The 216,697-nt window shown below is 57.5% G+C and overlaps 59 protein-coding genes across 59 annotated transcripts; all 59 read right to left on the bottom strand.

Moving 5' to 3' along the window:
• Positions 1-5,950: 5,950 nt before the first annotated feature.
• On the bottom strand, positions 5,951-7,033 carry JKF63_05595 (uncharacterized protein; the record flags this gene model as incomplete). The annotated part of the gene is made up of 1 exon (XM_067901552.1): positions 5,951-7,033. One exon carries the CDS (start codon positions 7,031-7,033, stop codon positions 5,951-5,953), a length of 1,083 nt encoding a protein of 360 aa, XP_067756818.1.
• A 1,060-nt stretch (positions 7,034-8,093) lies between these two features.
• JKF63_05594 (uncharacterized protein) lies at positions 8,094-11,042 on the bottom strand (the record flags this gene model as incomplete). The annotated part of the gene is made up of 1 exon (XM_067901551.1): positions 8,094-11,042. One exon carries the CDS (start codon positions 11,040-11,042, stop codon positions 8,094-8,096), a length of 2,949 nt encoding a protein of 982 aa, XP_067756817.1.
• Positions 11,043-12,216: 1,174 nt separating this feature from the next.
• Positions 12,217-14,529, bottom strand: JKF63_05593 (uncharacterized protein; the record flags this gene model as incomplete). Its single annotated transcript, XM_067901550.1, has 1 exon — positions 12,217-14,529. One exon carries the CDS (start codon positions 14,527-14,529, stop codon positions 12,217-12,219), a length of 2,313 nt encoding a protein of 770 aa, XP_067756816.1.
• A 1,430-nt stretch (positions 14,530-15,959) lies between these two features.
• JKF63_05592 (uncharacterized protein) lies at positions 15,960-18,812 on the bottom strand (the record flags this gene model as incomplete). The annotated part of the gene is made up of 1 exon (XM_067901549.1): positions 15,960-18,812. The coding sequence occupies one exon, from the start codon at positions 18,810-18,812 to the stop codon at positions 15,960-15,962; it is 2,853 nt and encodes a 950-aa protein (XP_067756815.1).
• A 756-nt stretch (positions 18,813-19,568) lies between these two features.
• Positions 19,569-20,291, bottom strand: JKF63_05591 (uncharacterized protein; the record flags this gene model as incomplete). Its single annotated transcript, XM_067901548.1, has 1 exon — positions 19,569-20,291. The coding sequence occupies one exon, from the start codon at positions 20,289-20,291 to the stop codon at positions 19,569-19,571; it is 723 nt and encodes a 240-aa protein (XP_067756814.1).
• A 992-nt stretch (positions 20,292-21,283) lies between these two features.
• JKF63_05590 (uncharacterized protein) lies at positions 21,284-21,994 on the bottom strand (the record flags this gene model as incomplete). Its single annotated transcript, XM_067901547.1, has 1 exon — positions 21,284-21,994. One exon carries the CDS (start codon positions 21,992-21,994, stop codon positions 21,284-21,286), a length of 711 nt encoding a protein of 236 aa, XP_067756813.1.
• A 510-nt stretch (positions 21,995-22,504) lies between these two features.
• Positions 22,505-26,095, bottom strand: JKF63_05589 (uncharacterized protein; the record flags this gene model as incomplete). Its single annotated transcript, XM_067901546.1, has 1 exon — positions 22,505-26,095. The coding sequence occupies one exon, from the start codon at positions 26,093-26,095 to the stop codon at positions 22,505-22,507; it is 3,591 nt and encodes a 1,196-aa protein (XP_067756812.1).
• A 1,002-nt stretch (positions 26,096-27,097) lies between these two features.
• On the bottom strand, positions 27,098-30,313 carry JKF63_05588 (uncharacterized protein; the record flags this gene model as incomplete). Its single annotated transcript, XM_067901545.1, has 1 exon — positions 27,098-30,313. The coding sequence occupies one exon, from the start codon at positions 30,311-30,313 to the stop codon at positions 27,098-27,100; it is 3,216 nt and encodes a 1,071-aa protein (XP_067756811.1).
• Positions 30,314-31,885: 1,572 nt separating this feature from the next.
• On the bottom strand, positions 31,886-33,325 carry JKF63_05587 (uncharacterized protein; the record flags this gene model as incomplete). Its single annotated transcript, XM_067901544.1, has 1 exon — positions 31,886-33,325. The coding sequence occupies one exon, from the start codon at positions 33,323-33,325 to the stop codon at positions 31,886-31,888; it is 1,440 nt and encodes a 479-aa protein (XP_067756810.1).
• Positions 33,326-34,280: 955 nt separating this feature from the next.
• JKF63_05586 (uncharacterized protein) lies at positions 34,281-35,579 on the bottom strand (the record flags this gene model as incomplete). The annotated part of the gene is made up of 1 exon (XM_067901543.1): positions 34,281-35,579. One exon carries the CDS (start codon positions 35,577-35,579, stop codon positions 34,281-34,283), a length of 1,299 nt encoding a protein of 432 aa, XP_067756809.1.
• Positions 35,580-39,843: 4,264 nt separating this feature from the next.
• Positions 39,844-47,448, bottom strand: JKF63_05585 (uncharacterized protein; the record flags this gene model as incomplete). Its single annotated transcript, XM_067901542.1, has 1 exon — positions 39,844-47,448. The coding sequence occupies one exon, from the start codon at positions 47,446-47,448 to the stop codon at positions 39,844-39,846; it is 7,605 nt and encodes a 2,534-aa protein (XP_067756808.1).
• Positions 47,449-48,554: 1,106 nt separating this feature from the next.
• On the bottom strand, positions 48,555-50,072 carry JKF63_05584 (uncharacterized protein; the record flags this gene model as incomplete). The annotated part of the gene is made up of 1 exon (XM_067901541.1): positions 48,555-50,072. One exon carries the CDS (start codon positions 50,070-50,072, stop codon positions 48,555-48,557), a length of 1,518 nt encoding a protein of 505 aa, XP_067756807.1.
• Positions 50,073-50,737: 665 nt separating this feature from the next.
• JKF63_05583 (uncharacterized protein) lies at positions 50,738-54,595 on the bottom strand (the record flags this gene model as incomplete). The annotated part of the gene is made up of 1 exon (XM_067901540.1): positions 50,738-54,595. The coding sequence occupies one exon, from the start codon at positions 54,593-54,595 to the stop codon at positions 50,738-50,740; it is 3,858 nt and encodes a 1,285-aa protein (XP_067756806.1).
• Positions 54,596-59,465: 4,870 nt separating this feature from the next.
• JKF63_05582 (uncharacterized protein) lies at positions 59,466-60,098 on the bottom strand (the record flags this gene model as incomplete). The annotated part of the gene is made up of 1 exon (XM_067901539.1): positions 59,466-60,098. One exon carries the CDS (start codon positions 60,096-60,098, stop codon positions 59,466-59,468), a length of 633 nt encoding a protein of 210 aa, XP_067756805.1.
• Positions 60,099-60,962: 864 nt separating this feature from the next.
• On the bottom strand, positions 60,963-62,261 carry JKF63_05581 (uncharacterized protein; the record flags this gene model as incomplete). The annotated part of the gene is made up of 1 exon (XM_067901538.1): positions 60,963-62,261. The coding sequence occupies one exon, from the start codon at positions 62,259-62,261 to the stop codon at positions 60,963-60,965; it is 1,299 nt and encodes a 432-aa protein (XP_067756804.1).
• A 631-nt stretch (positions 62,262-62,892) lies between these two features.
• Positions 62,893-63,603, bottom strand: JKF63_05580 (uncharacterized protein; the record flags this gene model as incomplete). Its single annotated transcript, XM_067901537.1, has 1 exon — positions 62,893-63,603. One exon carries the CDS (start codon positions 63,601-63,603, stop codon positions 62,893-62,895), a length of 711 nt encoding a protein of 236 aa, XP_067756803.1.
• Positions 63,604-65,279: 1,676 nt separating this feature from the next.
• JKF63_05579 (uncharacterized protein) lies at positions 65,280-66,536 on the bottom strand (the record flags this gene model as incomplete). The annotated part of the gene is made up of 1 exon (XM_067901536.1): positions 65,280-66,536. The coding sequence occupies one exon, from the start codon at positions 66,534-66,536 to the stop codon at positions 65,280-65,282; it is 1,257 nt and encodes a 418-aa protein (XP_067756802.1).
• Positions 66,537-67,546: 1,010 nt separating this feature from the next.
• JKF63_05578 (uncharacterized protein) lies at positions 67,547-69,208 on the bottom strand (the record flags this gene model as incomplete). The annotated part of the gene is made up of 1 exon (XM_067901535.1): positions 67,547-69,208. The coding sequence occupies one exon, from the start codon at positions 69,206-69,208 to the stop codon at positions 67,547-67,549; it is 1,662 nt and encodes a 553-aa protein (XP_067756801.1).
• A 1,026-nt stretch (positions 69,209-70,234) lies between these two features.
• JKF63_05577 (uncharacterized protein) lies at positions 70,235-72,196 on the bottom strand (the record flags this gene model as incomplete). The annotated part of the gene is made up of 1 exon (XM_067901534.1): positions 70,235-72,196. The coding sequence occupies one exon, from the start codon at positions 72,194-72,196 to the stop codon at positions 70,235-70,237; it is 1,962 nt and encodes a 653-aa protein (XP_067756800.1).
• A 1,199-nt stretch (positions 72,197-73,395) lies between these two features.
• JKF63_05576 (uncharacterized protein) lies at positions 73,396-76,920 on the bottom strand (the record flags this gene model as incomplete). The annotated part of the gene is made up of 1 exon (XM_067901533.1): positions 73,396-76,920. The coding sequence occupies one exon, from the start codon at positions 76,918-76,920 to the stop codon at positions 73,396-73,398; it is 3,525 nt and encodes a 1,174-aa protein (XP_067756799.1).
• A 1,308-nt stretch (positions 76,921-78,228) lies between these two features.
• Positions 78,229-80,550, bottom strand: JKF63_05575 (uncharacterized protein; the record flags this gene model as incomplete). Its single annotated transcript, XM_067901532.1, has 1 exon — positions 78,229-80,550. One exon carries the CDS (start codon positions 80,548-80,550, stop codon positions 78,229-78,231), a length of 2,322 nt encoding a protein of 773 aa, XP_067756798.1.
• Positions 80,551-81,249: 699 nt separating this feature from the next.
• On the bottom strand, positions 81,250-84,276 carry JKF63_05574 (uncharacterized protein; the record flags this gene model as incomplete). Its single annotated transcript, XM_067901531.1, has 1 exon — positions 81,250-84,276. The coding sequence occupies one exon, from the start codon at positions 84,274-84,276 to the stop codon at positions 81,250-81,252; it is 3,027 nt and encodes a 1,008-aa protein (XP_067756797.1).
• A 1,306-nt stretch (positions 84,277-85,582) lies between these two features.
• On the bottom strand, positions 85,583-86,857 carry JKF63_05573 (uncharacterized protein; the record flags this gene model as incomplete). The annotated part of the gene is made up of 1 exon (XM_067901530.1): positions 85,583-86,857. One exon carries the CDS (start codon positions 86,855-86,857, stop codon positions 85,583-85,585), a length of 1,275 nt encoding a protein of 424 aa, XP_067756796.1.
• A 1,202-nt stretch (positions 86,858-88,059) lies between these two features.
• JKF63_05572 (uncharacterized protein) lies at positions 88,060-88,407 on the bottom strand (the record flags this gene model as incomplete). Its single annotated transcript, XM_067901529.1, has 1 exon — positions 88,060-88,407. The coding sequence occupies one exon, from the start codon at positions 88,405-88,407 to the stop codon at positions 88,060-88,062; it is 348 nt and encodes a 115-aa protein (XP_067756795.1).
• Positions 88,408-89,329: 922 nt separating this feature from the next.
• Positions 89,330-92,104, bottom strand: JKF63_05571 (uncharacterized protein; the record flags this gene model as incomplete). Its single annotated transcript, XM_067901528.1, has 1 exon — positions 89,330-92,104. One exon carries the CDS (start codon positions 92,102-92,104, stop codon positions 89,330-89,332), a length of 2,775 nt encoding a protein of 924 aa, XP_067756794.1.
• A 722-nt stretch (positions 92,105-92,826) lies between these two features.
• Positions 92,827-94,314, bottom strand: JKF63_05570 (uncharacterized protein; the record flags this gene model as incomplete). The annotated part of the gene is made up of 1 exon (XM_067901527.1): positions 92,827-94,314. The coding sequence occupies one exon, from the start codon at positions 94,312-94,314 to the stop codon at positions 92,827-92,829; it is 1,488 nt and encodes a 495-aa protein (XP_067756793.1).
• A 469-nt stretch (positions 94,315-94,783) lies between these two features.
• Positions 94,784-97,210, bottom strand: JKF63_05569 (uncharacterized protein; the record flags this gene model as incomplete). Its single annotated transcript, XM_067901526.1, has 1 exon — positions 94,784-97,210. The coding sequence occupies one exon, from the start codon at positions 97,208-97,210 to the stop codon at positions 94,784-94,786; it is 2,427 nt and encodes an 808-aa protein (XP_067756792.1).
• Positions 97,211-98,191: 981 nt separating this feature from the next.
• JKF63_05568 (uncharacterized protein) lies at positions 98,192-101,857 on the bottom strand (the record flags this gene model as incomplete). Its single annotated transcript, XM_067901525.1, has 3 exons — positions 98,192-100,620; positions 100,657-101,130; positions 101,203-101,857. 3 exons carry the CDS (start codon positions 101,855-101,857, stop codon positions 98,192-98,194), a joined length of 3,558 nt encoding a protein of 1,185 aa, XP_067756791.1.
• An 842-nt stretch (positions 101,858-102,699) lies between these two features.
• Positions 102,700-105,660, bottom strand: JKF63_05567 (uncharacterized protein; the record flags this gene model as incomplete). Its single annotated transcript, XM_067901524.1, has 1 exon — positions 102,700-105,660. One exon carries the CDS (start codon positions 105,658-105,660, stop codon positions 102,700-102,702), a length of 2,961 nt encoding a protein of 986 aa, XP_067756790.1.
• A 1,950-nt stretch (positions 105,661-107,610) lies between these two features.
• JKF63_05566 (uncharacterized protein) lies at positions 107,611-107,955 on the bottom strand (the record flags this gene model as incomplete). Its single annotated transcript, XM_067901523.1, has 1 exon — positions 107,611-107,955. One exon carries the CDS (start codon positions 107,953-107,955, stop codon positions 107,611-107,613), a length of 345 nt encoding a protein of 114 aa, XP_067756789.1.
• Positions 107,956-109,413: 1,458 nt separating this feature from the next.
• JKF63_05565 (uncharacterized protein) lies at positions 109,414-110,094 on the bottom strand (the record flags this gene model as incomplete). Its single annotated transcript, XM_067901522.1, has 1 exon — positions 109,414-110,094. One exon carries the CDS (start codon positions 110,092-110,094, stop codon positions 109,414-109,416), a length of 681 nt encoding a protein of 226 aa, XP_067756788.1.
• Positions 110,095-110,910: 816 nt separating this feature from the next.
• On the bottom strand, positions 110,911-111,951 carry JKF63_05564 (uncharacterized protein; the record flags this gene model as incomplete). Its single annotated transcript, XM_067901521.1, has 1 exon — positions 110,911-111,951. One exon carries the CDS (start codon positions 111,949-111,951, stop codon positions 110,911-110,913), a length of 1,041 nt encoding a protein of 346 aa, XP_067756787.1.
• An 837-nt stretch (positions 111,952-112,788) lies between these two features.
• JKF63_05563 (uncharacterized protein) lies at positions 112,789-113,544 on the bottom strand (the record flags this gene model as incomplete). Its single annotated transcript, XM_067901520.1, has 1 exon — positions 112,789-113,544. One exon carries the CDS (start codon positions 113,542-113,544, stop codon positions 112,789-112,791), a length of 756 nt encoding a protein of 251 aa, XP_067756786.1.
• Positions 113,545-114,827: 1,283 nt separating this feature from the next.
• On the bottom strand, positions 114,828-115,541 carry JKF63_05562 (uncharacterized protein; the record flags this gene model as incomplete). The annotated part of the gene is made up of 1 exon (XM_067901519.1): positions 114,828-115,541. The coding sequence occupies one exon, from the start codon at positions 115,539-115,541 to the stop codon at positions 114,828-114,830; it is 714 nt and encodes a 237-aa protein (XP_067756785.1).
• Positions 115,542-116,809: 1,268 nt separating this feature from the next.
• On the bottom strand, positions 116,810-119,245 carry JKF63_05561 (uncharacterized protein; the record flags this gene model as incomplete). Its single annotated transcript, XM_067901518.1, has 1 exon — positions 116,810-119,245. The coding sequence occupies one exon, from the start codon at positions 119,243-119,245 to the stop codon at positions 116,810-116,812; it is 2,436 nt and encodes an 811-aa protein (XP_067756784.1).
• Positions 119,246-120,343: 1,098 nt separating this feature from the next.
• On the bottom strand, positions 120,344-128,557 carry JKF63_05560 (uncharacterized protein; the record flags this gene model as incomplete). The annotated part of the gene is made up of 1 exon (XM_067901517.1): positions 120,344-128,557. One exon carries the CDS (start codon positions 128,555-128,557, stop codon positions 120,344-120,346), a length of 8,214 nt encoding a protein of 2,737 aa, XP_067756783.1.
• A 713-nt stretch (positions 128,558-129,270) lies between these two features.
• JKF63_05559 (uncharacterized protein) lies at positions 129,271-131,112 on the bottom strand (the record flags this gene model as incomplete). The annotated part of the gene is made up of 1 exon (XM_067901516.1): positions 129,271-131,112. One exon carries the CDS (start codon positions 131,110-131,112, stop codon positions 129,496-129,498), a length of 1,617 nt encoding a protein of 538 aa, XP_067756782.1. The 3' UTR covers positions 129,271-129,495.
• Positions 131,113-132,383: 1,271 nt separating this feature from the next.
• On the bottom strand, positions 132,384-134,150 carry JKF63_05558 (uncharacterized protein; the record flags this gene model as incomplete). The annotated part of the gene is made up of 1 exon (XM_067901515.1): positions 132,384-134,150. The coding sequence occupies one exon, from the start codon at positions 134,148-134,150 to the stop codon at positions 132,384-132,386; it is 1,767 nt and encodes a 588-aa protein (XP_067756781.1).
• A 716-nt stretch (positions 134,151-134,866) lies between these two features.
• On the bottom strand, positions 134,867-135,781 carry JKF63_05557 (uncharacterized protein; the record flags this gene model as incomplete). Its single annotated transcript, XM_067901514.1, has 1 exon — positions 134,867-135,781. One exon carries the CDS (start codon positions 135,779-135,781, stop codon positions 134,867-134,869), a length of 915 nt encoding a protein of 304 aa, XP_067756780.1.
• A 2,305-nt stretch (positions 135,782-138,086) lies between these two features.
• On the bottom strand, positions 138,087-144,265 carry JKF63_05556 (uncharacterized protein; the record flags this gene model as incomplete). Its single annotated transcript, XM_067901513.1, has 2 exons — positions 138,087-139,362; positions 143,727-144,265. 2 exons carry the CDS (start codon positions 144,263-144,265, stop codon positions 138,087-138,089), a joined length of 1,815 nt encoding a protein of 604 aa, XP_067756779.1.
• Positions 144,266-145,417: 1,152 nt separating this feature from the next.
• Positions 145,418-148,807, bottom strand: JKF63_05555 (uncharacterized protein; the record flags this gene model as incomplete). Its single annotated transcript, XM_067901512.1, has 1 exon — positions 145,418-148,807. The coding sequence occupies one exon, from the start codon at positions 148,805-148,807 to the stop codon at positions 145,418-145,420; it is 3,390 nt and encodes a 1,129-aa protein (XP_067756778.1).
• Positions 148,808-151,103: 2,296 nt separating this feature from the next.
• Positions 151,104-152,105, bottom strand: JKF63_05554 (uncharacterized protein; the record flags this gene model as incomplete). The annotated part of the gene is made up of 1 exon (XM_067901511.1): positions 151,104-152,105. One exon carries the CDS (start codon positions 152,103-152,105, stop codon positions 151,104-151,106), a length of 1,002 nt encoding a protein of 333 aa, XP_067756777.1.
• A 1,171-nt stretch (positions 152,106-153,276) lies between these two features.
• JKF63_05553 (uncharacterized protein) lies at positions 153,277-156,456 on the bottom strand (the record flags this gene model as incomplete). The annotated part of the gene is made up of 1 exon (XM_067901510.1): positions 153,277-156,456. One exon carries the CDS (start codon positions 156,454-156,456, stop codon positions 153,277-153,279), a length of 3,180 nt encoding a protein of 1,059 aa, XP_067756776.1.
• A 1,719-nt stretch (positions 156,457-158,175) lies between these two features.
• Positions 158,176-159,729, bottom strand: JKF63_05552 (uncharacterized protein; the record flags this gene model as incomplete). The annotated part of the gene is made up of 1 exon (XM_067901509.1): positions 158,176-159,729. The coding sequence occupies one exon, from the start codon at positions 159,727-159,729 to the stop codon at positions 158,176-158,178; it is 1,554 nt and encodes a 517-aa protein (XP_067756775.1).
• Positions 159,730-160,585: 856 nt separating this feature from the next.
• JKF63_05551 (uncharacterized protein) lies at positions 160,586-160,843 on the bottom strand (the record flags this gene model as incomplete). The annotated part of the gene is made up of 1 exon (XM_067901508.1): positions 160,586-160,843. The coding sequence occupies one exon, from the start codon at positions 160,841-160,843 to the stop codon at positions 160,586-160,588; it is 258 nt and encodes an 85-aa protein (XP_067756774.1).
• A 665-nt stretch (positions 160,844-161,508) lies between these two features.
• JKF63_05550 (uncharacterized protein) lies at positions 161,509-162,753 on the bottom strand (the record flags this gene model as incomplete). Its single annotated transcript, XM_067901507.1, has 1 exon — positions 161,509-162,753. One exon carries the CDS (start codon positions 162,751-162,753, stop codon positions 161,509-161,511), a length of 1,245 nt encoding a protein of 414 aa, XP_067756773.1.
• A 4,749-nt stretch (positions 162,754-167,502) lies between these two features.
• JKF63_05548 (uncharacterized protein) lies at positions 167,503-167,961 on the bottom strand (the record flags this gene model as incomplete). Its single annotated transcript, XM_067901506.1, has 1 exon — positions 167,503-167,961. One exon carries the CDS (start codon positions 167,959-167,961, stop codon positions 167,503-167,505), a length of 459 nt encoding a protein of 152 aa, XP_067756772.1.
• Positions 167,962-171,495: 3,534 nt separating this feature from the next.
• JKF63_05547 (uncharacterized protein) lies at positions 171,496-172,935 on the bottom strand (the record flags this gene model as incomplete). Its single annotated transcript, XM_067901505.1, has 1 exon — positions 171,496-172,935. One exon carries the CDS (start codon positions 172,933-172,935, stop codon positions 171,496-171,498), a length of 1,440 nt encoding a protein of 479 aa, XP_067756771.1.
• Positions 172,936-175,228: 2,293 nt separating this feature from the next.
• JKF63_05546 (uncharacterized protein) lies at positions 175,229-179,170 on the bottom strand (the record flags this gene model as incomplete). The annotated part of the gene is made up of 1 exon (XM_067901504.1): positions 175,229-179,170. The coding sequence occupies one exon, from the start codon at positions 179,168-179,170 to the stop codon at positions 175,229-175,231; it is 3,942 nt and encodes a 1,313-aa protein (XP_067756770.1).
• A 472-nt stretch (positions 179,171-179,642) lies between these two features.
• On the bottom strand, positions 179,643-181,931 carry JKF63_05545 (uncharacterized protein; the record flags this gene model as incomplete). The annotated part of the gene is made up of 1 exon (XM_067901503.1): positions 179,643-181,931. The coding sequence occupies one exon, from the start codon at positions 181,929-181,931 to the stop codon at positions 179,643-179,645; it is 2,289 nt and encodes a 762-aa protein (XP_067756769.1).
• Positions 181,932-182,867: 936 nt separating this feature from the next.
• Positions 182,868-185,918, bottom strand: JKF63_05544 (uncharacterized protein; the record flags this gene model as incomplete). Its single annotated transcript, XM_067901502.1, has 1 exon — positions 182,868-185,918. One exon carries the CDS (start codon positions 185,916-185,918, stop codon positions 182,868-182,870), a length of 3,051 nt encoding a protein of 1,016 aa, XP_067756768.1.
• Positions 185,919-188,233: 2,315 nt separating this feature from the next.
• Positions 188,234-189,961, bottom strand: JKF63_05543 (uncharacterized protein; the record flags this gene model as incomplete). The annotated part of the gene is made up of 1 exon (XM_067901501.1): positions 188,234-189,961. The coding sequence occupies one exon, from the start codon at positions 189,959-189,961 to the stop codon at positions 188,234-188,236; it is 1,728 nt and encodes a 575-aa protein (XP_067756767.1).
• Positions 189,962-191,060: 1,099 nt separating this feature from the next.
• Positions 191,061-191,381, bottom strand: JKF63_05542 (uncharacterized protein; the record flags this gene model as incomplete). The annotated part of the gene is made up of 1 exon (XM_067901500.1): positions 191,061-191,381. The coding sequence occupies one exon, from the start codon at positions 191,379-191,381 to the stop codon at positions 191,061-191,063; it is 321 nt and encodes a 106-aa protein (XP_067756766.1).
• Positions 191,382-192,661: 1,280 nt separating this feature from the next.
• Positions 192,662-195,112, bottom strand: JKF63_05541 (uncharacterized protein; the record flags this gene model as incomplete). The annotated part of the gene is made up of 1 exon (XM_067901499.1): positions 192,662-195,112. The coding sequence occupies one exon, from the start codon at positions 195,110-195,112 to the stop codon at positions 192,662-192,664; it is 2,451 nt and encodes an 816-aa protein (XP_067756765.1).
• A 926-nt stretch (positions 195,113-196,038) lies between these two features.
• Positions 196,039-199,332, bottom strand: JKF63_05540 (uncharacterized protein; the record flags this gene model as incomplete). The annotated part of the gene is made up of 1 exon (XM_067901498.1): positions 196,039-199,332. One exon carries the CDS (start codon positions 199,330-199,332, stop codon positions 196,039-196,041), a length of 3,294 nt encoding a protein of 1,097 aa, XP_067756764.1.
• Positions 199,333-199,686: 354 nt separating this feature from the next.
• Positions 199,687-203,910, bottom strand: JKF63_05539 (uncharacterized protein; the record flags this gene model as incomplete). The annotated part of the gene is made up of 1 exon (XM_067901497.1): positions 199,687-203,910. The coding sequence occupies one exon, from the start codon at positions 203,908-203,910 to the stop codon at positions 199,687-199,689; it is 4,224 nt and encodes a 1,407-aa protein (XP_067756763.1).
• Positions 203,911-206,026: 2,116 nt separating this feature from the next.
• Positions 206,027-210,040, bottom strand: JKF63_05538 (uncharacterized protein; the record flags this gene model as incomplete). Its single annotated transcript, XM_067901496.1, has 1 exon — positions 206,027-210,040. One exon carries the CDS (start codon positions 210,038-210,040, stop codon positions 206,027-206,029), a length of 4,014 nt encoding a protein of 1,337 aa, XP_067756762.1.
• Positions 210,041-211,201: 1,161 nt separating this feature from the next.
• JKF63_05537 (uncharacterized protein) lies at positions 211,202-212,125 on the bottom strand (the record flags this gene model as incomplete). Its single annotated transcript, XM_067901495.1, has 1 exon — positions 211,202-212,125. One exon carries the CDS (start codon positions 212,123-212,125, stop codon positions 211,202-211,204), a length of 924 nt encoding a protein of 307 aa, XP_067756761.1.
• Positions 212,126-213,017: 892 nt separating this feature from the next.
• Positions 213,018-215,234, bottom strand: JKF63_05536 (uncharacterized protein; the record flags this gene model as incomplete). Its single annotated transcript, XM_067901494.1, has 1 exon — positions 213,018-215,234. The coding sequence occupies one exon, from the start codon at positions 215,232-215,234 to the stop codon at positions 213,018-213,020; it is 2,217 nt and encodes a 738-aa protein (XP_067756760.1).
• Between the last annotated feature and the right edge of the window lie 1,463 nt (positions 215,235-216,697).

Here is a 216,697-nt window from a genome sequence, read left to right as displayed (position 1 = left end):
TACTCCGGCATCCACAACTGTATCGAGTCCCACCTCCTGCTTCTGTTGCGGTGGACCCACCCTCACGATACGGGGTGCGCTGTGCAGTGGCATCAGCTCCACGTGATAGATGGAGCCGCTGAGCAGTCCAGTGATGATTGCGGGCGACGTCAATCTCACCAGTTCGGCTCTGCGTTTTTCTCCAGCGTCGCCCGGGAACAGCTCAGCGTCGCCGTGGGTGAGTGTGCGCGCTGGCGGTGTGGCGAGCGCCGTGATGACCATCTTCACACGCGTCGATGGATTTGACCAATATAGCGTGAAGCCATCTGCCCGGACGCCTGAGACGTCCACCTGACCCAGTGTTGGACACTCCAAAGCGACAGCGATGCCGCTCATCCACAGCACGTCGTCAGCCGTCACCCACTGTATGGCAGCTCTGCGTAAGCCAACGTAGACAGATGCGATCACCGTAGATGGCGGTACAGGGGAGACGAAGGTGTAGCGACTGCGCGTGTTGCGTGGCTGTGATGCAGCCGCAGACCCTGTGCCAACCTCTGTGAGATGGCTAGTGCTGGCAAACAGCGGGGCAATAGCGCAAGGGACTACTTCCCACAGCTGCAGCGCACCACTTGTGACATCGACCGAGAGAAGTGCGAGATAGGCAACCGGTTGCGGCCAACCCTCATGCCTGTCGGAGGACGTGCCTGATGACGGTGACGCTGGGAGGGCTGCCAAGGCCGTACATGTGGGGTCTTGCACCTCCACTGTTAGCTGCCCCGCCGCATAGCCAGCAACTTCCAAGATTTTGGTTGTACTGGGCACCTGCGAGACAGGTAGATGTGTGGCGAGGAGAGCGGCAATGCTGGAGACTGGTGTGGTGGCGCTGAGACCCCCTGGTGAGGCGGCTGACGACCACCGAAAGTCGCAAGGCGGCCGTGGCGGTAGTGCAGCTGGCGGGGACGGTGAATGCAGTGCTTCGACTGTCGGAGTGGGGTCCACATTCTCCCTCGCCGATGGAGCAGTCGTCTCTGTCGAACCGCCGGATCGTGACGGCGCGGTGGTTTGTTCTAGTGGCGGTGTGGGCAGGCGGGCCCGCGCACGCACCGCCACTGTGTCTGGGCTGTCCGTCCGTTGCCCCGTATTTTCATCAATTGTTTCCCATGCCACCGATGAGCACCCATGCCTGAAAAAAACGGAGACATTCTCCGTTTCATGTGGCATCGTTGCACTGGGGCGAGCGAGGTAGGCAGGCAGGTTGCCCTCGGTGTCGTCGTCGGCATTCGAGGGCATATCGAAGTGCTTTCCCGCGCCTCTCGTGTGTGGTGATGGCGCCATCATAGCGTGTGCTGCGTTGGTGGTTGTGTGGGGGTCATCATCACCTCTCATCCCTTTCACCACCGCCATGGCTGGGTCCGCTTCTGCAAGAACCGAGTCGGCACCACCTCCCGAGGGAAGGCGAACATCAAAGACTAGCTGCGTTTCCTTTTCTTGGCGGGACGGTGACGGTGGAAGAAATCGGGCAGCTAGTGGTTGCCGCACCTCGTTGCCTTTCCACTCTGATATCTTTGGCGATAGGTGAACATCCAACTCCGCACGAAGCGCTCGTTCTGCGTTGCTCGCGTCTTTGCCCCCCCTTTGCACACAGACGCGCGAAAGCGGCGGCGGTGCGACGACGCGGTCCGAAAAGCGTTCCGTGTCCGGTGACGGCGGCGTCGACATCACCACACGCGTTCGCACCTCTTCTCCTCCTCCAGTTCCGACTGGGTTTGTCTGAATGTGAGTTACACAGATGTTGCCGACGCCAGCGGTGATGCGGCGAGGCATCTCCTCCATGACAGGGTTGATGAGTGAACACGTGGCGTTGACGGGTGCAGTGGAACTCGCCTTACGTGGCATCGCCACTGGCAGGCTGTCCTGGACATGCGTAGTTTGTTTTTCTCTGGAGACGGGCCCACGGATGTGGTTGCTCCCTGCATCCGCCTGCTCTCCGTCGCCAGAGGCGACCAAGGTGTGCAGCTGACGCACACGTGCTTTCACGAATACGAGGTCCAGCAAGCGAGAAATCGCCGCTGATGTGTCCGTCGTCGATGGTGTGAGGAGCTGACCAACTTGGTGAGTCGGCTGCTTCTGTTGCTGCTCCATGTACTGCTGTCGGCATAGCCCGTCCACCTCACGTACCACGTGGGAAACAGTTTGTGGCAGCGCCGCAGCTTCTGCAAAGGGGGCCTGCCACGCTGTGTCGAGGGAGGTGGGGGAAGGCAGGCGCATCTCGAGCGATTCTAACATGGGGAGGCGGCAAAGTGTGTGAAGGAGCGCCGTGTCCTGCTGCTTCTCACGGACGGTGCAGGCAGCGATGCGCTGAAGGGCGTCCATTACAGCCTCCTGCTTCGTCACCGTTATTAAGCCTGATTGAACCAGCTTCTCTCCCTCGGCTGCCATGAGCGCAAACCACAGGACCCTGACTCGCTCCACCTGTGACTCCAAGAGCACCGCGAGAGTGTACAGCACATGGTGAAGGGTGAGCTGTCTTTTGAACCAGTACAGGAAGGCTCCCGGCTTGAGGGGCGTGATGCGGGGTTGCACAGGAGTGGCACGCGACACCGCCCACTTAGGGCGGCGGCGGCGGCGGCGGCAGCAGCCATTCCAATAGCAGCTGCTGTAGTAAGAGCACCTGCGGCGAGCGAATGCGAACACGTGCTGTGAATCTGTCAAGCAGTCCGTCGGCACATCGCATAGAAGAAATGATGACTTCGGTGTCTGCGCCGACAGGGCAGCGGCAGTGCAGTGCCACATCCGCAAATGCCCCGTCTCCGTGTGGCGCTGTAACGCCATCGCAGGTGTGCACATTGCACAGTGCGGGGTTGTGAGGTTGTGCATTGGAGCCGTTTCCAGAAACGTTTCCGCGCCTCTTGTGTCGCCCCCCGCGGCTGTCGAGGGCCGGCGGTTCCCGTCACGCCCATGTGACTCTGATAGCTGTGTGAAAACACAGAGACGCACATTGCGATAGTGCGCAGATGCCCACTCGTGAATCCGATTCGACATCGTAAGCCCCAACGTGTCGTCAGGACCGTTTTTCTCACGCACAAACATGCAACCATGTGTGCGGGCACAGAGGGCTTGCACGACCCGAAGCCCATCGAGGATCCACGGCACTTCACAGAGGCGCTGCTGCAACCGTGATGGCAAGACACTGGCACAGGGAAAGATGCACACGTAGAGGGGCGTGTCGTAGAAAAGATGAAGACATGAGAGCTGCTGCTGCTGCTGCCGCTGCTGTCCATGCACAGTGGCAAGCAGGGGATGCCCACTCTGGATCCACTGTGCCACGCTACGTTCATCTACGCAAAGAAGCACCACTGCGGATGTTGACGCCAAGGGTTCCTCAGACAGACGCAGAGGCGATTTATTTTCATTCGGCACTGCGATGTCACTGTTGAACTTACTTGTCTGCCGGCATCGACGACGAAGCTCCCGTTCCGTCCCTGGCAGGGATATGAGCCGCTGCCTATGCGCCGCACCGTGAAGCTGGGTCAGCGTTGCGCAGGCACGATCCAGTGCACACGCAACACTGCTCTCGCTTCCGTGGTGCTGTTCATGGTTATTAGCCTGATCGGCACCAATCCGTTTTAATGCGAGTCTCGACAGCGCCTCCTCAAGACCGCATGATGCCAGTGGGAGGGGCGGCTGCGACGCTCCCCGTACACCTACCGCGTCATCGCTGATGATGTCGCTCCCGTTAATGCAGAGGTGCGCCTTGTACTCTCCAATGACCTCGTTTCTGACGCCCCCGACCGCCTGGAAGCGACTTTTCTGGTGTAGATTCAGTATAAGCGAGGACACCAGGTCGCGCATGGATTCTGTCTCTGAACCCACCACCGCCTGTATGTCGCTGGTCAACACGGAGCACACAATGAGATGCATACCCGTAGACATAGACGAAGGCAGGGATGTCGCAAGAGAGCCAGACGTCTCTCTTGGCGCTGGTGGTGCTTGGAGGGAATCGGCAAGTGTATGCTTTCCCTCTTGGAGACCCACACACCCGCTTATCACGCTCATGGGGAAAGCTGTGGTTGGCCCAGTAGAGGCCCCGGCTGCTGTGTGCGTAGAGTATGTCTCCGACACGCTTAGCAGAATATCGGTATCAAACTCGTCCGATGCACTACTATCATCGCCCACTGTCGATGTTTGTGCGGGAACATCAGCAGCAGGCCGCATACCATCTCTGTCGCTGTGGCCACTGATGTCACCGCGAGCTTCCACCCACTGCGGTATACGCGGGGACGTTCCCCGCTCCACTTCCGCGTTGGAAGCACTCGCAACAAAGGTCGTGCGACGCTCTCGCGCGCACAAAGCTAGAGCGACACACTCGAGAAGCTCTGCGGCCAACTCGGACTCGCCGACCCACTCACACTGCGCCGTCACCTCGAGCGCTGTATCGGTTGTCATGCGAAAAGGGTGCGGCACGGGTTGCCGCCATGATGACGACGGCGCATGCGCTTGAGTAAGAAAGAGCACCGCAGCAACTTGAGGGACAGTGAAGAGGGTGCGTGGGTACTCGTGCAACTCCTTGAGCCATGGTTGTTGCCTCATCACCTGAGTAGCGATTGATGGGTTGAGGTGGAGGACGTGTCGCCTTTGTTGCTGAGATGGACTCATCGCAAATTGAGACACCCCCGGCCCAGGCGGCAGGGACGACGACGACGGTGAGACAAAAGTGGCAGCCGCTGTGACGCCAAGTGTAAGGTGACATGTGCGCAGGTACACATTCGACTGCTGAAAGAACTTCTGCACGCTGTCACACTGTCGCTGCCACTCCGCCGACCGCTCCGCATCGTCACTGTTCGGCGCGCTGGTCAACGCGGGCGCGGGTGACGCCGGTTCGGAGGCCAACAGAAAAAACGCGGTTGGAAAGGCTGCGTAAAGATGCTTAAGAACATCCAGGTCAATAAGCGGCGGCGGCTGTGGCTGCGTCGTCGCTCGCACCGCTGCCCCTCCTGCTCGTGTAGGGGATGCCACCATGTCGCGGAGCGGTGGTGCGAGTACGATAATAGAGGGACATAGCCTCGAGGGCGCCAGTGATGAAGAGGTCGTGGGTTCTCCATGTGGTGGATTGACATGCTGCAGATGGAGAGGATGTTGCGCCGCCGTGTAGAGAAGGAAGGCGCCATCCATTTGATACACTTATGCTGCAAAGTGGGTGAGAATTTGGGGTTGCGGGTGAGCACGTTTTTTTTTTTTTGCATGTAGTGCAGAACACAAGAATCTATTGTGTGTACATGCAAGCACTGCTTTATGCCCGCATGCATGTGTGCGTGTGTGTGAGGCGGATGCACAGCACAGAGCGCCAAACACATATTGGGGAGGTGGAAATGTTTTTTTTTTCTTCCTGCGCAAAGCAGAAGGGAATTTTGCGAGCTTTGATGCTTCCTTCTCTTCCTCCTCGGTATTGTCTCTCTCTCCCCCCACCCCTGTGTGTGTGTGTGTGTGCGTCTAGTGCTGCTGCGAATGCAGAGTACCTGCAGGACCAGATAGATAGAGGGGAGGGGGAAGGGAGGGCAGGGGAGGACACACAGTGGGATGGGTTAGAGTTGCAGTTGGGGAAGAGTTAGAGAGTCGACCGAACGGGGGAAGATGAGGAAGGAAGAGAGCCACTCCGAAGCAGCTCATCGCCGAATGTTAACCCTCCTTTTCCCCCGGCTTGCATGAGTCTTGATTGCCTTTAATACCCGTGTTCCGTTTTTTTTATTCCTTTTCAAAAAAAAAAAGGCTACTCACAGCAGCGACGTCGGGTCGCTATTCTCGCAACAACGGGTACCAGCTCGGTGTGACAAACGCTCTACACACCCACAACGCCCCTCCCCTCCCCTTCCCTTCCCTTCCCTTCCCTCCCCCCCTCCCCCCTCCAACACAGACACGCAGACAGACACACAGACAGACAGACACTGGCCCTTTGCTGCGTTTATTTCAGTCATTATTTGAACTTTGCATGTGTCAGTTCCTTCGGGGGTGGCCGTGTGAGCAGGGCTACCAGATGTGGGTAGGCAATACTGCCGTTCTGATCTGCCTGTGCTCCTTCTAGCAGGAGCGCTGCCTGGTCTTCTCCGAGGACGCGCTCCGCCGTCAAACGCAGATCCACCAGCTTGATTTTGCCGGTTCTGCCCTCATCCAACTCGGCACAGAGCCGACTGAGCACTGCGAAGAGCTTCGCCTTCAGAGCTATCGTCACGGCATCGCGCTCCACTGCGTGCCATGCTGGACAGGTCACCAGCGACGGAAACATTGCTTTCATGTCCTCCACGTACACAGAGAGCACCTCCTCCTCCGCCAAGCCGTCCGGCACATGTAGATCGCCCAGCTGAGCTCGCATGAATTTCATTAGTGTGTCGCGCTGGCACCGCGACGGCTCATCATCGTGCAACACAAAGAGATTGACGCTTTCGAACACGCGGTAGAGTGTCTCTGGGATAACAGACCGAAGAATCACCAGCAGGCTTCGCTGCACTTGTCTGTGCTCCTGCGCGGCAGGCAGGCACAGGGCGGTGTAGACAAGACTAAACTGCTCTGCCGGGACTCGGCGGTGGTCGTGGAGGAAGACGTCCACGAGTGCCCAGATGCAATCGCATGCGGGTCGGTCCAGCATGTTTGATGTCGCTGAGCCGACTGCGTTGCCGCTGCACACCTTGAGCAGGTCCAGACAGGCACTCAGAAGCTGCTCATTTTCAAGGTCTGCGTCACGATGTGCCTTTTTCAGCATCTTTGCGTGCTTCTCATCGGAGTCACGCGTTGCAGAGGCGGTGCCTGTGGTGTTCGACACGAAGGGATTCCAAAAAAAGCGGCGAGAGCAAAGAAGGGGTGTTTGCAGTGGCGTAACGACGACTGAGGAGATGAGGGGCGCGCTCAGGCAAGCGCCTGCGGCGGGTTCCACACTTGCCGCGGCATCTCGCGTGACACGCGACACGCAGGTGCAATGGGATGATTCGATGGAGACGGGCGAGGTTACACGTAGCGGGCGCAAGCCGCGCCTGCAGAGCTGCCGAATCCCCGTTTTTCTCATGGGTGCTCACCTCCGTAAATGAGAAGTGTGTATTTGTATTTCGTGTGTGTGTGTGTGTGTGTGTGTGTGTGTGATGGAGAGAGGGGGGGGGCTGGTTGGGCGGCAGAGCTCTGCGAAGACGTGTGCGCGGCAAAGAGGTCGGGTCAGGGGATGAAGACGAAGCCCACGACAATTGTAAGGAGTGAGGTAGTGGAAAAGAAGAAGGGTGATGCGAGCAGCAACGGCAATCAACGCCTTTCATGCGTGCATGCACTCATGTTGCTGTGACGAGACGAGTAGAAAGGGAAAATGGAGGGGGAGAGGGATGACATCACATGTGGTCGGGCGTGCGGTTCTCCACCATCGGTTCAGCACGGTTGAGGTGCCCCCCCTCTTCCCCCCAGACGCAAGAAACAGCAGCCACGTACAGAGTAGGTTCTCCCACCCTTGACCTAACCCATATCCCCCCTTTTTTGTTAAAAAATGATCACCGCATGCGTGAAGGCGTCTCCCCCCACGGGGACGTGGTTGATGCACCGGGGGGGGGGGGCGAGAGGGCAGCCCATTTTTTTTTGTTTTTAGTCTGTGTGTGTGACACAGAGGAGGCGGGCGATTTGCAACTCCAAAGATTTCCGACAACAGCCGGAAAAAAAAAGTGTGTGTGTGTGGGGGGGAGGGGGGGGGGGCAGAGAAGTTTGAAGCAAAGGCGCTGGGCGCTCAAACCTCTCTCCCAGCCTCCTTCCTCATCTACACTACTCCACCCCCTCCCCCATTCTCTTCTTCTTTTCCATGTATTGTCTACAGCAGCGAAAAGGGGGGACTCCCCCCCTCCTTGTCGAACGGTTTACCTCTGTTTTGCGAGGCATCGTCTCATCATGACCTCTTCCAACCGCTCCTCGGCATTCTTTTTGGGTCGTGTAGGCACGTTCACTCCGAAGGGCTGTGCACGTGCGTACAATCTTCTACCCCTCGAGGAGAGAGAGAAAGGGAGGGGGCGGGGTGGGGGGCGGATCCGGCGGTCGCAGGAGGCTATTTCCCTATCACGTTGCTGTTCATCACCCTCCTCCTCCCCGCCTCCACTTTAACTACTGTAGTGGTGTAAACGGGGGGTTTCAGAGATGAGCGCTTCACAGCCATACGCAACGAGAGAGGGGTAATGTACCGATGGCAGGATGCTTCCATATACGCGCTGGCAGGGACGAGATGGTGACGTAGAAGTTCGCTCCAGGGGTTGTTCTGCACTTGCAGGGCGGCTTTGTTTTGCGGCCGGGGGCGCTGTCTCATTAGCGCGGAGCTCACGCGGTGATGACTGGAGAGGTGCAGGGGACGAGGGAGGCGATTTTGATACAGGAGAGGCAGGCTTTGACTGAGTTCGGGATTTGCACTTCGGGACGGGCTCGGCGCCCAACTCCACCCTCAACAATGGGGGACGACAGCGGCGCTCAACACCTGTGCGATTCCCCACTCTGGTTGCACCAGCCGCATGCACAATGACACAGGGCGCAGTTGATGCTACACGTTTTACGCATGCAGTCACAACAGAGAGGGCAGAACTCCCTCGGAGGCCGTGACATAGAGGGCACACATTCTGCGTTACTGCTTCGTTGCCATCTTTTTGCCCCGGCTGCGGTTGTTGAAGATCCCCGCTGTCGCTTCGCTGGACGACTACGTCGCGATCTTGATTGCGGGCTGTTTGCAGACGACTACGCAGGCGACTTTCATGCTGGTGTGCGTCCAAGTCCCGATGACAGCTTTCCTGCAGCTCTTCCTCAGCCACGTCAAGGTGCCCGCGTGGCGGCACTCCTCCTGCCGTGGCCGCGGGCGGTTGCACGTTCTTTTTTGGGCTATGGGTGTCCCCCTGGTTTGCCTGTCGTGCGCGCTTCGCGCGAGACTTGCGGAGTTGCTTCTCGAGAAGCTCGACGCCCTTCGCGAGCACCTGGCTATCACTGATGAGCTGATGTCGCTCTTTCATGAGCTTCTCCAAGCTTTCCTTGAGGCTGCGTTGATCTTCGAGGGCCTTGGCAAGCTCCGCTTGAAGGTGCGCCACCTGCTGTAGCAGCGGTCCTGAAGGCTTAGAGGGTTCTTCGGGCTCCTCACCTGCTGGGGCCGTTGATCGGGTTCGCTTCAGCTCCCCTTCGAGCTCGTCGATGCGTCGCTGCAGGGCGGTGTTCATGCGCATGAGGCCAACGTAGCCCTTCAGCTCCGAGGACAGCGCCGCTGCATCGCCTCCAGCGTCGGTAGAGCCGGGTGCCACTGTGGAGGAGAGAGACGGGCGACCTCGCGCCGCACTTGCCATTGACGCTCCGGTGGCTTCGTGCATACCAAGCTGTTCGCGGGCTAAGACCAGCTCCTCTCGCAGGTAATGCGCCTCCACTTTCTCACGCTCCAGCATCTCCTGTGCTGCTTCCAGGTCATGCTCTAGCTTGGCATGTACCAGCCGCTCGCGCTGGGCCTGTATGGAGATCTCTTTTTCTCTCCCGCGTACCTGCGCCAGCTCTGTTCCCACTTCACCTAGTCGCTGCTTGAGCTGGTCAACTTGACTGCGCAGTACTTCAACGGTGGTTTGCTGCTCTGTAGAACGCCGAAGCTGCCGTGCGAGATGCTCACGGTCCTCCTGTGCCTTAACAAGCTCGCCTTGCGCGGTGCGGAGCTGTGTTTGTAGCGCATGCACCTCCCCGTGGTGTTGCCGGGCATCGTCCTGTCGTTGTTGACGCAACTGGTCTTCATGGAAGGAGGCGTTTTCCTGGGCTCTCTCAAGCCGCCGCTGCAGCCGCTGTACTTCTTCAATGTGCAGCTGCAGTTGCTCCTGGTGCTGTCGGCGCAGGGCCGCCATATCAGCAGTATGCTTCGCGTCCTGGATAACTGCATGCACAGCACTGCTCGGCTCGCCTGCTACCGGATTCTGCAACCCCGCAGTGGCCATAACGTCCGCGCCACCACCGACAAGCTGACGTTGAAGCTGGGAAACGCGTTCGTGCAGGTGCTCTATCTGGTCTTCTGCGGCTTGCCACTTCGAGCGATACAGCTGCAGTTGCTCTCGCAGCGCCTCCTCCTGCGCATGCGCGCGCTTTCCATCAACGCCGGAGGCGGTTGAAGATGATCCGCCACCGCTCAGAGGGCTGGCGTGCTCGTAGAGCAACTCCGCTGTCGTCAGTCGGCGCTGTACATCCTCTTTCTCATTTGTCAGCTGCTGGACCCGCGCTTCCAGACCACCGACTTGTGTCGCCGTGGCAGCGCGCAGCTCCTCCTGCGCTGTCAGTTGCGCCTGCAGTGCATCTCGCTGCTTTTTAACTTCGGAAAGCTCGTCCTGTAGACGACGCAGATCCCCTTCCAGCGTTTGACGGATGTTTTGCTGTGCGCTCAGTTGCATCTGTAACTCGTTCAGTGAGGTGTCGCGACGCGCCAGGTTGGCTCGAAGGTCACGAATGAGCTGCTGAGTATCGGCGTTGTCGGGGTCGTCTCCCTCTGACGTTCCCTTGACGGGCGCGGCGAGACGTTTCCGTTTTCCACTCACTGCGTAGAGAGAGAGGCTGGTGGTGCACGGCGCGAGTGTTCGCGCCAGCGTCCTCGTCGGTGCTGTGTCCTTCTTATCCACATCTGCGGTGTCCACGCACACTCTTGTCTTGTCACCCGCGTCGAACCAAGGTGCTGACTCCCCGCGGACCTCGCGCCGTTCAGAGCCAGCGTAGTTTTCTCTCTGATAGCCGCTGCTGTCGGCCTGCCCGCTCTGACCTGGCGTTCTCTGCTGGGTCTCCCGCTGCACATCTTCTAGCGTCTTCTGGAGCTCATGAACCTCGGCGACCCGAGCCAGAAGTTCTCGCTCTAAGCGATTGTTCTCCTCGTGAAGCAACGCCAATGTTTTCCGAGACGCCACAAAGTCTTTTCGCAAGAAGTCAAGCTCCTCATTGACGGACTTGAACTTGCGCTGATGGATCTCTCGGTATGCCTCAATCGAGTACTCACGGGTGGCACGAACGACTTCGTCGTTAGCGATCCCCGGCGTAGGGCTACGACCGCGGTGGTTGCGCATACTTCGACGCGCCGCGGGAGGACTCAACAAGGATGGTGTACGGGTGGGCGCCGCTGCGGTGGCACTGTGACGCCCGAGACGGGTTCTGTGGTGATCGACTTCAATCCTGTGAGATCCATTCCTGCGCTGTCGGGAGAGAGACGAGAGCGTGACGCCAGATGGGTTCGAATGCTGTGAACTGAGAGCGCGTGGGCTCTGGGGTTCGCTCCGCGAAGCTTCACCGCTCCGTACGCTACTCGTCTCCACACTTGCAGGCCCCGAGGTGTGCAGGCCGCGAGAAGCTTCGGAGCTTGCGCTGTCCCCCTTCGAGCGTGGCCGCCGCATGGTGCTCGTCTGACTCGGCGGCGACGGCAGCAGTGGTGAGTGGGATCGGGGGATCGACGCGCCTTCCGACATATTCTGTGGCAGAAAGGTGCGCAGTATAGGTTAGTCTTGAAAATGAAAAAGAGGAGGTCTTCTTTTGTTGTTGTTGTTGTGGTGGTGGTGCTACTGAGTAGAAGAATCTATGACAGCTTGGATCTATTCAAAACTACGTCCCGGGGCACTGGTGCGAAGGTGCGTACGTGAGAAGGGGGGCAGGGTGGCGCAATATAGGAAGAGGGTGGAGTGTGGGGGGGGGGGATAGGAGGGGGGGGGGTGTACACGTTGGCGTGGTATCTCTATATGTGTACATTCCTCTCTTCCTGTGTGTGCGTGTGTGTGTGTGGGAGGGGGCAACGCGCGCGTTGCGATTGTGTGCGCTGTTTTTCCTTTTTTTTCTCCTCTCCCTTCCCTTCAGAATGAGATCAGTCAAGGAGGGTTGGGCTGTGGTGGGTGTGTGTGCGAGGGGCGAAGAGAAGGGTGGATGGTGGGAGGAGAGAAAAGTGGTGTGTGTGTGTGTGTGTCGTCGAGAGCACGAGTGGGAGCGGGGAAGGGAGAGTCGCATAGAAAGACAGCGGCATCAGCTTGACGAAGAAAAAAGACGGTGCCATTATCCAGTGGATATTTTGTGCCTTGGTACAGTCTACAGGGGGAGCGTAGACACACACACACACCGAGGAAAAGGGGGGATGAGGATTTTTTTTTCTTGGAGGAGCGGGGGGTTGAGCGTGAATTTATAGGAGACGCGAGGAACGAGGGAGGGAAAGCGGGGGGGGGGGGAGGAGGGAGGGAGGGAAGAAGGACGAGAGCCATACTACATCATTTCCATACCTGAGGGTGCTCCAACGAGAAGCGGATAACCAAGCCGCAGAATCTGATCTCGCTGCTGTGCCAAACTGCAGGGAGCACAGGGGCACAAGCAAAAGACAGCCGCTAAGCACGCGGCGAGAGTGGTGGCAAGCTGCACCTCGCACGAAATAGAGTTCGGTGTTGGGGCGCTGGCGGTCGCCGCAGTGTACACCTGCGTGCAGGTGCAGTGCCGCAGGCAGGACGTGTAACACCACAAGGCCCCGCTATCGATAGCCGTGTCGGGGGTCAGATGATAATGCTGGCGAATCAGGAGTCGGTTTGCCCACAGTGCGCACGGCATGCAGAACGTCACCTCGAAGCACATACAGCACAGAGGGCAGGCCAGAGAGTAGGCGGTGGGGTGAGCGCAATAGAGGCAGCAGCTATCACCGCAGTCACGGCATTCCTCACAAATTAAAGACGCCGAGGTGGGCGACTGACCACTTTGGTCAACAGTGCAGTTCGAGTAGCAGCCCATCAGCGGCAGGCCCGTCCGGGGGTTTACAAGCGAGGCGGGCGAGGAGATACCCTTCACAGAACGAAAGGCAGCGAACGAGCACCGTTCACCTCCGTCGAGGCGCGCTTCGGGCAACCGCGATTGGCCCCCATCACTACTCCCACCATACAGGTCATCGCGGTACCGCTCTCGGGAGACTTCCGCGTTCGCGTCTTCGACGTCACCCCCGTAGCGGCTGGCCGCAGCGTTGACAGCCGACGAGTGGAAGTAGCGCGGTTCCATCGTGTAGTACAGCTCAGGACGCAGTGACGCCGGAGGAACGCAGCAAGGGAAGGCGCCGGCGCAGCAGATATAGCGGCTGCGCACTTTGTGCAGGAGTATCTGCTGACGTTCGCGGAAGAGGACAAGGGGCATGGCGCAGCAAAAACACCCCGAAAGGCCCACGCCAGCCTGCCGGGTCAGCGCCATGCACCCGTTTACCGCCCACGGAACGGCAATGCTGTTGTCTGGGCTAATCAGGCTGGAGGAGACCCCGCGGTTTCTGCGGCGACTACTTGATGTGTCGGGCGCCCTCGTGGCAGATTCCAGGCTACAGGGTAGAGACTCAGGGGTGAGGTATGGTGACCTGGCCAGAAACACCATCATTATATTGGTGGGCTTCGGTTCGGCGGAGCTATGATCAACGACCACGTACTGTGGCACTGGTGCCTCAGAGTGACAAAGACCTGGGGAGGGCGTCCACTTCGCGGTATTGGTCTTAGGGCGAGAGGACTCCGGCGGGACACCCCGTGGTGGCTGCGATTCGTGGTTCAGGTCACCGACGAAGCTGCTGGCGGCATCTACGGTGCATCTGTCGATACGGGTCGTCGGCTCTGCGGAGCCGCTTTGACTTTCACAGCGATGCTTCTTAGACACATGCACATGCTCTGTATATCGCGGCGGTTTCTGTGGGTCGTCACGAACGCTGTCGTCGTCGTCACTGCTGGTGGCCTTGACACTGAGCACGAGTTGAGCGCCACACCCCGGACAGTGTGGGTGGGGAACAAAGCGGCGCGATGATATTTCCTGCAGGTAACGGATCAGCTCCTCGGGAGGGCGGTATTGGCACCGCACACAGCAGGCGCACGACGACTCTTGCGATTGCCGGCGCTCGGTGGCAGCCGAGAACACGCCATGCCCATCGCTGTCTTCTTTCTCACGTCTACACGTCTCCGTTACGTCAGGTGGTTGGTGTACGAGTTTAGAGCTCTTGTGTGCGGGCCGCGGTGCGCGCTCCGTCGCTTTAGAGTAGTCCTTGTCGTCGCCCTTGTCTACCGCACTACGGTAGACCACGTCTCCGAAGAGCGGCCGCTGCTTTCCGTCCTGAGCAAGGGACCGGGGCAGTGAGGAGATCAGACCTTCATTACTGATGAGCTTCTCGAGGTCCCGCTGGTCTTCACTGGCCGTGTTCGCTCCGGCACGTGCTTGGCTTTGTGCAGATACTGCTATGACCGGCGGCGAGGCAGCTTGTGGGAGAGTAAGAGAGCTGTCTGCTGCGCGGTGCTCAGAAAACGAAGTTGTTCCTGCTCCAGACATCAGCACCGCAGGACGCCGTGGCGAGTCTTGCGTCTCTTCCCGGCGCCATTCCGGTACCGCGTCGAGGCTTCTCATGCAGTCATTCTTGTTGTCTCGCTCTTCTTCAGGGTGCGAGTCGTAGGCTGGCTTCTCGGGGATCGGTGACAGGATGGGGGCGAGCATATCGCGACTACGCCGTATCGGCCGTTCCACAGCGTCGTCGTCGTCCGAGGACATGGAACGCCTTTCGGCACGAGCTTCACGCATAGGCGACAGCGTCGCCGCCGCCAGTTGCGGCGATGGTTGCTGCGCTGCCAGACCGTATATGCGGCTGTCGTATTAGGGCAACTGCTCAAGGCTGGTGATAGTCTAGTGCTGCCCTGTGCACATGCGAAATGTGTGCATGCTCCGCATTAGAGGTGGCGGCGGCGGGTGGTGGTGGTGGCGACGTGGGTATGGGGTAAGTGGCTATGAGTGCGAGAGCGCATGCACACTAGGAGAGGGACGGGGGAGGGGCGAGGAGTAGGTTTTGTGGAGTGACGGAGAAAAAAAAAAACGACGTCTGTCTCTTGGCGTTTGCATGGCGGGTTCAAAAAGCCAAGAGTACAGGGGCAGTGTGTTGGCATATCGTGTTGGTCCTGCACTTCCATTCCCAATTTGCATCGATGTGTGTAACTCCACCCATTCACATTCTTCCCCTCATTTTGTATTTACTTGCCCCGTGTCCCGTGTCTCTGCCCCTGTTACCCCCCCCTCCCCCCTTCCCTCCCTCCCTCTCCTTCCATTCTCTCTTTGTGTTTCCACCAGGCATGCAGCACTTGCGAGAGCGACGAGAAGGTTGTAAGGGTGGGACAGACGGAGGAGTTCGACGAGGCAAGACGTCGCCCAGAGAGTGAGGCCGGAAAAAGGGTGATGAGAGGGTTGGCACGGCGAAAGACAAGTGTGCTTGGATAGGCATCCCTCGCGCTCCCCCCTACGAGGGAGGGGAGGGGGTATCAACGATGGCAGATACGCCCAACCACAAACGACGGTCGACGCTGATTGCTGCGTGTAGGGGGTTCGCTGCAGTGACCCTTTGCGTAGGTGTGACAATTTACGATGTACATTGGAGCAAGGGAGGGTTCGTGGTGTGCCCCGGGGAGAGGGAAAAAAAAGAGGTGTTGTCCCTGTGTGGGTGCACACACGTGCGCATTCGCCTATGGGCGTCTCGCGAGAGCAGGGCTAGGGGCCCGCGTTGACAGTGTACATGTTGCAATCAGACTGTTCAACCGCCCCATCGCCACCAGAGGCGAACACACAAATACACACACACGGCCAAACACTGAAGCTCCCACCCTCTACTAGTGTACATAATGAAAACGGTGAGGGAGGGAGGGGGGGGGGCAGAAGAGAGAGGGGGGGGGTCCGTGGCTAAGCCCCCTTACCCCAGCTCCGAACGCGAACACAGAGCTGCATTCATGGCCACCTAGCTGATAGCAAGGCGGTCACGTCCTTGAAAATGAAGCAACTCGAGAGTTCATGCAGAAAGAAATAGTTGAGGCAGCAAAGAGGGAGATGATGACTCCTATCGGTTATTGCTGCGTGTGGTCGGGCAAGATGCAAACGCCTCGCACCGAACTTGTGTCTGTGACTCTTCTCCCCCCCTCCTCCCTCTTTTTGGAAGGGGGGAGGGGGGGGGGGTAAGGCCTCGCGGGATTCTACGATCCCGCGAACACGCCGTTACCCTCGGGCTCCTCGCTCTGCATCATCAACAGTTTTTCCTCTTCAGCAGCGTCGCAGGCCTGATGCAGCTGTTCCTGCCGGATAATCACCAACTTTCGGACCGCCGCCCGTCGAGCATCTGGAGTGCTGCCCAAGGCCTCAAGAGGCAGCGCATCAGGATTGTCGTCTAGGCCCGGTGCTACCCACCGCGGCGGTCTCCGCGGCGATGCAGGGCTACTGAAGCTCTCCTCCTCTTCCTTCCTATTGTCTGCGATGTCTGCCCTCGGCCCAGGAGAGGGGGGTGCCAGTATCGGTGTTCCCTCCCTCAGGTTTTGTAGGTTTGAGGTTGTGAAAGATTTAGTGGCATCCAAAGGCTCTCCTGCCGAGCCATCCGCCGATACGGTGTGCCGGTGCCCGCTCAGGAGAAGCGGCAGCCACACATGCGCGAAAGCGGCTGCCATTAACGGCATCTCGTCAAAAAAGCGACAGAAGGTCGCATAGTCCATGTGCGACTTGCGCATGACATTCAGCGGGATCGGCGAGCTCTGATGGGCTGCCAGGGTTACCGCGCGTTTCTTCTTCTTACCTTTTCGGTTCGCTTTGAGGTAGGCCTCCTCCTCCTCTGTCGCCACAACGGCAAAGACGTCACTGAGCGTTTTTACCATGGCTGCTGTGACGGCCGCCTGCTCCTCTGCCACTGAGCCGTCGCGGTAGGCGTGCTGCCGCAGCTTCACCAGCTGCGACTTGTGAATGTACCCGTTCCCCTCAAGCGCCAGCACGTTGAAGCATTCCCAGCGCACCACACGCTTCGTATCAACGCTGTTCAGCAGCGCATCCAGCGCGTCCAGCACCTCGAGAACGAGGACACACTTTTTTCCATCATTTAGATCAGACGAAAGCTTTAGGGGCAGCGGCTGCTTCCCATTGGCGCCGGATCCAATCGTGTCCTTCCACGAGTGCCCCAGCGCAGACGTGAGGTGGTGCAGTGACGGGGAGTGAACTCCGTTTGAGGCAGTGACGGTACCATCACCCACACCCTTGGTGGTTGACATCGCATTCGTGTTGCTGGCATGCGAGTGGACGGACACGAACGAGTGGTTCGCTCGGTCCAGTGTGGTCTGCGTAATACTTGTGCGAGGTCCACCTCGGGTGCCAGTAACGCTGCAGCTGACGCGCGAGAGGCTGGTCCTGTGGCCATGGGTGACATTCGAAGCGGAGTTGTCGCTCATCATATTTCCAATCCGCGATAACAGATCACCAGCTCCCGCACCGGAGGCGGACGTCGCGGTGCACAGCACTTCAGGGACGTCTCCAGCGTTGGTCGCACGCGTGTTGTTGTAAACGATGGAGAAGAGGCGTTGGACCGTGCTGGTCGAGTCGGCCGCCAGGACTGAAGTGGGCGTGCCGACGTGAAACGGGACGTTTGCCAGTAGTACACCCAGCTTCTCCAGGGTGACGGCTCCCTCATCATTACATGTGAGCAGCAGGGAGGTGCGGAACACATCCAAGTTCGCAGGAACGCCGCCCTCGCGTTTTGGCGGCGCCACTGCTTTCGCCCGAGTCTTCTTTTTCTTTCCACTGGTTTTCTTCGAGGCCGCCGGCGTGCTGCGCCTGGTCGCTGCGGCACCGGAACCTTTATCAGCAAGCAGCGCAGCGGCTGCTTTCAAGCTGTGTGCCTGAGACGCCTGACGCTCGCGCTCACGTTGCCGCTCCACCGCCAATGGATTGCGCAGGTGGTAGGCGTTCACAAAGGCATCTTCAATGTGATCTGCCAGTGTACGACGCTCTTCTTTCTGCGCTTGCATCGTGGCGGCCACTTCCTGCGGCGCACGAAGCAGCAGCGGGAGGGTCGAGGGTGAAAGGGAGTTGTTATTCTTCAGGTAGGAGGAGCTGCGGCAGGAGGCGAGGTTTGAAGGGTAGCGAGTACACCCAGTGGGGGCGGTCTGCATCGATGTCCCTGAGTGGTGAGCGGCGTTGCGCGTTGCCGTTCCTGCACTCACTGTAGGGGCGTTGGTGGAGGTGTTGGAGGTCGGACCTCCTGCGCGGCCGCCGGACCTCGTAGGCGTAGCGGTGTTTGTCGCAGGCTCAGGTTCTACGGGGGGCGGCAGCTGCACGCGGCCTGCGATATCGGTGCCCTCGGGGTAGTATCGACTGAGATAGACGGCAGCTTCGGGAACCAGACGCAGACGTTCACGGCGCTCCTCCTCTACAGCCGCGCGCATCTCATTTACTTGGTTGGTGCGGTAGAGGGAGGTGGCGTCCTGTGCCTGTGCCGGTCTGAGGGGGACGTACAGAGGCACCACGCTGTTGACCAGTCCCTCCGCCCCGAGAGCCACAAGGGAAACAGCAGGGGGGGTGGCAGCAGCGGCCGTGCTGACAAGGCACCGGTCAATGACGTGGGAATCGCGTGATGGCGCGGTGCTTTTGGAGCCAAAGCGGTGGTGCGCCGTCACAGCTGCCATGCCGCTGCCTGCGGCGACCATCGTGTCATCCCGCAGACAGGCCTGTACCGCCTCTGCTGTCTCCGGGGACGCTGCTTCGCCCACGATCTCCTTGTATCCACGCAGCGCATAGTACTGGAAGAGTGATTCGGTGCCATAGGTGCGCCGAGCAAGCGACAGCGGTTGATTGGCCGGAGTCGAGTACACAAGCGCGAGCGGGTCGCTGTCGTCGTCTACAGTGAAGGGGGAGTTTCCCTTAGTCGCATTCAGCAAGCCGGTGGGGTAGCTGCGTGTTCTCGACTCAGGTGATAATGCCAGGGAAACCGTTCTTCGCACTTCATCCGATGGCACGCTCTGCGCATCCGGGGGGGGCCCAACGTTTTTTTGCGCAGCCTCGACGCTCTCCATGTCGACCTCGTGCTTGGGTGTGTGCCTGTATGTGTGTGTGTGGGCGTGTGCAGGATTTTGTGAGGGCGGGCTGTAATGGGGTTTGCAGTCCGAGTAGATTCTAAAAGAAATAGAGAGAGGGGCCATCATGATGTCCAATGAAGGATCAGTTGAGTACCGTAATGGGAGGGGGTGGGGTGGGGTGGGGTGAGTTGGAGGAAGGGCGGGAGATCGGGTGAGTGAGTGAGTGGGAAGAGTAGCAGTGGAGTCGACACGTAAGCCCGCATCGTGAAGGGTGTAGACAAATGACCGGGGTTTGGTGGTGGCGGCAGCCATGCGCCTCAGTAGGCCAAGGCATCGTACCAGGCGTGGTGGCCGTCAACCGCGCCATTTGACAGACTCGCTTTCAGGCAGGGATCTGACACTCACCATTCCATATGCATGTTGTTCGTTTGTTCATGCGCGCACACACACACGCCGCACAGAGACGGGATGAAGCAATTGAAGAAGTAAGATTTTTCATCAAGTACAAAGAGTCGCACCAGCTTCAGTAAGTGCATTCGCAGATGGGAGGGGGAGGGGGAAGAAGAAAGCTTGGGGGGTATGCCCCCTCCCCCATTTTCACAAGCAGCCAGCACCGTTGCCCAAAGGGGGGCATTGCCTGTACTATTGTTTTCGACATAAGCCGTCTTTTTTTTTTTCTGACGGCTTGCGTGGCTTCTCCTTCCCTCTCTTTTCGTGATGCATACAAAGGGCAAGCGCGTGCTTCTCTAGCTCTCACCTCTGCTGCTGCTGCTCACGTGCAACTATGGTTGGCGCGATGCTGCAGGGAGGAACAGCGCTGCAACCTATGGTGTCCACATAGTCTGTTCCTCCTGCACCACCTTCATCGCACCACACGGTAGGGAACACCTCGCCTTCGTGATGGTCACCAAACTTTTGCGTGTTTCGCTTCGCCGCGGCCCTGCGTGCTTGCGACCCCTGTGAAAGTGGCGAGAGTCCTTTCAACCATTTTTGACCGAGTCCGCGCATCCCTGCTGCTCCTCCCCCACGCTGCAGAGACCTGGTACTCTGCATGGCGCTGCGGTGCTGCGCGCTCTCCGATGGCTGCCACGCCGCCGCGCCGGAAAGCGTGGTGCTGCTCGTCACCCGCTCTATCATGGCAGCAATGGAGGCCAGGAGACCCTCGCGAGAAGCGTTCAGGTGGTAGCCCGCGCCACCGCCGTTCACCCCGGATCCTCCACGTAGGAGCACTCGATCGGTCCCGTAAACACGCTGCCGCCAGCGAGATACGAAGTACGCCAGGGAGGCGGCGCTTACGGAAAAGTAGAAGACGGTCACCAACCACAGAATGGCCGAGTCTATTGTCCAATTACTTGGTGTAGGCGCGGTTTCGAGGGAGGGGGTCCCAGTGGGACTGGGGGCGGAGGTGCTTGTGGCGTTGGCAATCATGCTTTCCACCGCGGCAGTCGTAGACGTTGCGAAAGGCGTTGTGATCATGGTGCCGCGTCAACATATCATTCGATAAGAGGGCGGCGATATAGACACAATTAGAAAGACAGAAGAAAACAAACGCTATTCTCTCTGTGAGTGTGTGTGTGTGTGTGTGTGTTTGTGGGCGTGGAGCAGAAAGGCGCTGGCGCCTGTAATGTGGGAGTAGCGCTGTTTGTGTGCACTTGTCCGATGCGCGTGTGTGTGTGTGTGTGTGTATGCCTCGACGCCCACGCCGGGGGCCGGGGGGGTGGGGAAGGGGGGGGGGGGGGTTCCGTCCGCTTCGGCGTGTGGTGGCGGTGGTGGGGGTATCCACCCGTTGCCCTCTGACCTTCAACGAGGGAAACGAGTCGGTATCACGGCACCCACGAGACGGTTTAGGTTTTACTTCACCGACAGACACACACACACACACACACACACAAATGGCAGACATACATCACATCCAAAGCAGAGGTGAAGGACCGAAGTGGTGGAAGCACAGGGGTGGGGAGTGAAGAGGGAAGCTGTGCAGCACGCGGGTGATGGGCTTGACAAGAAGAGACTGAGCCGCTATAGTGCCGCAGCGGTGGTTGCGATTGGGATGGGTTTGGACTGCATGACGCACACCACGCCCGCGCCCTCCCCCCTCCCAGCGCACGAGGGAGTGCCAGTAGTCGAATGTGTCGACAGCATCGATGAAGGGTCGGAGTAGAACGTTAATATACGCAGTGAAAACGTTTGGTGATGGTGGTGGTTGGGGGGAGCGGGGAGGAGGAGGCAACGAGGGAAGTGGCCGTACGGTGCAAAGTTGCTGTGACGCAAATGCTGTGTGTGATGGAATGCTGCTCATGTATCAGAGGGCTGGCATGCATGCAAGTACACATACACACATACATACAGGTCGCCCTTACGTGTTTTGGAGAGCGGTGACATCGTTCCTTTGTTCTCCGGTGATGTCCCCCTTCCCCACCCTCTTCTCCTCCACTTTTTCCGTTTCGCGTCCGTCCCTCGTTGATCGCCTAATGCGCCACGACCGCCGATGCTGCCTCGCTTGGCGTTTTTTCATCCTCATCTTTGGCGGCTGATCCTGGCGTTGGCGGTGCGTGCGCCTCGCCGGAGAGGCCACAGAAGGACCATTGATCCATGCGAAGTTTGCAGCGTCGGCACACCAGATCCGCCACGGAGACCCGCTGCTTTTTCTTTGCTACTGGCGTCACTGCGGCTTTCCTACCTTTGCCGCGGCGAGGTTTGATGCCCCTGCCGCCCTTGGCGCCGCCGCTCTCATCACTTCCGGCGTGGGAGGCGGAGCCGTCCACGTCTTCCCTCTCCCCTTCTGGCGACGATGCGGCAGCGGCTGCTGCCTCGTTTTCATGGATACCGGCCCCAGAGCTCTTCCTCGAGAGACCCTTAAGCCGCCCATTCGGGGTTGTCTTCTTAGTCGTGGACCGGGACTTCCGTGATGCAGCGACGGAGGCGGTGCTGCTGCCGTCGCCCCGCTTCGTTCTTGCCTTGTTGCCGTCACTGCCGCCCCCGCGCTTGCCGAGCTTGGCGGCGGCGGCCTTCAATGCCATCCGCTGCCATTCAGGAGCATCTTGCGGAACCACATCCTTGCGGCGCCGCGACACCCGTGACGAGGCCGGGGCCAACGCGGCAGCGGTGGTACAGAGACGCTTCTGGGTGGCCAAACTGACGGAGTCTCTCTTGGGGCTGCGGGCCGTACGAGGTGGCATCGCATGCGTCTCTCTCTCTCTCTCTTCGAGGGAGCTGTCTTGAGCTGCGTATTGAAAACAATCTCCCCCGCGCGGGCGTGACCCGAGGCGTGCAGCAGTCCTGATGCAAATCTTCGGGGTGGGCGTTGGGGGGGGGGGGGGGGGGGGGGGAAGCAAAATGCCACGGAGTTCCTAAAGTTGCAGGCGGGTCGAGGGAGAGGAGATGGGGAAGGGAGGGGGAGGGAATGAAAGACGAAGGTGAACAACATTTTGCCACAGCGTAGAGGGTGAACGGTTTGACGCGGCCAACGTGGCCGGTCTGTGCGTGTGCGCCTCGTGGTTGTGGGTGCGCGCTTCACCAGGCGTTGTCCCTTTCCTCCCTTTCTCTCTCTGTTCGTTTTTTTTTTGGTCACCCGTTCATATGTGTTTGCACTTCTTTTTTTGCTGCTTTCACTTTCCAGTGTCTGTGTGCACTCACTGGTTCCTTCTCCTATACCCCCCCGGCCCCCGCCCTCGACTTGTCTGAACGTCCTAGCCATGGTCATCGTCTTCGTCGACGAGCTTCGGCAGCCGGATTTGCCCCACCCCGTTTTGCAGCCCTGATGTCCGTTCCTCAGTGGTCTGGGGTGGTGGCGGCGGCGGCGGCGCTGTCGAAGCTTTGTCATTGTTCTCCGTTGTCTCCGTCTTTTCCGGCTTCTCCATGAGGCGCCGCTTCGTTAGGTGGGCGGACTTCACGATTCCTATGCACTGCTCCACATCCCTGCTGAAGTGCAGCACGTGACCCCATATAACGGTTTCGTCCCCGTTAGGGTCCTCGCCGTAGGTCGCCATCATAGCAGACACGTCATCGCGGAGCTGCTGGAATCTCAATGCGATCTGCCCTACCGTCGACGAGTAGCGGTCTACAGCTGTGGCGAGTAACCTCGGCAAAGCATCGGACCCTTCTTCTGGCTTCACCGATGGCAGTCGCTTGGCGTACCAGGCTTTCGTGTCCTTGGATTCCTCGACAATACGCCGCATGCGTTGCAGCGTGAAGTTCAGTTGCGACACCTGCTGTCCCATGTCCTGTAGCGGGCTGCTGGCTACCGCGCGAAGGCAGCTGACATCCTCTACAAAGCGCAGGACGTCATTGATGTCGTCGATGTCAGCATTGCTCACCGGTTCACTGGTGGTGTCGCGTTGTGGCGACTGCCTGTCACCATCTGCGTCCATGAGGGACACGACAAGCGCCATCAGCACGGTGCTCTTTCCGTCGGAGCTCTTCACGAAATTGAGCTGGCTGAGGCTCTCCAGACGGAATCCTTCGGCGCCAGAGTGTTGGGTGCCCCTGTTCAAGTAGTTTCCCAACACCAGAATCATGCGCATCAGGCGGGCAAAGCGGCCGTTGCGCTGCGTGATGGCGCACACAGCCGCATCGACAGAGCTTAGCAGATTCGAGATGGACTGGATGGCGTCCTCGAGTTCTTCGGCAGCTGTCCAGAGCTGTAGTCGCTCTCGCAGATCCCTCACAGTCGTTGCCATTTTGTAGAGGTACGTCTCCAAGTCCGTCCAAACAACCTGCCCCCCTTTCTGATCGGCAGTGAGCGCCGCCACGTCCTCGGGTGAGGGCAGAACCACCGTGAGTGCGTCTCGCCGTTCTGGCGTCAGAACGGTTCTGTCACAAGCGATGAGGGCTTTGCAAAGCTCTTCCACTGGCACTTGTATCCGCTTGAGGGCGATGCCGATGTTTAGCAGCTGCTGTCCAGTGAATACATTACTCGACAGCTGGTTGGAGCGCTCTTGCTCCGACTTTTTAGCTGCTGCTTCGGCTGCATTCGTTTGCGTGACAGACTTTACCTCAAAGAGTTTCAGCAAGAAGGGTTCGTCGATGACAGCGTGGCGAATGTCTTGGACGTCCGACGCACCCCAGATGCCACTCGGTTTAGGTATCTTCTTCCAGAAGAACGTCTTGAGCCGTGGCCCGGCGTACGGCGGTTTTGGTATCACAACAGTAGCTGCAATGCCAGGGGCGCCAGCTGGGGGAGGCGGAGGAGCGGCCGGCGCCCCTCTCGAACTTGGTGGTGGTGGTGGTGGTGGTGGTGGTGGCGGAGCTAGCTTGCCTGGTGGTGGAGGCGGCGGGGGCAATCCTGCCGGAGGCGGCGGCGGCGGTGGCGGGAGTTTTGAGGGCGGCGCTGGTGGTGGAGGCAGCTTACCGGATAGTGGAGGCGGCGGGGGCAATCCTGTCGGAGGCGGCGCGCGCGGTGGTGGCGAGTTCCCTTCGGCAATTGTAGAGGGGTCGAGGTGCTTCAGTGGAGTGCCGTTCACTGGTGGTGGCGGCAGGCGCGGCGGCGGCGGCGGTAGTGCCGCGGATGGGGAGGGAGTCAGCGGTGTTTCCTCGATGTCCATCCAATTGTTAGAGGGGACCGGGTACCCCCCACCATACATGCGTTCTGGTGTGGGCTGGCGTGGTGGGGTGACGGTGCCAGGTCTCGGCTGCATCCGCACCAGCGTTGGTTCAGCCTCCACGGTGTCGTCCTCGTCATCGAAGCGCCGCTCATCTTCGCTGTTCATCTCCAAGGAGGTGGGAGGGTGCACCATCATGGCGCCGCTAAGGGGAATCGACCGTTCTTGATGGACGCGCGAGTCCATGCTCAGAGCGTTGCCACGCCGAGTCCCGTCGCTTCGGTAATAGACGCCCTCACAGCACTCCTCCTCGACGGCGGCGTACCGGCTGGAGGATCGGTAACCCCTACCGGGGCTCGGGTATACAAAGTGGTCGCGGGGATCGGGCCGCGAAGCAATCATCTGACCTCGCGGCGACTGCTCTATGCGTTGGGTGAGTTGTCTCACGTAGTCCTCGTCCGTATCGTCTGAAGCGCACTCGCTGAAGTGCAGCTGTGCGTAAAAGTCGTCTGGCAATGAGTTCGCCTTGGCATCGTCCATGTCCCGCACGCGTACCCGATGCTTCATCTGATGAATGAAGATGGTGCTGAAGGCGAGACGGAGCAGCCGTTCCTTGCGCACAAGTTTCTTTGCTTTGGAGTTTCCCGGGATGGAGCGCGCTGTCGGCGACGAGGAGGCCCCTCCTGCGCCGAGCAGTGATTTCTCGAGTGACGCCGTCGGGAGAGCCGATGAGCTGTCTTCTGAAGACAGCAGAGAGCCACCCGGGAGGCCGCTGCTTGTTGGTAGTGTAGAGAGCGACATCTCCAAACCACCGCGGGCGGCGTCGCTGTGGCTGTGGATCGGCTGCACATCGTACAGAAACACGTTGATCACGAAATCGCCGAACACGCTTTCGTTGAGGTCAAGGTACACTTCAAGCGCGGATGGGTCGTCACAGCGCCAGGCTTCGGGGTCGCTGAAGAGCCGCGGCGGTTGGCCATCTGCGCTGTCCAGCTGTAGGCCAAGCTTCTTCTCCGACAAGGAGCTCAAGTTGTGCAATGAGACACGGGTCAGGATGAGCCGCTTTGTATTCGGCAGCACTGGGATCTCAAAGAGGAGCCGAAAGTAGTTGGTGTAGCTCTCCTGCGATGGAGCGTGGTACACGCTGCGAGGGATGCGCAGTTCTCCCTCAACAAAGTTAAGTGTGTCGCTGCCGGCGTATGTGGGGAAGCCCGAAAAGATGAGGTAGCACGCGCCTATCATTGCCGCGTAATTTGGGTGTGCTACGGCTGGCGCCTCCTCAAGAAACGCCAAGATGGCGCAGTGCGTGTGCCTGTGCTGTTTCGTCGCCCCTGCACCACCGGTCAGCCGCGACTTTGACGGCGCCATGGGCGACTCCTCCTCTAGGTCGCCGGCGTACACCCATTTGCGAATTGTGAAGCACAGCTCCAACAGCAGGTTGTAGTTCTCCAAGGACTGCTTTGAATAGTCGAGCACCTGGCCGCGATGGCAGCCCTCTACCAGCTCCATCATGAGCGGCGAGAAGTTGAACATAATGTAGTGATTCGCTTCTGCATTGTCAAGGTATCGGCAAGTGGACTCGATGGCTCGTGTCGTCGAGCGACTGACGCGTAGATTCCTATCGGTGAGCACCGTGCTGCCAATCGGTATGTTCCAAACGTAGACACGCGTGTCCAGCAGCTCCTTGATACCCACACCATCGGCGGCGAAGTAATGCTGAAGACTACGAAAAATATTCATTCGGGCCTTTTTGGAACTGCTGTCCAACGCGACAAGGAAACAACAACAGCCGATCGTGCAAAGGCCAAATGCAGCTTTGGGAACGCTGACACGCACCTTGTTTCTTTCACACGCGGTGCGGCTAGGCAGGGGCGGGCGCCGCAGAGGGAGGAACAACGTTGACGACGAGATGACCAGTGTAAAGGAGAGCGTCGTCAATAACAACAAGATCAGCACAGCGCGTGAAAAAACCCCCCAAAACCGCATTAACACACACACTGAGGAGAAGTGAGGGTGGTGGTGGTGGTGGTGGTGGTGCCGTGTGAAAGGGAGGGTGAGCGCGGTCTTTTCGCGTTTATGAGCCCCAGCAGGCAGACAAGCACTCACATGCGTGCGCGTCCGCCGCCACCCCCTCCCCAATAATCAAGCACCGAGATAAACTCCGATATGCAAATGCGCTTAGAGCATGAAGAGGAAGGATTGCACAGCTGAGGGAGGTGCCCGTGTTCATGCATCAGCGCTAGACGGCTGGGACGAGAGGAGAGAGGGGGTTGATGTGTGTGTATGTGAGGAGGCCACGATTGAGATGTGTGAACATGAAGGAGTTATCAGAACAGGGCAGAGTGTCGAGGGATTCACGTTGTCGCTCTTCCCCGCCTACAAAGTGGTTGTACCGCCCCCCGCGCCCCCAATCCCCACAAACGCGGAAGCGCTGCATATGAGAGCCAGCAAACGTGTCCCGGTTCGCGCGCGCGCTCGTGCATGTTTGCGGCTCACCCGGTAGTTGTATCTTTTCGTGGCTTATTTGGCTGCTAGCTGCGTACAATTTGTATCGACACAGTTGGGAAGAGAAAAGAGGTTCCTCGTTTCCTTCTTGACACACACACACACACACACACACACACACATACGTCTACCTGGGTGCCGTTCGCCGCTGTTGCTGTCTCGCGTGACGCGCATGAACCTCCCCCCCCCCACAGGCACACAAAACACACGGGAATCGAGCGAGAACCAAGGCCGTGCTCATATGTTTGGTCGGCGCTTCGTGATCATCATGTTGAACGTGGCCTTCTTGGCGGGTGCCTTCACCACCGCCGCGGCTTTCGTGTTGCTGGTGCTGGGTGCTGTCGGGGACGAAGGCAACAACGTGGGTGTCGGCGTTTCACCCGCCACAGGTGACGCAGCGCCCGCCGCTAGCGACGACGTCGTTTCCCCGTGCCGCATTGCGTATATGCCCCGTGAGCCCTCGATCAACCACTCCGGCTCCACTGCCGTCACCATCACCAAGTACTCCTTATGGGTGAGCAGCAGATCATTGTAGATGATGTAGGCTGGCATCTCGCTGCGCGCGTGCACAGCAGAGGCTGGGTGCACCGCGCACGTTACGCCAGCGTTCAGCAGTGGGCGATAGTCTGTCCAGCGCCGATCCGATCGTTGCGCTGCCTGCATGGCAAAAGCCTTGGCGAAGCAGTAGCGCACCTTGTCAATCGCTTCGTGGCCACAAGACTGAATGGGCAGATGCACTTTGCGCAACTTTTCTATCAGCTGTGCAAACACGTCGTTCGCTCTGGCAAGTGTGGGGGCGTGGAGGAAGTGGTCCTGTGCCCACTGTCGTGACCGGCCATGCTCCACATACTGCGTGAAGACGTGCAGCAGCGTCAGGTGGTCTGAGTCATTAGCGTAGAAGCGGCTGTGGTGTTGTTGTGCCACCTTCTCACGGCCCTTTGGGAGCTCAAACAAATTCTTTGGGTCAGCGGAGATCATGGCAACGACGCGGGCCATCTCCAATGTGCATCCCACCTTGGCGCTCTCCAACAAGAGCTTCGCCAGAACAGGGGATATCGGGAACTCCAGCGCCTTCTGGCCCTGCTCTGTGATTGCGCCGGAGTCGTCAAGGAAATCGAGCACCCACAAGTGAAACATGCTATTTCGCACGTTGGCTGCTGGCGGTGCGTCCATGAAGTCGAAGTCACGAAGGCTTTGGATCCCGATGCTCTTTAGCAGCAGCACCACACTGTCCACACTGCTACGCTGTATTTCGGGTACGCTGTTCGGCAGCATCTCTTTTGCGTACTGCTCCTCTGTGTAGAGGCGGTAGCACGTCCCTTCGGTGGTGCGACCGGCGCGACCTTTGCGCTGGCCCGCCTGCGCCTGCGAGGTGGGATACCGCTGAAGCGTGTTCATCCCAATTGTCGGCCGATAGACGTTTGTTTTCATAAATCCGCAGTCCACGACGTAGCGCACGCCATCAATTGTCAGCGATGTCTCGGCGACGTTGGTTGCGACTACCACCTTGCGCATGCCGGGTGGCGTGGCCTCGAGAAGCCCAAACTCCGAGGTCGAGGCCGAGGTCGCCTCTGAGAGACACGGGATAATGAGGAGAGTACTAAGGTGCTGTGGGCTGAGCTCCGTCAGCCGACGGCGGATCAACTCGCATGTGCCATAGACGTCCTCCCGCCCTGTCATGAATACGAGGATGTCGTGTTTGCCCTCCAACGGCATCTGCAGGTGCAGCTGGCACACACGAAACACGGCCTCGATCACATAGTCGACGATCGGCGTTGGGCTGTAGTGAATCTTGACCGGGAACGTCTGACCTGGAATTTCGTAGCACGGCGCGTTGCCGAAGAAGGCGGAGAACTTGCGGACGTCCATCGTGGCAGATGTGACGATTAGTTTCAAATCGCCACGGCGGCGCAGGGCGAGCTTCAAAACGCCCATCAGCACATCGGTGTCGACTGAGCGCTCGTGAGCTTCGTCCAGCATCACAACGCTGTACTTGTCGAGTGACGGGTCGTTGACGGTCTCGCGGAGAAGCACACCGTCTGTCATGAACTTCACGTGCGTTTCTGCTGTGGTGGTATCATCGAGGTGGATCGAGTAGCCCACCGTGGTGCCGAGCGCGCAGCCCATCTCGTCGCTGACACGACGCGCCACTCCGATTGCAGCGAGTCGGCGCGGCTGCGTGCACCCAATTATTTTTCCCTGCCGTGCGTAGCCGCGCTGATGGAGGTACTGGACGAGCTGAGTTGTTTTGCCGCTGCCGGTCTCGCCAACGACCACTGTGACGGCGTTCTCACCGATGTAGCGCAGGAGCTCTTCTTTGCAGTCGTAAATTGGCAGCGATTCGCGCTGGCGGCGCATGGCGTCTCGGCGCTCCACTTCAGCAGGTTTGTCGGCGAGCGTCTCCATCTGTGCCTTGCGCTCCTCGATGAGAGAGAGTTGCTGCTCCTTGCGCTGCCGGCGCTTTTCCTGGCCGCTGCCCCACTGCGAGTCCTCCGCACCAGCTCTAGTGGCCGCGGCAGTGCTTGGGGAGGCACCCGGCACACCGTGAAGTCGTGTCACTTCAGCGAGCCTCTCCTGTTCCAAGCGCAGTTGACGCTGGAGGTATTCGGCTTCTCCAACGTCGGTGTCACCATCGTTTAGATGGTCAGCAGCCAGGTTGGTGACGCGGCCGCCGTGCGCGTGATTGGGGTGAGAGCCACTACTCCCCGTCGCCACCGCCTGTGCGTCTGCTTTCACCACGCAGCCGTACACGTCCTTCTGCAAGAGCTGCGTCAGACTCGATTTGGAAGTGTCCATAACGTCGCGGTTTGTGCGTTCTCGATCCATCAGCCGCTTGAGTTCCAGGAGGGCCTGACTACCCTTCAAGGCGCTCACAGCAAGACTGCATGAGTGGCTAACAACCGGTACGATGATGTCGACATCGGTTGTCCGCAAAGCCTCGTGCAGGAAGCGGGAGGTGAAAAGTTCACCGCGTCTGTCGACGTCTACACCACCACCACCACCACCGTCGTCGTCGACGTCGTGCTCTCGTGCGGTTGCTGCTGCCGTGCCGGAGCGCGTGCTTGTCTCGAAGTCGTGGCCAGAAAAGAAGAAAGAGGGAAGGGCCATAGTAAAGTTGACCACGATTTTGCGAGCCTTGCCTGCTTGACCGTCGCTGCCGCCTTCTCGTGCCGCCGCCGCATTACCTGAGGTGTGTTCCTTGTCATTGTTGCCGTTATAGCAAAGGTAGTACTCGCTGCCGTATGCCCACTGCGCGGACTCATCGGCGCCTGTCATGACCGCCTCGGTTGTGTCGCGGTCATGTTCGAGGAGTTCGCCCGCTTCTATCTGGGAGATGAAGCGCAGCGCCTGCTCCTGAGTGGAAGCGTCCACGCCCTTTGCTGACAGGAGCGGGTGCACCTGGTTCACTGTATATTTTTCCCGAGGCCGCTTGAGGTCATGATCAGCTGACATTGTGCCCACAGCGCGGTGCACGCTGAGGCGTCGGTGTGTGTGCGCGCGTGCGCTAGTTCAGTTTATAGCAGCCGAAGCCTTTTTTTCTTTACCGTTTTCTTCGCTGCTTTATATCAATGTACGTGTGTGTGTGTGCGTCTCTCTCTCTCTCTTGGCCTTTCTGAGTGAACACCTCCTGAACAACAACAATCCTCCCAAAAGTATTCACCTCCCTCCCTCTTTCCCTTTTAAAAAATGACGGATAAGTGTTGCGGGCTGCTGCCTCAACTCTCGTGCTTTTTGCACTGCCGTGCCTTCACTCTCCAGGGGGAGGGAGGAAAGACCACAGCGCGTTTTTTTTTTGTAGGGTGGTCTCGGCGGAGGGACAGTTGCAGAGAAGCGACGTCGTAGCAAAGTGGGAGGATGAGGGGAGAGTCAGGGGTGGTGATGGGGAGGAGAGAGTGAGTGTGAGAGTGAGAATGAAGGTGACCAGGAACGTGTACCGAATCAGCACCCCCCCCCTCCCTCCCCCCACTCGAGGGCACGCTGTATGTCCTTGGCTTCTCCGCATATACTACTACAACTTAATACCGCGGCTCGATGGTCGGCGTTGTCAAGGTCCGACAGGTGAGCGGTTTCTCCTTTGGAAAAAAAAATATAAGTATTTTATATGTGTCCATTCTTTCAATACAGCGTGAGCTCAGCACTACACTACTCATCGCGGCGTCATTGCGCAGTGTGGCGTTGGTAGGCGGCTGCTGACATGCGCGTTTGCGGCAGGGGGGGGGGGGGGGCAGACTGAGTTACTTCCCCCCCCCCCCCAAAAAAAAAAAAAGAGCTTGGCCCCCCAAACTCTGGTTACTCCTCCTCGGCACGTTGCTGCACAGCGCTACTCCAAATCGTGCTTGTCGTCATCGGGTGCGTTCCTCAGGGTTGGCGCAACTCTCTCTCTCTCTCTTCCCCCCACTTGGCCAACAGGCAGCGAGGGTCGGGCGGGATGCATTCGTATACACACACACACACACACACGGAAAAAAAAATGTGATATTTAGCTAATCGCGTGGATGGCGCGACTGTGTTTACTGTCAGATCGCCCTGAAGCGACGACAGCCGAGGGATTCACTGCTGACATCCACAAAGCCACCCTGGCTTTTCTGCATTGTAGTGTCACTTGAATTCTACCGCTGTAAGGCGTTGGTTCTGACATTGACGGTGTGTGTGCATGTGTGTGTGTGTGTCGGCTGCCCGGTTTCCCTGAAAAATGGGCACTTGACAGCCCCCCGATTCGCCCCCCCCCGCCACGCTGGGGTGTGTGGTCTCTCCAGCCATTCAGAGGGACTTGCGCAATGAAAAACAAAAAAAAGGGCGGATGGGAAAATAACCAAATCACAAGTGGCGCGTAAGACGTCCCCTCCCTCCCTCCCTCCCTCTCCCTCTCTCCTCTCGAGTAGCGGGAAAGTATGGAGTGAAGTGTGGTGGTGTACATCACCTCATGAGGTGGAACCGCCCTCCCCCCCTCCTCCTCTGAGCCACTCCTCCATCGCCTTCGTCGTGTTTCTTAAATCGACAACCACATACACATATAGGGTTACTTCACAATGCAGGCACAGTGGGCTCGCTCTGGTACGTCGCCTTTTTTGCCTTCGCCCGCAGAACACGCAGCGACTGCTGGTCCCACAGGTTGTAGAGAAGCGTCGCTAAGAGGAGCAGGATGACCCCGCCGACCTTCTCTCCCACACTGATGCTGTCCTGGAAGACGTTCCACTGCGGGATTATGATGATGACCAGCGATGTGATGGGTCCGGCGAGCTGCAACACCACCGAGGCCAGCGTCGGGCTTTGCTCGTTGAGGTATGTGCACCCAACAAAGCTCATTGCGAAGCCCAGGGTGACAAGTAGTCCGTAGCGCACATGAAGCCAAGAGCTGAAGATAAAGTTTATGGAGTTGCGGAAGCCTTCCCACGCGTGCGGCGCCGATGTGGAGGAGCCGAGGAACGGAGTCGCGTCCACCGGGAACGCCGCGAAGGAGATCAGCAGCTGAAAAAAGAGTCCCACCACAAGCAACACCATCTTTGCCGCGTTATCGTCGACATTCTGCTTGCCCCACTGCCGCCTCGCCAGCAACTCTTCGGAGGACGACAGCAGCAGCTTGTCGCCGCCGTCGTTGGTATGGCGAATGGAGGGGTCCTCTCCGGAAAAGGTCGCACCCGTGACGGAGTCGTTATGCTCCAAGGGCGTGGCGGATGTGTCCACCTCGCTGTTGTGTGCTATCGCCGCGCCCCTCGCATCCAGTGGCGCCGTCAGCACTACAGAGTCCAGATACAACCGCTGAGCCACACACCACAACCCGAAGATGATGGTGCTCACAAGGTAGAGGAGCGCCCAGGCCCACAAGGCCTTCTCGCCGTTCGTGTTCGGGTGTAGGAACGCTGAGAAACTCGAGAGCAGAATGCCCGCCACGAACAACAATATCGACACAATGAATGTCAGGGAGAGGTAATCGCGCTCGCGTTCGATGGGAATGAAGATGACCGTCCACGCCTGCGCACTGAACGGAATGCAGCACAGCAGCACTGCTTGAATGAACTCGGGTGTGTGTGTCATTGCGTAAAGGGCAATAATGCTGCTGATACTGTTCGTCGCACCCGAGGCGAAGATGAGGAAAAAGCGGTACCAGGGCCCCCTGACACGGTTTCGATCCGTCAACACGCGCCAGAGTGGCCTTGGGCTGTAAACGATAGTGAAGGCAACACACAGAAGAGCAAAGGGAAATACAAGAAACAACATTGTGACCACCTGGATGGCGATCTGCTTGGTGTTGAGCCCCGTTGAATCCGAAGGGAACTGCGCGATCCAGAAGTTGTATGCGATCAAAATAATTACATTGCCCACAATGACAAAGAAAATGCAGAGCACAGCGAAGAGGAAAGCGATGTTAAATTTGGTGTCTCGGATATTCTCGAAGGTGCTCTGCACTTCTTCCTTGACGGACTGCCAGCCCCGCTTAAAAAACGAAGTCACAGCGCCACTCATGGCTGTCACTCAGAGAGGGAAGGGAAGGGAAGGGAAGGGGGGGGGGCGAGGAGGAGGAAGAAAAAAAAAGAAGGAGGACGATTTCTGTAAAGACGAAGTTTAGTGCGTCAGCTGAGGAAGAATTGATTGCCGGTGGGATCTTGTTCAAATGGGGGGGGGGGGAGAGATGTTGGTGAGTAAGTTTTTTTTTTTTTTTGGGGGGGGTGCGTTAAAGTAAGTAACCCGTGGCTTGTGTGTGTGTGTGTGTGCGGTGCGTGTGTAAACGTTATCTTTCGACCAGCGCTTGTATGCATGTAGTTCGTATTCTCATATAACTCGTGGCAGTGGTGGCGAGGGAGGAGAGGAGGAGGAAAGGTAGCATAGCGAGCACAGTCAGCGATATAAAGAAGTGCGTGAGTGGCACGAAGACGCGTGTGCATGTGTGTGTTTTCTTGAACGGGGAGATGTGCAGCCGAGGGCATACCAGGCAGGCAAACCAATTTTTCCAGGATCAGCAGTGCTGAGCAGCGCGTCCAGGCTGTTAGGGCGAGGCGGGAGGTGAAGTGGGAGTTGGGGGGGATGGGAGAGGGGGGGGGGTGCAGGTTGTACTTCATTACGTTGCGGTATATGTCTCCTTATATTTTGGCGAATCGAAGTGCATCCTACCATTGGCGGCTTTTCGTCCGCTCCTCCTCCCCCCTTTCCACTGATCGTGCATGCGTTCTCGACGTCATTCCATCACACATACACACACGCACACACACAGTCGTGTACGAATGGACGACGAGGCCTGTGCTTCCACGCGTGTTGTACAACGACACTCACTATTCAATCGACCAAAAGAAAAAGAAAGAAAAAAACCTGTGCAGATGAACAGAGGCGCACACGCACACATATCGTGGAGGAGGGGAGGTGGATGAGGAAGAAAGGAAGGAAGGGAGAGAGAGAGAGACAGACAGACAGGCACACACAGGGTTTACCTCTGGTCATATGCAGCTCTACGCTTTGGGTCTCGCAGTACACGATAGGCTTCATTTACTTTTGCCATCTCTTCGTTCGAGCCCCCGACGTCGGGGTGCCGCTTCATCACGATTTGCCGATACACGCTGCGGATTTCGTTGACGGACTCATCGCCGTGAAGCCCCAATGTGCGGTAGTACCCAAGCGGGTCAGCTATGGAATGCACCGAGGATGTCGTGGACGATGACGAGGAGGCAGATCGCTGTCCCTCCGAGTCGGTGTGGCGCCGCTGCTGGTAGGCGTGGGTGTCCCAGTAGGTGGAGGAGCGGTACTCCTGCTGGATACGTTGGGAAGAGGTGGTGGGTCGGTACCCACCTTGATCGATCCCGAGGTTCTCGCGGCGAAGTCGTTCCCGGTTCCTGCGGTTCCAGTTGCGTCGCACCGCTGGGTACCAGCGAGCGGCGAAAAACGATACATAGTAAGTTGCTACACACGCCGCGAATCCGAAAACGAGACCCGCAACCTTGTTCGGCACAAGGAGCAGTGTGGTGGCCATCGTGGCCAGGGCAGTGACGCGGGCTATGTACAGCGAGTTGAGTAAATACGGACCACCGACCTGGCCGTTAAACCCTGACACGTAGAGCGTATAGCGCTCCGCGTCGTAGTCTGCCTTGACCACGAAGCATGGCACAAATGTAGGGGTGACCTCGTCAAGATGAAAAGTGAATTCCTTGAACTCTACCGTGACGGAGTCGGCTGATGGGTGGAAGGAGCGAACCAGGGAGCAAGCTGTTTCCTCGGCTTGTCGTCGCACCTCCATCTCTACAAACCCCATCATCGTCCGGGTGGACTGCTCGAAGAGGTTGATGGTAGCCCCGGTTGTATCCACCTCATACAACTTGCGCAGCGAGTAGCTCAGTTGATCAGCGCGCAACGCGTGATGAACGTGGTCGATGTTGTACTTGTATCCGGCATATATCTGCGTCTTGTTTTCCTCGAAGACGCTGTCGAGTGTTTGCAAGGAGGTGTTAACGTAGCGGGTGGAGTTGTGCGAGCCCTTTCCATCGCTGGAGGTGGTGTTGACGCTGTACCTTACAATGCCAACGAAGGAAGCGTGTATGCGACCTCTACAGAGGTAAAAGGGCAAAAACTCTTTTGATGGCGTCCCCAACCAAAGGTAGTCCAGCTGCGCGCCAAACCAACGCCGCCCATACTTTTCTTTTACACGACAGATCGAGTCGTCAGCAGAGATATTAAAGTTAATGCCGCGTGGGGTGTGTACCGTGTAGCACAGTGCGCGTGTTCGGAGAAACATCGTGAGCCTTGCCAGCTCCTGGGGGTGCTCTCTGCTCTGAGGATACTCCTCCCTCACGGGGCAGTCGGTGTTCTTGACGGTAGTGGCAGCGGACTGACTTCGATGCCAAGGGGACAGTTCAGGGGCAAAGCGGCTTTGTGGGGGAGGGAGAGGAGGGAGGGAGGGAGGGAGGGGGAGAGTTGATGGAGCAGCAGGGGGGTATATCGACTATATATATATATATATTTGTGAATGCGCATTACAGGCACAGAACGCTAGCACCAACAGCAGTGATAGTGTTATTGTGTGCTGTGGATGAGGGGGTGTGGGGTGGGGTGGCGAGAGCCTTGCCATGGCCGTTGAAGGCCAACGAAAAAAAAGTGTACAGCCTGTGTTTTTTTTTTCCTCAGTAACCTGAAATCGTTAATGCTACCGACTTGTGTGTGTGTGTGTGCGAGAGAGAGAGGGAGTGAGGGAGTGAGGGGTCCGGTCAAGGCAGGCACGCGACTACAGCCGCGCGGCCGCGTAACTGGGGTTCCGCTCGTCCGCCCTTCGCGTCCAATCGCGTGTGAGACACGTCACGTCGTCTACGTCTCTGTTGTGTGTTTTTTCTTGTGGCTTGGCACCGGTACCGGGGAAGCCCCCCATAGCGCGCGGTTAGCCAGAAACCACTCTTGCATCTTTTCTTCCTTCGAAGTTCTTCATCTCATGGTGTGCGGGTGTGTGTGTGTGTGCGGGGTTGGTTGTCACACTTCTCCGCCCTCCTCGCGGGGCCGCTCTTCGCATAGCGGGCACCACGTTTGGCGGAGAAACGGCACACCGATGGGAGCTACACGCTCCACCTCCAGCGACCCCGTCGCGTCAACCCCAAAGTGGCGCGAGTAGGCGTCAGCCGGATTCTGCGCACCCTCGACGTAGAAAAACACTACGTCGATGCCTCTGTCATACCAGAGGTCATTTGTGTACTCGAGGAGTTTGTTCAGTGCATAGCCTCTGCCGATGCCACCGAAACCGTTCAAGTGCTTTTGTGCAATCACAATCGCCCGGTGATCCGTCGCCAGTGCGATGCGTGCACCATCTGGAACGCGATGGTGTTCCACAACGTATCGCAGCATCAGTTGCGCGGCGCGAGGTTCCGCATGTGCCGAGTACCCCGCCTGGAACCGGTCCGTCTCGAGGTCCGGATCTCCTAGTTTGCCGTCCGGATTCCTATGGCATTGTTGCTGGTATTTTCGCAGTTTTTCCAGCACGCGGGTCGCCTCGCCATCCTCACCGCAGAGCTGCTGCTCCAGGTCCTCGGCCCACCGATGTCGATTTTCTCTCCTGTGGTGTGCGCCTCGTTCGCGCAGCTCGGTCCGCGTTCCTCTGCATCCTGGTTTCCCTTTTCTTCTGTCTCGAAGATGGTTTTGGAATGCTCTGAACCGCTCGTGTGGTGCGTGTCGTGGGTCGTTTCCGATTCGGCGGAGACTTTTTCGACTGCTTTAAACCACCGCCTCCGTGGAGAGCGTCGCGTGATCCGGATGATTGGACCGCGTCATCGATTTTTGTACGCTTCCAAGGCATCTTTGCGATTTCGTCGTAGAAGAAATCTTTCCGAGACACCGGGTGGTTCGTGAGCACCTTCCGCATTTTCGTGAGGAAATAATCACGTGGCGGGTGATACTGCGACGCCGCAAAAAAATAGTCGTCGCAAACACCGTGGCAAATCGCGACGGTGCTCGACCATTAATTGTAAATGATGGCTGAAAAATGCCGCGGACATGAACAACCCACAATCATTGCTATAGCGTTCCTGACGTGGCGAAAATCTGTTTCACCAAACGCAAAGCCGGCCAAACCTTTTTGAGGTTCTCATTGAGTTGTTGCTCCAAAATTGGGGATGGTGCAGAGTCATAAATGGATAACTGGATGCTTGTTGCATCCTCGTGGTCTTGCTCCAAAAAACCCGCTATCCAATGCTTTATAATAAAGATTGGAAAATAAACAAAGCCGTGCTTGCGCACCATCTTCGTAAGTTGTTTGGTTTTATCACGGTCCAAGTGCACCATTGTATCCGACGGAACGATACGTTTTGGTGGTAGGTATTGCTCGTAAATTGCGTCGAGTTCCAAGTTTGATGTTTTGCCTTTCGAGCATATCGCCGCCCCACACCTCCTTGCCGAATTTGCGGGCAATATTCGACATATTATTTGATGTGTGTGTGGATTCCTCCTTCAAAACGACGGCTGCCGTTCCGTCGCGCATCAGTTTATTGGGGATTTTTCTGCGGCTCGCCTCCGCGGTATGTATGGCCTCTGCCTCCTGCGCCGCCGTTGCTGTGACCGTTTCGCCTGCCACCATTTGTATAATTTTGTCCTTGGTAACGCGTGTAATTTGTGGGGGCGTCTGTGCGGTATTGAGTGCTTTGGCGCGTTTGTGCGCGCATGCGTTCGCTCATCATCCGACAAGCAAACTCACGGTCGTTGGCGTTGAGTGTGTCCAAGTTTGCGTACAGCGCAGTGGCGGCAAATTCATCCCAGCTGCTCAAGTCCAACGCTCCAATTGTTGACCCGTCCGCGCCCACAATTGGCGCGTACTGAGCTGCACCTTCCAGCAAATCGCGTTTCTTACCCTTTGCGCGGCGGAAACGTTTCTGTGACTCTTCCTCCTGGACCTCACCGCCCTCAATGCCTGCCTGCTGTGGTGCGCTCTCTGCCTGCGCCTCCTCAAGTGTGATCTGGTTGAACTGCGCCAATCGCGCCGTCTCCGGAAGTAGAGGGGTGTCCACTTTTGAGAGGACATCACTCCAATTGCGCTGATCCGATTTGTTTGGCAGGTCATTGACGACCAGCACGTTGTAGCGATATAGGCGTGATGAGGACGGTTCAGTCGCGAACAACTCGAACCATAAAGCGATCCGCTCAGCTCCGCTCATTTCCTTTAACTCTGGCCCCGTCAGACCGAGCAGGATTACCGCAGATGCTGCCATGGCTGGCGTCATGGTCCTTCGCTTCAATTGTCGATTCAAACTTGGCCTGTAGTCCCTCCAGCGGGTTCGCCGGGTTGCGTAGTTGCAGCACGAATTTCTTTTGTTTTTCTCTGTCACAGCCAATAATTCCCGCATCTTCTTATCCTCTAAGAGAATTCGTGCGTTCATCAAATCCAGCCAAACGTTCAACGTGCGTTCCTCCGAGGTCGCCTTGCCACCGTTTGACCTGGTCGACGCGGCCCTCTGCTCCAGGCTCTTCGTCACCGTGCCCTTCATGGTCCTGCAGAGAGCACCGAGTAGACAGTCCTCTGTAGTCCCGTTAAGTGACATTTACTTGACCATCGTGGCTCTCTCTCTCTCGAGTTGTGTCGTTGGCGAGGTAGACTCGCAACCTTTTCTCCAGCTCCTCCGGCGTGAGTCGTTCGTGTGGCTCCATTTTTTTTTTCTTGAGGTGTGGTGCTTGGTGAATCTGACGAAAAAAGAGTGATGAGAAAAAACAGCGTGGAGTCAATCGATAAGGTACAGAGGCTGACACGTATAACCGCCCCACTTATGTATAGCGTACGCTTATGATATACGGTGGACGAGTGGTGTTGCATCGGAAACCGCGCGCGCAAAAAAAAAAAACAAAACTCTCGTCTGCAGCCAATCAAGAAGTGAAAGAGAGAGAAGGGAGGGGAAAAAACGAAAAGGCTCCGTTAAGGAGATGCACAGACCTGCAAAGTACTACTGCACTGCACTGCACTGCATTGCTTCTGTCGGAGCGACGCCGCCAAGAAAACCGTCAAGACTCACGGAAGAGGCAACTAAAACAAATAAACAAGAAAAAAATGCGGAGAATACACTCCCAGAAGGGGGGAGGGGGGGAGGGGAGACGGAATCAAGGAAGGAGAGGCATGGTGAGTGAGGACCATCGGTCCAGTGCACACGCGTTTGGAGAACCAAAGATACCCCCCCTTCCCCCAAAACAGATATTCAATACCAAATGGCCTTTGCGTGGTGTGTACGCGTGCTTCCATGCTGTGAGGGGAGACGCTACAATGGCGGGAGGAGGGGGTGGTGGTGGTGGTGGAGGAGAGGAGGCGGCAGCTTCTACTGTATAGGCGACATGCACATGCTCATACGGCTGTAAGAAATGATCAGCGGACACTTTTCATGCACTCACTCACCCCACTCACCACATCGGGTCATGCTTTGAGCTTCTGCCACAGCAGCGGAAAGAAAGGAAAGGTGTCCAGTATCACAAAATATCCGACAAATTAGTGGGGAATAGGAGGGGAGGGGAGAAGACGAAGGGGGGGGGGGGGAAGAAGCGGTTCAATGCTTACGTTTGCGCACGCGCACCCACGTTCGAAATTGGACAACGTCGACAAGAACAGCATCGCCCATGACCGCATCTGCAGACATATTTTGTTCATCCGTAGCGCTGGGGTCTGCCTCCGTTTCACCTGCCAGGGTGATGTCTTTTTCGACAGCGCGGCTCGTCGACAGGTTTGTTGTTTCACCTACCGCTGTCCTGGGCTTCTTTTGCTCCCAGAACATCTCCACTGTAGGCGTCTGGAGGATGCCCTCATCCTTCACCGCGTTCCCGGCGAGGGGCCGGACAGAGCGACACTTGCGGCGTCCTGTCCCAGTAGCCGTGCCGACGACTTCATCCTCGCCTGTATTTTCTTTGTTTTCGTCGCCTGTCATGGTCACCGCCTTTGTAGCCTCTGACGACTTTGCAGTACTCGTGTCGTTGTCAGCGGACGTCGGAGGAAGCAGTGGTACCGCGTTGAAGTAAACCGTTACCTCCTCCATCAAGGACAGGGTGCGACGGTCGCGCTGCTTGCCAATCACCATCCACTGCTCCGGGTTGTACTTGAGACGTATGAAGAAGTTTTCTTCCATACCCGCGTCCTCTGGCCAGTTCTGTGCTTGTGGCTGCAGTCGAACACAGAAGCGCACTGGCTCTCCCGCAACGAAAACGAAGTCCGAGGGTGGGTCGACTATGGCGTTCCCGAAGAGCGACGTGTTTGCGCCAGGCTTGCCGTCCCCTTCACCGCCACCGCCGCTCGAGTGGTTCTGTGGTGCACCATAGAAGCTGCTCGACAAGTTTGAGGCGTTGCTCGGGTGAGGTGGCTGTGGATGCGGTGCTGCTGTTGCCGGCGCTACCAGATGAGTGACGTTGCGTGGCAGTGGTGCCCCGTCACCAGCGCCGCTTGTCAGCGAGATTGGTGTAGATGGCGCCTGGGCTACGTAGTTGGTCGCCGCTCCAAAGCGCATCGTCCACGGGGATTCGGCGTACATGACTATGCTAAAGACACAGAGGTGTTTTGAGCGGAATGTCGCCACGGGACCCCATATCGTGTTGCATGTTTCTTCTAGATGACGCAGTGTGACTATGTTGAAGTGCACACCCCTGGACGCTGCTGCCTGGCTCTCGACTCCGCTACTTCTGCTCACACTGATTTTTCTGCTGCTGCTGCTGCGCGAGAGAGAGGCACAGTTCATAGGGTGCGCTGCTGCAGCGGGGCTCCCGTCGTTGTGGTCGTGAGACGCGGTCCTCGTACCCGGTGTTGAGGTCAGCGCCGCTGTGGGTTTTGTCGCGTCTCCGGCTTCGCCTGCCAACCTCGCGGTTGCTTCCAGGGTCCCGTGCGGTGATACGGCACAGTCGCTCGTGCTCCCTCCGGATACACCCAGGTCGATGTCGCTGTGAATGACTTCGACACTCTCCGCCGTTATCTCCGTCGGCGGCAGCTCAACCGTGCGCAGGACAAGTCGCTCCTCGGGTGGTGTCGTCAGGAACGTTCGTCGCCAGCTCGAGTAGAGGGCTTCCATCTGCACCTGATGCGTGCACTCCGGCTGCGCGGGGTGGAATGATGCGATGAGATCTAGTTCGTAGAGGATGCTCAACTCCTCCTGCGGCTTCCACTCCCTAAAGAGGAGATCGTTGTACACTTCGCAGACTCGCACAATCTCGTACGATGGCTCCGAGTCGAGAACGCGTAGCAGAGCGCCGCGCAGCCAGAGCGAGGTGCTGGTGAGGAGGTTCTTCATCTTTACAAGGCAGTACACACGTCCCTGGAAGTGCTTAAACACATACTCGAAGCGGATAGCAGCTTGAAAGGGGATCACCGCGCTTAGGGTGGTTGTGCAGGGTTCGTGACCGCGGAGGCAGGTGAAGGTGATGCGCGCTTGATTGGCGGCCACAGCGGCAGACGGTGCGGGGTCCTCCTCCATCCCTCTAGCGGATGTCACGGTCTTTGAGCGCTGGTTCTCAAGCGCCTTGGCGGAGATCGGGGTGGCGAGGAGCGGCAGCAGCGGCAAACGTAGGCGCATATGCGTGACGGCGACCACAGCCTTCTCCGAGCCCGTGACATTAGTCGCCGGCTCTGCTGCACAGGGGACGTTGGGAAGAAACCGAATCACCGTCTCGCGCCGCGGGTCGGCTGACACGCCGCTCTCCGCTCGCAGCACCGACATATCGGCAGCGACGGCGTTGCTCTTCGTTGAGTCATTCCAGTGCACCTCCGGTGTGGGGATGTCTTGCAGGAAGGAGCGAAGGTGGATCGGCACTACAGTGCGCGCGGCGGTCACTGCGGCTGCCACTGTCTTTGCGCTCTGCGATGTTGCGGTCGCGCTTCTGTCTTCTTGTATGGCCGTATCGGCGTGCACCAACACGAGTTCCAACGTGCCCTCGGGAACCTTGCGTAACAAGGACGCCACAGGTGTCATTGAGGCCTCACCAGCGATGCCGAGGCCAGAAATTGAGGCAGCGGCACCTCGATTCCCTCGCGAGTCACCATTGAACCCGTCATTTCCCGTCATGTGCACTTTGTCCGGTGCGCCGCATTCCACGGGGATGGGGAGTACTGTGGAGAGGCGAGGACCACGACGCACAGGCTGTTGTTGCTGCGGCAGAATCTGGTCACCCTGTATCACTGCTAAGGTACCCACCGCTGTCCGTGCTGCCGGTGCTGCCGGTTCGACGGCGTTGCTTAGGCGCAAAGACTTGAAGACAGACTTGTAAAGCGAGGTCTGGCCTACTGCGCCAGGGTGCACCGGCTCGTGCACGTCTCCAAACGGCGTGGGGTGTGTGCACCCTGGCGCAGGCAAACTTGGCGGTGCACCCCGTCGAGACAGCGACAGTGAGTCGACCGGCTGCGGGGTTCGCAAGGAGAAGGAACCGCTCGATCCCAGGATAGTGCTGCTGTTGCCGCCGCCAGGTACGACAACGCCAGGGGGGCCGGCGCCATGCCCGGCCATGGTGACGTTCAGGAGGGAGGTGCCAAGGGTAGAGCGCGCCGCCGCTGCGTTGCTCTTGGGGCGGTAGACGTTGGGGGTCCCAAGCACAACCGCAGCGACAAGCCGCGGTGTGCTGGAGTGCGCGTTCGAACCGTTGCTTTTGCGGTTGGCCTCGCTATCTTCGCGGAAGGGCAGCAGCGGATTCAGCGAGGGGTGGAGAAGCGGCGCGTTTTGTAGTGGGGGTCCTTCGTTGTGGGTTTCGGCTCCGCGGGAGAGAGGTGGCCAGTACGGTGATCCCAAGTGGTATTGGGCACAGTGGGTGTTATCGCCACCGCTTGGACCGGGTGACGGCGACAACAGCAGGCTACCAGGACTAGCTTTATAGGAGCAGATACACTCTGTGATTGGAGAGAGGCTGTCCACCCCAGCCGCGTCGCCTTGCTTCCTCGGCGCGACATCAAGTCTTTTCACTATCTGAGCGTCCATGCAGGTTCCAGACGTGACACCGCCCAAGCCTTCCGCAGACGCCACCGTCGTTGCTGGGGCGCCAATAGGGAGAGGGTCCTCCAGCTCCACGTCCAACGTTACGTAGTCGACACTATCGGCAAAGCAGTGGGCTTCCGGCGGAAGTGTAAGCTGGAGATGCACGCTGCTGCGCGGCTGCGGCACCCACAGCAGCGTGGAGCGGCCAAGTGGCTGGTACGGGGGCTCCGCAATGGCGCGCGCCAGATGCTGCGTGGAGGAGGCGTACCACCCCGCAACATATGGAGATGGCGCCCACCCGCTTGGGCGACCATCGCTGCCACTAATGTCGCTCTGAGGATAGTAGGCTAGCCACATACTGCCATTGCACAGGCGCAGGCAGCGCAGACGATAGAGGCCAGCGTGGCATACCGGGAAGGTGAAGCTCAGACGCAGTTGGTGTGTCTCCTCGTCGTAGTGTACCGCGTCGGCGCCACAAATGTTCACTTCGTGCGTCACTTCGTCGTCGTCGTCGTGGTTGTTGTTGTTCCAGTCCTTGCGTGACTCCAGCGTGAGTTGGAACCAAACCGCAGGTTTCGCCCCGAGAGTCACTGTCTTCTCTTCTGCTGCCCCAGGGAAGGCTGGGCGTGCCAGCGGGTTGATGGTGCACAAGGACGCCAGGCTAATTTGCACCACATCGTTGACATCTGCCTTCTGTAGGCCACGCGGTACGGTGGTGGGGCAGAGGTTGTTCATCGAAAGGTTGCTGTCGGCTTTCGAGTCCAAAGTGGAGGTGGTGGTGGTCGCCTTGTGTTCCACTTTTACCATGAATGGGGACGAGAGGCGCTCCAAAGGGTATTCACAGGGCTCTCCCTGAAAGACCGTCCCCATCACCAACGCGTCGATCCCAACTAGTTCCCGCCACCTCTCCGTCATGGGGCGCGAGGAGAAGAGGCGGTTGTCTAAAGAGTAGATGCCATCCTCGGAAGCCACGCCGCCGCCAACGCTGGAGTCGCTCAACAGCTCTAACATACACTCGCGGTAGAGAGCGTAGTCAGTGCTTGTGGGGAACACGCGAAGCCACAGGCATGATTGTGGCTCGGCCATTGTCGCAGTACGGCAGGGGTAAGCCAGCCCAGCACGGCGCATAAGCCGTTCTCGCGCCTCGACGTAGAGTCGGCGCACAAACAGCTCGATCTGTCGCCAGCCTTGACGCTTGGTACCCGGTAACAGGCGTTCCGATACGATTTTGGCTGTCACGTTGGGTTGATCGATGAGGAAGGTCATAGCGAGTTGGGTGTAGAGATCGAGTTCACGTCGCCGCTGCTCTCCAATGCGCAGGGAGAGGGCGGCCATCGCCGTTAGCACCCGCCACAGACGCAACGCCTTCACCGGTGACGACAACTCCTCGACATTTGAAAATGAGAACGATGCTGCTGCAGTGGTGGCTGCGGCATCGTCACCAGAAGAACCCGGTTCAGCTTGATTGCTCGACGACACGATACTGGCGAGAGACACTGGGCAGTTGAGGTGGCCGTAGCCGAGGTCCTGCGCAACGGCCGCCAGTGCATCTCTGGCCTTCTCTAGTAGACTCGCCGCCTCTGTGCAAATGTGACGTAGGTGCCGTTGATGCCGCTGAAGGACCTGCGCCGCCTCTACATCACCAGCGTTGAGGGCGTCGCGCATGGCTTGCGTACTGTCCAGCAGGTCCTCCGGCACCATATCCCCAGGAAGCAAGCCTGTCAAAGTTGCGAGATTGATAAGATGGGCAGCAGCCGTTTCCACTGTGTCCTCGCAGCTCTTCAGCAGATAGTCAAGCCCCCCATCACACACAGTCGCTTCCACATCCTCATCCAAATCGGTTTCCGGCGCGATGCCAGCATACGATCCTGGCAAAACAGAGGGTGCAGGTTCGGTGATGGAGTCGCTCGCTCTCCCTTCATCCGACTCCCGTCGCATCGCACTGTGCTCCTCGCTTGGCCGTTTGGAGCCGCTGCCGATGGTGGTGGCGAGGGATAGGCTCGCAATGGAGGGGCGGGCGCCACTTTCGAGGAGTGCGAGCGGGACAAGCTGTGTTGTGTCGGTGCCTGACGCTGGCGTTATGTGGATCACCTTTTCGTCGGCTAGTGCTGCGGGTGATATAGGTGAGGAAGAACGCGATGACGCTGCTGATTCTTGTCCTCGCTGGTGGTGGTCATCGCGGTTGTTCACATCCGCAGCCACGGTAGCCATGCGACCCCCGTTCGCGCTACAATTCACCGACCGCACCTTCGTGGGGGACAGCGGCGCAGGGGACGTCTCCAGCACGCTGGTTGGATTCTCGGCGGTGGTTTCGTGGCGTTTATCCAGTGGCTGGGATGGTGTGGTAGCAGCGGCAGCGGCGGCGGCCTCGCATCGTGGACGGCAGAGTCCGCTCGCCGGCCACCACAAGCGGAGCGCAGACAAGTAGCACCGCAGAAGGAAAAATTGCTGATAGGTCGTGGAGTTGAGGGGCGCGGGGCCGTGCGTGTTGTCCTCTGCCTTCTTCGGTGGTAACGTAACCGGAAGTCTCTCTTTGACATCCGCGGTGGACCACTCATCGAACTTTTCGCGTGTGACCTGCATAAACGCGTGGTAGCGCGTCATCGCTGCGGTGGTGTCGCCCAGCAACAACGAGCACGTCATCTCTGCCGAGGTGACGAGTAACAAGCCCTCGAGCAGCTCAGCCTCTGTGTTCAGTCCTTCCGGATAGCCTGACTTGCTCTGCAGCCGATTGGTGTGCCGGTGCGTGTCGAACAAGTTCGGTACCTGCCCTAGTTTCTGCAGCGTCGTCACGGGCGTGCGCATAAAGTTGTAGTCGTCTGAGCTGTTGTAGTACTCGAGAAAAAGGCGCTCCAGTACTGCGCGGGCGTCGAACACGAGGCCGTACTGCAGGTAATGCACGGCGAGGTCGAAGCCACACCGCCAAAACGCCTGCACGCTCCAATACTTGTGCACCTCCTGTGGCGACGAGGAGGCAGCGCCGACAGGCGGTTGCGGCGGAGCCCTCGAAGGCGATGCGCCGCCGACGGTGTGCAGCCCCGTGACTGGGGCAGGCAGCTGCCTCGTTACAGTGGTGCTTACCTTCGCAGCTGCTGAGGCCCCCGGTTTGGTGAGAGGGTCTTGTGGGGAGGACCGTTTTTGGGCGGCGCACGCCTCGAGCCCCTGGCGTAAGCGGGCACCGTGTGTGATGATGGCAGATCGCAACCGCTCGAGAATACGCATCAGCGTCTCGTTCGGCATGTACGTACACATCTGCTGGGGCAAGAATTTAGCGTCGCGGAGCTCCTTGTAGTACTTGCGCAGTTGCCCTGCAGCAGCATCTACCCTGGCCTGACCAACTGCCGATGCAGAAGACGCCGAGCCCCATGTGGGGAGTGCGGGTGGATTTGTAGTGGGGGCTGGTGCCTTCGAGGTGACAGCCAGCACTTGGCCACTGCTCTGTTGTGCTTCCTCTGCCAGTCGAGAGGCTTCCTCGGCAGCGGCGATGAGATCGCTATGCACCAGCAGCACTAGGTAGTCGTCACCTTCGCCCTTGCGCATCAAGGCGGCACGCCAATCCTGTGCGATCTGCGCCAGCAATGCCGGCTTCGACTCCGGCTCATCCACTGCGTACATCAGTAGATGCAGCACTGAGGCGCCACTTGCTACAGCCGAAATATCGGTGGTCTTAGCCAGCTGAAGGCGCACTCGGCTACCTGCCAGGTACGAGCCGGCATTTGGCGTGGTGATCGAAGACGGCGCGGCGCTGTTCAACGGAGCGGGCAGTAACTTGTCCTTTGGAGGGGCGGCGCCGTACGTCTTCCTGCTCATTAGCACTGTTGCCGGCGCTGCGGACCCAAAGACGCGCTCCACAGGCACCCCCGGCATGAGCTGACGCTGCAAGTCGCGCAGGCATCGCTCCACGATCGCCGGTGTGGCCAGGAGCTTGTGCTGGGCATTGGTATGTCGCACAAGACACGTGATGAGGGCAGGTGGGAGGTCGAAGTTTTTGTCCACTCGATTACTGGGGAGGATGGACGTGGAGGAGGGGTCGGTGAACGCGGAAGGGGCATCGCCGCAGTTTGAGGTCGCCACTGCGGGTGCTGTTAACTCCGAGTCGCGAGCAATCAGATACGGGGGACTGCAAAATGCTTTACATCCCTTCAACGTTGGCGAAGCTACCTTGCGCGGATGTCCACTGCGGTGCGCCATAGGTAGGTAGCCGGGGAACATCCTTTGGCACCCAGAGTGCAATTTGAGCTTATCACAGCCTTTCTCTGGGCGTGCAGTTGTGTCTGTGTGGAGCAGGGCGATGATGCGCCCACGATTGCGTATGCGTGTCTACTTGACTGAGAGAGACAACGCATATATTCTTTTTTTTTTACGGTTTCCCAAGTGGACGTGAGCGCGCCCGAGCCGCACACCCGTCAATGCACGGGGAGGTCCGACGGATCCAGAGATGAAAGAGAGGAGGACCACGAGGGAGGAAAGGGGGGAGGGGGGGGGAAGAAAGATGGAAGCGTGTGTGCACGGCGAGGCGCTTGGAGGCGGGGATGGTGACAAAAGAGAGACCGTGCAGAGACAGTCAACGCGGTTCAATAAAGGGCGCATAGGCAGGCGAGTGGTGCCTCATCGGCTGGTGTGGGGCGCTTTGTCGACTTGAGTGTTTTCACATTTGGATAAACGCTGCGTTTCTTCGACCTTGGCGAAGGCGAGTTTATGAGTGGGAAAAACGAAGGGGAGTCACGTGGCAGGGGAGAGGGGGCAAGCGCTCGCAGGGTAGGTAATCGTTATTGGATGAGAGAGAAATAGTGTGTGTGTGTGTGTGGGTGTGGTGGAGGGGGGGGGGGCGGGGGCGGCGTGCGAGAAGCTCGTGTTGCTAATATATATATATATATGTATATATCATGTATACATATTTGGGTCCTCACAGCACTTCTCCCTCTTCCTCCTCCCTCCTCCCCCTGCGTTGCTGCTGCTGCTGCAGCTGCAGGGACTGCCCCACTGGTCGAACGCAATCCACACCACCGAAACGAGTAGGGAAGGGAAAGGAAAAAAAAACGGTTCGATCCTGAAAAATGTGTAACAAGAAATCAAAAAATGAACACGTCAGAAAAAATATATGTGAACTTTTTGCTTCCATGCCACCCTCTTTTTCCTCCTCTTCTCTCCCTCTCTCTCTCTCATATATGTATATGTATATATAAATATATAGATATATATAAATATACATATATACATATATATATTCGGTGCAATGGTAGGCGAGATGTGGTGAGAGGTTTTTTTTTTTCAAATCTGCTCATCACCTCCTCTTGCCTCACCTCTCTCACAGGACGCTAGATCTTCACGGTGGTCTCCACAAAGTACGCACCGCTCTCCGGGTCGTGGCGGTGCATCGCGCATAACTCCAGTTCTGGGATCTCGAACGGCTGCCTGGCATCCTCACCCGCGCCAATGGCTGCATTGGGAAAGGCTTCCACGATCGGCTGCGCATCGAATGGGTGACGTGCCGCCTGGTTTCTACCCCACTTTTTATTCATGATCGTCACATGAAGCACCTCGCGCGACCTTTCCGCCTCTTTGGGGTTGTCGATGACTTCGGCAAGGCTCTCATGCAGGACACGCTGCATCTGCTGCACTGTGGCGAGCCCGGCCGCGTCGTTGATGCCCATGTACACGACGGTCGCCTTCTTTGGGTCGCACACCTCGTCTCGTCCGCCGGCCGAGAACACCTGAAGCCCGCCCCCAAGCCGTACGAGGGGGTGTCGGTGCTTTGAGGCGAGGGGCGGACTTCCGCTCAGCGCGTACGTCGTGTCCGTGGACGCCACCCACTTCTCCTTTGTCGCTGCCCAGGCATTGGCGAAGGCGCCCCGCAGCAGCTCCTTGGCGAACTCAACGTCCTCACGGCGTGGTAGTGTAAGTAAGAGCAGTGTCATGTGTAGCTTGGCGGTGTGTGTCACCAACTCAGGGGCAGCAGTAGACGTTGAGGGGAGTGAGCCAGCGCCTCTTCCTGGGCATGTAGCTCCACCTGCTGCCGCCATGTCCTTTTCTTGAACCGACTCGGCGTATTTGGCGACGACAAAGCTGCGCAGGTCCTCCAGAAATCGCGTCGCGTTTGCTGTCACCGCAGGCAGCTTCCCGAAGGGGATCGACACAAAGTGTGTGAAGTTTTTACTGAACCGATTGGGCTTCGTTGGGTTTCGCTGTGCATTCGACGTTGGGGTCAGTACAGTCGCACTGTCACCTTCCGTATTGCCGTCTTTATTGCCGGCATCACCAAAGGCGCGGCCACCGCAGTCGGGCTGATAGTCCGATATCATTCCCACGTTGCCCTTCTCCAGGGCCGAACCCACGCTTGCCGAAGGAACGGCAGATGTGCCGCGCTGCGGCGACGCCGCCGAGGCGCGTGCGGCGGGCGTGTGTGACTCCGTGAAGGCGCGGTATGTCCGCTTCGTGAGAGAGGTCTGCTGCAGACGGGCACCGGCATCTTCGCAGGTGCCCGGGCGTTGTGCGGGCGCAGGTTGTACTGCCGACTTTCCGGCGTTCGCGGCACCGCCGCCATCACGAGGACAGGAGGTGACAGGGTTATCGCCGTACCCGGGCTCTGGAGAGAGACAGAACGCACACACATGACGGATATCGGTGCTATGCTTGCCACATGCGACACACTTCCAACTGTGTTTCGGCGGTCGCGTGAGGGCGATGCGGCGGTCATGTGGTTCGCGGGAGTCTCCATGCACTCCGAGAGGCTTCTCGCGTGTGGCAGAGTCGACTTTTTTCTCTTTCTGTACCACCGTTCCATCCTCTTCTAGCTTTGGCTGAGCCGAAGACGGTGGTGCTGTCGGATGGGCCATGGCGTGTACACAGGCGTGTGTATGTGCCTCTCTCTCTCTATCTTTGCCCCCCTTTTCTTGCTGTTTTTTTTTCACTGTAATATGCGAGTGGTTGAGTGAAGAGTGGTTGGCGTAGTAGCGTGAGAGGTTACAGGACGGAGGACGATGCGGAAGGTGTTCCTGTGCTCACAGTTTGGATTCAACGAGCACACCCGGTCTACGAGTAAAGAAGCAAAAGTGAGAAAAGGCAGTTGAGGAGGAGGAGGAAGAGGAGGGGGGAGGGCATACACACACACACACATTAATATATATATATATATACATATATGTATGCATAGCTCTTTGTGCGTAGTCGTACTTCTTACGAGGTGGTGGTGGTGGCAAGCAATGCTACGCACCATCACCGAGGCTTGACTCTCATCCCCCCCCCTCCCCACATCCTCCGGCAGGTTTTGTTTTAAGGGTGTCACTATGGATGCAGGAGGGGGGTGGTGGTGGTGCAATTGACCCCGTCATCTCCAACAACAACAACAGAAAAAGAATGAAAGAATGAAAGAGTGGACGAGGGGGAAAAGAAACAGAGGTGAGGGCACCCCAGCCCACATCGTCGAACTCTCACACACCCAAGGAGCCCCCCCCCGCCTCTCCCCCCCTCCCTCGTCCACCGCTTTTCCGTTACAACTCGGTTACTGCAATTCGTGATTGTCGACGTCGACGGCGTGCGCAGGAGAGCTACCAGGGCGGTAGCGTGCGTACAGCTGGCGCCTGAGTGTGCGGGAGATGCTGTTGGCGTTTGATGTGACGGGATCGACGGTTCCAGGGTTCACTTCCTTTGTGTGCGGCTGGGCAAGGTTGTCGCACGAGTCCTGATCAGAGTCCAGTAGCAGTGTTGCCGTCTGCGGCCTGTTGTTTGACCCGTAGGTATCCGGGCCACCGACAACCTGCACGGGCGACGGCGCGAAGCGCTCACCGCTGTCCCCCAACTGTGAGGAGGAGGCCATGTAGCGGCGGTTATCACCGCTGAAGCGGGGGTTCTTCGAGCTCGCATCATTCATCTTCGAATGTACACGGCCGGTGATAGGGTCCACGTGCAGACCCATCGCAATGAGAAGGCGAGCCAAATTCGGATCTGTTCCGGCTCTCGATCGAATGATATCATCCACCATACTCGTGAGCGTCTTTGACTGCACCTGTATCTGAACTGCTTCGTCCATCCGCTGCTGCCGTTGCTGGTGCAGCAACGTCGAGCGCCGGTTCTCAGCGTCCTCGTCATCGGCTATGTCAAACAGCCGGCTGCGGCAGTAGTCGTCGTAGAAGGCCTCCTCAGCAGCACCGTACTGGTCATCCAAGTCGTGTTCGAGAAACATTTCGTATCGTTGCGCGTAGAGCAAATCCGCCTGCGCTACACGGAGCATCGAGTCCTCGTTCAACGCCTCCTGCGTTGACTGCATCTGTGCACGCGTTGCAGATAGCGGCTTCTCTAGCAACTTCGAAGCCTTGGTGAGGAGGGAGAAAAGCTCGCAGAGATGCATTCCGGAGAGCCCATCGCGCTTGACAGATGACTCCTCGATCACAGTCTTGAAAAGCCACTCCTTCGCCAGTTTCTGCACAAAGATGCTGTACTCCAGCGTCGGGTAGCACATGAGACGATAGACGTACACAGGACGAGTCTGCCCGTATCGATACGCGCGGCCAATCGCCTGCTGGTCATCTGCTGGGTTGAAGCTTGTGTCGAGGAGGATGACGCGCGTGGCGGCCGTGATGGTGACACCGACACCGCCGGCTTTCATGCTCAACAGAAAGAGGTCTGGTCCGTCAGGCCGGTCAAAGTCGTCGAGCATCGCCGCCCGCTGCGCCGCGCTGTGACTGCCGTCTAGGCGGCAATATCGGATCGGCCGAAGCAGCGTTGGGTGGTGGTGCGGCTGCGAGGTTGCAGCCGGCTTGCGCCACTCGATGTTCACCTTCGCGATCATGTGTTCCAGGAGTGTAAGAAGCTGGGTGGAAAGGCTAAACAGGAGAGCTTTCTCATCCCGTGCGATAGCAGCGGCAACCAGCTTCATGGCGACCAGCACCTTTACCCCGTCTTCCAGGAGCGGTGTGTAGTTCACTGAGGGTGGCACGCACAACTCCTCGTAGGTGAGTGACGCCTTAGGATAGGCGCTGGAGAAGGATTGTTGAGTTGCTCGGACGAACACACGCTCGTCGCACTCATCGCCGTCGCCGCTGGTGGGGGAGATTGAGTCCGCATCTGAGTCGATGACAACGGCCTTTTTTTCATCTTCGTCGACGCGAGTGCGGTCATCACCACCACCACCGCTCATGGTGTGGGCAGGGGTGCCGCCCTCCATCGATTTCACCACCTCTTGGCGCTGACGCTGCTGCTGCGGTGGGCGCAAGTCGCCTGCCACATGGCGGTCAAATGCAGAGCGCTCAGCGTCACGTCCACCTGGTCCTGCGGCACGCGTCAGGGACCTGGTGTATGTGTCACCCGCCGCCTGGGACTTGTTACGCATCTGGAACAGCAGCTGTGGGTGCGCCGCGATCTTGCCGGAATAAGACACGGCTGGCAAGAAGTGCAGCTTTTCACTGCCACTATGCTGGACAATTTGAATGAATCGACGGTACAGCTCCGCCTGCAGAGGTGACGGAGGCACCACGACGATGTACTCGTGGAGGGGTGGCAGCTCTATGCGCAGCGGAGTGCTGTCGACGCGTTGCACGAAGTGGCGTACCTCGTTGATCAGGGTAAAGGTTTTTTTTCTGGCCATGTCCACCTCCTTCTCCGAAGCCCGCGTGTTTGCCGAGGCCTCGATGGGCTGGATGAAGTACTCTCGAAAGCGTCTCCGGTTGAAGTATTTATGAGCACTGAAGTCAATCATGGCCCAGTATTCCTGCAGGTGGTTCTGCAGCGGTGTACCGGTGAGAAGAAGGCGGCGCAGGGGATGAAGACCGCGGAGTGCCGTGACGATGTTCAGGTGCACCGACTTGAGTCGGTGTGCCTCATCGCACACGACAAGCTCGGTGAAGGGGTCGGCGTCGCCACCAAAGGCTATACCGCCTTCGTCATCGCGTTTTTGGAGCGACGACGTCATCGCCAGGTCCATTGCCCGCTGGAGAGTGTGCGCTGTAGACTTGGCGGTGTCGTTGCCGCCGAGAGAGTGAGCCCGCAGCATGTTGTCCTCCTCTACAAGCCGCAGGAGATGCACAAGAGCCTCGTAGCCGATCACCAGCACACCACCGTCACGGCGCCACGCATGAAATATGGCGATCCGCTGGCGTACTGGGAGCCCCTCACCGAAGAAGATCGGACACAGGTGGTGCTCCTTCGGAAAACTCGATGACCACGTACGAAATTCTCGCCTCCAGCCTGATTGGGTGGACTTTGGGGTCACGACAAGCACGCGTGCTTGACGCCACGATGGCGATGAGGACGACAACGCGAGCCTTTCGCAACGCCGCGGGAAGGCGGCCATGAAGAGATGCAGGAACACAATCACCTGTGCGGTCTTTCCTAGCCCCATCGTATGGGCGAGAATGCATCCCACGGCCGGCACCTGTCCCACCGGCCCCTCTGCCAGCACACTCCACAGGAATCGAATGCCTTCCACTTGATGTGGACGCAGCGTGCGACGGGCGTGCGAGGTAGAAGTGGTGCGAGACGCACCTTGCTGGTCTGAGGACGTCACTGTCGCAGGGGCAGCCTGTTCCGCTTCATCCTTGATGGGGGGGACATCACAGTCCTCCAGAAGCGCGGAGGGCAGCAGCACATCCCACTTGTCATGGCCGCGGGGTGCAGCATCCCAATTGCTCACGTTCACCAGTCGCCGGCACCGGTCACGCGCTAGTAGTTCCTCTCTCGTAGCCTTTGAGAAGGTGGAGCACGATCCGTCCTTAGGGGGAGCCGTGCCTGGCACCCCTGCTGCCGCCGTAGCGCCAGCGCCGTGCTCGGCCGCGGCCTGGCCCAGCAGCGCTGTTTCGACAGACTTGAAGCGTTTCGCGTGAGAGTCTTTGCGAACAAAGAAGCGCTCTAGTTCCTCTCGCACATCCGAGGAGGTCATGGCGCGCAGCTCAGCCAGTGGGCGAGGCGGCGGCGTCCACTGCTTCTCTGGCATCGCCCACGGAGAGCCGCCGGCGTGAAGACCTGCCTCCTTGTGCTCTAGATTTGAAGCAAGCTGTACCCCGGGTGCGCTGCACCCTGCCGTGTCGGTGCTTTTCAGCATTGTCTCAGAGTGTTTTTTTGTCCTTGCGCCAGTCTCGTCACTCAGCACACTTGTGAACGAAGAGAAAGGGAGGCGCTGCTCCTGATGCACCTCGGACTGCGACTTCACGCGCTGTTTTGGTGGCGCAAGCCCGAAAAAAATTTCTTCCATCGTTGAGGCGGCGGTATTCAGGTCGCACAGACGTCGCCGACGGTCGCCATATGCGCTAGCCGAGGCATGATATGGGGGGAGCGTGTTGCACGTACTGGGCGGACTGTCCTCCTCCTCATCGCTACTAGAGGACGAGGATGCGATGAAGAACACCTCTTTACTACCATCGGCCATTAGGTGCGTAGATTCGTGTACGCCAGATTCCAATGCTGTTGATCACGTATTGAGGGGGAGGGGGGTATACATCCTGCGTCTCGCCCCACCCGCCGGAGTGTGCCCATGTGTATGGCGTAAAGTGACAAGAAGAATGAAGACAAGGGGGAATGGGGTGGGCGGCACGTTGAGGCCAGTTGTGAGATCATCAAAGAAGAAAAAAGAGCGATTCGACTTTCATCAGAGGGCGGTCGTGCAGTTGCGCTGTATGCAGCGAGGCCATACCGGCCAGCAATAGAGCGGCTGAGCCGCCTCTCCCTCCCCCTCCCCCCGTGGGCCTTTTTTTGTTCTCTCGGGGAAAAAGAAGGGTGACGGGAAGTAACGCTGGTCGACCGAAACGCGATCGAGCTTTGAATTGACCCCCCAATTTTTTTTTTGGGGGATTCAGGAGACTCGAGCGCCCCCCCCGGCGGTATCGCCGCATCGCTCCCGCCACGAGAAACAATGAAAGAAATGGAAAAAAAAACGCCACAAATTGTTTCGTTCACAAAGAGTAGCGGATGACCTCTCTCCTCCACCCACTCGGTAGCACCGGGGGGAGGAGGAGGAGGAGGAGGGGGGGGGCGAGTGTTCGTCGTTGGCATTCCAGGGCCTTTGCTCAAGACATATGTTGGCCATCATACGTGTGTCCAGCGCTTTGGGGGCTTGTCAGGCTCTCTCGGAGCGGCAGCACAGTACAATGAAGAGATACACAACTATGCACCTACCCACCACCACGTAGAGGTTCTGCGCCCCCCCCCTCCTCTTTCCTCCCTCCCCCAACACACACACACACACACACACACAAATACACCGAGACATTGTCAGCACGAGTTGAAGGTCACGGTGAGTCCGTAGCGCACCAAGTGGTACTGCGGATGCGCATGATTGACATCTGGAAGTGCGGTCAGTACACCCCCGCCATAAGCTTCACGCAGCGGGGAGAAGCTGACGTGACCGATGATGAGAGCGTGCCAGACCTCTTTATTGTTGCGTCACACAGAGTGATGTGGAGCTCTTGCAAACAGATTGGTGGAGAGGCTGTGCCATGAGGGGGTGACGCTAAAGGGGACGAGTCTGCTTCTAGAGCATCAGTGCCAGAGCCGCTCTGCAATACGGCCAAGTTGGCGGCGGAACGCTCTGCTGGTGAGCACCGAGGGGCTAGTGCCACGGGAAGCTCTACAGTCGGAATCGATGGCGAACAAAGCCGAGCTGTCCACGCGTGTGCCACTCGTTGACGAGGATGAGGGCAGGGGGGGGGTGTACATGCTGAGTGACGGCGGTGCTCCGGGGCGCTATCACAGTCTGCACCACCTCGAGCCGTGTCAGGTACATGTCATGAACCCTAGTCAAGTTCACTAAGCGGAACTGCCACTCGTCCAGGCAAGACAGCGCGCAAAAGCCGGTGCCATCCAAGAACAACGGAAGCGGTGGCGTCGACGAGGTTGTTTTCCCGAGTCGCTGTTGTTGTAGTGAGTGCTGCGCCGCTGCTGGATGCATCGAGTTTGGCCAAACACTGACCTTAGGGGATTCGACGCCCTCATCATCGTTGTCGCACCCCTCGTCCTCTCCGTCTGGGGTCCACGCTGTTTTTCAGCTGTTTCCCTTCAGCAGCGGTGCTACCCGCAACGTGCTGTTGCTCCAACTCGCTGTGGCTCTTCCGCTCGTGCCGCTTCACCTGTGCCGTGTGCTCGTCGACCCAGTGTTGGCACACCTGCTGCACTTCCCTATCCGATAGGGCGCACCGGTTAAGAAGAAGAAGACGTGCGCATGGGCGCGCTTGCCTCATTGGAGATCCTCTCCAAGCTGCAGACGCTGGTGGCAGCCGCAAGACAAGCGCAGTGAGACGCTCCTTGCGGCCCCGAGGGACGAAGTACGCGGGAAGGCCGAGTGGCCAGTCTTGCTCGCGTAACAGTACGGAATGTAGGTGGGCGGACGTTGGCGTGTGCACGAGGGCGGAGATGGTAGTGGTGGTGGCTGCTGCGGTTGCCCTTCCTGCCCTTCTCGCATCCACTGGGACTGTGCCGGATGGCACTGATGTGGCGTAGACTTGCGCCGAAGGTGTACGGCAGACATTTGGCGGGATTTCGGGCCGAGGCAGCAATGCAGTCAATGACAGTGCCGTAGTTGACACCGATGCAGGAGCTGCGGTGGTTGGGAGGGGTGCCTCAGCCGTCGGAGGTTGCAGTCTGTAGAGGGTGACAGGTAAGAACGCTGTCGCCGACATCGCCGCTGCTGGCTGGTAGCGTCGCATCCACGACTACCATCGGCAGCCCCAGAAAAGACATTTGGGTAAGAGCGAACAAGTTGACCTCGACATCGTTGCTGGCGCTACCGCTGGTAGTCGAGTAGCATTTGGTGGGGCGATGTGCAGGTGACGAATCACCGAGTGGCCCCCGATCGTGCACCCTTGCATGCGTCGCCGCCTGCAACTGTGTGGCAGCTTCACGAGCCAAGTCCGCCACCCGCATCATCTGCGGGGCCACTTCGGAGACAGCTCGGAGGTTTATAATGGCATCTGTCGCGATCTTGTGGCTGGATGGCGAGGTCGAAGGGGCGTCGGTGCTCCAGTTGTGCATGCACAGACCGCGAAAAAATGTCCCACGTAGCTTGCGAGATCGTTGGTGGTGGCTTCTGGTACAGTGAACTCACATCATCGTCAAGTGCATGGCTCTCGCCAAGAATTGCGGCAACTCCTGCACGAAGAGTGGGGTTCGCGCTTCGCTGCGCTGCTCGACGCTCGCGCAGCGCCTTTGATTTCTCAGCTTCCCATGTCCACATCCAAATACACGAGAAGCTGGTCCCTTGTGAGGAAGGCTCGACAACTGTGTCACTGACAGCACGTGCACACAGTGCAGTACTGGATGTCGGATGTGAGACGTATGTCGAGCGAACTGACAGACTGCGTACTGTTCAGAAAGGTAGCAGGTGTGAAGAATGAGGAAAAATGCTCGTGCCACTGTTTTGAGTTGGATACGCACGTGTCGGTGTCTGCCACTCTTTCAGGTAATGGATTACTGCCGGGGCCGCCACAGCGAGGACACAGAAAGCGGCGATGACAGTGTGCGCTGATGTGCAGAGACCGCCAGCGCATCTCTTCTCGTCGCTTGCTGTGCCGTCGATGCCGCTCGAGATTTGCTTGCAGGGCTGTTTAGGGCATTTTCAGACGTACGCTGCGCGCCCGTGAGGCTTGGGCGGCAGTGGCAACAGCAGCTTCGTCCATGGCTGGTGCTGTGGCGCGCCGGGGGCCGACGCCAGTACAGCTGCTCCGCCTCAAGTGTACCACAGGATGGGCACCACCATGCGAGAGGTACCGTCTCTACCGCAGCGGGTGTAAGCACGGTACTTGGCCACCGTTGCAATCAGAGAGGGAGAGGAGGGTGATCCTGTGTCAATGACCGACGGCGCGACGAGCAGCCACGGAGAGACTATCGTAGCTGTAGGCAGCGGTGTCACATCGGTGGGAGCGGTTTCTGTGGTGAAGGTGGCCGGGAGGACGTAGGCATCGTCGTAGCCGGGGGGGGGGGGAGGGGCGCTCTGCAATGGAGTGCAGCGCAGACATCACGTCTTCTTTGGAGAGAAGTCAGGGAGGAGCGGCACTTCTCCTTCCTCTCCCCTCCAAAAAACAAACCACAGCAGAAGGAAATGAGACACACCCAACCTCTAAAACGGCACATCAACGTCCGGATGTGCGCGTAAAATCTGGAGCTTTCATGTGTGTATGCATGCGTGTTCTGATCGTGAGGAAAGGGAATGAGAGGGTGATCAAAGCATATCTTGTTCGTAGAGGGCAGTGCATTACGTCTTCATGAATAAGTGAAACACACACACACACACACACACACACTTTTTTTTTCACTCGGCATGAGTTCTTCCTCGCCCCCCCCCCCCTCCCCCCCTCTTGCATTGAGTGCTAAATTCTTTTTTTTTTTTATTGGCGGGGGGGGGGGGGGGGCTGACAGCCGCACCCACAGAGACCTCTACCCGCCCCCCCCCGCCCCCTCCTTCCCCAAAGGATAAGGAGAGGGTCATGGGGGCGGCTGGGGTGTAGAGATGACGTTACCCGAACATTCCTTCCCCTTCTTTTCCTTCCTCTGCACTTCCTACTTTGGAAAAAAAAATCGTACCCGTTGAAGGTTTGGCGCGCGCGCGCTCTTGCGTTAAAGCACCGAGGGTAAGTGACCAACCTTCAGTAGACTGCTCTATACATGACTTGAGAGAGAGAGAGAAGGGTGGGACAGAGACGGGTGAGCGAGCGGAGGCGTTCGAAGAAAAAAAAAGGAGGGGTGCGCGTTACAAGAGATGAGATGGGGCGCTGTTGGGGTGGGTGGGCGGACAATGTTGTGGCATCTCTTTGGTGTCTGCAGTGGTGGCTGGCTAGACCCTGCGTCTACATTCGAGTCGGTTAGTGTGCGTGCACACGCTTGTCGGGGAAGGGTGTCTTAGGTTCTATAGCCCCCCTTCTTTTCCGCGCGAGCGCGAACGACCTCCACCTTCTGTCAACCTCCCGATTACACCTGTTCCCAACTTTCACTGCATTGGGATCAGCAATGGATCCCCCCTCCCCCTCCCCTCCCCCTCCTCTCCTCTCCTCTCCTCTCCTTCCCTCCCTCCCTCCCTCCTTGCTTGCTTTCATTCCCCAAACTTGACTATCGTACATCCGCATGGCCAACAAGAAAACAGTGAAATCGGTGACAGTCAAGCGGCCTATACACTGTCACGGAACAGATGCGATGTATATATATAAATATAAATATACACACACACAACAGCAAACAACAACAAACACATCCACGGTGCCTCTCCCCCTCCCCTTCCCTCTCCCCCGCCCGTTCCCTCACTAGCCCACCGCTTAGCGACGACGGTCAGCCTCTTCTTTTTCTTCTGGGTCTACCGGCACACCATCCAGCCGTGTTAGCTTGGTGAGGCGCTGCAGCATCATGTAGCGGTACTCCTGGCTGCTTGCGGTACTGTTGCAGATGGGGTTGTTAAGAAAGAGAACGTCGACCAGTTCAGGGCACTGGTTCGCTAGGCGGTCGATCTCCGTCCAGCTGTTGATGAGGTTATTACTCATGTACAAAACCCGGAGACCTTTCAGTTTGTCTAGCCCGGTCAGCTTGTCAATCTTGTTGTACGAGACCCAGAGCTGCTCCAGCTGCGGCAGGTCGAGCTGCTCAAGCTTTCGGATGCTGTTGCGGCCCAGCGAGAGGATCTTCAGGCTCTTGAGGTCTTTCAAACCAGGGCCGATCTTTTCGATCGCGTTTGTGCTCAGCCCGAGATGGACACACTCTTTAAGCGTCGAGATTTCCTTGTCCATCTTGGTGATGGGTGGAAGCATGCCGATAAGCAGCACCTTCGCCTCCTGTGCCGCCACGACGCGTGGTACGCTCTCGTGCATCGCCTCTGGCACACTGTTGAGTCGCCGGCGATACTCGTTCTCTTCGAAGCGAGCGATCGCCTCTTTGATGCTCGTCGACGTGGACATTTCCTTTGTTTTTCTTTTCTAACAAATTCGCTTCAGTGGTAACAAGGCGGTGGTGGCTGTGATGACGTGCACCGCTAACAAATGGGGATCAGAGGCGGATGCGTGTGTTGGTGTGCGTGAGCACGAAAAAGTCTTTTTTTTTTCCAGTGGTGGTGGTGGCAGATGTTGTGTAGCGCTGGTGGCGGCGTTTGCTCTGGGGCAAGAAGGGGGCTGCGCGCGTTTTTTTTTTGTTGCGGCCGTTCTGAGTAGTGACACGATGGGGCGATGCGATCACCCCCACCCCCACGAGGTGGAGAAGGAAAAAAAAGGAAAGGAAGGCGTGTCACACATGAAGTGAAAGAGGAAAAGAGTGGAAACGGGGGAGGGGCGAGGTGTCCGTGGTCATGGCGCCTGCAGTGATGATAGGGCATGTGTTTTTTTTGTCTATTTAGGGGATATGGAGGAGGAGAGGGGGGGGAGGAGTACTGGAGGGTTGAGGCAGGGGATCGCTACGCCATCCTCCTCCTCCTTCCCTCACCGCCTCACACGTAATCCTACAGAGGTGCATGGGGGGCATTACGCGATATGTTGTCATCGGCTTCATGGGAAGGGACAGCAAACACCGAACGCGTCTCCTCATACAGACTCGAGTGTTTCCCTTGATAATGCCCGCGTTTCGTATTCGGTAGAGATGTGTGACGAGCCGTGCACACCAGAGGGAGAGTCCTGAGATGATGAGCACGAAAAACGCGCACCACCTAATATGGGGGAGGGGAGGAGAAAAAACGACTACAAAGAGGGAGTGCGGAGGGAATGAGGCCACCCCACCGACCCATTCTCCACTTTTTTTGCTTTCTAAATCCCTCTGTGGCCAGTCAACTTGTTTTATTCGATGCCGACAATAACCTTCGCGTTGAGCGTTTGCACTTTCCACGAGACGCGCAGGAACGAATGGCTGTTGCGGCTGACGACACGCACTTCAGGCACTGGTGAGAGACTCCACTTGTGCTCCTCGCCGGCCGTCTGTGGATTGCGTGGGTGCCGCATCGTGGCGGCATGCGCGGCAGAGCGCACCATCTCCCGTATTTCCCGACGGTGGTGGTGGCTCCACTCTCGTTCTTGGTGCCAGTGGTTTACAGCTGCAGTGGCTTCGTCTTGTAGGCCGGGGTCCAGTGGTGGCATGGGGGAGGAAGCAATGGCCACCGCTGCCGTGGTGACCCCCAGCGGTGTATCAGCAGCGGTGGCTCGCGATGAGGTTGGTGGTGGTGGTGGTGGTGGGGCGTCGCTCCTCGCATGAGCAGCAGTTGCGTATTGACCTCTCGGAAGAGGCTCGGCGGCTTCGGGTTGCGCGGTCAGCGGCAGTGCGAGTGCCCCCAGGAGCGGGAAGAAGGCGTCAGGTGGAAGCAGGTGGTTTACCTTGCAGAAACCAATGTTCGGTGCAGGGTAGAAGCCGGTCAGAACCAGTGAGCGGGAGTTCGGGGCGCCGAGGACGACGACGGAGGTGAAGGCTCCACCGATAGGAATGCGCACGTACCGTTGCCAGGGCAGTCCGCTTGGGTTGCGGAAGCAACGCGAGATCATCGTCGTGTCCGCTTCCGCTCTTAGGGGGATAGTGTCGTCGTCATCAAAGCGGCCGCAAGAGGCAGCGTCAGCGCTCGTGCTGGCCACTGGTCTACTGACAACGCGCTCGCCCCTCTCCCTGATGCGCTGGTGTTGCTCAGGTAGAAAATCATTTGTTGGGGTGATCCAACGTGCCCCGTGCGCGGCACCACAGAGACATTCGGTATCATCTGCACCCCCGCCAGCGGCAGTGCGTGAGACTGCCCCCTTTGCGTTGCCCTTTGCGCCCAGTGGCTCGGCCGGGGGGGCAACGCCGCAGTCTACGGCTGCAGTTGGGGCTGCACGAGTCTCTCTGCAGTTTCTGCGCGTCGCACCCCGTGCGCCTGGTGCCTCTCGCCGCGTTCCTGCAGCAGTGGTGTTTGCCGTGGTACCACCGGACATCTCCGCGTCAGCGCCCTCTTCCTGCGTGCCGTCCAGCCTTTTTGCCGTTGTCCTGCTGGCGGTCGCGATGGAGCCCGATGGGGTATCGGGCGACTTTTTCAGACTTCCATCGGCGCCCCCATTTGCCTTGACGTCGGGGAGTGCATGCGTCTCCGCCGCAGTACATAGTGGTATGTAGAACATCGCTGTCTCGGGTGTGTCGGCCCTGGCACAGCCACCGAAATAGCACAGACACGGACCGAGTATGGGCAGCTCGAGGACTGTCATGGCACCAAACGCCCGCGGTGAGGGCAAGCATGGTCCTTGAGTCCACCACCGTCCCGTTCGGGGACAGAAGACCCACACAAATGACTCAGCCATAACTTGGCTCATCGCGTTGATCGACCCGAGGCGTTGCGGGCTGTGCGAGGCGTCTAACGCACTGGTGCTTGCTGTCGAGGTTGCGATGTCGCTATCTGTGCCGTCATCTGCCCCGCCAGGCAGGGCGTGCATCGGTGTGGTTGATGTGCTGTTCACCGCCGAATAGCTTACTGCAGTTTGCTCCGGTGCGATACGGCTCTGGTGCCCCCCCGCAAGCAAGAACACATCGCCGTGCACTGTGACGGCTGTGCCGCACACTTTCTTCGGCATTCGGTATTGACGCGACACCGCCGTTCGACAACCAGAACGGGTCCACCCTGGCTGTGGCGCTGCCGTGAATGGCCATGTCGCATTGGCCACGGCAGCCCCGGAGGACCGGAGGGCTCTTCGGGTATGACCGCTGTCATCGTCACGCGCATCAGCTGTATGTTGGCCCACCGTTTCCGGGGCTTCTCTAGCATCTGCCAACGTTTGAGCATTTTTTTTGCTTCTGCTGCTTGTAGAGGCATTGCGGCGAGTGCAGATGCGAAATCCAGGTTCGCGTTTTCACCTCCAGCACCTCGTACGTGTCCAGCACGCCTTCTTCCGTGTTGTAGCCACCAAACACGAATATGTAGCCCTTATAGGCCACAGCGCTCGCCGCCGCCCGCTTCTCGCTGAGGGTTGGCAACACCGTCCAGTGCTTTGTCATCGGGTCGTACTCGTACGCGCGGTCCAGCACGACGCCTTCGTACGTCTCTCCGCCAAACATGTAGATGCGCCGGTCATAGGCGATGGTGGCCGCTTGAGACCACACCGGGTCTTCCGACTGCTGAAGGCCAGGCGTTCTAACCTCACCGTAGAGCATACGTTCTTCTGCAATGGCCCACTGCACCGTCTCGCGCACGTTCCCCCACGGAAGCGACTTTGTATTCTGCGTTCGAATGTCGACCGTTAGGAAGGAGGAGGCTGGAACGACTTTGGCGCTGTTCACATCTGTCGGCCGCGTCGCTCTACTGACTACATTGATGCGGTTGTCAGTCGCTGCAGTCGCTGCGTGGCGCGTGCCACCGGTGTCCGAAGCAGCAGCCGCAGATGCTGGCGCCCTTGAACCGGTGCTGGAAGGCGATGCGGCGCTGGAAACAGTTGGCAGAGGCGATGAGGTGCTCGACTGGGACTCGATCATCACCCGCTTCAGCGCCCTCGGAAAGAAGAAGAGGCCATGCGCTGGGTCAAGAAGATGGATGCCATGAATTTGACGCAAATGGGCAAAGAAGTGCAGCGGGTCTTCAACCACGCAGCCCTGCCAGAGCCGGCAGACGCGGGTGAGAGTGGCGGAGATCGTGGAGTAGTCGAGGAAGGTGAAAATATATCGCAGCAGGTCACGTGGTAGGCCACCGAGGGTGTTGTAGTACTGCGAGAGGAGACGTGCAAGGAAAGTTTCACAGGAGAGATGCAACACCGACGACGCGGCACGAATGCGCTGCTCTAACGTCTCGGAGAGCTCCAGCGAGGATGAACCCGGCATCTTGCTTGGGATATTGATGCACAGCTTCAGGATGGGAAGTAGAGGGCGCGCGTGTGTGTGTGTGTGTGTGTGTGTTTGGGTTTTGCCACACACGAAACGCCGTAAAACACAAGCAAGCGGAGGAGGGTGGTGGAGCGGGGCGGAGGGGGGAGGGAGAGAAAGACATGGTAGAGTGCAAACGAATCTAAAAAAGAACGTTCATGCCTAGGAGGGCATAACGGCCATGATAGACCTTCTACGATAGCCGTCTGTTGCCTTTATATATCTTGGGGAACGATCTGGTGGTGACAGCAGTTTATGCCGACTCGCACATGCATGCCGTGGGGTGGGTGAGTGTTTTTTTTTCTGGGGGGGGGAAGGAGGAGGGGACGCGGCGATAGAAGGATACATTCGTAACTTCTTTACTTCACTGTACGACTAACGCTTGTGTCCTTCTCAATTCCTTTGCAGTGTTGTGGTTACTCGAGAAAAAAACCACAGCAGCCCTGAAAAAAAAAATGGTGAACACCGCAGCTGAGGTGGGGGTATGGGTTGTTGCCGAGGGCATGGGTGAGAACGTGGGGTGGCACTGAATTCTTTTCCTCCTTTTTTTTTTTGATTGCAGTCTATCCTCCACCTTCTTCGCCTCCATTCGCTCGTCTATCCCCATGCTGCAGGCCTTCCATGCGTATGTGTGTACATCGGCATCTTGGAAAAAAAAAACAGAGACGACATTCGCTGGTTACACAAAGAGCGAACAAGCGAGAGAGAGAGAAGGGGGGGGAGGAAGAAGACGAGATCCGAATTATGTGTCATGAAGAAAGCCCTCCCTTTTTAGTTGTACGTGTAGAGTGAGAGGGGAGACGTGTGTTACATCTACTCGCGCTGTTTTGTAGTCGTGTGACGATGTGTTTTGAGGCACCTGTTCCGGCAGAGAGGGGATCGTGATCCAGAGATGAGGTGAGGAAGGTAGGGATGGGGTACGAGACGAGGGGGTCCATGCATGTCCGCTTTAGCGCATATATATATAAATATAAATATATATATTTATATGTGTGTGCTGTTCCTTGAGGGAAACGGGGAGGGAGGGAGCAGCGAAGCGACGACAAAGTTGAGGAGTACGCTCGCACATGCACACGCCCACACACACACACACGCAGCGGAGGAGATTGAGGGGTGCTGTCAGAGAGGTGATTCAGTTTTCGTGGTAGCAGATCGAAAGGCAGAGACCGGTGTGGTAAAATTTAAAGGGCATGCACGGAGGGTGTGTGAGAGAGGGTGGGTGCGAGAGATCGGGACGGGAGCGTCTTCCCCCCCTCCCCGCCTCCTCCTTTCGAGCTTACGTCATCTACGCATCATGAGCGAGAACGCTTGCCTGAGCTGCGTTTCGACGGGGGCGGCTTGGCGGCTTTGGTTTTCCTCGCTTTCGCGGATGTGACCGGTGGCGCAGTCGTGGCTGTGTCTGGGGCAGCGCGCTCCGCATCAACTGTCGCCGAAGGAGGGTCGTCGGGGGGCGACACCGTTGTGACTGGCTGGCCATCCTGCGTGGAAGGGGATCCGCCGGCATTGCAGAGACGATTTTGTTGCGGAGGCGGTAAGCGCCGTTGCAGCGTTGCATCATGCGCCGCCGTACACGGCAGACAAGACTCGTTGCGGCCGTCCATTTTCTCTGGTTCATGACCGCCCACCGCGTTCGGCTCGGTTTCACTCTCATCGGAGAGGTAATCCAAGTCCAGCGGCAGCTGAAGCGCCGCACGGACATCGCGGCGGCCGCCACCAAAGCCCGACTTTCCCACCACTCCTTCTTCTGCGAGATAGTAGTTGTCTGTCCACCTGTTAGCAGCATCGAGTGCAACGGAAGTGGCTCGGTTCAGCTGGTCCAGTAACGCAGGCAGCGCTTGGCGAGATGATATAGCCTTGTGCTCTGCAAGCAGTTGAGCTCGCTGCTGCGCAAGTTTCTCATGGCGCGAGAGCTCCGCCAGCACAGCCTCCTCACCGGCTGGTGAGTCTTCGCAGACTTGTTCGCCATGGCCACTGCCATCTATAAAGCCCAGCCGCTCTCCTTCTTTGGTGAGAGCAGCCAGCGCCTTCTCATTTTCCACTTGCAGCAAATCATGCCATTTTTGCATCTCAGCGTCGGGCGTCAGTGCACACCAGCGCTGTATTGTCTCGGTTGAGATTGGCTGTTGCTGCCTCTGAGCTGTTGCGCCACTGGCGGTCAAGCGTCCTAGCAGATCTGCGAACGACACAGGGCAGCCAGGTGCTGCCGCGCTGCTGGCAGGGTAGTTGCCCAATCCACCTTTTTTTCCAGGTGGCTGGCAGGATCCGTTTGCCTGCTGTGTCACTGTTGGTGGGAACTTCCAGAACAGCGTACTCACGCCAACACGATCCTCTTCAATGCGGCCCTCGGCCACCAGAACCTGCACACACTCCTCAACGCTCTGGTATATGACAGGTGTTTGCTTCGGGATGAGCTGCAGCAGTTCTTTGAGTGTGTAGGGCTGCGGGTGAGCAGAAAACCATTGCTCAACGAGGACGACTTTTTCGTCTATCGACAGACCCTTCTTTTTGGCCTTCTTGGTAAACCCGAGGGTGGTGGTAGTGCTGGGCATGATGTTGCAGTGGTGGGTGTCTGTCTGTCTGTCTCTCTGTGTGTGTGTGTTAGTGATGGTGCCCAGAAAATGTGGATCCAACTGGTCCGTGTGCTGGTCTCACTGACAGAAGCGCCGTCTATCACAGAGAATGGGAGAAGGGCAGAGGTACGAGAGCAGCGAACACGTAAAGACGTGACGGGATTTACCTACGCGTCGCGTCGTCAGCAGCCACATTAGTTTTTTTTTGGAAATAGAGGCCTGCGCCTCACTCCTCACACTCTCCCCTCTCTCTCAAACAGGCACCCCTGTCGCAGCCCCCCCCCCCCCCCCCCCGCCCTCCTCTTGCGTGAACCCGTGGCGATGAGGCGCGACCATCATCGCTATCATTACTGCACGAATAGGATGTTTTTTTTTTTCTGTACGCAGGCCAGCACGCATGCCGCTCATTTCTCTACTTCCTTCTCCACTGACTTTTGTTGTGTATTTGTTGGTGTCTGCACTTTCTTTTGTATGCGATTGCGCTGTGTTCACACATACACACACACATACACACATATATATATAAATATACATGTATATATATGAGGGGTGGGGGAGGGAGGGGGTGAGTGAGTGAGTGCGTGCGTATAGGGGTGTGTAAATGAGCGGGCATGAAAAAAATATATAAATAAATACATAAATACATGAATATATATTTTGTTGATTGCTGTTTAGTAGTTGTACATCCATGAAATAGTCACAGAACCAGTCGCAACACACACACACACACACACACACACACGCAATGGTAGCAGTAGTGGTGCTTCTTCTAAAAAAGAGCAGAAAAATGCATCGTTCCCCACGAGACTTGCCCCCCCAAAGAAAGGAGGAGGAGGAGGAGGAGGGGGGGGCACCACCACCAGCACTCCACCGCCCTTCTCCTGCGGATGAGTCTCGAATGGTTGCGCGGTACAGAGGGGCGTATCGATACACAAATACACCGAGTACCGCCCCCCCCCTTCCGACGTCGTCGTCGTCTCTCGGCGGCATCAGAAACGAGAGCCAGCAAGGAGGGACGCCGATTCAACGGCCTGCGCATACGCACACATACTAGTGATGCCGCGGATGGTAAAACGTGGGGAGGACCGTCGGCTGGGTGGTCGAGTGGAGGCAGTCCGAGGGACCGCAGAGGAGCTACAACGTCCAGAGGAGTTGAGAGGGAGCGGCGTCGTGTAAGCGCTCTCGGTGTCCTTGGAACCGAGCCGGCTTCTATGGCGCCATCCGAGCGGTTCTATTGGGAGGGTGACAGAGCTGTCATAATTCCGAGTGCCCCCACTGCCAGTCAAAGAGGAGTTGGGCGCGAGGTGTTGACGCTTTTGGTCATGCAACCACTGTCTGCGCCGCTGGCTCTCTAGAATTCGGCGTGACTTTGCCTCCGCGGCGGTGCGTGGAAGCGGTGGGGCGGGAAGCGTGTTCTGTGGTAGAGCAACGTACATGCGGTTGAGGCTCTCACCCTTGCTGCCACACCCGAACGCGAAGCTGGCGCTTCCTGCTGTGTCGCCTCTGCCACCTGGAGGGCGAATCGGCTTCAGTGCAAGTGATCTATCCTTGTTTCTGTTCGTCACCTCCAAGCGCCGCCGTCGCCTCATACAACAACTGTTGCCGTCCATGAGCACGTCCATGGCAGCGAACACGGCGTCGGGAACTTGATGCAGTTGCTGTGCGTCGACAGCCTGCTGCGCGACTGGACCGACGCCGATACCCGGACGACGGTCCATGTGACGGAACGACAGCGTAGACGCTGGCGGACCCAGGAAAGAAGAGGCGGTAGTCGTGGGCACCGGCGCCGTTGGCAGACTTGGCGAAGCCCCCAGGCACGGGAGTAAGGAGTACAGCGACGCCTTAGCTGGATGTTGTCGCACCGATGTACCCCGACCACTGCCGAGCTTGGCCTTCCTCATCGTAGTATCGATTACGGTTGCACATTCCGCATTTGGGGCTGACGATGGCAGCTGCAGCGCCGACTCCGCGCCTTCTCTCTCGCCGTTTCTCAGAGCCGCTTCCTGCAGGGCATTGACTGACACAACATTGAGTTCGGCTGGCTCGTCGCCACTCGAGAGAGGTGCTGCGCTGGTGGGGGATTTGGGGCCGGTACGCAGCGATGGCGCTATCCGGTGTTTAGCATCACCGTGGGAGCGGAGAGGAGGGAGGGTCGTGTGGAACTCTCGAGGTTGCGGGAGCTGCTGTTGTGGCGGCGATGGCGAGGTCGTGGGAGCAGCTGCGGCGGCGTCCTCCGGGATCTTTTCTGGTCTAATGGGCTGAAACACAGCCGATGGTCTCTGCGGGTCGGACAGTGTCGGTGTAACGCCTGTGGCTTCGGCGAGGAGTGCAAGGAGCTGGCCTTCTGTGACGATAGGGTTCACCTTTGCAAGTTCGGGGGGTATGCCCCCTTCGGTGTCGTGCTGATTCAGTTGTTGCTCTATTAGCTGTGTCACCATGTTGTCGAGAGCAGCGTCGAGCGCTTCGGGATTGACGCGCCCCGACTGCTCCGCAATGGCGCCCTGGACCGCATTTTCGTTGTGAATCGCAGCGCGAAACATGGGGTGAGAGTAGAGCGGGAAGTGGTGCGCTCGCGTTGTCTCTGTGCCACCTTTCCTAATCCGCCGGGCTGCCACGGTATGGGTTTCAATCGAGCCTTGACGCTGCTTCATGGTCGAAGAGGGGTGGATGGGTCAGAGATGGAATCTGAGAGAGTTGTCTTTCAGATCTCTCAGTTCTTTTGGCGTGCAGATCGTCGCTGCGTGCGTCAGCGCGATTCTCTCTCTCTCTCTGTGTGTGTGTGTGTGTTGTGTGTGTACACGTGATGTGGTATATAATATTATATATATATATATATAGTTGTATATACATATACTTCCGAGCTGAGAGGAGGAGGAGGAGGAGGAGATATATTGTGTGTGCCTGTGCCTTGTGTGTGTTCACGCGAGAAGGGTGCGGTGTACTTGTTCCACTGAAGTCGCTGTATTATAAATGGTGTGCAAAGACGACGACATCGAGCCACCCGGCAACGATTCAAATTGTGGGGAACATCCGTTGAACACAAATACACACACACATACACACCAAGAGAGAGAGAGTGGGGAAAAAAAACAAGAGCATCAGAAGACTGGAGACCGTCATGAGCTGTCATGCGGCAACCGAAAAGTTAACACAGTGCGGAGAGAGGAGAGGATTGGGTACTGCACCCCCGCCTCGCCCCCCCCCTCCCATCATCTCTCCCCCTCCTTCCTTTGACATCTGTGCAGACGTAACAAATGCAAGATCCCCTCCCACACCCTTTATGAACGCACATAAGAGTTGGATGCATGCAATCCGCAAGTCGGATATAATAGTGACCATCTTGTTCTTCGTCTGGTCTTTCCCCCTCCTCCCCCCTCCGCATTGCACAACCCACATCCACACCCATACGGCGTTATCGACTCTAGACGCAGCCATCAAAATCCACTTTGCATCCCCCCCCTCCCCCCCCCATGACGGCCAATGATGAGGAGGGGGTGGGGAGGATGAGAGAAAAGAGTGTGCCACATGGGCCACACTAACCAGTCCGCCAACAAGAGGAAGGGCATACTTCGGTGAAGGGCGTTCGTGTGTGTGTGTGTGTGTGTCCGTGTGTGTATGTGTGCTGTGACTTCAAGCTGCCTCACTAGCATGTCTCTTCCTCTCCTCCCTCGATAGGGTTACTCACAATCGACGATATCACTGACGCTGTTGTTCGAAGAGGGCGCAGACCGGGAGGAGGACGGTAAGTCATCGTCCGCCTCACTATCCGAGGATTCCCTGCGGGCGCGCTTTCTCTTCGGTGCCGTCTTCGCCGCGGCCCTGGTTGAGGTCGTCGCCACGGCTTTCTTGTTTGCCTTGGGCTTCGCAGCGCCATCGGCCCGAGTATTATTCTTGGCTCGCGGCTTGCGTGCTGCTGCCGCCGTAACGGCGGCGCCGGCACCCGTTGTCGCTTTGCGTGTCTTTTTTGTGGCTGCAGCGCTACCCCCTGTGGCGTGCACCACTGTGACGCCGTCTGCAAACACCTTTCCAGTTTTTTTGTTTCCACCAGATCCGTTGCTCTGATCCTTCTCGTCATCGTCTTGCGTCTCCCCATCGCTGCGGTTTAGCGCGGTCTTTGCAAAGTTGTCGAAGCGGTGCGTTTTGTTGAATTCACGCGTGAAGGCGCTCTTGACGGTGGCGGCGATGATGACCGGCTGTGTCGTCGTCGTGGGGCTCGGTGACTGCATGTGCTTGTAGTGGGGCAGCGTCTGCACAAGGTCCCAGTCATCGCGCGTGAGGTTGTACTGATCCATAAAGGCGATTACGTCGGGAATGCCGTCCTTTTCCTTGGTCACCAGCGGCGCCGTCAGCGGTCGCTCCCAGCCGTGCGGCATGTAGTCTGCTACGATATCCTCCTGATTCCCTGACGCACCCTTAGCCGGATGCGACGCCTGCATGGCCACACAACGCAGCAGACGGCGGTTCTTGTTCGCAGAGGAGTTGTGCCCAAGCCACGTTGGAAACTTTACGGGCCGCTGCATGTCAAAATACTTTTGTTGACCGGTCATGAAGCTCTCGTACTTGCCGCGTGCGTACACACACGGGGCGATGCTCGAGGAGAGAGTGTAGAAGCGGGACACGGACCAGTTTTGCTCATAATACATGACGCGCTGCGCCGCATCCGCCCGTGAGATCGACGTAGCGGCCTGTGAGACTGCCACCATCCAATCCCGCCCATCCACTGGCTGCGGATTGTAGTGAAGGTAGTTCTCTTGCACAAACATGTCGACTAGGTCAGCGTTGTAATAGCAGGCTTCCATCTCCGCGAGGGAGTGCCGTTCACCACGCGACGTGCCCTGCAGCAAAAAGTACTCGGCAGCATCAAAGAGGCCGGCATCGCCGTCTTTCGTTGACTGCGCGGCACACTCTGCCAGCTGCCGCTGCTCAAGTGAGATGCGTCCCAAGCACCAGAGCTGCAAGTTGTTGAGCATGCTGCGAATGTCGCTGCCTGAGCTCTTGATGATATCTTGCAGGAGCGGCTTGGAGAGGGAAATCCCCTCGCGCGCGAGAACACGGTCGCAGAGGTAGTTCGCCACGATGTTACATGGCGGGTGGCTGAAGCGCATGTCCTCCACGTAGTTCAGCAGCGAGCGCAACTTGGGGTGCCAGCGATCGTTGCACGTGCACAGTATCGGGATGCGGGTACACTTGAGCATCTCAATCACCTCTCCGACACCCCCAACATCACAGCCGTCGACCTCATCCATCAAGAGAATCACATTCGTGTACGACGTGGCATGCGCTGAAAAGGCGCGGTTGCAGATGAGGTCTGCCACGTTTTCCTTCAGCGATTTTCGGCTGCGAAAGTCGCTTGCGTTATACTCCACCACGGTGCGGCCGAGGTCTCGCGCAACGACGTACACCGTCGTCGTCTTGCCCACGCCTGGAGACCCTGACAGAAGCACACCATGCGGCTTCTTTGGATCATCACCAGTGCTGCCAATTGGGGTGAAGTTCTCGAGCCACGTCTTCAGTTTGTTCGCACAGACCGGGTAGCACATCTCAGCAATCGAGCGTGGCTTGTACTTGTCGGCCCACAACTCACCGCTATTCGGCCCGGAGTGCCCCGCGGTAGCCGCACATGAAGGCGATGATGTCATGGTTCCCTTTGTATGATGTGGTTATTCGTGTGCGTGTGTGTGTGTGTGTGTGTGTGCAAAAAAAAAAAAGACTGGGTCTAAGGGGGGAGAGGGAGGGGGGGGGGGGAGGAGCGCCCTCGGAAGCCGTTGAGCTGTTGTGTGTCAAAGAGCGGAAAGGCCCCGTGGAAGTGAGGTGTTGGGTGGGGGAGCAGGTTCAACAACAACAACACAAAAGTAAGTGTGTGTGTGTGTGAGGCGCAAGAGGCCTTTCTGAGTGCCACCGACTGGGTCTAGTCAGACTCGAAGTTTTCTCTATATCTATATATATATATGTGTTGCTCACCCCTCTGTATCTCTCTGCGGACTGCTGTGTGTGTGTGTGTCTGTCGGGGTAGTGATGCGCAGCGGTGAGACATGATCAAACGGTTCACCACTGCTAGCGTGCCTTCTCGGCTAAGATGGTTCGATTCCTCTCTTGTAATTTTCTATTCATGAAGCGTACTCGAAGGAAGGACACACGAGGCGTGCCCATGACAGGGAAGGAGAAGGAACGCACGCGGTGTAAGATGTGTGTGTAGGGTGGGTGGGTGGGTGGAGCACGTCGAGGAACAGTTGCGGAGAGAGCCACCGCTTCTTCGGAACCGGCGAAAAGGGGGAGGGGAGGGAGAGGGAGGGAAGGGGGGGGAGGAGGGGAGGGGATTGCGTGGGTCCGAGCCCCGTATTATTCCCACACACGTCTGTCCACACACGTGAGCACGCGCGGACGATCGAGACGTGCGTCGGTGTAAAAGGGGGAGGTGAGACGCTACTATCTTACTCCCCCCTCTCTCCCTCCCTCCCTCCCTCCCTGCCATCACATTAGAATAGATCAGAAAAAGAGTAGCGAGCGAGGGAGCACGAGAGAGAGGAAACAAAACACAGATAAGAAATCGTCTAAAAAGCGCTGGCGGTGAGGGAGGGGGGGGGGAGGGGAGGAGAGAGAGGGGTGTTGACACAGACGTCGCTAACGCCCCCCCCTCCAAACACACACACACACACACAGGGCCACCGAAGGACAAAGGTCACGAAGTGGGGAGGGGGGGGGGGGGAGGGAGGGAGGGAGGGCATAAATGTACTAGAGGACAGATACGTAGGCCCCCCCCCTCCACCCTCTCCCCCACGCACACACACACACGTGAACTAAAAAAAGAGCCCGAGTAAAGCGTCCACCTACACTTTCGCTATTCGCGCAGTGGTGTGATACCAAAGCGTCGTGCATTGGCGTTTCGTGTGGCTGCAGTCGTGTTGCTTGAGCCGTATGCATTCTGCGGCTGCTGTACAGAGGCTTCTCGGTGACCGCCCATCGCCGACTGAAAAGACACTTGCGAAGGGACGTACCGCTGCTGCGCATTGGCACCACCAAGGGTGCCGCTGCGTGACTGCGTGAGTTTGTTGGACATCCCCGCCGGTGCTGAGGCCTCGGCGTATCGCGGACGGCTACTGAGGAGGGGCGAGACGGAGATGCCGTGCTCGGTGTCGGTCGGGTGCGATGGGGAAGCGGCGCGTAAACTCCCATTCACCGCTATTCCCTTCCCGGGATGTTTACTTTTTTTATGCGAGCCCGGTGGAACATAGTGCGAAGATAACTTGCCGCGCGGCGCGACGGGCACGTGTCCGCTGCGGCCGACGACGCACCCAGATCCGCTCGATTTCCATTCGAGTGGCTGAACGCCAGTGCGAGTGCTGCCGTGGATTGCGGCACTGGCGATAGGGAATATGTCGACCTGCGCGGCATCGTCACTGCTGAGGTGCAAGAGATTCGCGCCGTTGCTGGAGGATGGCTGCACAGGACAGACACTTCCACGCTCGATCAGGGGCGCGTGATTCGCGCCGCCGCGCGGGTCAACACTGCAGGTGCGACCCCGCACCTCCTTCACCACCAGCGCGGTCTCAGGACGAGCTTTGGGCAGGAGAGAGCCGTAAAGTAGCCCTGTTTGAATGTGTACACTACTTCCACCAGCACCGCTGTTTCCGCGAGCTGTCGTGGGGATACCCCGCCCGACTGAGGGCGACGCAGTGCGACTACCGATAGCCTGAGGGGGATGACTTGGGGAGGGCCTGCCGCTGACACGTGCGGTGCAAGGCGGGCGAGAAGAGTGAGTGCTAGCGCTGGGCCTGAACGCCACCCGTTGCTCCATTCTCCTGGGCGCTGTCGCGGACACACCAGGGACGCCAGTCACTACCATGTTTTGGTAGAGATTGGGCTCGGGCGATGCAAGGGGTATGACACGGCCATCTGAAAGGCGAATGGCGCCACTTGTCGGCCCTGCAGAGGCACCGGCCATGTTCGTGCTCGGGCGTGGAAGAAGGCCTGCTTGTCGCAGCTGCTGGTCATGCTTCTGATACGCCAAGCGTTGCGGGGAGAGACCGCGGGGCTCCGCCAGGCCAGGTGCCCTACCGTGGCGCGGTCCCGGTGTGGTGGCGCCATGCCGATGGCGACCCTGTACAGCAACAGGACTGCAAGTTGCACTTGAGCTCGACTGCGGCAGTTGCTGGAATTCACGACTAAAATTGCCTCCGTTGTTCCTCCTGCCGCCAGGTGCACCGCTGCGGCCTCCGCCTGGGTTTCGTGACCGGATGGGGCTGTAGTAGCTGCCCGGCATGTAGTCGCTGATGTCGGAGCTGGTGGTGTAGTTGCACGAGTAGGAGGCAGCGGACCGCACGTCATCCACTTCACCGGCCTGGCGGGTACGCTGCGTGCCGTAGACGCGTCTGCTGGCAGACGAGTGCGTGCGGCCAGGGCTCTTCTGCCCATGTGTCGGCTGCACATTGTCACGGCCGTTCTTGTTGTTGGGCTTACTGTGGCGGCGGCGCGCATGTCGCTTGCTCTTCGTCAAAGAGCGGGGGTCGCGTGTCTGCAGCTGCGGATTACCGGGGGTATCGTCTGCACTGCTGTCGCTATCGAAACCGCAGGTTCCACTGCACCCATTGTCCGCGTCGTGGTCAACGCTGTTGCTGTCTCTGTCCCAGTCAGCGCCACGCCGTCTCCCTCCACGCTCGTTGCGCCCGCGATCGCCTTTGACGCTGCCCATGTGCTCTCGGCTTGCTCGATGCGGGCCGCGCAGTGAGAGATAATCTGGAGAAACACCAGTGTCTGTGGGCGCACCATTGCCGTAAAGCACCACTGAACCCGAGTCAACTGATGACTTGCGCATATGTTGATGGTGCGGATAAGACGATGCTGCGGTAGGGTGCTGAGCTGCATTGTTGGTCGAGAGAGCCGACACGTGCCTCTCCTGGGAGGGACCGTGCTCTTCTTGGTTGCTTCTGCCACTGAGGCTTTGCCGATGTGCGTTGGCACGCAGCTCCTGATCCCCCGAAATAACGTTGATGATGCTGGACGGACTGCGCTTTCCTCCGTCGCTGACTGGGGGGCCATCCGCGCTGCTCTGTGAAGCGTCATGCTCGGGCCTGGCAGACCCGCTACGTATGCCAGGCGGGGCGCTTCTGCTTGCGTCGCGGAGGTTCTCGCTAAAGATCAAAGATGGGCTACTGGCGTGATCTCCCGGATAGCTGTTCTGACGCCGACGCTCAAGCTGCGAAGTGTTTGGGTCCGGCTGGGTTTGTTCCTTGCCACCCGGAGCAGCGAACGGGAACGCATCGACAACGGTGCTCGGATTGGGGAAGCGCCGGTGCTGTTCGCGCTCGATAATGCGCGGCGGTGGGCGTCTGTAGCCCATGCCGACCTCTTCGTACGCGTCCTCCTCTCCGCCGCTGTTGTCCATGAAGTCACCGACGTAGTCCTCCTCTTCGTCTTCATCGACGTAGCTCGACCCGGCCTCTTCGGTGGTGGCCGTTGGTGTGTGGTGCGCATCGAGTAGTCGACTACAGTGGCTGCGAGCGCGTTGGGACCGGCTTGAGGAGGGCGGGGCGAGGTTGCCGCTGCGCAGCGACAGCGGCGGTGTTGCTACAGGGGAGTCAGACCCCGACGATAGCTGCGGTGATTGAAGCGGGACGGCGCGCGGTGAAGGCGGCAGCGGCGGTTGCCGGAGCTGCGATAAGGCGCCTCCATGCAGGTGGTAGCTCCTCGCACCCTGGATATCGCTGTCTGCTGTGAGAGCTCCCGACATGTGGTGAACACCGCTGCCGCGCCCGTTTCTATCGTTGCCGAAGTAGTAGTTATTGTGGACGGTGATGGGGGTGTGCTCTCGCTGCCCCAGTTCCTTGAGCTGCTCTGCCTGCATGCGTGCGAGGTCCTCTGACGGCAAGGCGCGGAAGAGGTCGGTACTCGGGCTCTCGGTGCTGGAGCACAGCTCCGCAAGTTCACGGTAGTTGCGCAGTAGCTGCAGCTGACGCGCTATACGTGACTGCGCAGGGTTCTCAAGATCCCCGCGGTCGCTCGTGGCTGTGGCAAGGAGAGGCGCAGAGAGCTGGGGCGTCGGTGGGGATGTGACCTGCGTCGTTAAACGGGGTTGCCGCGTGCCAGCGTCACCGTGGTGACGATCTGCGCTCGGGATCGGAGGCGGCAGCATCCCGCTGACACTAGCAGTCCGGTTGAGAGCATCGTCGATGTGCAGCTGCTGCGAGGCGGTGGACGGGCTTATATGACGTCCGGTGCCGGGGTGTTTCTCATCGCCTGGAGCGCGATTCCATCTCAGGTTCGCATCGGGCCATAGCCATGTGTCCATCGTCGTTTGATAGCGGAGCTCCTTTTCCGTTTTGTTCAGGTGGGACGAGCCAGCGGCGGTGCCGTCACCATTTTGCATACCCACTTGACACGTCGAAGGAGCTGGTGAAGCCGGACGATACGAGGGCGGCATGTAGGGCGTGAGCTGCGATATCGATGGTGAGGGCGACTGCGTGCCCCAGTCGGAACTCCCGCCAAACGCACCGCCATGGGTGTGCGACACGAGCGGCTCCGGTGGTGGCGGTGGCGGTGGCCGCCGTGCGGGAGAGCGAGGTGAGGTGGGCGCAGCAGCACCTGAGGAGAGGTGATGTGACGCAAATGCTGGCGCGTCGTAAGAGGTCAGCTTTTGCACGATGGGGGTCAGATGACGATAGTGATCTTTTTCTATTCGTGCCAACACGGCATCCACGTTGCTCGTCTGCATGAGCTCACGCACAAGGTCTTCCTCCTGCCCTGCAGCATGATGATGCCACGAGGATGCACCGTTTAGTGAACTGCTGACAGCGTTGAACATGAGGAGGAGAGGAGGGGAGGGGGGAGTAGAAGGCTATATATATATAAGTGTGTGTGTGTGTGTGTGTGTGGGGAGGGGAGGGGAGGTATTCGATTTCCCTGTATACGTAACGGGGACTCCAACCAGCGCGCTTGTCTCACAACAACCCCCTTTCACACGTGAGTGTACAAGGGGTGGTGCCCTAGAATCTAGATGGTGGCCAAAAAAAAAGCACTGCAATGATGCAGGGGCTCAAATGTGCATGTGGAGTGATGTGTGCGTATTGGCTTCACCGCTGCAGAGTCTCCCCCACCACGCCCCAAAGACGACGGGTCCAAGAGAGGCTGGGATGAGTTGCCTAGATCCAAAATGTATGCACTGCCATGCGTTGTCGATGCTTTACTCAGATGGACGCTGGGGCACACTGAGTCGCACACACCATGCATACACCCAAATCTGTGTGAGTGCCACCACAAATGAAATTCAGACGACGTGATCGATCGTGCAGAGAAAAAAAGAGGCAAAGTTACGAGGGGTGGGGGTGGGGAGGGTGGGAAGGAGGAGCGGTTTACCCATGTGAACGCGGCTGTACGATTTTATTAACAACCCTTCTTTTTTTTTTTTCAATGTTGGCAAGACATGCAATAGAATTCTGATCTCAGTCTAGACGAGTTGCAACGGGGTTCTTGTTACCGTTGTGTGTGTGTGTGTGTGTGTGTGTGTTGTGCACCCGAAACGAAACACAGATCAACGCGCTTTATTCGTTTCTTTCTATACGTGTGGCGAGCATCTCTGCTGCGGGTGGTGGTGGTGGTGGAGGGGAGAGGGAAAGAAGGTGCGCTGTCCCGACAAATCTCGCACAGTGATACCGCACCGAGTCCGAACAAGCCGCCCTTAGAAGTACTTCCCCAGGAGCCACGATGCGAAGGCGCGGTATTCATCATGCGCCGCCGCCGGTGTCTTTTTGGTCTCCAGAACCACCACTGCATACGTGACCGCGTAGTCTAGAGAAGAGCCCACCACACCACCACTCCGCGAGGTGCAGTGCGGCACCGCCTGTACAACAGTTGTAGTGTTTTTGTCGCTCAGCACCGAGTGCACCGTCTGGCAGCGACGCTGGGCATACAGAGAGGAGGGGGACGGGCCGTAGTTACCAGGCCGGTGACTCTTCGTCCCCCTACTGCGGAGGCAGCGCTGCACGCGGGTCGCCAGCTGCGCATACCGTGCTGCTGCTTGCAGTACGGCGTCAACCGCGGCGCCGCCTCCGTGAATTGTTTGCCGTCCATCGAGGCCCAGCGCTTCGCCTTCTCCCAGTTCACACCGGCCGAGCAGTGCACTTGAGGTTGCGTCCTTGTACGCCGCTCCGTGCTGCCGCGGCGCACACAGCAGGAGGTCGGGCATGCATGAAGGCGGCGAGGCGGCAGCGGCTGCACGCTTGCGTTCAGCGGCGGCTTCTGCTGCTGCATAGTGGTTGTAGTAGTACAGGAGGACATCGCGCGTGCGTGTGGGTGCGCCCGCTGCGATCGTCACGGCACCACGTCGGCCCACCCGTATATCGCGAATGGCAGCCTCCAGCTTCGCCATGAGAGGTGAAACCAGCGTGACGGGGCGTCTCCACGCGGCGCGCATGGTCGCGGTAGCCTCCCTCACGAGGTTCAAAAATCCGGGGGACTCGAAGTGCTCCCCAACCAGCAGCTGCACACCACTGCAGATCGATGAGAGGGGAGAGCCGAGGAAGGGGACACGCATGGCATGAAGAAGCAGCGCCACCGTCCATCCTGAAGAGCTCGTGAAGGCCAGCGAGATCAACGGTAGCGCAGCGATTTCGACAACACTGGAGTGACCAACGTTCGACTCTTCCCTGGGACTCATCTGTGTGGGCAGACTCACGTAGCCGCTCACGCGTGTGTCTGTGCCTGCACTGCCTTCACTGTCGCTCGGCGCACGCGTACGCAGGCACACAGCCGTCAATCGAACTGTGGCATCATCAGGGCGGGCGTACGCCGCAGCGTCTATGTCACGTCTTCCCACAATGGCGGCTTCTGCTGCACATTTGAGCTCTTCTAGCACGGCGGAGAGCGCGGCAGACCGCAGCAGCTCTGCCGCGTGAGTCGGCCGGCCGATGACACCGACGGCACTGCTGTTTCTGCAGTAAAGGGGGTTGCCGCGGTACCACACAGCTGACGCAACCATCACATAGCGTGTAGCGGTGCTGGGCAGCCCCATTGTCGGCATGGCGCCACGAAGGGACGCCGCGTCCGTCGAGCTAGTGGCGGCCCGCAGCAGCTGCTCCATTTGCCGCCACAGGTGTGGGAGCGTGCGCAGTGGCGACGGCTGTTCGCGGCACATGCGCCGCAGCGCCTTTTCGCGCTCTGCAAACACACGCGGCTGTGCGGTGCCATAGGCAACCACCTTAGCCAGCAGTCGCACCTGCGACTCCATGCTGCGCTGCACATCAAGTGGATCGCCTAGAAGGCGCGCGTGAAGAGAGGGATGCACCGCGCACGTTGTCGTTGAGTCGCCGGTCATGAACCTGTCAGCAGAGAGGACACTGCTGCGGAGAGCGGTGTGCACGAGCCACTGAGCATAGGATGCTCCGTCCCCACCACCGCCCAGCCGACGCCACACCGTGGCAGGCAGGGTCACCGCCGCGGCGTATCGACCATCTTCAACAGGGTACACGTAGTAGCAGCGCCTCCCACCTCGACACTCCACGTAACCGCAGCTAGGCTCAAGAAGGCTTGCGGTGGCAGGGGAGTACGCAGTGGCGGCAGCAACTGATGGCTGCTTTCTCGACGCCACAGACCGTGCGAGGACTATCCCGCATTGAATCTCTCTGAGGTGATTGGCTGCGATGTAGTGCATGTTGACAGAGGTCATTGAGGGGTCTGACGCCGCAGCTGCTGTGAGGTCCACCACTCCCTCAACCGGTGTTGTGGTTCGGTCATGATAGGAAGCACCAGAGGATGAGGGGGACACAAGCGCGAGGTGGCGCTGCGGCATGTGCGATGCCACGTGTCCACCCTTTGCGCCCGTGATGATGTCGTCAAGTGCAGTGTTCCCTCGTAAATTCACGTAGGGTGTCTTCGACGTGTATGCCGCCGGATCGGTTGTGGCGTGTGCGGTGAGGAGGAGGGGGGCTTCGCCGTAGGCTGTCACCTCAGCATCCCCGAAACCAAGTGGGAACAGGGAGAGCGCGACATCCGCATCGCGCATGGTGACGCTACGCAAACCTTACCTACAAAAAAAAAAGTCAGATGCGCTGTTTCTGAGGAAGACACAGACGAGTAAACATTCCCGCACCGTCTCTCAGTGCATCTCAAGAACAGTCGTTGGTGGTTGGGGGGGGGGTGAAGAGAAGCGCAGGGAGTAGCAGGATGAGTGAGAGAGAGCGCACCGTGAAGGGAGACTGAGGTGGGTTCGAGGGAATACTCCCCCCACCCCCCCACCTCCCCTCTCATTCTTCGCCGTCCAACTGCGAAGATGGAGGTCAAGAGGTAAGAGGCAAACGCGGTAGAAACCAAGCTACGGAGCACTTACGCGATGAGAGGCAGCAGGGAGATATCACCTGCCAAAAAGCCAACAGCTCTCTCTCTCTCTTTTTTTACCCCCCCCAAAAAAAGAATAATATATAATATATATAAAGACTTGCGACGAGTAAAACCGGTGAGCGACCCTCCCCCCAGAAGGTAGAGCCCCTCCCTCTCCTCCTTCTATACGAATGGAGAAAACAAAAAGGAGGCACATGAGGGATGCTGTACGTCTGCGCGTTGGTGCTGGCGTGTGTGTGTGTGTGTGTGTCTGCGTGCACGCCGCACCCCTGAGTACGAAAACTCCGCCTTGACTCCTTCCTTCCCGCTGTCCTAAGACCGTCTCAAGCAATGGTCATCTGACACGCCGCCGCCACCACTGCTGCTATACTGTTACCCTCGTTTGGTCGTAGTCGCTCTGATCCTCGTCTGACGAGGTCGGGGATATTTGAATCAATGGCGAGTTCTCTAGCGGGACGGAGAGCGCCACGTGAGGCTGGAAGACGTCGGAGGTGCACTCTTGAAGTTCAGGCGGCATGTCAATCACCACAGCCGAAGATGGGGGCGTGAGAGGGGCCGTACCTACGGGCCGTGCGCCAGTGCTGTTGGAGGTGTTGGAGTTTGTTTCGTAGTTGCTCAGGCGCCAGCGCAGCTCCGCAAGCCGTTGCTGCCGTCGCGCTTGCACAGCATCCCGCGACAAGCCCGAGAGACCCTTGGAGAGTGATCGAGCCCGCTGTGCATCGCCACTGGAGGGTGGCACAAAGGAGGATGTGGCAGTGCTGTTCAGCGTGGGCGAGTGCGACGTGTTGAAAATGGATATCGGTGAAGGGCTTGGGCGGGAATGCGAGACCGAGGCGATACGTGGCGGCGTGGGTGCCTGCGCCAGTACCCGATCCGTTTCCCGAAGTTTGCGCTGACTGCGCTCCATGAAGAGCTGCAGCTCAGGGCTGGTCAGGCACACGTTGGTGTCACTGTAGTCATCATCTAAAACGGCAGCCGCGGATGCGGCTGCACCTAATGCTGCGGTGAATGCGCCTGGGTAGCTTGAAGAAGCCTGAGACAGAGGCGGGGGGCGGCGAGGTCGTCGTACCTGACTTTGCCGCTGCTGCTGCTGCTGCTGCTGGGGATGTGGCGACTGACCTCCTTTCGCTGTTTCTTGGGCGCTGTGTGAGGGCGCCAGGCGTTGCAGTGACGAAGTCGAGGTAAAGACTTCGGGTGTGGACGGCGACGCAGATCCTGCCGCCCACGAAGAATGCAAGGGCTTCTCGCTGTCACGTCGTGTGGCTGCTGTGCTCATCACGGCAGCAGACCTTGTTGTCATCTTCACCTTTCTGTCTCTGCCACTGCGGGCGCTGGTGTTGGTGGCATAGAGTGGCTGCTCGGGATCGACGGAGAAGCGAGGTTTTGTAGGGTACGTATCTGCACTCCACCCATTAGGGGAAAGGGACGGCTCCGGTGCACCAGACCAGGGGCTGGCGCGCATCCTTGAGGTGGGCATCTGCACCGGAGTTGCGCGGAGGGATTCGTCCGTAACAACGGCTGCGCTCGGTGCGACAGATCGCTGGGGTTCCGGCGTGCTCCAGTCGCTTTGGTGAGGAGCACTTTCTCTACGCTCAAACTGCGACACCGCCACTGCGTTGCTACCCATGTGAAACCCATGTAGCTCGTCTTTTCTACTATCGTCTCGATCCTTGACCGACGCCGACTGCTTCTGCAAAGCCGTCGCCACGCGAAGGCTGCTGCTGTGTGTCGCTCGAGCGATCAGTTTCTGTGGAGCTGCTGGGTGGGCTGCGAGTGGGGGCGCATCTCTGCGTGTGGCTAGAGGGCACTTGGCACTTCCGCGGCGCTGTAGAGGCGCCAGCTTGGCGTGCCGCTCATCGCGAGGGCTGCGGGCCGCTTCCGGCGAGGTGTTGCGCAGAGGCGACGACGACTGCGACTTTGTTTCTCGCCGTGCCATGCTCGCGTGGGTGGGCTTCATGTAGTGCAGCGAAGATTTGTACTGCTGCCGATAGTTAGCCATAGGGCCGCGCTGCTGGCCTGGGTGCTCACCATCGATGGGATGAGAGTTCACCGGTGCGGCCTGCGCAGTACAAGTCGAGGAAAGCTGTTCAGCTGATGAGCTTGGATAGCACGCACTGCAGAGCATGTGATGGCTTCTGTGCCGACGGTGGTTGTGGCACCATGTTTCATTTGTGTGAGGCAATTCGCGTGGGGCCGTAGTTGTGCGCGAACGTGGCGACTGGGAGCGGGGCTGCACGCGAGCGTGACCAGTGCTGCTACCTACTCCAGCAGCACCACTGCAAGAGCTCTTATCTGACCACGCAGCAGGGGCCGGTGGTGTCTCTGAAGCTGAGGCATACGACGGCGCGCGCGCACGCCAGGAGAACAGAGGTACTGGCTGTGGGGCTCCAGTGCTGCCGTTCACATTTAGTGGCCCCTGGTTGGTTGTGCGTCGCGGTAACAGCGAGGTCCGTCCGTCGTGGTCGAAGTGTTCCTGGGCTATGTCTGTGCTAGGGTACGTCAGTCGCGTGTCGTTGAGGAGTCGTTGAGAGATGGACTTGTAGTGGAACGGCTTCGCGTCGATCATCCACTCATCTGTCGAGCACACCGGCGGCTCCTGCTGTTGCAGGGGCGCGTAGCTCAGTGATGGGGCGGGACGGGCAGGGGTTGGTGAGGATGAGGAGAGAGCAGGGGCCGAGGCTGGAAGAGATGAGGCCGCCTGCTGACACTGTACCTGGGCAAACTGCAGCTGCTGTCGTTCCAGCATGGCTGTCAACTCGTTCAACTCGTACTCCCGGATTCGGTCTTGGTGCTTTTGGGCGTGCAGGGCTGCATGAAGGGCAAGGGACTCCTTTATCGAGGATGCCATGAATTGTACCTGCTCCGCAATCACGGCCTCTGGCACACCGGCACAGATGCACTTGTCAATGAAGCTCAGGATAACAGACCGGTTTTCCTCCTCCGAAACTGCCACATGAGAGACGCGGAGAGGCGTCGAGCCCTGGTGCGCTGTAGGGGGTGCATACTTTGGGACCGCGTGCACTCGAGCCAGCAGGTTTCCCTGGCCAAGCACGCTGTCTTCAATTACGCAACGGTTCGCGGATGCGCAAGGCGTTTCGCTCGCCGGTGCGACCGGAAGAGAGGGAGAGTCTGATGGCACAGCGGCTGCGGTCAGCGCGAAGGTTTTTGATCTTGTGTTGCTGGCTTCTTGTTTTTCTCTGCCCGCGACAGATGGCGCACTTCTTCGATTTAGTCGCAGTGAGGGGATGTACGGATGCGGCGTCGGTGCGGGGTCGGCATGGACGTGTGGTGCCTGGATCCCAACCCCATCGTCTTCCACTCCCTGCGGTTCCGCTGCGGAGGACGTGAGCAGGTCGAGCAGGGCCGATCGATAGGAATAGGGGCTCAACATGCGTCAAGCTCCGTGGTGGAGGTGGTGGTGGCGGCGGTAAAGAGAAAAAAAAGGTTAAAATACGAGCGTCTCTGAAAAAAAAGCAGGGCAGCAAAACGATTTGACTCCCCCTTTAATAGCGCCGGAACACGCATCCGACGTATGTACGCGCATGTATTGTGCTCCTGACGGGCGGCGGCAGCAGCGGCAGCGCATCAATGAAAGAAAAAGTGTCTATGTATGTGTTCTAAGCGAGAGTGACGCCCTTCGGCTCTTGTGTTTGAAGGCGGGGATACTGCACGAGAAGATGGGTGTGAGTGAGTGAGTGAGTGTGTGCGTGTGTTCCTCCGTGTCCCCGTAACTGTGGCCATCGAATGGCCTCAAGTATAGCTGCAGGCAGACTTTAAGCCCCCCAAAGCGTACAACGGGCACGGTGAAGTAGAGGCACACACAAAAGCCTGCTGGGAACCAACGCACGTCAACCCCCCACCCCCAAAATGGATCCAGTTGTCAAATGCCAAAGAGGAGGTTTGTGTGTGTGTGAGAGAGAGATGATTTTGTTTGCTTATTGTAAAATAAAAGTGAAAAGCGCAGTCGGGAGTGGACTTGCGCCACAGTTATGCACATTGACAGCATCGAGTGGTGGTGGTGGTGGTGGACCAGAATAGGTGTGATGTGTCTCACGCCTCGTCTGTTCCCCCTTCCCCTCCCCCAAGTGGGACGGGGGGAGGGGGGAGCCGATGACGGACATTAGATATATGTACGTTTGTGTATGTGTGCTTTCTGCCGAAGGCAGCGAATAGTGGAGCTCCACGAGTGACATCATCCAATTGCACTTCCTCCTCTCACCCCCAACGTACCCACAAAAATGTGGATGCTTCGCGAGAAAAAGAAGACGAGACAGGATAGAGAGAGAGGATGCAGCCACGGCACAGGCGAGGGGGGGGGGGTTAGGGACCGAGAAGACAAAGCAACTAGAGCAACGACGGGAGAATGAAGGGAAAAGCGGAGAAAAGGGGTGACTCGAGGGCACAGAGAAAGACCAACGACGACGACGAGGAGGGGGTGATAGAATACTCAGGCATCCGTACCGAGCAAAGTATGAAAAAGGAAACACCGAAGGAAAACTCCACTGCATCTACTGCGCTCGCACCCAACGCGCTGCACGAGTGCGCGCTTGACGTCACCGATACCCAGTCGTGCCCTCCGCTAGGGGACATCTATAGCCCTCTTCCCCCGTCCCCACCCTAAACCCCTTCGTGCGTCTTGACCTATTCCTAGAAGCAGTTCACAGCAGTATTAGTGGCAGCGACCGTTGGCGACTGCATCATCCACTGAGAAGCCCCTTGGAGTACACGGATTCGCGAATGAGCACGGCCTTGCGCATGATGGCTGCTGTGTCAAGGCGGGGCAGGTGCTCCAGGCAGTAGAGAAGCTCCGTCTTGTCTGCCTCGATGAGCACCTCCGTCATAGACGAGAGCATAGCTAAGCATGCATACGGGTGGAGGGCCATCGCCTGGTGCTCATTCATATCGGCGAGGTAGCAGTCCCACAGCGCGAACACGTCGTCGGGGTGCAAGCGGCCTACGAAAAAACACGTCAGCAAACTCGGGACCCACTCCCACGTGGTCAACCCTTCTACGGTGAAGTGCTCGTAGAGCGGAAGGAGCACAGCGCGAAAGAGCATGAGAAAATTGCCGCAGTGCGTCTGTAGCGTCTGGTCATCATGCAGGATATTTCCATCCTGTGTCAGCACGTTGAAGAGGGCGTGGACAGTGAAGAAGGTGTCGCGCGCAGAGCTGGAGATACGGTCGAGTTGGCGCGCCAGCAGCACGAGCAGCTGCACGTGATCGACGGAAACGTTGCAGTACATCATCTGCAGCGCGGCCAGTGCAGACTCCATCCTTTTCCACTGAGACCTGTCCGCGTTGTACGGGGCGCAGTACCGCAGCGCTCTCACGCACTCTTCCCAGGCGACGAGAGTGGCCGAGGAGGCGAGGGAGGGGACGGCTGACGGGCCACGGTATACAAAAGGCGTTGCCACCACCCCTGTGCCGTTGCTGTTGCCGCCATCGGCATCGACACCGGCGACGCCGCTACCCATGCCGCGATATCTGCAGCTGCTATGCAGCGGACCGTTTCCCTCCGTTGCACTCACTGCTGCCGCCATGGACGTCGTCGAGAAGGTCATCAGTGCTCTGATGGTGTGCGAGGCCGCCACGTTGCCACTGGCGCCGTGGCCGACACTGTGACTGCCGCCGCCAGCGCCGCTGCGGTCGTCGTCCTCGTCTCCCCTGCCCCACATGCGGGTGTAGGCGGTGTTCAGCAACTGGAAGTCCTTGTCCTGCAATTCTTCCATCGTCATCTCGCTTGACTTGTCTGTCAAAGCGACTCCGAGGAGGTAGCGGTAGACGACACCGCGGTAGGCCGGGGGTATCCCCATGCGCGACGCTTCCCGCAGTTTTTCCATGTTCACTGCCACCTCGGCGTCAAGGAGCTCCTCGAAGATGCGACACTCATTCGCAATGCTCACCTCAACGTCTCCCCCGACCGGCAGCTGAATGCAGGCTCCGTTGGGGGAGTACGGTATCGAGGGGTCCATCGGTGTGTGAGGACAAAAAAGGGAGGGAGGGGGGGGGATAGAGAAGGAGGAGGGGTTCCAAGTTTAGCGTTGGCCAGAGTCCACGAGGACTCGATGGGCTCTGTGGAGAGGTGCAAGTGTGGTGTGGTGTGTAGTGTATAGGGAGGAAGGGAGGGAGGGGGGGAGAGGGGGTGAAGTAAGAGAGGTTTCATGGAAGTTTATGGAGCAGAGAAATCGTCACGGTGCACCCGCCGCCCCATCTTCTCCTCGTCCCTGTGGAGTACTCGCACTGGTATGGGCGTCTTGAACAGCCTCGTGTGCTGTAAATCACATGCTTCTCCCCCAAGACTTGGTCAGAGCGCAAAGATTTGAACCGCCCTGTGCGACAACATCCGAGCCCGTTTGTCTCTTGATGGGAGGAGGAGGGGAGGGTGCACAAACGCGTCGGGCGGACGAGCCATTCAATGTGGCGTAGTTTTAGTTAGGTGCCTCACGGGGCAAGAGGGATCAACAACGTCAATAAAAGAAAGGTATACGAGTGTGTGAGTGTGGGTGGGTGGGTGGGAGCGTGGCCATCCATCCATCCCCCCTTCCCCCCCCTCCTAATCCGTCCTCCCTTTTACGCCCTCTCTTCGAGCAACAAAGAAAAAGAGAGAGACATGACGACACCCTGCCCGCCCCTAACGCACAGGGCAGAGCGCCAGAAGGGGTCACGGAGCGATGCTCCTCTTCCCCCCTCTCCCTCAAACGCAGCTGTTAAGAACACACACACACACACACACACAAAACGACTGGTCCAAGAAGGGGATGGGGTGAATAAGACGCAGCTCCCCATCAAGGCGAGCCCCACATACGCACACGCCACTTCATGTGGAAGGACAATGCCCCCCCCCTCCCTTTCCTTCTCACAGCATGCAAAAAAGAGGGGAAGAGGGTAAGGGAGGAGTGAAAATGAGGGAGCTTGGTTCAAGGGAAGAGGGGGCCAGAGGAGGCGCCCCCCCCCCCGCTCTCTCCCCCTGACCACCATCACACGACTAACCCCCTCACCTACAACACCTGTATGCGTACACAAATGCGTGACATAAAGATGGTCTACTTTTCTCGCTCGGAATGACTTCTGCTTTGAGATGTGCAACCGACACTTCCACATCTGCGCTTGGGAATTGCCAATAGATCATCTTCTCCAGCCTTTACTGTCTCCCCCCAGATAAATAACCAAGAAATCAGGCGCTACCGAGACGGCTGTTGTACTCGCGTCGGAATGCCGCTGGGGGCAGCTGCCACACGCGCTCCTTCACCGCCACCGCGACCTCTTCGTTGAAGAGCTTCTTGGCCTCGCGCACCAGATCATCTTTCTGCTCCTCGAACTTTCCATCCACGTCTCCATAGTAGTGGTCGGCGAGAATCTGTTTCTCTGAGGCGACGGCGATCATCTGGAAGATGGAGAAGACAATGGCGGCAGAGTAAATGGGCCACATGCGCTCGCGTGTCCAGCCCCACACGGACTGCACTGCGCGGATCGTGGTGCCGAGCGCCCTGTCGAGGTGGTACTTCTCCATGAATGCAGACATCGTTGAACCCCAATTCTTGAGTGCTGTCGTGCGTGAACGGAAGGGAGGAGAAGTAATACTTGGCTCTGATTCACTTTATAATGGGCGCGCGTGTGTATGTATACATATATATATATATATATACATACATATATTTATATGCGTGTGCGTGTGGGTGGGTGAGAAGCGGGAAGAGATAGGGGAGGGGGAGAGAGCAGGGAGAGAGAAAATTGGAGTTCTCCATGAAGGCCATGTGCTGTTTTATAGCGGAGGCAGGGCGGAGTGAGGGAGGAGGTGGTACAAGTAGGCACGTGGTAATTTTATATTAGTGCTCACTGTGCACGCTGCCCACCAACGGCGTCTGTGGTGCTGCACTGTGCCAAGTCAGGTCCACACGGTCTATTTCATCGTGTCCTCAAGTACAGCAAGCAGGCGAGGCAATAAGGGTGAGCCACGTACAAGGAACGGTGGCGGTGGCGAGGCTACCTCATGTTCCTTTGAATCTCTCCATTTTCCAGGCGTCGTTCTCGATTCTCTCACGTTTGTTTTTCCTGATGGGCATCTCGAACATACGTGCGTGCCGGCTCGCCGCCACGCTTTGTGGCGGGGCAGACACAGGTGCGTCTATGGATGCGCGCACGTGTGCGTGTTCTTGAAGAACGCTCGGTCTTCTTATTGGTGCACACACACACACATACACACTTTCTCTCTCTCCGTTTGATGTTCACTTCACACACTTTTCATCTATGAGGGTGCTGACGATACCCTAAGACCGACTTGTGTGATGGCCAGTCTCATTGAAGAGAGATGCTATGGGACTGGGGCGAGGGAGGAGAAAGACACACAGAAGGACAGGGATGGCGAGCGAGCCCCAGCTTCTCGCTTTCTTTCCACATATGTGGTGACCCCCCCCCCTCCCCCCGCCCCGGCTGCCTTTCCTCTTTCAGTATTCGTCGTCATACAGGGAGAGAATAACGTACTTGGTGATACCGACAACGACACAGAAGCTGCGGGAACGACTCATGCTCACGCGCAGCGGCACGCCCTCCATGCCGGTCACTTCGCAAAGCGCCCCCCGCGTCCTCGGCACGGGGGCCCCCGAGGACTCCGCCGCATCCTCGTTGTCGCTGTTATGCTCTTCTTCAGCAACCGTCACCAAACAGCCAGCGCTGTCGACGACTGCGACGAAGAAGGGTGCCGGCGCAGTCGTCATGTTTGGAGCGACAGACGTCGCAGAGCGGCCTGTAGTAACAACGTCTGGTTGACAGACAACGACGTGCCGGTCCTCTTCAAGGTAACCGTACCATGTGGCACCATAGGTGGCAGGAGACGTTGCAGAGCTTTGGTTGCTTGTGAGCTCCGCCTTGAGGAGTGGCGCAATAAGTCGCGTGTCCACGTCTGCCGTGGAGGATGTCTTGAGAACAGAGGCGGTAGAGTTGGTGTCGTTGTCTGTGACATCGCCACCGCAGCGTACCACCAGATCATAGGTGCTCATATGCAGAGGCTGGATGGTGTTACCTGCGGCCCCCGAGGTCCGCAACACGTGAACTTGGCTCCTTTCCGTGACGAGCGCACAGCCGCACTGGTCGCATGCCACGTTACGTTCTCTTTCGCCAAGCCTGACGTCCTCCAAACCTGTCTCGTACCGTAGGTTCAGTCCACTCACCGCTCCATCGTCATCGTCCTCGTCGTCGTCTTCACGGCTTCTCTGACCTCCTCCTTTGGCTTCTTCCACCACACAACATAGGAGTTGCGACGCTGACGAGGCAAGGGCGGAGGCGGCGTCCGTTTCTTGTGCATTTGCGTACACCATGCGGGCGGCAAAAGGGGCTCTGGACGAAGCGGGCACCGACGTGCCACCTTGCGCGCTGATATCGAGCTCCGTGAAGAGGCGGAGGATTGGGTCATCCTCTATACTGGTTGCTTGGGTGGGAATGGATGTGAGGTATTTCAATAGCGCTGGCTGGCGGGTCGCACTAAGAGGGACTTCGTCTACAATAGACGGTGGCTGTTGCGGCGATGGTGAGCGGGCCATGTCAACTGGTGCCGCGACAGCAGCGGGCGGTGAGGACCCCACGGACGGCGTTTCCCGCGTATCTTCCTCCGCCTCCACGGGTTCTTGCTTATCCACAGCAGCCAAGTTGAGACGGGAATCGCGTTCCCAGTGACGTGACTGCTGTAGCACCCACTGTGACAGGTCACGGGCAACCTCCGCCTCCCTCGTGACACGTCGCAGGAGAGACTCACAGAGCCGCCGCAGTGTCGCGACGAGGTGTTGCAGAGCCGTGTCTGCCTTGCGGAGGTGCGCGGAATACGACATTGCTGCCTCACAGGATGGGTAGCACACACACGTGACCTCGCATATCGTGCGCTTGAGCGCTGCCTCCACCACCTCGAGGTCATCCGCGACGGCAGAGCGCATGAGCTGCCCTCTTGCGTACTTGAAGAGAGCCAGCGGATCTGGTTCCGTGAGCTGCGCCAGGATGGCTGAGGACAGGAGCGGGGCAACGGCAGGAAGGCCTAGGTGGGCCCAAAGGCGACCCCGCAGCACCGCATGCCACTCGTGTGAGACCCTCTCGTACGCCTCGCGCGCGATACGGGTGTACTCGCGCACGTAGCACAACGCGAGGCACTGTGGAGTGGCGAGGGCCGAGAGGCTGGTGTGCAAGTCCACCTCCCACAGCGAATGTGCTCCAGTACCACTGGCGGATGCGTCTCTCACAGTTAGATACACCAGATGTTTCTGCGCCACAGCAGGACGAACGCCGTTCGCAGCTGACTCACCGAAGCGTACCCAGTCGCACGGGTCAGTGCCCTTTCGCGCGTGCTTCCGCTTGGCCGCAGAAGCCCTAGTGGGCACGCTGCACTGGCGTACTTGCATATCTTCGACGACGACGCCTTCCCAGCCGCCCATCCTGCCGCTGATCCCGCCGTCGGGCTGGGCGGGGAGGCACGTCGGCAACGACAGCACTAAACTTTGAACCTCGTAAAGACCACCAAGCAGGCACCGAAGAGCACCATCGCAACCAAGTACCAAGAGTAACGACACAGACCTGCTGCCACCTCTGGCATGCGCAGGATAGCCATCACACACTATTTCTGATTGGGAGGGCAGATGGGCTGCATCCCCCGCGCTGAAGGGAGAGGCGGAGGGGCCTTGAACGACTTCATCGAGCAGCGCGGCTGAGAGGCCAGTGCGAACCGGCAGGCACCGTGTCTGCATATCCGCGTGCATGTCGTTAATTTGCCGGGATAGGAGCGATGGCACTGCACACCAGCCCATGGCAAGCACGGGGCGGCCAGGTGGGAGCGTGGTTGAGACTCGCGGCAGATTCACAGAGGAGGACGTGGGCGGGGAGCAGCAAGCCTCGTCGCCGCTTGCAGTGGCCGTGGCACCAGGGGTGAGGTATCGCACCAAGGCGCCACCCTCGACATCCAGCACAAGCAGAAGCCCCGATGGCATTGCTAGGGTGAACAGGCGTCCTGACGGCGACCAACAGCAGCAGATCGAGCAGCCGTTTCGCATCCCCCGGTGAGCGCCATCGTCTACCAGCACAGACTGGAAGGGTTTAAGGGAAAAGGTAAATACTGTGGTTAGGGTTGTAGAGCGATAGACAACGACGGAGCTCTGCGTGACGAGACCAAAAAGGTTTGCACAAGGACAAGCAGTGACGGCCAGTATCGGCTCCGTGGTTGACTTGGAGTGCAACAGCTTCATCCTGCGCGTGGTGGCGGTGACCAAGTCCTCGCAGAGGGGGAAGTCAGTTTTCTTCGGTTGATTGCTTCACGTCAAATGCGAAGAGCTGTTGTGTTGAACCGGGGGCACTCCCCCTCCAGCGTAGATTTGTGCGTACGCATGCATGCGTGCGTGTGTGTGTGTGTGTGTGTGAAATGATTGCGCAAGTTCAACGTATGGCGACGACAAACGGATTTGGGGTGGGGTGGAACCATGACGAGAGAAAATAAGGGGAAAAGTGTGTGTGTGTGTGTGTGTCTGGGGAACCACCACATGATGCGCTCTGCGATGCGCATCGTACAGAGGACACATTTGCGAAGCTCACTTCACTTCACGTCTACTTCTCTTTCATCTTTCACCTCCTCCCTCGACCAACTTTATATATATATATATATATATATGTATTGTGTGTGTGTGTGTGTGCGTGTAGTCGCTGTGGGGTACGCCGTAGATGCACATTTCACAAAGGCGAGATGGCCAGTAAAACAGCGCGGCTCCCGTGTGCGAGGCCTGTGAGGGGGAGGGAGAGGGGTGCAGGTGTCCTGTGTGCAACACAAGGATGGTGTTTGTGGCGAGTGGCGCAAAACAGTTAGCGCACATTTTACAGATGCGTTACAGCGGGGGGGGGGGGAGGAGGAGGTGACATACCGCGAAGCAGGGGAGATGTGCGCTGTGTGTTTCAGGCACGAGGACGCTCCGTCGTCTCAGTTAGGGACCCCAGTTGGAGCCTCCCGTGCTTTCCAGTAGGTCCAAATGCCCGTGCACTCCATTAGGCGACAGCCACTGCTGCCGCTTTCCGTGCTGCTAGCAGCCCCATACTCTCCGATGCAGCTATTCGCATCGTGCGCGATGAGCTTCCCGAGCATCTTTTCACCGAAGAAGAAGCGCACCATGCGTTCGGCGTCGGCCACGCTCTTGAACTCGTAGTCTGTACGCACCCAGGTCCGCGTGAACCCGAATTTCTCCTCGAGCCGCTGCGTGTAGGTGTTTTGCCGCGTTGGTTCCGTAGCGCCGTTGCCCAGCGTCTCTAGTATGACTACCGCCGCGTCGGAGTGTGTGTTGTCGAGGAGGTCCACCAGCGATTGCACCACTGAGTCCACGGCGGCGTGCCAGCGGTCCTCGCCCCATTGCATGCGCATCACGTAAGAGAGGGACCACGCACACACCACCAACTGACAGCGAGGGTGCTGCGTCGCTGTGAGAAAGTTCGATTGGATGAGCTGAAATGGTACAGGGCGGAGGCACAGCTGCAGCGCGGCCGCTGCGGTCGACGTCGACACCTCGCAGCTCTCCACACCGCAGAGCACGACAGGTGGTGACGACGACCCGAGCGAGGCGACGCCCCTCGTGCCGTCCTCATTCCGCTTTTCTGCAGGCGCAGCCACGGGTAGCAGCCTTACCGAGCTGTAGTGGCCGGACTGAGCTGCGCTCCGCACGGTGTTTGCTAGACAGCACCGCAGCATGGACACCTCGCTGTCGTACGCGTAGATCACCTGAACGGCGGGGTGCTGCACGACCATGCTTTCAATGCGGCCCGTGCCACACCCGAAGTCCGCTACGTGCACCCATGGCAGCGAGGCAGCTCGCGAAGCCGCGTCCACCGGTACTGCTGTGACATCTGCTGTAGCGGTAATACGTCCCAAAACGTCCTCCAGCAGTGCGTGGCGCACAGCAGTGCAGTTGTGGTGGGCCATGAGCATATCGTATGCCTCCGGAAACCGGCGGTACATCTCCAGCGTGCCAACTTTGAAGGCCGGCACAACGGAAGCTACGTCAGCGAGCGCGGGCCGTGTGCGAGGACTGTCTAGCGGGTCCTTGGTGCTAGCAGACGCAATTGAGGCGGTATTCGAGCACCACAACTCCCTCATTTCTCTTCGAAGTCGGGCACTGAGCAGTACAGTGGTTGTGGGAATGGCGCCGAAGTCCATGGGTGCAGACGATGCTGCCGCGGGCGTTGCTGTGACTTCTTCGCGATGGCCCAGGACCGTTGTGCTTTTCGGTGCGTCGGTTCTCGACTTCTTCAAGGGCTGCTCGACGTCTCCTTTGGAGGCCATCGAGTTGCCCGCGCTGACGCTGTCGGCGGTCGAAGTCACTGCAGTCTTGTAAGACGACGCGTGTGGAGTCGACAAGAGAGTTGCCGACGTTGTCTCGGACTCCATTTCCTGGACGTGAAACCAAGCACCCCTGCGCATAGACGTCGTGAGCGACGAGGCCGGGGTGGTGGTGATGGAAGGGGGGGGGGCAGAGAAAAGGGGTAGAGTTCAGGGAGAGAGAGGGGACAACAGAAGGCGGTGCAATGAGTGGCGAGAGAGTCGCGGCAGTCAGCCAAGGGGGAGCTGGGGGAGAGGGGACACGGGAGAGGGAGGACGGTGGGGAGCGCAGTGACAGCGACCTCCGCCCCCCCCCCTCCCTCTCCCCGGGGGGAGCACGGTGGGAGGGGGTACTATTTGGTACCGCACGTGCGTGCCTGTGTGTGTGTGTGTGTCCAAACAACAACAAAAAGAGGGAAAAGTCTTGCGGGGGTGGGGAAGTCAAGGCTGGGCCGGGAAATACAAGAAAAAAAGGGAGGGGGGCAACGCACCCACGCGCATATTGGCATCACCGCACCACACGCACCGGTGTTACTACCCGCCGCTGCTGCTGCTGCGAGTGCTTTCTTCGTTACCTCACTCGGTATAGTAGGGTTCGCTGCTTGCGCCACTCCAACTCTTCTCGCTTCACCATTGCGTACAGGGCGCGTTCAACGAGCTTGGCGTCAAAGCCCATACGTGCGAGCTCGGATAGCAGACGGTGGTGCTCGACGGTGGCCCCAAGCGCCACCCGGCGCCGTAGTGCCTCCTCAACGCGCAAGACGAGCTCACTCTGCGCCTCCGTCAGCGTTTGATCTGCGACACCGCTCTTGATGGCGTCAACGGTGGCGATCTTGAAGAGTTTAATCGCCTCTTCGGCATCGCTGCGGCTGGCGAGTACGTCAAGTCGCATCCGGGCCATGGACTCCGTAATGCGCACGAGGCTCTCTAGCTGCCGGGCAGTGATCTGGATGATAGGTGTCTTGTTGCTGCTCGAGCCACCCCCGCCCGCCGCGCTGCCGTTGCCGCTGTTCATGCTACCGATGGTCTCAAGGGTTTGCTGATGCGCGTCTCGGCGCACCTGAACGTAAAAGTCGAGCAGAACCTTCATGGCCTCCTCGGAGATGACCGGGCGACATGTAGAGCGGGCGTATGAGATATACTTAGTGAGGAAACCGAGGTCCACCACTTCGCCGTGGCCACTCTGTACCGCAGAGGCAGCACTAGCGCCACCACCACCAGCGGAGGCGAGCGCACCCGCGCGACCACCACCGCGTCGCCCTCGGTTGCGGTTTGCACCTTTGTGGAGCCCGATGACATGGTGGGCGAGTCGTTGATCCATCTCGGGGTCTCGGGGGTCAATCACCTTGAAAATGAGGTCGAAGCGGGACAAGATAGAGCTCTGGAAGTCCATTTGGTCTTCGTTGGAACGCAGCGGGTCATAGCTGCCTAGCGTTGGGTTTGCAGCCGCCAGCACCGACGTTCGGCTGTTTAACATGGTGGTCAAGTTTGCTTTTGCGATTGAGATGGTCTGCTGCTCCATCGCCTCGTGGATGGCGACTTGGTCCTGATCTCGCATCTTGTCAAACTCGTCAATGCACACAACGCCGCCGTCAGCCAGCACCATGGACCCTGCCTCAAGCACAAAGTCACCGTTGCCGTTGGAGATGACGGACGCGGTGAGACCAGCGGCACTGCTGCCCTTGCCGGAGGTGTAGATGCCAATCGGGGCCACCTTCTCCACAAATTTCAAAAGTTGCGACTTGGCAGTCGACGGGTCGCCAATGAAGAGGACGTTCATGTCGCCGCGCAGGAAGTTGCTGCCGCTGCGCTTGCGCGTGCCGCCCATGAGAAGGCACACAATCGCCTTTTTTTGGTCCTCGAGGCCGAAGATGGCAGGATCAATGCTTGCAGAAAGCTTCTGAAACACATTGCCTTGCTTCGCGAAGGCCTTGAAGGACGCCTCCTCCTCCGGTTGCCACGTCATCGTTGAGCGCGATCGCGCGCGCGAGGAGAAATTCTGATTGACGCTCACCACCGCACAACGAGCATCCTGTGTGGAGCGGAACATGAGACCGACACAGCGCAGGTACTGCGCACGCAAGCCTGCCGCTACGCGGCCGCGGCCACCACCGCGTGCGTTGTCGAATCCACCACGTTTTTCCTGAACTGAAACGACGCCAACAATTTGGACTCGTGAGCCGGGACTGATGCGGTCAACCAGATAGCGGTCTACAACGACCGTCAGGTGTCTGGGCAGCTCACCGGTGGGCACATCCTCTGGTAGTTCCTGAAGCTTGATGATTTGCTGGTCTTCGTACTCGCACTCCATTGGTAGAAGCACATAGGGGTTTGGCCGACACTTGCCGGAGGACACTCCACCACCACCACCACCACCACCACCAGCAGCGCCACCGCGACCACCGTTCTCCATGCATTGCGGTGGTAGGTCAATCGATCGGCCGCCGTTGATGTAAGCTTTGCTGCGGCAGCTTGTGCACTGGATAGCCGCCCGAACACAACGCGCGTGTGTGGAGCTCGATTTCACGACGATGCCGCTCACGCAAACAAGTTGTGCCACGGTGGCCTGGGCGAGGTTGCGCAGTGCCATAGGTGGCACACCCCAGAAGAGTTGCACCTGTATCGTCGTCTCGCGACTGTAGGCGGGGAACAGCTTTCGTTCCTGCGCCACTTCCCAAAGGGCGTGCTCCATCAGCGGCAATGCGCGTGTAGGATTGTGCTGCACCGCCCCAAAGAGCACGCCGCTGAACTGCTGAATGTGCGACATCTGAAACTCCACAAAGTGTAGGCCAGCCGACAAGTTGCCCCGAAGCATGTCCATGTAGAGAAACTCATGGTGGAGTCGATACTGCGTAACGAACTCCTTGGTCAAGAGGCGGATGTCTGTGCCCACTTCGTTGTCGCCATCCACGCTGCCGCTGCCATTGTAGCCGTCACCAGACAGCGCACCGCTGCCATGAAAGTTTGTGACATGCACGGCACCAAGGTCGGACTGCATTTTTGAGAACCCGGATGGTGCCTCCCTTTCTTTTTTTTTCCCCTCTCCCGCGAAGGTTAGCCACTACCGCGCCACCACCCCCAAAATGACATATGCAGGGAGTGAAGGGCAGGGTTGCACGTATGTGCGGGTACCTCTATGATATTGCAAGTTATCTCGCGCGCACTCTCTCTCTCTCTATGTATATGTGTGCGTGTGGTTTAGTGGGTGATTCCTGCAAGTGCGCCGATGAGGACGCTCAAACACACTCCGCAACCAACCAACTAACCGGCTCCTCCTATCCTCCCCCGAATGCGGGCCGATCCCTCTTTTGGCGTATGCGGGTGGTGGTGGTGGTGGTGGTGTGGTGTGGTGTGCCCACTGATATGCGTACTTTCGTGAAGTTGAAGGGCAGGGATGTGTTCGTGTTCGTGTGTTTTATGTTAAAAAATTTTTTTTGAGAGGTTGTGATCAAGACAGAGAGGAGTGACAGGGAAGGGGGTGCTTGCAAAACTAGCTGGGGATGTGTCAAAGCGCGCGATCGAGGCACATAAAATATTACGCGAAGGTACTATCACGGGCACAACTGCCACGCAATAGGGGTTTGCTAGCACTGTAACTTCTGGTTTTATATACATTCCACATCATCACTGTGAGCCCAGACAGCGGCGACGCTACCCCCGCTGCGCAGCCCTCATTTTTTTTCCCCTTCCCTTCTCTCTTCCCCGCTCTCACCTCCCCCCGAAAAGCTGGGCGCCTTCGAGGTTCACACAGTCAAGTTATCAAAAGACGCACACATACACAAACACAGATGTGGATACACATAAGGTTGGACACTCAGCTGCACACCTCGAGAGACACTGCCCCGCCACCCCCCTTTTTTTTCAGTGTATAATATATATATATGTAAAGGTATCAGAGACGTCCTGCACCCACACACAAGAAAAAAACTCTCCTCGTCGCACATCCTCCTCCATCTTCCTCTCGTTCCGTGACGACATGTCATGCAGAAGCAGCAGCCTCAGCAAGCGCTTCGCGTGGATAGTCGTCGAATGGTGACTTGGCGCTCAGAATCAGGTAGTCGTGGTCCAGCACACCGTTGATCTGCTTCTCTACGAGCAGTGGCAGCAGCCACACGATGCCCGCATCCGCCGCTGAGTAGGGGAGGCGGTGGTATCGCACCATCTCCGACACGCACAGACGACTCTCGCGCCCGTGCGTTAAATAGAATTTGACGACCATCAGCAGCGCGAGTCGCTGGCGCGCCAGACAAAGAGCGTTGTGCACGCCGATTTCGACAAAGAAAGGCCCGTGCATTCTCAGCGCCATGTCGAGGAGGTCCAGGCGCGACGTCTTGAGTGCGTTCACAACGTCAACGAGTTGCGGGACGTCAAGCGCGAGCCAATCGTTGTCTGGAGGCAGCCGTCCCAGCGCCAACTCTGCTGCTAGCAGCTTTACGAGCAGCACACGCTTGTTATGCGATGGGGCCCCAGGGGGATACACGACCGTCGCCTTCGCCAGCAGCGCAGCAGCCTCTTCAGCTAGCGACATGCAGAGCGGCTGCCGGAGCAGTGCGCAGGCACGCCGGTAGTAGAGCATGCATCGCTCCGCCAGCGCCGATGGAAAGCATTCGTGAAACGCCGAAATAAAGAGCTCCACGTCGTCGTTCGTCGGGGCATCTGCAGCGATCATCTCAATGACAAGGTAGGCAAAGCTGTGCAGAAGGCTCTCCTTCACCTTGGAGTCGTACGCCAGAAGCCAACGCGGTGCCTCACCAGGCTCGCCGAGGGGCTGCATCGCTGACGTCTTCACGCGCCTGTTAAGGACGGCAAACAGTTTTGACGTCACTGCGTTCAGGTTTGACTGCACCATCGCAACACCGCGCGCGGTGGCCTCGTCAAAGACGCTGCGCACCCTCCGCAATACCACCGGAATGACACTGTACGGCGGGGCATCGGCTTCGCTGGTGCGCTGGAAAATCGCCTGCAGCAACTCGCTGAGCTCGTTGGCGTAGTGGCAGGCGTCGGTAAGCGCCTCAGTGGGATGCGCTCGCAGGCCCGCCTTGTAGGACGCCAAGTCCGCCATGGAGGCGGACGCCGTGGACGAGGCAACGTGTCTGCCCGTCTTTCTGGACTGGAGTGTCGACATGATGGTGTTGAGATACGTGCCGAGGGCAAAGAGAGCGATCCACATCTCACCCGGGACAGTGGAGGCACCGCTGTCAGAGCCATGAGTGGCGCGGCCCGACACCACAGGTTTCACCTGCCCGTTCCAGAGGGCAAGCATCTCACCAGCGGTCCTACCAAAGTCGCCGTACACGCCCTCAATGCCCACAACACCGAAATAGGCTTGCTCGAGGGTCTTCGCGACGTCCTCTTCCTTGCTGGAGGACGCCCCGCTGCCGGGGCTGCCCAAGGCGGCAGCAGAAGCTAGCTGTAGAAGGAACGACTTGCACAGTCGTGCGGCGATGCAGAACGTCTTTTCGTCTGCGGGCAGTGGTGGGATGGGAACCCTGTCCAGCCGCAACAGGGCCGATGGCGCGTTTTGCCTAGGCAGTCGTGACGGCCTATGCGGGCGTTCTCTGTGGCGCGGCACCGGTGCTTCGCCGCGAGGGCCGCTTCCGCCACCTTGGGGAATGTCGCTACTGGTTGGAGAGCGACCTCGTCGTCGTCGTCCAGCAGGAGCACCATCACCACTTCCACTACCGCTGCCAGCACTGATGTCTGCTTCTTTGGGGGCCTGCGGCACCGGCGAAAAAACTTTCCCGGCGGATGCGGAAGCGCCGAGGGAAGACGCTGACGTGAGTGCAGAAGTGGCTGCCGATGCCGCTGCTTTGGCGGCAAACACTGAGCCGCCGCTGCCTGATCCGGAGTGGGACCTTGGGCTTGATTGGGAGGCTGCGGCACCAAAGGCGGATGCGACAGCAGCCGGTGCAGGCGCTACACTTGCTGGGAGCTGTGAGGGGGCGAATGGAGTTGCGCGAAGGTTTGTGGGCATCTTGCTGCCGCCGAGCGGTGCCCTGTGCTGCCCTAACAGACTAGCGGATGGTGGTGTCGGCTCTGGCACCACTGGTGACCCGGCACCAAAGGCGGAGAAAACGGACGCCGGTGCCGGTGGCGTTGGCGATGGCGTGCCAAATTGGCTGTCCAGCTGACCAAAGGCGCTGCCGCGCGTGTTCGCGCCAGTAGCGGGGGCCTTTGTTATCCCTGCAGGTGGAGAAGAAAAAGGCATGGCTGGTGTAGTGGCAGCTCTCAGTGAGCCTGCCGCTGGAGCAGGGGCCTTGCCAAACGCTGAAGCGCCGAACACACTTGGTGGCGGCGCCGCGACGGGGATGAGCGAAGCAGGTTCCGTTGCTGGCGCGGTAGCATTGCTCGTGAGCGCGCTGTCCTTGACGGCGGCGTTCGCCGGCTTTGCAGGAGGAAAACTTGAGGCCGGAATGACGCTAGATGGGATCGCCGCAGGCGCACCGAAGACGGACGAGATTGGTGGTGGTGGGGACTGAGGGCTACTGGCACCCTTGCCTGTATTGCCAGCGGTGCCAAGGGCTGCAAAAACCGAGCCGAAAACGGATCCGCCTGCATCACTGGTGCCTGGTGAGCCTTGCGTAGCAGCAAACGGTCGCACCGGGGCGGGAGTCACCAACGCGTTCGCGTTCGCGCTGTTCTGACTGCTGCTCACTGTACTCGCAGCGTCAGGGAACGTCGGCGAGGGTCGCGGACCGCTCTCAGCGCCGCCGCTACCCCCAGCCAAGAACTGCGTCGGTAGCGCGGATGTGAGCAAGGCGTTGGGAGCGGAGTTGGGCCATGGCCGTGACTCTTGGCTGCGCTGCTGTAAAGAGCGAGGCCTGGGTAAATCTAGGCGACTATTGCCACCATCCTTGGTGCTTTTACTCTTTTGGTTGTTGTTGTTGTTGTTGCCGCCGCTGCTTTGTTGTCCCCCCCGTGAAGATCGTAACAACACATTCGCAGGGCTTGGTGCCCCGCTGCCGCTGCCGCTCAAGATGCCGTCCCCACCCGACGCGGGCGGCGGCGGTGGGGGCGGTGCTGAGGCGAATATCGGCGTTACAAATACTGGGGCCGCCGGTGACGGTATCGTGGCAACGGATGGTGCGACCATTGTAGAGGCACCCGATGAATATGAGGGCGGTGGCATGCCGGTGCCAAAGACAGGCACTGCAGAGAATGGCAGAATGGACTCATGGCTTGGGCGCATTCCGTGACGCGAAGCGCTCATGTTGGCATTCCCACTGTGGCTGGGGATTCTGGAGCTGTGATCAGAAAGATCCATGGGGGCTGCACCGCCAAACACTGGCAGCGGTGCAGCCTGGGCGCCTCCTCCAAACTGAGAAGAGTTCTCCGACGGAGTATTGAAGCTGCGATGAAATAAACGCGCATTGTCGCCCTCGGCACTCGTCAGAGCTGCACCGCCAGCGGCGTGGAAAGTAGTGTTGGAGGGGACGCCCTGCGCACCATCGCCTCGGCCCGGTGCACCGAACGGTGGGGGTGCACCACCGCCGGCGGCACCGCTAACGTTACCCAGAGTAAACATACAGCCTGTGAGTAGGGGGAGGGGGGGACAGATCTGCGAGCAACTAAAGTCCAGAGTTGCGTGCATGTGAGTGTGGGGTAGTGGAAAGTTGGGAAGGGGGGGGGAGGGGGAGGGGGGCATATAACACACACAGAGAGAGAGAGGGGGAAGGGGGAGGAAGGGGGAAGGGGGAGGAGCGACAAATACAAACAAACGACAGAGTACAGCCACCGCACGCAATCAACAAAGAAAGCAACGCTGAACAGACAAGCGCGCCAACGCATTCAAGCCACCAGCGCGTGACCAGACTTCGTAGTGTCACCAAAGCGTTGGGCGGTAGGGAGGGTGGTGGTGTGGAAAAACAAGTGGGTGTGCCGGGAGGGGGGGGGGCGGTGAAGACCACCTGATCGGCCCACCCCACCTCCTGCCATCACGGGCCATGACAGACGTCAGTTCCGTATTGCACCCAGATACACGGGTAAACGAACACACAGCTGAGAAAAGCATGTATGAGTCACGGTGCGTGTGTGTGTGTGTGTGTGTGTGAGGGGGGGGGGGGCGGGAGGGAGGGGGGCGCGGTGCGCGGGGCATCCTTGAGTATACAGCCTCTATGGTGACAGGAAAGGGAATTGGGGGAGAGGGGGGGGGGAGATAGGGGGGAGTAGGAAACAAAGGCAAAACCAATCAGATCTACGAAGATGAACCCCACGGTGGCGATGACGAGCAACTAAAGTAGGGTGAATAGAGGCAGACAGACAAGCACAGAGACACGAAGAGAAAATTACTCGAGGGACGGAAACGTCAGGTCTTACAGGCGCGCAACCGCCGGGGAGACCAAACAGGGAGGGGGATGACGACTCCCGCGGACGGCCCGTTTGTACGGGTTGGCGGCAGTGTGATTGCCCAGCGGTTGCGTGCCTGTAAGCCCCCCCCCCCGCCTCTCCCCTCCCCCCTTCTCCCACCATTGACAAACCTCATACGCATCACGCCTCGGCGAAGCGGTATTCCGTCAGCTCACCAAAAGAGTGCCCGATTCGCACAGACACTGGCAAGGGTACAGCCAGACGAAGCGCTCGTGCTTGGCCCTCCAGGATGCGTTGAACCTCTCGCACAACCACATCGGTCGCCACTCGCGGAACGGCGTAAACAAGTTCATCGTGAATGCTCATCACCAATGCCAGCGATGCAGCAGGGAGGTATGGGAGAAAACGGTGGCGCCGCTCATGGACAGCCCGCATGGCACTCTGCAGCACGTCGGCTGCGCCGCCTTGCACAGCCTGCGCAATGGCGCGCTGCTTCCGCCGGTTTGCGTCCGCCTCCGCGACCAGGGACTTACGGCCAGACAGCGTCTCCACTGCAAAAGAACGCAGCGCCTCTTGTCGAGTCTCGCGAAGGTACCTCTCGATACGCGGGTAGGCCTTGTAGAAGCGTCCAAGAAGATCTGTCGCGGAGACTGGGGGCGCGACGGAAGGAGGTTCCTCCCCCTCTCGGTGTGGCCGCCTCCCTGCTGCTGCGAACTCCTCGTTGATCTTTTTGATACGCACATCCATCAACTCCTGCCCCATACCGTACAGGAGGCCGTACACAATCACTTTTACGGCTTGCCGCTGGCTCGGGTGAACGTGATCGATAGAGGGCAAGTTCAGCACGCTGGCTGTCACTAGCGCCAGCACGTCCACATTTGCAGACAGGTGCTCCTGCAGAGCCGCGTCGCCGCTCAGATGGGCCAGCAAGCGCAGCTCCAGCTGGTTATAGTCGAAGGAGATGAGCACACAACCAGGAGGGGCGCAGTAGAGGTGTCGCAGCGTCCACTCCGGGTGCTCAGGGAAAAGAAGAAATTGGGCCGACGATGCTTGATCCGCCGCACCCGCCTCTGCGAGCGACAGCCACCCATCGATGTCTTCCGTCGTGGGAGGGTCAACGTAGCCGCAGGGGTGAGGTGTCTCACCGCTGCTGCTGCTGCTGCTGCCGCCGCGTCCTTGCGTGACGGAAAGTGCGTGTACCTGGAACGTCGTACGGGGTGGCTGCTTCGGCAGGTTTTGCACGTTCGGCAGCGCAGAAAAAATGCGACCAGTCGACTTGTTGTGTAACACCCAGTCGGGGTGCACCGAGTAGCACACCCGAGGTGCGTGTGCTGTAGGTGCACCCGGGGCAGCACCGATATCTGCCGTGGCTACGTCGCGGGGATGTTCGAGCACGTGCAGGTGAAGCTTCTCGGAAACCTTGCTGAACATGCCAAGCAGCCGGTTTTTCATTGAAGCCCGATCGAGGTATGCCATCCACGCACACACCAGCAGGCATCCCAGTCCAAGCTGTGCTGCCTGCTGGTCGCTGGATTGTTTTGCCTGCGTACTCAGGAAACGCAGGTGGTGGACGTCCAGCACTTGCGGCATCTCGGCCGTCGTTGCAGCCGCGTGTAGCCGAGTCAGGCACTGAAGAACCATTTGAATGTTCCACTTGCTACTCTCCACCGCCTCCAGGGTCTTCGAAAACGTCGTGGGCTCTGTGCCGGCCAGGAGTGTTGCTGCGACACGCAGCCCCAACTCTTCGATGGCAGCCATTTGTACGTCCAAGAGGGTCAACATCTCGCGGGCCATTGTGTGATTTACAAAGACGCCGTGGTATGCCATAATTTCACAGAGAAAATCCGCGTAGGTGCGCAGCGCACACACCTCAGATGGGGCTAAGCGGTGCCGTAATGCCGAAACGGGGGATTCTATGGCCTCGCTACCGTAGCGCGACGTCAGCAGCGGCATAGTGGCAACTCCTGCGTGAGGCTCAGCTACCCCTGCAGCCCCGGGGTCGACTACGTCAATCAGTCTCGACAACACGTGGGTGAAGAACAGCGTAACCGTCTTCAATCCGTTGTAAACATCAGCGAGATAGGGCATGTCGACGTGCGGAGGAGACGAAGGGTATGGGTCGCTGTCGCACCGACGGCCACAGCGCCGCTGGTGCGAGCGCGACGGACGATGCTTCACGCCAGCTGATCTGAAATCGGAGTCAGGATCAGTGCACGCAGTGCCGCTGGCGCTGTTCTTGTTCCCGTTGAGGGGAGGCTCGGCAAAAGGCCGAATGCGTTCAAGGATCTGCACCGCATCTATCAACTCGTCCTCTTCACCGCCCTTTCGGCAGCCGGCGACGTCGCTGTCACCTGTGCTAACCTCCTCTAGGGTGTCTGGAACGGAGTCGTCCAGGCTCCTAGCTGAGCCCGCGCCATCACATGGCCTTTGTTCTCGCTGCTGCTGCTGTGCAATCGACTGTGTCTCCTCGTTGAGCATCTGCTGCATTTCCAATGGGAGCACCGTCATCAAGTCTGACAGGTGCTTGACACCTTCCATAGGAACATGAAACAGTAAAGCGAGGGAAGGCCGCAATTGCTGCCCCAGCGTCGTCCAAGTGGGCACGTCAACGACGCTGCTCACTTCTACCCGGTCCGTCCCCAAAAACAGAAAGAGAAGGCGGTAGAGCAGGCGACTGTGAAAGAGAAGTTTCGTGACCCGCTGAGCTCGTAGCAAATGGGCGAGGAGGGGCAAAACGGGATAGTTGTTCGCGGGGCTCATTGTATAGAGCACTGGAGAGGTGGACAGCATCGCGGTGCCGGGTGTTGCTTGCGGGTGGCCGTCGGAGGCCGTGCCACTGCCTGACATCTCCAAAGGATTCGCACTGCAGTCTGCTCCACCGCCGGCGTTGCATAGAAGAAAAAAAGGTTGCACACTACTCAGAGCTTCCCGTAACTCGCTGGCGCTTTGCTTCTCGTACGCCTTGAGCGCCGCCTCGAACTGTTGTGGATGTTGCAGAAGTCGCGTGTGTCCCTGGAGTTGCACATCCACTGCCACCGGGCCAAGACGGCCAGCGAGAAGGGCATTGAAGAGGGGCAAAGCGTCAGCAACCACTAGGTGACGACGGAGACCTACAAGCCCGGCAGGGCGAGGAGGCTGCATTGGGGGCTCGCCGCTAGTGGTATGGGGCTCAGCCTCTGCCCCCTTGGAGCTACTCGCATCACCATCCCTTCTGTCGCCGAGCGGCGGGGGCGGTGAGGCCGTCGCGGTCTGCGCACGGAAAGCGGAGGAGTTTGCTGCGCCCAAGGCTTCCGAAGAGGGTGTGCAGGCGATCGGTGTACCTCCCTGTTGTAGTTGCTGCTCCTGTCCCTCCTTCAGGGGTGGAGGCGATGATGCAAGGTCACCTGAAGGTTCTCTCGTGGATACGATTACGTCGCTTTCTGCGGCAGCGACGGTGGGGTTGGAGGAGGCGGAGGTGCGATTGGCGACAGTCGACATGTGTGGCACCGGTGCAGCGCAGGCGTTTTCAAGCCAAAACAGCAGCGCCGATTCCTGGCGCGCGCGGTGGTTTCGGGATTGCGTCTCCGATGGCGGAGAACGCGTGGCCCCAGTCGTCAACCGCGACGACATCCGTGAGCGCTTCATTGGTGATTTCTGCGTGGATTCGACTGGCATTGAAGCCTTAGGAGAAAAAAAAAGAAATTAGTGTAGCAGTAGAAGTACAAGAGTTCGTAGTGGATTTGCTGTGTGAGTGTGGTGGTGGTGATTTCAAGGCATGAATCACCTACACGGAGCAGCACACACACACACACTCGAGGGGGAGAGAGAGAGCCCCTACGCAGGACTGGTGAAACACCCAGTCGTGTAATTTAGGGAGGGTCGGGGTTTGGGAGGAAAGGAGGAGGGGTGGGGGTGAGCAGACTAGCGCGGGCGCCCCTCAAAACTATATGCTAAGATCAGCACTTCGCTGCCACGGGGATGCCCAAGAAAAAAAATGTTAAGTGTGGGCTTTCAATGCAAGAAGGGGGCATAGAACACAAGAAATAGTCAAGGGCATTGCAATCAGGCGAGAGGATGATGCGGGAAGACCAAAGAGGGGTGGTGGTGATGGTGGTGACGTGTAGAGGAAGAGGAGAAAAAAAGGCCGCAGGATCGCACAAAAAGGCACCACTGAAAAACACACAAAAAAGGGGGCTGTGGTGCGGACACAGAAAAACCTCCCGATGTTCGTTTTTTTTTTCTGCTGAAGCATCTCTCCGTGCAGGGCACCGTGCGCTGTGTACATGTGCACATACGCGCATATATATATAAATATATGATTGGCCCACACATTGGGCGCTGAAAGGTTTTGCTAGAGTTGCTGCCGGCCTCTTATGCCCTCTAGTAGTCTTATGCACATGGATGGTTTTCCTCGTACGCATGTATCTGTGTCTGTGTGTCTGTGCGCATATCGCTGAAAGGAAGAAGTGCCCCCCCCCTCCCCTCCGCAGAAGCAGCGGCTGGGGCATCGAGAGACGTGTGTGTGTGTGTGTGTGAATGCACATCAGACACAATAAAGCGAAACACACTGACGTAGAAAGAGACAAAGAGAAGTGGAGCACAGGGTCCCCCAAAGCGCGCGGCCAGCAGATAGGCAGGGACACCGAGTTGTCTGGAGAAGGGGGAGTGAGGGTGAAGCACGCGACAACTGTGTTTATCTTCTGCACGTGTGGTGCCATACACACACACACACACTCGGAAAAAAAAGGATAGGCTCACTCCACGGTGAAAAGAGGGGGGGGGGGGAGGAGGGGTGGAGGGGGAGGGGTGGTGTTTACTATCTGACACCCCATCCACCTCCCTCCCCTTTTTTTTCTGTTATGTGCCCAGACCCAATACGCAGTGAACCCCAAGACGAGGCGCGGAGTGGAAAGGGTGAGACAAACCGTGGAGGTGACAAGTGGATACATCGCCATCTTTACAGCAACCACGGATTCGAGTGGAGGGGAAGGAAGAGCGATGTAGATCTCCTCCCCCCCCAAAAAAAAAGAAGAGAACTCCCCCTGTGTCCATGGGGACGAAGGACAGCACATTGTCTCATCACACATGTGCCCCTGCCTGCGCACGTCCCTCTCAGTACTTGACAATTACCTCTGCCGGGTGCATCGCTCTACTGACGTCGTAGTTCTCATCAACGTCGCTAACTAAAAGCTCGAATTGCACTCTGTCTGTGGCGCCGGGGTGACTCGGCAGCACATACACATCATTCGTGTGGTTGTTTCTGTTACACAAAATGCGCCAGCGACCGCACGACACCACGCGCAAGACGACGTTGAGGATGCTGCACCAAAAGTAATAGTTTGGTAGCACCTCTGGACAGCGATGCAAACCGCTCCGGTAGCGGACGATGGTGCCGATCACCACGTACAACGTGAAGATGCACCCAAAGACGATGAGCGCGATCAACCCCCCGTTCATGTTCTTCGAGTGGGAGCGCGGAAGCCGGGAAAAAAAAACAAAGACAAGGGGGGGGGAGGGGAGGGGAGGGGGGGGGTACACGCGAGAGTGTGCAAACTAGGAGTGTGTTCAGGTTAGCAGAAGACAACCGCAGCATCCCTTAAGCCAACGTCAGGGCAAACCCAAAACGGGGGATGAGGAGACCTGTACAAGTATCAACATATATATATATATATAAATATGTTTGCGTGTGTGTGTGTGTGTGTGTGTGTGTGTGTTACAGGATCCGATGACGCAGTGCCCACGCAAGCAAGCGAGGTATATCCATCCATAAGGAAGATACTCCAGAGCGAGGGAGTGTAAGATAAAAAAAGGGGGATAAGTAGGGGAGAGATGCGCGATTAAAAGTCTTCAAAGAGCGTCTATTAACCCGTTCTCTTGCATCGAGAAAAAAAGAATTGGTGTGTGAGTGTGTGTGTGTGTGGGGAGGGATGGGGAGGGGGGGGGGAGGGCGGTGCAGAATATCCCTCTCCTCACTCCTCCTCCATGACAAGGTTGTCCGAAGCAAAAAAAGGGGGGAGTCCAAGGGAAGGTCTGCCAGTAAACGTGGGCTTTCTGCACACACCCGCTTTCCTACACTCCTTCAACAACAACCCCGCACCGCCACCACAACGGCCACACGCTTACCCATGGATGGCGCCATTGCCGATTGTGTGTGTGTGTGTAAATAGATAGGGAATTCTCCAAGGCAAATGGGGATGAGCGGATGGCAGCGACAAGACAGAAAGGGAAGGGAGGATGCGATATTGGTGGAGATGAAGGCATCTCATGTGCACAGCCAAAGGATAGACAGACTCCCACACCAATAGACAGATTCGAATGATGTATACACATACACGCACCCCCGCCCAAAAAAAAAAAAAATGGTGTGTAGAGGAGGCGAGAGGATACTACACATTCAGCAAGCAGTAGTTGAAAAAAAAAAAAGAGCTGAAGGGACTCGCCAAAACACACACACACGCAGAGAAAGAGAGAGGGAAAGAGGGCACTCACTCAAAACAAAAAAAAAATATTCGTAATGTGAGCACTCTCGAGCAGTCACCAGAATAAAGTGAGCAGGGGAACACTGATCGAGGCGATTGACACATGTATGCACATGAGCGCCGCCAGCGTCTTCTCCCCCTCCCTCCCAACTTTTTTTCTGCCGGTTTAGGGATTCGAATGACGAGAAGAATGCGAGCAGCTGGTAGTGAAGCGGTGATGGCGAGTGGAGAAGAAAACAATAACGACGCTGCGGCGGCCATCAATCAGCTTTGGCGTTGTGGTCCTTTCGCAATCTCTTTAGATTGACTACGGCAAATAAACAAGCAAAAAGAGCAACGCCGGATAAGGAGGACGAGCACGCGTCGTCATCAGCAGTGTGCTTCTTTCACTGCATCACCACCATCACCATTCTACTTGCCGCCCTTGTGTGCATCATCACAGGATCTTGGTCGTCTTCATGAACATGCGCAGCCGGCAGAAGGAGCTAAGGGTGACGAGGACACCGATGCCTAGAAAAATGTAGACAAACATCGCAGAGAAGCGCTCGGCTTCCATGAGTGAGAAGCGAATGTCTTCATCAGCGCGTGTGAGAGACATCAAAGACATGCGTATGGTGGCAATGGTCTCATAAATGTAATGCATCTGCTGCATGGCGCCGCTGCCTTTGCCGGTGCCGAGCGTGATTGGGCTGCTCGTGCTGTAACTCTGCTTCTTCCTACGCGTCAGCTCCGCGTCCTCAGCATCCACAATGTCCAATGTCACGTTCGTCGAGACCGCCGCCGCCTCGGCCTTCTGTGCTGTGTGAAAGCAAATGGAGATAAGGCTGTTTTTGTGGACGGTGATGATCTCCTTCGCGTCCGACATGGCGGTCTCGTGCTCCATCAGCACGCGGCCGCCACGCGACGTGACTGCCACCGAGACAAAGGGGGTGAGACTGCGCACCATGCGGTAGCGCAGCTCGTATCGACCACCCTCTGGTTGCTCACTCGTGAAGCATTTCCTTTTTCCCGGTACTAGAGTAAACCGGAACGCGTGAGCGTCAGTGCTGCAACCTCCGGTGAAGAAGAGGACTATCACAAGCGCAACGGTTATGCACAGAAACACAGACCGAGGCATTCGCGATGGAAAAAAAAAAAACGTATCAAATGTGTGCGTGTGTGTGTATACTCTGTATATAGGGAGACCGCTGAGGTGATGCGATGTGAGTGGGAAATACGGGCAGGCCTTTTATGATCATGTGATCGATCCAGCGTGAGATCGGAGTAGTACGGTAGGACAATAGATGGGGGAAAGAGGAACAGAGAGAGAGAGACTAAAGCGAGTAGAGGGGATGCACATTCTCGCCACCATTTCCTCCTCTTGCCCGGCTGTGTTGTGCGTGTGAGTGGGCTGCCGTCACAAGAGGAGACGCTTGACGGGATTTTATATTGGACTGAGTTCGCGTCGGTGTGGCCCCGTTTACGCGCACGTGTATGTGTGGTCCATACAATTTTTTTTGTGGAGATCTTGTCGGGTTTGGCACGTTGGTTCCGCTTTTCTCGCCCCCGCCACCCGACATGCGCTTCTTCTTTCCTTGAGGTGGAGGAGAAAGAGGAGGGCGAGGAAGGGTGGGTGGCTAGTTGGTAGAGGTAAGATGAACAACACGTGGAGTCCACCTCTTAGCCATCGAATAGGAGAAAAGCGAGATGTACACACGTCGCTTCGACGCTCCGCATCTTCTTGAACACTCAAACTTCTTCTCCTCTTTTTGTTGATTTTCTCTCCTCCTCCCCCCCCCTTCCCCTCCACCCTCACCTCTCGGCTCAGATGACTTCTCCGCGAACGAGTGTGAGAGGAGGGGGCGCGTAGAAACGGATATAAACAGAAAGAACACGCACACACCTACACACAGACACACACACACACAGAAACAGAGACGACTGGGCACGGGGTCTACGACTGCTCTTGTTGTCGTTGTGTAACACGTCGCGTCCAGGAGTTCATCACCCGCTCTGTCGTCTCGTTGTCTACCTCTTTGCCATACAGCCGATCAAAGACATAATCGCTTTCATCGAGCGCCGGCACTTCGCAGTAGATGACACCACACTCATCGTGCAGGGCCGCCACGCTCTGCCTTACATCCTCCTCGTCATCGTATTCGTTATCCACTCCATTACGCGACTGCATCTCGTCAACAACCTCTGCACACCCGCTTCCCCGAATTTCTCTCTGGCTGTCAGACCCTGGCGCAGAGGTTGCCGTAGCGGTCATGTAGCGGTGAAGCTGTTCTTGTAGAAAGTAGCCATATGCACGAAGGGCTGCATCGGTGTCTGCTGAGGAGCCCAACTCGGGTTGCTCTTCCTCTGGCAGGTACACCTCAAGTAAGGTACGCGCCTGCACAGGAAGGCGTGCGTATCGCGTCACACGCCGCAGTTCTGCATCAGGCCGGCTCCCATCACCGTCTGCAACCCGTGGCGACTCATCGGTTCCGCTACGGTGGAGCATCATTTCCTTGGTTTGTAGGAGTGCGCCAAGCTCCACGTCCGCCTCATCCTTTCCGAGTATCTGGGCCACCCACTGGCGCACGCGAGCTTTTCGCCCCAGGACGTCTCTAGCGGTGTCGGAGAACCCGAGCACGCAGCACGGCGTTCGGCCGCCGAAAAGCGGGCTTAGAGCGTATTCCCGGACAATGCGCTCTCGCACACTGGGTACCGGGCTGGACTGGAACAGCGACGTGCTTTCTCCCTCGGGCACCAGGTTCTCCGGGTGTGGCCAGTAGTACGTACGCCGGGCTGTGGAGAGCGGGAATGGAGAAGCAGAGACGGCAGCAGCAGCAGCAGTGCGCACCGATGCCATAGTCACACCCGCGAAGCAGCGGCGCTGGCGACATCCAGCTGCGCCGGCTGCGTCAAAGTGATACGCGCCTTGTCCGCAGCGAGAGCGGCAAAGTGACGCCGCCTTCCTGTGACCCAGGCGAGTCGGTACAACACGCATACCTGCGCTGGTTACTGTTTTTTTTTTGTAGGGGGGGGGGGGGGGGCGGGGGCGGGGGGAGCAGCGATCTGTTGGGCGATGCCTGCACGCTCGTCGGGGGATTGAGTGAGAGAGAGGAGGAAAGAAAGAAAGGAAGAGCGAGTGAGTGCAGGGTAGTATTGCTGTAGTTGATTCTTATTATGTTAGCGTAGTCATGCAGGTTATCAAACATCGCTTTTTTTTTTTGGTGGGGGTGAGGGGGTGATGCTGCGTGTGCAACGATGTACGCACACATATCCGCACACACACACACACATTCTACACGCACATACACGCGCTCTCCCTCACTGTACTGGGCCGTAGACTACATCTAGCCAATGGTGGCCGTTGCTCAAATCCACAAAATAACGCTGTCGTGATCACGTCTCCACATCACTCGTTCACTACACATAAATATATATTTTTCCTTCGTTGAGGGGGTGGGGATGCAGCATATTGTTCGACCCCTGGCGATGCTTTCAAGCATGAACGAAAGCGCAATAAAAAAAAACATATATAGATATATGTATATATATATATATATGTGTGTACATGTATATTCATGTCAATCGATTCGCTCGAGAGAGGCGGAGGTACAGCAATACGGAGATGGCCGAAGGGAAAGAGGGAGGGGGAGGGGGTCATGCATACTTCTGCGCACGGAGAATGCAAGGTAGTCTTGCGCAACCGCAGAAACCAAACACTGGGAGAGAGGCCCCCACCCCTCCATCTACATCTCTTCCATCTCCCCTCGAGTAGCATCGGAGAAGAGAGAAGGGGAGCCGTTAACCTATCTCCCTCCATTCGATCCACAGTCACCTACTGAGTGGAATCGATGATGTCACGGAACTCCGGCTTGAGGGAAGCGCCGCCGACCAGGAAGCCGTTGATGTCGGGCTTCATATAGAGCGTCCTGGCGTTGCTAGCGCTGACGGAGCCACCGTACAGAATTCGAAGCTTCGCGGCGACATCAGCGCCGATCTTCTCCTTCACCCATTTGCGCAGAAGTGCGTGCACCTCCTGCGCTTGCTCAGGCGTGGCAACCTTGCCGGTGCCGATGGCCCACACCGGCTCGTAGGCTATCACGATTTGCTTCCACTCTTCCTTCGACAGCTTCGCGGCGATCGCCGCCGTCTGGCTCAATACTACCTTTGCGGTCTGGCTGGCCTCACGTTGCTGCAGCGTTTCCCCAATGCAAGCAATCACCATGAAGCCTTGTTTGCATGCGTCCGACACCTTCTGCGCTACAATGTTGTCCGTCTCGCCGTAGTACGTGCGGCGCTCCGAGTGACCGAGGATAACCCAGTTGATGCCGATGTCCTTCAGGATTGGCATAGAGACTTCACCCGTGAACGCGCCGCTCTTGGAGATGGCGTTCTCGGCGCTGATGACGTACTTGGGGTTGCGGAGCTTTGCTTGAACCAGAGGAATGTGCACAAAAGTCGGTGCCACAACGCACTGCACGTCATGGTTGATCTGGTGCTCGTTAAAAACCCGCACCAGTTCCTCGATGGAAGCGGTGGTGCCGTTGCACTTCCAGTTGGCTGCGGCGATTGGCTGAGGCTTGGTGGACATTTTACTTTGTTATATATATGATAGAAACACTTTTGATGTTTTTTTTTGAGGGGGGGGGGTTGAGGGAGGGAGAGACGAAGGTATGTTGAGCAAAGAGTTTGTAAGGGAAGCGCAGAGAGAAGACTGGATAATGGTGAAAAGGAGACGGCCGTTGGGAATCGCCGATGGGAGTACCACGCACGTGTGTGTGTGTGTGTGTGTGTGTACAGTGAGACGAAGGAGGAAGGAGGGGGGAGGGGCGTAGGAGGAGGAGGGGGAGAAGCCGCCACATCGGTGGGCATGGTACTTTTATGTATGTCTTCCGCGCATGTGTGCGCGCGCAGACAGAGAGACAGACACATACACACACACACACATTTATACATGCATATGTGTACATCTGCGTGATGGGATCAGGCGGCGTCACCTTCGGCACGGTAGAGTGATGCCGAGAAGCGGAGAAACTGAGAAGACTACCAGCAAACTCACTACCTCACGATTGCCCAGGAGAAGCAAGTCTTGCCAGCAGCGGCTATGCACACCGTGGTGTCTACTTCTCTTGACCCCAGTCGTCTGGTCCCATGGACTGACAACAGGTAGAAGACCGCCTCTTTCCCAACCCCTACTCCTTCTTCCACCACTGTGTTTTCTCTTCGTCTCCTACGGCTTCCCTCGTCTCTGGAAAAACACGCTTTCGATTGTTGTCATCGATGCAGCCGCTAACGTGTGGGTAGTAGACAAAGAGGCGCAGTGTGTGTGTGTGTGTGTGTGTGTGTATAAGTGTAAGTGTGGCTCTCTCTCTGGGCATCTGGTTCAGAAACATCGAGAAGTCGCAAAAAAAAAAGAGAGATCCTCGAACAAGCAAACCACAACGTCAGAGATTCGTATACAGATACGCACAACTACGTCTCATCGGCACAGGTGTGTGAGAATATGTTCTACCATCTGCAATGCAGAGTCACACAGAGAGACACACACACACCAGCGTGTTCGCAAGTGGGGCTGCTGTAACTTACTGTGCTGTACATAGGGAATCAAGGGGAGGGGGGAGCTGATGTGTGAACAGCAGGTTGAGCTGATGGAGGCAGATGATACGGTGATGTGTGCGTGTGTGTGTGTGTGTGTGAGCGTGTGTTTGGAGGAGGGAGAGAGCAAGGGCGATGAGACTCCGTACGAGACACACTCCCTCCCTCCATTTCCTCCCGTATATATATATATATATATATTTATGTACATATGTGTAACACATAACAAATCCACCACGAGGGGGACACTTGCTCAGCCAACAACCCGAATCGCGCACTTCAAGCTTTAGTTGGGTTCACGACGGTTTGCAGGTTGGCAGTGAGTGTCTCGTACGTACGTCGGAAGAAGGCCACCTCCTCATCATGCTTCCTCTGCTCATCCTGGCGCCGCTGCATCTCATCTTGTTCGATTTGTGCGCACTCCTCCGTTAAATCTTCTACTTGCTGCTGCAGTTCCGCCTTCTCTCGCTCGAGTGCGCGGACGCGTGCCTCCAGCTCGACGTGAGACTGCTCCGCGTGGAGTGCCTTGCGCATACCGAAGGCGATGCTGCTCTCATAGAGGGAGCGGTACGCATCCAACGTCATGCGAATCTCATCCCGCACACGCAGGAGCAGCAACCCCCTCTCGGCGCAGCTGATCGTGACCTGCCGAATGAGTTCATCAAACACCTGGCCGTAGAGCTCCTCCCGAATCGGACAAACACCCGTCTCGCGCGCCTGGCGTTCCGTCAGCAAAGTGTCCAGTTGTTCCTGCAGCCGAATCACATCGAGTCGGGTGGCTGGAGTGCTAGAGGGGTACTGGATCCAGCGCTGGCCGTCCTTCTCGAACTCGCGAGGCGGCAGAATACTGAAGAGAACGTCCTCCGACTGCGGCTTCGGTTGGCCGTCGTTCGCCTTCGGCCGCTTTGAGGCTAGGGCCTTCTTGTGTAGAACCTCAGAGAGCAGTACAGGCGTCTCGTACTTGACGAGCGACAACGGGGCAGCTGAAGACATGCCTCTGGGAGTTGGTAGGTGAAACCAATGCGTGGCCTATTTTTTAAGGACGTCTGCGTGTGTGTATGTGTGTGTGTGGGGGCGCACCTGCATTTGTGGGTACGCACACAAATGAGAGTTTGTGTGTATGGGGGAGGGAAGAAGGAAGAAGGGGTAAAAAGTAAAAGGGATTGCGTAGTACCTTTGTTGTGGATGTTGTACTACGTTCCTCGTCACTTCTAGGCTGGTGATGCGATAGCCCATCACACGTGCACGTGGTAAGAGGAAACCCTCGCCCCCCATACTGCTGTGTGTGTGTGTGTGTGTGTGTGTGCTGCCGCCCTCTTCCTCCTCAGCGCTCCCGGATGGGGGTGGGGGGAGGGGAGGGGAGATTCGCGCACACCGCGTTGGGGGTGTCTTCCGCTTCTCCTATATGTGTTGCTTCATTCAAGAATAGGGTGAACATGAGGGAGTGCACAAGAGTCTGGTCTCACAATCCCCCTCCCCTCCCCCCCCTCCGCTGCCTCCTACTTCCCTCTCTTTTGGACTCCTTGCCTCAGTCTTCACTCTCTCTTCCCCCCCTCTCCTCCTCCTCCTCCTCCTCCCCGTCGATCCTGCGCCACCTGCACACACTTCTCCTCACCAGACAAGAGAGCGATCCGAGAGAGAGCAGAGGACACACCTGGACATACACGGGGAGGGGAGGGGGGAGCGAGCAACTGCTACGCAAAGAAAGAGAAAATGGGAAGCAAGCAGATACAGAGGCGGCGAGGGAGTGGGGATGGAAGGACAACCTCCACGGACGGCACGCACACGCCGAGATCTAACAAGGCCATCACAAACACCGAATGCCCGCACCTCCCCCTCCCCCAAAGAAGAGGGAGAGACTCCGCCGCTGCACTGTCATTAAGGCTACGCCGTCTCACATGCACACAGATGCAGTCTCAGAGAAAAACACGCACAGTCCATGCACCTCTCGCCCTGCCCCACCCCCACAAGCCACAACTCCATTCCTTTGTGTAGGCATATGTATTATCCTCCTTATCGAAAACTTTGTAATCCCAATGTACCCCCCTTCATCACCCACCACTACCAAGCAGCAGCAGCAACAGCCAATTTACCAAGCAATACGCATATGTGAAAAAAGAATCATACAGGGGGAGAGAAAGAGAGAGAGAGATGCGGGCATTGACCTTCCCTGAACGCATGGCTGCTTACTGGTGAAGACAGACAACTCGTGTTTAGCCAACCGCCCACCCCTCTCCCCCCTCCATTTTCTCTGTGGTGTACTAGTAAGGCCCGCTGATCTTCTGCTTGCCCTGCTTTTCCACGTCGTGGTAGTCCCAGCGCGTTGGCTTGCGGAAGTCGCGCCGACCAGGGAAGATCTCCGGCATTGGCCCAGCGTACACCATGTCATACGAGGGATGCTGGCCTCGGGCGTACTGCTTGTACTTACGCTCCCAGGGCTCGGGGAAGGCGGGCGGCTTCATCGGGTTCTTCAAGTCACGCCACTCGGCCGTGTAGCCACGCATGTGTTCGCCCTCCATTGGTGGCGCGTAGTAGCCCGGGCCCTTCACCGGTGACCCCGGGCCGCCTGGCGCGCGCCACTGACCGATGTCGCCGTACTCATCCGGATAGCCGGCATCGCGGTCTGGAAAGGGCAACGCGTGCGTGACGTAGTCAATCCATGGGTTGGGCAACTCGTTCACGACGTTTCGGGCGTGGCGCTTCTCCTCCGCGTCGCGGAACTGGAAGACGGCGAGCTCTCGGATGGAACGCGTCTGGACGCGAATGATGTCGTAGTCGTCCTCGATCAACCGTTTTAGTCGCTCCGATGCGATCACGTTATAGCGTGCCGTCCACACGAGGGATCGCTTTGTCAGCTCAGCCCAAAGATCGACGCTTTCTTGGCGACGGTACTCTGCGTAGAGGGCCTCGAGGAAGCGACTGTCCCATTTGAACTGACGCAGAACGTTCTCGACAAAGTACGTGTTTGCCTTCATGGTACCACAGCCAACCAATGTGCGCACCACCTGCAGGTGCATCTCCGCCGACCAAGCCACATGCTGGTTCCCCGCGATTTCCTTCAAGGTGGCACACAGGCCCTTCATCGTCTCGGCCGGTCGGAAGCGTGGCGCGTACGTGTACTGCCGGGTCTTGGCATTGTAGCTGTAGGCGCTCTCGTCTGCGTAGGCTGCAAGGATCTGAAGGTAGTTCGGTGCGGTCAGCGACTCGCGCACGCCATCTACGTTGGCTGTCGCTTTCTTGGTCAGAAATTCATTTGCGTATTGTTGCAGCGCGTAGCCCGACTGCTTTCCAATGACACGTTGCACGCTCAGCAGCGTGGACAGCAGAGGGGACGTCCCGAGGCTACCGACTTTGTCCTCGAGGCGCTCCATCATTCTCTGAATCAGCCGGTCGCAGAACGCCAGTGTCGCCTGAGCCGCGGCAGTTTGCGTGAAAAATACTGGCGCAGCCGTCTGGGCATCTGTTGCCTCCGGGAACATGGCCATGTGCCGCCGCAAGACGACCTCCACGGCTTCCTTGACCGAGTGAACGAGGAACTGTGGATTGCTCAAGAAGCGGCTCTGCATCTCATCCTCGGTTGTGCGTGTCGGGCCGAGGGCCATGGTGCGGCCGTTGTTCGCCATGCGCCACGGTGAATGGTGAGGAGAGTTCCGGTGCTCGTATGGAGACCACCGCGGGCGACGCACCAAGTGTGGGTTGGGCGGCTCTGGCACTGGCGTCGGTGTGCTCAGCATCGCGGTCTCAAGCTTAGTGAAGAAGTGCTCAAACATCTCAATGTCGTCGCTGGCCAGCATTACCTTTGCCATGCGCAGGTACACCTCGCGTGTGCGGTTGAACCGGTTCAGGTCCGGCACATCCAGGTTTGGGTCGTGGTCGAAGTGCTTCTTCCATTTGGGCAGGTACAGCAGCTCCTCACGAGTGAGTGAAAATGGGGTGCGGGTGATGGGCTTCGGGTCGACCTCACCCGCTTGCAGGAAGCGCAGCTCCGTGCAGTAGCGATTCCATGCCTCCACGGCCCACGTCTTTTCACCGGCCTCCACACACACGTCCAGGTAGGCGCAGATTGTGGCCGTGTCAGGCCAGGTCTGCTGGCGCTCCATGATCTTCCATACGTCCCGGGCCATGTCCAGCTCGCCCGAATCCTGAAGTGTCCGCATCGCCGCGATGTAATGCACATGTTGTGGGTTGAAGTTGTCGACAATCATGCGCAGCAGCCAGTGCAGCGCCTCTTGCGGGACGGCGTCTCTGGACTTGGCACCGCGGATGTTACTCAAAAAGCGTAGAAAGTGTTTCTTGTACTCGCTGGGGAAGCGGTTGATCATGAGGTAGCGCTGATACTCGTAGCGGCCCTGCTCACAGTACTTTACCGAGTAGGTGTCGGCTCCGCGGAACCATGGCGCTGTGCCCTTGTTCCGCTTCGGCATGTACATGGAGTATAAAATATTCTTTGTTTGGTTTGACTGGTCGCTGTTGCCGAGGTCATCATGGGTGAGCAACGGCCACGCGTGCTGGTACTGATTGTTCGCGTAGAAGTTGTCCACTTGACGATAGCCGAGAGTCTTTTGGGAGGGCATGCCCATACGCTTCAGCTGCTGGAAGCCGCTGCCGGCTCGCAACATCTTCAGCGACGGGTCGCGCATGATGAAGGCACGCGACTTGCCCGTTCGGTGGTGCAACACCACCGTATAGCGCATCATGGTGCTACGACCGCCCTTCCTAATGAGTTGATTTGCACACAAGTGTACCGTTTTTTTTTCTCTCCTCCCTCCAAAAGAAGGGCCTTTTTTTTGTGGTTGTTGTTGTTGCGGGGGTGGACAAGGGGTTGGGGGGGGGGAGATGGGAAGAGGGAGCGAGATGGGAGGGAGGAATGCAAAGACAAGGCAATGCCACACCTTGGGGGGGGGGGGGGGGGCCAGGGCGAAAACTCTGGGTGTCCTTTCGACACGGTGCGGCTCATCGAATGTTGTATTCCTCATCGACGACACCTCATCAAAGAGGGAAAGCGACAGGGGCTCCCACGGAAGGAGGGGGAGAGAGAGAGAAGGGAGAGGGTGGGATGAAGTAACGCCGTCTTGGAGAGCTCACCCTGGAGCATATCCGCTTGAGAAAAGAGTTTCACAGCAGAGGTGTGTGTGTGTGTGTGTGTGGGTGGGTGGGGAAAACAGAGATCGTGGGCGCTCGAAAATAAGCGTGTTTCTACAAACGCGCAAAAAAGTTTTTTTTTCTTCTTTTTTTTTTGCGTTCCACATGGGCCACTCCCTTCCCATGACAAACACATGACGTCCGATATCACACAGATTCCACACGTACACACATCCCAGGCTCATGACATGGCTCGATGTAGCGGCACGCATGCGTTGCACGAATGGGCTCACAGCCCAGTCGTCTCATCGCGGTCGCTGCATTGGAATTTACAACCCCCTCCTTGCCCCACTGGTGGTCTCTCAGATATTTTCCTTGTGCCACTTGTGATCTGGTGCGCCCCCTCGGGATGTCTCAGGCTCTCCTTTCTCTAGAGCGAGTCCTTCCCCCTCCCGCTACTCCCACCCCCCCCCCAAAAAAAAAAACTGGGGAGGGGGCGTTGCCTCCTGTCGTGAAGGGCATCGCAGAGGACCACCTTGTAGCAAAATGAGAGCCACCACAGAGACACATTGAGGCATAGTGGGGGGGGGGGGGAGGGGGGAGAGGGAGAGAGGGAGAAGTGCAGCCGGAGCGTATAAATTAATGTCAACACGTTCGTTCTTGCGCAGAACTTTACACTCGTGGATGCTTCGTGTCTCGCTGGCTGAGAAAGCCTAGGCGGACCGCATCGCGGCTTGTGCGGCTCGCACCGCCATCCCAGACACGTACGACTCTTCGAGAAGCCGTACCAGCTTGAGCGTTGCTCGCACCTGCCACTCATGCCCTGGGAGGGAGGTGATGTGAGTAATCTCCGCTTCCAGGGACCGACACAGCTCGTACAAGAGAGGCTTCACGGTGTTCTGCAGGGTGGCCGAGTAGGAAATATTGGAGGTGCCAGAGCCACCAAGGAGCGCTCTGGCGCCATGGAGTGCTGCGCTTGCATACATGCCCGCGGCCCCTCCACTGCTGCGCAGATGAGGGGGCTGAGAAAAGTCAGTCGGCAATGCCAGTGGTGATGGCGAAAGCCGCAAGCGCCGTGACGTCGGTGCTGTCTGCGGGACGGACTTGGCTGGTGGTGGTGGTGGTGATGCCGAGGCTGGCCGGAAGATGTGCGGGTCAGTTGTGACAAGAGCACTACGGAAGGCGGCCTCCGTTGCGAGTAACTGTGCAAACGGGTCATCGGCGTGGAGGGGAAGGCACAAGTGCGGTGCCGGACCGCGCTGCGGGGCATCCGCAGCGTTCCTGTCCATAGTGCCGAGGCCGATAGGGTGGTAAAGGCCAGCGCCAAGGTAGGAGCCAGCCAATGCTTGGAGTAGCTGGAAGGAGCGGCTCACGGCTTCATCGCTGCTCGTGCCGTCACCCCCGACGATGTAGTAAGACGGACTGTTCCACATGCGGCACTGCTGCAGCAGCACACCATTCGCGTCTTGACTGACCTGCGGCATCAACGTGCCGGCTGGCGGCCCGTCGCCATCGCAGGCAACTGTGTAGGTGGCACCGACCTTAGAGCACTGTAAGGAGCTGTGCACCAGTGGCATGTTGTTGAGGATCGGCTGCAGAAACCACGGCACGGTGTCTCTCCCGTCGAGCTGGGGGGAGCAACGAGGGTCGCGAGCAAGGCTGTTATTCGTACTGCCTGACGCATTGCTGGCATCCCCACCGCCTATGGAGCCCCCAAAGCTTTCCCTCCCCTCCATATCAACGCCACCAGCGTACATGTGAAACACTGGCGGCGGTAGGTACGTGTCTATGAGCTGAAGCAAAATGCGGAACGGCAAGTAGCGCACAACATCGAGGCTCCACACATCCACCAGCTTCTGGCGCCGGTGGCGCTTCTGGTCAGCATCGCTCTGGTAAGGCGGTCCCTCTGGTGATAGCTTGTGCGGCGCAGTCGACGGCGGCCCCCGGGCGTCTTGCCGAGTCGAGTCTCCTGGTACTACTGTGATGTCCATGGAGGAGGCTGACGAGGGTTGCACCACGCAAGGTAGGTGAGGCGAACTACCCCAGTCCAGCCTTGTTCTCCCCCCCAGTGTACGCGAACAGGACGGTGGCTTGGACGACTCTGCGTGTGCGCCGTCTCCGTCGACGCCATCGTCGCCTGCCTCTTCTCTGCAGGGGTCCAGTGCCTCGCACATGTCGGTGAAGTCGAGCGCTGCTTGGAGGTGTGGATGACGCTGAAGGGCATCAAGGCGCGCCGACTCCGCCACCTCAGCGCACAGGTGGAGGGGCACGAGCCGCTGCACTTGCTGTCGCCAGTTGATCTCGCTCGACCGCTGATGTCTTGAGGGGCAACACTGGCTGGCACCGCTGCCACTAATGGGAGGCCACAGAGGCAGATTGCAGTAGGGTGGTGCCCGGTTCCCGCCCAGGATGCCGTACTTCATTTCTTCAAGACTCAAAAAGACCCCGCCAATGACGACGCCATAGGCGTGCATGAAGCAAGCGTAGTTTGTATTGCACAAGGTGGGCAGTGGGAAGAGATCAATGCTGCGTAGTTTCGGCCTGCGAGGGAAGCCCTGATTGGGGGGGTGAGAGTGGTTGTTCTGCGGCGAGTTCGCATCAGCCGCTGTCGCGGCGGCGGCGCCACTACTCACCAGCTCCTTCACGTTGGTGATCCATGCCGCGACGTAAGCGGCATTATACACATTCACGAAGAATCCGATATAGCTGTGCATAGCGGCGTCCCTCGCGAATGCCTCCAGCGACACATGTCGGAGCGCTACCATTACACTATGCACGCTCCGCAGGCACTCCTCGGCGAGTTGCTGGAAACGACGAACGACAGTCGCTGCCGTGACAACGCTGGTGCCACTGCTGGCATTGGCCAACACGGGGGTACTTGCTGCTGATGTTGCAACGACGACGCTGCCGATAGACTGCCGTGCCCACCCATGAACGATGCGATCACGGAAGAATTCCTGCACCCGCGTCGCAGCACTCAGCCCGAGACTCGCAAGATTTTCACTCAACGCCAAGATGCCGACAAGGGTACTGCGGCACAGGGGCCTGTACAAACGCAACACAGAAGGTGTGAGGTCGACACCGTAGATGGCGCTCGACCCAGGCACCATTTTGCCAGAGCAGGCCAGCACCTCCGACTGCTGCGGGCACCACACGTCCTCGCGGCAGTGGCGCTCCACGTTCAGGGCGACGCGCACGACGTCACGCTTGAGGCTAAAGAGCGCCGTCTCGTCTGCCAGCATTTCCAGCGTCCCCTGGCCGCGGCGGCGCACGACGGGCACGACGAGGCTGTTGTCCACAGCCCACCACAGCAGGCGCCACGCAGCTACTGCGGTGTCGCTCTTCACGCTGCCGCCTGTGCTGGAAACTACAGGCGCATAACGCGTCTCGCCCGCAGGGGAAATCGAGAAAAATGGGGTGTGTGCCACCGACCAGCGGTAGAGGTCCAAGGCAGCACAGCAGTGTTGCACCTTCAGGGTTGCCGGAATGTGCAGTGTTCGCGAGCCCGCAGTGGAAACGGAGGATGCCGAGCCGCCATGTGCGCTCGGCAGCCCCTGTGGCAAGGAGGGCGGCCGCAGCGCAGAGTTACCGATAAAGAGCCTGTATGGAAACCGTTCATCGCCGCCGCTGCCGCCACCCCCGGCCTCATCCGCAGTGTCATCACTCGAGAGTTGCAGGCTGGTCCATTGCTGCACCGGTTTCAGTTGCGGATGGGAGAGCGCAAAGGTGTAGCGGACGTGGCGATCGCATCGCCTTCGGCGTTGATGATTTCCTCCAGCCGCCCTGTCAGCCGGGCCTTCAACCGGGTCGTCGTCAAGCAGAAGCGCGCTAAAAAACGCACGGAGGAGGTCGTGCAGCGTTGGCGGTGTCAGCAGGATGCGGGGGAAGATAGGTTGCAGGAGACCACACAAGATCCACTGCCGACGCAGTGAATCAGCAAGGTTCTTGTGCTGGGGAAAGAGCCCCGGAAGGTGGGCAGATGCAGAACCAAGGAGGTGGGGGTATGCCTCCAATAATGGGAGAAGTGCATCTTCCACGTAGGGGAGAGGCGCGGCCCCCTCGTCTTGCGCAGTTGCTGCAAGGATGTCCATCACTGCGACACCCCGACCTTGGGTCCTACAAGGGACGTAGCTCCCTCGAGGGGCTTTGAATGTGGCGACAGATGCGCCGCTGCCACGCACAGTTTCGACTGGGCTGCTGGCCATGGCCCCCACCACTGAGGCCACCCTGTCTGTGTTGTTGTGCTCTGCGAAGTGTAGAACACTCGCGAGACGGCAGAGGAGAGACGCCGCCACGTGCACAGGGCCGTCTGCGCCGACTTTTTCGCCCAGTCGATTAGACGGCGCCGGAGACCGTGTGGGTCTCGTCTGCCTGAGCGGTGCACCTTCACCTACGGGACCTCGCAGTGACGGCGTGGGTGTTGAGACCTGCGTCAAGGTGGTGTCAGAAGGGTCGCGGGCGAAGATGGGGGCTGTATGGTCAAGCGGTGTGACTAGTCGCTCACGCCAGTACCGCCTCACCTCTGCGTACCAGCGTTGCTCTCGCTTTCCCTCATTTTCCTCCACGCCCACTAACGCACTTGTCAAGAGAAGCTCCGCGCCTTCGAGTGGCGGCTGAACTCGCCTGCTGCGCAGCACTTGTAGGACCTCCTCCGTCAAGCGCTCGGGGTAGACAAGATATCGCAACACTTGTATAATGTCCTCAAGCCCCCACGTTGCCGGCGCACCGAATCGGTCCACGATCAGCGCCGCTATGCACTGCTGATCTGCGACTTCGTGAGGGGAGAGAGCCCACGGAAACATCGCCGGAGATGACAGCGGCGTCATGGACACGCCTGATGCGGGCTGCATCGATGATTCCGCTAATGCACTGCGACCTCTAGCCCCCGCCATGCCGGCACCCTCGATCATCCACAAGACCTCTCGATACGCTAACTCTTCGAGATGCGCATTCTGCTGCGCAAACACGCTATTCCGCACAATTTGTGGAAAGATATCGTGCGGATGCGTCCTCCGCGGTGACCGCCATAACTGATGTTGCTCCTCTAGCATCCGTCGTGGGGAGTGCGCGGTGACAACGGCGACAGCAGGCGGCAGTCCGCCAAAGAGCTGGTGCGCAACGGCTTGCCTAATACTGTAGGACAGTTCACAGCACGGCACATCGTGGATCTCATACAATGCAGCACGCCGTCTACTCGACCCCGAGAGGCCCCCGGAACACAGCGCAGCAGTCGAGAGGCTTGGCGTGGGGGTCAACTGTGAATTTGCGGCAGTCGCGCTCACGATAGGCAGGACATGCGTTGTCGTGTGGAGAACAACCCACGGCTCGGTGAAGAGGCGCAGCGGGGCTGTCAGTGACGGTATGGAAAGCAGCGAATGCGTGGTTTCTGATACTGGCAAAAGTGCGGATTCCTCATGTGACTTGTCACATGCCCTCACGCTACTCGGGGTCGCCCCTGGTCTCGAGGCAGAGGTGGCCATCCTCATCACTGTCGTCAGCTCACCCACATCGTCTTGCCCAGACGGGCATGTGAATCCCTGTAGGGTGGAGTTGCCCTCAAGGGAGCACCGCTTCGTTTGTGGCGACATAGGGAAGCCCGAAGTGGGTGTTTTCACCGCGACCGGGGATGAGAGCGAAAACAGGTACCGTGCTGCGGGCCTATCGCTGCTCCAACCGTCACGCGACCTCCCCTTACGTCTGTCGTGAAACAGTTGCGTAGCATCGTCGCGCCGAGGGGGTGCCAGGCAAGATTGCCGCTCCAACTTGGCAATGAAAAGCAACCAGTCCTCCTGCGCCTGTGTTTCGGCGGCTAAAAGGCGAAGCGCGAGCTCGTCTCCGCTGTAGACGTCCGGCACGACTTCAGCAACGCAGGTCGGCATGCGCACGCAAGGCATGGGTAAAGAGCCATGTGTCGCTGCTGGATAAGAAGAAGAGGTCCAGGAGACAGGGGATCGGCATGGCGCCTGCCGAATCGTGACTTCCCTCAAAGCCCGCTGCGTGTCCGAGTCCGCCGTATTGCCGTTCCCCAGGGCGCGCGGCCGCGAATAGGCACCGCATGCGGCATACCACTCCTCGAAGCGACGCAGCGGCTTTACCCACCACGACGCTAGGAGTCCAGCCGGGGGCAACCGCGGGGCGCTGGAGACCTGCTCGTAGTAGTCTGCTTCTGCCTCCGCCTCCGCGGCAGCGTACGAGGCTGGCCATAGTGCGGTGGCAGCAGTTGAGCCGCCGGAGGGCGAGGTCGATGAGGAGACCGCCTCGCTCCACCACCGCGAGGCTGCCTTGCGGATTCCAGAGAAGAGGGATGCCGATGGCGCCACGGCAGCTTCCCTCGCAGGTGAACCGCCGCCCACGCCAGCCCACGCCGCCGTGGAGGAGGGGAGAACTTGGGCGAGGGTCAGTGGGACAATCTGGGCAGGACTGCGCATCTCAGCATTGCAGGCACGTGAACCTCGGCGGGGGTGCGGCTGCTTGCGGCCGAGCAAAAGATTCATCGCCTCTTGCTTGTCTCGATCACCCATGACGTTGTTGTAGAGGCGTTTTACTCCCATTAATTGATCCCAGCCCGCGCCACGGTACAACACACCAGCGCCCACCTGGGCGGACCCGCCGTACTGGATGGCGATCGCATCGCCCATAGCCAGGTACATCTCAAGCAGCATTTCCATCACTGCTGGCGAATCGCACAGATCCGCTGCGTGCTGCAGCAGCCCCAGCGCAGACAGCTGTTCCCCTAGCGCGTGGATGCCGTGGAAAAGCTGTCCGAGATTCGTGCGGTCGATGCAGTCGAGACAGTTGCTGCGGACTACACCATATTGCAGCTGCACGACCTCGGCGGCTTCGCTGTCGCTGCTGTGTGAACCATCGTATGAAGCAACGAGCTCGTTGGTGTCTCTCATCCTGTGCAAGTTACTCTGATGGAACTCGGCGCCACGCGCGTCGGACTGTCCGGTCGTGACGGAGGGGCTGCATCGTCTGCTGACGAAGCACCGGATGGCGCGGAAGTGTTGTTCTGCAGCCACTGTCATCGTATTCCATGCGAGTTGACTGAGGCTGCGGAGGTCGGTGGACTCGTACTGGAGAACGTCAGTACCATAGATGCGTGATTCACTTGCATGATGGTTCTTTGCGCCGTCACGGCTGGCCGCCGCTGAGTCTGTCGAGGCGGCAGCAGCGCGGTCCACGGCAGCCACCAAGGCGCGCACTGCCTCGCGGTACGCGTCGCCAAGCGCGCCCTCTCGAGCCTTGTGTTCCTTGCGCTTGAGGAGGTCGTGCACAATGATGGGGCAGCCGTACTGCTCAACGAGCTTCTGGAAGTGCAAACACGTTTCGCTCCACTGCGAGTCGTGTGGCCCAATCACGATCGGCGGCTTCGGAAGCAGCCGCGACGCCGTCGGGGGGTGATACCACCGCACCGGCACCGACCCACGCAGCTGAATGTAGGAGGAAAGGGCACCTGCAGTGAAGGTAGAGTTCCATGAGGACTCGTCACTGACAATCTGCTCCACCTCAACGTGGTTGGCAACGTGCCCGTCACTGTTGATTCCCCGCCGGAGGTAGCGCACGCCCGCTGAGCCCTTGCTCACACGCGCAATGAGCGTGATGAGAAGCGTCTGAAAGGCTGGATAGCGTATGGCCACAACGCGCTGCGTGACGTAGCCGTGGACAAGGAAGACACGCCACCGCGACAGCGCAGACGGATACTGCGGCACGGTCTCCCGCGCTGCACCGCCAGTAGATGGTGCCCTCTGGGCGGCATCGAAGTCGTCACGTGCCGCCACATCTTCACTCATTTCGGTCTCGTCGCTGCACAAGTCGCGGTCATTCAGCCGCCACGGCTCCAAAAGATAATCATTCCACACGTACTGCATCCGTGGCTGCAGAGGTCGATCCCCTGGCGGGTGGGACCCCGTGGCGCACCCCACAGGGGCAGTTGCCTGAGTTCCATCGGACGCCGCTGATCCTGCGGCCAGCATATTGCGCTGAAGTGTATTTGTAAGGTCGTAACTGTGCGAATAAAAAAAAGACGAGGCGCGCGACAGGGAGCTGATAAACTGCTGTCGATACTGCTTCTCCAGGTTGCGGCGTGAGAACAGATACGACGTTGCGGACGCCGAGGAGCCTGTCCCGGCATACGAGAAGGATTTGCGGTTGTAGATTGCCTTGGCGAGGCGGGAAGGGAAAGGAGAGGAGGCCTTCCGCCAGCCACCTGTTGCCGCTCGCTTGAGCACAGACGGAAGGAGCCCCCCCTCAAAACCATCGGCACCAACACCGTCACCGCGATGAAGTCGCTGCGCCTGCTCTCGCGACTGTGACTCTGCTTCGGCCACCCATTCAGGATCAAGCTGGAGTGAGACCAACTCCACGCTCGCAGCCTCGAAGATCCGGTGCACGCCAAGGTAGCCCGCCAGGCGTCGGTCCGTCACGAGCACCACGTAGTAGCCGGCAGTGAAGCGCACTGCACCTAGAAAGGCGACAGCAGAGAGAACACGCATTAAGGCGCCGTGCTCCCGCTGCAAGGCGTCGACGAGGGCGCCAGCTTCGGTGGGCGAGTACACTGCGTAGCTCGTGAAGTCGTGCAAGTCGTCAAGGCCAAACGACACGACATGGGAGGCGCTGGGGGAGAGGGTGGTGCCTGCCCCTCCGCGTTCTTCCTCTGCCCCGGACTCCGAGACGGTGGCGCTCTGGCGGTCATCATTGCCAGCGTGCGTGGCAGCGCCCTTGTTCCCGCCAGCGCAGTTTAACGGCATCTGCACAGGGGCGTGCTTGCGGCAGGACAAGAGAATAAAGTTTTTCTGTAGGCTGTCCGTTCCGAGCAAGTAGCAGTGAGTGGCGGTGTCGTACACAGTGATGGAGTCGAGTGGGGGCTGCTGCAAGGCTGGCAACCGCGCCCGTGGCAGCGGGAATGCTGGCGTCGTGGTCGACATTGTTCAATAGAAGAAGAACGAAACAGCCTCCCCCCCTCTCCCCTTGGACACACACACACACACGAATACGAATACGAAAAATAAAAGTGAAGGACCGGGGAGGGGAAGGAGGAGGAAGGGGGGGGGAAGGGGGTCAGGGGTGGCGTACTAACGGCAAATCGTTGTTTCCCTCCGTATACTTGTGTGTGCATGTCGACGACGACCACTTCAATAAGCCCTACAGCTTCTCTAAAAGGCGGGTTACCTCTCGCCTTTTTTTTTGTTTCTGCCGCCCTTTTTTTTTTGTGCTTCTTCAGAGTGCGTGTGATGGACCTCAGTGGATAACGTGACACCCCTTGTGATCGGACGCAAGACCCCAACGCAAAGGACGACGCTGACGTCGCGCCCTGCGGTGGAATCGAGTGAGATGATGCCGTGGGTAAAGATGGATCGAGTAGGAAAGAGGTGAGTAGAAAGAAGAACATGCACTCTCGGCTGCGCGCGTGTGTACGTGTCGCGGAGACGTGTAGAGGCGGCAGAAGGGTGATAATTTGACCTCCGCACACTTCCGCCCCGCCTCAGAACAAAAACGAGAGCAACACGCACCAAATGCGAAGTTGTGTCGTCTCACCGTGCGCTGGAATCGACGCAATGGTCAGTAAAACAAGACGCAACAGGGGGGGGGAGTGGAGGCACCAAGACATCAACGTTGCTTCTCTCTTTGGGTACGGCATTCATACAGAAGCGCACAGACATGCACAACAGGACACGACGACGACGGCGGGGGAGGGGATGGGGGCGGTCTCGTGACGCCAAAGCAAACAGAGAAGAAATATTTAGACAAATGTATGCGTTTACATATATATATATATGTATATATGTGTGTGTGTGTGTGATCCGCGTAACACTCCCCCCCCCCCATCCGCTTCGACTCAGCCCCACTCGTGCCACGCACAGCATTACGGAGGGTAAACAATTCGACCACTACTGCGGTCTACCACCTTCGTCACGTATCGGAGGGGCAACTGTCGCGTGTCACCCACGCCAGGAGTCAGAATGACGCCGTTGGAGCTCTCGTATAGCGCCACGCCATCCGCAAGAGCTGCCACGACGTCCAGGTAGATGAATAGCTGTACGTTCTGGCGCATGCCGCTTATCACTTGCGCGTCATTCACGAGCCCCTTGGAGAAGTGGATGTGCTGTCGGTTCATAGTGCTCAGGTAACCGCACTGCCGGATCAGCTCCCAAGCCTTCCAGTAAGTACCGTGAACAGCCACAGGCACCTCCTCCACACTCGTCAGGGCTCGCAGGTGCGGCTCTACACCATCGATACTGTGACCCTGCGTGGCGGCGATGTAGAGACGACCGTCTGCCAAGCCATACACTAATTTGAAGCGCTGTTTATCTGAGTCGCGCACCATCCTAGCGACATCCGCCACGGGAACATGCAGCTTCTTTCTCATCTGGAGTTGACGCAGAACATCGTCCAGCAGCGCGTAGCCGTTGGAGGTGATAGGTACCCGCCACTGAACCGCCTTGTGGCGGAGGAGAGCGGACACGAATTTTGAGACGGTCTTCCACTTCTCATCGCTGAGCACCTGCGAAGCGGCGGCAGCAGAGTCCTCGGAGGAGAGCAGCTCGCACACGGCATCGCGATCGGTGTCGATTGCAAGGGGTGATGAGACGAGGCTGGATGAAGACGTGGGCCGAGCTGCTAAACCTTTCTTCGTCGCTGCTGTCTGCTGATGCTGCTGCTGCTGCTGCTGCGCAGCGTGTTCAGCTAATGAGCTCGGCAACCCTTCCAAGGCCGGAAGTGGTGCGTCCGCCGGGGCGTGCCAGTAAAGAATTGGGGTGGTGAAAAACGTGACGTCGATGACGAAGCCTCGCTTCAATAATGAACACAGCACTGCGGCGATGTTGCGGCAGTCGTCGATGCCGCTGTGATGACGTCCCTGAAGCTGAAGGCCAACCATCTGCAGCATGTCGGGTAGTTCGGACGGCCCACGCCGACGCACAGAGTCGTGGAAGCCCAGCTTCGACATACATGCCTTCAAGTTGCACCACCGCTGGAAGGATAGAGGAGTTTCCTGCTGTCCGCTGAGACGCATCTGCGCCGGCAACATCGTCTTCAGGTCCCAGTCACCGCACGTCACGATGCAGTAGCTGCGCATCGGCGCCGCATCGCCGAGTCCGGCCGCTGCAAGAAACTCAAGCGCTTCGCGATACACGACGGCGAACGTGTCACGGTTCTTCACCATGTCCTGCGTAATGCCCGTCAGCCTCGTGCAGAAGGCCGATAGCACAGGGTTCCTCACCGGCCGCACATAGCGCTGGAATTCTGCCACCGGTCTCGCGGTGCGAGCGTCGACCAGGATCATCGGGAACTCGATCACTTCCTGGTTGGCGAAGTACCCTCTGCCCTCTTCACACGTTGCCTCGAAGTCCAGCACCACGTACACATCAAATGGCTGCGGAGCAATGCGGCACAAGTCACCACTGAAGCCGCACTGCTCCGCAGTGGCTGATGCCACCGCCGCCGCATCTCGCTGAGTGTACAAATGCTGCGTGTTGGACATGTAGTCTTGTCTTCCTGCTTCGGCTGAGGGTACTTGCCTTGGGAGGCGGGTGGAGTGGGGTGGGGGTACGAGTGCGGTGAGTAATTACAACCGCGGCAAGTGTAGTTGCCGATCAAGCAAAGAAAGAGGACGCCGCTTGTAGATCAGGCAGGCCGTGTTGGGCCCCCTCAAGTCTCAAGAGCGACTGGGGTACATGGACGGAACGAGGTAAAGCAAGTTATGAGAGGGGTGGTGATGATAGATGGTATCTTTAACAACTCACATGTGCTCGCACCGGCGACAGGGAATGGAGAGGCGCGTGGTCCGCATGTAGTGCCACACTGCATCCGCGACGGACGTACGTACGTCCCTCACACCCTGGGCAACTGTGTACCCCTCGGAGCCCGCTCCTGGGTTGTTGCTACCGAGGGCAGGCCGCTTGGATGAGAATTATACGAGCAGCGCGGTCGCAGGCGTTTCACGCAAGAATGCCTGGGCACGTAGGTACGCCCCCCTCCCCTCCCCCCTCCCACCGTCCCACACACATGAATACAGCTCTCACACAAGCCAGGCAGGAGAAACGAAGATATAGTCAATAGAGGTATGGTCGAGTCGGGGGGGGGGGGGGGCAGATGCGTGGGGCTTCCTCACCGCGCACACACACTCCCGCATAATCCAACACAAAAAAGACAAAGCGACATCGACTGCCCCGTTTGTATGTATGTATGTGCGTGCACGCCAGCCTGGCATGCCAACATGTACACAGACGTACGCTTCGGAGGAGGGATGGGTGGAGGGTGAGCGAACTAATACTTGAAAAATATATATATGTAAATGGAGCGGGGCGATGAGAGGCAAGGTGGATTAGTAGCTGCGGCAGAGGCCCCCAATCAGGGGAACACACATCCGCACACACGCAGCCGCGCGCACGTGGCAGCGCAGGATCCAGCAAGGCGCATCCTACAGGGGGGGGGGGAAGGGAGGGGGGACTAGACAGAGGAGTGGTATTACTGTTGCGACTGGGGAACCAAAAACGTGCACGTGTATGCCTTGCAGAGGGCGAGGCGTTTTGGTAATAGTAGAGAATGCGAGTGCAGACATGGTTTATGGCATAGCCCCAGCCCCAGCCCCCCCAGCCCTCTTTCCTTGAGTCTTCTCTGCCCCAGACGTTGAACGAAAAAAAAGCTTTTCTCTCTCTCAGGGCCTGACCCTCCCCCTCCTTGGCGGGGGGGGGGGGGGTGTCAAGGCAAATGGGAGGTGAGAGCGAGAGACCCAGACAGACGGCTGTGAGTTCATCGAGCTAGGGCACACAGTTCCTCTGCTTGCAGCGTCATCACCTCCTTGGTTCGACTTATCTCCACCTCAACGGCCGCCAATTCACCATGAGGGCCCCGAATGCGGTTGCGGATGATGCACATCTCGCCTCGTTGGCTTCCCAGCACCACCATGGCGCGGCCACCCTTTTTGGGGACCACTGTCTCGAGCCCGTCCACCCCGATCAGTTCTCGAGTTTCAGGAGCAGTGGACATGGGCTTTCCACTACTATGGTCGCCTTTGCTGCTACCCTCCTCAATCCACTCCGTCAGGCGAACCCGGTTTTCGCTGCGCTGGACGGCCTTGACGACACACTTCTTACCATACCAGTCACCGGCCGCCTCCGTCGTGAGGCGCACCAAAAGACGCGGGATCACCCACCACGCGGCGGCAGTGACCGGCGATGTTGGCGGAAACACGGGAGCTGACGCCGAGGACGGCAGCACGGCTCCGCTTTGTGCCGATGAAGTGGTGGGAGACGATGCGTTGCTAAGGATAGTGGCCACGGGGCGACTTGCTGGGTCGGCCTTCCATTTCGCGTACATCCTTCTTTCCACGTATCCTGCCGGTCGCACCTCGAAGAAAGACACTTTCGCGCGTGTCCCGTCAAGAAAGAGCGCCTCGATACTGCGACTTTGCTGATCCACCCGTGCGACTTCAAAGAGCAGGCGCACCATGTCAGGAGTAAGCTGCCGGCCATACTTCTGCTCCTCGGGGGTGAAGGTGTCGGCTCTCTTGAAGTGCCCCATCGCTTTCTGCGCAACCGTCTCCACTAACGAGCCGGTGACCGACGCATCACCCGGCGCCGCGCTGGTGGGGCTGGTGGGCGAAGGAGCGGTTGAGGTTGCGCCAGAAAGCGCGGGTGCACCCGCCGCTCCATTGCTCAATGATGACGCTGCAGAGCCGAGGTGCTTCCGCAGAGAAAGAACGTCGCCGATGCGCACCTGTTGCCCTTCCATTGTGTCATCCGCCGCGCTGGCGGTGCTCAGAAAGCCACCGGTGCTCAGTGGAGCATAGGAGTGAACCACCTCGAAGTTGCCGCGTGTCTTCTGTGCGAATGGCATACAGGGTCCATCCTTACTAGCTGCCGCATTCGAGGTGCGACCCAGCGGGGCGAATAGTCCCTGTGTGACCACAGAAGTTGGAGCTGAGCTGACAGCGGGGTCACGATGACTGTTTTTGTTACGGTCGATGGATGTGTTCACTGTGTCGTGCATGCGATGCAGAAGCTGCAGCCCGACACGGGACGGCGTTGCCCTGCTGCCGTTAGTCCTGTTCGCGTTGTTTGAGCTAGTGGCGTGGACGCCGGTGAGGGTGCACGCGGTCGAGACAGCGGATGTCATGCCCCTCACTGGATCATTACTGATGCCGTCATCGTCCCCTTCGTCGTGTTCGTCACCTTCACCGCCGAAAAAAAAGTGGGATATACTTGATGGCCGGACAGATGACGCCGCAACGCGCATGTCGGATGCAGGTGGCGGTGTGGAGCTCCTCTGCAGCGCTCCATTGTCTGGTCCTCTCTGCCACGTCGGTCTAGCACCTGCGACAGTGGAATCCTTGTCGACACCAGAGTCGTCGTCGTCATCGCTAGCGTACCGTTCCAACTCTTTCATAAAGCGCATGCGTGCGCTAAGAGCCGGTGAGCTGTGGGCATGCTCCCGAGCACCCACATGGCTGGTGCTGTCACATTTGAACTGCTCCGACGCGAGACGCTTGTGAGGTGGGGCTTCGTCGCTCGACTTCATGGCAGAGGACGTATGCGCGCGCGCAGACGCACAGGCGCACTTTTCTCTGTATGTGAAAAAGGCCGCTGGGAGCCGCTCCGAAAAGAGATGCGGATGCCAAGAAGAAGAGAATGATGGCCTTTGCGCACCGCGTATGCGTCATGTGCATACAAAGTGGACATACTCTGGAAGGTGGAGGAGCGGGTTATGGCAAGAAGGGGAGAAGGAGGAGGACGGGGGGGGCTGCCGCTACACAGCCGGTGGCTGAACAACAACAAACGCCACATGAGGGGATAAAGCGTCCAACGATGGTCGCCATTATATCACTTCTCAACTCCTTTTGTGTCGGTGTCTTTTTAGTTTAGGTGTGTCTGGGGGGACGTGCTGTTGTACAGTGCTCGCACGTCCCTCAAACACACACACGCACGCACGCACACACACACAAAGCACATAAACCGACGTGGAGACAACAAGAGATGCATTCTGTTAGGATTTGCGACGTTTAGCACTGTCCCCCATCGAGTGGCAGCTTCTCTCGCTTCTCCATCACGTACATGTTTTCACCATATGGACGTGGGCTTCCTACCCGCCACGGCCGTCGCTGCGCTTCCCCCTCCGCCCCCCCCCCTCCCTCCCGTTTAAACTAGACTCTTACACACGGAGGAGAGGGAGGAGGGAGGCACGCAGGTAACGTACACGCACACGGACACAGGCTAGATGCGCCGTCCCTGCCCTCACTAGAAGGGACGGAATGATGCTGAGCTGCCACCACCACCGCGACCAAGCCCTTCGCCACGATGAACGCTTGAGCCTCGGACAGCAGGAGCAGATGAAAACCGGTTCCCGCCACGGCCGCGCCAGTCACTACCGGTGCCCCTACCACGGTACGACGACATGCCACCACCACCACCACCGGCGTCAAAACCACCGCGTCCGCGGTTGGTACTGAAGCTGGGCGCAGAGAAACCCTCGCGACCTCTATTGAGAGGAACCTGGTCCGGCGCCTGTGTCACCTCCATGTACTCGAGCGTCTCGGGGTCGACCTCGCGTAATGCGTTGCGGGTGACAGCCATATTCCGTCGGTGCCGGATGTAGCGCGCCTGCTCCTCCTCCGACATATTCGGGTTTGGCAGTCGGTGCCGGCGCCCGCCGCCCCTCCCACCCGGACCCCCCCGTCCACCAAACTCTGTGCCACCACGGCCGCGATACTGCGAGAGGCCCCGCCGCTGACCATCTTGCTGGTACGGCGCAGACGTAGACAAAGAGGGGGATACACCGGTCATATCTGGAAAGTCGGCTACCCCGTACGGCGCCGGTAGCAGCGCTTCAAAGGTGTCCAGCGAGAAGAGAGCCCCTTGAGCTTTCCTCTGGTGCTCGGCCAGAACTTGACGCGCTTTTGCATTGCGCTCCTGCTCATAGACCGTCTCTGTGCGCGGCTTGGGTTCGCTGGCGAGGGTGGAGGTACCCGTTGAGGAGGTCAACGCGGAACACGTCGCATTTCTTGCGCGGTGGCTGACGAAGCATGAGGACGCCACCGCCGATCGCTTTGACGCAGGCACGAATGTTAGCTCCAGGTCTTCTGACACGTCGTCTTCCTCCTCATCCGACATTGGAGCAAGCCCGCCTTCAGCGAGCCTAATATGTGAGCTCATTAGCGAAGATGCTGCCAGAAACTGTGTGGTAGGATCTCAAAAAAAAAAACCAGTACGTTGCTAGGTGTAGCTGGTCACCTGCTCCTCCAAGCTCTCTGCTCCGTCTTTTGAGCCACTTCGAAGACTAGAGCAGCAGGATGGGTGGAGGGCGGGCGGAGGTAGCGAGAAAGGCACAGCACCACGATGACGGTGAGAATGCCAAAGAAAAAAAAGAAGGGATTTTCTACCCCGGAGCAGATTGAGAATGAAGAAAAGTAGAGAGAGGGGGGGAGGGGCGGGGGAGGGGGAGCAGCTCTCTGTGTATTTATGTGAAGCTTTACACGTGCGTACACGTGTGTGTGTGTGTGTGTGTGTGTGTGTGTGTGCGCCTGCCTTTTCGAATTTATCTCGGTGGTTCTATTGTCTTTACGGGCGCATGTGAAACGCCAAATGGTTTCGCTCCAATTAATAATAATAATAATAAACCGTGAATGTGGGGATTGGATAGAGAGGCGGACTTATGCACCTCCCCTCCCTCCAAATGCAAAAAGAAGGAGGGAGTGGGGGGGGGGGGAGAGTGTGTGTCTGTGTGTGTGTGTGTGCATAAGGCGGCACCACGAAGTTCCGCTAGCGCAGCAAGCAGACATCCAACACACGACCTTTCACAGGCAGAGAGATGAGAGGTGGCCTAAGTCGTGCCCAGCAAAATAAAAAAGAAATAGAACGCTCGGTAAATGCGTAACGCAGTGTTGCTACACCATCACGTGCACATGACTATGCCTAAGTGCGTGTGTGTGTGTGTGTGTGCGCTTCACCGGGGATAACTCTTTGTGATTTTGTCTTCTGAGCACAATACATTATTTCTGTTAGCGTGTCCTGGTGCGTAGGAAAGGGTGCGTGGGAGCACCGCCACGCCCTCTCTCTCTCCACATATACACACATACACACATTCCAGGCTCATGACGTAGCGCCATGCAGCGGTACACACGTATAAGAGCCATGCCCCCCCCCACCCAGCCATCGCAGCACGGCCGCTGCAACCTCGTGCGCTCTACCTCCCATCACCAACACTTTGCCGACCACGTGGATGATACAAACGTGTTCACATCCGCGGGACGCACGGACGTAGCGACACACAAGGCCTGAACATAGACTTAGGTAGAGGTGAGTCACTCTACTCCTCGCTCCCCCCCCACCGGATGCCCATTAGACACACACACACAGAGTGGGTACTGAACTCAAACCATTGCCCACCGATGCCCCCTCACGCTGTGTGTGCAATATGAGTGTGTATCATTGTGCTCTAAAGTCAGAGCGGCTTTTCTGGCCTTCAGGACACCCCTCCTCTCCTACGCAACACCTTTCCGCTATCCCGGAATAGGCCAGGGACGCCTTACCCCCTTTTCGATACATACTCATCAGAGTGCCACAATCTTCATAAATGACTGAGGCGTACGCACCCACAAGCGTGCCGTCATATGCGCTGTTGCTCTTTTTTTTGTTTGTTTCGACACCAACACCACCCTATCCTTTACCGATGACATCTGGATCCACCATGTAGCGCACTATGAGGGACCCCCCCAGCTAGCAAGTGAGCGGGTAAAAATCTCCTCTCCTCCTCTCCTCTCCTCTCCCCCTCCCCCCTCCCTACTTTGATAATATGCACGCGCGTACACACACACACACACACACAAAGTATACGCGAGAGGCGCAAGAGGGCCTACGAACATCAACACAAGACCACCACCACCACCACCACACAAGGGTGTGGACACGCTAAGCATGGCATGAGAGTACCCCGCCGTGGAGCTCTTTGCTCAGGGAAAGAAAAAACCGGTGAAGGGAACCCTCAAGTGGGGTTTGGTGAGGGCGGTGGAAGGGAGAGAGGGGGGAAGAGGGGGGAGAGGGGAGAGAGGGGGAGAGAGGGGGGGGAGGGGGCCAAGGAAAGGCACATACATTCAAGTGCACGTGCAAACCAGAACTAAAGCACACGCACGCGTAGGGTTGGGCCAGAGGGAGCTGTTGAACGCAAAAGGAATAGAAACAAAATATCTGTGTAATCCAGACAAGGACATACAAAAAAGCAAAAAAAAAAGCGCACACACTGCACGAGAGAGAGAGAGAGAGAGAGAGACTCTCATCATAGGAAAGGGGGATGAAGGGGGAAAAGGCAGTGAGATGCGAAGAAGTGAAAAAGGGGGGGGAGGGGAGAATGAAAAAAAAAAGTGGAGGGGTGAAGGCGCGCGCTGCAGTGGTCTTGCAACTACGGTTCTCCTTTCAATTGCTTTTTTGTTTGTTTGTTTATATATATTTATCCTTTCTTGCATTAAAGAACCAGCTCCTTATCCAGGTAATAGCTTTCAGGCAGGTACTTCGGCTCCCAAAACGTGTCTTCCACCAGCTTCATCAAATCGGGGCGGTTGTCTGGGAGGTCCGCCTTGGCCAGCCCCATCGCCTGCAGTTTCAGAATACAGGCCACGGCCACCTCACTGGACACACGACGCACGTCCTCGATCGGTGGGTATAGCTGTCCCTTGGCAAGGTCGTCTGGCGTGGCTAGCGTACTCAGGCAGGCGGCTGCCGCCACCAGCACCTCCTGCGGGATGTATGGTGGCTGAGCTAAGCAGCAACCGAGGCCCACACCGGGGAATATGTACAAATTATTGCCCTGTGACGGTTGCAGCGTGCGACCGTTGACGACTGTGTCGGGGAAGGGACTGCCCGAGGCAACGATGGCGTTACCGTTCGTCCACTTGTACGCGTTCGACGGCAGGATTTCGGCTTTACTGGAGGGGTTTGATAGCGGAAAGATGATCGGGTGTGGACAGTACGAGTGCACAAATTCCACTATGTCACGCGTAAAGATGTTGCTGGTGGCGCCAAGGCCGATCAGCGCTGTTGGTCGCACGTAGCGCACGACATCGTCGAGTGTTTTGAGGTTTGCGATATCTGCATCGGAAATGTCAGTGCGCGCCCAGGCAAGTTTGTGCTTGGCTAGCTTGTCGCCGCGGTTGGTGGCCACCATGCCCTTCGAGTCCACAAAAAACGTGCTTTTCTTTATGTCCTCCTTCTTCGCTCCCGTCTCGGCAGCAAGGTCGGCGATGCTCTCGGCCACGCCGGTGGCAGCGGAGCCGGCGCCGAAAAAGAGGATGCGGTGCTGCTCCATTGGAATCTTGCTGAGTTGCACCGCTGTGCGGAAGCCCGCGGCGATAACGGCGCCCGTGCCCTGAATGTCGTCGTTGAAGCAGCGGTACTTTGTCTGGTACCGCTCCAACATGTCAAAGCAATGGTTGTTGCTGAAGTCTTCGAACTGCACAACGGCAGAGGGCCACGCCTCCTTGGCAGCCTCCATGAACTCGTCCAGCAAAGCGTAAAAGTCGGCTTCATTGCAGCGCGGTTCGCGCAGGCCCAGGTAAAGCGGGTTGTTGCGGAGATCGGCGTTGTTTGTGCCGACATCCATGACGACCGGCAGCGTTCGGCTCGGTTTCAGGCCACCCGCCGCAACGTACAGGGAGCACTTGCCGATGCTGATGCCCATGCCGTTGGCACCGAGGTCACCCAGGCCGAGAATGCGGGAGCCGTCGGTGATCACGATGACGTCAACGTTGGGCTTGCGAAGGTTTTGAATCATGTTTCTCACTTTGCCTTTGTTGGCGACGTCGAGGTAGAGCCCGTGGTCCTTCTGGTAGAGGTCACCGTACTGCTGACAGGCCTCACCGACGGTTGGTGTGTAGATGATCGGCAGTGTCTGCTTCAGGTAGCGCGTCACGATGGCGTAGTAGAGAGTGACGTTGGTGTTCTGCACGTTGCGTAGCAGCTGGTAGCGATTGATCGGCTCATTGAAGCGGTTCAGCTGATCCCAATAGCGCTCCACCTGACCGTCGAGGGTCTCGACAGACGGTGGCAGCAGTCCCTCCACGTTCATGTGGCTCCGCTCCGCAACAGTGAAGGCCGTCCCCTTATTGGTGAAGCGGTTCCGCAGGTAATCGACACCCCGCACTGGGCGCTTCGACACCTCTATCAGGTGAAGCACAGACTTGGCAAACATGTTTAGCAACGTGACCAGGAACACCAGGGCGGGGAACAGGAGGTGGCCTCGAAGGCAGGAGAGACGTGGTGATCCAAAGTGGTGGTTCAAGTAGAGATGAGCTGGTGATAATGATAACCACAGAGGCACACCAGACAGAGGCCAGGACAGGGAACACAGAGAGTGGCGGGGAGCGGTCCGGGGGGGGGGGGAGTGAAGGGTGATGGGAGAGGACCGTCAATGATGTTTCGGCCGGGGCACGGCTTTATGCTCACGCGTAGATACAGATATATATATATATATATACTTGCAGGAATGGGGCCTGAAACAACAGACGAGGGATGTGGATGGGGATGTGGATGGGGTGGGGGGGGTGGTGAAGATTGTTGAGCACGAACACACCACCAAGAGGCGAGATGCTAATAAAAGGAGATGAAAGCGAAGGTGAAGAAGAGAAGCAATGAGATTCGAATGATGTCTAAGTGACTCGAGGGGTGGCGCACGCGTGTGTGTGTGAAAGGAAGGGGAGAAGCGAAGTGAGAGAGAATGCCGCAGAAAAGAAATGAAGTACGCACGGATAATTCACTCTCACCCTACACATCACCACAGTGCATCTCAGCAGCGAGAGGAGAGGTGGGGTGGGGTGGCGGGAGAGAAGCCACACACATGGTAAATCCATTGGGCAAGCAGAGGAGGGGGCTGAGAGGTCACGAAGCAAGACTTTCGAAGGGCGTCCGCCATGCTGCAGAGTCCATCCTTTCATATTTTCGCTTCTCCGATAGGTTTTCTGTTCGTGTGTGTGTTCCTCTTGCTGCTCTAATGCCCCCCCCCCTCCTGTATTTCACTTTCTATCGCTGTAGTATATCTGTCAAAGTGTATGACGCCTCTTACTCCCCCTCAGTCACATCCACGTGAAAAAAAAAGGGGTGCGTGCATGTATGGATCATTGCAAAGGAGGGGAGGGCGGGGGGAGCGGATTAAAACTCGCGGGGAGTTTCATGACGACGGTTCTTTGGTGGTGGGGGAGGGGGAGGGGGCTAGATGTGGAAAGGCTCTTTAAAGAAGAGGAAAAAATATGCGCGAAAGAACTCCAGCGTGCGCGTGTGTGTGTGCGGGGACGGGGGGGGGGTGACGGAGACCCATAACGTGATATCACATTATTTTCTTCGTTCTGTTGAGGATCCTGTACGACATCCCCCTCCCCCCCTGCACACATACACACACGCATACACAGGCCGTACATTCTCTGTATACGGCACATATTTCGACATTTGATCATATATGTATATATATGAATACGTGTATATGTCTCTCTCTCTTTTTCTCCCCCTCCACCCTTTCGTTTTGATAGACTGATTCTCTTTTTCATTAGTGTGTGTGTGTGTGTGTATGTGTGCCCTTCGTTCAGTGGAAAATGCCACCATCAAATATATATATGCGTTAACTCGTTGCCCTTTTTCATGAAAAGGGGAGGAGATGAGATTTTGACGGGGGGAGAGAGGGAAAGGCAGGAGAAAAAACAGGGGTTACATCAGCGAACAGAACAACGTCAGAGGGAAGAAGAATGTAGGGGGAGGGGGAGGGGGATGAGAACTAAAAATGTGGCGGATGCACACGCCCTCCCCCCCGCCACTCGCCTCTTCCCCCCTCCCTGTCTTTTCCACCTTTAAAAGTTTGAACGTTCTGAGTGCATTGGAAAAGAAAAAGAAAACATATGTGATACAATGTAATTTAGATGCCTCCTTTTGTCGTTGGCTGTTGTGGGTGCGCGTGTATGTGTGAGTGTGTGTGTGTGGGGGGGAAGGGAGGGGAGGGGAGGGGAGTCTCATCCATGAACTTCTCTGCGGACGAAAAAGAAAAACAAGCATTCGCATTTCTTGTCGATGGTGATGTGGTGTGATGGAATTGCCTCTGAGCGGTAATGGTTAGGAAATTGCTGAGGAACCGCCCGTATTTTACTCCCCCTGCGCTCTCCCTTCCCCCCCCTTTCGTGTACTCCAGCAAGAGGGCATTGCACAATAGATTATTTCTGCTAGCGTGTCCTGGTGCGTAGGAAAGGGTGCGTGGGAGCACCGCCACGCCCTCTCTCTCTCCACATATACACACACACACACACATTCCAGGCTCATGACGTAGCGCCATGCAGCGGTACGCACGTATAAGAGCCATGCCCCCCCCCCCACCCAGCCATCGCAGCACAGCCGCTGCAACCTCGTGCGCTCTACCTCCCATCGCCAACACTTTGCCCACCACGTGGATGATACAAACGTGTTCACATCCGCGGGACGCACGGACATAGCGACATGCAGGGCCTGAAACTGAGAACAAAAATATATGCAGAACCGATTCACATACATAGATATATAGATATATATCAATCTATATAAACCTAAAACAAATGCACAGGTATAAATACACAATATGACACGATTATAATAAAAATAGCCCCACAAACAAGTTATCACAGACCCACACGCAAAAAAAAAAAGAGGAAGGGAGGGAGGGGAAGGGAGGGGAGAAAGGCAGAGTGGGGGGAAAAAAAGGAAGAAACCCCAATAAGAAAGACGTGGTTGTGTAGAATTGAGACTGAGGTTGTTGTTGGTGTGTGTGTGTGTATTGGGGGGGGGTGAGAGGGGAGAGGGCAGTGGTAGACATCAGCGATCACAGCGAGAGTAGACGCACGCATGCATACGCACATGGTGGCTCCTCTTCGAAGCGATCTTACCGGGTCACAGTATACAGTCATGTGACGACTTTCCCCCTCACACAAGGTTGATGTTCAGCTCAGTTGGGTACCGTGGCACCCACTGGGACGCCTTTGTGAAGGCCAGAATGGCCTCCTTCTCGCGAGGCAAGTCCTTGTTGCCGTCGATGCCGAGGCGCTGCGCCTCCATAATGACCTCTGTGGCGATGTGCGCGGAGATGCTGTGAATGTCGTCCAAGGGGGGGTAAAGCTGCTCCGCCTCCATCTGCTCCTGTGTTGTGAGCTGGTTCAAGCATGCCGAGGCAGCCACCAAGAGCTCGTCCGGGATGTAGGATGGTTGGGCCAGCGCGCAGCCGAGGCCGACACCAGGAAAGACGTACAGGTTGTTGCCCTGCGACGGCTTTATGGTCCTGCCGTCAATGGTAGAAGCCGGAAAAGGGCTGCCGGAGGCGATGATTGCGGCACCGTTGGTCCAGCGGTACGCATCATCAGGCACCACCTCCGACTTACTCGTGGGGTTCGACAGGGGAAAGATGATCGGGCGGGCAGCGTTGGCGGCAACGCTCCTCACGATCTCCTCAGTAAACACAGGGCCGACACCGCCCAGGCCGAGCAGGGCCGTCGGCCTCACGAATTTCACGACATCCTCGAGCGACGTCAGCTTTTGACTGTCCTCGGCCGAGATGTCTTTGCGCGATAGCAGCAGCTTGTGTGCCGCCAGCTTGTCGCCGCGAGTGTCGCTCACCAAACCCTTCGTGTCAACAAGGTAGAAGATCTGCAGCACACTAGTCATGTCAACGTTATACATGCGAGAAGCCAACTGGGCGATGTTCTTGGCCACACCGACAGCGGCAGAGCCGGCGCCAAAGACGACGACGCGGTGCTGCAGCGGACCAAGCCCAGACTTCTTGATGGCGTTCAGGAAGCCCGCGGCGATAACGGCGCCCGTGCCCTGAATGTCGTCGTTGAAGCAGCGGTACTTTGTCTGGTACCGCTCCAACATGTCAAAGCAATGGTTGTTGCTGAAGTCTTCGAACTGCACAACGGCAGAGGGCCAGGTGGACTTCACAGAGTCCATGAACTCGTCCATGAGACCATAGAACTGATCATCCTCGAGCCGTTTCTCGCGTGTACCGAGGTACTCGTGGTCGTTCAGATAACGCTCCGTGTTGGTGCCGACATCCATGACGACCGGCAGCACGCGGCTCGGGTTCAGGCCGGCGCCGGCAACGTACAGGGAGCACTTGCCGATGCTGATGCCGATACCGTTGGCGCCAAGGTCACCCAGGCCGAGAATGCGGGAGCCGTCGGTGATCACGATGACGTCGATGTCCTCGTACAGAGATTCTTTCATTACCTGAGCGATTTGACCCTTGAGGTGCTTGCTCAAGTACATGCCACGTTCACGCACCCAGTAGTTGCTGAAGTTCTGGCAGGCCTCACCGACGGTTGGAGTATAGATGATGGGGAGCAGCTCCTCAATGTGGGCGAGCACAAGTGCGTAGTATAGCGTAGTGTTCGTTCCATGAATGTTGGCGAGGTGCTGGTAGCGGTTGATTGGCTTATCGTAGCGACACAACTGCGCCCAGGCACGCTGCACCTGCTCTTCAAGTGTCTCGACGGTAGGCGGGAGTGAGCCAAGGATGCGAAGCTGCTTGCGTTCCTCTACTGTAAAGGCAGTACCGCGGTTGAGGTACCGGTTCGTCAAGACGCTGGCACCTTGTGAGTAGACGAGCGACGTCTGTTTGTTCTTATGATTGTTCTCGAGAGACATCTTCGTTGGTTCTTCTCGTGAAAAAAAACCCTTGAAGGGAGAAACTGCTGAGTGGGAAAGGTGAGGGAAGGAAGCAAGTGTGTGTGTGTATGTGTGTGTATGTGTGCGTGAGTAACGCTTGACAACTCAAAGGAATGGCGGCAACCCTCCGTGTGCGTCTTGGGTTCGTTTAAGATGTGTAATGGAGGAGAAGGCAGAAGTGCAAGAGAGCGCAACCACACGAGACACACGAAAAGAGGGAAGATGAGATGTATAAATCAAAAGTGCGGTAATGGGGGATATTCTAAGCGGATGTGCATGCGATTCGTCGCTCGTTGGCGATTTTCTTTTGGTTTATCGCATGTGTGAGGGAGAGGTGCGTGTGTGTGCGTGTGTGTGTGTAGAGGGGGGGAGGGGGCGGGGAGAATGGATGAGCGGATGGGTGGGTAGGGGTACCATGAAGGAATTACCCACATGGGTGCTGTCGCTGAGAATGGCGATGGAGACTGTAGCAGCGAGGAGGGGGAGGGGAGGAGAGAGGAGAAGAGAGGAGGGGGGAGGGGGCATTGCGTGCGGCACACCGATAGCGGAATCGCCATGGCAGTGTGTGGTGTGATGGCGTTGGTGTGTGTGTGTGCCCCCCCCCTCCTCCCCTATCACCAGCAGAGCGAATCAAAAAAAGTTTGGTTGTTCGTTATCACTTTGCATGTGTCACGCCTTTTTCCTCCTCTTTCAATGTTTCTTGCAGAATAACGAAAAACTCGGCCTGCCCGCCCGCCCACCCACCCTCAGCACAACACACAGACACACAACAGCACACACATATATAAGCAAAACGCACAGCAGAGCACCGTGTTGAAGAGTACTGAAGATGCGCCTACAGAGCCATCCATCAGTCGCTCGCCTTTGCCACATCGCCTCCTCAGAGCACACACGGGTACGGGATTTCCCCATTTCCCAACATTTTTGTTTCGGCATGACAAGTGCAACACTCCCGAGATACAACAACCATACTTCTGAGAACAACGCAACACACATTCTCTCCACAGACACACACACACACACGGTCATACGAAAGTCTCTCCCTCCTGGTGGAAGAGACCTCGGTCGAGTGCCTTCGCGATTCGAAAATATTGAAAGGAAAAAAAAGGGGAGAACAGGACGTTGGCATTTCTAGTCGCTTTCAGTTTGAGAAGATACGAACTCAACCTCCTCCTCCTCCTCCTCGTCGTCGTCGTCGTCCGCATCGATCACTTCAATTCCCGTTTCACTTTCCTGTTGAAGCATCGCAGCCTGACTGGCGCAGGTGATCGTCTCTTGGTCCTCCTCGAAGGCGGGCTTGTCAACTGTGATCCGGGTCGCCACCGCTGGCCCGACCGTCTTGGTGTTATCACGCTCATCAGCGAAGAGGAAAGAAAGCAGCGATGGTGCGTGCTTAGCTACAGCGCGGGTGACGCTGTCGAGATTGAAAGAAGCGACGGCGCTGATGTGGCGCCAGGCCCGTAACTCGTCCATGCGTGGTCCGCTCTTCTTCTTGGGTTGCCCCACCTTGCGAAACTGCATCTTGAGCTCTTCCGCCCTCTTGCCACGACTGCCGCGGCCGCTCGCGACGAGGCTCTCGGCAGCTTCGCAGGACGAGCAGTCCAGGAGGTCGTGTGTATCGCATAGAGTATCGGCCTTGTACTTGAATAAGGACTTGAGTTCTTCCAGTGTGAAGTGCTGCTTTGAGTCCTCCTGCATGTCCACCACGTTTGCGGACAAGCCTTGCTTGCTCACTTGCCGCTGATAAATCTTTTCCTCAATTGTGCCGGTGCTTAGCAGGCGGTATATAAAAACACGTTTCTTTTGACCATCGCGCCACACGCGGCCCATGGCCTGTGCATCGTTCGCGGGGTTCCAATCAGGATCGAACAGGATGAGCCGGTTGGCCCCGATGAGGTTCAGTCCAACCCCACCAGCCTTCGAAGAGAGAAGAAACACAATCTCTCGCGAGCTGGGCACGTTGAAGTAGTCCACCAGCTCCTGACGCTTTTTGATCGGCGTGCTGCCATCCAGCTGGAAGTAGGCGATCTTCTTGGAATCACACAGCGCCGCGATGATATCCAGCGTTTGCGTGAAGTTTGACACGATGACGAGTTTGTCGCGCTCCCCGTTTCCTTGGAGCTCGTCGAGGACGAGAGAGACGAAGTGCATCTTGCTACCGCAGCCAATGTCCAGACTGCCCGGCTTGAAGCCCTTGGGTAGTACAGAGAACGGAATGCCTTGTGGGGCGTCTGCTGCGCTGCTGCGGCCGCGACGGCGTCCAGCCTGCTGTTGATTCGCTGACGCACCTGCCCTGCTATTAGTTTGATGGGAGAGTTGCACCGCTTCATGGAATAGGTCCATGTGGTTGCACAGCTTCCGCAGAGCGGAGATCAGGACTAGCGGCGTGCACTCCGCAGACTCGACCATGTCGGCCAGTCTCTGGTAGGCCTGCTCCTGTGTTTTCCCTAGTCGTACAAAGACGGTGACGTCAACTTTGGGTGGCAGGTACGATTCATTGATGGACTGCGTGCGGCGCAGGATAAAACGCTGTGTCAGCGTCGAGAGGTAGTGGGCGCGATCGCGGCCGAGAGACTTGAGATGCTCTGGACACTCCGGGTCGCGGCCAAGTGAGACGGGCTCCTCAAAGACGCGGGCGAATAGATCACGGTTGCCGAGGATGCCGGGGTTCACAAAGTTGACCATGGCGTGAAACTCGGATAGGTCATTCTGGATGGGTGTTCCAGATAAAATGATGCGGTTGCGCGTCGGCAGCATGTCCACCGCCTTGGTCGTTTTCACCTCCGCGTTCTTGAGACGGTGGCCCTCGTCGCAGACGACCAGTTCGATTGAGCGAAGGCCCGAGAGGCGGTCAACATATTTGCGCAGCTGGTCGTACGAGATGACGAGGACATCACCGTCACCATCAAAGCGCGAAATAATGCGGTCACCCTTGGGGGTCGACTCGGAGATGGCGAAGTGCTTCACGGCACCCTCGCCAAGCCACTTGTCAAACTCGTTGCACCAGTTCTTCACCAGTGAGGACGGCGTCACGACGAGGCACTTGCGGGCGGTCGGCTGGCCATACTTGCCCTGCTTCAAACAAGTGTAAATGGTGGCCACCGTCTGGATCGTCTTTCCGAGACCCATCTCGTCTGCAAGGATGGCACCGTGATAGCCGAGCATGCGCTCACCCGTAATGCAGTCAAAGAGAAATTTGACACCGATGATTTGATGTGGCCGGAGCTTGTCGCCGATGACCGGGTCCACAACGACAGAGACTTGTCGACGGCCGTGCAAATCGCGTTTGTAGTCGGCACGGAACAGCACCACTGCCTTCTCGCGGTCAGGGTCGTGGAGTGGACGCAGCTCGTCCATGATGATTCCGTTTTTGCCCATCTTTGGGCGCCCAGCGACGGGGACCACAAAACCCGTCTCCCCCTCCTTTGGACGCCGGCGGAAGAGGATGGAGGCAAAGGCGCTGTTGCCGCAGAGAGAGTTGCCGAAACTCATTCCGGCCCGCCGCGCCCTCGCCTCCTCAGCGGCGGAGGCGTCCGCCTTGGCCTTAGCCTTGTCTTCCTTCACGCGGAGGTCGTGCTCGGAACGCAAGAAGAACTCACCGCTGCGGAACGCCTCTTCCGTGAGGGCTGTTATGAGCAACACATTCTTTGTGCTAATCTTCAGCGTGTTGCCGGCTTTGGCGTTGTCGACCTCTTCCTGCTTGATCGGGTAGCCAGGGTCGGGTCGGTTGCCATACTGCCGCCCCACGCGATCGTACATCATGACCCCCAGATTCTCTATATCGATGACGACGATGCCGACGGACTCATGCCGTGTCACACCGTCCGTCTCGATCTGGAAATACAGCCTGCCGTAGGGACTGACAGGGTAGCGGCTCACTACCTGGTCGGCTGGGATGGCGTCCTCGTTTGCAGCAGTAGCTGCAGCGGCTTCACTGAGCCCACTGGCTGCAAGCACAGCGGCACCATCGACTGCACCTGTTGCACCAGGGACAGCCTTCACGCCTCCCGCGCTAGCCTCGACCTTGACCAGCTTCGCAGCGTCGCTTGCCTCGCCGCTGACGTCCTCGGTCTCCTCACGCGTCTGCCCCTGCGCTACCCCGGCAGCTTGGAGGGCCCGTGCGGCTACCGCCTTTGCAGCGGACTCCGGCTGATGGTAGTCTATCTGGCTGCGTCGGGCAAGCCGATACGCCAGGAGATCGTTGTGTACCGCACTGCCTGCGCTGTGCGGGGCAACGGTGGGGTACATCACCTCGCGCCGCACACCAGTGGAGGTGACACAGGTCACAGTCGGCCCGGGCAGATCAGCAGCGGTGTCGGTAGCGCACTCAGCGCCCCCTGAATTAGGTGCTTTGGAGCTGCTGCCGCTGAGGGCCCGCCAACTGGCCATGAAGCGCGGTACGGCGGTAGCTGAGGAGTTGGGCAGCACGGGCTGCGCACTCGGTTTGCACGCCGCCAGCCTACTCTCACCGCTCGCTGCGGGAGGGCGGAACGTTCCGCTGCCTGCTGCGGATTTGCGCATCGTCGCCTTGAGAGTAATGCTGACAGACACGCACTCCTCCTCCCTCCCCCCCTCTTCGCTGTACGCCCGAGTATATACAATTGTGTATGTGGTAAAGAGGTCAGCAACGCTGCCCCGTTCCTCTGCTACACTAGCGGGCGTGTCGGCGTGCGCGCACCTATGTGAACCTAAAGAGGCAAAAAGGGAGGGGGAGAGAAGGGGAAGGAGGAGGAGGAGGAAGGCGACGGAGGTGACGATGCAGTCCTCGCTTGAACCCTCTCCAGAATAAGAGCTCAATGAAGATATAAGAGCGAAGATGCCAGAAAAAAAAAAGAAACGGAGGAGGAGGAGGACGGGGGGGGGGGAGGAGGAGGAGGAGGAAAGAGATGCCCTACAACCACGACAAGGCAGTGTGTGTCATCTAATGGACAAACAAAGAAAATAAGGGGAGGGGGAAGGGGAGGTGCACTGATATACGCAAGAAAAGAAGAAAACTGTGCAGAGAATGCAGGCGTGCGTGTATGACGTATGGGAAAAGGCTCATGGGTTCGAGGGATGTGGGCGTGTGAGGGAAGGCGGGGGTAGCAGGAATGGAGAAGTGAAGAAGAGAGGCGCCGAGAAGATGAGCTTGTGTGTGTTTTTTGGGGGGGTGGGAGAGCCGTATGTCTCAGTGGATGTGTTGAGATAGATTTGCAGGCTATATAAGTGACCCCGTACCTCCCTCCTTATTAGGAAGCGTAAGACTAGCCCTGTGAGTGAGTGAGTGAGTGAGCGGCAGGGTGCTCGCTTTGGTGGTTGGTGAGTGGGTGGGGCGGGAGCTGTAAAATGCTGGTGTGCTGCTTTTGTTGTTTCGTGAGTGGTGGTGTGCGAGTTGACAAATATAGGGAAAAGCCTAAAAGATATTCACATATCTCTCACTGTGCGTGCACGCCTTCGTGCTGTCGCCCAGCTGTTGGTGTTATTGACGTGTAGTGTGTAGATATTCGCAATGGCGGCGAGCGCAACGAATGGGATGGGATGGGTGGGGGGGAGGACGCTAGCCTTTGGGTGCTGCTTTATGTGTGAGGAAGGCGCTATGTAGTAGGTACGCCCGCGTAGAATTCGAGAATGTGCTTGCGCGTCATGTATGTCTATATATATATATAGATAGTTCTATGTACGTGTGTGAACCAAACAAAGGGAAAGTCAAGATGTATCAGCAGTTCAGGGCGCTCCTCTTTTTTCCGTCAATGGTGGCAGAGAAATCTAACGAGTGCCCTGTTCGCTTTTTTTTGTTGCTTTTCCTTCCCCGTTAATCGATTGCGGCTGTGTGTGTGTGTGAGAAAGAGAGAAGGATAGGGGCGCAGGGCGGTCAGCGATGGTGTGCGCATTCGTGTAGCCACGTGGTGTCCGCGCACTGGCTTGATGCATCCCCCCCCCCCCCCTCCCACAAACGTAGACCGAGGCAAAAGAAAAAAAAAACAACGATAGAAAAATGAGAGGATAGTGTGTGGATAAGGGAAGAGGCATACATGAGAAATGGGAAAGGGGGGTGGGTGGGTGGAGAGAAGGAAACAGGGAGCAAAAAACTGCAGCCGCCTGTGAATGCACACAACAACGATACACTCAACCACAGCCAAACACACAGAGGCCGTGGAGGCACTCACTCACTCACTCACTCACTCACTCACTCACTCACTCACTCACTCACTCCCCGACACAGGCACGTGCTCCCCTTCCTGAACCCGAGAGAGAGAGAGAGAGAAGTCGAGAAAGGTTGCGTTTTACTTCGAATCGCAAAAAGAATACGTGTAGACAAGGCAAACCCCCGTTTTGATCTCCATCACTAAAAAGGAGTCGACAATGGTTAGGTCAAACACTTGAGAACGGATAGAAGCGCACGCGTTGCGGGACGGTAGGGAGGCGAAGAGCGGCTTGAGAGGCCATCAGAAATACGAAAAAGAGAGCGTGTGAGTCGAAAAGTGAAACGGGTTACTCAATATGCGCACAAAGGTGTACATACGGACGAGTTGAGTCGGCACTAGTGCCTCTGGTGCGATTTTCCCCTTTTTTTCCGTGCCAGGCAAGCATCGACGTCCACGCTATGATACGCGTCTGGCGAGTGCAAGAAACCACCACACATCGAGAGTAGGCGAGAGGTGAACTCCAGAACCAACAGACCCTCTCCCCGCCCCCCCCCCCCCACACACACACACCTGCCTACTGCCTGACAGCTGAACCGGAAAGGGCACATCAGCGGCAAACGATGCTCCTATGACGCTCAACTGCGAGAGCATCAGCTCCACCACCACAATAATCAGTTTGGCTCGCTGGCCTCTTATGAAGCCTGCTTCGATTTCTTGGCTCCACTGCGCATTTTTCTATACAACTCCTTTCGATCCACGAGAAGCGTCACGAAATCTCGAATAGCAGCATCCATGTCGCGCCTCTCCGCGCCTGTCTTTGTGCTAGCCAGCTGCACCGCCTCGGCAAGGGAAGGGTAGCGCTTGGAGAAGTCGTGAACTGCCAAACGGTAGCGCATGTCATCTATAGACCGCTGCTTATCAGCCAGCTCTTTGACGAGATCTTTCTTTTCGGCAGAAAGAACCGCGGCCTTTTGTTGCACGGCTGCGAGCTCCGCCGTGGTGGCGGTAAGCTGCGCCTCGAGACGAGACTGCAACACCTTATATATCTCGATCTCCTCCTCTTTGAGCGCCGGATCAGCGAGGGCAGCAACCGCTGCGGCGTAGGCTTCCTCCGGGCTTGGGTGGGATGCGATCATCGCAACTGCAGTGTCCACATCCTCGTCTGTCATGCCGATGTCCGTCTGAGTGTGTAGAAAGTGTCCCCGCATGCGCTCATCCACATCGAGTTTCATGTCATCTATGGCTATCCATCGCCCACCAATCGCCTCCGGGTGCTCCGTGATGTGTGTGTGCAGCCAGCGGTAGATCTCGTCAACACGATCGCGTACGAGACGCTGCTCTGATGGGTCATCGGCGTAGTACGTCACCGAGCTCACTATCACTGTTCCGTTTGGTGTCCCATCCCCCACCACAGGGATGCCGTCACCGGCTTCTTGTTGAATGAACGCGTTCAATCGATCCACCATGGCGGGATGGTTGCGCCAGGTAGAGGATAACACAATGGTCACCTTCTCGCGTCCACCGATGGCGGCGATTATTCTTTCGAGACGCCGTACACACTCGCCGTTGAGGTCACCACCGCCGAAGGTAAACTTTGGCACCGGCAAGAGAACGCCGTCGATGTCGAGGAAGACGACATAGCGGCCACAGAGGCGGACGTCGATGGACATGGGCGGATCAGCAGCGGAGAACATCGCCACTAAACAACAACGAAAAAAAGGGGTGAAGGTCGGGTATGAAGGGATGTCTCCCTTTACCGGACACGCTGCAGCTACCGAAGATTACACAAGCTGAGATGCGTTGACGTTCGCCTTCGGCACCATGTGCCCTCTGACGTTACGCGTGTCGTCGTGCACGTATTGGGGGGGGGGGGCGCGGAGGGCGTTGATACACTCGTACCCGAGCTGGGTGTGAGCGGGACCCACAAAAGGGGATGTGGGAGGCAAAAGAGAGGGAGAGAGACAACAAAAAGACACGAAAAACAAAAAGAAACGAAAAAAACTCAAGTCGCAGGTGGCAGTGTTAGCGGAGACACAAATTCCCTTTGATGACCCTCGCTGAGATGGAGAGAGAGGGGGAAGGGGGGGGGGCTCAGCAGAGAGATGTATGTACGTGAGCCCATGAAACATCCTCATTGTGCTTTTATCTCCCCCATCCACGTCCGTCCGCACAAGAGGGGGGAGAAAAAGTGTGCGGGGATGGGTGGGCGTCACGAGTCTTCTCAACAGCCTCCTCCCTCCTACTCCCTCATGCAACTATAAAACGGATGGGAGTGCGCGGCGCTTGCTGTTGGTGTTCTTGTTTTTTTTTTTTTGGGGGGGGGGGGGGAACAAGGATAGGGGGAGTCACGACGAGCGCGGCTGTGCTGCACAAGGACGTGTGCGTGCGTGTGTGTGTGTGCGCGCGGGGGGGGGGGGGTCGGCAAGCGAAGAAGAAAGGATTGTTCAAAAATCCCTTACTCGAGACGCCTCCTTTCCACTTGATATACTCACCCACGTCACCTCCACAACACGGCTCCATTCGCTCTCCCTCGCCCCCCCCCCTTCAGGCTGGGGAAGGGGGGGAGGGTTATGCGAGCACCTCACGCATCTCCCCTGCCTTTCACGAGCTGACACACAAACACACACACACACAGAGAAATGAAATCCACAGCGCGTGTATATATACATACATGGGCATTCATAAGCCAAGTGTTCTGTGTTGCTACTTCTCTCCGACCCCCTTTTCTGCTCTTCCTCTCTTGCATCAGCTATTAGTTTTCGTGACAGTGAGAGAATCGGTGCGCGACATCCATGCACACGCGGACTCACGTAAGTCGTACATGGGAGCCCCCCCCCCCCCTTTCCCGGCATCCAGACACGTTGCCTACTTTACAAAGTCTTTCAGCGCCTCTGCGTCGTAAAGATTAACAAAGCAGGCGTCTGCCGTTTTCGTAGTTGTGGGTTGTAGTGGACGATGACACTTATGCGGTGGCACCCACTCCTCGGCGCACAGTCTTCCATCGGGCAGTGTCACGTTCTTGGGCCTCCACATTCCCTTGTCTCTATTAAAGATGCACCGCGAGGAGGAGGTGCCGCAGGCGGCGCAAAAAACGTCACCATCTGTGTCCGAACGCTCTGTTGTGTTGGGGGCCCCTGACACCTTATGCAACCTTCTCCCTGTCAAACTGGGGAGCCACGAGCCAGTCGATGACGCGGCGGAAGAGTAGGCGCCGCCTTGCCGCGCCTTTTTTGCCGCCAGCAGGTGGTAATCTCGGTAAACCGTCTTCAGAGGACGCGGTGTCTCACCATGACAACTGCCTATCTCGCGCGAGGAATCTTTGGTGTCCTTGGCATTGCGCACATCGTCCAGCACCTCCTCGCAGTTGTCACCAGCACCTCCATTTGGGGAAGACACTGCGACCTTGACGCTGCACGTGTTGCAGCCACCAGGGGCGCAAGGGTCCACGCCGCACAGAGGGGCGGTGGAGCGAGCTGGGTAACAGTGCTCCGAGGCGGAGAGCGGCTCGATGCGCGGCGGCACATGCTGGCCCTGCTCCTCCGTTGCAGAGAGCGGCGCTGCTGAGGGCGATGGCTGCGGCTGGCTGCTTGCGTGGCTACTTCCGCGGCGCTTTGCCGACGCCATGCGAGCCCTCCCATTGCCACGGTCGCCACTGACAGCGTGCAGGGCCATGCGGAATGCCGCGAATATCCCACGCTTTGAAGGTGCCTGCGGTGCACGAGGGCGAGGGAGGAGAAGCATGAAGAGCTTGATGGCGTCTCGGATGCACAAGTCGCGCCGCATGCAAGTGAGGCGGCGGTCGTACACCTCCAACATGGACACAGCGGGCAGTGCTACCATGCGTACGTAAAGAAACTCGAACTGGAGGTGGTGCACCCAGTTCAGGTAGCGCATCCGCTGCGTGTCGAAAAAGATCTCGACGAGTCGTTCGGCGGCTTTCTCCGAGGGACTGCTGTAGTAAAGCTGGAAAAGGAGGCTCATCTCCGATACGGGGGCACCCGTCGGCGAGACTTGTGCCGCCGCCGACGGGGGTGTGTACATGTGCGGGAACGCCTGCGCCAGTCCAGTCAGCGCCGTCGATGGTAGCCAAGCTTCCTTGCAGGCCGTCATGAAGGCAGCCAGGGCGCGGTGATGGAACTCCGCCGCCAGGGCAGGACTGGGCTCCAGAGCCAACCCCCGGTCGTCATCCCGTGAGCAAATGGGGTTGTTCGCATGCCCATGCGACGGGAGCGCCGTGGGGATGCCTTCGCAGCCCAGAGGAGCTGAGTCGTTCCGAGCCAAAGACACGGCGCTGCTCACGTTCGCGATGCGCAGTCCCTCAACAGTCATGACATCCCTAGCGGGTCGACATTGGTGTGGCTGCACTACCTCCCGTCCATATTTTTCCAGCGACCCTGTGGTGTTCAGGGAGGTGGATCTGCCATAACCGTCATCCCCCACGTCGGCACGGCCGCCCGGAGTCAAGCGGCAGGCTTGATGGCTTTCTAGCGTACTGCCGCCATCGGAGCAACCGTAGCTGGTGTTCACGCCCGGCCCGCTCAACGGCGACACGTGTTTGCAAGTGCCCGGTCTGCCGCCTGGGGAGAGGGAATCATCGACGACGTTGCTGCTCTCCTGCAGAGGCGGAGGGGCACTTTGCGGCTGAAGCGCTGGTGTACCTGCAATCGCACCCACCGTGTATTTTCCAATATCAAATACATGATCAATGCCACAGAGGTCCTCCTTCCACGGAGAAGCTGGACTTGCCATGTTAGTGCTACGCGGGGATGACGGATCCAAAGAGCGTTCTCCACGATCGTGCATACATAACGGGGATGGTTCTACGTTTGGACTGCTACGGCTGCTTTCAGGTGACACTGTTGCTGCATAAGTGCAAAGATTATCTTCGGCGTGGATGGCGATGTTCGTTCGAGGGAAACCCCGCGGCGCGGGCGGAGGCGAGTACTTCTGTGAATGATCCACCTGCCGCTGCTCGAGGGCCGCCGCCGCGATCGTCTTTGGTGCGTCGAAAGGGCTGCATTGATCGGCAACGGCAACATCCTCGCCGCCGGCGTTGATCTCCTGGACCTCCTTTTCGTTGAGTGTGGTGCTCATATTCATGACCCGCGGTGTGTGAAGTGGGGTGAGGTGTAGCTCAACCCCTTGGCGGAGTACCTGGGCAGATGCGCCCGAGCGAAGGACATCCTTGCTGCCTTCACCTGGATCAGCGCTGTTTCCATCGCTATCTGCTGCAGCGACCTCCTCAATGGGAGCCCCTGTTGCCGGCCGCAGCGCTTTCGCGGGGCGAAAGAAGTGCACCGGCGCTGAGCGGTTCGGCGTAATGGGAATCGATACGATGGAGGAGCCGATTTCCAGCACACTCGTGAGTGGAACGGCATACACATCCCCGCGCTCCCCTGAAGAGCCCTTTGCGGCGGCAGAATACCTCGAGCCGACGTTCAGAGCGACAAGGCCGGTGTGCTTACCTGATGAGACCGGCGAGGAGGGAGCGGAGGAGCATGCCAGTGATGCAGCTCGCTCGTGTGACGGGACAGGCGACCAATCGTGCGTCTGCGCCGAATCCACGACAGCCTCTGAGCGCTCCAGAAGCGAGCTGGGCAGCAATACTGACGGCTTCGCCGAGTGTTGCTCCCCTTGAGGATCTGTGTGGGTGGGCGTGCAAGACTCCGTCTCGTCTGGTCCACCGGCAGCCACTGGGGCGCGCTGTGAGGGCCGTATCAGGATGGATGCAAGGGTGGCAGTGACTTCAAGGAAATCCCCTTTTTCCTCTTTTGACTTCTGGTGCCGGCTGGCACTGGCAACGTCGCTCGAGGCGGATGCCGCCCTCAACAGGACATCACGTTTCTCGGAGGATGGCCCATGGACCTCTTTTTTAGTCCGGTTGCCGCAGCTGCTCAGTGGACTGGATTGCTCTGCGTGGGGGCGTGAGGGTGGCGAGGAGTTGTTGATAAGGGCATCTTGGAGACTGAGCAACAGCCTACGGCGCACCGGCGCATAGCCGATTGCTTGCTTCGTAGGCGTCCGTGCCTGCGGTGTGTTGGACATTGCGTTGTGAATGCGTGAATTCTAGCCGTTCCGCTGCGTTTGTCCGCGATGGCTTCACCCCTTCCGCTTCCCTCCCCCCCTCTCTCTCCACCCACCCCAACTCACGAATTCTTCCTGAGATACAGTGAGCGAAGCCTGTCCAAAATATACTCGCGTAGTGAGCTGATCTGATACACCAATGGTGTTTGGGCGGGGCGTGTACCCTCCTTTTCTATCGATGCGCCGGGTGTTGCTCTACGCAGACGCAACGACAGCTTGACGTGTGGCCTGTAGGGAACAAACAAACGAATAAAAAAAAACGAAACGAGAAGGCCGCACGCGTCGGTTTGTATCTGTGTGTGTGTGTCTGGGGGGGGGGGGGAAGGAGGAGATGGGGATGTCTATCAGAATCTAAGGTAGTGCGAGGAGGCAAAACGTCTCTATGTGGAGGTCTGTGATGGCGGACCAATGCGGCGCGCGAGAGAGAGAGATGAAAGCAGCAGAACCAAACAGGAGAAGAGCATCACAGAAATAAAACGTGAGTGCTCACGGCACAAGAGCCGGTGTGCATGCCAAGAGGTGTAGGGCTTCTATGTCCTCCTTGTAGTCGTCTGTTGACGTGCCCTACGGAGCAATGTATGGTCGGTCGTCTGTATGCAAGTGAACCGTGGAGATGGTGGTGATGTGTGTGTGTGTGTGTGTGTGTGTGAGGGTGTGAGGAGTGGGGGGTCCCGCGGCTCTGGTGTGGAGAGTGAAGATGAACTCAAAGGCGTTTACGAGGCGCTTTGTTGAACCCACGAGTCTATTTGTGGCGAAGGAGACAGCCGAAGAGAAAATTGAGTGGATGGGATCACAATCGTGTGTTCGTGAGTGCGTGTGTGTGTAAGGAGGGGGGAGAAGGGGGAGGGGAGGGGGGGAGTACTGCTGAGAAGCCCGGGGGTATCATTGCTTTACCAACAGTTCCACTACCAGCGCTGACAGCAGTGGCAGAGACAGCGAAAGCCCGGGGAGACAATCAAAGAGGCATTTCAAATCTCTGAAAGAGGTACACCGCTTCTCTCTCTCTCTCTCTCCTTCTGCGAGTTTATACCTTTGGTTTGTTGTTAGAAGAACCTGCCAGAGACGAGTTGAGGGGGGTAACCATCAACGCCTGGCTATCAAAGCACCGATACACACACACACATATACACACACAGGGGGGGCACACACGCACAAGAACCGGATAGAGAGATGAAGGAAGACTCTCAGGACAACCCAGTTCAACGACAGCACAAAAAAAAAAGTGTAGCACTTACGCCTCAGTGAAGAAGCACCCCCTCCCCCAGACACTCGGACACACACACACACGCACGCACACACACACGCGCGCGCGCACTGGCGGGGCAGCGGCGACAGCGGCTGCCCGTCGTCGTCGATGCATGCGCCAAGAATGAGAAGCAGCAGCAGTGGTTGAATATAAATATTTTTTTTAAACGTGGGGCTCAAGAGGAGAGAACACACACTGTCCAGAGCGAGGGGGGAGGGGGGGGGAGGAAAAAAGGGGGGGGTACATACACGTATGCACACACACACACACTTTTCTCACCCTTAGCTGGAAACGCAAACATGAATAATGACAGGAAGCAGCGGTGGCCCAACAACTGGCACAAAAGCCGGTCATCGGAACCCGGGACCAGCCTCCACTTAACGATGCACAGCTGCAGGATCTGGCAACACACCCATCACACTGTCACCTACTTCCTACCGCCGCGGCCCCCTCTGCTGCTGCTGCTGCATCATCTGCATCATGGCCGACATATCTGGCATCCCACCTGCACCGCCCGGAGCGCCACCCATACCCTGCTGCAGCTGCCTAACCATTCCCTGGATCCCACCCATACCACCGAGCTGCCGCAGCATGTTCGGGTTGAGCAGCTTCGCCAGCTGGCCCATCTGCTGCTGTCCCATGTGACCTGAAACGAGGCTAGAGGGGTCCTGCGTCATGGCCTTGAAGTTTAACTTTCCCATCTTCTTCACTAACTCCTCGAACTTCGTGTAGCTCATGATCAGGTTCTGCACCTCAGCGACGGAGTGGCCACTGCCGCGCGCGATGCGGTGCATCCGAGACGGTGTCATCATTTTTTTGACTTTGGCCTCATCCAGCTCGACAGCTGTCATGCTGTCCAGCATGTGGATAAACCCCTTCAGAGTGATGTCCCCTTGCTGACCAGCCGCGCCGACGTTGCCTGACATCCCGGGCAGCATTTCCATTATCTTCCCTACAGAGCCCATCTTGAGGACGTTCTGCAGATGCTCGTACATATCACGCAGCGTGAAGAGACCGTCCTGGAGGCGCTTGTAGAGCTCATCGTTGCCAGCGATGTTGGCGTCACGGATCGTGTCCATAAGCCCGCCAATGTCGCCCATGCCCAGCATTTTCTGCACAAACCGATCTGGCCTAAAGAGGTCAAAGTCCTCGAAATGTTCACCAGTACCAATGAACACGATGGGGCTACGCGTCGCCGCGACGGCAGAGAGCGCGCCGCCGCCTTTGGTTTGACAGTCTAGCTTCGTTACAATGACTGACCCTACGGCGACCATTTCTTTGAAGTTGCGTGCCTGTTCCTCCACAGCTTGCCCATCCGTGGCCGACATGACGAAGACAATGTCGTTAGGCCTCACGGCCTCCTCGATCTGTTTCATCTCCTCGAACAGAGCCGACTCCTGCTTGTGACGACCACTCGTATCCACAATGATGAGGTCATACCTTTCCTTCTTGAGTTCCGAAACGCCCTCCTTGGCGATCGTCACAGGGTCTGCCTCTGTCAAAGAGCCGTAAAAGCGCACCTTAGCCTTTGTCGCATTCTGGCGCAGCTGATCATACGCACCAGCGCGAAACGTGTCAGCGCACACGAGCGCCGTCTTGAAGCCTTTACGCTGGAAGTAGGCAGCGTACTTTGTGCACGACGTCGTCTTGCCGGATCCTTGCAGACCGACAAACATCACAACATTTTGCTTCCCCTTCACAGGCAGGAACGGCTTTACTCCGGGGTCGAGAATGCGCTTGAGACCGTTGAAGACGGAGTTTTGGAGAATTTTTCGCTTGTTGAGCCCAGCCCCTTCTTCCGTTAGAGTCAACTCTGCCTTGATACTCACCTGCAGCTTCTTCACAATCTTCACATTTACATCTGCCTCCAGCAACGCATACGCAATCTCGTTGAGCAGCTCCTTCACATCATCCTCGCCCAGCATCGACTTGGCGGACATGCGCTGAATCGCCTGCCCGATTCGCTGGCCCAACTCTGCCAAGACCATTGTTGCTCCAAATATATAAATATATATAAATAATGTGTGTGTGTGTTTTAACGTATTTTCTGCTTCTGTGCTGTTGAGTTTTTTTTTGGGGGGGTGAGGAGGTGGTGGCGTTGGTGTGCGTGCGGTTATGCACACGACGGCCCTGCTGAGGATGAGATCAGCGCAGGAAGAATGGCACCGAGAAGTCAAAAGGGCGAAGGAGAGTCCGCACGCAGCAGAGGGAGGAGGGAGGGAGAGGGAAGAGCAAGGGAGGGAGGGAGGGGGGGGGGGGCGATCTACACCGTGACCTGGAAAGGATAAATAAAAGGGTCGTCGCAAAAAGAAGTGGGAAGAGACAACTGATGTTACGGCTCCCACACCACCGCGCTGTAGGCCACTGTAGCAGAGACGTGCCTACAAGAGCGTTTGTGAGGAGAGTGCACCAGCGAGAAAGAAGAAGGGGAGAAGGCAACACCGCTCAATACACAAAGTCAACACACGGGCATCTCTCATGATCTCGCTTGTAAAGGTCATCATCCCTTCATTTGCAGAGGGGGGATGCAGCTCACGCACACACACACACGCACACACACACACAACCTTTTTGTGACGACTCAGTTTGGTCTTCGCTTTTGTTACGATTTCACTTAGGCATTGTGACAGGGAAGAGTAATTCAGTCAACATGAACCACACACAGGTGGTAAAGACACACAGGTGCAAGAAAGGGGGGAGAGACAGACCCACACACACACACACACACAAACACCCACACACACACACACACACAGGAGGCCATGATAAACCAGCAACCCCTTTACCTCGTGATCTATCTCAGTCCTCCCTCTCTCCCCCCCCCTCTCCCGCCTTTCACGAACGCTACTTCTTCGAGTTGACATCTTCGAACTTGCCGTAGTTGATGTTTGTGATGACGGTCGCCTGATTGATCTTCGCTAGGCAGTTATCCATGCACGTCTTCTCTCGCCAGTAGAAGTTATTAAAGTAGTAGTTGTTCACGCAGCGATCGTGGCACGCGATGCTGGCGCGATAGGCCATGCGATCTTCCTGAATAGCCTGCATCACATCGAACTCTTCACTAAAGGCGGTCTTGCGCCTCGGTAGCTGATCGGTGTTCATTATTTGTGGAAATGCACGCAAATCCAGGCCCGTCCCCCGTCCCCCCTCCGCGCCAAAAAAAAAAGGTGGGAGAGGCTTATAGTGTGTGTGCCAAGAAGGTGAAAAATGAGGTGTCAGTGAATGCGACGAGAGACTGACACGTCTCTTTAGTTACTGCGATAATATGTTCGTGTGTTGACGCGTGTATGCCAGTGTATTTGCTGGTCGAAGCTAACGTGTGGCTTGGCCGGCTCTCTCTCTCTACATATATATATATATATATGTACAGCGAGTCCTGCGTAGATGCAGCGCAAAGTTTGCGTTGAGGAAAAGCACACGCAGCATGAAGTGAGGGGAGGGAGGGAGGGGAGAAAAACAAAGGAGATAGAGAAGGTCATGTGTGTTGGGTGGGGTGGGGGGGGGGGGGGGGCGGACTAAACGCCCCTCCCCCCTTTGGAGAATGTTGCTCTGGGGATCATGAAGATATAAACACAGAGCCCCCCACCCCATGCGGGGGCTCACTCACCCAGACGAGGATTGGCGTCCTCGGCCATCAACCCAGCCGTCGTGCGCGGCGAAAGCGAAAAAAAAACAAAGTGCATAGACAGCACCCATCAGAGAACGACCGCGTTGTGCCAAAAGAATTGAGGGAAGGGCAGGGGAGGGGAGGGGAGGGGGGAGGGGGGTCAGCAGCGCCCTCGCGAAAGGCGCCAGTGTCGATGCCGCAGCACAGATTCCATAAAACGGTCCAGATATGTGAGATCCGGCACCGCCTCGGAAGAGCTTGCAATTCCACGCCCGGTGGACGGCGCTTGATTACAGTGTTCCTCGGCATAGAAATGGGTGAGCAGGCGATCACAAGTGATGACTGGTACTGCTACCCCGGGGTGGCTGCAGGAATCTACTTGTTGCCCCCCACCTAGACCGTACGCCGAGTCCAGGAAGCGGCGCAGCTGATGTGTAAAGAAGCCATCAACGAGCTCAAAGCGGCGTGGCGCACTTGTTGATGCATCGGGGCGCCTCCCAGCAAGAGACGTGGACGTCGGCTTGCCTGCACGCCCGCAAGCGTTGCAGGCATGTTGATGGCACAACGATGACGAAGACTGTGGGGCGGGTGCCTCATAGAGGCGGGCATCTTGCACTCCACAACTAGGTGAGTAGGATTTGAGAATAATGCCATCCACGGTGTTGAGATCGTGCAAGAAATGCATCAGGAATGCTGAGTTAAGCTGTGGGGACGACAGCAGTGCGTCACCCTTGTCGTTTGGTGCGCTATACCGCAACAGTACGCGATCCTCAGTCGCAGAGTCCACGAGATACCGCACATCGCGCCCACTCTCGCCCGCGGCGCTACTTGAGGCTCCTTTCGACATTGGTGGCGATGATACACGTGAGTTGCACGGAGCCGTGGATGAGCAGATGCCCTCATCAGGGGCGTTGTCTCTGGCCCGGGGACCTCGGACGAGCCGCAGCGGCACACGAGGGACCGGCAGCCCTAGCCACTGAACCTCAGGACACACCGGAATGCAATGCACAAGACCCAACTCCTTGAATAACACCTCTGTGAGAAACAGCAGAGGCGTCGGGCGCAACAAGGCGGGAAGGCGTGCGTAGGGACCTCGGTAGGTTACAGGGTAACTGAGTAAACAAGCACTCACCAGAATCACCGGCAGATCAGGCTGCTGGCCCCTAGCCGTGGCGATCCGTGGCGAACAGGCGGGGGTGGTAGTCGACGACGACGTAGTCACTCCCGAAACGTCAGCAGCCCACACCGGTGATACGCCTCCATCAGCAGTCCGCTCAAGGGGCAGTCGACGCGGCGTTGGTTGGCGAGCGGCACGGAAACTCTTGAGACGGCCTGCCAGTCCATGCTGGCGCCACCAGGTCGTTACAAGAGTTGAAGAGAGGTCCGCTGCTTTCGGGGAGGTCATGAGATTCCCTGTGTGGGGGCACATAGTAAATTTTTTGTTGTTTGGGGGGAGGGGGGGGGAGTGAAAGAAGGGGAGGGGAGAGAAGAAAGGGAGGCGACGATGATGTCGGCAAGTGAATTTGTGTGTTTGGGTATGCGTGATACGTCTGAGAGTGTAGCCGCACCTCCCTCGACCTCACGTGAGGGAGTCGAGTTCGTGCCGTATTCACCTCCCCCCCCGCCCCCCACACACACACACATACACTCTCTCATGAGGAAGCTGGCACTCAAGATTGGTAGTGGGGCACTATCCCTCGGTAAAGAGAGAAGCGAGGAGAAAAGGAATTCAGCTCATTTGGGAGCTGCCAAAGGAGGCCGCTGACAGAGATACATCGCGTGTGTGTGTGTAGGGGGGGGTGGTGATCCAAGGACCAAGACCGCTGCAAGGCGATTCAGATCATCCGCAGACACATCGCTGTCGCTGCATAGCACGCGGCTCCCCTCATTGGTGTCGCCCACGTGTCTAGATGCGGAGCAGTGCTGACCAATAGACACATACACACACACACACACGTGTGTATTCCACTACTCCCCCCCCCGCCCCCAGACACATATACAATCTATTCACCCTTGTCCTTTCGCTCTCCCTTTGTATATAGACGCGTGTATATGTAATGTGTAGTTTATATTGCAATACACACACACACACACACAAACACCTTCACTGCAAGTTGCGTTTATTGGCACACATGATTGTGTAATGGAGGAGTGTGGTGAGCAAAATATATGGGATTACTGGAGGGGGGGAGGAGGAGGAGGGAGGGGTAGCAATGGCCGTCACAAACCCTAGAGTGTACACACACACACATATATATAAATATAAATATATATGCGGGTGAGTCGTTACATTCTGGGCGTAAAGCTGGTGGTGGCCAAAAGTCTCTCCCCCCTCGCACAACCGCTTTGGTGCGGGGTAGAGCCACGACATGTGAAACTTTCTGGGCAACTATACCACGTGTGCACGTGTGGAGTCCTCCTCCTCTCAGTGGCGAGAGAAGGCGTGTACGGCTGCACCAGAGTCACTCCATCATCGAGACCTCCCCCTCATCGTCCTCTCCGTCCAGGCCGACTAATGAGGGCCGGGGTATGGACAGGCAGCCAGGCTCGCGGCTGGCCAGCACAATGTCCCAGTTATCAAAGAGCACACGCGCCACGATGACTGTCAACGGCCCAAAGACAATGCCGTACGTGCCGTAGGCGACAAATCCCAGCACCAGCGACGTGCCAATCACAAAGGGCTGCAGCGGCTCGCCGCGATTCCCGGGAGCATGCGTGTCGACGCTGCCGTACAGTCCCCGCGAAACGCAGAGCAGCCATTCGTCACCGCACTCCAGCAGTACGGCCAAGCCGAAACTGAGGACGCGTGTGTAGTGGAGGACATAGGGTTTACCCCACACGAGGACCTCGATCCACGATCGACCAGGCTGGAAAAATAAGAAAGGAGCGACGGTAGCAGCAGCAGCCGGATAGACTTCCCCTGGCCTGCTGCCGCTGTCACTGGTATTTGTCTCCTCGCAGGTGGTGAGCAGTGCAAGCTGCACGAGCATATACACAAGTGCGATGGAGCAGGGGCTTAACCATTTGGGTACGAGCGGGAAGAGCGCCAGGATCACGGAGACGAGCCCAAGGAAGAACGGTATAGGGAACCCCCATAGCCGGAATACACAAAATGTAATGCAAAAGTGAAACCACGTCAGATGCCAATACGACTGCAGAAGCGTGATGAATGAGACGGTGATATCCTTCTCGATGCTTCGAGCGTGGTAGTCACCCAGCTCCGGCTGCATCACGCGCAACAGCTTCGCCACGCCGTAGTAGAGCACCGTGTGTTTCAGGTGGGTGAGGTAGCGGTAGAAGAAGACGAAAAGCATGACGCTGTAGATAGTGTCGAAAAAGCCGAGCAGGTTGGCGCCAACCCGGAAGAACACGCGCAGCGCATAATCGACGTAGGGTAGCAGGCGAGACGCAATAAGGCGAAAAACGGTGAGCCAGTCGATCTTCAGCTGATAGCCAGCCGCTACCATGCTGCTGAGCTTTGTGTCGTTGAGGCCATCCCGCGTCCCGGCAGCCATACCGGGGAGAAAATCGTAGACGAGTGACTTGACGGCGCTTGCCGGGTGCAGGTCCCGCGCATATGCGAGCATGGCGCTCCACGAGAAGGGCGTCGCAGCCATCTTTTCATGAGTGTCCTCCTCCCCTTCTCCTCTGCTCAGTGGCGAGGCGCTATCCTTGTCAGGAGACGACCCACCCCCAACGAGGACTGCGTCACTGCGTGTCACCACCGAGCGCAGATGTGGGGGAAACACCACCATCAACGTTTCAATCATCTGGGAAACGTTGCCGTCGCTGGTGATGTCTGCGAGCTCCTGCAAGAAGAGATCCTGGATCTTGCTGACGAGAAAATCTTCAATGTGACTGCGGTACTTGTTCAGCACATTCAGTGAATCCATGCTAGTGAGCACCGTCGCCGTCGCCGCCGTGCCTGCCTCTCTGCCTGCATCGACCTCTCTTTGTCTGTCACCTTCCGTGACTGTCATCTTGGAAGCCGCCGGCCCACTCGCGGAGCCGTGCTCCACCCCGAGTCCTGAGAGATGTACGTTGTGGGTATTGGACACAGACAGTGCTCCCATGTCCGCATCACCGCCGCTGCCGCTGCCCACGACAGCAGACGTCGTGCGTCGCACAGCCTCGCTGATGGACAGCACATCAGCCGTGGCGTTGAGAGTGATGCCCACCACGAAGAAGAGGATGACGGCAACCCGCCACAGTCTCCCCATCGAGATGACAAAAGTGTTGGTGGACAGGAACGGCACCGTGATGGCGAAGATAAAACCCAAGACGACGTGCAAGAGCAGGAAGTAGGTGACACCGATAAGCAGATGAGCGAAGGAAACAATTATGGAAATGGTCAACCAGCGCAAGATACGGCGCCCGCGCCGGGTGGTCACAAGGCGTTGACGATGTCGGGAAGGCGGAATGACGGTCGAAGGTAGGCTCCCCAAGGAGCCCTTCAGGTATGTAGGCGCCGCCGTTTCGAGCGGGCTGCCACGAATACCTCCGCGTTGTTTGGTCGCCACGGATGACTTTTGCGGTAGTTTGACGACGTCTTGGGGGTTATGCGAGGGTGGCGACGCAGTGCCGGCGCCCTCGACGCCGAGTTTGGCATCAGGTCCGTTCACAGGAGCACCTCTCAAGAGCATCGACTGCTTGTGCACGTGGATCTTGTTTATGCCCAAGAAAAACATCCCCTGCATGACCACAAAGGATGCAAAGTGATGCAAAGACAGCCATGTGCCGATAAGGCCCATCAGCCGCCCTCGCACTGCCCATCGGCGCTGCACGCCTGTCATGCGATCCACAGCAGCGTCCATGTAAAGCGCTGACCGCAGGCGGCTTTGCGGGTGCATCACGATAGAAAGCAGCACGCCGTTCACGATGCTTTGGCCATACGGGGCGACCAGAACGTAAAGGGCGTAGCAGACGCAGAGGACAAGAAGAAACATGATGGCGGAGGTGGCCCCAAGTACCACCTGAGACCAATGGTGACAGTAAGTGGCATTCTGTCTGGCCGTGATGTCGATGCCTGCGCTGCCATTTGGTTGGCTTTGAACTTGAGCGATAAGGGAAGGCTTGTCAGTTGTGGTTCTATTCAGTTGCGCGCCTAAGCCGGTGACGTAGCGGGGGCATATCAAAGGAGACGGAAGGTCTTCCGGACAGTCCACCGACGGTCTTTCACAGTGGTAGGAGGAGCTGCTGCTGTTTCTGTTCAGATTTAAAAGCTCGCGAGGGTGCGCCTCACTGTGGGTCAGGGACAGAGGCTCTGGATCAGGACTGCGCCGTGGCGACGCAGCATATCTGTTGCCGTCCCCCCCGCACGTTGAGCTACCGCGAGCTTTGCGATTTGGCATCGTCTCAGGCGACGGTGAGCAGGCTGCAGAGGCGCAAGTGGTGGATAAAAGGGTGTCCGCTAGCAATTGCGGCTGACTGCCGTCGTTTGCGTATCCTTTGCCTACTGTATGGTAAATTAAGCGATGATGATGATGGGGGGGGGAGGGCGTAGGCTGGCGATGGAAATCCACTCTCGGGATTTGTAAAGCCTACTTGGAAAACATCGCTAGTGGCGTTTTGTGTGCGAGAAGGATCAAAGAAAAAAAATGGAAGAAAGAGGACGAAGGAGTTGATGTAGACACTTTTTTCTCACCATCTCAGAAATAGTCGTCGTGGCACATTAGTCTTTTATACATACGCACACACACACTTCCATTTTCATTATTTATTTTTTTTGGGGGGGAGGGAGGGAGGGAGGGGGCGTTACTGTGACATGTATCAAAACGCATCAGGCTGTGAAGTGTGCTCTTCACAGAGTAGTGGCGAGGTGCCACAAGACAGGAAGGGGGGCGGGGGGTGGGGGGGGGTGCAAGGGTCCATATTGCGAGGGGCTGTTACATCATAAGGAGCGATGTTGTGGGGGAGGAGGAAGCGCGATCCAGTTCCCCACAACCATCCCACCCCTACCCCCCGCTGCTCACTCCCTCCCTTTTTTGCTTGTTTCACTCCCTGGAGTCGACATCACTACAACAAGCAAAAATTGTACAACACACACACACACACACTCAAGGGGGAAAAAAAAGACCGCTCGTCGACGTCATCAGTGCTGAACGACACATTTCGAATGGGATATATCCGACAGCTGCTTTGGATGTCAGTAAAACTACCTCTCATCTTGCTTCATGTCGATAACATCGTCGAACTCCTCAACGGGGCTGATGTCACCCGACTCGGTCGCCTCGGTCCAGGAGCCATCTGCACCTTCGTCGTTGCGCTCACGGTAGGCAGCAGGCGTGCTCTTCAAAAAAAGTTCACGATGGGCATCAATAACAGGTTTGCCAATGTTGTATCCAAAGGTGAGCACGAAAAGAACGACGCCGCCAACTGTCAAGACATCACCCACCAGTGAGCCGTTGGAGGAGTGGGAAAAAGGGAGTTCTCCAGGGAAGGGTCCACGAAAAAAGCCTGACGTCCTGCTGCGGTGATCATGTTCCATGACAAATTTGTGTAGGTTGCTGGAAACGGTAACGATTGGGTTTCGCCTCTTGCTCAGGAGTCGTGGCAACTCCGGGGAGGTGCTGCATGGTAGAATGGAGTGTGCCACGCGAGACACGCGGAGCATCTTGGTGGCCGACCTACGTTCCACACGGTGAGAGTGGATGTGTGTGTGTGTGTGTGTTTGCATAGGTTAAAGTTTTTTTTTCGAAAAGGGGTGCTGGGAAAAGAGAGCCTCCGCGCACAGAAAATACACACGCACACCAACGAGGAAGCCGTTTGATGGGAGAAGCAGGAAATGTGTGGGCTTTACGCGCGTACATTCACGTGAGTGTGTTCGTCGCCAAAGGAGCAGAACGGGCCAATAAGGAGAAGAGGGGGGGAGAGCATGGAGAGCATGGAGATGAGCGGCACAGAAGAATAAACGAAAGGGACGATATGAAAACGACCCGAACCGAAGAGGGGAAAAAGGAGAGAGAGGAGAGAGGCGCACCCACATTCAAAACACAGAACGGGGCTTGATGGTACAGTGCCTTGTGTTGAGCTTTCGCCTATGCGTCTTTTTTTTGTTTGTTTTTCGTTGTAGTGGTGGTTATTTCTGTTGTTCTTTTCAAAAAAAAAAAATCTCTCCATTCCATCCATCCACCCCTTCTTTTTTTTTTCGTTTTTTGTGTGTGGTAGCGTGTCTGGATGTCCGTGATAAGGGGAGGAGAGGGGAGTGGAGGGGAGGGGAGGGGTGGTGTGATGAAGTTCGAGAAAAAAAGAAGCAAAAGCTCTACTTGGATCGATTGCCCCCCTCCCCCCTTCTCTCCCCTCCATTTGTACCCCTCCTTATATATATAGAGAGGACGTGCATCCCCAAGTGTGTGGACGCTTTCATGACTGCTGCTGCTGCTGCCGCCGCCTCTCCCATCGATTCGCCTGCGGCAGAGCTTTTTTTTTCCCCCTTTCCTACTGGATGACGGACGGCGGTCAACCAATGGATGCACACGAACAGATACATACGACAAAAGAGGGGAGGATAAAGAAGACAGCAAACGACCAGCCACACAGACATCGATGAACGTGTAAATGCGTGGGGGTAAAGGGACACGAAGAGGAGGAGGTTGGAGGAGGAGAAATCGGGGGAAAGAAGGAGAATTAGTGGGGGCAGGGAAGAGGAGTGGTGAAGGCGAGAAAAATTAGACTGAGAATCCCCACCCAGCTTCGGTACATATTCGTGGGCCTCAAGCGCAAGACAAAAACTCAAAGAAAAGGAGTCGAAGGAAACATGTAAACACCAGAACTACGAAACAGGGGCGTGAAATAAGACGCAACAAAAGGAAAGGGAGGTGGAGAGGGCGTCCAAGTCGCGGAACAGAGACGGTGTGTGGGTGTGTGTGTGTATATGTGTGAGGGGGGGTGGAGGGGGGAAGGGGAAGGGATGCGGGGCAGATCTAGACACACACAAAAGCACTCGGAGAAACACAGAGAGCAACCGAGGTCACTATATTCTCTTTGTTTTTCTGTTGCATTAACACGATTGTCCTGTTTTGTTCGTTCGTTCGTTTACTTGAGGCTTCACGACTTTCGTTTGAGATCCCTAAAACGCGACGCACCGAGCCGAATAAACGGAAGGCGCCGTCTACCAAGAGAGAAAGGGGGGGGGAAGAGGAGGAGGGAACGCGCACGTACGGATGTACAACACACACACACACGTGTGTGCGCTTTGGAACCGCAGGAACCAAGTGTGTAGGAGATGCCTTACACAAGGAGAGGGAGAGCAGACGGCATGGGAAAAAAAAACTTGAGAACACCATCCAAAAATGAAGGGAATCACCGACATGGAGAGGCGACGACCGTGCGCCTCTTTTCACCACTCATCAACCCACCCGCCAACAAACAGACACACGCTAAGCGTGGAGGTAGAACTGATGTGGGGTAGAATGGGGGGGGGGAGGGCATTTGGGAGGGAAAAAAAAGGGTGAGAGCAAGACTGATTAACGGGCGTGAGACCTCTCTACATCATTTCTGTTCCGATGGTTTTTCCTCTGCGGCTTTCTTCTTCTCCCTTGCGGTTCATCTTCCTTCTTTCTGTAGAGTAGGTGGAAACGGGGGGCATCTTGTGTGAAAGACGGGGGGGGGGGGACGCACGCACCGCCTGCCTCTCGTTCACTCTCTCTGTCGCTCTCTGTTTCCCTCTCCTCCTCTTGCTGTCACTCACAGAGGCACTTGCTTCAGCGCCCATACTTTTCGCCTCTTGTCCACCACTTTTCTGTTTCGCACGCCACACAAACGTGCATGTCTGCGCGTTTGTGCGTTGCCATCAGCTGCTCCCACACAATCAGATGAGGCGTGGGGGTACGCAGAGAAGAAGCAACAAAGAAACAGGTCAGGGGGGGGGGAGGAGCGGACAGCCTATCATTGTGAGATGGTGGTGGCCGGATGCTGACCACCACCACCACCCGTGTTGTTCAGGTGAAGGTACCTTCGCCACCAAAAGGGGGAAGAGAGGAGGAGAGGAGGGAGCTAAAAGAGGGAGGAAGGGGAGAAAAGACGGAGATGCGAGTTTGATATTCAAAGTCGTCGCACAGGTGGATGGGGGGTAGGGGAGAAAAACATCTTTAAAGAAGCTGAAAACGAGAAAAACAGACGCAATCGTTTTTCTTCACAAGACACAAAAATGAACAAGAGAGCCCCCCTCCCCGCCACCACACCACATGTGATGTCGCCATTCGCGACAACGTTTTTTTTTTCAATGTGCATGGGGGAGGGGGGGGGGAAGGGAAAACGAAAACCACATCAACGCAATACGTGCATATATATATATATATATATATATAATGTATATATATAAAAGGGGTGCGTGAAACGCCCACACCCTTGCGTAGACGGGGGAGGAGGGAACGAGCTATCCGGATGCTTCTTCGCGCGCTAAAAAAAACATACACCAGAGATGCTCATCCCCTGCCGCCCCCCCCTCCGACATACACATACAAATGTGAAGTGCCAGAAAGGGCCCCAAGGGTACACGCACACACACACACAGAGTGTGCACATTATGTATTGCCGTCACTCCAACAACAGCCACAAGACAAATTATGGACGTCGACACACACACACACACACAAAACATAAAGATAAAACGGCTCTCACTCATATACACACATACACGCAAACGGAACGGATGGTGGTGGGGAGGGGGCGCACCTTTGGCGTGTAGGCAAGGAGCTGGGACCAACAAGTGCTGATGACTGTAGGGAGACGTACACGCACACAAATACAGACAAGCGGTCAAACGATTACAAAAAGGTAAACACGCACACCGGAGGGAGGGGGGGTGGGGGGGATATCGGCGAGAAGCGTCCCACTCCTACTTCCTCTCCTTTTATTTCGAATGCACGTTCCTGCAAGGGGTATGTGTAGCAGGGGAGGGGGAGTTGAGGAGTATCGAAGTAAGTCCAAAGCCTCTGCTCGGTCCCGGAGGCCATCACATTGGCATCTGTTCAGTGCTCCTCGTCCTGAACCGCGTGGGAGTGGTTTGCTGAGGAAGAGCACCTCACTGCCTTTGTCCACTTGCCGGACACACACGGCCGTGATGGTCCACATGTCAGCCGCCGGTGAAGTTGCCTTTTTCCGCCTCAGCGAGACCCGCGACGTTGTTAGACAGCGAGGACGAGTCTCAGGAGTCCTCGGGCGTCGTGCGGTCACACTTGTCGGCCTCGTGGAGGGGAAAACGCTTTTCGAGATCCTCGCCCTCCTCCTGAAAGCGTGGCGGCATGCCGGCGCGCTTGCGGAACATGTTGTCAATCTGCTCCAGCGTGAGACCCTTCGTCTCCACGGCAAAGAAATACACAAAAACGCAGCCCAAGACCATGAGACTAGCGATGATTGTGAAAGTGCCGCCGACACCGATGGCGCCCATCAGGATTGGAAACACCTGCGAAACAATCGCGTTGGATGCCCAATTTGACATGGTCGCGACGGACGCCGCCGATGTGCGCAAGTGTGTCGGGAAGATCTCGCCCATGATCACCCAAGGGATGCAGCCGATACCAGGCGCGTAGAAGATGAGAAAGACAGAGAGTAGCGCCAAGAACAGCCACCCACCGATTGAGTAAGGAATGCTCGTGCCAAGGAAGTAGCCAATGACCGCGATGACTGTCAGCAGCGCCAAGCATCCAAAGACAGAGATAAGCAGCAACAGGCGGCGGCCAAATTTGTCGACTGTGAAGATGGCCACCGCTGTGAAGAGGGCATTCATGAAGGCGAGCGGGATGGAGAGCACCACTGGCATGATAGCGTCGCGAAAGCCGGCATCGTACAAGATGACAGAGCTGTAGTACATGATGGTGTTGATACCAGAGAACTGCTGAATGATCTGCAGTGTAGAGCTGAGTATCACGCGGAAGCGCATGTCACGCGCCATCAGCCGACGGTAGTCAAGACTGACAGATGGCATCTCATCGCCTTCTTGAAACTCGTAGAGGTCCACGTCGAACTCTTCCGCCTTCACCTTGGCGAGGTCCGCATGTCCCTTCGAGAGAAGCCAACGTGGGCTCTCCGGAAGGAAAAATATGAGGCAGAATAGCTGAACCATAGCTGGCAGCGCACCGACACCGATGGCCACACGCCAGCCGACATTCCGGCTTGTGAAAACGACCATAAGTGCTGTAAATCCAGCCGCGATAAACTGGGCACCTGTGAGAAACAGGTTGTTTAGAACGATGGTGGCGCCGCGGTGCTTTGGTGACGTTACCTCAGCCAGGTACACTGGAATGGTGGCGGAGCTTATACCAATGGCCAAACCGACGATGACACGCGACACAAGCACAACCTCCACATTCGGAGCAGCAGCCATCAAAATAGAGCCGACAACGAACAGGACGTCTGCGATAGCGATACACGGGCGGCGACCATAGGCGGCGGCGATGAAGCCCGAAATGAAGGCACCGACAAAGGCCCCAGCGATGGCGATGGCAACAATGAGGGCGTACTGCCACGTGTGCTCGCCGAAGCCGAAGTGGTCTTTCATCTGAAACAGCGCGGCATTAATAACACTCGTGTCATACCCAAAAAGAAAACCGCCCAAAGCGGCACAGAGCATTACAGACGTTCGCATCTCGGGCCTTTATGTGCGCCTGTTCTCTGCTGCTTCTTATCTCGTATCTCCAGGCACAGTCACGTGCAAGTCGATGAGTCCAGTGGGTGAAAGAGAAGAGTGTACTCCTACTAGTACTACTGATCCTCCTCTTTTTGTTTTTACGTGCGAGTGTAAGTGTGTAGGCGTGTGATGCGTATATATATATATATATATATATATATATATAAATATATATGGCCTCGTTGCCGCGCGATGTGAGGAGTGGACCACCGCTATCCTTCGAATTTATTTGTTTGGTGTGTGTGTGAGTGTGAGTGTGTGTAGTGGGGAGCGGGAGGAAAAAGGGTTTTCTTTATATATATTTAACTGGACGATTGTGCCGGTGTGTGCCGTCCGCGTGTGTTATCAAAGATGAGGTGTGGGGAGAAAAAAAGGGAGGGCTTTAAGGGTAAGAGGGTAAGAGGGGAGGGGGGGGGTGCAGAACGCCACGAAGATATATGGTGTGTGGTGTGTGTCCCATTCACTTGGTGCAGGTGAGACAGACACACACACACAGTGCCGCGTTTATGTTTGGTTGTTTGTAATATTTTTCCTTCAAGCGTACATGAGAAAATGTTAGAAGAGTAAAGGTCAACATACACACACACACACACACACAACGGTGGTGCAGGGGGGGGTGTGAGAAAAGAAGGAGTGCGAGAGGGACACATGACAGTGAACTAGAGTGACGCAAGAGAAAGAGAGAAGAAACGAAAAAAAAAATAGGGAGCGAGAGGTGTGGAGTGAGGGACACGGCATGAAAAAGATATTTAAAAAAATGGAAGAGGAGGAGGAGAAGGGGGAGGGGGGGGGGGGATGAAGGAAATGTAATGGCAGGGGATTTGTGCAGTGGGCACTAAGCGCAGTCCGACGACGACGACGGGAGGGAAGGGGGCGGGGCAGGAGAGCGAGGACAGACTCAAAACAGCGAAGTGCACGAATTTGTTACATCTACATATGCCGCATCTATGGGAAAAAAAAGAGGGGGAAGGGCAAGGGAGGGAGGAGTGATGGAGGAAAGAGAAAAAAAGCATCAACCACACACAACAAGGTGAAAAGTCAACGGTAAAGGTATCGAAGTGATGAATGAAACACACACGCACACACAGCGAAGAGTGAAGTATCGCCGCGGCTTGATAGCAGGGTGAGCTGAGGGATGTCTTGGAGAGGGCTACTTGCACGAAAATGGAGGCGCATCACAAACGGGACGAGGAGACGGTGTGCCTTGGAGCGTGCTGGATACTTGGTGAAGGGAAGGAATGTAAATGGATGGTGTATGTATGTGTGCGTGTGTGAACGTGAACTCGCCTGGCGCCGCATGTAGAGCTAGGTTTGCGGATGGGCAGTCACGATGATGTGAAAGGCAAAGGTGAGTGAACACTACAGCGCTGGTCGTGGTGGTGCTTGACTGGCACGCAACACAAGAGTGTGAAGGTGCCTGCAGAGCGTAACTGGAACAAAAAAAAAACAGGATCGGGTTAGAGGAAGCACAGACACCCCCACACAATGTATATACATATATATATATACGAGTGATACAAAAAGAGAACGTCAAGACGCGGAAGGTCGGTGTTGCGCTCGGAAGGAGATACATGAAAGAAAAATCCTCGCTTCTAGTCCTACACCCTCGCTAATCTCTTACCTTTCTTCTCCCCCTCTCCTCTCCTCTCCTCACACCCACCACGCCTTCGCCAGAGGCAAAGGGGGAAAAACTGTATTGAAGAGCGTGTGTTTGTGTGTTTGTGTATCTAGAAAAAAAAAGGGTGAAAACATGAAATATTAAAAAACAAAAATATGTCAGAAGAAAAAGGGAAATAAATTTTAAAAAGTCCAACTTAGGGTGAAAAAAATGGGGTTCTATAAATATATGAATATAAATATATATAAATATATATATATATATATATAAATAAATATAAATATATATATATATATATAAATAAATAAATATATATAAATATATATATATATATATTTGCGTAGATGAATAAAACGTAGAAAAGCACCACGAATGCAACCCTGATGGTTTCCTCAAATGCACGGCACATCCTCACCTAGGGAGATCACCAACACAAACATATAACTAAAGCAAAAAAAAGCTGAGAGTCGGAGTGAAGAGTCTCTGCCACAAAAAGCAGAAGTGAAGCGATCAGCTGTGCAAAACCCCTTCATTGAGGCAGAGGCGTCCCAACACTCATCTCTCAGAAGGAGTGCAGACGTGGGAGGGGGGGGGCTGGAGCGGGCGATGAGGTGCAGGGTCTTGGATTAGATGTCACACCATCCGCACGCTCTGCCGCACCGCCGCCGCGTCCTCGCTGCTCACTGCCTCCTCGCGTGCTCGCTTCATAGACCCACGCTGCTTGCTTAGTGGTGTTTCAATAGACTCGCTTTCGTGGTCCCTCACGGACCGGTGATCACTATCGAAGTTTTTGGGACTCAGCCGAAGCAAAGGAGCCCGGCAGTGTTGCGACGGAGGTGGCGTGGACCTATCTACCGGCAGCGGCGTATGTGGGCCCCCCACGGAAGACTCCGTCCTCGATGCACGCACGACAGTGACAGCACGCGATGAAGCGACTCTAGTCCCCATTGCAAAGTGGTTGGAGCCGTCAGCGTTAATTGGCAAGGGAACATCCAGTACGGGGTTGTTCGACGACGGAGTGCAGTGGCGTTGGGAGGAGTGGGTGCATACCCTCAGTGAGACCAGTGGCGTAGCGGCTGCAACGTGATCTCTTGGCGCGACACCACTGGCGGACCCCGCCACGCCAACGCTCGGGCAGACTTTGTGCGCCAGACCAGTTGCTTGAGCATTCACATCCTGATTGCACAAGAACGAAACGGCGGAAGAAACAGCATCGCCGCCGTGCACACAAGTCGTGAGAACGCCCTGCAGCTGCGAGCTGTCCTGCTGCTTACTGTTAGCGGCAGTGCGGCTCGTTCGCAGCGCAGACATGGGACAAGAGAAGCGCTGTGTGCGCGGCGTCTCATGAAGTGCCCGGGTAGTTGGTGTGCACGATAGCGGCGGTGGTGCCTGTAGCGACTGCGATACTGGCTGGCACACGGCAGCCACAGAGAGCGGAATCGGCAGCGGCAGCATTGGCCAACTCGACGTGTCTCCGCCACCAATCAAAACAAGGTTTGTGTTTTGCTGCTGTTGATGACTGCACGATGCATCTGGTGGATCAGCAGCAGCACTTCTTGTCACAGCACAGGTCGATGCCACATTGGAGCACTCGCGGCTGCGCGAAGAGCGACCCGCTGCTGATTCAATTCGGTGCACACACCGGCGCGTACGCGGCGAGTTAGAGGGCTGCCCGCTGCCGATCGGTATGTGGTGGCGGCTCACATTCTGAGACGACTGGAGGCGTACCGAGGAAAGCATCGGCGGCACCGCTGCACTCGCCTCAGCACCTTGGCCGACATCACGAACCAGTGCCGGTGTCGTCGTCGCCGTCGTCGGCGCCGCTTCAGGGGCATCGCCACCGTTGGCCTGCACCGCCGCAGTCCCAGGCGGCACTCCAATCCACCCCAGACCTACCCCGGAGTCGTCCGAGGACAAACCGCTGCGGTCAGCTGCCACAGGCAGTCCCGACTGCGACCGTGTGGCAACGCCGACGGGGCGAATCGGCGACGGCTGAGGCGAGCACTCTTCGACCATCATCCGCCCCACAGGAGCCGGGGACGTCACAAGTGAGTTCACACAACTCCGCTGGCATGCACTAGAGCCCCCGCTACGGCGGGTGAAAGGGTCTGTTTCTTCTGAAAAGCAAAGCATGCGACCTGCAAAGGGAGTGGGGCGCCGTCCTTGGTGTTGGCATGGTGTACTGCAGTGACCTGCGAAGACTGTAGCGCTTGGGCCCGAAATGCCGAGGGCGGAGGATGTAGATGCGCCATTGCCGCCGCCGCACCAACCAACTATAAGGTTCTCGCGCTCAAAAGATGAATTGGCTCGCAGGTTGCTTGCCGTGAAGGTGCTGCCGCTTGCTAGCTGTAGAACTGGCTGCGCACGACGCGGTAAGAAAGCAGCGGCGGGGTGAGCCACCGGACACGCACTCGTGACCGCATCCGTGCCGAACAGCTGTGTAGCCGAGAGAGGGCTAAGATCAAAGTCGACGTGTGAGCCATTGCATTCTGCCTGGGTATCCTTCACGCTTGAGTCACTGATGTTGAGGGCGCGTGAGACCGTATTTCGGCTCGCAGTATCGGTGCTAAGATGCATCGATGCCGAAACTGCCTGCTGCTGTAGGCCATTCGCAGTGGTGGATAGGGATGGTGTGTTGCCAATGGCAGCATTGCCGAACAACGCCGCTGCTCTGCTACCGCTGCTGCTACTTCGTACTTCTTCCTTGTGCTGAAGCGACTGCAGGGGCACAGAAGGCTGCGGGTGTGGTCGAATTTCGCTCCAGTGCAGGTAGGAGCTCTCGCTAAAAAAAGAAGTCCCGGTAGTGTCAGGGCAGTGGTGCAGCTGCGGCCTTTTAGATGGAGTCTCCTTTTCGCCTCGATCCTCACTACTTTTTTCATGCCTCCATCCAGTGGCGGGTGCTCTGTCATCCCAGTGATGAACGTCTCCGCCCTTACAGCTTGGCTGTGGGGCAGTCTCGCCCTCTGCGAGAATGGGGAGAGCAGCGACCTCAGCGCCGGAAGCGAGCGGAGGCGCAAGGCTGCCGCTTAGAGAAAACTGTTGAGACGCGCTTGATCCTGAAGGATCCAAGTTCATCCCCTTCAACGGGGTCCGCGAAATGCGACTAAAACGAAGTTCTGGAATGTGGGTCAAGGAGGCGTACTTGAGTGTCAAGGGGATTCCAATCACATGCGGCACACGATCGGTCGGTTTTGGGTTCTCACGAGGAGAACGCAATGCGCAATCGCGCATGGGTGCCAGAAAAGGGTGGCACAGTGCTTCTTTCGCCGTGCACCTCCGCGCGGGATCGAGACAGAGCAGGCGTTGTAAAAAGTCAAGGAACGCGGGCGAAACGGGAATGCCGTCGAAGAGGATTGCATTTCTGGTCGCCACCGGGTAAGACTGAATGCCACTCCCTAAGGTATCCAAAATGCTCATGAGCACCTGCAGTTCACTGCTTCCCGCAAAAGGTCGTGTGCCTGTGACCATCTCGTAGAGAGTGCAGCCTAGCCCCCAGAGATCCACAGCAGTAGAATTTTCCGAGACGACACTACGCTTCCCCATAAGTTGTTCCGGCGATTTGTAGTGCAGTGTTCCGCGGATGTCGGAAAACTTCACGTTACCGAAGCAAGAAGTACTGTGAGCCGCACTAAAATCACCCAATGTAGCTTTGACATACGATACAGAGCCATTTGTCTTTCGAATGCCCGGCGCAAGTTCATTACACGCTGGAGTAGACGCACCGAGCGTCGGATTGCAATGCGACTCGCCTGACGAGTGTGACAATGGACATGCGCTGATATCATTGCTTGAAAGATAAATGCACGCCCATTCCTCCGGCTCCGTGAGTTGCTTCAGCAAAATATTGCCAGGCTTGATGTCTCGATGCGCAACAGCGTGAGAGTGCAGCTTATCTAGCGCGAGTAAGACAGAGTACGCTATTGCAGCACACACGCGCTCTTCCCGCAAAGATGTGTTGCCTTCCTTCAGCTCCCGGCCAACGTCGCTGTCCATCAACTCCATGATGAAGAAGTTTGCCCTTTTCGATGTTGTGTAGCTGCCCAGAAACCGAACAATCTGTGGATGAGGACCGATGTAACTCAAAACTGATACCTCATCCATCAGTGAGGGCACCGCGGTCGGTTTTGCCAGATGACCAGAATTCTCATCTAGAGTGCAGCATCCCTGCTGCTGAAAAATAGCTGCGGTTTGCGAAACGCTTTCCTCCCCCAGATCCTGCTCCCTTCGCTGATGCACCGGAGTACCGTCGCCAAACTCTAGTTGCTGTAAACCACTTCCATTCCGGCAAACGACGTGGCTTTTACCTGAGAAAAAAAGCGCGTTTTGTGACGGCGGACTTTGCGTTTCTTGCGATGGGTACGAAAGCGGTGGTCTTTTTGCAAGGATACAGTTTTTCGCATTCCCATTCGCGTGGTACCTGCCATATCGCTTTTTGATAGCAACGTATTTGTCCGAGCCGCCAATGCGGCCTAGGAATACCTGACCACTCCCACCTCTCCCCAAAAGGAGGTTGCACACCTCGAAAGGGAACACATTAGCACATTCGGGGGTTTGAAGAACATCTGAAGGTTGCATCTAAAATCTAGGTCCTGAAGAGAGCAACCATATGATACCCGTCCTTACCTTAAATCTATAGGGGGATAAAAAGGAGCTGCATTCGACAAATGAAAAACACTGAGAGAATCGAACAGGAATACGAAATAGAATTACATTCAGTGATGGGCATGTACGAAGACCCACCTCAACTATAGACTGCCCATTTTTTAGCTCACATTTCTAGGAAGGCGTTCGAGAGATGCATGAAGGCAAAAGCGGGCGCTTAGTAGTCCAGGGGGTGAACGAGCCGCGGTAGGGAAAAACGCCAGAAAGTGTGCAGACTGTGTGGTCACGCGGTGATCGTACTTGTCGTCCCGGTTCTCATTTCTATTTTGCTGTTGTTCTCCAGGAAAAAAAACTCTTGCAATCGTTGTTGTTGTTATGATTACCACTGGCATAATGGAGCGTGAGCTCAGAAATGTGTACCCCTCCCAAAAAAAAAAACTTGTCTTCAGATCTCCCTCTTGATCGCTGTAATGCAAAAGATGTCGCTTTGTCCTCCAGAGCTTCCGGGGCTTGGAATGTAGGCATCCATTTCACTACAGAGAAGTGCGGTAACATTATCGACGCTACTGCAGGCGCTGGAAACACCGTGAGGCTTTCGATGTTTCAAGCATCTGAGAAAGGATGTGAAGCTTTCACCACTGGAACAGTTTGAAGCCATTGACGCCGCAACTTCCCAATTCCAGATGTCTGAAAAATATTTTTCACTGGCGTGCTCCTTCTGAGGTGAAACCCCTCTGCTCTGCGCTTGGTGGCGACACCAGGTGCACTCGAGGATAGAGTTTCGTGTGGCTCTATCCAAGAAAACAGCTGTCATCAGCGAGTTCAAGCGTGGATTCGAGTGCTGCTCTGTCAGTGTTGTCCACAAAGCAAGCTGCTTGCTCCGCGAAGGTGTCTGCAGCACAGCCTTCCCCTGCTGATCCCCCTGGTCACCGCACATCTGTGCAAGAAATGAGGCAATTTCAGTAGCGATACCACATCGGTTTACCTTCACCTTTGTCGTGGTAACTTCTGTATCGGAGCACAGTCGCACTAGATTGAGTGCCCATGTTTTCTGTGCGACATCATCGCCAAAAATGTGTGAAAGTGCCTCGTTGACGGCTGCAAAAGGGACTCCGCAACCGAGTGCACCGACACAAATTGGAACGCAGTGCATCACTGTAACGTGATGAGAGTCAGAGGCGGCTGCGCGCAGCAACGCCAGGGAGCGGTACCCCATCCAACTCTGACCATACCTCTTTGTGGACGCCTCACGCATTGCTTGACTCACTGCAGCGACGGCAAGGTCAACTGCCCTTACATTTTTCTTGAAGAATGCCGCGGTGGCGGGGCATTCAACAGTAAGATGATTCCATGTCACCCGTGCAGCGTCCATGTAGCGGCCAGCACGGCACAAACGAAAAAGTAGCGCTTTACAAATTTTGCAGAGCTTCGGGTCAACGGCAGCCTTGGAATGAAAAGACTGCAAGTAAGCATATGCCGTGGCAAACGGCGATATTTGCAATGCCCTTAAAAGTTGACGTTTCTTCAGTAAACTCATGGCAGCATGACGTCGGACGCTGGGCTGTGAGTTGCCGAGAAGCCTCAAAATACTGGTTCGTGCTGTATCGAAGGAACGACAGTCACCAGTAGCTGTGTGTTTTGCAGGGGCACCTATCAAGGACAATAGCAGACAATTCGCCTCAACCGTTTGTAAAGTTTTCGAGCTGATGAATACTTGATTCAATATGGAGCTCCATTTCGATGGCTGCTGCCGCTGGCTGCAATCGGGTCGAAAAAAACCACACGAAATCCAGTTCTTCTGAATATAACGGGCTTCTTTGGCGGTGAGAGACAGAATGTCTAGAATACTATAGTGAGAGGGGTGAACCAGCTTGGACGACAGGCCAGGGCATACTTGTTTGGCAAAATTTGCATCAATTTTTTTTTCGACTGTCCACAGCTCCAGCAAACGGTACAGCCGATACGACAAGCAGGCTGTTCCGACTGTAGTGATGTTGATATCAGCACACTTGTCCAAAATGACCAGTTTTTCTAACATGGAGATTCCTTCACCATCACGAAATCTGCACGCGGTTTCCGCTGCACAAACCAGGACCTGTGTGGTTGCCACCACGCCCAGGGGAGCAAAGAGTCTATATTGAACGAGCGGGGAGCCGGCTTCGCTGTAGGTTAGCGATAACGCTTGAAGCGCAGATTTGTGTGCAAGCTGTTGTTCTCTAAGAGCAGCACATAGAACGTCGATAAGTGCTTTCAGTGTGGAGGCATCTTTTAGTTCTTTCAAGGTGCAAATCGTGTTGAGAAGTTCACGCTTCACCTTTTTACGGGCTAGTCTTGTGGACTTCAGTTTCTGATATTTCCACAAAGTTGTCAGCTGAAGAGCACTTTGAACCTCTCCCGCTTTCATCAAGACGCAAAAGGCCTCCTGAGCATAGAGGAAGGGGAATGTCTCAACACTTTGTAAGAGAGCATCTCTCTCATCGATGGAGCGCACCGCTGGCGTTGATGTTGAGAGGGAAGAGTGGAGGGTGCTGCTCTGAAGTTGGGTGAGGTACTCTTTTCGTGAATCAACAAGGGCGTTTGCTTGAGCCGAAAACAACAGGCCTGTACTGTTCCGTGGACAGGCGCGTGAAAGATGGACATCTGTAATTACCTTTTTTTGCAATTTATCTGTTGAGGCAAGTGCGGCCTTCTTGCTGGCGCGACTCCCTATTTCAATGAGACTGTTTTTCCACATTGAACTCACTGCGGACTTTCCCTGGTGGAGAGGAGGCGGGGCAGAAAGGAGAGAGAAGAGTAGAGTATGCTGGGTTACATTGTTGGGCAGAGTGTTCAAGAGAGGCCATGGTATATATACCGCGTGGAGAAAAGAGCAACCATGCATGATGTAATTCTTGGCATTTCTGAGCAGTTATAGCTTACTTGCGTGTGGAGAGCTGGGGTGTGCACCGCCAAACATTTCGCCTTCGGCCGTTGCTCGGTTTTTGTTTGTCCTTTTTTGCTTTCTTGGGCGCTTGCGCCAGTGGTCGGTGCCCGAATGGGGCGCTTGTTTTCGGCGGGCGTCGCGCCGGATCCGCCCCCCCCCCCCACAGCGGGGGCCCGGCCCCGCCGGATGGCCCTGCTGGCGGCGGCCGAGGAGCGCCGGCCTGGCCCCTGGGCCGATGGGGGGAGGGCCACGGCGCGCGCCTGCCTAGTTTGGCCGATGTCTATTAAAGCGGGGTTTGGAGTTGTTTTTTGGTCCCTGAGTGGATGGGCGGCTGCAGGCCATATCAGTGAAGTGCGTCAGCCACGTATGCGGTTGTTTCCGGGTGCGCGGCGAGGGGCGAAGACTTCCCCGGTGCGGGCCGGGCGGGGTAAGAGGAGGTGGGTGGTCGACAGAAAAACCGGTCAGTCAATCAAAGCTGTCATTTCTCTTTTCCTTTTTCCAGGGTTTGTCTTTTCGCGTAAGGGGGGGGGGGGGGGGGGCGCGTGCCGTAGTGACGGGCTAGCGTGCAGGAGGAAGTCACAAGGAAGAAGAGCGGTTGTTGAAATAAGAGCTGAGACGCACACCAAATAACACCGCGAATTGGTGGCATTCTCAAGGTGAATTATTGAATCCGAAGGGGGGTGGGTGGGTGGCTGCTTGTCGCTCGGTGGTGGGGCGCCCCCCTCCCTCTCCCCCCGAGGTGGCGCGTCAAGCAGGGGGGTCTTCAGGGTTTCCCGGCAAGGTGCCAAGACTACGCTGTGCGGTCGGAGTGGCCTGGCTGAGCTCACTGGAACTGTTCTGGCCGACACGATCATCTCGCGTTGCAGCTTTCTCGCGGTACACCAATGACGGTCGACACGGTAGCGGTGCCATCGGCGTGTGAGCTAGCTTCTCCATTGTCGACGGCGACCCGGTTGCCCAAGTCGTTTGGTTAGGGCAGTTATTGTTCCTGAGTGCTGGCGCTTCTAGCTCATCGCTGCTCACGTCCAGCTGGAGCACAGATGCAACGGTTTGTGTGAAGTGTTGTCCTCGTGCAGACAGGATGGGTGTCTCGTTCTGCTTGCTCTTCGGAAGCGGGGTGTCATCCATCGCAGCTGATAAGCTGGCGCGCCAGCACTGCTGAGAGACTGTGGCGGGAGAACGCCAGGAGGTTGCAGCTCTGCTGCATGTGACGACGGCGGGCCGTTCGGGTGTTTGAACAGGTGGCGACAGCATCGTCCCTGGACTGTCTGGGGATGACGACAGGGTTGTTGTCAAATTTACCTCTGACAGGTTCACATGTGAGGGTTCACAGCCTCGCGTCAGCCGAAGCTTGCTGTGCGACAGGCGCTGCTCAGAGGACGCTGACTTTTTCTCCCTGGCATCTTCTGCGGCTGACATATGGTGTCTCAGCGGGAGGGGTGCCGTGTTACAGCGGGGTGACAAGCGCGATTCCGTTGCTGGCATTAGCGAATCGTTGCATGGACACGGCGCGTACGCAGAGGCCCCCTGTAGCGCAGCCGTTGTTGACGTCCGTGTCGCGTCGCCTGCATTTTGCAACGTGTGAAATAGGGCGTCATGTTCGCCGTCGATGCCTTCCAAGGCGACGGGGATAGTGTGAGACGACGCGAGAGAGTCCGAGGCAGCCGATTGGGGCACCTGCGTGTGGTTCCCTTCCCGCCTCAATGGCAGCTGTGTATCCGCGGCAGGGTCAAGAAGGTCGCTGCGATCAGCGGGTACCGAGGCCGCCACCTTGTCGCGTTGCGCTTCGGGCTGCGGGGGTGAGGGCGGCGTCGAGGTGCCTGACGACATGGAGACAGCGCTGCTGCGTAGGCCCTTGTCGACAAGCAGGGAAGCCTTGTCAGTGGGCAACGGGGTGGAGAGGTACTTGCAGACCGCCTTTCCGCTGCCAGCTTGGCTCGAGGGGCGACATTGGTTTTTGAAAAAACTCCAGGGCGAACTGTTCTTGGGCTCGCGACTTTCCGCTGCTGCTGCTTGTATGGGTGAGAGGGGTGCATCGCAGATCGGTGCGGCGGCGATGTCACTAAAGTTTTGACCCGCCTTTAATTTTTGCGTTGGCTCCTTCTTTTTGCTGCTGTTGGTGGGCTGCTTGACGTGTTTGTGCTTCACTGGCGGAACGTCACCGCTCGCATTGTCATTCACTTCGTTGGATGTATTCCTGAGGCAAGTGCTGGTGTCGCTACCGAGCCGACGACTGTGTTTTTTGTCCCGTGGGCTTGTTAAGGTAGGGGACACAGTTGTGATGTAGCCAACAGGCGTTGCACGACCTCTCTCATGGAAGGAAGGCGGCGGCGCCTCGGCATCGCTGTGCTCAGAGAGCACAATGCCGGTAGACTGAAAGGACGATTCGCGCATGGTGTAGAGTGGGTTCTCAGAGGACGCGTCTGTGTTCGCGTCCCTCAGGGTGTCGGCGAGGTTATCGTGTTGTTGCTTCCGTTGCTGGCCAGGGCTTTCGCTTCGTCGCGAGTGTACGGAGTAGCTCGACGGCGTCGCCTTTGGTACATCAGCAGCGCCGCAGTTGAGTGACAACACCAACGGTAGGTGGGACATGTCGGACGGCGACGATTCCTCTTCAGCCTCGCTGTGAAGGACATTCTCCACGTTCAGGTCGAGTTCCGAGGCTTTCGGCGAGCCCGTTGGTGGTACGCTGTGGGGCTGGCTTCTCGAGGGCTGCACGCGCGGTAGCACCACACGGTCGCCCCCGCCGCTCCTGAAGGTGATGCCGAGCGACAGAGGGGCCGTGCTCTCATCTGAAGTAGACTTGATTGCGTGGCGGGACGCGGTCAATCTTCGCCCGGGTTCGCCCCCCAAAGATGAGGTGAGCGGGTCCTGGTCTTCGATAGCCATCATATGCGTGATGCTACCATCTTTGCCTGTACTGCAGTACATCTCGCGTCGGGCGACAGACGGGTGCATGCTTTCGGAGTCGGCTCGCTCGTAGCCTGGTGGTGGTACTATATCGTATTCGACGCTGTAGTGGGTGCTGCCAGGACCAACCGCTGCCGCAGCATCTGCGACAGTTCGCCCGTCTCGGGAGTCGACAGAGTGTTGCCTGTGCTCATCGATGTACCGCAACGGTTGAAAGACGCTGGGGTGCAGGTACCAGTCGCGTGGTACCACCGATACAGGCACCTCATTGATATTCGACGTAGGCGCCGGCACCGCGGGCTTAGGCGGCTCGTCGTCCAACATGCGCTGCACCTTGGTCGCCAGCCTGCGCGGAATGACGCGGTCACCGACACGGGCAGCGCGGTTGCACCATGCCGGTACCTGCAGCTTCTCCGTGGTACTCAGCAGATCGCAGAAGGCCTGACTAAAATGGTTGCAGTTGTGATGCAGGATATGATACTCGCAGCTGCGCCACTCGTTCTCGAGCCGGTGTAGGATGGTGTCTACCTGCATGGGCGAGCGGGTGGTGTAACCGAGGCGGATGGTGCGGTAGAGGGTTCCGGCGGCTTGCCCAGGATGCACACAAAACAATCCGGAGGCGTTAGGATTCTCAACCACCTCGCCGTAGCCCCACTCGATGCCATACACTACGACGCCAGTGTGGAAGACACCCATGCCCATCTTGGAAAGCTTCTTGTTGCTCTCGAGCAGGCTATATACGTTGAGGATGACAGGTATCTGTACTTCTGTGCGCCGCAAGCGCGGGCTACTGGCGCGCGAGAGGCCCACCGCCTCAAGGCTGCGCAGCTCTGCTGCATTCTTGGAGACAACATCAGAGGTGCCACCCCTCCCACAGCACCAGAAGGCCATATGTGTGCACGCCCAACTCCGTGTACGTGTGTGTGGCTGACGACGTATCTCCCAGCAGGGACCCCCCTCGAAAAAAAAAAAAAAGACCACGCCTCTACAGAAAAAAAACACACACACAGTGTAGTGAATGCAGGTATCCGTTGCACGAGGTGGATTAGAAAATGGAGGGCGAGGGGAGGCGGAAGCGCACAGAGAGGACAACACGATGTCGCAACACCCACAGAGGCAACACACACTCACTCACTCACACTTACGTAGACGGAGAGTATAGAGTGGTCTACAGACTGTGAAAAAGCACGGTGGGGGTGGGTGATGGTGGGTGATGGTGGCGAGTTATGAGAGAATCCAGTCGCATCTACCCTAAGGACGTACGCTTTCGAGAAAGATGATATACGGCGTTGATCCAACAGGAACAGCCAAGCAACCGCACCGACACACACATACACACACACACACACACACACACATACAGTGAATAGATAGCGGAGAGAGCAGGGGTGGTGGTGAAAGAGAACGGAAGTAGCGCGTGAGCCACGTGCGCGCAGAGGTGTGTGTATTTGTGTATTTGTGTGTGTGTGTGCAGGGAAATGTTCTAAATCGAAACTAAAGGCTTTGGTGAGTGGATTTCTGACGGCAGCTGGATGAGCACTCTGTCGCGTCATGATGATGGGCGCGGGATCAATAACACAGCGGTTATCAAAGAAAGGGATCACAAAGTGAAAGTGACATCATTGTTTCTGCATACTTACAGGTATATATATATATATATATATATATATTTCTATTTCGGAGGACTAGGTGGTGGAGGGGGTGGCGGGGGTTGGACAAGTCGTCACTGATCATGTGTAGGGAGCACACAGAGAGCGAGAGTAAGTCGCACTTGGCTCTACCGGGGGCAGCGGGGATGATATTGTGACTGCAGCCGTGAAGTGTCCTCCCAGCTTAACTCCTTTCCTTTCTTCAGAAGCTTTTTTTTTGTTGCGGATGTGTGTTTGTCTCTCGCATTGCCTCACACTCTTCCACCCCCTCCCCCCGCCCCAAAGCCTTCTCCATCTTTGCAGCACAAGAGGCATTCTTTTGGGCTGTGCCACCATCTCTCTCTTTTTATAGTTTTTTTTGTGATCTCTTGCCATTATCATCGTCGTTGTTGGCGCCTCTTTTGCGTGATCTGCGTAGTCTTGCATGGCAGCATGGTGAGGGGAGGATCGCACATGTATTGGCACGTACCCCAGCTACTCCACACTCACAGACGTCACACGGAAGCCAGAGATGAAGCATCACTCCCCCCTTCCCTCCACCAAAAAAAAAACGAAATGCTAGAAGAAAAAATTCAAGAACAGGGGCAGTGACGATGAGGCTGTACGCATGAGCGCGCACATATGTGCACATCAAAGCCATGTGCAGATACCGGCGCGGCTCCTCTTTCCTACCTCTCTCTCTCTTTCCACACTCACTTCCGATTACACCAGCAATCAAGCGAGGGGAAATCAGTTGAGCGCGCCTTGTAACTCATTCCTTTATGTACGTCTACCCCGCCTCCCTCCCGTTCCGCCCCGCCACAGGTTCTCTGGGCGCGCCATCACCACCTCCAGCCATTCGGCTGTGGTCACCCAGCAGCGGCAGGGAATGGGAGTCGGGGAGTGCAAACCAGGGGATACACCGTCAACAATGTAAAAGGGGCAAAACACCAAACGAGGTGCGGTTTAAGTGGTATTTTGCCAGTCGACGACCCGCGTGTATGTGTTGACAGCTCACACACACACACATGCACAATATACACACAGACGTACACATATAGAGGAGGAATGAAGGGATGGAAAAAGGGGTGGGGACGAGGGAAATGGGCTTGATGGGAATGGCAATAAGAGCAACAGCGAAGTCGTGTATAATATGCATCATGTGCACATAACCCCATCACTGTAAAACGGTGATGGGGTTGTCCGGTGTCACTGTGTACGGGGTGTGTCGCTAAGTACGCGTGCGGCGACAAAATACAGAAAAAGGATCGCAAGAAAGGAGGAAAAAAACGAACACACAAAAGAAGCATCGAGCGCTGAGCAGCCGCCCCCACTTACCGATACCGACAGAACGGATGGGGAGAGCCACGGTGGAGAGGAGGATGGGGGAGGGGGGGGGGAGAGAGAGCGGGTTTGGGGTGGGGGGCGGCTAGGAAACAATGAGGAGGAGCATCATTACACGTGCTTTGTCTTTCTTGTAGGTCCATTTTCTTTGGCTGTTGGCGCGCGTCTATACAGGCTCTCTCTCTGCCTCTTATCCCCTCCCCTCCCCCTCCCTCTCCCACTCCTTCGATCTCATCATGATCGCCGAGCACCTACGGATGATGTCAGCGTCTTGGAGAGATCCTCTTCATCACGCAGCATCGACCCAATGCCCCTCAACATTGTCAAGATCTCGTCCATGTCGTTGCGCTGTTTCAAAAGCAGCACTTTTACCCGCGCCACGTACTCGTCGACCGAGTCGGAGTCCTCAAAACTTTGAATCGCTGTAATCTCCTCCTTGATGCCAGTCATCTTGGAGTCGATGTGCCGGCGGTGCAGTGCAATCAGCTTCTCCTCTGCCTTAGCAATCTCCTCGACCACGTAGGCGTGCACCTTGCGCACCTGCCGCACCTCGTCCTTCTGCATCACACCAGCGTTCGCTACGGTGCGCTGGTCGTTGCTGACATCTTCCTCGTCGCCGTCGTCGTCGTCGTCGCCGCTGGATTCCAGGGCGGCAATGTGGTTCTGTACAATTGTCGCAATTTTTGGATCCTTCACCTTCACCAAGGCTGGCGGGGGTGTGCCGTTGTTGCGGCCTGCCGACAAGCGCCGGCCGTGGGATTTGGGGGCATTCCTTGGCCCTCCCTCGTGCGCGACTGCGTCACTTTCACCGCCGCCATTCTCCGACGGGGACATATCGGGTGATGCGTCGGAGGCAAAGTCTGCCACCCAGTCTGGGCGGTTCTTTACAGGAACGGCCTCGAAAGGCCTCCTGCGCGGTGCGGCGTGCCGGCGACCAGGCGGGCTGCTAGCCACCTGCTCAATTTTCGCTCCACCACCAACGCCACTTCCAAAATCCTTCACGCGTTGGGTGTAACGCAGCGTGTTGAGCGTGTTCACGCAGTGCTGCGAGGACGGAGAGATGGTCGAGATCATCGTGGTACGGCTGTTGCCAGTGAAGGAGTCGCGCAGCACTTCCGTTAAAATCGACCCCCGGAATGGAACGTGGCTCTTGCCCATACCCAGCGCACGAATGCACTCCTTCAGTGCCAAGAGAGACTTGTTGATCTCCGCCCCCTCCATGCGAGTTTTTCGGTCACAGTCGAAAGTATCGGCCCCGCGTTCATTACCCGCCAAGTCGATAAAGGAGATACGTCCAATAGTCTTGGGGGCACGTCGCCCGTTGGCACTCCGCGTCTCCCGCACCTCTAATTGTAGGACAGCATGGGAGCGGCTACTCTCAGCGTTTGCGCTTGTCTGGCCTGCCGCACGGTACGCGCTGCCGGCTGTGATGACGTCGAAGATCTCCTGGATGTCTGTCACCTGATGCTCACTCAGGCCGCAAATGTTGATTACCTTTTCCGCGTCTTCCCGAGCGAAAAGCCGCTGTCGGTCATTGAGCAGATCGAATATTTTTCGGCCGTATATTTCGTAGAAGGACACGTAGACGACGGCGTCGATCGTGTTGGCGCGTGCAAAAATCTCGCGTGCTGCAATAGCGTACAGCCCTGGCTCTTTCTGCGAGCCCAACATCGTGTACGTCTTGCCAGAGCCGGTTTGGCCGTAGGCAAAACACGTGGCATTGCCATAACTGAACACAGTGTCAATAAGTGGCAAACAGCAGCGCTGGTAAACTTTGGCGTTGTTGCAGGTCTCCCCAAGGACCTCATCGAACGTGAAGGTGTGGCGATCTGTGTAATGTGAGAGATCGTACTTTATCTTGGGCTCGTTCACAATGCACCGCGGCGTAGGTGTCTCGACGATGTCCATCTCTGGGTCTGCGATGGGGCGCTTGCGCACCACCACACATATACGGTTGCTCATGGTATCGACAGGTGAGTAACTGATGTCACTAGGGTTTATTCCCTTTACATATATAACAGGTGTAAAGGGGGATGGTCAGGTGTGTGCGTGTGCGTGTGTGTGTGTGTGCGACACAATGAATCCTTCGTTGGTGGTGGTGTCAGGAATTAAGAGCAGTGCTGCCTCTCCAATGAAGAATAAAAAAAGAAAAGAACAGTTGGCCACTCTCTGAGGCTATACATATATATATATATATTTATATATATATATGTTCTACTTGCAGCATCCACGAGAGGAAGCGAGAAGGGCCACGACGTTCAGGGGATGGGCGAGGGGAAGGGAAGGGGGGGGGATGGAAGAGGTCTGTGTGCGCGTTCGTCTGACCAGCCCACACCGCCTTCACCGTACGGCTACACAGACGGAAGACATATGGGCCACACTTTATGTCAGAGCTTTGTCAAAGTGAGGGCACCATCACATAGAACTCAGTGAAAGTGTGTGTAAGGGGGGGGGGGGGGGAAGGAGGAAGCTCCGTTTTTATTTTTTAATATCAAGAATATGCTTAGGAATTAAAGGTTTTAGACTCATACACGCGCACGGCTCTCCCTATTCTACTACGACGCAGTATACCTCGACGCTCACGTAGACGGCAGCCAGTGAAAATGGGGGAAGGGGAAGAGGAAAACGGGGCGTGAAGAGAGCAACCTTGAGAGTCGAAGGGACATCCAAACCAATTAAAGGCCCCCAAAACAACCAAAAAAGAAAATGGGTGGGGGTGGAATCGCAGCGACCGGGGATGCCCAAGAATGGCCCCACATACACACCGACACAGGAACATGGATTCACCCAGACACGCCAACCTTCTTGCTTGCTCTCTTCACCGCCTTGGGTATCCCACCAGAGCAGCAATAGTTCTACAAACTCCTTGCCAAAAAAAAAACAAAGAAGATACTAATTCGCATATGCATACACACATTCTTTTTCTCGCGTACATGACACACTTTTGTCTTGCCTCTTCTTTCTTCCTCTCTGCTACGTCCTCAGATGAACACCACCGAGCTTACATCATTGTCAAGAAGAGATCGCAAGTCGATTCTAGGGCAACCACCACTAAAGAACTCTACGAGAAGAGCATGAGGAAGGCGAGCATCAGCGCGAACAGGCCGATGGCCTCCGTCAAGGCGAAGCCAAGAATGGCGTAGTTGAAGAGCATCTTGGTGAGGTTTGGCTGGCGCGCGCAGGCGATGAGGAGGGAGCCAAAGATGGTACCGATACCCATGCCGACACCAGCAAGTGCGATGGCAGCGAGACCAGTACCAACGTAGTGCAGACCCTGGACGGAGATGGCCACAGTGGAGGCCTGACGAGGGGCCACCACGAGCGCGCTGGACGCGGCAGCCGCGCGGCGGGCGACTGGCTGAGCGATTGCACGGCGCATCATTTTTCAAAGGGATTATAATGTCAGTTGGGGGCAGTGAAGAAGTTATACACAGAATGAGAGACCGGTGGGGAGCGTGTATGATAAAGCGAGTGGATCCTAATTAGCGTTGGAGGCTGTAGGTGCAGGACAAAGTACGCGTCCGTCAGCACGCACATGTGTGAGGGGAGGTGATGATTTTGGTTGTGATCAAATTCCACCCCGAAACCGTTTCGGGTAACGAGAAGCAAAGATGGTGAGACATATGTGTATAAATAAATATTTTTTTATCGGAGATGTATAGTGGGAGTGAGAGTGGGTGGGGTGGGCAAGATGCCAGGAATGCTGCGAAGACGACATTGAACATGCTACTCTCTTCCGTAGTACCCCGACTTCCTCTCTCCCTCCACTTCCCTCCCCACCATTTGGTGTCAGTGGAGAGACATGCTGCAGCGCAGAGGGACAGGGGGAGGGGGTGATTCATCACGGTGGGGGTTCAACACTGCTTCATAGGCCAGCGTCTTCAGTTACGGCTGTTTGCCCGTTCCTGCAGACGGCGATTTGTTTTTCTCTTTACCGTGTGAAGTGAAACAACAAAAAAAAACAGAAGATGTATGTAAATAAAAACATTCTCTTACCCACCCCACCCACTCCTCCATTTTTGTTTTCGTTTGTATACGTACATATAAAGAGTGCTATGGCGGTGGTTTTATGTACTCGCTCGGGGTTCTGCCGCCAACAGATGCACAGATATGCACTCGCACGAATACATGGAAAGGCTGCTACACACACACACACACACATCAAGAGCGGTGCCATTGTTTAATTCACTCATTATCAACGCAAAGAGACTACCTTTCCGCTACGGTGTGTTCTATCGTCCACACAAAAAAGGGGGAGGGCGGAGGGCGGTGCGTGCGTGTGTAGGTCGGGTGGAGGGGTTCATCACTCACTGCCACCGTCGCAGACTTACTGCTACTTAAAAAGCGAGACACAAAGGACCCGTAAGAACTTAAACGATGAAAAGCAAATCCATTTGCCTGGTTAAATATGCCGCGCGGTGCACGAGAGGAGGGGTTCTCCGTGTGGTAGCGACAGCTGAGTACCAGCAGAATGAGGCCATTTATGGCAGCAGCACGTTCCGTATCGGTCCCTCGCTCGTGTAATGTATGTGGTGGTGGCGGCGGCGGAGAGCGACACATCCTTACACCAGGGTGGCGGCCTCTCTCACACACACACACACACAGACACACACGTATATATGTACAGCTGCACCGCCACCTCAAAAAACGCACTCTTTTTTTTTAATCGCGACGCGGCCGCCCGCGAGTGTTGAACCCACCGTTCGACACCTCCTGGAACGGGTTCACACCTTCGAACAAATCGGGTGTTTTTTCCTTGGACTTGACCTTCTTCAGCTTGCCGCGGTCCATTTCCATTTCCCACATGGGATCACGGATTCGCTGCTGAAACTTTGGTGCCGATGCCGGCCGTTGTACCGTCTCGGGGGTGTTAAGCACCTTGCGCGTATGCAGTGCCTGCACTGCGTGGCGTCCAGCTCTAAAGTTGGGGGTTTGTCGGCACTGCTGTAGTTGTGGCGCTGTCGCGTCGTCGGACGCACCAGCGTCGGCATCGCGCGTCAGTACACGTTTCATCGACTTGATGAGGCCACCATAAAGAGACACTTTGGTGGTGACGGTGTTCTTGAGCCGCGCTTCTCCATCCGCTGCGGCGTCGTTCTCGTCACCCCCTCGCGAGTGTGGAGGTACCATGCTTGCCTCACCGTGACTGCTCTGAGCTCCCTGTCCATTGAGCTGGGTCGGCGGTCGGCGTGCACATGCGCCGTCAGACTTGTCGTCTTCGCCGTCGCTATCCGAGTCTGTTGGCAAACCCTCTCGCATTCGCTTGAACGTCTGCACCCGGGCAGACTTATTCGATAACAATGCAGCCGTGACACCGTGGCCTACTGTATTGCCGTCGCCAAAAGCGTCAGACTGGCGTTGGGGCTGCGAGGCAGCCGTGAGGGATGGGCTGCCGTTTAAGTTGCTCGTCTGCCGTTGTTCGGCACGGCGCTTCTCCAGGAGTGCCTGCACTTCTGACTCACTCACCTCTCGTCCAAGGTTCCCGTCTTCCTCTCTTGCTGTTCCCTCGCTGAGCCCTGTGACGGCGGGGGACGCAAAACCGCGTAGTCTTGTGCCGTTGCTGGTGTTAGATTTCTGATGAGGTGACAACAACTTCCCAGCGACGGGGATGGGCTTTCGGGAGTAGAAGAGCATGTACGCCTGTGCCCGTTGTAGCTGGTCTTCCGAAAGACGGCTGACGTGGCTGTCATTGAACTCATACCACATGCCGTTCGAGGATTTGGCCAAGGTGTAGTAGTGGCCGTAATCAATGGAGCGTCCCTCGTGAACGCATACGGCGTTGAGTTCGTACTGACAATCAGGTCTCTTCGCCGTCTCTGAGGAGGCCGTGCCGTTGAGCGGCTGCGTGTGACCTGGTGGTGGGGACGACGACGACGATGACGACGGCAGTGGGGTGCAGTAATGTGTGAGGTCTAATTCCAGTGGGAACTGCACATGTTTGTTTATTTTGTTGCCTGTAGGGCCGAAGCGCTTCACGTGAATGGCGACCACCGGCGGCGCGACGTGGATAGTAAACTTTTTGCGTGCACGGACGCCAACATCACGCGGGGATAGGTAGGACCGGCCATCGAGTTCCTCGACGGCGCAGAACCTGTCGAGGCAGTGATGGAGCGTGTTGCCCGCCACTTCCACTGAAAGTATGGTGAAAGGGTCGTAGGTGTTGGAGCAGAGAGTCTGTGCATCGAGCCCGTTCCGCGAGGCGCGCTGTGCTTGCTTCCCCTCCGCTTGCTTTGCTTCCATCTTTAAATCCATCGCTTCTTGATGCTTGCCTGCGCGCAGGAGCTGCTGAATCTCATCTTGGCGCGACCACGTCACCTGTGAGAGAAGGTAGCCGCCACAGATGCGGTGGAGCGCGGTGGTGTGCGCCACCCGTGGCTGCACCTTCTTGGAGCCAACGAGGCGGTGCAACAGTGATTTCTGGCATGAGAAGAGAAGCTGCACGGCAAACTCGTGTGCGTCGCTTTGACGTCCAATTGAGAAGTGCTTTGATAAAAGGCGAAGGTTGCTCATGATGTGTCCAGGTCGGTACGCACCACCACCACCACCACCGCCGCCTTGGGGGGTTCGTTGCATCCTTCGAAACGTCTCAGCGAGGGCGAAGGCGAAGTCAAAGGGAGTTCCAAGCTGATTGTTTGCTGAGCGGAACGTGCTCATAAAGTACTGCGCCAGCGCCGGGGTGTGGGCAAGTGCTTGCAGCACACTGTTCGCGAAGCACGTGTTGCCAAGGTTCATGAGCCCCAGTCCAACAGGTGTGATGTTCTGCCAGCGGAGCTGTAAGCTGCTGCGAAACTGCGCATCAGAGCACAGCTGCGTCGCTTTATCGATGCGCCGCGGATCGTCGTCGTCGTCGTCGTCACTGTCACCGTCGCTGTCTGAGTGTCCGCAGGGCGCCACCGCCTCATCGCCGTCGCCCGCATCGGTGCTGCTGTGCTCACCACCCTGCCGCTGCGTGTTCATTGCATCACGGAGCCGCCGTGTGTGCTGTGGGTTGAGAACGATCGCACTTCGGGGGTACTCGACAACGTGCGGCTTGCGATAGCGCTCAAATTCGATCTTGCGGAACAAGATCTCTTTCCCCACGAACCCGAGCGAGCGATCATGGGCGACGTCCATGCTGTGTCTCTCTCTGTGTGTGTGGGGGGGGGAGGGGGGCGTGTGTGCCTGTGTAGCAACTAGAGAGCACGCAGAATGTATGAGGTTGAGGCTGGTCCCAGAAGGAGGGGGATGGGGGGAGGAGAAGGGGCGGAAGCCGAGACGACCCACGAGGGGGCGCGCGGAGAGGGAAGTGAAAAGCAAGAAAATCTAGTCGATGTCGGGCGCGCAGGGTTGGAGGGGACACCGTTGCAACGCACCAGTACACTCCCCAGCAATGCAGCCAAGGCGTCTGTGAGCGTGACTCACACGCAGGCATGCACAAATTCATTTGCCCACTTTGCACCGGCCTCTTTTTCATTATCGTTGTCGTCATCTCCAATCACTCCTTTTTTTGTTTGTTTTTGTATCCACGACGAATATGAGCAAGCGCATGGAAGCGGCCGCGGCGGCCGGTTCGTGATAGAAAAAAGTGGAGCTGCAGAGAGGGCGGGTGGCGAGCGAGACGCGGGGTACACGTCAAGGGAACAGGTAAAGTGTAACAGCCACCTCGTAACTCACACGAGGTGAAAGGCATGAGCTGTTCCAGCCCCAGTCTACCGTAGCCTGGCCTGTCCCCCCTTAGCACCCACACCCGGCAACAAAGACGCGCACACGCGCGTGCGCGCGTTTGAGTTGCACAACAGCGCCCACCGCGCTGCCACACATAGGAGGTGCGACATCTCCGCACCAGGCATCCGCGTGCATCTACGCCGTCTTCCTTTCCATAAGGAGTTGCGGCGCCCCCAGAGGTGTGAGGGCGCGAGGAGGGTACGGGTCGCATTCTCAATCGTTACGTGCGTACGTCTGTGATTCATGTACGGATACCCCCCTCCCCCTCAAACATCCTTCGGTTCTTTCCACATGCATGAGGCTATTCAAGGCCCATGGAGTTGTCGTGGATGCCTTTACTGGGGTGCGGCGGGCAAGGGAGATGAAGGGCCGGTCACGGTACTCACCAACTTGAAAAGTGTCCGTCTCGGTGCAGAGGCGACAGGCGATGGCGCGGAGGAGGTCGATGACGAGGTCGACGCAGCTGGCATGATAGGGGGCGTCATCGATGACTGGGCGTGCACGGGTGGCAATACCGAGTGGCCCCGCGTCGCCAACCCACTCGCATCCGTGGCAGCAGCCGTCTCCGCGGCGCAGCGCATCTCCGTTGGTGCGAGAGCGGCTACGGCGAACGTGCATGCATCACCTCCAGTAGCGCGGAAGCACACACTGGTTCTGCCGCCGCTGTTGCTTTCGGCATCTGTGCGTCGCCGCTTCAGCTGCAGATTAGGCCTCAGCGGTACGTGTACAGCGGCTATTTTCGGTGCCTCTGACAGTGGCTCCTGTGGTGGGGGAGGAAGGGAAGGGCTAACGGGAACGTTGTTCGCCACTCTCGACTCAGCCGTTGTGCTTGTAGAGGTCGTGGGATCGGTTTTAGAAAAAGTGAAGACAGTGCGACGTGGTTGGACCACAAACCCGGCTATAGGGGAAGCGCTCAACACCGAGAGAGACGCAGGCGATGAAGGCGGATGTGGTTGTGTTGTTGTGGGACGCAATGGCGTCAGTGATGATTCCTGCATCACTACTGGCTCCGTTGGGGGGGTCCCAGTGAGGTCGACGACCAAGGGGGCGGCGGAAGCGCAGGCCAAGCGTGAAGATCCCGCTACGGCCGATGTCGCGCTGGATTTTCTGGGCGGCATTTGGCGCATGAGGTCGAGCACAGATACAGCGCTGGCACTGGTTGATGTATGGCCGGGTGCGTTTGCGGAGTGCGAGGACGGCAGCGTGGTCGGATGCGCTGTGTTGGCGCCACCACCGGCTGAGAGACGCGGCCGACGCGATGTGGAGGAAATGCTCAAATGCGGCGCAGAGACCCCCAGGAAGTCGTTGCCCATCTCGGAGAAGGGAATCACCAGCGGCGGTGCCATCGGCGCCGTCGTAGCGGATGGGACGCCGCTGCCGATCGCGCTGCCGCGTGAGGCGGAGATGGGGGTGTTCATGGGACTCGGAGAGACGCGCTGTTGTGAAGAGGTGTTGGTGGGCGTCAGCAGGAGCGGCGGGGTCTCTCTCTGCAGCGGCGCGTGCGTCGCGTGCACGGTCGATAGCTTTGAATCGGCGCTGGCACGCGGCGATACCCGCGCTGGCGCAACCGCCGCATCCACTTCTTCCCGAATGGTCGCCTCTTGCGACGGCTGCGGCTGAGCCGTTAGAAATCGGTCTAGCGTGCTTTGCTGCGATGTCGATGGTGTTGACAATGTTACCGCCGACACGTCGCGCCGGGCAACGTTCTGCTTGTCCGCACCATTGTGCAGGTGTATCTCTGCTCCTGTCGCATTCGACGTCTCGAACATGGCCGTGGTTACACTCAGCTTCGTCTGTAACAGTGGCCAGATAACACTATCGGAAGTGCCCTCGGCGAGTAGATACTTGATATGGCAGGGCTGCGCCTGGCCGATGCGGTGTACACGGTCCTCGCATTGAAGATGGGTGCTGGGGTTCCAGTCCAGTTCGGTGAAGACCACTGTGGAGGCACACGTGAAGTTGTGGCCCGTGCCGCTGGACTGCATGGAGAGGATTGCTACCGTGCATGCCGCTTCTGTTCGAAAGTGCTCCGCAGCGGGCTCGCGCTGCGCTGGCGGGGTGTCGCCTGAGATATAAATGTAGTCGATGGGCTGCCGTGGCCGCACCGCTTCAACGGTGCTGCGGAGCGCCTCCATCATGCACTGGTGATGCGCGAATAGAATTAGCTTATCACCGGAGTCGAGATGCTGCTCTACAATACTGCTGACGTAATCCTGTACCGCGGGGATTTTGGCCCGTGCGGTGGACAACTTCATCTCGAACGCGTTTGGTGCCCGCGTAGCCCAGTCACCCCCAACACCCCCACCACTGTCTGCAAGCGAGCCATTCGAGCGAGTAGCAGCGGCCGAGGTAGAGTTGAGGCTGCAGCGCAATGCAACGATTTGCTTTTCCAGTGCCTTCTTTTCCTTCTGTGTTATGTAGATGTAGAGCAGCTGGCGAGACTTTGAGGGCAACTCGTTTCCAAGCTCACGCTTTGTGCGGCGGATCAGATAGTGGCGCAGCAGACTGTGTAGTTCGTCTGGATGGGAGTGGCCAGTCGTGTCGATGCCGAAGCGACTCACGAAGGAGTTGCAGTAACGCGCGCCAAACTGAGATTTGCTCGGCACGATGTTTGGTTGTATTGCTTGCAACTGCGCGTAGAGCTCAATGGGTCGTGACATAGCTGGCGTGCCCGAGAGGAGGATGGCGCGACGGCTCTCGCGGCAGAGCCTAAGTGACTGCTGCGCCCGCTTTGCTGCACCGGCTTTGATGTAGTGCGACTCGTCGAGAATCACAACGTTGAAGTGGGCGTGCTCCACACACTTCAAGGAGCTATAGGAAACTATCACCACGTCGTGGAGGCTCGTTGCTGTTGCTTTGGCACCTTGCAAGATGGCAATGCGAGCGAATGGGATGCCGCAGAACTTGTTGAACTCCTTCGCCCAGTTTTCCATGAGCGACATGGGGCACACAACAAGAACCGGCCACTCGTCCCGGTAGTGGTGAGCGATAGCGATGGCTTGCACCGTCTTGCCCAGCCCCATGTCATCAGCGATCATGGCGCGGCCGTGTCGCTCCAGCACGAAGCGCACACTGTCCCTCTGGAACGGTTTCAGGAGTCGGTACAGGTGGTCCTCTGTGTCGGGTAGGAAGGCGCGGCCAGCAGCCACATCCTCTGCGTACTGCGTTGGAAGTTGTCGCATCCGTTCCACACAGCGGAAGTAAAATTTTGGGATCTCCTCGAGCGACGTGTGCGGCAGTGGCCGTGTCTTGAGGGCGGCGAGAAGGCGGGTGTACTGCGCCATAGGGTACAGGAAAGCCCCCCTCCCGGCTGTGTACCACATGCCCTCAAACTGTGGATCCTGCAACACGGCAAGGCGAAGCGTTTCCCATTTCGATGGCTCCCCCTGGACACGAATCATGAAGCAGTCATCGCTTTTGTTTACGGGGTGCACCAAGGCCTCAAAACGTACCACGACGCCCGTTTCCACTGGTGGGGATCCTGGAGCACCAAGCGTGAAGCGGGTGTACCCGTCACACTGCACGGGTGCCAGTGCGTAGAAGCGACATCGCCCGAGCGCGCAGGTGTAGCACGGCTTGCCATCACGGCTGATGTGGTAGCGCGCGGGATGGTCGCACTGGCAGTTCATTCACTGTGTGTGTGTGTGCTGAGAGGGGGGAGGGGGAGGAGGAGGGATCCAGAGCCAGGGCAGCAACGTCAGTCAGTTGTCAACGCACTCATACGGTGAGGTGTGTAGCATGACAGGAGGCCACACAAATACACACACTGGAATATGCCGGGGAGGGAGGGAGGGAGGGAGGGGATGAGAGGATGAGAGAGTCAGCGAGGAAAGGTGGGACGCAAATAGTGAGGCGTGCACTCACAGTGCAGGTGCGTGAGGGTGATGTAATGTCTATGGAGCGCAATATATGCGTCTAGGTGTCGTTGGGTGGTGGGGTCTATGAGAGGGGGGGGGCGCCTCGGGGGTGGTGGGAGATGTTCATCAATGACAGACAGGCGAAAGGAGGAGAAGCGATACAGCACCTGCTGCACGGAAGTAAGTGTTGCCCTGTTTGTGGAGATATGAAGTTCTTGACGGAGGTGTGTGTGTGTGGGGGAGGGGGTCGGGGCACTGCACCACCTCCTCCATGTCTTCCATCTTGTCATACGGCAGTGGCATTGCAGACAACAGGTCGTGTTCGGAGGCACCGTAGGCCCAGTGCGTGTGACGCACCCTCGCATCTGCCTCCGACAGCACCAGCACACTCGCGGCAAAGTCTTCAGCTCTGGCGGTCTTCTCATGCGTGTTGGGGCTCGCGAGCGGCCTCACCGCGGCGACGGCAGACGCCTCGGCGACCGTGGGTAAGCGCACCAGTGGCTGTGCAGCGGCGTCCAGCAGGTGCTCTGCGAAATCCTCGTGCGCCAGCAGCTCTGCCGGTGCGGCCAGCGCGTGCGGCAGCTCCGTGAAGCTGGCCGCACCGGCATGCAGCGTGCGCGCGTCCAGCACCAGCGCCTGCACTGCGCGCCGCCCACGCAGCTCCACGAGTGCCGGTGCCTCCCACTGAGCCCCCGCCACGCCCTTGCGCGCTTCCTGCAGTCCCGCCAGCACAACGTCCGCGACGCTGCTGCCCGCCGACAGTGTCACGTTGCGCATCCGGCCAGCCGCCATGCTACAGCGCGCCACCGGCAAGATTTCACGGTAGGCGTGTCGCTGGCCAGCACGCGCCGCTCGAAGCGACACGCCGTCCTCCGGCGGCACCAGCACCTTCACCACGCGCTGCCCGCGGAAGTCCGGCAGCGCGTGCCGCAGGCTGCGCAACAGCGGGCAGAAGCCCTCCTCGTCGTTACTCACCAGAATCAGCGGCAGGTGCATCAGACGCTGGAAATTGGTGTTCAAGTGCACAAACTGTATCCCGGGCGTGTGGCTTGCCCCTGCAAGGCTCAGAGATACGGAGAGGTCGCTTGTCTTCAAGAGCTTCTTTCGCCTCAACGGGTACCAGTCTCGCTCCAGCAGCATCGGGGTGGGGAACAGCTCCTCCAGGAAGTCGCGCAGCGTCTCGCCAACAGCATTGTCACTGAACTTAGAGTTGATGTTCGTGAACGGTTTTTTACCGATGTAGCTGCGAATCTTCTTCATCGTCTTGCTGTTCCAGTCCCGATCATCACGGAATTCGTGGTAGCGCGCAGACATCTCCGCCTCTGTGATGTATGTGGCTGGCGCGCAGCCGTCCTCATTGTCCAGCGCCACGTCCACCACCGGGAACACCGGCGTCTCGTTGCCCAGCGGTGACAGCCCAGCACCACGCTGCATGCGCCAGGCTTGCTTCGCCATCAGGTACGGTAGGTACTGGCTCGACGCAGCCCACGGGTGCCGCAGCATGTGCGCCGTGTGCGTCGAAGGCGGCAACAGGTCCGTCGTGGTTCGCTTGCGTGCAATGAGCATGTTCAGATTGAGGTCAGGCGCGTAGCGCTTGTGGATGTAGCCCCACATTTGTCGGCACTGTGGATAGGGGGCGTGACTGTCGAGCCGCATGCGGTACTTGCGCAGCCGCGGCTGAGTCTTGAAGATTCGGTGCGTTGGGAACTCGTGTGTGGCGATGTGACTCGCCCACGCCTCCAGATAACGCATCATCAGCGCACGCGCGCTTGACGCAGCGGCTATGTCCTCTGAGTGACGCCCCATCATACTCAGCAGATGCCCCATGACCGTAACGGCGCGCGCCAACTCCTCCCCGCGCTCCGCTGGCGGCGCCCTTTCGGGCTCCTCCTCCGCTGCCACGATTTTCCGAGCTTTGAGGTAGTAGCGCGGTGCGATGAGGTCGGCCGTGGTGCGGTCCAACACGCGCCGGCCCCAGTGCACCAGCGCCGGCATCTGTGCCTTGCCCGCCCACGTCCACTCGCCACTGTGTGGCGTCTCAGTTGACGGAGGTACAAGAGCAAAGGTGCCCGCTGCGTCCGCGGTCCACGACGGCTCGCCCTCCACCGACACGCGCGGCATCGCACACGCACCATGCTCCAGCGCACCGTCAGCGGCACCCCACGCGCACTTTGTCCACGCGCACACCTCAGCGCTGCTGTTGCTCGCGCACGCCGTGCTCGTGGCCTGCGCGCTGCCGCCCGGCGCCACCACGCTCGCGCGCGCGTCTACGGCAGCAGTGAAGGTCGCCCACGACGCACGCACGATGCCGCGCCGCACAGCGGTTTCCTCGCCCACCGCTGACACCAGCGCCGCCGCAGCGGCAGCAGGCTGCACAAGCTCCTCCAGGTCCGCGGGTGTCTTGTCCAGATCGCGGTGCATCAACATTGTGTTGAACACGAGACCACGGCGGAAGTAGTCTGTGTTGCTCTCATTGTAATAGAGGGGATCTTTGAACCGAATGCGCAACAGGGGTCCTCCATATTCGTTGACGAAGTCGGTGATGTCGACATCCTTCATTATGAGGTAGTCGTCGTTCATGTACACAAAGATGGAGGATGCGTTGCGCAGGCGGTACACAAAGGGTTCAATGGTGAAGCTGTTGACGGTTGTCAGGGGCGCAGGCGGCATCAGCGCGCGCTGGTCGACAACGTGAATGCGCGTATAGTGGAGCTCGCCGGTGCTTGCCTCTTTCACGAAGCGCGCCTCGGCAGTGCCCAGCACTCCTGCGTCGTCGCCGTCAGCGGCACCGCCCCCCGTTTTAGCCCGTGCCGTGGCGGCGGCGTAGAGGGAACGCATGAAAAAGTTCCGGCTCTGGTTCAGCCACAGCGGCACGTTGCCGTATGGCGTCACAACCACGATGCGGCCGCGGTGCCAGGTGCGCGTGTGGCGGAGCAGCCCGCGCATCGCGTGGCGCAGCTCGTCGCAGTCCGCATCGATGTCGTCCGGCTTCACGCTATCCCCGTCCGCTCCCAGCGCGCGCAGCAGTTCCCTGTTCGTCAGCGTCATCTCCGGCGGCGGCGGCGGCGGCGCGCCCTGGGGCTCGCTGGGGTGCCTCGTGGCCCACCACAGCGACGCCTCCACGCGCTTTATCGCGTCCTTGCCGGCGCCCACGTCGGCCAGCAGCTCCGACATGGCGCACGGACTCGACGACACGAACAGCAGCTCAGTGATGTAGCGACTGAAGGTGTCCTCGGCGATGCGCGGCGCGTCTGCGTCGATGTCGTCCGCACGCTGCATCTCGCCCCACAGCAGCTGCGCCGATGCGATCATGTTCCAGCAATCCCACGACTTCGCGAACGGCTTCGTGTATCCGCGCGTGACGTCACTGCCGTTGACGTAGGAGAAGATGAAATCCAGGTGCGCGTGGCGCTGCAGGAGCTCGTCGCGCGTGTAGCGGCGGTAGTGCGTGCGCAGGCCCTGGTCCGCTTTGGTGAAGTCCGCATCGTCTGTGCGACTGCTGGCAGTGGTGGTGGTGCCGGTGGCTTTTGCCGCGACCGCGGCGGCGTGCGGGACGGCGAGGGGCCGCACAGTGAAGTTGAAGGCGCCGTTGGTGGTGTGGTGCGGGGCTGCGCCGGCGTCGCCGAGCTGCCAGTTGGCCTCGCCGTCGAGCCATGGCGATGGTGCCAGCGGCGTGTCGCGCTGCACGCTCTGCGGCGCGGCGCAGAAGGCCTCGTAGGTGCTGCGACCCACGCCGCTGCGCCGCCGCTCATCCACGCGCATACCGCCGCGGCCGAATACGCGCACCACGTAGCGGTCGCTCTCCACGTCGTGGTGAATGTACGCCGCGTGAGGTACACCGGTGTAGCCGTCGTAGCTGCTGGCCGTGGGTCGGCCGCAGAAGTGCGCGAGGGTGCGGAGCGACCGCGGCCCGTACGGGCTCAGTGAGCGCGGGTCATGCACAGGGGAGACGAGCGAGGGCCCCATCGAAGTGAGTTCAAAATGCGTTTCTTGGTATGTCCAGAGTTCGATGTTATCCGGCTGTTTATGAAACCTGTGTAAACAGGAAATGCCAAATAATAGACAGTATATAATGAGGACAGTCTCGAAGACGGTGACACTAGTGACCCTCATGTTGCAGATGCGAAGATTTAGGAATGTAGCGATGCAGCACCGACTGAACAGACGTTCATGGAATCGTAGGGAAACACGCCGCGCATCCCATTTTCTGAGTCGTAGAACAGTGGTAGATCGCTGAATCCACTTGCACTTCGAGCGCAAAAAGAAAAAGCACAGGGTACTAAGAAAAATGATCAGGATGCACAGCGTCGTGTATGAGGTAAAGAGGAGCTTCATGACTGCCACCGCCATTCGGGCACGAGGAGGGATCACCGTTTTGGGGTTGTGTATGTGGGTGTCAAGGGGGTGCGGGGTTGGCACGGGTGAGTTTATATATTTCCCCTTTTTCTAGTGTTCCCCCGCCGTTGTTTTCGTGAGTGCGTAGAAAAAAGGGAAGGAGAGTTCTGGGAGGGGGCGAATAAGAGGACTTTACCCGAGGGTATAGGCGTCGGGAATAGCGGAATGCATGGTCATGTGCAAGAGGAGAGGCGCAAAACTGTGTCGGTGTATAAGCAGGCAGGTGTGTGTGTGTGTGAGGGGGAGGGGGGGGGCGGAACAATCCGTCCTTGCACATATCCAGTCACACCAGATGAGGTTATGAGGCGGGGCGAATCGGCGGGACTTTCGTCGAGGACTCGGACAGTGCGAATACGGAGATCAAAGGGACACGACACTCGCTGAGGCCTTGTTTGAGAGTAAATGAGACAGGGATGCAACACTCATGCGCCAAGTACCGTATTTCCTCGAACTGCACCGCCCCCCCTCCCAAACTGTGTAAAACTGTTTTTCGATGTGTTTCTCTTCCGTTTTTGTTTCTTCATTTCGATCCTCCTCTAGAGCTGCACAGCGCGATTGAGGGGTGGTGGTGAAGGCAAAACGACGACAACACACGCACAGAAAATCGACAATGACAAAAAATGGTAAAATAGTAGAAAAGAGGGGGATCCGGGAGGGGGCGGGGGGCGAAGGAGTTCGTCCTTTGCAAGGAGAGAATACAGCCTCGCTTTCATCGTATAGGGGATGAGTAGCCCTCATCCTCAGCCTCCCTCTCCCCAAAAGGAGAAAAAGCCACTTGGGCAAACAAGCGGCATGTGGTAGCACAGCCCACCTGAGTGTAACGTGTGAAGCCCTCCTTCTGGGCGCCATCTTCGCTTTGCAATACGCACAAGAGCGCATCCACTGCTTAGTCAACGAGGCGAAGGTGTAGGGAATGATAAAGGGGTGTGGGGTGAGTGGGGTTCTACAATGGTGGTCATTTCTCAAAAAATGCAGGGCGCTCTCCTCACACTACTCCACATCTACCCATACACGCTTGTGGCTGTGTGTGTGTGTGTGTGTTTTGGGAGGGGGGGAGGACGGCATAAAAAGCAACAGTTCAAGGGGAGATACGTGACGGTGGTTGCCGTGGTGGTGGTGACAATGAGGTGGACAACACGCCCAGAAGTAAACGAGGACCGAAAAAAATGACATGTTAAGGGATAAAGTCTGCACAGCGGCGAGGGCGGTGGGGGTGGAGGAAGGGCGCGATGTGCACACCGGGGAAAGAACAGTCGACAAACAACCAAAAGAGGGGAGAGAATAATGGCGTACCCCAGCACGAATTCCAAGTGAAAAAGTACAACACCAAAAACAACGGGCATATTTTCTTTCTTTTCAGAGCTCGTCGCTCTGTCTATGCGGACATACCGGGACCACATCGCTTACCAGCACCACACCTTCACTAGACCCCCCCCCTCACTCCCCTAACTGCCTACTCGCCCGACACCTCTTGTGGTGGCTCAGGCTCACCGCCAGCAGGCCAGCAATGGCTGGGCGGGTTCCGTTCAAGTCCACTGGACACTCGGCTCATCACACGCACGGTACAAGCGCGCCCAACTGTCGCGGGTCGCACCGACGCCACGCCACGCCACCACACAGAACCTGATCGCCGTCACCCGCAGCGATGCGTCGCCCTGACACCTCCTCACCTGGTAGGCGCCTGGGTTCTGTGCCTCCTCCCCCACCCCCGCAACTCAGGATCGGCTCAAAGGGCAGAAGGATGAGGGCTGCTTGACACGCTGTGCGGAAGACCTTTTTGCGGCGGAAGTTGTGTGGGTTGAGTGCGTGAAGGGGGAGGAGAGGGGAGGGCTGAATCCCTCGCTGTAGTCCATGAGCGGGTACGTATGGCGCACACCACTCCACTCCACTCCACTCCCCCGTCTTTCCTTACCATTCTTCTTACTTTCCTGATACCTGAAGGTGGAGTGAGGGGGAAGGGGTGAGGGGGGGGTTCTGTCTCGACTCAGATTGCTGCTTCCCTGATTGCGCAAGAGGTTCTGTGCATATATTTCAGTATTGATCCTGGGCGGGTCCCTGTCAGGATGCTGTGTCAGGTGTGGTGGTTGGAGTGAAGAGAGAGAGAGAGGACCAGGGACGAATCACGCAAGTGTCCCCCCCCCCTCTTTGCCCCTCTCGATGCGTGCGATTTTTCTTCGCGACGGAGTACCGCTTCGCAGCAAGCCCGCACCCGCTGTGGGAGTGGCGTCCGACTTGCCGCGTACGTGGCGAGCACGAACTGGTAAACCGAGAGAGGCACGCAGACGGTGGGTATTTCATCGGCCCATGAGACCGCTGACGCTGTTCGAGCAGTCCATTTGCGAGAAACGCAGTCAGCCAGCAGCAGCGTGTGATCGATAGTGTGCCTCTGTATGTCTGGGCTGCTCACCATGACGCGAAACGCGGCCGCATGGAGTTCACTAGGGAGGCTCGGGATAATCCTCAATGCCTCACTCCCACTGTTGAGAGGCTTGTCCTTGCCGCTCAGTAAAGCCTCGTACAGGTGTAGTGCAAAACGATAGAAAATGGGCAAGCACGCCAGCAGCGTGTTCCCGTCGGCCTTGTCAAACGAAGGTGCAGACGCTGCTGACACCGCGTTCGACGTAGTAAGACACCATGCATCATTCAAGCAGTTTACGTAGGCAGCGGCGGCCCACAAAAGTCGATGGCCGTCCGCCCCCTTGCCGCCTTGATTATCGTCTACACCGGCGTGCCGGGCTCTTTCAAGGGATTTGGTATACGCAGCTAGCGTCCAAAGCGCATCGGCCAGCTCTGCGGGGCTAAAGATTGCAGTGATTGTTGTGTCTGATGACACAGTCTTCTTCCGCACAGAGTGGAGATAGTGCAGAACAGGTGCAGAGACAATAGCCTCACAACAATACCCCAATCGAGGTGGTCGCGCGTGGGCGTCGCCGTCTGCTTCGGGCAAGCCACAAGGAGGCAAACATAAAGCACTATCCATCCACCGGTTCGTGCCTGTGTTGTACGCTGTTACCCTAACATTTTCAAGAGCTTTGCAGACGAGCTGATCACTCCAGGAGAGCATATTGGAATCGGAAAAGTGAGGAAAGTAGCGTCGGCACAGCAGCTGCACAACTGTTTCATCTTCCGTGTCAGTGAGGTCTCCCTCCGTCGCCTGGACCAGAAGCACCGCAGCAGGGATCTCTGCGGTGGGGTGCAAAGAACGCGCAGATCGGTCTACCGTTGCCCAGTCCGTCGGCGAGGATGCAATGCCCATATTCCAACGCCATTCTCGAACAGCACTGCTGTTAGCCTCAGAGATCCACTGAAGCCGTCGCAACTGCGCCGAGGCAGGGCCCGTCATGCCGGCATATGTGCAGCGCAGCTCCTGACCGCAGGGGGAGCAAGATTGTACCGTTGACATGAGATGAGCAGGGCAGGGTGCTTCCCACCCCGCCAAGAGTGCCTGTGCGGTGTGTTGCTCGAGCGCTGTTCGCATCACCTGGTCCCAGGATGCCAGACATGCTTGGGAAAGTAATTGTGCTCCACTGAGCTTGCTCTTTTCCATCGCTGCCCACTCTTGGAGCACGCTCACCAATTCTGAGGAATGCATCGGTCCTGGAAGCGCCACCAGCCACTTGCACAGCCGCTGGATGCTTGCGAGGGAGAGAGGGAGCGCCATCATCTCACGATAGGCCATCCACTCGCGCACCACACGTACTGCTCCCTCTGCATCCTGGCACAGGACGCCAATGAGTGAACAACACGTGCCTTTGTGGATGTGCGGCCACACCGGCGCACTGAATAGTTCGGCGATGGAGAGGGGTTGGCTGTCTTCTCCGCTGGGCAGGTACGTTTCCCACGGGGTGCGTGCCTCGCCTTTCAGATCCAGAAACGCAGTCGTAGCCACCTCGGCACGTGTATAAGCTGCCAACCTCCACACTGCAGCAAAAATACGACGCTGTTGCGAGACTGTCATGGTCGCTAGAAACGCTTGTCCGGAGTCAATCGAGGCGCGAGGCAGTACCGAACCCTCGGGCGACACTCCTTTCCAGCTATGAAAGCATCGCATAAGGCGCACGCAGAGGACCTCGGCGAGGCATAATGCGTGCAGCGGGACACTTGTTGCAGTCTCTAGGATATCCTCCCATTCTTCAACAGTCGCACGCTCAGCAGCGGACATGCAAGCACCTCGTTGAGTTCCTGCTGCGTGAAGCGTGTCCAGTTCTGGTGGTGCATCACCATACAGTAGCTGCTCCGGCTCATCGATGCAAGGCATGCCCCACCGGAGGCGAGCATATGCCTGCAGTGCTGCGGCTCCTTCGTTCAGCACACGCTGTGCCACCGCGCCTTCCGGGTATACTCGCGATGCTTCTACTCCCCGTAAGGATGCACGCTTCATAGTGCTCGACAGCGCCCCTAAAGATTGCTTCTGCGTGACGCTGCGCTTCAGCAACACAGCAAGTAGGCAACGGTCTGCTGACGATACCGCCCACCCGTCCGTGTCTCTTGCGGCTCGGTCGACTCGCTGAAAGATCTCAGCACCGGCAGGCGGCACAGTGCCACTGCGCTGCCTGCCGACTCCAGACGGGGATGGCACTGCCTCGAGACCAAGGGCCAGCCGGCGCCACGACAGAAGAAACATCGACAAAGCACCGGAGGGTGCGCCACTGTCTGCCAACCTGGGGCCCTTGCGTAGTCTGTGAACCACTGCCGCGCGCACGACTGGGTCCATGTCTTCCCGCGCCAGGAGAAGTGCCCAGGCGAGAAGAAGGTCGGCTCTTTCCCCGATGGTCGCCTCGGCAGCACGGCTCTTGGCTGGGGCGGAGTTGAGGAAGGAGCGATGTACGAGGTGACACAGAGCTGCCTTCCGTACCTCTGCCACAAGACCAGGAGGGATTATAAGAAATGTGTGCCGGCGTTGCCCGCCGCCATCAATAGCGTCAACGGAGCTCCGAGGCATTGAAGGGATCCTGCATGAGCGACGACGGCCTCGCCTGCCGTGCGGTGCACTTGCAGTGCTGTGATAGACTCGCAGGTAAACGCCGCACAACAACGCCTCGAGGCAGTCGATATTTTGACGCCTGCGCAAACTCCGACGCGTTGCGTAGCACAAGAGCGTGAAGACTTCCCAGACGCGCTCCTGGATCGTCGCCACGAGCTCCGGCGATCGTCTGCCTTGTGCAGAAGGAGCAGTGATGAGCAGCTGAGGACAACTCAGCAGAAGCCGGCTCAGGTGAGCCATATGCTTCCCACTCAGTTCCGCAGACCGACGGGCGAGAATTTCGACCAAGTGCAGGATTAGCGCGCAGCAAAAAGGTGCACCACCGTTGGTGCACACTTCACTACCGCCGTGTGTGCCGGTCACCCCTTCCAACAAGACTAGAAGTGCATCGGCGTGTGCGTGACGCAGCAGCGCACCAACGTGTTTGGCAAAGTGACTGTCTTCCTCAAACTTCTCTGCATGATCTTGAACTCTTTCCTCTCGGCGGCGGCTTCCCACGCATTTTTCCCACGTGTTAAAGATATCGCGCAACACTTGATTACAGGCATCCACGTACCCGGACACACTTGCGGTATAGCGCTCATGGAGCACATTGCACCACCGTGGACGCCGAAGAAGAGTCGGAAGCGTGGCGAGCTGAGAACCCGCGAGAGGCAGCGGGGGGCTCTGTGACGGTGGGGTTAATGGCGCTGAAAGTGGGGTAGGCAGTGGTTTCGCGCACACCGACGTCGACGAGACCCCCCTCAGTTGATCAGGGTGCAGCGTGGAGGCGGTTTGAGATGGTGTAGGTGTTGAAGCATATCGCGGCTTTGCGGAGACTGCAAACTTCGCATTGGAGAAAATATGGTGAAGAGTGGGGTGTGGCTGTTGCAGGTCCTGCTGCGCGAGCGAGAGTTCACTCTCCAACTCGAAAGAAGTGGTGTCACGTACATTGGAACGCGCCGCGGCAACGGGGATCGTCGTCAGGGTACGGCACGGCGACGTCGCGCGTACACCCCCACACGCGCACACCTCATTCGGGGCGACAGACGCGGAGAGGGAGCGCGAAGTGTAAGGCACAAGGGGTGAGACAAGCGTGCGAAGCGTTAGCAGCCTTCGCATGGGGGAGTTGCAGAGGTTGGCGCGAACGCTGAAAACAGAAGCGCACACACGCAAGACGACATAAAAGAGAGTATGACTAAAAAAAGGGGGGGCATGCGTGCACGTTTGTGTTGCGAGCCCTCTTCACACCCTTTTTTCGCATCAATGCTGTCGTAAAGGACATGTTGGAGAGACATAATACAAACACCCGCCCCAAGTGCACGTGTGCCGCGTGTATACGTGTGTGTGTGTGAGGCGGGGGTAAGTTCCAGAAAGACAGTGCCGCGAAGAAAAAAGAACAAGAGGGTCCGCGAGTCTCTACAGAGTGGGCGAGGTTAGAGCAGCTCGGTGAGTCATCTCGTCGCTCCTCTCTGAGGCTCCCATGCACGAGAACGACTAAAAACGCGGGATGGAGGCCGCCCTTCGTCGCCGATCCCCCTCCCCACACGCGACTTCACAACAGAGATGAGAACCTGCACTCGTACGCATGCATCGTCGTCTCTCGGGTGTACAAATGAGCGCTTTATTTGTGCATCTGCGCAAAATGGCACCAGAGAGAGTGTGGCCGTGGGTGGGTGAATTGTTGTGGGTTGACAAATGCACAGTCTGCCACAACCCCCCCCTCCTTTTTTTTCTTGCTGTCCATCCTGTTCTACAGCGCCGCCATTCAATGGCGCACCCCTCTCACCTCATCGCTTTGGTGCCAATTTGCTTTGTACGCCGTTTCGCCCACACACAGAGAATTGGGGAGGGGATGGGGGTCGAGGGAGACGGCAGCACTCAGAGAGCGCCACGAATACACACAGACGGGCAAGCGAACAGGATTGCGCATATATACGCATGCACCATGAGCGATGCCAGCCAGGTGATTCCGTGCAGGTCCCCCGGATCCACATTCAGGATACAACAGCGAACAAAGCACAACAACAAAACTGCAGCAGCAGCAACAGCAGCAGCAACAACAACAACAACACACACACACACACACACACACACACACAATACAACGCACGGACGCTTTTCGCCCAATGGTGGAGCCCATTGGGCAGTTAAAGGGAACTGCAAATAGGGCCATCAAGCGAGATGGCGCGCCCTCGCCTTACATGTACACCACACCACACTACTACTACTACAGAAGCACGCACATATGCACAGCACGCTCACGGTCCGCTTGGAGCTGTCTTATTGGGAGACATTCCCCTGCACCTCCGCGATAATCTTATCTAGCTTGGCGCGCTCCGCCAGAGACTTGAGGAGCGTCACAATCATGGCAGTGTAGTCGTGACGGCGCCGCACGTTCGCCTCCTTGTCTTTCTTGCGCTGCACCTGCATATCATTCAGTTCTTCCTCCAGTGCCTTCGTTGGCTTCTCCTCTGCCCTGAGAGCAGCAATTTTCTTCTCCAGGACAGTGATCGGGTCATCGACAATTGCCATGAGGGAGAAGGAGATTCCTTGCCCAGTTCCTTTGGTGTCCCTCACCGCAACGTCGTTGATACGCCGCTGCACTACGTCCACCAGCGCCTCTCGGTAGTTCGCGTCCGTAGCCTCGCGGCATTGTAGCGGACCTTCCTGTAGACCATCGAGCTCCCAAACGTGTCCGTGGCGGTACACGAAGGAGACAAAGTGATACACATCCGCCTCCTTTGACGACGGCCGGTTTTCTTCAAAGGCCGAGTGTGGGGCGAAGGAGTTGTGTGCCTCGCGCAATTCATCAAAGTTGTCCAGAAGTGAGCCCCGCATCTCGGGGTCAAGGTCCTGGCAGAAGCCCAGGTAGTTCTGCACCTTGGGCCCAAGTTCTACTTGATCGGAATAGTTGCACAGCGTGTTCATTATGGCGAGCGTGGCACAGGCGTTGTCAATCACCTGCTTGGCAAAGAAAACTGGTGCGTCCTTCACGACTGTGCCGAGCTGCGACGCCTGCTCCAACGAGTTCCATTTGAACAGCAACACAAGGCTGTATACGTGCTCGTACTGCTCCAGTATCGAGGAGTCCAGCATAATAAGTTCCTCTACGGAGATCCCTTTCACACCAATGCTTTGCACGATCTCTGTGAACACCGCTGGATCGCTCTCGATGAGACACCAACGGCTCGCATCGCTGGGCATCTTCTCGTGGTTGTTTTTTGTTCTACAGCGCAGATTGTCGCCCTGGTCTAAACCATGTGTGACTCCTTTACGCTCTCACGGTCACTCGCACTTGTATTCACGCACTCTGCGCGAAGAACACGGGGCGACTAGCTGAGGAAGGGGGGGGAGGGGGGAGGGGGGAGGGACGGGTGGGGAAGGGGCGAGAATCGCTACCGTATTATTGGTACTGATGGCGTATATATATATATATATGAAGCGATATTAATGCAGGGGGGGGGAAGGCAGGGGCGGATGACTTCATGATTGTGACTGTGACGATGGTGGACGAGGCATGTATGGCTGGTTTGATGGGGGGAGACGAGCGAGAGATGGTTCACAGGTGGCACACTCATCTTTTATTTGAATCAATAGAGATTGCCCCCTCCTCTTTTGAATTTCTCGAATAAGTAGAACGAGAAGCGCACTGCGTCAAAAAGAATCGAGAGGACATCGTGCGCAGACACACACACACACATGCACGCGCGCAAATGCGATTTCAAGCATGAGCTCATGAGCGAGGCCACACGAGAAAACAAAAGATGAAAATCCCGAAAAGAGAGCTCCGAGAACATATAAGAAAGGAAGCAGACCGTCCAAAAAGAATCTAAGGCTGCATGTACACCCGAGATACACACAAACGAGTTGAGCCAGTGGATGTGCGATTCGTGCAAGGAAGTACACTGGATAGTGAGCGGGATAATTTTTCCTTCCGCGCCGCCATTCTTGCTCTTGTCCTCCTGGAGCTCTTCTCACCACCTCCTGAGCCTCGCGCCGTCCAAAACAACAAAAAGATAATAACCACCTGCATAGGCAAACACGCCAACAACACAGAAAGAGCACCAGTGGGGAGGGGAGGGGGTTCACCTGCGAATCAGCACAGGGGCAGTGTCTGCACAAGCTGCAAAAGCGCATCCAATACACTGGCAGCAGCAGGGGTGTCGACGCGGAGCGCGTAGCCGTCCGTTTCTCTCGAAACATGTTTCGTGTAGTTCTGCTGATAAAACGCTGAGAAGGCTGTGGTGGGAATCGACAGTGTCTTGCGGAACGGCTTCGCCAAAGCTAACAAAATAGAGAGATAGCCGGGGCAGCCAAGGAATACTTCCAGTGGGTACTCCCTCTCACGACAGCGCAGTACTTGCGGAAACTGTGTCATATTTAGCGCAGAACGCGTCACGAGGCCGATGGTGGACACATGGGCTGTTAGTCCTGGCAGGAAGATGGTCTGAGGTGATAGCGTCGACGGCCACGCGATGAGAAGGTGAGTGCGGGGATCTGCCGTGATGGCTTGCAGAAGCGGCCCGAGGTCGCCGGCTGGCCGCGTCAAGCGATCCGCGTAGCAGCCTGCTACCTGTGCCAATCCATCCAGGACGTAAAACAGACCCGAGAAGTTCAAGGAGGAGGCTAACTCGGCGGGGATGGCGTAGAAAATAAGATCTATTGCAGCCGACCGAAGTTCGGGCACTGCGGGTGTGCGACACGCCGCCTGGAGAATGGGGTACATCTCCTGGGCGAGTCTTGTCCATCTCGACAGCACCTCGACTCCCACCAACGCTGCGGCCTGGCTGAACGTGGTGAAGTCCGGCGGTGTTGGCGGCTGAGCGTTGGGTTTTATGACCAAGTCCCACAGCTGCGCCAACAGCTGCTCTGCCCCCCGTAGTGCCGGCCGCTGCGCCACCACTGCATCGATCACGCTTCGTACAATGAGCTGGTAGAGTGCGCAAAGGTCCAGCAGCAGCGGTGATGGCGGCGTTGCCGGCACCCCAGCCGTTGTTGCTGGCCCGAAAAGCAGATGGAAATCGAGGACAAGTAGTACCGAATTGTGGAACGGGTGCTGTGATTGGAACTGCAGCGTCCACAAATAGTGGCGCACTAAGAGCGAAGCTGTGGTGGAAACACCACTGCGAGGAGGCCCACTCACAAGCACGCGACATGGCGCCCCGCCAGCTGTTACGCTCTTCGGGGTAAGCGTATTGAAAAAGAGCGAGAGGGCCTCGCCAGCGACAAGGTCGATCGGGGAGGTGTTGTGCAGTCGTTGATATGCAGCCCACTTGCGCAGAAGAAAATAATCCAAACTGCTGGAAGTAGATGTGGATGTGAGGGGCTGCTGGTGTAGCTGCAGGACGGAGGGGCTACCAGTTGGAGAGGACGCTCTGACAAAAGCCGGGCGCGGCGGCAGGGGGAACGTTCTGTGCGACAAGAAAACCATGCCACGCGACGTCGACGCCGTGGTTGTACGCGGCGCACCCGGCGACTCTGCCTGTCCATGTGAGGTCGATCCGCCCACGACGTCTGTGCGAGGCCCTGCCGTGGACGTATTTGGCGGCGCGGGTCCAGCCGCGGCTACTGCTGAGGCGAAGAGGCGGTCTGCTGGGGTGCCTTCTGCAAGATGGGGAGTTACGCCAAGGCCATTGAGCTCTGGAGGCGTCTGCGACGACATCGGCCCCTCACCAGAGGACGCGCGCCCTCGCATTGCCGTGCTCAGCGTGATGCTCAGGAGGCGCCCTCTCGCGTCCGTCTGCGAGGGGCGGGGCATAGGCGAGTCGGGTGGCCAAGCGACATCTACACTGGCCTGTTTCCCTGCCGCGCTGCCGGCTAGAGAGGTAGAAAAGGCCGTATGTCCTTTTCTGGGCGTGATGCTGACTGAGTAGTAGTCGGCGCTGCCGCAATACGCGCGGCCATCACCACCAGCACTCGTGTTGTACCTGACATCAGCTGGCTGCTTAATCGGGGGTGAGGCGGATGGTGACCTTTCTTCCCCCAAGCTGGTCTCGATGCCTGATTGTGTTGCTGGCGTGTCGGATGTGATGTCAACCACCGAAGTTGCTGGTGCTGCTGGCGGTGGCCCCGCGGTGAGACCAGCCAGGCGCCGCGCAAGAAAACCGGGCCCCACGCTTACCACAATCGTGCGCGCATCAATACACTCTTTCACGCGCCAGAGAGGCTTGCCTGTGATGGTGTACAGGAACCGATATCCCCTCCCAGTTGTATCCTCGGCTGGGCGTAAGGGTAGGCGGGCTGTGAGGTACTGGCAGAGTTCTGCCAAGGTATCAACGCTGGCGGGCAGAGAGATGCGGTAAGGCCGCTCCATCCCTACATCGCAGTTGAGGTAAATCACAAGCGGAGGCGACTGCGCCGAGGAGGCAGGGGTAGCAGAGGCTGTCATTATCTACAGAGAGGTGGTGATGAATGGGGGGAGAGATAAAGAGCTGTGGGTGGTATGCGGCCAGTATGGGGGTTGGGAGGGGGCAATGTGCGCGGTGCGCATGCACTTGAGTGACCCGCTCAATACTACACAGTCAGCGTACGCCTTCCCGTTTCACATGGGGGAGTGCGAAGAGGAGGGTGTCCGACGCAAGTGTCTACGCTTGCCAAGAAGCGACGGGTGGGAAAGGGGGGAGTCCAGAGCAGCAATAAAGGGCTAGGGAGGAGCGTTGGGGTTCGAAGTCGGGGAGTTGGAGAGGTTGAATGAGCACATGTGCGCATTAAGACGCAAAAAAAAGTCGGCGACGGGGGTGTTATTACTCGTTTGTGTGATCAAATAGGGCCTGGACAGAGCGGAAGAGTAGGCCCATGGGGTCTCGGCAAGGGGGAGACGCACCCCTCCACCGGGATAGCAGTCGTGCAGTGAGAGCGCGAAGACTATCATGAAAGCACCGATAAGACAGGGGAGGGGAGTGGAGGGGTGGTGTGACGGTGGAAAGGTCAGAGCCACGAGGTGGAGAGGAGAATCGACAGTAGTGTTTAAGAACGACACAGAAACCTCCTAAGGGGAGGGGGGATATCGTTGTCACCACCAAAGACAGAGACACACACGCGGAAAAAAACAAAAAAACTTAAATCAAGTAGCTTAAAGAAGAAAGTCGGAGAAACAAAGGAGGACGGGTAGCTTCTTCCTCTCCTCTCTACCCCGCCCGCCCCCCTTCCTCCACTGGGTGCTTAATTTGATACAAATATGCGCATATACCATTACGGCTCTTCATTCATGTACTCAATATGTATACACACACACGTCCGTGGATGTGCAGATATATATATATATACATACCAATATACAAACATTAGTTTACGCTGACTTGCAGATGCGTAAACGACGATCTCAAAACATGACAGTGAAATCACTGAGCCACGCCTCCAGAAAAATTACGTCACACTGCGCAAGGAAAAACAAAAAGACATCTTTCGACATGTGCGTCAATAAACAGCCGCAACACACGCACAAAAAAACAGTAGTTGTATACATAAAAAGCATCAGGAGGGTCCATCTCACTCACGCGAAAAAAAAAAACAGATAAGAAGGCCGAAAAAAAAACACGTGCGCGCATCCCTGCCGGTCCCTATACCCCACGGCAAGCACCTATGGTCATCAACATGATGTAGCACCATCACAGCGACGGGGCAGATAACTACCCCGTGCTCACTCCAGACAGGGCGCTTCTTCTCCTAGAGTTCCCGTTGTCACAATACTTGCCCCGCAAGATGCGCGTGCACAGCCCACACAAATGTCGTGGCCGACAGCCTCAAAGCGATCTGACTGCAACAGTACTCAGAAGA

This window comes from Porcisia hertigi, chromosome 24 (genome assembly GCF_017918235.1).
Source record: "Porcisia hertigi strain C119 chromosome 24, whole genome shotgun sequence".
Lineage (NCBI taxonomy): Eukaryota > Euglenozoa > Kinetoplastea > Trypanosomatida > Trypanosomatidae > Porcisia > Porcisia hertigi.
This window is presented reverse-complemented; position numbering and strand designations above follow the sequence as displayed.